The sequence below is a fragment of the Macaca fascicularis genome, chromosome 4, assembly GCF_037993035.2.
Source record: "Macaca fascicularis isolate 582-1 chromosome 4, T2T-MFA8v1.1".
NCBI classification, from domain to species: domain Eukaryota; kingdom Metazoa; phylum Chordata; class Mammalia; order Primates; family Cercopithecidae; genus Macaca; species Macaca fascicularis.
The window spans coordinates 67,551,823-67,785,406 of record NC_088378.1 but is presented as its reverse complement, the minus strand read 5'-3'; the positions used below and the strand labels follow the sequence as shown (position 1 = coordinate 67,785,406).

The 233,584-nt window shown below is 42.6% G+C and overlaps 1 protein-coding gene, 1 long non-coding RNA gene and 1 pseudogene across 5 annotated transcripts; all 3 read left to right on the top strand.

The window, feature by feature from the left end:
• Nucleotides 1-17,656: 17,656 nt before the first annotated feature.
• SOBP (sine oculis binding protein homolog) lies at nucleotides 17,657-191,628 on the top strand. 4 transcript variants are annotated; one of them, XM_065543644.2, is made up of 7 exons: nucleotides 17,657-18,265; nucleotides 30,903-31,041; nucleotides 33,475-33,660; nucleotides 60,244-60,395; nucleotides 116,429-116,524; nucleotides 163,489-165,447; nucleotides 188,520-191,628. In XM_065543644.2, the coding sequence occupies exons 1-6, from the start codon at nucleotides 18,170-18,172 to the stop codon at nucleotides 165,442-165,444; spliced, it is 2,625 nt and encodes an 874-aa protein (XP_065399716.1). In that variant the 5' UTR covers nucleotides 17,657-18,169; the 3' UTR covers nucleotides 165,445-165,447; nucleotides 188,520-191,628. The 4 variants fall into 4 exon arrangements, with proteins under 4 accessions (XP_065399716.1, XP_065399717.1, XP_073893480.1 ...); XM_065543645.2 differs by lacking the exon at nucleotides 116,429-116,524; XM_074037379.1 differs by lacking the exons at nucleotides 60,244-60,395; nucleotides 116,429-116,524 and having other exon boundaries at nucleotides 18,005-18,265.
• LOC135970565 (V-type proton ATPase subunit G 1 pseudogene) lies at nucleotides 60,348-97,539 on the top strand (annotated as a pseudogene).
• A 16,129-nt stretch (nucleotides 191,629-207,757) lies between the features above and the next one.
• LOC141410088 (uncharacterized) lies at nucleotides 207,758-220,326 on the top strand. The gene is made up of 2 exons (XR_012433584.1): nucleotides 207,758-208,564; nucleotides 212,306-220,326. It is a non-coding gene; the product is annotated as an uncharacterized lncRNA (long non-coding RNA).
• Nucleotides 220,327-233,584: the final 13,258 nt, after the last annotated feature.

The window sequence follows — 233,584 nt, the reverse complement described above, 5'->3', positions numbered from 1 at the left end:
ATGACTACAGCTGCAACTGGAAATTGAAATCATTATAATAAGAGAGAAAGCTAGAGTGAGAAATGGGAGTCTAACAATAGGTTTGGGTTTTATCTGTAATACTGACCTAGGGTTATAATATATGATGTTAGATTCTTTTGCTACTGCAATAAGAAGAAAAATAATTTTTCTAAAGTACTGTGGTGTAGAAGCATAGAGAGTTCAAAAATAGCCTGTCTGTGGGCATTGCAAGCCCCTGAAGTTGCATGATCTGGTCAATATCTCAGTCTTTGAAAGTCTTCTGGGTGTAGCTCCTACTTCTCTATTCCATACTTTCTCTTTTCTTCCTTATAAATATTTCCAAAGGACTTGTCTGTGACATTTGTACCTTGGTTCTCCTATTTTACAGTCATGCTTCAGTATCTTTTTCTTTCTCTTCAGGACTCCTTGCATACCTCTTCAGACCTGAACCTAATGTTTTTATTGGACTTCATTGTTTTTACAGTTGCTTTAATATGACTGCCACTGCAGGCCTCAGGTATTCTTACAAAAAGACACTTAATTAATTACTTTACAGGTTACTAATAATTATCAGAATATATGATGTTTCCCTTTCGATGTAGTTGAGTAGGAAATAAGTAGCAAAGGTAGTATTTAAACAGAGAAAATGTTAATATGTTTATATTGGGGAGATTCTAAAAATAAATAAACACACGTCCTCTGTGAAGTCCTATGACTTTCCCTTTTACAGCTATGAAAGCTAAGAGAAAATCATCTTTATTGATTAGGATCTCAAAATAGAGTATTTTATCTTGTCTACTTCTTTTCCTCAGGTTCCATTTATTATCATAAAATCACCACTGCTATTGTTCTCTTTGTAATACCTTCTGCAGTCCAGTTTATTAAAACTGTGTAAAGTGATAGTTAAGAGCCTAGCCTCTGAAATCAGCTTGGATTCAAATCCCAGCTTCATTACTTCCTACCTGTGTTTTTGGGAAAATCATTTAGTCTTTTCTGTGATTTGGTTTCTTCATCTGTTAAATGGGTGTAATATACCTATATACCTACCATATTATATATTTGATTATAGTTTGGCAAATATTCACTCTTATCTCCCTTGGGGTAGAGTATTTTTTCCTCCCTGTCAATGTTACTCTTGGTCATGGGATGTGGGTAGAAGCGACGATGTGCCAGTTCCAACCCAGGCATCATGTGTTTCCATTTGTACGCTTACACTCCTACCGACACCATGAGAAGAACACGCTCCAGGTAGCTGTTTGTCCTGAATGATAAGAGACATATGGAGCAGATCTGCTTCCACACACACCCTGTAGCCAAATCTACCCTGCTCACAGCTAGAAGCAGAGGTGTGCAGCAGAGCTCAGCCTAACTCACCCAAACAATAGTTGCCCTGCAGACTGATGAAAAATATCATAACTGTTGCTGTAAGTTACTGGGTTTTTGGGTGGCTTGTTACAAAGTGTTATTGCAGCAATAGCTAACAAACACATAAAATTATTACAAGGATCAAATGAGATAATTTATGTAAATAATTTAGCATAGTGCTAGCCATATAGTCATGCTCAATTCGGGCTGCTATTATTATAATATTATCATTATTATTTTATTTTTCTCGGTAAAAAACCTAAGTTATATACTGTGGTTAATTAATAACACAGTGTTAGATCCTCTACAGTGAGCAAGAGTCTGAGTTGGCTTCCACACAGCTCTTGGTATTGACTATAGATGGTACTGAATCTGGCAGATGTGGACAACTCTCTAACTCTGCCTGTGGCTCATGTGGTTCCACCCCCTTTATCCTTCACCCTATTCAATATCTTATCTAGTTTGTGGGATGTGAAAAATTGTCTCACAAGCATGCATCCAAATATTTTATCTTACGTTTATGCCAGTGGCTATTAAACTCCATGTTTGCTATATTTATTCTCTAATTTCCCCAAATAGAAGACTCATGTGTAGCTATACAGGTTATGAAGGGTGAAAGAAAGAGGAAGAAGTCCTTTGAGATGTAAGTCAAGAAATTATATGAGGTAGGAGGGCGGAGACAGATAAGAAGTAATGATAAGTCACAAGTAACCTTTTTCTTAAGTTTAAACTTAGTTTGCTATATAGATTTTAGTTTCCATTACAGTTAATATGTGGGGTTACATTGTTACATTCAATGTGTTAAAAAGGAAATGGGCTTATCAAAAAGACTATTACTAAAAATATGAACTCCACATTATCATGTACGTAATATCAAGTGAACAAATATTTTTGGGGGCACCTGCTATGTATCTTGTAGTGAGACATGATGGCATAATACATACTATATTTTATTGATTCTGAGACACACATTTGTTCATATTTTAATGTCTCTGAAATCAAGATGTAGCTGGGACTATGGGCATGCACCACTGTGCCCAGCAGAAGTGTAATTTTTCTTGTTTTTGCAAAGTGAGATAGTTATTATGCAATGGACTCTATTATCCAAAATATTCATTCCTTCACCTCCTGCCCATGTTCAATTGGATACCAATTTCTATAGGTTCTGTCTATAAGATAACTCTCAGATAAAGAATTCCTCCTGACCACTACTGTACTAGACTAAGCAATCATTTATTATCTCTTGGACTACTGCAAATCCCTCTTATGTAATTTATTATATCTGATCTCCCTTTCTGCCTTTTATCTGTGGTCAGGGTGATTATCCTATCTCACATTTACGATCATATCACTCCTATATTTAAAAAGACACAATAGGGCCACATGGTGGCTCACACCTGTAATTCCAGTACTTTGGGAGGCTGAGGCAGGTGGATCACTTGAGCCTAGGAGTTCAAGACCAGTTTTGGCAACATGGCAAAACCCTGTCTCTACAAAAAATACAAAAATTAGCTGGACGGGGTGGCACTACTCCTGAGTAGTCTCAGCTACTCAGGAGACTGAGGTGGGATGTTCACTTGAGCCTGGGAGGTAGAGGTTGCCATAAGCCATGATTGCATCACTGCACTCCAGCCTGGGCAACAGAGGGAGACCTTGTCTAAAAAAAAAAAAAAAAAAAAAAAAAAAAAAAAAAAAAAAAAAAAGAGATGTTTCAAGGACTCCCAGAAAAAAGTACATCTGGTCTTATCCTACCTTCGAAGTGACCTCATAGCCACCTTTAATACATTCATCCCAGCATACTGAATTATTCACTCTTCCCTTAACTCTATTTGTACTTTCACATCTTGACATCTTTGTTTATATTATTCTTTCTGCCTGGAATGCTCCTCTTCCTCCCTTACCTGACAATATCCTACCCATCATCCCTCAAGGCCCAGCTCAGATGGTCACTGCTTCTATCCCTCCCTCAGGATTAGTTATCTGCTTTGCTTAAGCCCCACCTCACTTTTATTTTTACTTTTTTTTTTTTTTTTGAGATCCGGTCTCACTCTTGTTGCTCAACCTGGAGTGCAAAGATGCAATCTTGGCTCACTGCAACCTCCACCTCCCAGGCTGAAGCAATCCTCCCATCTCCCTTTCAGGTAGCTGGGGCTACAGGCATGTGCATGCACCATACTCAACTAATTTTTGTATTTTTTGTAGAGGCAGGGTTTCACCATGTTACCGAGGCTGGTCTCAAACTCCTGGGCTGAAGTGATCTCCCCACCTCAGCCTCCCAAATTGTTGGGATTACAGGCCTGAGCCGCTGTGCCTGGCCTCCCACCTGACTTTTAAAACATCTTTATCATTTATGTTTATGTTCACAGTGCCTGCTAATGTGCTTGTATTTAGTGGGTTCCAAATAAAATGTTTATTAAATATTTATAGTGCAGCGACTTGGGAGGCTGAGGTGGGGTACTTTCTTGAGCCCAGGCATTTAATACTGCAATGAGCCATGATCATGCCACTGCACTCCAGCGTGGGTGACAGGGCAAGACCCTATCTCTAAAAAAACAAAGTTTGTTTAATAGAGAAAATTTATTTCCTCCACTTTACCCATTTTTATGCAATATAGATGAAGACAGCAAAAGGCAAATTCACAACCGAAGTTTGGTTAACGAAACGTATATGGGCCGGGCGCGGTGGCTCAAGCCTGTAATCCCAGCACTTTGGGAGGCCGAGACGGGCGGATCACGAGGTCAGGAGATCAAGACCATCCTGGCTAACACGGTGAAACCCCGTCTCTACTAAAAAAATACAAAAAACTGGCCAGGCAAGGTGGCGGGCGCCTGTAGTCCCACCTACTCGGGAGGCTGAGGCAGGAGAATGGCGTGAACCTGGGAGGCGGAGCTTGCAGTGAGCTGAGAGCCGGCCACTGCACTCCAGCCTGGGCGACAGAGTGAGACTCCGTCTCAAAAAAAAAAAAAAAAATGTATGTGGAACTATACCCTAGAATATAAACACATTTAGCACAGTCCACACTCACTGTACTTTACAACCATACATTGTGGCATTAATAAATCTGAGGCATTACAAAATCTTCACAATCTAAATATTTTAGGGTATATGTCCCACCTCCTAGAAGCCACCACTAAACACCATGCTGCCCCACTAGCTGCCCAAGATGCTCTTTTTTCATCTCAGGGTTGCACAGACCTAGGTGGGAGAGTCCACTGCCAGGTGTCAGGGACTTTGCTCCATAGGCCTACAGGTTGGGAGAGCAAGATTCGAAATCTTTGTCTTTCACAGTGGAGGGTAAGTTTATATATCCCAACAAGACCACATTCAGTGAGGAATTCCTCCAAAGGTAAAAGCCCAAAGGAGTGTTACACTGTTTTCTCAGACTACTCACTGTAGCCACTTTATAGCAATTCATTCTATTAGGAAAGTGAATGCAGGTCTGTAAAATAATTTTGAAAGGGCAGGCAAAGTTCAAATTGTGCAAACATTAAGTACTCCAAATCAAAACATGACTGATCTGAAAATTCATCCTGTGGATGTACTGGCAATCTTTAAATGCAAACTTTGAAAGGCAGATTTGGTAACCTGCATACTAAATGTCAATTAATTAGAATGTTTAGGCCACATGTAGTGGCTCAGGCCTGTAATCCCAGCACTTTGGGAGGCCAAGGCAGGCAAATTGCGTGAGTCCAGGAGTTCAAGATCAACCTGGGTGACATGGTAAAACCCTGTTTCTATAAAAAACACAAAAATTAGCTGGGCATGGTGGGGCATACTTATGGTCCCAGCTACTCAGAAAGCTGAGGCAGGGGAATCACTTGAGCCTAGGAGGTCGAGGCTATAGTGAGCCAAGATGGCACCACTGTACTCCAGCCTGGATGACAAAGTGAGACCCCCGTCTCAAAAACAAACAAAGGAATGTTTAGGGAATTGAATGTTCTTATTATATTTCTAACTGGTTGTGATTAAGCTGTTAAAAAGATCCACCAACATTTATATTTCAGATCTTGCCACTAAAATTTTTGCCCTGTCACCCATGCTGGAGTGCAGTGGCATGATCATGGCTCATTGCAGTATTAAATGCCTGGGCTCAAGAAAGTACCCCACCTCAGCCTCCCAAGTCGCTGCACTATAAATATTTAATAAACATTTTATTTGGAACCCACTAAATACAAGCACATTAGCAGGCACTGTGAACATAAACATAAATGATAAAGATGTTTTAAAAGTCAGGTGGGAGGCCAGGCACAGCGGCTCAGGCCTGTAATCCCAACAATTTGGGAGGCTGAGGTGGGGAGATCACTTCAGCCCAGGAGTTTGAGACCAGCCTCGGTAACATGGTGAAACTCTGCCTCTACAAAAAATACAAAAATTAGTTGAGTATGGTGCATGCACACGCCTGTAGCCCCAGCTACCTGAAAGGGAGATGGGAGGATTGCTTCAGCCTGGGAGATGGAGGTTGCAGTGAGCCAAGATTGCATCTTTGCACTCCAGGTTGAGCAACAAGAGTGAGACCGGATCTCAAAAAAAAAAAAAAAAAAGTAAAAATAAAAGTGAGGTGGGGCTTAAGCAAAGCAGATAACTAATCCTGAGGGAGGGATAGAAGCAGTGACCATCTGAGCTGGGCCTTGAGGGATGATGGGTAGGATATTGTCAGGTAAGGGAGGAAGGGGGAGGAGCATTCCAGGCAGAAAGAATGATATGAACAAAGGTGTCAAGATGTGAAAGTACAAATAGAGTTAAGGGAAGAGTGAATAATTCAGTATGCTGGGATGAATGTATCAAAGGTGGCTATGAGGTCACTTTGAAGGTAGGATAAGACCAGATTGTCAGTAGTCTTGAATATTATGCTAAAGCATGTACTTTTTTCTGGGAGTCCTTGAAACATCTTTTCTTTTTTTCTTCTCTTTTCTCTTTTCTTTTCTTTTTGCTGCAAAAGCAGAGATGGCCATACCTTAGACAGAGTCTTCCTATGGCCTGATCTTCTGAACCCTTGGCTCCTGCCTGTTTCCCAAGCTTCCCCAAGCCTCCTTCAGCCTCCTGGGACCTATGAGCTCTGCTTCTCCACACCCCCTTCCCCCTTCTTCCAGTGTCATTTTTTTAGACAGTTAGAGTTTAATTTGCAATCAAGAACCCTGACTGATACTATCAGTACCTCAAGGGAGCAGAGAGTTCTGGACCTGGAGTCAGACTGCTGGGCCACTTACTAAATGTATATCTTCCAGCAAGTGCTTGATCTCTTTAACCCTCCATTTCCTCATCTGTAAAATGGGAGCAAAACCAATAATTACATCATAGAGTTCTTGTGAGGATTTAGTAAAATAATCTCTATGAAGTATTTAGCACAATCCCTGGTACATAAAGAAGCATTTGATAAATAGTAGCTTTTGTTATTACTAAAATTCTTTGTAATGTCCATATGTTCAGTCCACAAAACTCTGTTGCTCACTACATGAAAAGAGCACCCCTGTGCATACTGTGTTCAGTGTTGCACTTCTTTTTTTCCCAAGGGATTTAATTTGTTTTGCTTCATTTTCCAGTTTACGACTTCAGTGCCTTCCCACACTATATATCCTGAGACTTTCTTCCGGGCACAGCTTCTGGTCACTCTATCTCTATTTTCTCTCTTCATTTTTACTCTACCAGCTCTCCTCCACCTCCAGGCCACCAAAAGGTGATCAGCTGCAGGTGGAGAGGACAAAATTGGTTGAAGCAAGTCCTTTTTCTGCATCTGGTATGCCAGGTTAGCAGCTTTAATGAAAATTTGAAAAACAAAACAAATGCACAGTCTGTATCCCAAGACTTATTATGGAATCCTTAATTTATCTACTTAGCTTTTGATGGATTTTTTTTTTCTTCCACTGAAATGTATAATGACCTCTCACAGTTAAACTGCAGAATCTTTTCCACTCAACTTCCTCCCTCTGGGATGTAATAAATAGACAACTTATGGCCCAACAGCACATTGGAGACAAATTTTCTCTGATGGAAAAATGTTTTTTACTACACATAATGTTTCTCAAAGGAGGTAGGTCAAAACATAGATATCAATCCTCTATAACCATTTACTGAATACCATATTTGGTTTGAGAATATTAAAATGTAGTATGTTACTTTTCAAAGGTTGAGCATATTGCTATGGCTATTTTAATTTCTGTAACAGTTAGATGTAAATTAGAATGAAGAAGAAATTAAAATTATTTACCGTCTCTGCATGCTTTATTTTCCAAAAAAAAAAAAAGTGATAAAAAGGCTCAGCAGAGTAGTATAGGTAAAAGCATCTCTCGCCTGTGTGGGAATTGGCAGACTGGGGCTTCTGGCCCAGATGGGCTACCTCCTAGTATAACCCTGTGCTCAGCCTCACTTCCCTAAGGTGTGAAATAGGGACAACAACACCTTCAGTGTTGGTTGTGAGAAATCAATAACATAATGTGTGAAAAATACTTGGCTCATAGAAGGAATTCAATACCCAATAATTGATGTTATAGCTTAACAAAAGATTGTCAGAGATTTAATAATTTTAATATTTGATTATCTAAAGGAAATATGATTTTATCTAAAAGGAATATTATTTTAAGTCTACACTAGTATCTATATAAATCAAAGAGAAGTATTATGATTTCATCAGTGGATATTATCAAGGAAGGCAGTGGCAACTCAAGATAACTCAGACACTGTTAAGTTTTATATTTGCTATAATTCTGAATAATTACTGAAAAATGTTCTCTGTTTCTGTTGGTCCTGGTATAGCATTTCTTTGGGGACACAACTCCAAATAAACTATTTTTGTTTGGATACTATTTATATATTAAATAATTAGGCAGACGATGCCTCAAATCTACCTGAGTCAGAAAACTCCATTTTAAAAAATTAGTAAAAGCAAGTTTGAGTCACAGGGTGAATATATATATGAACTATAAGTATCAATGTAAAAACCTCAGGTATTTACTAAACATAAGCTTCTTTATTTCTGTATACCTGAATTGAATCACTGTTTCATAAGACTACTATGCTAAGAGGCAGAAATGAAATCTCCATATAATCTCAGTTGATTTGGACTTCTCTTGTCCACCTCCTAGTGCCTTTCTTAACAGGCTGGCATCTACATGGGGGGTATAGGGTGGGGGGCATTTACTCTACAGCCTCAGTCGTCTCTCCAGCTGGCATCCTCTGAGATAGAAGTCCTCGTGGAGTCTCTGATCAAACACTTTGGATGCAGGGCTACTCTGCTTCTGCAGTCTCTCAAAGCCACAGCTCTTTTACTCTCTGCTGCACGTGAAACATATACATTACGGTAGGTGGAACATACTTATGGCCACCCCAGGACCTTCTGCCCAGGCTCCTCCATATGCTATGCCTACCCCACTGTGCCTGCCTGTACCATGTTGGGTTGGCCTATTATATAAGGCTCACTGCTGTTCCAGGCTCCATCTCAGAAGAGAGATAAGAGTCACCCCTTCTCTCTACCCTCTGCTTTCAGATTTCCTCAAACCCATTCCTGTTCCTCCCCCTACCCCTGGGCACTGGGACCTGGTCGGAAATCTAACGTCTAAGCTCTTTTGCTCATTTGCTCCTTCCTTCTCCCAACCCCACAGAATCATGATCTCTTTCTGGACTGGGAAAATTCTTTGGCATATCATTCCTTTTCCTAAACCTACATTTGTGGTCAACTTTATAATCTGAATCCTTCAGGTCACCAAGTGTTGACACTCAAAATCTAGGCCTTTCAGGCTGCTCTATCTATGGAATAGCCATTCTTTTATTCCTTCACTTTCTTAATAATCTTGCTTTCACTTTGAAAAAAAAAAATCTAGACTTTTCAAACTTGAAGAAAAATGTTTTCTTTCAAACTATTGTTTCTGTCTTGAATTTCACATTTCCATTTTAAAACCCAAAATCAGGCCGGGTGCGGTGGCTCATGCCTGTAATCCCAGCACTTTGGGAGGCTGAGGCGGGCAGATGACGAGGTCAGGAGATTGAGACCATCCTGGTTAACACAGTGAAACTCCGTCTCTACTAAAAATATTTTAAAAAATTAGCCGGGCGTAGTGGCAGGCACCTGTGGTCCCAGCTACTAGGGAGGCTGAGGCAGGAGAATGGCATGAACCCGGGAGGCGGAGCTTGCAGTGAACTGAGACCACCGCACTCCAGCCTGGGTGACAGAGCGAGGCTCCATCTCAAACAAAAACAAAAAACCCCAAAATCATGGGCAACTCATGCTTTTCTGTGAATTTCTTTTTCTTCTCTTTCTTTCCTTCCTTCCTTCCTTCCTTCCTTCCTTCCTTCCTTCCTTCCTTCCTTCCTTCCTTCCTTCCCTCTCTCTCTCTCTTTCTTTATTTTTCTGAGACAGGGTCTCAGTCTCTCACCCAGGCTGGAGCACAGTGGCCCGATCATGGCACACTGCAGCCTCGACCTCCTGGGCTCAAGTGATCCTCCTACCTCAGCCTCCCAAGTAGCTGGGACCACAGGTGCATGCCATCATGCCCCACTAATTTTTTGTTTGTTTGTTTTTTGTAGAGACAGGGTCTCACTATGTTGCCCGGACTGGTCTTGAACTCCCTGGGCTCAAGTAATCCACCTCCCTCAGCTTCCCAAAGTGCTGGGATAACAGGTATGCAACTGGGGCTGTGAATTTCTTCTGTAACGTCCTTACCCTGAAGCAATGGATGCCACATCTAATTTGAATAAATGAGTGTGTGAAATAGAAAGGAATTAGTGGGTACAAATAAAACAAAAATACTTCTTAATACGTCAAAATATTATCTCACCACAAGTGGAAGTTTCCTTACACTTTAGTTTCTCCTTAGTTGCCTGACCTAAATTATTTTTTAGTTAATGACTTGGGAGACTTACTATACAAATGGACAGACCATGCATGACAAGAGAACTCTGATCTACAACCTCTGCAGCAACAAGTCAGAGAAGCCGAACCACCATCTCTGGCTTCAATCAGAATGGTTAGGACTTGGTCAATGCCTGCCAGCTTCTTAATTTCTTACTGCCACCTCCACACCTTCTCCCTCTGCACCCACCACCCTTCCAACTCAAGACCAACCGTCGAACTCCAAATATCTCCAAATATGCTCCCCAAACCAATCACATAAGATGCACTGCTTCTAGTTGCCTCTCCTTTTGGATAGCCTTCTTCAGCTTCTCCAGGCCAACATCATCCAATCAGAGCACACTTGAAGCCTTTCTTGTTTTTACACTGTGAAGCTTTCCCACTCCCACACCTGCCTTTGAATCTCTGTCAAATGCAAGTGATGGTGGCTGTCTCCCTTACTCTAAATAAATAGCCTTTGTTCTCATTTGGGTGGTCTTCATTTATTTCCACATACTTAATACACATAAAGCTGTTATATTCTAGACATGCACACTGATAGTTGAGCTTCATGCTTTTTTTTTTTTTTTAGCACAGATATTTGCAGTAAATACATACTGGGCTTTGATTTCTGCTTTAATGGATAAAAATTAAAAGTTATAACTTGAAATGACTTTTTCCTTAAATTTATAGGTATTGGTATACTTCCTTCATTGGGTACAGTTGGAATGTTCTTAGAAGTGTATATTGAAATCTCATTTTTATAAATTAAAATGATTACCTTTTGGCAAATTACTATTAAAAGAGACCCTATTACATATTAATTTCAAAATGAAGAATATTGATTATGCAGGCAATTAGTTCTCATGTGTCAGGTTTCCTTAAATTGGTATACATCTGTATCAGTTTATACATATAAACCTAAGTAAAAGTAAAATAATAATGATCCTCAGAAAAGTAAATAATATACACTCGTTTATAGAAATTTGTGCTGCTTTATTTTTAGTTTAGTTTAGTAGACATTATGTGGCCACAACACAACAGCTCAAAATATAAATTACTGTTCTCATTTCACAAATAAAGAAATGAAGAGTAAGGCAAAATGCTTGAGACTTTACTAGTGTAGAGTGAAGCCCCTCATTCTCCTGCAAAAAACGTGGAGTTGGCTTGAAGCGACTGGCCACGGAGTTTTTGTTGTTGTTGTTTGTTTTGCTTTTTTTTCAGACACAGTCTTCCTCTGTTGTCCAGGCTTAAGTGCAGTGGTGCGGTCTCAGTCACTGCAACCTCTGTCTCAAGTTCAAGCGATTCTCCTGCCTCGGCCCTGCAAGGAGCTGGGACTACAGGCATGCACCACCATGCCCAGCTTTTTGTATTATTTTAGTAGAGATGGGGGTTTCAACATGTTGGCCAGGCTGGTCTTGAACTCCTGACCTCAAGTGTTCTGCCCAACTCAGCCTCCCAAAGTGCTGGGATTACAGGTGTGAGCCACCACACCTGGACCCAGGGAGCTTCTTTTACCCCTGTGACTGAAAGAGAGCCCCCATCCTTCTGGGAGGGTTGTGATCTTCATTTTGCATGGCAAAGGGGACCAAGATATTCTTGGAACAGCAAGGAGGGTAGGGGATCCCACTTAGATGTGTGCCCAGCTGGGTCAAGCTGTGGTTTAATGACAGAGCTAATGATGGCCAGATGACCCACACATACAAATAGTGCAAAGGAGGGTGTCTTTCCACTGTGCATTTGTCCACAGTGCACTTAAAATCCTGAGCACTTACCATGACCTGCAGGCTTCATGGAATCCGGCCTCTGCATTCCTCGTTCACTCCTTCTCCTGCCACTCTTCTCATTCTCTACATTCCAGATACCTTTCAACTTCTCAAACATGCTGAGCGTATCCATTCTTCAGGTCCTTTAAAATTCTGACCAGAACACTTTTCTCTGGGATTCTAAAATCTCTGAATGGATAGTTCCTTCTCATCTTCCCTGTTTCAGGTCAGATTTCTCCTCAGAGAAGTCTTTCATGATCATTTAAAGCAGACTCTGCCAATATACCCACCTTCTATCACATTGTCCTTTTATGTTAACTGTCTGGATTTAAAATTCTCTTCTTTGTTACTTGTTTGCTTGTTTACGGTCCCCTTTCCAGACTGTAAGCTTCAAGAAATTTGGGGACTTGTCTGTCATATTTGCTGCTGGATCCCAAGCACCCAGAACAGCAGGACCTCAGTATATATCTGTTGAATAAATTAATGAATAAATCATGACCCTCAATTGAGAATATGATGTCAGATATGTACTCACTCTCCAGAAAAAAAAGTGCACTGAGAAAAGTGCATTTTAGGAAATTTCAGAGCCTTGGAAGCTCATCTATAGACACCCGGTTAAAATCTGGCATTATTGTTGTGCTCTTTCATAATGTTATTTTTGAAATTGATTCTAGAATCTGTTCTTTGCAATATAACAAATCACAGACCAAGAACTGCTCATTGGTTTTGAAAAAAACAGACTCCCAGTATTTACATTAATTTATATTTATATTTAATTAGTATTAATGGGTCCTAATGACATGGCCATATTTTAATGAACTGAAGATGCCTTTGTGGTACAAACATGACATGCTTACCCATATCCAGTTCTCCTCTCCTTTGTGAGACTTGGAAGGATTAAACTTCCTAGCTTCCTTTGCAGTTGGGCAGAGCCATGCGACTAATTCTAGCCAATGGACTAGAGGAAAAAGTGACATGTCACTGCAAGATTGTAGCATTTAATTGCTGATGGGAGATCCTCCAGGGCTCTATCTTCCTCTAGAGTAGTGACTGTGGAAGCACAGTTGATACGGAAGCGCAGTACCAAGCCATCGCATGGAGGATAGTTGCTGTGGAGAATCATGCAGATCTTCACCTGACTTTGTTTGAGTCCCTGAGGTTTTCTGATGATTTGTTATAGAAGTACAACCCAATGGAGCCTAACACACCATTGCTTGGGAAAAGTACTGCCAGGCGCGGTGGCTCACGCCTGTAATCCCAGCACTTTGGGAGGCTGAGGCAGGCAGATCATGAGGTCAGGAGATCAAGACCATCCTGACTAACAGGGTAAAACCCTGTCTCTACCAAAAATACAAAAAATTATCTGGGTGTGGTGGCACGTGCCTGTAATCCCAGCTACTTGGGAGGCTGAGGCAGGAGAACTGCTTGAACCCAGGAGGTAGAGATTGCGGTGAGCCAAGATCGTGCCACTGCACTCCAGCCTGGATGACAGAGCAAGACTCTGTCTCAAAAAAAAAAAAAAAAAAAAAGTACTGATATTTAATATACCAATGAGAAATACAGATGCCATTTATAATTGTAAGAGTTCAGAGTTCAGTGTAAGATGTATTACAATCTTATAGATGTTAAAATGGGAAAAAGTGGGCCTTAGATTAGATAAAACACAGATTGTTAAAGAAATTCAGAGAAGCAGATTAACATAGTGTCAAGAGCTCCAAACCTAGAGTTGGACAGAAAGTTATGGATTCAAATCCCAATACTTAATAGCTTTTTTTCCTCTCTCTCTTTTTGAGATGGAGTCTTGCTCTGTCGCTCAGGCTGGAGTGCAACGGCACAGTCTAGGCTCACTGCAACCTCCACCTCCCGGGGTTCGAGTGATTCTCCCGCCTCAGCCTCCCGAGTAGCTAGGACTATAGGCACGTGCCACCACACCCAGCTTATTTTTGTATTTTTAGTAGAGATGGGGTTTCACCATGTTGGCCAGGCTGGTTTCAAACCCTGACCTCAAATGATCTGTCTGTCTTATCCTCCCAAAGTGCTGGGATTACAGGCCTGAGCCACCACGCCCGGCCAATAGCTTTTCTCTTAATAGCTTATACAAACCTTAGTTTCCTCATCTGTGAAATGGGGGCATAATAGTAGAAACAGCCTCATAGAGTTTTGTGATTATTAAATGAAGATAATTACTATAATGTATTCAGCATAGTAATTATTTCACATATTTTAATCCCCATATTTGGTTAAATCACAGAGCTTTTCAAGATAAACATTAATTTCAAACAATAATACAGGAAAACTTTTTAAGTTTGTTATTATGTCATACTAATCAATCAGCTAGTGTTTATTAATTCCTCACCAGGCATGAGGACTAGGTCTTTGAGTTAAGTGTTCTTGGAGACAACAAAGAAACAAATGTGGAGGTTGGAGGCCTGAGGCAAACCACCCTGGGGTCTTCCCATCCTCTCTCTAATGTGTTTTCTAGGTGAATCAGGGTAGAATGATCATCAAGACTAGCCTTGAAGAGCAAAAGAAGTCACAAAATTGTACCTGTGGAATGTATGAAAGATCAGTCCTGTACCCATCTTGATGACTAGCAGGGGTAATAGAGGGTAACTTGAGGATTAATTGCATGTCTGGAGCCCTGGGTGATACGTGTGGGTATATATATATAGAGAGAGAAAGCACGCAGGAGAGTGCTAGTGGTTGGGGAGCAAAAGGATACATCACTGGAGCAGGAGTGGGGCTCTTCTGTAATGCATATAATGTATTGTTCCTACCTGTGTAGTTATACTCTTGTGGATTATGAAGTTTTTCAGGGAACATTATTTAACTCATGGTATATCTAAATTCGTAAAGCATCATCTGTTGTTATAATTGTCTTCATCTACAGTACATGTGAAGAAACCTAGGGTCATTAAAAGGTGTAACAATCATCATTACTTCTGAAGTTCATTCTAGACTAAAAGTTTTCCTCATATATACTTTATGAGCCTTCTTTCTGTCACCAAAGATGTGCATTGTGGATTTCAATACAATGTTCTCACCTCAGTTTTCTGAAGGACATATGCTTGTGAAGGAACAGGTGACTGTTTAAGATCATTATTTTTATTAAATGCCTGAACCATCACAGAGTAAGTAATTTTCTTTAAAGGAAGTATAGCTGCCTCTAAATATAACTCTGGGCTACAGTTCACCTTTTCTGTTTATTTTATTCTTAACTTGTGAAACTGTATCTTAGGACTTGGGGTATATAACTTGTTATTTGATACCAGCTGCTCAACAGTGAATCAATTGTAATGCTCCTGGCACCACAGGAAACAGAGGGGGCTTAAATATGTTTACAGAAGACAAAAGGCTTATTTTTTGCGTAGTTTACAACATATGTTTCCACAGTTTTAAATATTAAAAAGCATCCCCCCAAAGTTTTTTCACTATTTCCCTCATTAAAGACTAACAGGATCAAACAGAGAAAACAACTCTACAACCCACATATTATTTATCAGATGTTTTGGATGAAATTCAGATTTAAAAAACCAAAAGGCTCTCTCTTCCTCTCCCCCTCCCAGCAAGAGCATTAGGGAGATACTCCCCACTGCAAAACAGACCCACTCACACACTGGCGAATGTTGCACTATCATTCCAGGAGCAGGGGGAAAGTTGCTGCGACAGCCTTAGGCTCCTCTCCGCGTTATTGGGTCGTCGTAGGTGCGCTGTGGGCTGCTGCGGGGTTTGAGACCCGGCCAGAGGACTCGCGGCTCACGACCTGAGTGTGTACCTGGATAAGTTCTCAGAGGCTACTGGGAACATTGCAAATACAGGACGCCTATACTGCAAAGCTCTCCCTAAAACCTCATCAGTCCTCCTCTCTTGACTCTTCGTCGTCCCAGGAATTTTAACTTTTCCTCGGCGCAAGTGTTTCTCGTGCGGACCCCTTGCAGGCGCAAAGCCTGGCTCGCTCTAGCCTCCTGGCTTGCCCAGGATCCAGGCAGCCACGCGGAGCATGGTGCAGCTTCCCCTCGCTTCCCCCCGCGACGGTGAAGAGAAGAAATCAGGAGGGAGGAGGTACTCAGCCCTCCTGGGTGCACTCCCAGATGTTTTTAAGTTGGCCTTTATGAAAAACAAAATGATGCTAAAATGCAAAATAGGCAACGTGGAGGTACTCAGCTCTCCTGCGTACACGCCCAAATATCTCTAATTTGACGTTTACGAAACAGTGCTAAAATGCAAATCAGGCTTTGTAATACCCAGAATGAGCCTTGTTTGACAGGCCAAACTGAGATTTAATGGAAAGCTTACTCATATCCCCACACGAAATTCATTCTTTTAGGAACTTAAAAAAAAATTGTGTAATTTTAAGTTCCACCACTGTCATAACGAACACTCCACAGTAACACGCAGTGGAACAATGGACACCCCCCATATCGCATTGTGTCAGGTAATTATGAAGTGTCGCGGCGCGGGAAAGAGAAGCTGGGAACGTCAATTTGTCCTCCGCAGCGTGTGGGAGCGCTCAGAACCGCGCGTCTCCCAGAAACATCATCCAACCGTCACCCCCAATGCCTCAACCCAGGGACAGGGACAGACTCAATCAGACCTCGTCCCCAGGCGTGGCAGGAGAGGGCCAAAGAGAGGACGTGTGAGCGCAGAGGAGCGAGCACCGCTCCATGGAGGGCAGGCGCTAGCTGGGAAGTCGGGAGGAGAAAGTGCAACCGGGCGGGGAGGGGAGGATCCCACCGGGGCGTGGCGAGGGCGCCCGGACTCCGGGTGAGCGGGACCCTACGCGGGACCGTGTTCTCCCAGAAGCTCCCACTCAGCCCAACCTTTTGGGCGAAACCCAGGGCAGCCAGATAAGGGTGCAGGCGGGGTCACGCGTAAAGCTGTTGCTTTGAAGCAGAGCATAAGTGAGAAAGAGATAAAGAGAGAAGGAACAAGGGGAAAAAGAAATCAAGGGGCTGAAGGCCGAGATGTCCTACTTCTAAGTGGTTCTTTGCGAGGCAAAAGCTTCATTGCCAGCGCAGTCCGAGGCAGCGCCGCGTGGAGGACCGGCCGGGTCGGGCACGGGGACCTCTCCAAGGGGTCTCCAGCCTCCGCGCACTCTGCGGTGGCCCCCGGAGGGGGAAACTCTATCCTGGCAGCTCAGTGGGGGGAAGCGCGTCGGGGCTGTGGGTTCCTTCCCCCGAGACCCCAGCGCTGCACCCTCGAGGCGGCAGGCTCAGTCAACCCTCCCCGGGGGACGGCGGCCCTCTAGCCAGGCGACCTCAGGTCTCGCGCCCTCCCACCGCTCAACCTCCTCGATTCACCCCCATTCATTCTTCCTCAGCGGATCCTAGGACGGGCTCAAAAACCAACTCCACACGCAACCCAGCCCACGTCGCGGAGCTGAGGAGCAGGGCTGGGTTCGGAGCGGGCGCCGGCGCCCCCGGCGCGTGGCTGGGAGTTAGCGGCCGCGGGGGGCGCCGCGAGCCGCCCGTGGCCGCCGCGGATGAACAGGAGGCCGCGAGCAGCCCCCGAAGCCGCGCAGCATCCGCGTATCCAGTGACGGTGGAAGCCACGCCCGCTCGAGAGCCTGGGGGCTGTCCTCGCCCCCCCACCTTTCCCCTCCCTCCGACCCCCTCCCGGCCGCGCTCCCTCCCCTCCTCCCGCGCCAGCCCCCGGCCCGCCCCCGGCTCGGCTCGCGGGAGGCGCTGGGCGCCGGGGCTGGCGCGCTCTCCCGGGCTCACACACAGCCGCGCACGCACGCCCGGGGCTGCTCTCCGCGCCGGCCCTCGCTCCCCGCGCCCATGCCGACGGACAGAGCGACGGAAGATGGCTGACGACTCCACGGGGCCCCGAGGATGCGGCCCGGCGGCGGCGGCGGCGGGAGCGGCAGCGGCAGCGAGGGCGGCAGGGGCAGCGGCAGCAGCGGCGGCGTTGGCGGCGGCGGCGGCGGCGGCGGCAGCAGGAGCCGGAGCGGCGGCGGCTGCATCCCCGAGACTCTTCGAACTACCCTTCCCCGTGACAGCCACTGACGTCCTCCGCCGCTAGAAGAGACCCCGCTTCTCGGCGCCCGCCCGCCCTCCCCCTCGCGGCCCGGCCCGGCCCCGCCAGCACCGCTACCTCCGCCAGCCTCGCCACCATCAGCACCACCTCCACCGCCGCCGCCGCCGCCGCCACCACCACCACCACCGCCGGCGGCGGCAGCAGCCATTTCATCTCCACAGAAACCAGACACAAAAACATGGCAGAAATGGAGAAAGAAGGGAGACCTCCGGAAAATAAACGGAGCAGGAAGCCGGCTCACCCAGTGAAAAGGGAGATCAATGAGGAGATGAAGGTATTTTTGGATCTCGGGGGCCAGGGAGACTGACTTCTTACTTGCGCCCGCTCCCCGTGGGCCGTGGTATGGATCTGGGGGGTACCGGGGCGCGCTTGTCAGTTTCTGTAGGATGCCCAGAACGGCTCCGCGCCTCCAGGTGTAAAGCAGAGGCCAACTCGCGGGCTGCATCCCCGAAATTGTTGCCAACCTCAGATTTGATGAGGGGGGACCACATACTATTTAACCTTACGAACCCCAGGTTGGCACTGGCGCGTTTCAGAGCGAGGGCACCGGGGACCCGAGCGGCGGTGGGCAGGGGAAGAGGCTTTCCCAGTGGACGGTGCAGTTTCTCCCCCGCTTTTTGGGAATCATTCTCAGGTTCCCTCCAAAGTTAGGAGCCACCTGGCCGGGGCACCCCGGAGAGAGCTCTATTCCACCCCTCTCCCCTAGCTCACCCTCCTTCTCAATCCCGCTTCCCCCCAACCAACCAGCTGCGACGGCGTGAAGAGCCCGTCAGTGCCCGGCGAGCTGCGGCCCGAGAGGCGCGGGTCTGGGCACGGTCCTGACCGCTCGCCTCGCCCACCCCCGCCCGCTCCTCTCCACTGGCAGCCTCCGCCTCTCGCTCGCCTCTGCCTGCCTCACTTCCCAGCGAAGCAGACCCCGGCCAGCCCCGCTGGAGGACAGCTGTCTGAGGGCGGCCTTTGCAGGGCGCCTGCCCATTGTTCGCAAAGGCCGGCCCGGAGTCCTCTCGGCGAGGCCGGGCTCCCCGCCAGGCCAGCGGTGCACCAGAGGTGGAGAGCGCAGTAGCCTGGCGCTCCAGCTGTTCGCGTTAGAGCGATTGCACAAGAGCACTGCTCGGCTCCGGACCCTCTCGTTGCCCCCCAGCCCCTTATTTTCCATGAAGTTGCGGCTTTTGCCTGGGTGAGGGTTTTATTCTGTATTGATTTCACGAGTCTCTATTGATTTAAAACAATTTATTTTTCTGCGAGCCATCAAAAAGTAGCAGGTTTGCATTTTGCGGTCTTCTTGGTGTTCCCCATCTTCTGCATGAAATCCTTAATACTACCAGGTGGCTAAATACTACTACTTGGCCAGTTTTGGTTCAGTTTGTATTTAAAAGACAAACTGGATGAAAATGGTATGCAAGTAAGTCAAATTTATTGAGCTTTGACGCTTTCTTCATTAGAACAAACATTTTCTATCATAGCTCACGCTTAGCAGGGGACGCATAGATATACATCATATATGTATGTGTACCTAGGTGCATATGCTTAGCTTTACTTTCCTCTCGGAAATGTCAGAAGCAACCTAAATATCAGAATTAGGGGTTTTATTACTGGATAAGGAACTTAGTACCTGGAAGCTAGAGGTGCAGCATGAGTCCAACGGAGAGTTAAGGGAGATTTGCCTTGAAAATCAATACCATTTCTTATGATGGAAACCACCGTTGATTCCAATGATGGACAGTTATATATATTTTTAAGACCAGTAGAAGTTGTTGTTTTTTGATAGGAACAAAATTTAAACAGTCCATAATAACCATCCTTCTTCACTTACCCTTGCCTACTGTCCTGCATTTCCAGATTACTTTTGCATTTCATTTTAGGTTGGGGGTGGGGAAAGGGGAGAGAGGTGAAAGCCACTAGGAAATCGCAACCAGCTCTGGCCCTTTAAAACACTGCCTAATGTGATGTATATGGATGGCAGCTTTTAAGTTTCATAGGTTCTAGAATTACAAATTAGCTAATTTTAATCAAAACATGTGAAATGTTATCCCGGCTGGATATAAAGGCTGACTGTGCTCGATGCTTGGGGCTCGCGTTGTTGATTTTGGCTGCAGGCGTACTCCGTGGTTTGGGAGATAGTTGTCCTTCTACAGTATAACAGATGTTTGTCTGAACTGGTGAGGAAGAAACAAAAACAACATTGTGTGAAGGGGAAAAATTACACAATTTTTAGCCAATGCTGCAGGACTAAGTATGGAATTAACCTTGGTGCACAGAAATTTCCTCTTTTTAAAATGTTATTTTCCTTCCAAATCACCACCCACTATTTGAAGTTTTAATCCTCACCCTTTCAATCCAGAGTAGTATTAAATAAGAAGTTTTACACAGCAAATAATTCAATTGTCTGTAGGATCAGTATTTTCTCTCTGCTTTGGACCAAAGTAAAATACCCCTAACCAAAATTTTTAGTCATGTTCAAGTATACCATGCCCGAGATCTAGTGGAATTGTTTAGGTGCATTCTTCTAATATAACAGCACCAAAAGTCCTCACTTAAAAAGTGGTTTCTCAAAGTCAAAAGGTGGAAGGGTTATTTTGAACTCCTTAATATCTTTCTGTTTTTAATATTAATAATCACATCAACAAAACCCCTCCCCAAACATCATGATACTATTACTCCTCTAGCTCCCTGAACCTAAGTGTAGAGTAACATAACAAGTTGGTTGCCCTGTATATAGTTGTGTGCAACAAAATGTCACCGAGAACACAATGTGGCCTTGTGCAGCTTCATATCGGTGCCGCTGGAGCTGCCTGGCTGTGTTTGCCTTCATCTGAACGGCTTTCATCTGGACCAGTGTAAACTAAGCCCTGGTAAGTAATCACTGCCCGGCAGAAAGAAAGGAATGTATACAGCTAGCGTGGCCTAAGCTGTAAAAACGGAAACCTGAGCCCCCACCTCGGATCACATATCAAGGCTTGAAGGTAGGGGAAATGAAAGGGGGAAAGAGGAGAGAGCAAATGGAAAAGTCAGCCTGGGAAGTGGAGGATCAGGAGGAGGCCCTCCTTAGGGAGATTTGGCTCAGGGATTAGGGAATTTTATCGTGGTGTACAGTGACCTACTCAGGTTTCAACACTGGTTGGATTGAGTTGCTTCTCTGTGAGCTGAAAGAAAAAGGACTGGTGTGTATGTGATTTTTTTCCCCCCTTCGGGTAATAGAAAGGACATTGGTACAAGTGTCTATTTTAGGTACAGCAAATGCAGGGCACTGAGAATGAGCAACAAACTTGCCTCATCATAGAGACTTCCTTCAAGATTTCCTAATTGAGATAGTCACATATTTATTTTAAAATGGCTGGAGAAGACGAACTGGCTGAGGTTTAGCTGACACCAGTAATGGCATCGAAGAATGTCTTCATGTGGCTGAGAGCTAATGCTGGTTGCTGTTTCACTAGATCAGATATTGAGTTACATTTTCGTTATCACTGGTTTAATGTACATGGCAGTTGTAACAAATTTAAATTTGATACAATATAATTTTGTGTATGAAAAGTACATGACTTGGCATTGCTTGCTTGTAGTGTACTCCCTGAAAATATCTTCAAGTAGAAATGTTTGTCTCATTATGACCTTTACAATGTTTCTTTATCTTTCCTTTTCTTCTTCCCTTATCCTGGTTTTTCCTGATTAAAAAGATTGGTTGTACTAATGTACTTACAATTAGTATGCCTTATTTAATTAGTGGCTAGTAGAGAGAATTTTAAAAAATCAGACAGCAATGCAGTGTATATGTTTCTAAAGTGAATATCGTGATTGTATCTAATATAATATGTCTCAGGTATACTGTTAGCTCACATGTATCATAATAAATGAATGTCAGGAGGGAATTCTGACATATGGGAAGGTTAATTAGTTTCAGGAGTTCATCCAGAGCATAGTAGATATAATATAGAAACTAACTTCTACTAGTGGATATGTAAGCGTAAATATATGTATAAGGTAAATATTGTTGCACTTAAGGATATGTGTTTTGGCACATAGATCTTTTGTGATCAGTAGCTACCAAACAACAATACAACTCAAAATATCCAAACTGTGAGTAGAGATTATGAGTCCAATTTTTGTCTTTTAAAATTCTTTGACAAAACCAGCATGATTAGATCAAGGATTCTGTGCTGGAAACTCCTAAACAAACCATAATTAATGCACTTACAATGTTTAACTTCTTTATCAGTTGCTAAACTACAGGAGAATCTGTGTTAAATGTCAGAGATGCTTCTTTGTTGAAGAAGTTTTCTGTCTATAAATATTCTCAGTAAGTAATTTGTACCTAAAATTACGCTTCAGTCCTGATGCCTACAATTTGAGTCAGGCACATCTGTTAGAGTTTAGTAGTAAACTTACCACAAGATTTTCTAGTTTGTTTTCTGATGGTCTCGATTTGGCATTAAAAATAACCTGTGTCAATTGCATAGACAATAAAGCAAGTTGCAGAGCCGAGCTGGTGAGATAAATAGCTTGATTTTAAGAGAGAGAGAGAAATCAGAGCGTGGATTGGAAAAGTCAGCATGTTTAAGTTTGAAATTGGCTCATTATTAAAACAGGTATATTTTAAGTTTTGCTGTTGAAACTCTATCCTGGTGTCAGAAGCATAATTCTCAGGAACTTAGAAAGTGAACTTAGGACCCCAGATCCCACTGTGGCATTCACAAATTATGTTAGACTCTCCCTCTAAGCAGTGGCCTCAGGTGTGCCACGTGGCAGGGATGGGGACTAATGTTAGTGGGCATATAGCCCTGGCCTCTTGGGAGCAGGTATAAGATGTTCCTGAGCCTTCAGCCTTGCTCTCACTTGTTCTGCCAAAGACTTCAAGCTAAACCCGTAAAAGACTGTCCTGTGAGAGCTTGGAGGGTTATGTATTATGGTCTGTTCAAACCAGGGGTTTTCTGGGAAGAGTCTCTTTCTCCATCCATGAACTGGTGTGATGTACAGTAGAGCATCATTCTCTAAACTTACTTATACAACTCGCAGGTTCCAGAGACGAGGAAATGGAAAGGAACCACTCCACTTCCTCTTGAATCTGAAATAAACATTTGAACTAGAAGAAAATGAGTCTGACAGACTCATTCCCTTCTGCGTTTCCTGCCTCTGTGCTTGCCAAGCACTGCTCTGAGAAGCCAAGCCCTACTCTCCTTGTGTGAAAGACAGACTTACAGAAACCAAGAGGTAACAGAATTTTTAAAGGAAAGTAAAAAACAGGGCCTCAAAAAAGGGCAAATATTAGCGAGCACAGTGGCTCTCTAAAAGGGAGAGTTCTAGGAAAAGGTCTCTTGTTAGGGTAACCAAACTTTTTATATCTTATACAAAATTCTCTTTTATTTACTGAGTCTTCATACTTAACAAAATTATTAGAAGTAGTAGAAGGTATATCATCAAAATCCTTAAAGTCTAAAACTTCCTCTTGCGGAATGTGAATTTAGCCACACTTGTACTATCAAGCTGATAAGATTATTGAATATGTTCCTAAAGGAGAGGGGATATTACAAATTAGAAGAGGAAGGAAAAAAACACAGAAGACTTTGTTTTTGATAGTGCCCATTGAAGCATGTAAACAGACATGAAAGCATGTGGTAAGTGAGATTTGCTGAATGTATATTTTAGGATCTGTAGACCAATGGGTGTTAATATCTCTTATATAACCAAAGGCCTGTGGAACTCTGTGCTGCATTAAGGCTAGTGACTTTGGCACAGACAGGAAAACAATGTAACAAGTCTTGGTGATTTTTAAAGGCAGTTCTGCAGCTGTGAAAGGACACAGCTGCACACAGCTGTACACCTGCCATGCCTGCCACAGTGTTAGCCTGGGGGCTGGTATTCACAATTTCACAGCATTTGTTTGACCCTTTTAGGACATTTGATGTCCTGGCAGCAGATTAAAATGTGGGGACATGATTGTCTGCTCTGTGTCACGACGAGACAGTAAAACACTGTACATTTTATATGCAGAACCACATGATTTTGGTTTCATATGCCAATTATATAGCCATCCAATTTAGGATATATCAATAAGAGAGTAAGACTTTCTTTTCCAGCATGTTCCAGGCCAGAGCTGGGTATTAGTGTTAATGATGTGTCCTCTGCATTAAAATCATTGTGTTGTGGCAAAGAACAATTCTGCAGAATGAACCAAAATGGAGCATAGGAACCATCTTCAAAGAATTTCAAGCTTGAGAGCTGTAGTTCAGGTAAAAACAGCAGGGTTCAGTATGTAAAGTCTGCACTGAGAGTGGGAATCTGGCCACCCTTACTATTTCATGCACATTGATGACCCTCTAGTGGGTCATCTGTGGGGAGCGGCTCGTCCTAACTATACCATTGGATCCAGTGGGATCATAAATGAGGAAGTACTTTGTAATCTGCAAAGGGCTCTTCAAATATTTCTTTTGCACTATTTAAATTTTATGTCATGACCTTTTTCTTGGCAAAACCATAAAATAGAACTGATCCACTGGGTCTGTGTTAAGAAAGACAGCTCAGACTCAGCCCTGGGCCAGGCCTGAGAATAGAGCTAGAAACTGACTTCTAATCAGATTCAATTCCTGCTTCACTCTGGAACTTGAACAAGGCTTCTGCCTGTCTTCTGCAGATTCCCTTTCTTTATCTCTATTAATGAGTCCAATGATGCTTAATAGATATCTACCCCAGAAGTAAGTCAGAGCATATGGAGATGGAAAGGGAGATAAACTGTTTTCCAGAAATAACCATCATTCCACTATTCATAACCTTAACTAGCAGAGATAGTAGCATTTTTTGCCCCATGCTTTCGCAATTGTTTGGAATTGGGAGTTTCTTTTTCCTTTGAAAGCGTTTCTCATGTGCTCCACTTTCTTGGATAATGGGTGTCAGAATGTTTTGAAGTTAAGTAATGTAACCGACAAATCCTTTTTGTTGTCATTAGGACTGTGACTATAGCTGATGTAGTTGTCTGTGACTGAGACTATGTGTTAATTTTTAATTAAAACTAGTTTTTTATTTTTATGAAAATAATACATGGACATGACAAAAATAGTAGAGTAGGCAATAGAAATAAGCAAAAAGAAAAACAAAGCCTGTAATTTTCCCACCCAGATACAATTACTGTCAACATTTTGATTTATGTCTTTTTATGTCCTTTCTCTATATATGATATATAGTTTTTATTAAAAAAACTCATACTGTACTAACCTTCCTTTTAAAACTTAATATACTGTTAATAGCTTTTCGTGGCAATAAAAATTTATCTACAGTATTTATTTTAGTGGCAAAATAGTATTCCATTATATGCCCAAACTATAATTTATTTAACTAGAATTCCTATTGTTTGGCATTTAGTTTGTTTCTAAGAAAACAACACTGAGATAAACATTCCTGAAACATGCATATTCCCATAGCTATTTTCCTAGGATAGTTTCAACAGTCCCTAGAAGTAAAATTGCTAAGTCAAAGGGTATGTACAATTTTAAGGCTTTTAATGCATAGAGTCAAATTACTCTTTCTTACAGTTGTAGCAATTTAAATTCCCAATAGCATGAGAGTGCTTACTAATACTACATATTATAATTTTTAAGCTTTTACATACTTATTTTTAAAATCAGGTTTTCCTGAATTTTATTTGATCATTTCTCTGTAACTATGCATTTAAATAAATATTTGTGACTGGATTAAGTGCTAAGCATTATGTTAGGTGAGGCATAAAATGAAATTAAGGGTTCCTGCCCTCAGGTAACTTACATTGTATTTGAAATAGATGACATGTTTTACTAGAACTGGGACTTGCAGTGAAAATGGGAATGATGTTTATGGAGAGGGGAAGGGCATGACTTGCCCCTCATTGGGTGAGTGACTGGGGCCTCTTTGAATACTTCCTGCTGTCTTGGGTAGAATACAAATTTGAAAGCACATTGACATTCAGTTTTGCAAGGCCTGGTATGAAAAAATCAGTATCTATGTTTTAAAATCTATTTGTTGTTTTCAAAATAAATAAAATCACCAGTTCTTTTTGAAGATTTTGAAGTACTTGTGTTTCAGAGGTATTTTGAGAATTTGTAATTACTGCTATTTTCAAAGTGTTTTGAAATCAGCTCTTTATTATTTACCTGGTAAAATGTTCAATAAAAAATCACGTAGTGTCATTCACAGCTTCTCAGAAAGGAAAAAAAATCACGTAGGTTGAACTTTGACATTTGTACAGTACTTCCAGTTGAATAAGGAAGGTGTTTGATGAATATCCTGGCAGTTAAGATCCAACAAAAATGATTTTGCTGGTCTAGGAAGAACTCAGGAGGAGTAAAGAAATAGTAAAATTTCCTTTCCACCTGTCTTTCTGTGACCTTTTTGTTTTTGTTTTTATTTTAATTATCAGAAGAGATCATGCTTTCAGACTAAATGTTAGGATTGTCTTTTTTCCTTATGAACCCCTGGAGGTGAGAGAGGAGAGTTGGAGAGGGAAGGAAAGAGGCAGAGAAATTAGGTATTAGAAGTACAAAGCAGTTAGAGTTAGATGTAGTATCAAAACATTGTAAAATGAGGAGATTCCATTTTAATTGTGAATCTTGAGCACTCCTGTTAAGGAAAGTAGAGGTCAATGATCACATCCAAAAGCAAGCAAAGTCTCAACGTAAGTAGATATGCCCTATTTAGAAATCTCTTTATATATGATATTGACATCCTCTTGCGTGACATCTTTGCAGCTCTTCGATTGGTCCGGGAGGTAGCTTCTTTGGAATTATGGACACATTGGGAAGTACAGAATTTATAGTAGAAAGAGATCTGGCTTAAGAATTAGAAAATACGTATTTTAGTTTTGACTTTACTAGATCTCTCATGCCTGTCTTTTACCTTTTTGATGCTCTAATTTTCTGTCGTAAAAAGAGGATGTCATATAGGTTCACCAAAAGTTTATTGTGGAAATCAAATACCTAACACGTAGGGTTATTGAAAAGATCAGGAGAATTAAAAGATATAGAAACACTGTAAAGTGCTATAAGACTATTAGACATTATTATAATTACAGTGACCTATTTTCCAAATCCAAATTGGACCACATGGTTTGAGAGATTATTTTTGTGTCACTTCCAAGGTCAAGAAGCAGTCTGCAAAATGTAGTTCAAATGCCAAAATACTGAAATCTCTGGCACATTTTGATGATTTATGGGAGCAATGATAAAATATTTGAAATAGTGACTCAGTAAAATTCATGAGGTATGATCACTGTAATTATGAAATTTCTTTGCAAAAGGTATTTTTTTCTTTTATTTCTTGTATAAGTAGAAGTTCTTTGATTTTACAGAATCCTAAAACTGGGAGGGACTCTTAACAAAAGAGACTCTACTTCATTTCCTGCCCTAGGTCTCCAGGAGAAATGCTGGGTAAAGATTTTGGGGGAGGCAGATTTCATAACCTGCCTTAGTTCAGTGGCTTGTTTTATTACTGAACATCCTTATCTCAAAAATCTCTCTGCATTTTAACTACTATTACCTTTATTATTTTTCATATATATATGTATATATAAAAGAAACTTAGGAAGTGAATAACTTTTTAAATAGGAAATTCCTTTTTAAGGGATAATAATACAAAAAAATGCTGAAAAGTAACTGTTGTAATTCTCTGCTAGAAAGACTTGAAAATCTTTATAGGTCATAAACATTAAATTCATGTCTCAGAATATATTATGTTTCTTCAGGCACAGTAGCTCACACCTGTAATCCCAGCACTTTGGGAGGCTGAAGCAGGTGGATCACTTGAGGTCAGGAGTTTGAGACCAGCCTGGCCAACATGGTGAACCCTGTCTCTACAAAAATAGAAAAATTAGCTGGGCATGGTGGCTCGCGCCTGTACTCCCACCTACTTGGGAGGCTGAGGCACTTGAGCCCAGGAGGTGGAGGTTGCAGTGAACCAGGATTGTGCCACTGCACTCCAGTTTGGCCCACAGAGTGAGACCCTGTCTAAAAAAAAAAAAAAAAAAAAAGGAAAAGGAAAAAGAATATGTTTCTTGGAGGATAATGTTAAAAATATATTTTATTTACTTTGGTTTAGCACCATAATGAACTATGACATCTAGCATCAAACTTCACCTTGAAATTTAAAATTAAAAATTTTTGATTCCTTGGAGTCCTTTGACTTCTTCATACAATAGTGTATACAACAGAAGTAATAGTCATTTCTTGTAACCGTACTACAAGAAACTTTGGTGATCATTTTCTCTTTCATCTTGCCCCTTTCGTGAAAGCTTTGAGATTTATGGCTTGAAGTTATATAAACCTTTGTTTTCTGCTTTTGTAGCAGTGTATCAAAACATTAAGGTGTTTATTTTTATTTTCCATGACAAGAAAGGGAATGTTTTAGAGTTTATTTACCCTGACATTTATAGTAACTTGAAAATCATGGAATAGATCAAGTTCATATTGATTGTTCCATGAAGCCTCTGACTTTTCAGCACAAACCATAAACTAAACTGATGCAGTTTTGATGCTCAAATAATGTGAATTTGGTGTTAATATTCCAGCTGAGGTTTCAGTTTTTACCCAAATGTCTAAAACTTCTGGATCCCATCCCTGGAACTGGTTCTGAAAGGCTGAATGGCTTTGCAGCTAGACTAAAACAAATCTATATCCTTGGCTAGAGGGTTGCTCCATGAATTAAGCATTCACAGCCTTTGTGTGACTTCAGAGGCTAGACAGAAACAGGAGAAAGTGGCACCCATAGATGACCGGTCTATAAAACTGGATATAGTCACTAGGGTATATGCAAAAGATATTTCGTCTTGGCACAGTTTTCTTAGAGATTGGGGCAAATGGCACACCGACCAATCGGATGGCTTGCATTTGGCTTTTAATGCTGTTGGGAATTGGTTTTTTGATGAAAAGTATAAGCCTCATCCTTGGAGATTTCTGCTGCCAGACCATTGATAGAGGACCTCTATTTGTGTGCCTAGGGATTGTCATTCTCAAGCCAGGCTCTCATCTCAGTGAAAGAAATTAGGTGTTGGGGAGACTGACGCCTCATTAAAGAGATCTCTTTTGATTTAGTGGGGCAGCGTTCAACCCAGTCCTCCTCAGTGATATTCCTAAAGTTGCTGAACTTATTATTCATATTGATCATATTTTTGTGCATTCATGAAAAGTATGTCTATTTAATGTGGACATGACCAGCCATCAGAGAGAATAAATGCCTCACTAAAGCTTGATATGACTGACTGTTGGCCTTGCGAATGGTAACACTGAATCAATCTGGCTAGTTTTTCTTAATGGTTAATACACTGTACCATCACAGATTGACCCAGTTGGAGTTCAGAGCTTAAGTGGGTACTAAAGCAAAAAACCTAGCATTCTGTGGGTAGTTTGAAATGCCAGGTTTGTTTTTGTGGAGTCAGTAGTGTAATGTCTTTTATTTTTTATGCAACCCCTGCTGAAATTTAAAGTCGTGAAATTCAAGAAAACATGGAACTCACACGTTGAGACTGTGCACACTCTGGCTTAGCCTTGGTGCTTTGTTTCAGGTATATAAATTATACATCGCAGTGTAATTCAGAAATGACAGCTTCTCAGAAGGATAATAAAAGATTCTTTGAGACACAAAGAAGTTTAGAATATATAGTTTTTCTAGCTCAGCTTAGGAAGCTCATGGTTCCCTGCCAGATAGGAATGTTTAAGGCACACACAAGCATTAAGGTCATTAACACACAGAGTCTTACATCTTGTTTCCAGATATAGCAATTGATAAGGTACTAAGATATAGTCACTTTAATGTAAGATATTAAATCTGTCCAATTATACTTATTATTTTCAAAGTATGATATCCATAACAACAGCAACAGTGATATTATCTTACATTTATGAATTGATTTATAGTTTATAAAATGTTTTCTTACAGTATCCCAAATCTGGGCTGGCTAGTAACTTTAAAGTTATTTGGTACTTTTATGTTACTTGTCAGAAGACAATCTTAGTGACCTTTGATTTTATGGAGAAAGAACCTGTCACTAATGAAGTTTATAAAGCAACTTATGCATTGATTTTTTAAAAAAAAATTTTGAGATGGAGCCTTGCTCTGTTGCCCAGGCTAGAGTGCAGTGGTGTGATCTCAGCTCACTGCAACCTCTGCCTCCCAGGTTCAAGCGATTCTCCTGCCTCAGCCTCCCGAGTAGCTGGGATTAGAAGTGTGTGCCACCAGGGCATTTTTTTGGTAGACATGGGGTTTCACCATATTGCCCAGGCTGGTCTTGAACTCTTCATCTCAAGTGATCTGTCCACCTCAGCCTTCCAAAGTGCTGGGATTACAGGCGTGAGCCACTGTGCCTGGCCTGATTTTTGAAAAAAACTCTTGCAGAAGGAAAAAAATAAAGAAAGACCCTTGTAACCTATTGTAACCTAGCTTTCTGTATGGTACTGTTAACAATTGTGAAATTTTTCTTTGTTGAAATTTGGCTTTATCTGCGATAAGAGTTATGTTAAGAAAACAACACCTAAATCAGAAAGCAATTTTAATTTAAATTGATCTGAACCACAAAAGGTTGTTTTCATTTTCAAAATCTTTTCTTAGCTGTTTTTGTGATTCACCTTTCAATATTTTTGTATTGATGTTAGATATAGACTTTATAGACTAATAAGCTAAAATATGACTTCCTATTCACAGGCAAAACAAATGTAGTACCTTATTATCTTATTATCTTTAAATTACAAATATCTGAAGCCCTGTCATAATTGAACGCATCATCCTAAGATTTAAAAACATTATCGTTTTTGAACATTATTTGAAAAATGAACACCACACTAGGGGAAGTGAGGCAGGGCAGCAAATAAATGGGGTAGGACAAGCAGAATTCAATTTATGCATTCTTTTCAAGTAGTTATTGATTATAGAAATAAGTAGTACTACCTATGCTTCTCTTTCAGAACTTTGCAGAAAACACCATGAATGAACTCCTTGGCTGGTATGGCTATGATAAGGTTGAATTAAAAGATGGTGAAGATATTGAATTCAGGAGCTACCCTACAGATGGGGAGAGCCGGCAGCACATTTCTGTTCTCAAAGGTAATGACATTTAATGTCCTTTTGTTCATGCAAAGAAGGATTAACTATCTCAACCTGCCAGAATTGAGTTGCTTTGGGACTCATTTTGTTGATTATGCCAATGGTTGATTTAAACATACATCCCCAATAGTGCTTTCCCATAAGCAGAATTCTGCAGAAATATAAAAGACAACATAAAACAAAAATAGACACAACTTAATCTCCTCCCAGCTATGGGAGAACTAGATAGGGACTAGCGACCTAAGTGCCATGGTCCTGCATACAGATTTAAAGAAAGGGACAGTGTTTGCTAACTAGAGTTTCCTGATGCCGTTGATAGATATCAGTTGTTGGGGACTGGGGCTTCTGTTAAGTGAAACGTTAGGTTTAGATCTTCAGACTGCTAGAGAGATTCACTGTTAGTTTGGTAATCCTCCTTCCTTTTTATTTTTTCAGTGGGAAATCTAAATGGTAGTACTATTTTTGTTTTGCTTGACGTTTTCATTCTTTCCCTGCCCCCACATACTTGAATAGGGTAAAAAGAGGAGTAAGAGAGTGGTAGATGATTAGAGCCTATATTACTCTTTAAGAATTTTTTAATCAAAGCCCAGCTAAAGAGTGAAAATTACAGAGCCTTGGCAGAGCTGAATTAACACCGATTCTACCAGTGGGTAGCAGTGCCAGATATCTCATGGGGGAAGTCTGTATGAATACTGAATTTATGAACCTAAATTAGGAATGAGAGCTTGCTTGTCAAAGAAGAGAAGTATGTGAAGAAGCAACCCATTTAAGGAACTTTAATAAAATGTGGTTAAGTAAAACAAATTGTACATCATCACTGGCAATTTGATCAATATTTGCATTGCATTCAAAATCTGTTGGCATAAACTACCTGTTCAAACATTTTATTTTCAGTCTTCAAGATAGAGCTTTCCCTTCATATATGCCAAGCAAGGAAATGTAATTGAGCTGTCCTGCAGGCAAGTGGAATTGAGTGTACATGACAAATTTTATGTTAAGCTTACTATAAAATTGTACACATCATGCTACGGAGATAGTATCATCAATTTCACTGTAAATGAAAAATGCACGTCATGAGTTTGTATTCTATAAACTAATAGCTCATATAATACTTGGCCTAGGTAATAATCTTTGCTTCTGGGGAACATACAGCATGCCAGGATATGCTATAGAAGGAAAAAGTTATTTACCGTGGTTGAGGTTTTTGTTCATTTGTTTTTTTTAAGTGATTCACATGCAAGGATACGATGTACAAAGCTCATATCATTGTAAGTTTTACAAATTTTTATTTTTGTTATTTTTTAATGGGTATTATCCATACCTTGTGAAGCATCACTTTTCTTCCCTGCTTCTTTCTCATTGGTTCATGTGATTATATTATGATACAAGTTTATAATACAGTGGGACCTAGTTACAATGCTGGAGGGCATGTTTTAGGCTTTCCCCTGGTAGCCAGAGAGCTATGTTTGCTGTATATCATGTTGTACATGGAAAAAAAGGTTAATTGCCTCTTAATTTTCTTTTCTTTCTTTCTTTTTTTTTTTTTTTTGGAGACAGAATCTTGCTCTGTCACCTAAGCTGGAGTGCAGTGGCGCGATCTCAATTCTCTGCAACCTCCGCCTCCTGGGTTCAAGCGATTCTTGTGCCTCAACCTCCCAAGTAGCTTGCATTACAGGGGTGTGCCACTATGCCTGGCTGATTTTTGTATTTTTAGTAGAGACTGGGGTCTTACCATGTTGGCCAGGCTGGTTTCAAACTCCTGGCCTTGAGTGGTTTGCCTGCCTTGGCCTCCTGAAGTGCTGGGATTACAGGCCTGAGCCATAGTGCCTGGCCACCTCTCAGTTTTGTTTTGTTTTGTTTTTGTTTTTTGAGATGGAGTCTCACTCTGTCTGGAGTGCAGTAGCATGATCTCAGCTCACTGCAACCTCTGCCTCCCAGATTCAAGTGATTCTCTTACCTTAGCCTCCCGAGTAGCTGGGACTACAGGCACACATCACCATGCCTGGCTAATTTTTTGTATTTTTAGTAGAGACGGGGTTTCACCATGTTGGCCAGGCTGATTTTGAACTCCTGACCTCAGGCGATCCATCCTCCTTGGCCTCCCAAAGTACTGGGATTACAGGCGTGAGCCACCTCGCCCAGCCACCACTTCTCAATTTTCTATGGAATTTTACAGTGCTAAAATTTATCACCATGATTCAACTGGAATATTAGCTATCATAGTGGAACAAATTATAAAGGAACCCGTTGGAAATTTATGGTAACCAGACTAAAAAGTTCCTGGATGAACTGGAGTTCTAGTACATTGTTTAAAGATTTGCAAGAAAAAATTTCTTTGGTTCATGGCCATTTTACTTGAGAAAATTAGGAAAAATTTAAGTCTACTGCATTATGTTCTTTGGTCATGTTGAATATGATTTTTTTCTTTTGCAGAAAATTCTTTGCCAAAACCAAAATTACCCGAGGACAGTGTTATTTCACCATACAATATAAGCACAGGCTATTCAGGGCTTGCCACTGGAAATGGACTCAGTGACTCACCTGCAGGGTCAAAGGATCATGGCAATGTGCCCATTATTGTACCTTTAATTCCACCACCTTTCATAAAGCCACCAGCAGGTAAGTCACTACTGGTGTTTTCAGTGATAACAATTCATAGAAAGTTGTTTTAACTATCTTATGAATAATTATTAAATGCTCAAGTTAACTTTGGTAGAGGCTGTCTTAGGGACCTTATAGGTAAGAAATGTTGATACAGGCATTACTTAGAGTATTATTGTCATATTAGGAAAATTTCCTTACCTACTACTACTTAGGCTATAAACTTTCAACTGACAATAAACCTTTTCTACCACTGACTACAAAACAATGTTATTTTCCTTCTCTGAAGTCATCTGTTTAAAATGAGAAAAAAACATAAAATGGTTTTTAAAAATAAGATATAGACAATGACTGTTTAGTAAGAAAAAAGTAACCATGGTTGGCCTGTAATCCCTGCACTTTGTGAGGCCAAGGTGGGCGGATCACCTGAGGTCAGGAGTTTGAGACCAGCCTGGCCAACATGATGAAACCCTGTCTCTACTAAAAATACAAAAAATTAGTATTTTGGGATTAGCTAGTAATCCCAGCTACTCCGGAGGCCGAGGCGGAAGGATCGCTTGAACCTGGGAGGCAGAGGTTGCCGTGGGTCGAGATCGCGCCACTGCACTCCAACCTGGGCAACAAGAGCACAACTCCGTCTCAACAAAAAGAAAAAGTAACCACGGTTGAACTGGGTGGTGCATAAGGAGGGCCGCCTCTCCTCTGGGGTCTCCTGAGGGGAGGGATAGTTTTATAAAAGGGCATGTGGCAGGCTTGTTCTTCTACATGCCTTCCTCGAAATCTACTAGAGAAACCACCTAGATTAAGCTTGTCCAACCTGTGGCCCAACACAAATTTGTAAACTTTCTTAAAACATTACAAGTTTTTTTTTGAGATTTAATTTTTTTTTTTTTTTTTCCGAGACGGAGTTTCACTCTTCTCGCCCAGACTGGAGTGCAGTGGCGCTATCTTGGCTCACTGCAACCTCTGCCTCCAGAATTCAAGTGATTCTCCTTCCTCAGCCTCTCAAGTAGCTGGGATTACAGCCACTCACCACTGTGCCTGGCTAATTTTTATATTTTTAGTAGATACGGGGTTTCACCATGTTGGCCAGGCTGGTCTTGAACTCCTGACCTCAGGTGATCCACCTGCCTCGGCCTCCCAAAGTGCTGGGATTACAGGTGTGAGCCACCATGCCGGGCCCTAAAACAATTTTTTAATCTCTTCAGCTATCGTTATTGTTAATGTATTTTATGTGTGGCCCAAGACAAGATAATTATTCTTCTAATGTGGCCCAGGGAAGCTCAAATGTTGGACACCCCTGAAGATTATGTATCTTCTCCACACAGAGTTCTAATTCCTGGAAACCTCTCTGATAGTTTTTTCTTTTCTTTTGTTTTTTTAATGGAAATCTTTCACTTGTATGAGAATGTAATTCATTCTTTTATATTTCCTGAAAATTAGATGGCAGTGTATTAGATCTAGATGGCAGTGGGCTGAGTGTTATGTGATATTGCAAGCTGGGCTATAGGTATGTTTCACACAGAGAAGTTAAATAATATTGTATCTGGCTCGCTATAAAATGTTGGAATCATCCTAGAGTGTTTAGTTGTAATGCTGGTTATTTTTCTGTGTGTTGAATTGAACAATGATAAAACTGAGTTTCAACAGCAGTACTTACTATAACATACTAAAGCTAATGTTTGTGTTTTTATTAGGGAAGATAGGTATTTGGTTATGTGTCCATAAACAGTGAAGAAATTTGTAGATACAAGTTCCTCGGCTTATGTTATAGATATACTTGCACTGTATTCTAAGTGTTACTCTCATTTTCCTTCATGGTTCCTGCTACATTCTTTTGCTTGGTCTGCTACATTTTAGCAGTAAAAATGTCCCTTCAGCCTGGCATGGTGGCTCACGCCTGTAATCCCAGCACTTTGGGAGGCCAAGGCGAGTGGATCACCTGAGGTCAGGAGTTCAAGACTAGCCTGGCCAACGTGGAGAAACCCTGTCTCTACTAAAACTGTGAAAATTAACCGGGTGTGTTGGCGGGCACTTGTAATCCCAGCTACTCGGGAGGCTGATGTAGGAGAATTGCTTGAGCCCAGGAGGTGGAGGCTGCAGTGAGCTGAGATCATGCCACTGCACTCCAGCCTGGGTGACAGAGTGAGACTCCATCTCAAAAAAAAAAAAAATGTCCTTTCATATTGAGGCCTTAGATATGTCATTAAAATCCATTTACCTGTCAAAATCACTTGTAATTGTATTTGTCTACTAATTGCTAATGTAATTGGTGTATCACATAAAGTTTGCCTTACTAATGTCCCTATTCTTCTTTGGTTGATTGTTTTGTGATATAGAGGGGTCCATATTTATTTCCCAAGGACCAAAGACATATTTTACATAGGCCAAGTGGGAAAAAAAGGGTAACTGATTTTGTAAATGTACAGTTTATGTTTGAATATATGCCCAGTGGCTTAGGGGAGGGGAGATGATGATGAGGGTATCAATAAGGTAGTATGAGTAAGTGACAATTACATGGGGTTCAGATTTAGACAGATTGGGTTCAAATCTAGGCCTTGTCACATACCACCTCTTTGAACGCGGACAAGTTATATAAGCTCTCTTCCCTTCAGTTTTCTCATCTGTAGAATGGGGATCCCAGCCCTACCTCATGTGGTTGTTGTCGAGATGAGATAAGAAAATGTATGTAAGGCTGGGCGTGGTGGCTCATGCCTGTAATCCCAGCACTTTGGGAGGCCAAGGTGGGTGGATCACCTGAGATCAGGAGTTCGAGACCAGCCTGACCAACATGGAGAAACCCCGTTTCTACTAAAAATACAAAATTAGCCTGGTGTGATGGCACATGCCTGTAATCCCAGCTACTAGGGAGGCTGAGGTAGGAGAATCGCTTGAACCTGGGAGGCGGAGGCTGCGGTGAGCCAAGATCGCACCATTGCATTCCAGCCTGGGCAAGAAGAGTGAAACTCCATCTCAAAAAGAAAATGTATGTAAAGCCCTTAGCATAGTGCCTGCCACACAAAACCAGACCTTTTTTCTTTTTTTCTGCCCTAGAGTTATCATGCAAATAAATTGTGCATAAGAAGGTGTACATCCAAATGCAAATTGATCTCTAAGATTTATTTGAGCAAAGCAAACAGCTTTAGAAATCAGCATAGCTGAGGCTAACATAAGTTTGGCATGCCAAAAAACCTGCCCTGGAGTTTCCTGGTGAGCCAGCCACGTGGAATTCAAGCACACAGCTCCTATTTAACTCTAATTCCACATCAGATCAGGAAATAAATATGTGAAGGGACAGAGGCCAAAAATTGAGCCTTGAAAGTCTTAGATGTAGGAACTCTGAGGAATTAGAAGCCAGAGTAACTGAACACCAGTGGTTTTATTGGTTTTGTGCTGTCTTCCATGGAATTCCAAGGCGCTCATCTGTTGAAAATAAAATGTAGGGAAGGACATGTTTAATTTTCTGTCTCTGCTCTCAACTTTGATTCTGTCCTACTCAAGGGTTCTATATGACAAGACAAAGATACAAAAAGATTCTCTACTTTTAAGGAGCTTATTCTCTTAGTTACCAAGCAGGAACTTATAGGAAAGTTGAATTTTGATTTAGTCATACTATCTAGGGCAGGGGTCTGCAAACCTTTTCTGTAAAGGGTCAGATAGTATTTTAGACTTTTTAGACCATACTGTCTCTATCACAACTACAGAGCTCTTCTGTTGTAGCAGAAAGGCAGCCATAGATAATATAGAAAGAAATGGGTGTGGCTGTGTTCCAATAAAGCTTTATTTACAAAGAAGACAGTGGGCCGGGTTTGGCCCAGGGCATAATTTGCTGCTTGTGCTAGGGTAAGATTAGCCAAAGTCTCCTGATAGCAGGAAGGTGACTAGAGTTTCAAAGAGTCAGACTGTGGACTTTGCTGAGGTGCACTATGTAATATTTCAAGAAAGGAAGTACAAGGGCAGGAAAATGGTGAGTTTTCAGGGTGTTTGGTGAGCTCTGTCACAATATTTGTTGAATAAATGAATGAATGACTGATACTCAAATCTTATTGCACATATATAAGCATTTCACTGAGAAAATACTAATGTTTTGTCTGGATTAGTCCCAACCTGTTTGACCTTGACCACAGCTTCCTTGATAGTGAAATGAGGATTCCATCACTCTTAATTATCCGTGGCTAAAGTCAACAAATTATCCAGAACTTCCATCTAGTGAATCATTTTAACTCTTCCATTGCTGAAACTTTTACCAGAGTTGTGATTCAAGGTAATTGAGTTGAGATATGCTGTCAGTTTTCTAGCTTTATGTAGGTTAATGTGGCATTCCTGTGGGGAAACAAATAAAGGGTACAGTGGCTAGGAGCAAAAGGCCCCTTGATAATCAGCCCTTGAATAATTTAGCGTTGACTGTATCATGCAAGTTCACCTCTCCATATAGGGAAGATGAGGATCACATGTATGCTTTGGATTCCTGTGTTAGTGTTCAAATTACTGTAAACTGGCTATGTGAAAATGCTAATAATGCCTTTTATTTTATTAAATTTTTTAGACTTTATGAAATTTATTCACATTGATTATTTTATTTAATTTGGGCTTCATATAACTCTGGGAAATAGCATGTTAGATATTGAATTTAAAGAGCTGAATTCAAATAGGGTTAAATGGCTTTTTCAAGGTCACATGGCTTCTAAGTACTTGAGCCAAGACTGGTACTGAAGTCTTCTGACTCCTAATCCAAAATTCTTTTTAATGTAAATTGCCTTTTAGCATATTCTTACAAAATTTCCCTAGATTGTATCAGAATAATAATGCCTATTAATATATTACTTCCAGATACCCCAATGACAGGACATACACTCTCTTCCTGCTAAAAGTTACTTTTTCAAGTCCACATTTTTGGGGATACTCGATGAGTTCTTCCCTAACCCTGAGAATCTGTGGTTCTATAAACGTGGATGGCCCATAGGGGTAAAATTTTACAGTTCTTGCCATCATGAGGCAAGATGCTTCTCTTTGGGGTTACCAGAGGGCTCCATCCAGTCAGGCACTGTTTCCCAAGCATGTGTTTCATGTGCTGGGGCAGGCTTACCACTGGATCCCATCCATGTCTTGGCAGCCAGTGGGCCCAGTGGAATACTCATTATTGGGAACACGGTGATACTGCATTCACTTGGATTTCCACTCTCCTTTCTCACAGCTGCATACAGAATTGTGGGTGTAGCTTACTTCTGGGCCTGGAGAATTGCTCTTCTGGCCCTACCTTCCCTTTTCTCTGGAGAAGGGGAGCTCCCGTGTCTTGGTGGTTACCACAGCATTGACCCTGCTCTGGCCGCACATGTGTGCATTCATCTTCCAACTCTGTGCTGCCTTTCCCCCAACAGAGACAGCCTCTGGCCCTTGGTATAGTTTGTGACATCACAGGCATTACTATGGTAACAGATGTGTTATAAACACAGGATAATAGCTTTGCTTTTGCTTTCCCCATCCCCCGCCCCCATGCAGTGAAGGGAATCACCATGATCCTTAAATAATAATCACAGACTTTTTTGCAGACTCTAGGAAATGAACAGAATAAGGCTTTGCCATATAGGCAAGCCATGAAGAAAACTGTTATAAGAATATTAGAAAATAATAAAAGTATTGACCAACACTTTCTTTTTGTGCAAACACGTCTTTATTCTTTCAGTTTGAACAAATGTAAAAACCTCCTTTGCTAATTTAAAAAATCACATCATGAACATAATCTGAAGTGGCAAAAAATATATCAGAGAGAATTTTGAAAGATAGGTTAATTAAACTGTAACTTGGCTGTAATTCATCTCATGTTAGAGACTTTAGCATGGGTTCAACCCTTTGAGACTTCATTCGAAGATGATCATGCCTGTAAAGGGCTTAGGCATGGATTGTAAGAACTGTGCTGTAGTGAGTCTTCATTAAGATATTTGGCCTTCTCTGATTTTAATTGAGCATTAAATTTGGTCCCCTCCAAGTTTGATGATTGAGGTAAAGCACTAAAAAGGGATTTTGGATACACATCTTTGTCAAAGGCCTTATAATGGTCTTCACTGCTTTACAAGTGTAATAGCGCTTGGCTGCATTGACTGGCCATCAGTTTTCTGCAGTGGTAGGGCAGGTTTGGGTCTCCCCACCTTGTCAACTTCTGGTCAAAGTAGCCAGGGTAGACCCTGGCCCAGTTGAGACTCAAACCAGGACTTTTTCCCCTCTAGTTTCGGGTTTGCTCCATGACAACATTTTGCTCCCAAGAATTTTTTTTTAAATTAATAAAACTATCAGTGTGATTGTTTTTGTTCATGAGGAAAAATGAAATGAAGCAACTTTTTCTAGTGAGAGCTTTCCTCCTGCAGAAAACACTGTATACCTAGAAAACCACATTTTAGATCTGAATCTTTTGACAGGTTTTCCCAGAGGCTTACAACTTGCCTATTCCAAGTCCAGAATCCCTGTAAATCTCTGAATACTTTAAAATGAAATGAAATGTGAAAAAAAGAGGGAATATACTTCTCTTTATGCATTTATGTGGCAGTCTTCAATGAAGTGTCTTTTACCTCAAATGAAAAGTGCCCTTATTCTTATTTCTTACCATGTTCGCACATTTGAAGTAAAAGGAAGAGCATGTCCACATGGCCCACACAGGTTTGTGTGGAGCAAGATAAGATCAATCCCCTAAAACCAGCTTGATTTCCTGTGTGCAGAAATGTCTTGTCTTTCTTTGAAAACAATGACCATTTCCTGTCCTCCAGGATGGTTTGCTTTTCAGTTAGTTTCCAAATTTGAGTTCCATTATAGTCAGGGAAATATGATATATTTTTTCAGGCAAATCTTGAAATTCCTAAGGGGTTATAAGAACTGGGCTCTAAGGAACCATTAGCTTAACGGAGAATATGGAAACAGTCACGTGATCTGCTAACCTCTGTATATAGCTGAGTAACCCACAGTTAATAAGCATGTTACTTTTTGGCTTTTATAATTCCGACATGGAGTTGTACTTGCAGGGAAATGGGAATGAGAATGTGGTTTGCATTATGGTTATTATTTATTTTATCTGTTATTCAATATTCTTGGGGCTTGCATATGATGATGTGTTCCAAATAGCCATTGAGAAAACAGGATTTAATCAAAATTGCTTTGGACTTTATTTGTCCAACTTTAAAAATATGATTATTAAATAAAATTACCTAGAGTTAATGGGATTGGGATGACTTACTATTTATGAACCAGTTGCAATTCTCAAAAAAAAAAAGAAAGAAAGAAAAAGAGTTCACTGAACCCTCAGTTTTCCCAATCACTTAGGATAAGGACAGGAGGAATTAATGATGAATGGCAGAAATAAGAGTACTTAATAATGTAATGATATAATCTCATCATAGCTAATAGTTTCTGAGCATGTATTATGCGTTGTGCTAATAGATTTATGTCATTTAATTTTCACAACTCTATGTGGATGCTATTATTAACCTTGTTTTACAGATGAGAAAACTGAGGCCCAGAAAAGTTGAGCAACTTGCCTGAGGTTACACAGATACTGAGTGGCAGAGCTGATATTTGAACCTATACATTATGTCTCCTTAGCCTATATCCTTAACCACTGGATTATCCAAAACACTATGCCAGTATTTCAGTCAGTTAAGTATATACTGAATGTTCTTTACATTGTGCTAGAAATACAGATATATGTCATCATCCGTGACTACCAAGAACTTAATAGTACTGTTGGCATATGATCAAAACATCATTCTAGTTTGACTTTGGAATGTATGATATAATTTTAGTTGCATATGGAGGGTGGATGGTAGGACTACAAGGGTAATTAAAGTGGAGTAGCAAAAAGTCTATAGGCAGATAATCAATAACTGTTATATTTATACAGTTGAGGGGAAATGGTGCCTGAAACTTAATATAGGCTAGAAGATAGTAATTTAAAATTCAAAGTGATAAAAAAAGATCCAAAATGAAACCTGAAAATGTTAGCCACTATGATGTGGGTCCTGCTTTATTGTTCTCTTTATAGTTAAGGGTTCTTGAAAGTGTGTAAGGCATATTTTAGTGTGTTCTGTCATTTTTAATGCCAGATGAAATGTATAATTTGAGTGGTAGCATGATGTGGTGAAGACTGCCAGAGCAAGAACCAGGAGACCTGGGTTGCTAATGCCAGCTCTGCCATTTATTGGCCATGTAATCTTGAATAAGGTAGTTTCTCTAAGCATTAGTTTCCTTGTCTGCAAAATGATGTGGTTAGCTTAGGTGATCTGTTACTTCCCTATATTTATAAAATCCTTATTTTGTGACTTGTATGGTTAGTTGCTCTCCTGATTTTATGATTTGAGGGGGTATGTTTTAATATGCTTTGATATGTACTTGTTAATTGAACAGATATAAAGCAAACTGCGTATATGTATAGTTATAGCAGCCAGAAGTCTGATGAAAGATTTATGCTGCTTGGGACAACTTTTAATGATTGTTACTTTTTACTTTGAACAAATAGTGAATGAAATAATAAGATTTAACATTTTTTAAGACACCAAGTGCTAGAAAATATGAAATGTGAGTAAATAAAAAGGTTCATATGCTATTAGAACTAATCATTTTGATGTTATGCATAGTGATTACTAGAATAATTCCCAGAGTTTCTTTGACAGAGACATCACATTAGTTTAACTTACCAAAACAGACAGAAGAAATAGAAAACTTGAGTAGTCCTATATCTATTGAAGAAATAAAATAATTGAATCTTTTCTACAAAGAATATTCCAGACCTAGATGGCTTCAATGGTAAATTCTATGAAACATTTAAGAAAAACAACAACAACAACAACAAAACCAAAACAACAACAACAAAAAAGAAGTTGGAGAAACTTTTTCAGAGAATAGGAGAAGAAATAAATACTTAGGCCGGGCGCGGTGGCTCAAGCCTGTAATCCCAGCACTTTGGGAGGCCGAGACGGGTGGATCACGAGGTCAGGAGATCGAGACCATCCTGGCTAACACGGTGAAACCCCGTCTCTACTAAAAAAAAAAAAAAAAAAAAAAAATACAAAAAAAAACTAGCCGGGCGAGGTGGCGGGCACCTGTAGTCCCAGCTACTCGGGAGGCTGAGGCAGGAGAATGGCGTGAACCCAGGAGGCGGAGCTTGCAGTGAGCTGAGAGCCGGCCACTGCACTCCAGCCTGGGCGACAGAGCGAGACACCGTCTCAAAAAAAAAAAAAAAAAAAGAAATAAATACTTAGACTTATTTTATGATCTCAGCATAACATTGATCACATTACATGCCAAGGTCATTGTAAGTAGGGGAAACAATAATTTAATGTAATTTTATTACATTAAAATTGAAAACTTCTGGCTGGGTGTGGTGGCTCACACCTGTAATCCTAGCACTTTGGGAGGCCAAGGTGGGGGGATCACCTGAACTCAGGAGTTTGAGACTGGCCTGGGCAACATGGCAAAATCCTGTCTCTACTAAAAATACAAAAATAAGCTGGGCATGGTGGCACATGCCTGTAGTCCCAGCTACTTGGGAGGCTGAGGCATGAGAATTGCTTGAACCTGGGAGGTAGAGGTTATAGTAAGCCAAGATTACAACACTGCACTCCAGCCTGTGTGACAGCGAGACTCTGTCTCAAAAAAAAAAAAAAAAAAGGAAAACTTCTGTTCATCCTGAACATTGATGCAAAAATACTGAGCAAAATTATAGCAAACCAAAGCCAATAATATATACAAAATGTTAATACATATGACTATTTAGATTTTTTTTTCTAGGAATGCAAGGTTGGTTTAAATTTTAAAAATCAGTCAATATAATTAACAAAGTAAAACCTCTGTTAAGGTAAAACCGTTAACAGAATAAAGTAATAGCTGCAGCAGCAATTTTGATAAAATTTAGCACTATAAATGATTTAAAAAACTTTTGGCAAAGGAGGAATAGAATGGAACTTCCTTAATCTGTCCAGAGGTATCCACAGAACACTCCACAGCCAATATTATACTTAATAGTGAAGTATTGAAAACTTTCCTCTTGATACCAAGAATGAGATTAAGATGACCATTATTGACCAGGCACAGTGGTTCCTGCCTGTAATACTAGTACTTTAGGAGGCCGAGGCGGGCAGATCACTTGATGACAGAAGTTCGAGAACAGCCCAGCCTTCAGGGCAAAACCCAGTCTGTACTAAAAATACAAAAATTAGTAGGGTGTGGTGGTGTGCTCCTGTAATCCCAACTACTCGGGAGGATGAGGTGGGAGAATTACTGGTACCCAGGAGGCAGAGGTTGCAGTGAGTGGAGGTTGTGGTGAGCTGGGATTGCACTATTGTACTCCAGCCTGGGCAACAGAGCGAGACTCTGTCTCAGAAAAAAAAAAAAAAAAAAAAAGAAAAAAGAAAAGAAAGACCAGTATCTCCCACTTATATTCAATTTTGTACTGGTATTAACAGACAATTATTTAATAAGGAAATAAAAAGAAGTAGGAAACTCAAGATTTGTAAGATAGAAATGCTATTTTGTATAGACCTCCCTACAGTCAATCTGCAGGTTAACTATTATAATTCACGACTCAATTTATCAAAGTCTCTAAACACTGTCAATATCTGCATATCAATTATATCTCTATATTCCAGCCATAAAAATTTCAAAAATGAACCTTAAAATATAATTTAAAATAGTATTAGACACATCAAATACCTAGGAAAATAATCGCACAAAATATGTGTAAGATTGTTACACAGAGAATCATAAACATTGCTGAGAGAAATTAAAGAAGACCTAAATGAATAGAGGGACATGCCATGTTTATAGATTAGAGACTAACTATTGTAAAGAGGAAGATTCCTCCCAAATTGGCTTTATATGTTTAAATCTAATTCTGATAAAAATCCTGCATAAAATTTTGTGGAAATTAAAAAGTTGTTTTTAAAATGTATATGGAGATGCACAGGAGCAAAAATAGTTCAATCTTGAAGAAAAAAATAAAATTGGAAGACTTATACTCTTAGATATCAAGATTTATTGTAAGGACAGAATAATTATGATAGTAGGCAACGATGCAAGGATATGTGTGTAAACAATTACAACAAGAGTCCAGAAACAAATCTAAATTGATACTTGACTCATGATAAATATATTAGTCAGCTCAGGCTGACATAAAATACCATAGACTGGGTAGCTTAAACAACCAAAATTATTTTCTCACAGTTCTGGAGACTGGAAATCAAGATCAGAGTACCAGCAGGGTCAATGTCTGGTGAAGGCTGTCTCGTTGGAGTGTAGATCACTGCCTTATTACTATGTCCTCATGTGGTGAAGGGAGAGAGAGAGAGAACAGGCTTTCTGCTGTCTCTTCTCATAAGGGCACTAATCCCACTGGACAAGGGCCCCATCCTCATGATCTCATTTAACACTAATTATCTTCCAAAGGCATCATCTCCAATTGCCATCATATTGGGGGTTAGAGCTTCAACATGTGAATTTGGGGGACACACAAACATTCAGTCTATAATGACAAAGATGACATGGTAGAGCAGTGGAGAAAGGATGGTCTTTTCAATAAATATGTTTATGGAAAAAAATGTATGTTGATTCTCTACTTCACGTCATTCATAAAAAGTTCTACATGAATTGTTGATCTAAATGTGACAGGTAAAACAATAGAGCTTCTAGGGAATACCTAGGGGAATATATTTATGATCTTGAATACACCAATATTTCTTAAACTACATACATAAAGCACTAACCATAATGGAAAAAGTTAATTAAATATAATAAAATTAAGAATGTTTGTTGATTTTTAAAAATCTTTCAGGTTGCTTGGTGGATACAATGTGCATTATTCCAGTGATGGATACACTGAAGGCCTTGACTTCACCACAGTGCAATGTATCAATGTTGTTAAATTGTACTCATATCCCGTGAATTTATACAAATAAAAAAAGAAAAAATCTTTCAAAAGAATGAAAAAACGAATCACTGAGTACCAGATGATGTTAGTAATGCATTTCCCTATAAAAGACTCATATTGACAATGTATAAGGAACCTCTGTCAATAAAAATAAAACAGCTCAATAGAAAAATGGGCAAAAATGTAAACGGGCCCTTCATCAAAGAAAATATCCAAGTTATCAATAAACATGAAAAGTTTTTCAATCTCATTACTCATTAGGGACATCAGATTTGAAATCATAGTGAGACCCCAGTAAACACATATGAGAATGGCAAAAATGAAGAAGACTGACAATACCAAGTTTGAGGAGGATATGGAACAACTGGGACTCTCATGCATAGCTGGTGAAAGTGTAAATACATATAACCACTATTGAAAGCTGATTGGCAATATCTATGAATGCTGAACATACACATATGCAATAATTTATACAATTAAGTATTCTTGAAAATGTATAAGGCAATAATTCTGTCTTAGGTATGTTCTCAACACAAATGTGTATATATGTGAGCCAAAGGCACATAAAATAATCTTCATAGCATTTATTCATAATAGCTAAAAACTGGGAACAACCCAAATGTTCACCAGCAATCAAAAAATACAAAAAACTAGCCGGGCGAGGTGGCGGGCGCCTATAGTCCCAGCTACTCGGGAGGCTGAGGCAGGAGAATGGCGTGAACCCGGGAGGCGGAGCTTGCAGTGAGCTGAGATCCGGCCACTGCACTCCAGCCTGGGCGACAGAGCGAGACTCCATCTCAAAAAAAAAAAAAAAACAAAACAAAAAAAAACAAAAAAAAACATACACTTGGGATTCCTTAGATGGGCTTAGGTGGGTATGTGTAGGTCCTGAAGTTGACTGTGAAATTGTGTATATATCATATGTGCACAATTTAGGAAAGGCTGGTTTTTTTTTTTTTCCTCAAAAAGATCCTTGTCTCAAAAAATGCTAAGAATTCCTGCCTGCGTACGAGATCTAGATTTCCATCATTTTTAAGAAAAGTTTAAACTCCTCCTAATTTAAGCAACTAAGCCCTGGAATGTAATTTAACTTTTTAATCCTATATTTAGTCTGTTCATAGCTTTCTCAAATCAAGTAGAATATTTAAAATCTCATCATTCCTTATTATTAAGGAATTATCACCAAGTGAAATGCAAATGTATCATGGTGAAGCCTAAAAATTAAGTTATAGGCATAAGGCGTAAATATACCCCTCTGTGGTCTACTTTAGAGCTGCATTTGATATGGTGTAAAGTAGAGAGTAATTAGGGGACACTGGATGAGTGACAAAAGTAGAATATACAATATCTCTATACCAGTGGTTCTTATCAGGGGGTGACTTGGCCCCCAGAGGACATTTGGTAATATTGAGAGACATTTTTGGTTGTCACAGCTGGGAGAAGGGGTACTAATGGCATCTAGTGGGTAGAGGCCAGATATGGTGCTAAATGTCTTGCAATGTACAGGACAGCTCACACAAATTATCCAGCTGAAAATATGAACAGTGCTGTGCTTTAGAAACCAGACTCCACAGTGATGACAGGTCTGTGTGTGGGACACCTCTTGTGTTCCTCTTCAAATCCTCTTGACCCCACGTGTTACTCCCATGATTGCTATAACACTTTGACTGGCTTGGGCTTGTGCATTCTGAAAGTTACTTGCCTTGCACCTGTGGCATATGTCTCTTGCTTCCTGCTCTGGGACTTCTCTGACATAGCAGCATGGGCATCCCATGTGGATCCTTTTGGCGTTCACTTACACATTTGCAAACCGGCAGTGTAGGGGATTAACATATTATATCATCAGGGCATGAGAGTTGAATAGATTTTTCCTTCGTTTGTCCCCTGGGTCGATAGTTATGAAATGTTTTCATAAACTCCAAAGAATTACCTCTGCCATTGAACACCAGTCTTCCTTAGCAGTGGCTGACTCAATAGCACATCCTTCTGCTGGCTCTTTCTTCTCCCTAGGTTCATTTCTCTTGTCCCTAACTCCTACTTCCTGGCATCACATGCCCAATAAAGCACCTACATGCAAGTCTTTGACTCAAATTCTGTTTTCTGGGAAACCCAGGATGAAATACCATGTGTATGGAAGTCCACAGTGAAAGACCAGAAATTAATGGAAGAGAATATAAAAAAGTTAAAATTTTATGAATATTTGTCTTTTTCTCTTTAAAGTCCAGCATGAATATATAATGAAAGAGTAAAAAGAGAGCACCAGATTCTCAGTGGCACAATAATGGAGCACTCAGAAAGGGCCATTTCTAAAATTGTCCTGTCTGCCAAAGAATTTTCTAAGCCTCTTATGATAGGGGTAAGGAAAAACAGTGGTGGCTACACAGAAAGAGAAGAAACAAAGAAACTGAGTCAGAAGTTCGAGTGAAAGAGGAAAGAAAAAAGAATATCCTTTGCCTCAACTCCTTTAAATGGATTGTGTTATTGTGAGAGCTTTAGAATGCTAGAATTTTACTTAGAAGAAACCTAGAATATCATCTAATTAAATGTTCTCTTTTATGGAAGAGGAAATGAGGTCTAGAGAGGTTAAATGACCTTCTCAAGGTCACTCTGTTGCCTTAATGGCAGAACCAGGACCAGAACTCACTTCTGAAATGGGGACACAATCTAATCATGGATTCTAAATCACATACCCCTGTGATTCCGGAGGCAGCCCAGAACTTCTCTTGACGTTCTCTAAACTCTTTTTGGAGTTATGACCTAGCTAGGATAATACTTTCAGGATACCCTGTCCCAGGTCAACAAGGAGCTAAGACGCTAACAGGAAATGAGAGGAAATGTCAGCTGTGCCTTTCCTTTCTTGTTAGAGGGTGGCCGTGTTTCTAGCATTTCTTGTTATTCTAGGGACAGTCCCAGTGCTGACTTCTCAAAGTTCCTGTTAAATGGAGAAGACTTAATTGATTAACTTGACCAAGGAGAGCGGTAATAATGATCCCGTTCTGTTTTAGGGCTTTTCACTGGTGTTTCCCTCTAAGACAACTTTGTTCTCAAAGGCAGTGCCCTTGGCTTCCTCCCACTATTTCCCCACTGGGTATCCAACACCCAAGGTGGACCCAGTAAGAATGCTTTCCTTCTCCTTATGCTGAGGCCCCAGGTCAGATATTTTATTCCAGTGAGCAAGACACATATGCTCCTGTCTTACCTGGCTCACAGTCTGGTGGAAGAGATAGACTTTAAAACACACACACACAAACAAAAACAAAAACAAAAAACAACTCAGTGAAGTCTTGATAATTACCAAGTCCAGAGTGCTGTGGGATCTGACCAGGTTTGGGGTCAGGGAAGGTCTCCCTAGGATGAGGTTTAAGATAAGGTACAAGGGACTGAATTCATCAGTAGGACTAAATTGGCAAAGGAATTTAGGGTTGTAAGAGAGGAAGCAGCACATGTAAATGCTGAGTGGAGGGAGGGCCTCAAGGAAGTGAAAGAAGCCAGAATCCAGAAAGCAGACAGGTGAGAGGCTGGTGTGGTCTTAGGAGCCATGGAGGCCATGCCAGGAGTGCCACTTTCTTCTTGAGGGCAGTGGATGCCACTGAAGGGTTTTGAGCAGGTGAGAGCAGTGGTCATATTTGTGTTTCAGAAGAATTTTCTAGATGCAGAATGGAGAGTAGGAACTACATGACAGTGAGTTCGGAGGCTACTTGTAGTATGGGCAAGAGATAGTGGTGGCTTCACTGGGATTGAGAGCAACAAATTCCATGAAGATAAGGCACCTAGAACAGTGCTTCACATATAAGTAGACTCGATAAGCATTCATTGAATGAATGAATGATTGGGTGTAGTATGAAAACTTTTTTTTTTTTTTTTTTTTTTTTGCGGCAAGGTCTCATTTTGTCGCCCAGGTTGGAGTCAAGTGGTGCCATCACGGCTCACCACAGCCTTGACCTCCCTGAGCTCAGGTGATCCACCTACCTCTGCCTCTTCAGTAGCTGGGACTATAGGCACGCACCATCATGCCCAGCTAATTTTTGTATTTTTTGTAGAGATGGTGTTTCGCCATGTTGCCCAGGCTGGTCTCAAACTCCTGGGCCCAAGCAGTCCACATGCCTTGGCCCCACAAAGTGCTGGGATTACAAGCATGAGCCACCACACCCAGCTGTATAAAAATGTTTAGGAGGATCTGCTGATTAATCAGAATGTGGGAGGTGAGAGAGAGAGAAGAGGCAGGGAAGATGCTGGGTTTCTGCCATCAGGTAACTGGGTAGATAACAGGGCCAGGAACTGAGGTGGGAAACACAGTGAAGGGGACTGGAAATGGAGAGGGATGTGTATGCAGCTGTGGACTTGACTTACTAAGATGTCTGGGAGGCAGTTGGACATAGTAGCTCACGAAAGATAATTTTGTTGATTTGGGAATTGTCATATTATGGATGGTAACTGGAGTCACAAGAATACATAGTGCAGCTCAAGAGGGATATGTAAAGAGAAGAGAGTGCGCTGAAGGATTTCTTGTTAGTGTTGCTCTCTACTTTTCCCATAGCAGGACTATTTTGGCATGCTGTGTCTCATTACATTCCAGAATAGGGATTGGCATGGGGCCCCTTCAGAGAGTCCCTCAACCAATCTTTGCTCTAAGGAATCTAAATAAATATTTAAAGGTGGGAAGAGTGAACAGTGAAGTAAATTATTTTGTTGAAATGTTCTAGTAGGTTCATCTTGGTTCTTTTAACACATTTAGTTGAATGCAGTTCTGCATACCCTTCAGCCTACTGAACTTGACTTTCTGGATGTGACTGCAGTTCAGGGCACTGAGGGAAGAAAAGGGGCTGAGGAGGAGAACAAGCAGTGCTGTCTATGAGTGCTTAGTCCCTCCCAGGTGTCCCCTTGACACCCAGTCTCTAGCCTGTCAATTTGCCTCCCCTAGGAGGTGGCCCCACGTGGCCTGCTGCTTGGCAGGACTGGCTGGAGCACCGAGGAGGGACTTGGCTTGCTCTTCTGTCACGATGGGCTGCTTGTGCTCCCCTCCAGTGGAAATGCTAACACCCTCCCATCTACAGTCACCAACACCTCTGGCTCCTATGACCTCTCATGGTGATGGAGCCCTGGGAGCAGGACAGGCTTGTCCTTGACCATTTTCTCCTGCACGTTGGCATTTTACACTAGGGGCAGCCATGGGAAGCTCCTTGAGGCCTTGTTAGTGTCCATGCATGTCTTGTTAGTCAGTGTATTTCCAGCCCCTCATACAGTGCCTGGCATGAAATTGAGTAAAGAAATGAATCCTCTGTCTACCTCTGGGGAGATTTGTCAACCACTGGGGGACCCATTAAGTGTAATTATTGGGACAGTCAGATCTCAGAAGGGGAAATGAGCCCCTCAGTTAAAAAGCAGATGACAGAAATGCTTTTCTTGTTCTGAAGCCCTGTATAAAGCAGCTTGACTTTTTAGTCTTCATATGCTGCCACCACTTTTGTATCTCTTTGAAGATGGTGCCCCTCTAGGCAGGGCAAGGCCTCAGAATTGGTTTTCTATGAGTGGTGGGTTTACTGGAGCACACTTTTTGATCGGACTCCCTTGTCCCTCGTCACAATGTTCATTTGTGAACTAGATGCTGAGTAGACTTCAGCCATGTAGGAGAGAGAAGTTTAGCGGACAGCAAATCCATGATTGCAGCATCATTGTCCCAGGACATCTTAAATTGCTCAGAGGTTCAGATTGAGGGCCCAGGGATGGGGATACGATTTTACTTGAGCATCCTGTCTACGGCAGCCACCCAGTGAACATGAGCTATTCGGTCTGTATTACTCTCTCTTTGCCTTGTTATTGATTTCTCCCATTTTCTCTGTAGGGCTTTATAGGAAAAGGATTGCCTTCTCTGTATTTGATGCGAGTAACAGACACCATGGGACTTTGTGGACCATGGGTGTCTTTAATCAATCTGAAGGTGCATATTGAGGACTAGTAGGTGTTGATCAGCGTGCCCAGCACTGGCCACATGGCTGCAGGCCTTGTCTTTCTGCCCAGTGCAGGCAAAGGAGGCTCCTGGCAACTGAGGATATAATTGTGGGCAAAAGACAAGAAACCTTCCTGATAATTAATGACCCACATGGAAATGCTCATGCCTCAGTGCTGATGTAGGGCAGTGGAGCAGCACGTTCCAGGAAGCTTCCTCAGATGTCCAGTCTTGGGAATTCTCTGTGAAAAGACATGTCCACTGTTGAATTTGTGAAATATGGCACACTCTGTCTCCTTTTCAAAGATTCTTAATTGTACATTGGTGGAACCAGAATGTCCTGCTGTAAAAAGCCTGTTGTTTAACTGTGTAGCCTGCTGTTTTCCATTCATATTTAATCATGGAAGTCTTTTTTAAAAATCACATCCACGTAAGTACCCTGTGGGCTTAGTGTTCTGTGGAATGTGCTTTGGTAAGTGTTGCATACAGGACTCTGGGTTTTCCTTACTCTAAAGCTCTTTTTCCTTTCCTATTCCAGTTTCTTAGGGTGAGTACGTAGGAAAGACAGACTCCACAGTGAACACTGAGAAGCAGAGGCGAGGTTATCAAAAAAACTTACAAGAAGAAGCTGCTTCACTGGCAAGTCAGTGAAATTATGGGGAAATACTCAAATTAATGTCAGGGAGCTGGAGGCACATGTACTTAGTAGTGTCCTGTTAAATAATCCAAGTTCAGCATGGTATTCAAGAGATAATTACAATTTTGTGACTTCATGAGTCTCTCCTTTTGCTCTCCTTCTTTATTGGAGTACGGGAGAATAAATGAGGAAGGGACATTGACTGTAAAGCAACTTCATTTTGTTTGAATTTGACTCTGGAGTCAACTTCCCCAAGAATGCTGTGGACTTTTCCCTGGTCTGCTTTGACTAGAAACATGGGAAGATGAATACTATGAAATTTCAGTTATTTCTGGGTCGGCAACATTTCTACATTTTGATAATTGATTTCATCTCATTCTTAAATCTGTCCTCTTCATTTCTGCTGTCACCCTATAGGTTCAGGACTTCATCCCTTTTCCTCTGCAGCCATTTATTCATTTGTCCATTTATTCCTTCATGTAGCATGAATGCTGCTCTGTGTAAGGCACTGAACACACGAGACAGAAAGAGACATGGACCCTGCTCTCACTTTGCTTACTGAGGCGTCTAGATGTGGAACTGGATTCTAGTCTCTCCAAATTCTGATCCATCCTGTTACTCCTGTTGGAATAACATTTCTTAACACATCTCTGATCCTGTCATGTTCTTTTTTTTTCCCCCCCCCGAGATGGAGTTTCGCTCTTGTTGCCTGGGCTGGAGTGCAATGGCACCATCTTGGCTCACTGCAACCTCCACCTCCCAGGTTCAAGCGATTCTCCTGCCTCAGCCTCCCAAGTAGCTGGGATTACAGGCAACTGCCACCATGTCTGCCTAATTTTTTTTTTTGTATTTTTAGTAGAGACAGGGTTTTACCACGTTGGCCAGGCTGTTCTCGAGCTCCTGACCTCAAGTAATCCACCCACTTCGTCCTCTCAAAGTGCTGGGATTAAGGTGTGAGCCACCGTGCCCAGTCTGTCATGTTCTGTTGAGAAACATTTGGGAGCTTCCTATTACCTGTGGAATAAAGATGAGCTGCTTCCCTCCCGCTATGGCAAAATGACATCCATGAGACTCCTTGTTCAGGCCCTATCAGCTGCTGTCTAATCTACTTTTCCCTTCACACAAGCTTGGTCAACTGGATGACTGCAGGATTCTTGCCCACTTCAAGCCTGTCTGCCACTCTCTGGCTCCTGTAGTTCCTCCGTCCTTTCTCTCCTCTGTAACTCTCCTGCCTTCCAAATCCTTCAAGATCCAACCCAAATGCTATGCTCTCTGGAGTGGCTCTCACAACTGTCCGAAACTCTCTCTTACTGCATTCTGCCTGTCATAACATGAGCCACACACTTCAGGTCCTATCCAGCCCACATGTAATTCTTTCTGGAATCACATCCTTTATATCTATATCTATGTCTATGTCTATCTTCATAATATGAATGTAAATAATTTAAAATTGGATAGAATGTTCCATTAGAAAATTGAAAATTAATTTTAAAGTCTGTCATTTTTCTGTAATTTTGTATAATACATGCTCATTCCTTTTACTTATTGAAACGAATTTTTAATTTATGCATAGACTATTTAGATTTTACTTTGGGGTTAAATACTACTATGTTTAGAGAGGAGTGGACTATTTAAATTCTTGAAATAACTTCAAATCTGTTTTCAAAAGAAAATTAGGAATAATTTTAGATACTACAAAGACTTATGTAGTATTATGGACCTTTGTCATTTAATTGCATTATCCGTTTAAGGAGAACTAAATTCAATAAAATTTTATTATTTCAGACACCACTCTTTGGGAATTCTTGATAGTTCAGTTACCAAAGTGGCAGACATTTTTAGTTGTTGCTCTGATAATTTTTAAATGAGCAAACTTCTCAGGCACTTAGGAAGATCCACCCATGTGTGGATAGTTAATGTAATAATTACAAAGAATTCCCATCTATTAATTACAGAATATCTGGCAGTGCAGTGATATATTTGGCAACATCTTGTCAACTATTAATTCAAGTTAAGTACTTTTTTAAAAGAATAGCTGTGAGGCTTTTATTAATTCTAATGGCTTTACTCTTAAATAATCTAAGTTAGTGAGATTTAACCAATTACTGGGTTCTTTGTATTCAAGGATAGTGGTTCTACAGATGTCATCCACAAGAGGGGATGTGATTGAAGAGACTGGTGCCTGGTCACTGGGCCTCTCCAGATTGTATACAGCTGACACCTACCCTTTTCTTGTGGTTCTAATTGCTACTCCTTCTAAGGAAGGCTCGTTTACATATAGAATGTGCATATTTAATCTTATTTGATCCTCACCGAAGCTGTAGTTAGGGTGGGCATTACCAGTCCTTGATCGACTTACTCTTGTCACACACAACTAGAAGGGGCAATATTAGTACTTTCAGCAAAGTCCTCTGTCTTCATCTTTGTGCATCACCACACTGTCTTTCAAATAGTAGCAACTTAGGTTTGCAAATCAATGTACATCTACTACCTCATTTGCTTATAAAAAGTCACCCCCTTGAGATTGTCCTAAGTGGATCTGCGTGTTGCTTTTCTTTTCTGGCAATCCTTAGCTATATGCCATTGTCTACTATGTTTCATATTCATACTTAAAAGGCACTCTGAACATATTTGACATATTCTACAGTGTCATCACCCTGTCCACACCACCTTCCTTTGGCTGCCCTCAGGTTGCTCTAGCTCTTTGCAAGGCTAGAGATTAGCTAAGTAATATGTCCCAACTCTCCCATCTTTGCCTCTCTACCTTTCTGATTGGAACCCTATCCTCAGCCCTTCTTCCCATTCCTTGTAAAAACATATTCTTCTGAAAGAATCATTCATTTCAAAACATAAATCATTATTTACAAGTATATATTGAGCCTCCTTGCTTTCAGGGAATTTGTGTTTTAATGGCTCATAAGAAACATTTAGCCAAAGAAATGACCTTCTAGTGGTAGAATTTAATCTTAGTGAGCAGCTGAAGGATAATTTTTTGAAGCTAGGATATTCTTATTGGCACCCTTGAAATTACAGAGGTAGGGGGTCTCCCATTTCAACACATGGAAAGCCGGTGGTATCCATGTCCTGCTGGGATCCCTGCTCCTTACAAAAGAAAAGGCTGGCAAGAGTATTGCTTGCCTGTGGGTATAGTAACTGCTTCTTGAGATCCACATATTATTGGGCCTGTCTTATCATTTAATGTTTAAGTAGCACTTGCTGGTGCAAGTTATACAGAGCGTTTGCAGCAATTCCATGTCTCATAGTCATAAAGAAGTAAAGGCTTGCGCTGTGGGCCTTTAACTTGTTTTTTAAAAATCAATAAACAAATATTGATTAACACTTCAGCCGTCTCCTCCAAGACATTTTGACCTTTTTGATTTCATTTTCTTTGTGTATTGTTGTGTTACTGAGCAATGTGCTGTGTAAGTTGCAAAATCTGTGACAGCTTTTAGTCCTTTTTGTGGAGAGAGGTCTATGAGGATGGTTTATAGTCTTACTGCTTAGAAAAGCCATGGTCTCTAAGGTGTACTGGTCAAGAGCTTGGGCTCTGGAATCAGGTGGCCTGGTCCTCAGTAAGGCTCTGATATGTACTATCGTGTGATTAGGAGCAAATTACTTAACATATAAACTCACTTTCCCCATTTGCACAATGGAGATTAATGTTAGTACCTGCCTGGTTGGTGGTGGTTGTGAAAAAGATTAAATAATGTTGAAATGAGCCATGCACTGTGTGGGCACCTACTAAGTACTGCTAACAATCATTATGTTCTTTGTGGTTTAGTGGTCCCAGTTTTCTCTGGGTCTCCTTGTATGTTCACTCCTAGAACACAGGGGATTGTACAGAAGCTCCTGGTGGGCTCTGTAGAAACTTTAGCTTAGATTGCCTTAAAGTCTTTGGAATTGAATTATTTCAAAGAGGAATTTCTTTCTTCACAGAAGCTATAGAGAAAGCAAACTTTAGTTTCTTGTCTGCTTTCCAGGCCTTTATTCTGTTCTTAAATATAGCTGCTGCAACAAGTAGATTGACACAGTGCAGCCCGGCCATGGGCCATTTCATGTCATTTCATGGCATGGGGAACACACAGGAGTCTCCTCAGACTGCCTTGTAACTTGTCTCAGATATAATCCAGGTCTTTCATTGATTATCTGGATGTGTGCATTCTAGGAACTGTTGGAGGAGATAGATGTCCCAGCAAATACTTTTGGAATTTCCCCTCAGTCTTGGACTCCCATGAAAGTTACAAAGGGGTGGTAAATCTACAGTTTAATTGCCTGGAGTCCATTAATGCCCTACTGATTTTCTTTGGGTGCTGGTCAGGTAAGTTAGTATACATGTTTATAGCCAATTTAAATGCCCCAAGAAGATCGCTGACCAATGGCCATCCTTATTTTTTAAAGTCACCAGATAAGGCAATTTCTCAAACAACTTCAGCAGGACATTCCAGAAATGCTTGATCTCATACTTCTCTGTACTGTGATAGATAAATACAATTTTGATTTTATCTTGGAGTAGTTAATTTGAATTTCTGGGATGTAAAGTAGAAAAATGTTCTATAGCTCTTTAAACATTAGATTGGAAAGAAAATGCCTTAAACATTCTGTTTAATTAAATTCTAAAGAGGTGGTACAAATTTTTCATGATTAATTGAAATATGCATATTTTGACTGATACGTATTTATATGATATTATCGTATGAAAATTTTATTATGTTATACAAAGCGTTCTCTGTGGGAATGTGATTTAATGCTGTAAACATTTTACATTTGTCAGTGCATTGTTTATTATAAAAATGCACAGGCTAATGGCTGTAAGATAATGTAATGTAAAAATCTGTTACGTGAATCTTCTCTGAGGTAATCTCAAGTCTCTAATGGCACAGACCGTTAGCCAAAATGTAAGATAGGTAATTAGGTTTTCCCTAGCTTGAAGAAATATTTTTTTAAATAGAAAAAAATTTAAAGCAGATCAAGTTAGAAAAGTTAAAGTGCTGAAACCTTCTATTTTGCCATTGTAAAGCCTGCATTTCATTTCCATGTTTCAGGTAGAAAGAGATGCAGATGTTGAAGTGGACTGATCCCTTTGGCTTTAACCACTTAAGAAGTGTTCACTTTTCTAGGGGTGCAGTCATAAGATAGGGACACCATCTCATGTCTGGTGACAGAATTTTGAACTATAGTTTGACTGACAATATTAATTTAGATAATCACAGTTCTTTATTAGTTTTTAAAATGTATTACTGATATAAATGACTTTTATTAATCTAGAATGCCTGAAATATCGGAAAATGTTTTTTAAATTTTTTGAATAACCCAATTATCAGACTGTTCTTTGGATCATTAGCTGCTGATAACAGTTTAATACTAGAAAAGGAGAAATCCGATGGGCTTTTTCCAAAGCATATACCTTTATGAAATAGAGTTGCGTGAAAAACTGCTGGGAACGTCGACTTATTTAACAAGGCAGATGCTAACCATCATTCTAGAAGTCTTTCCAGCTGCCAGATATAAAAGTGCACAATTTATATGGTCTCATCTCATATTGTTGCTTTGTAGTAAGAATGATTTGTAAGAAATAATCTGTTTTAAAATTCTACCTTTTTGTTCGTTTATTTGTTAGGTCCATTGTAAGAAAGTATTCTTGCCTCCCTTTAAAAAATGACAAGTGGGTCTGTCTGGTGATGATGGATTGAAGCTTGAGAAAGACCCCGGAGCTGCCCTTTGGCCTCAAGCGTCATTCCTCCAGGCCAGGCCCAAGCTGCACGCTAAGCGCCTGGCCTTGTGAATAGCTTTGCACTCTATTCTTTCTTATGTCAGTGTTGGTCCATTATAGCTGAAGATCTAGGACTTAAACAATTTTATGCTTTGTTTCCCAAATCAGATTATTTAAAGGAAGAAATAATGAGGGGGATCTAATGCATGTTCTAAAATGGCTCCTTGGGAAGTGGGGTCTCCTCTTTAAACTGTGAGGCCAGGTGATTTCCCGCATAAATTTTTTTCCTTACAGATTTCACCAGAATCAAGCTTACTGCCAGTGGATCATTTATGAGAATTCTGCTGTATCTTCTTTTTCAGGAATTTAAGATTTTAAAGCATCTTATCAATTGGGAAAAATAGAAACTATTAGTTGCTATCTAGTTTAGTAAAGACAGGTGATTATTTTAAAATATATGCTCTTTCTAATCTCAGAAAACTCCTCTACACACTAAGGTAAATTATAAAGCTTTGCTAATTTTTCATACCATGTAAAATGTTCATATCTAGAGAGATGCCATATTAGAGATCATGTAAAATATAAATAAAAGCTTACTTTTATTTATTTTTAAATTTTTTTTTGTTAAGGATATTCCTGAAATATCAAAAAGCTTGCTTTGAACAGAGCAAATTATTAAATACAGTAATTGTTTGACATTTGAATTTGTATTATGCCATTTAAAGAAAGTTATCAAAAATGTTTGACATCAAAGGTCATTTTTTATACTATCTCATTTGATAACAATAGATCACAATATGTAATTTGTGAAATACAGAAAGGTCATTAGAATGGCAATATTTCTTCCATTGAGGTAAATAAAACGCTGCACATAGTGCTGAGTGCTGATGCTCAGGGGGAAAAAAAGCCGTATCACTGCACTACAAATTAGTTTGCTTCTAATTTTGCAGGCTGATGACCACACTGCCTCAAACCAAATCTTTTCCCTGGAAATGAAATGATTGCATGACAGACTCTATGAACCCTGAATATGTCAACACTCGTGGACCAGGCCTTGCTTAGCAATTAGTCTTTGGGGGATTTTATCCAGAAATCAGACAACACTATACTAGTGCTTGTTGGGGATTTTGTGATTACCATTCATGTCTGGAGCATGAGTGTGGGATAATAATAATAATAAAAATTCCATAAAGGAAGAAGAGATGTGGCAGTCAGTCTCACACACACACACACACACACACACGCACACACACACTCACTGTCAATTGGGAGGACAGAGAAAACTCAAGATGTAGCAAAAGCTGTTAAGAGGCAACAAGGAAATATTACTTAGGTGTCTACTTAAAGTCCTTTTATTCACCCCTACCCACCCCTCAGAGAGGCCAGTTTTTCCCAGACCTGAATATCACCATCATAATTTTTGTCATAACTTCTGACTACCCGCACTATGATTTACTGAATATATTTTACTAATTGACTCACTTTAAAATCCTTTCTTTGTTTTAAGCAGTAGTATTTGTGATATCATGGGCTCATTATGCTAGTTAAATTTGTTTTCTTCTCATACAAAGGAAAAGAAATACAATTTAAATAGTGGAAATGTTTGCAAACCGCCTAAATTCATTCTGAACAACCCCATGACATGACATGAGGGGCTGGGAGGACCACCAATCTGGCTGAGAATGATCTGACATTTCCATTACCATCCCTCCATCCAGGGCCCATGAACCACATCACATGGAGGAGAATTTCAATCAGGCCTGCATCTCCCTTAGGACACCAGCGCCGGAAGGCTGCATTGTCAGAGTCTGTTCAGCGAGCCAGGCTTGTCCCTTTCCATTGCCAGAATCTGGCCGCGCACATCTTTCCTTTTTTGACTAAGAGCATTGCTTGGGAATTATTACATTGCAAGAGTAAACAATAGCACATATCGTTTAACAGTAATAGGGAACATGCCATGGTTGAGCCTGGCGCCTGGTCAAGGTTCACATAAGGGTGTTCCATTTGTAAGTTAGCACCCTACAAATTGTCCCACCCAGTGCAGATCCTGCAGGCTTTCACAGGACCTTTGAAGAAACAGGTTATTTTACAAGCTTCATTAGTACTGGGGCTGGTTTAACTAGGCAGATGAAGCTTTTTTTTTTTTTTTTTTTTTTTAAACCAGGCTAGGAAGCCCTAGGAGCCCTTGTGGCTCTGCCGTCATGCTCTGGTTTTTAAGTAAATGTCTTTTGGAAACTTAGGAGCCAAAAAAAGAGAAAGAGAGAGAGAAAGAAAAAGCACTTCTCCTCCAAGGTCCAGAAACTAAAATCAGGCCTGGGTAGCTCTGTCAGGTTCAGGGTGTGTCTAAATTTGAAGGGATGTTTGCTTCTGATATGAACATTTTTCTTATACTTTTATTATAGAAGATGATGTGTCAAATGTACAAATAATGTGTGCCTGGTGCCAGAAAGTGGGAATCAAGCGCTATTCCCTGAGTATGGGAAGTGAGGTGAAAAGCTTCTGCAGCGAGAAGTGCTTTGCAGCCTGCCGACGAGCCTACTTCAAGAGAAATAAGGTAAGAGCACCGGAGAGAGAGGCGGCCCCCCACAGGCCTCACCAGCCCACACGCGCATGTGCCACGTAGCTTCTAGTGGAAAACACTGTGCACCTTCTACTTTTATATTTTTATTCTTTCTGTTTTGTTGATTCCCCTTTTGTGTCATGCTTAACCTTTTGGAATAAGGAATCCCCTTCTAATGTGTTTCTCTTGGCTTAGTGTTTGTGTTCTGAGAGGGTGAATGAATCTGATGAGGACACTGTGATCACAGCTGGTGTCCTCATGGCCAGTGTATTTCCAGCAGTAGAGTGCAGACTGCGCTCTGAGTCCATGAAAGATAAGTGGTAGATATTCCTTATAAAAGCCAAGTAATTAGCCACAAAAGCATGGCCAGAAAGTTTTAGCCCACTTAGTTTAATTCTTGTACCCAGTGGAAATATTGCTATTGCTCTTTTCAAAATCTGGCCCACGAGTTCTTGTCAAGAAAAATGTTAAGTCTCTCTTGACATCTTACGTTAAAACTGATTGATACTGAGAAAAAATGAAATCATGAATACATGAAACAACATTGCTCACATAGCCAAGCATTTGCGAGAAGCATGGTGGGTAAACACAGGAACAGCCATCATTAAAATTTTTTTTTGTTTTATTTTAAAGACATCCCAGGTCTGAAAATGTCCTTTTTGAATAGTGTTAGCCACCATGGATGGGAAATGGAATGCATGATATTTTTACGATCACACACACATGCACACAACTATTTTCTGAATCCTTAAAGAACTGCTGTAGCCTTTGCCACCAACTACTGAGGTAACTTGCTAGTCCTCAATTATTTTCCATTGATATGTAAAGCTTCCTTAATTCATAAAATCTTTACTAAAATTGTCCACATTTTGTTGTTTCCATTTCTATAATACAAGATCCAAATCTGTTCTTTCTTGAAGCAAACAATTATTATTTTTCTAAAAGTGTGATATTTGCAATCCCGAAATGCTAATTATGGGCTCACTGCATTGCAAGAAGCACTGTTGCAGCAAATTATCTCCTGCAAATTTGGGTCACATTCATTCTGCCAAAAAACTTAATGCCGAAAGAATTAGGCTGCAGAATTCAGCGGGGTGGAATTTTAGTAGCAGTCTCTAAGAGTTAGGCTCATAATCTTCACTGGAACAGAGAGGCAAGTAAGGAAATTGTTTGGAATTCTTCTGGGACTGTCAGCAGTCAAGTTCACTTTCCCCTGGGAGGAGCCAGTGAATCTGGGGAGGAGGGTGGGAAGAAAATGGGAGACACATTTTGTTTTAATATAGGGGGATTAAAATGATCTACGAGACCCTGGGGCTCCCGTTTTGAATGCTGAGCACTGGAGTAACAACCCCAGGAGTGGGCCCAGTGCTTTCTTCTTCAAAGCCCTACTTACCACAACAAAATACTTTGCATTCCATCGCAGAAGATGGCTATAGAACAGGGCTTTTTGTCTTTCTATAATTCTGAAGGTTATGGGTCTGAATCTTGATGGGCTGCCTGTAGGGACTAAAATCAAGCAAGGTGGATTTGTCACAATCCTGGTGATACATGTTATATTTTGCAAACTGTATTTTATAGTGAGCCTTTGAAGAAAGGCACCTGATTCCATTTGGAAAAACACTCCAGAATACCATATCTATATCTATATTGTTTACATCATTGTAAAGTTTAAGGTCAAACTGAATTTAAGCTTTCATAGTGTACATTTTTGGAAAATGGATAACTGGGAGCCAGAATAGGAGTTAGCATTTGGAATACTTACAGCAGGTAAAGTCAGCAGTGGGAGGAAGCCCATCACATTTCACTTTCTACCAGGAGTTACTGGGGTATGTCTTTGAACATCTTGCTAAACCTGGAAGTTGCAGTGGTTTGGTGTTTAGCCAGTGACTTTGCCAGCTGATCTCAGTTGTCTATTAGTGTACAAACAATTCCTGCCTTCTCTGTAGTCTTCATCCTTCCTTATATGTCCCAAAGCTCTGACATGCTATGCCTTCTTGTGTGTTTTTTTTTCCCCAAATAGAGAAATAAACTAGTCATATCACTTGCTGGCTTTTTTTTTTTTTTTAATTTTAAAGAGTGTTATCTCTGTTACAATATTATATTGTATTACAATAAACATGTACAGCTGCTGCATTTCTGTTAACTGATAGGATTTTGTGGTCATTTTATTTAGGGCTTGGGTTTCCTAATGGATTGTATTAGATACCAGTCTCCATCCTGCCATTTCTAAGAACTGCTTGTAATAAGCCCTTGGGTGTTCCGTACTGAAGACAATAGCAAATAGCTACTTCTCTTCTTGTATCATTTAACAAAGTCCTTAGTCCTTGTTAATTAATTATGGACTTTCTTAATCTTAGAAAAAGGGCAAAATTCTTCCCATTCCTACATAACAGATTTTTTTTCTGGCTAAATTCTACCTTTTTTAAGTATTGAGAAGTGGATAGGAAACAGAGTGAATAATGTGTGTGCGCAGAACAGAATTTTGCCTTAGGTATAGTGTAGACTTAAAAAAAACATAAAATTAACTGTGCTGTAAATTATGCTTTATAATGACAGCCCGCTTCTTACTGGATAGCATGCTGGGATCTAAAAATGGTCTCCAAGTTGAACCCAAATTGCATGCATAACTTTACAAAGAAAAATCCTAGTAGAAAAGGTAGCTAATTAGGAGCAGTATTCAGCTGACCTCTGTTTTGTGTCTGAGCAACACCTGCATTTGTGAATGTAAATTGGACAGCTGTGCTTGTGGTCTCTGTGCGTTTCTCTTCACACACGCTTGGGTGTAGAGTCAGGAATTGATTTGCTGCTAAAAACAAGGACAAAAATAACCCAACTCTCAAAATGATGGCCCACTGAAAATGGGCTCTTTAAATTTCGTTTGCCTGTCAATTCTTCATTTCTCTTTGGGTTTTTCTGTCTGTTTAATGGGGTTGGTTGAAAGTGTCACATACATCTCTCACAGATTGTCAGTATGCAATAAGGTGGGATGGATTGAAGCCAGGTTAACCTATATAGTATATAGGTTATATTTTTAACTGAATTTAAATTTTTATTTGAAGAGTTGTCTGGATTGCTACAAATATTAGGCTTTCTTCAAAATACTTCTGCTCAACACTGCCAGGAGAGGACCATGAATCACAGCTGTATTCACTTAAGGACTCTAACTACTAGTTTACACATTTCAGAATGTTGGCTTAAGAAATGGATAGTGTTAATTCATAATATATTTTGTAGGATCCTTATCCCCGAAGGCTTATTTGCTGGCTTAAAATTTTTGAAACAGTAGGTAAGAAAAATACTTGTGTAGTCTGTGGGCAATGTATGACAATGGGATGTAAATCTCATTATTTCATGTGTTAGAGACTTTTCAGGGAACTAATAGCTCACTCTTTTCCCAGCCTGTTTTTGGACCTGAGAGCGTTTCTGTCCTTGTGATTCACCTAGGAACTGGAAAGTTGCAGAGACTCCTTAGTGATTTTGCACTCTTGTAGAAACATTTAGTTCAACTTGCTAACACCAGTTTTACTTTACATAGTAATACACACTTAAAAATTCTCTTCCCTAAGGGAGTAATGTCTTGTAACCATTATCCCTCTAAAAAGGAGTAACAAACAAGACCGCAAATATTAGTCACTTCCAAATGGCCTGTGTTTGATCTCTTTCCTTTTACATGGGAAATATCTTATTGTCCAAACTAATATCCAAAAATCAGGAAGGAAATCAAAAGTCAAGACAAACGGCCACTGCAGGCAATGTAAAGGATGATTGTTTACTTTTCTTGTTCAGATCTCGAGTTTTTAGTGTTCTTTGTGGATTAGGAATGTTGATAATTTACAAGTAAACACAAATTCCTAAGAGCACCAAAGTTTTGCTTCCTTGTTCTAGTTTTTCTCATAATTTGAAAAGCCGGGTGCCATGGCTCATGCCTGTAATCCCAGCACTTTGGGAGGTGGAGGTAGGAGGATTGTTTGAGCCCAGGAGTTTAAGACCAGCCTAGGCAATAGAGCGAGACCCTGTCTACAAAACATGCAAAAATTAGCTGGGTGTGATGGTGCTCACCTGTAGTCCCAGTTACTCAGGAGGCTGAGATGGGAGGATTGCTTAGCCCAGGAGGCTGGGGCTGCAGTGAGCCATGACTGGGCCGTTGTACTCCTGCCTGGGCAACAAAGCAAGACCCTATCTCAAAAAAAAGAAAAAAAAAGATTGAAATACTTCTTCAATAGCATAATATTGTTGTTCCCCAGCAGTCCATAATGGGAAGAAACCAATGTGGCTCAGAGATGAGGACAAGGATGCATTAAAAAGAAAAAGATGATATAGACAGAAACAACATTTGCAAATGATGCCATTAAGATTTCCTAACAATCATTATAATAATAACATAAATATTCAAGGAGGAGAATATTGTATTATTAGCACTTCTTTTACTTTCAAACTATATTCTTGGTTATACAGTGATCTCTTCTTAGAAGAGATTTCTTTTGGAAGAACCCATCTCTAATTAGCATGTATCATCATGTTATTTGGAGTCTATTTTATTTAGACATAGTCTATTTGTCTTTTTATTAAAGTTGAATATATCCTGGGAAAGATTTCTCAGTTTCAGACTTAATTATAGAACCAAGTAGTGCAGAAGAAATGTGTAACAATTGCCATGTTAATCTAGTGATTAACCTGTCTACTCTTTTTCCTTTAAATACCTGCAAGATTTAATTTGCAAAATGGCTATCATTCTTGAAGGCTTGGAGAAGGACATTAAGAAATAACTTGCAATTAATGTCCCCTGACCACCTGAAGCTCAGGCCACAGACTTGCTTTTGCCAGTTGCTTGCAAATATCCTTGGTCCACAAGTAAATGCACCCGGGGAGCCCCAGGGTTCTTCCTGTGGATTCCCCTTGGTTTTGACAGCCACCAGTGAGCCTCCTGGATCTGTCCAGCTGCACCCTGGCCTGCAGGATGATTGCTTGGTTTTGCAGTGTCCCTTAGTACTGTGCTATAAGCCTATCCACTGCCTCATGTGTATAGTGGCTTCTCCCAGGGATTTAGTCTGCAGGCCAGTGGCTGAGCTCCCTTTCGGTCATAGCAAACAGAGGTGTTCTCAGAAAGCTCTGGGGAAAGAACAACAAACCCAAGGGTTTGTTATTCTCTTGTATTTTGAAATACAGAATGGAATATTGGTGAGCTGCTGCAAATGGGAGGCTGGAGAAAGCAATCACAGAGGAGGGGTAAACATCAGTCCTTGGAAACACATTTGGGAGTAGGGTTAGAGCAGGAAAGTTCTGGCTAGTGAGGTAAAATGTAGGTCCATATAAAGTTTGACACACAGGCTCTTGAGGAGAGCCAGGAAGTGTTCCAAGGCAGAGGTTCTGCAGACAGAGTGGGACACAGTGCTCTAGAAAGCCATCAGAAGCTTCGGGAGAGGCATGTGACCTCATGTTCACCAAAACACTTGAAAACCACTTGAGAAACTCTGGTCTAAGGGATACCTGGAACACAGCATGGGACAAGTGGGTTTGTACTGAAAGGAACAGCAACCACTTCTAGTTTTTAATGAGCCACATGTTGGGAGACTGTGAAGGAAACAGCAATAATTCTAACCCATTAGCCAGAATGGACATGTGTTTCTGAATAACATTAGATATTTTAGATTAAATGTGAAGAGCTGATCAAAACTCTAAATAGCTGCAAGCCCCAGTCTGTGTTCAACATTTTTCAGGGAACGGAAGGGAGAGAGAGAATTTTTCATAAATCAGAATCTGGTCACCTGGGGATCAATACACAGGGCTATTGACGTATATGTCGGAATGTTAATTTTCAGACATAGTACATCTCTGGCCATCCTTCTGGTGACGGCTAATGCTATTCACTTAAATCAAGTTTTTTCTCATCTGAACTGCTGGTAATTATCCAATCCATCTAAAAGGCACGCTCCCTTTTAACATTAACCACAGTGTCAGATTGCATCAGCCACATTGTGTTCTGGTGACTGCTTCTGCAGAGTGATGAATGTGCGTGTTTGGAGTTCATAGTCCGACTGTCTGTTTGGGCAGTGGGCAGTTCAGTGAAACAAATGATCAGGAAAGGATCTATTTATTTGGGACGAGCGTTCTCCTTATCGATCCAGTCACTTACATTTCCCGCTCTCTCACCTTGCCACTAACGGTGTTCAGCTTTATCTGAACAATGAACATTTAAAGAATTATCTTAATAGATCATTTTGATGTGATTCTCTGATCATAAGCTGCATTCAGCACAGAGTTCCTCTTTGTGCCTGACTTAAAAAGGAAGGTGTTGTGAGACCTTATTAATAAAAACCAGAGGAGGGAGAAGGTTCTGAGAGTGCTTGGTGAACTGTCCTGAGAAACCAAGAGATAATGATTATTCATTTTCCTGGAATAGTAGTAATACTCTGTTGATTCAGTGCTTTGTTAAAAATGTTAAGTATCTGAATAAGTGCATGCATAAAAGGGCAGGTGACTTGCCTTGAGATATTTTAAGGTAGTAGATTGAGTCCTGAATTTTTCTCATACACCTTTGCAATGTCTGGTCACAATGCCTAGTATACTCGAGTGGCCCCATGGGGGATCCAAGCTATAGATATGCCTGTGGTTATTTTAATTTCTCCTCCATTTCAATATCTCTGGATAGCTTTTGTACACATAAGCAGAAGTGTGAACTGGCCAAGCCATGTGTAATTCTTTGTTCCTTGGGCTCTTTGCTCTTTGTTTATATTATCACAGATTAGAATGAAATAAAGAAAATCTTGCTACAAATAGGCACTTAATTTCTGTCCTAGCAGTTGAGACTGAGAATGGGAAATTCCCTATGTTACAATCCACTCTTAGGGTGGCTGTGCACACAGTGGAATCTAATGTCTACTGACAGACTGCCTTTGGAGGTTACAAACATCAGTCTATTGCATTCTCTGTAAACACAGGCTGTGGGCCAGAGCTGGACTCTACTACAAGCTCTGTGAGGCAGATCAATGGTTTAATGAATCCATAAAGATGCTTGAACTCTGCTGCAATTTACTGAGCACTCTAGTTAAATGAAACTCCTGTAGTCTTTAACAAAGATAGTGATAATCGATGGTGGGGGATGGAAGTCCATGTCCAGCAGTCACAACCTCCCAGAATTTGTGTTGTCTCATTGCTAACAGAGGGTTAGTCACATTCAGTCTCTGAGGCTCACTGTGTCTATGTTGATATTTGCTCAATGTTTGAGAGCTGAATTTGGCCCAGAGATGACATAATCTTAGTAATGTTGCTTCTGCGAGGACTATTTTTAAACTATGAAATATTATTTAAAATAAATTTCTTTAAAGTGACAAGATTAAGCTCAAGAATTATATTTGTTCTAACAGGTAGTGTCTTTGTAAGTCATCCCCATGATGAAAAGTAAATAGTGGAATAAAATCCATTCCTGATTAAGTCCTCAAAATGTCAAATTGCATAGTGTTGGAGAGCCCTGATTAATTTTTCCATGGTAAAATATTCCTCATTAGTTTGCTATGGTTGAGGGTTAACCACTCCTATTATAAATTCAGACATTAATGTATTTTCTGCTTAATTCATCTTCGAATAGAGGAAAATATAGTTAGTAGATATGAATTTTTTACTTCCAAATGTGCTTTGGAAACATTATACTGATTTATGAGAGAGCTTTGGAGGCATATATTCTAATTCCTTCATAAATATGTTGAAATGTATTTAAAAGTATTTAACCACCTTTGATTGTAGAAAAACAAGTGCCTTGACTTTGAAATGATTATTTTTCCACAGAAATAGTAGAAGTTATGACATAATTCAAAGATTTTGCATCTGATTTTTGTCACAGAAACTTAAACTTTCTTAATGTTTAACTTTCTTGATTAGCTAATTAGCATTAATTAATCCCACTCCAATAACTATATTTTGGAGGTTCCATGGGTAATAGGAATTTTGAGATATTATGACTGCTGATTTTCACTGGCCTTTTGCCAAACATTCCATGATAAAGCAGTGATTTTTATATGGATCTCATAAATGATATGTTATCTTGTAATCTGTTTTGATAGAATGATTTCATACTATTTAAAATATGGTGAGCATTTTTATGACCGCACATCTAAATCTTTGATATAAGGAGAATCTTTGAAGGACGTGACACTTTCTGTGATAATCTGTAGGATTGTATGTTTCATAAGTGGAGCAATATAAATTGATATCAAAGAAAAAGGGGAGTTTGCCCAATAGGAAATAAGTACCTCCCTACAGCTTTTTGTTTGTTTTTAGCCACACTTAAAAGAAATCTTGTTATTTAATTATCCATTCATTCTTTAAAAAATAAAATAAAAAGATATATTGAGCCCGTGTACGACACTAAGCGTGTTTTAGTCTTGGTGGATAGACTTTTGAACAAGAGAAAAAGTCCCTGTCTTAAAGGGACTTACACTCTGGTGGGGGAGATAGATGATATATACAGGCTTAAAAATATCTTTGTAATATAATTTCAGGTAGGAAAAAGTGCTATGAAAAAAAAGCAGACTGAGGGAGAGGCTCGTGAGGGGCTGCTGTTTTATGTCTGAGGACCACAGGAGTTATTTTTGAGGAGGTGACGTGTGCTGGGGACAGAAGGAAGTGACGGAGCTAGCTGTGTGTGAGGAGCTGGCAGCAGAGTGTCCTGTGGAGAAGGGGGAGTAAGTGAGAAACAGAGGTCCTAAGGCAGGAACAGTCTTGGCATTTTTGAATAGCAGCAAGAAGTACAGATGTCTGGAGCGGAATGATCAAGGTGGTGAGAAGCCAAATGACGTAGGCTGGAGAGGCAGTAGTTTGGAGTTCATTCTAAGTGTGATGGCAGCTATTGGAAGCTGTTGAGCAGGATGGGAGATAGGATCTGATTTTTGTTGTTGATTGGGCCTCTGTGGAGGAAGTAACACGTTTAGGATCCCGTATGCAAGGGGGATTTGGAGAGTAAGAAAGGCAACAGCATTCGCATCAAAGTTGGGTGTGTCTGGCAATAGAAAACTAAAAATATCTTGTTCACTGAATTATTCATTAGTAGTTATGAAACATTTCCCAGTAGCAAAAGTGTGTTGAACCAATTTAGTTTTGTGTGTGTGTGTTTTGTTTTTTTGTGTGTTTTGTGTTTTTTTGGGGGGGTAAGGTGTGGGAGGAAAGGCATCAGGGAGGGATACTGTTCGGTAAGTGTTCTGACACAGCAATTTTCTTTCTATAGGGCAGGTGGGGCTTGTCCCCAATCTGGTAGAGAGGTTAGGGCCTCAGAAGGCAAACTCCATGCAGAATCTAACTCTTGCTCTGGGAGACCTACAGCATCCAAGGGCCTTCTCAAGCCCTAGCCTTAGAGGTAGCATTATGGTAAAGAGATGGTAGTCTTGAAGAGACCATCTTTGGCTAAAGGGATTATTTTGAAGTCTGTTTTATTCTGAGAGTGGGTATAGTTTGGTGATTACTTGTAGGGTGTGTCAGGATTTTTAATACAAGTAACAGAAGACCTCAACAATAAAAGACATCATTTGGAGTTATCAAGTCCTAAGCTAGTATGTACTTTGGGGCAGGTTGATTCAGCAGCACAGTGGTCTTATCACGGTCCCATTTCTTTCCATCTCTGTGTTCTTCCATATAGAGTGTTGGCCACATTCCATGGCAAGCTCCCCAGTGGTTATGGGACAGCTGCTAGCAGCAATCAGGGCTACACACTTTCTTGTTGACATGCTCTGGAATGAGTGTCTCTGTCCTAGCATTCCAAAAAAGAGTCTTGAAATTCATACTCGTTGTCTATGCTTACATTACATGCTCATACCTGAACTGGGGGCGCTATGACGAGAGAGAGCAACGGAATGTCTAGCATGAGCCAATCAGGGCTTCCCTCTGAAATTCAGGTTGAGCTCATTTTCCTCTGAAGCCCATGGGCAGCATGGGGAGGGGTAGCTACCAGAATGAAAGTCAGGAAACTGTTAGGGAGGGGACCAGAGTGATGGCTGATGGGAGATGCCAGCAAATGCCCACAAGAGAGAAAGAGAGATGATTTCCTGAGGTTATTTCATGAAGTTGAATTCTTTACACAATGGATGTGTCACACCTGTCTACTCTTGACATGTGGGAGAAATAATCCAAAGTGGATTGAAAGATAAAAATGTGGTTAGCATTCATCATAGGGTCCTTAGATGAACCACCTCTTCTACCCAGCACCAGCTGTTTTGAGAAACCTGATTATTAGAACACTGGCTCTGGTATCAGGACTGATGTGATCACTGTTTCCACTCTTTTTGGACTTTAGAACATGAGATTGCACAGAACTAAAACAAAGGGATTGTGGCTAGCTGTTATCCCCATTTATGAAGAGGAACAGTGGTGCCATTACAGCAGCAGATAGCCCAGAATATAGTTTCCTCAGTGTAAGTGGCCTAGGAGAGGCTGGCCAAGGGCTGTATTGGATGTGGGGAGCTAGATGCTTTGAAGTAGAAGTCTGATGGGATGAGGCTGCTGTTACCCATCAAGAGTTAGCTGGTCCAGCTCAGAGTCGCTGCCGCCATGGCTAGTCAGTCGCAGGGGATTCAGCAGCCGCTGCTGGCCGAGAAGCGGGCAGCCGAGAAGGTGTCCGAGGCCCGCGAAAGAAAGAACCGGAGGCTGAAGCAGGCCAAAGAAGCAGCTCAGGCTGAAATTGAACAGTACCGCCTGCAGAGGGAGAAAGAATTCAAGGCCAAGGAAGCTGCGGCACTGGGATCCCATGGCAGTTGCCGCACTGAAGTGGAGGAGGAGACCCAGGAGAAGATGACCATCCTCCACACCTGCTTCCAGCAGAGCAGGGATGAAGTCTTGGATAACCTCTTGGTTTTTGTCTGTGACATTCGGCCAGAAAGCCATGAAAACTACCGCATAAATGGATAGAAGAAGAGAGAACACCTGTTCTGTGGAGTGGCATTTTAGATGCCCTCATGAATATGAAGCTTTAGCACAGCTCTAGTTATATTCCTATGAAATGGCATTAAATTATTTCCATATATTATATAGTAGGTCCTTCCACTTTTTGGACAGTAGCAAATCTAACATTTTTGTACAGACTTAGAAATTATCCAAAGATTTCATCTTTTTACCTCATATTTCTTAGGAATTTAATGGGTATATGTTATCTTTTTTTCCTATGCCTTTTGGCTCAAGCAACATGCATATCACTGTTGACTTTTTCTTTCTTAGATATAGTTAAAAAAAAAAAAAACACCACATAACCATTATTTTAAGAAAGGAAGGGATTAAATATTTTTTTTTCCCTAACACTTTCTTGAAGGTCAGGGGCTTTATCTATGAAAAAGTAGTAACTAGTTCTTTGTAACCTGTGCGAAGCAGCAGCCAGCCTTAACGTAGTCCATTCTTGCTAATGGTTAGAACAGTGAATACTAGTGGAATTATTTGGGCTACATTTAGTTTCTCTTAATCAAAATTACTAGATGATAGAATTCAAGAACTTGTTACATGTTATTACTTGGTGTATCAGTAATCATTTAAAAGTAAAGACTCTGTCATGCAAAAAAAAAAAAAAAAAAAAAAAAAGGAAAAAAAGAGTTAGCTGGTCCACACATTGAAGCTACTTTCTTTGTGGCTGAAAACTGTGTCTGCTAAACAGAAGGAAAAGAGAAGTATTCAGAAGAATTGTGATACAGTCTGAGGCTAAATGCTTCAAGTTCAGGTGGCCAAAGGAGTAGAAGTATTGAAGATTGCAGCTTTCACCATTATTAATTATTTATTTATTCATTCAACAAATATTTGTTGAACAGTAACTATGGGAGTTGCAGTGGCCAACAAAACCTGGTCCTTGCCCTCATGAATCTTATAGTCCATTGAGGGACAGAAGTTTATTTAAATAATAACACAAATGTGAAATTGTCACTGTGGCAAGTGCCTTGATAGTATTGGGCACAGTCCCATGAGAACCTTTTTCAGGGTGAGTTGACTTGTCAGAAGATCTTGAGGCTTCCCTGAGTAAGTGGGACTAGCACTGAAATCTGAAGGATAAAGAGGTGTTAAGTAAGGAAAGAGAGAAGGAAGAGCTTTTTGGGCTGAGGGCACCGCAGTGTGCTTTCTAATTTTGGCATTGATTTGCTCTTTCTTTGCTAATTTCATGTTCTTTATGGAGGAATGGTCCTTTACCCACAAACAAGAAAACAAATTGAGCAAACAGATATTCCCTGGAATGATAACCCCATTCATCCATTTGTTTGCAAATTCCTTCCTTCCTTCCTTCCTTCCTTCCTTCCTTCCTTCCTTCCTTCCTTCCTTCCTTCCTTCCTCCCTTCCTCCCTCCCTCCCTCCCTTTCTCTCTTTCCCTCTTTCTCTCTCTCTCTCTCTCTCTCTTTCTCTCTTTCTTTCTCTCTTTCTCTCTCTCTCTCTCTTTCTCTCTTTCTCTCTTTCTTTCTTTCTCTTTCTTTTTCTTTCTTTTTTCTACCAATCCTTGGGGATTCATTGCTTGCCTGCTGGCCTCTGCCTGCTCTGACTTTTTGATCAGCTTCATGGACTATAGAGTTAGCACATTAATACTAAATCACTTCAGAGAGTATACAGCTTGTAACTCTTGAAGATAGAAGCATTTTATAAATACATCATAATACTGTAATAATCACAGTGATAACTATAAGAGCTTAAGTGTTTTTAACTATCAAATGTACTAGAAAAGCAACAATGACAACAGAGAAAAGATTGTGCAAAAATGCACTGATTTGAGAGAGGAGAATAGTGTAATTACTGTCTGATGAATGTGGTTGAAAGATAAATGAGATAACTCACTTTTTGCTGGAAAGAGCCACAGAAAGGGCAGATACCCTCATCCCCACTAGGTGAAGAGATGTAGTTTTGTTATATATAGAGAACTACATAATTACGTCAACATTAATGCAAGGGCAGACAGAAAGTTTGGGTAATGATGAATTCCAGGACAGAGAACTGCAGATTGACACTCAGGTCCCTACGCAAGACAATTGTGATAAAATGGAAACAGAACACCATGTTTGCTGGCATAGCAACAGAGGGTGATTTTTGTGGTGCAGTGGTATGGTGGGAAGGAAGGGATTCTCCTCCCTTTCTTTGTATTCTTTGTTTCAGCCTCGCGTCTAATTTTAGTACCTAAAATCATGATGACAACTTTATAGAAATGTAGTGACAAATAAATAGGCAGGTGAGTAATTCAGATTTTATCTTCCTGGGTCTTACCTGGGTGATGCGGACATGGATATTCCTAATGAGAGGAATCTGAATCTCTCTTCAGGATGCCAAATGGGAGAGATGACCCTTTTAAGGCTACCCACACTTTTTCCTGCCTCAGGTGACTGTGAACCCGGGACTTCGAGTTCAGCTGGAGTCAGCAGCCCCTCTCCAGTTCTAGTAGCTCCTGAAAGCCACACATAATGACAGTCATTTCCAAAAGAGGCTGATTTTAAAACTGTGCTGAAAATGGCTAACAGCAGGCTGAAGGTTAAAGTAAAAAACTTAAAAACCATAAAATCTGCCTGGAGGCTATTTAAGCAAACTGTTTTAGAGGCACAGATGGTTCATATACCTCTGAGCCAAAAACAAAAAGGAAAAAGGGGACAGTAAAGCTGGCGTGATTAAGCAGACAAGTATGAAAGTTTTATTAGTACTAAAAAGGCATCCTTTAGAAAGTAAAAGAATCTGTCTCAGGAAATTCGGAAGATATATTAAAGACCAATGGGAAATGGAGAGGGCACACAGATGACATTTCGGAAAGCAACCAAAGATAGTGAAGACACACAATGTACACATGGACACTGGATATCAGAAGCTGTGCTCTGAGGACCTTAGGAAGCAGTGTAAGAGAAAGATACCGTATATGGACAGTTGGGAGTAGCTTCCCTGTCCTGTATCTGTGATGTAGAGCAGGTTTTATAAGGATTTTGTGCAACTTAAACAGTGGTTTGAATCTCCAAGGAAAATCAGTTGAAGCAAATTTGAGAAGCTTAAGTGCCATAAATCAGAGGGTCCAAAACATATGAAGGAAATAAAGTACGATGTTGCTGATAGCATTAAAAATAGCACTTATACTTGAGAGTGGAGAAGTCACTGGGGTGCAAGGGCATCCAGCCTCTCGAGGGTCTGCTTTGTTGCATCCTGGATGCAGTCCTCCAAGTATCTTCCCATGAGTGTGCAGGTACCTGCACTCATGTGCACACAGAAAGCCTCTGGATTTGAGATGGGCGAGTATCCATTATCATAATTTTGAGAAAAGCCAGACTCTAAGGAATGACAGAATAGTACAAAGTTTGCAGGGTCACTATATGAGGAGCCTCCTTTGAAGGAAAAAAAACAAAAAACAAAAAACAGTATTTATGTCTTGAGTTAGCATTTGATACAAACCTAAATAAAAATGACCAAATATAGCCTTGCAAAAAAGTAAGGTAAGTTGTTTGGATTTTCAAAAATCCAAGTAATTCATTTAGAGTTTGGCTGACTCCCCCTGAAGAGACCCTTGAGGAACATAAACAACTGAAGACAAGAAATAAGGCCCCGCCTTGGATTAAGAACCTGGGGAAGGAGTGGATGATATTCCTCAGAGTAGAGAAGTTAATAGTGTACCATCCCAGGGGTTTATATTAGTAGTGTCCCTTGGTAATACCAATGGCTTATTTGGCAGTAGATGACAGGAAGAAGGGAGCATTCCCTACTTTCTCTTAGTTGCTTTCATTTGAAAAACCACAGAGAATTACCCTCTCCCCAAAAAGAAACCGTTACAAATATATACATATAATGAGGTAACCTGACATCAGATGCAATTCCATTCACTCAACCATCAGCGAGCACAAGGGAACAAAACGTTTTAATCCTCACGTCCCTGATATGAGCTGACTCTCAGCATCCCCAGAGAGGAGAACTTGGTCCCATCTGTAGGGGGCTCATTGTGTTGCCTGCCTAGAGTAAAAAAATTAACGTTTAAATGTTTGACTGCATTAAAGACAATTTTTAAAAGCAGACAAAAGTATGTCAAACAATATGCTGATAATCAAGCTATGTCCCTTCTCACAGGAAACGTGTAGTTCATTCTTCTTGAACCTGATTTTTATAAAAGGCTAATGCTGAACTTTAAAAGAGTTGACACAGAGGATTAAATGTATTTTTATTGTACTGCAGGCTATACAAATATAGGATACAAAAGCCTGAAAAGGTATATTGTTGAGGACAAAAGAACTAATAATAAAACTAAAGAATTGATAAATGTAAATGTAATCAAAGTGTATTCAGTCTCAACACTCAGGGGTAACCTTTGCAGTTGGCCACAATGGGGAAAGACTGGATCAGACTCCATGGCAGATGGTTTAATACATAGTGCATATATTAATCCATGGAGGCAGCCCTGGAAATGCAAGCAGGTTGTTAATGATCACAGATAGCAGTTGTGAGCTGCTCCTGGTCTTGCAGTTAGGTGTTCAGATGTCATGCTTCGGGGTCCAAGTTGATGGGTTTCTAGGTTGGGAAAACATTTTCCCCCTTCTATTGCACTGCACAGCTGATAAGGCATGCTTCAGGGAAGGAGTGATTTAGACTATTGCAGGTGAAGGGAAGGGAGAGAAGGTAGACTTACAACCCAGTCCCATGATTTAGTTTGATGACTTCTTACTTCTAGTTAAAGTGGTACCATTGAGAGCTCATTGAGTGTGAGGGATTTGTGAATCAAATGTAAAGGGAGCAGACACTACTGCTGTAAATCCAATAGAACTTCAAATCTGACATCAAGTCAATACTGCTTACCAACAACAACAAAAGGAATCCCCAATCTCATGGCCTACTGGCATCAGAGAAAACCATGTACAAATAATATAATTTTCTTTTTCTCTGTGTGTGTGTGTGTGTGTGTGTGTGTGTGTGTGTGTGTTTGCGAGAGAGAGTCTTGCTCTGTTGCTCAGGCTGGAGTGCAGTGGCACGATCTCGGCAAGCTCCGCCTCCTGGCTTCATGCCATTCTCCTGCCTCAGCTTCCCAAGTAGCTGGGACTATGGGCGCCCGCCACCATACTCGGCTAATTTTTTGTATTTTTAGTAGACCCAGGGTTTCACCATGTTAGCCAGGATGGTCTTGATCTCCTGAACTCGTGATCTGCCCGCTTCGGCCTTCCAAAGTGCTGGGATTACAGGCGTGAACCACCGCGCCCGGCCAACCAATAATATACTTTTCAACTTTCTTTATCATGAATTATTTAATAAGTAGAAAAGAATATTGACCTCCCAAATTTCAGCACATTCAAAGTTGACTTAAAGAGTGAATTAAGGGCTAGGTGCAAAGGCTCACATCTGTAACACCAGCACTTTGGGAGGCTGAGGTGGGAGGATCACTTGAGGCCAGGAGTTCATGACCAGCCTGGACAACATAGCAAGACTGTGTTCTACAAAATATAAAAAAAAAAAAATTAGCCAGGTGTGATGGTGCACACCTGTTGTCTCAGCTACTAGGGAGGCTGAGGTAGGAGAATTGCTTGAGCCAGAAGTTTGAGGTTGCAGTGAGCTGTGACTGTGCTACTGCACTCCAGCCTAGGTGACAGAGCAAGACCTTATTTTGTAAAAAATAAAAAAATTAAAAAGTTGAATTAAAAACAGATAAACCGGCCAGGCACGGTGGCTCATGCCTGTAATCCCAGCACTTTGGGAGGCCGAGGTGGGCGGATCACGAGGTCAGGAGATCGAGATCATCCTGGCTAACATGGTTAAAGCCTGTCTCTACTAAAAATACAAAAAAAATTAGCTGGGCATGTTGGCAGGCGCCTGTAGTCCCAGCTACTCAGGAAGCTGAGGCAGGAGAATGGCGTGAACCCAGGAGGCAGAGCTTGCAGTGAGCCAAGATCACACCACTGCACTCCAGTCTTGGCAACAGAGTGAGACTCCATCTCAAAAATAAAAATGAAAATAAAACAAAACAAACAAACAAACAAAAAAACAGGTAAATACAGAGAATTAATTATAAAGAGGCATACTCCCAAGCCCTATACTGGGGTGGAGCTCATAGAAATCATTATATTATTGAAGCACAAATTGATTATAGAAGCTTAAATCAAGACAACCAGAATTAAATAGAAACTCAGGAAAAAAAAAAACCCTAGATGCCTTATGGTGTTTCATTTAGGGTGTCATTTTGCATTAAATGCGATGAAAGAAGAAAGTTAAAGTGCCCCAAAGTAAATGGAGTTAGAACTTTATATTTCCATTTCCCCAGAAGTACAACTCCCCTCCTCATTCAAGCCCCTTTGGCTCATTTTTTTGCATTTCTAATGTAGTAATTTAGTACTTAGTAAATATCAGTTAATTTTTAATTTTTTATGATCATATAATTCAGCTCTGGATAGGGAGATGTTTGATGTTCCATGGCCTAGATATTTGGCTAAATGTTTGATCAGTTGCAAGTAAAGGTGATGTAGAGTAGACCTCAATGTCCTTCTCCGTATGTGAACAGGGAGATGGGGTGATGTACTGGAGAAAACCTGTGTCAAAACAACCTTGATAGTTAACTCCTATCACCTGCACTCTCCAGGGATGTCCAGGAACCTGGTAAGCTATGGTCATGTTACTCTAACCCAGCAGTGCATGGGAGGAGACATGGAGAGATGGGCCTTACTCATTCCTGGGCAGCCTGGCACCCGTGGGGTCCCTCCTCTCTACACCTGAAAGGCCAGTGGGGACAGGAAGGAAGTTGGCAGCTTCCATTTTGGTCTTGAGTCCGGAAGCTGAAATAATCCTTTCTGTCACTGAGCCCCCTTGCAGGGCAGCTGCTAACAGGAACAGTTGACCCACACTCAGCTTGGACCAGGATACTGGAATAGTGTGGGCAGTGAAAGGCTGGAGAGAAGCATAAGAATGCGTATTTGGGTACAGACTGGTGTCTGTAAAACAAGCACATGAATCAGCAACGCAGTGAAGTCCTCAGAGGATGGAACTTGTCTCAGGGCTGGGTGCTGTGATTAGACATCTGAGACGTGGTTTCTGCTCAGAAGAGTGTCTGAGCGTGTGAATTTTTCTGTGCTTGTGTGGAAGTTGACCTCACACCACACATTTATTCACTTACGCATTTATTTAACAAGCAATATTGAACATCTGCAGCATGAAGGGCATTGTTCTGTGGCTGGGGATACAAAGATAGATAAAGAGAGGTCCTTGCCTCTGAGGCTCTCACAGTTGAATGGGGAGAGCAACCAGTAAACAAATGACATGACGTGAGGCGTGCTGGAACCGATGCGGGTAAGAAGAACCCGGGCACCACAGGGTGACTTACCCAGCCCAAAGGCCAGGCTCTATGCATGAGTGAGCACATGCTAATTTAGAGACCAAAATATAGATTCAGGAAGTGGAATGGATAGAAAAAAGGATGGCGAGGCTCACAAAGGATGTGAGTCAGGAATGAGAGTGCCACATGTCACACATTAAAAAACAAATGCATAACCCTTACTGTCATTCCCATGTTGTGCTTTAACATTTTAAAATATCACAGACTTTGTAGGAATGCTTGAAACAATACTACATAACTTAAAAAATGGATTTTTGACATCATTTTGCCCTTGGGATGTTTTATGAAGAAGTCTTCAGGAGATAAAGGAGGCAAAGAAGCAGAGAATCTAACAGACAGGGCTCAGGGCTCATGGATAAAGTAGTGCAGAGACTGACAGGCACGTGAAGAGTTTAATATGTGTCTGCACATTTCCTGAACTGTACAAACTTAAAGTGATGGTAGAAAACTTCTCCAACATCCTCCTCCTACGGCCGAGAAAATTGTGGCCCTGAGAAGTTAAGTGACTTGCAGGGGCCACACATCTAGTCGGGGGTGGATACCACAACAGATACATCAGCTCTGATGAAGTTTCTGAAGTCAGTAACAAGAGGAGGCTGTAATTGCAGTTGCCTGAAGAGCAACAGAAACTGGTCTCCTTCATGATTAGAATATCAGTGTTTAGTAAGTGTACATACAAACTTCGTAAAATGGCGTAGTATGCTATTTTTCAAGCTTTTATTTACTATGAACCAGTAGTAAGAAATTTGTTTTATAATTTGGTACGCACACACACAAACTCATAACCAGTTTCACGGAATCTAAGTCACTTTGATGATGGCGTTTTCTTGATGTTACCAGAAGGTATCAATGAAGATTTTCATACAATTATGTCACAGCTGCAACCTGGCTAAAAACAAGGGTAAAATGAATCGTGATTTCAGAAGCGTTAAAATGTGAAAAATATCTGGATTTTAGAATACACAAAATAGGGCATATGTATTTAAAACTGAAATAAAAGGCCGGGCGCGGTGGCTCAAGCCTGTAATCCCAGCACTTTGGGAGGCCGAGACGGGCGGATCACGAGGTCAGGAGATCGAGACCATCCTGGCTAGCACGGTGAAACCCCGTCTCTACTAAAAAATACAAAAAACTAGCTGGGCGCGGTGGCGGGCGCCTGTAGTCCCAGCTACTCGGGAGGCTGAGGCAGGAGAATGGCGTGAACCCGGGAGGCGGAGCTTGCAGTGAGCTGAGATCCCGCCACTGCACTCCAGCCTGGGCGGCAGAGCGAGACTCCGTCTCAAAAAAAAAAAAAAACTGAAATAAAAATTTTGTGAAATAATACAGTACTTATTTTCCTATGTGATGCATTCTGATATTTTCTGTTTTATTTTATTTAAAAAATTGTTGATTGGGGCTGGGTGCGGTGGCTCATGCCTGTAATCCCAGCACTTTGGGAGACTGAAGCAGGTGAATCACTTGAGGTCAGAAGTTGGAGACCAGCCATAACAACATGGTGAAACCTCGTATCTACTAAATATACAAAAATTAGCTGGGCATGGTGGCACATGCCTGTAATCCCAGCTACTCGGGAGGCTGAGGCAGGAGAATCACTTGAACCCAGGAGGTGGAGGTTTCAGTGAGCCAAGATCACACCACTGTACTCCAGCTTGGGCATCAGAGCAAGACTCTGTCTCAAAAAAAAAAAAAAAAAAAAAAAATTGTCGATTGGGACTTACTGATGAGCTGAGAAGCTTGAAAATAATAGTAAATAGGTATATTTGTATGAAATGTCATTATCTTGGTAGGTTGGGAGCCTTCAGTTTCTCACCATTGGATGGATTCTCCTTGACCTTAACTCTGCAATTTCACCAAGTTAAACCGAGCTATGATCAGTTATTCTAAACTTTCATTGTGGGCTCTCTTAGCAGAGTTATATTTATCACTTAAAATGGCCAATGGCTGCTCCATTTATAATTTGTTTTAAGTATGCATTTGTCTTGATGGAGAACTGCAGGTGATGTGCGTATTGATCAGATAGTAAAAGGAATGCTCACATTTTATGCTGTGCTATATGAAGCTCTTGCATCGGGTGAAAGTGAAGCAGAGGAAGGCACTTCCCTGGCTTTCCCACCCTTGCTCCTCCCCACCAACTCAGAGGAAGACCAGACAGTGAGGAGGGGATAGACTCTCACCATGTGTGGCCTGGTCTTCTCCATTCCACAGTCAAATGAGATGAGGCCCAGGCCTGTTTCACATAGCTGTGTTGTTAACCATGGCATGAGACACATCCTTCACAAGGATTGGCCAACATCAGGGGAGTTGATGAGAGAACGTCTTGGCTACAAATAGAAAGAGTGGCTGACTCTATTTCAAAGTCAGCCACTGGTCGGGGTGGTGGTATGTACCTGTAGTTCTAGTTACTCAGGAGGCTGAGGCGGGAGGATCACTCGAACCCAGGAGTTAGAAGCTACAGTGAGCTATGATCACACCACTGTACTCCAGCCTAGGTGACAGCATGAGACCCTGTCTCTAGAATAAATAAATAAATAAATAGTAGACTGATGAAGACATGACAGCTAAGGCTTCCCCATTTAAATAGTTTGGTACTTAAAGCCAAATTAGAGATGGGGTGGGTGTGGAGTGGAGAATAAACCTGAGAACTTATTCATGTAACCAAACACCACCTGTCTGCCAAAAACCTATTGAAATAAATAAATAAATAAGAAAAAGAAAACTGACTGAGCTGGGAGTTCTTAACTGTTTGAATCATGGCCTTCTTTGATAATCTGAAGAAAGCTTCAGATTGGAGTCTCTCTCCATGGAATACACATGCACAGAGAATTTCACACATAATTTCTTGGGGTCCGTGGACTTCCTGAAATCCACTCATGGGCTTATTATTTTTTATTTTTATTTATTTTATTTTATTTTTTTTGAGACGGAGTCTCACTGTGTCACTCAGGCCTGAGTGCATTGGCACGATATCGGCTCACTGCAACCTCTGACTCCTGGGCTCAAGTGATTCTCCTGCCTCAGCGTCCCAAGTAACTGGGACTACAGGTGCCCGCCACTACACCCGGCTAATTTTTTTTTTTTTTTGAGATGGAGTCTTCCTCTGTCACCCAGGCTGGAGTGCAGTGGTCTCTGCTTACTGGAACCTCCGCCTCCTGGGTTCAAGCAATTCTCTGCCTCAGCCTCCTGAGTAGCTGGGATTACAGGTACCCACCACCACGCCTGGCTAATTTTTTTGTATTTTTAGTAGAGACGAGGTTTCACCATCTTGGTCAGGTTGGTCTTGAACTCTTGACCTCGTGATCCACCCACCTCGGCCTCCCAAAGTGCTGGGATTACAGGTGTGAGCCACTGTGCCTGGGCAGTTTTTTTTGTATTTTTAGTAGAGACGAGGTTTTGCTGTGTTGGTCAGACTGGTCTTGAACTCCTGGTCTCTGGTCATCTGCCTGCCTCAGGCATGGGCTTTTTGAATTCAGGTTTAGGGTCCTATCTAATGTAACATGCATTGGACATGGGAGAATTCAGCTCCCATCTTCTCTTCTGCAAACAAGGTTTCTTCCCTTAAGCCAGAGATGGAAGATGGAAGGTTTTCTGACACGTGCAGCCTAGAATGGAGGTTGGGACAGGTGGAGGTGAGCTGTAAATCCACCAACCTGAGGGACAGCGTGGCCAGACTGGGTTTTGACTTGTCCTGCCTGGTGTGCCTCCCAGCAGATTTTTTGAGTAACCCTCCAGTAATAAACTTTACAGTATTAAGGAAAAGGGCATTTGGCCTGAGAGCTAGAGATGATGCTCCTTCCAGGATGTAGGCCTTGAGAAATAAGTGACAGAGTTTTTCTGCAGTTTGTCCAATACTTAGAGCAGTCCCAGACCTCTCAAAATGGATGGCTTTAAAGTCACAAAACTGGTGATGTTAAGGAGAGATTCTTCCATTTGCATTACAGAGGCTTGATGGATGTAGGGGAGCTCTAGTCGTGGTAAGCTGTTGGATTAAACAATCTTGCTGCCTGGATGTCCTGTCAGATGCAGCGTAATACTTAACAGAACTCCTTACTCCTTGCCACCTCTGAGAGGAATTTAAACTGTCAGCCCATTAAGTGTTCATTTCTAATGTGAAATTTCTAGATGAAGGCAATTTAGCTTAATTTACCAAGACACCTCTTCATGTCTGGGAGGACTGCTGGGGGAAGTAGAACTGGAATCCATTGGAGCCACCTCTCTGCAGACGTCTAGAACACAAGTGGCACAGAGTGGCTTTGGTGGGTCATTATGGCATTTGTCAAGGAAAAGCAACATTGCCCTCTAACTGACTCTCACTTCTGTTCTGGAAAAAAGGCATCATCATTCATGCCACCATCCCAATAGACATGGGAAAAAATTTCTCTTCAGATTTTGAGAGCGTCCAAGCATTGACTGTTCTTTCTACAGAGGCCTGGGATGGGGCATGGGAGGTGGTAGAGAAACTATTATTCTGTGAGCCTGGCTGGGTCTGCAGATGGAAGGCTCTGTTCAAGTACAGCAGCATCCTTGTGCTGCAGTTAGTGGTTTTACATTTTTTAAAATCCCCTTCTGAGGGAAATCTGTGATTACATTTTTTTCTCTGCACAGGTGCTAGAATGCATTGCGCAAATACAAACATCCCACTTCATGAGAAAATTTGGAAGTCATTTTCCTTCCATCTGTCTGAAGTAGACTGTGCTCTAAAACTGGCCATCCACCCACCCGTTCTCCCACGCACCTTCTCGGTGACAGGAGGAGATGGCATTGTAAGAGAATGAAAAAAAAAAAAAAAAAAAAGATAAACCCTGCAAGGCATTTAAAAGGATGGCTTATTAGTATCAGTTGGACAGCTATGAATAACACATGATAGCTTCTGGGGCGGCATATTATTCATAGAAGAGTCGCCTTAATTCTCCTTCTCTCCTCTTTCCCATTCCACTGTCCCTTTATTACAGATACTCTTCTCCATCAAATTCTCACATCCTTGCCAAACCTGAGTATTTTTTGATCACAGATAATTTTCATATGTCCACAGTGAGTTCTCGCCCACGTAGGTAGGTAAGCAGTGTTCCTTCAGAAAAGGGAGGCAGTGCCTGTTTCCAGAGGATGGTGCAGCTGTAAGCGCCTTGCACTCCAACAATCAGAGGCCCAGCAGGGCACCTTCCAAGCGCAGCTGCACGGCTCTCCAAGGCACTGCGCCCTACGTGCAGATTCCAAGCTACATTTAACACAATTGCCCATCAGCACTTAGGAAGCAGTTACCACAGAAACCCAGCAGAGACCAATTAGTCACATGATTAAATTAATTAAAATAACCCAGGGCATCTGCCATCTTGCCTGTTTCTGCCACGGATAGCGCATGACCCAGACAGAACCGCAATTGGTTAGCAATACTGTTGTGTCTCCTAATCCTAGAATTGTCTTCTTACCATGAAAGCGGGTTCTCCTGATTGACTTTTGTCTCCTGAAGAACTCTCTTGGGTTGTTTTGGAAGATACTCCTCCCCTATAAACTAGGCAGGATCAAATTTACAAAACATCAGACTTAATAAACAATGGGATTTGATATGTTAGGGGTAAGAGGATTTGGAAACATTTTCCAGTTGCACAGTTGAAGACTTTTAGAGATTTTTAAAAATGAGGACATTAACAATGCATGCCAGAGGGTGCTCTGTAATATGCATTTACACTTGACCTGAGAATTCTGTGGCAAGTTGCAGAAACCAGATCATGGCTCTCCTTGTTAATGTAATAGGGATGTTATAAAGGGCACAGGCAGCCTGTGTTAGAAGATGGTTCCAGTCAAGGGTGGTGTCTAATGATCCCATTCAGTGGTTTGTCATGTGTAAAAAGCAGAAATGCACACTCTGAAGCAAACCCAGTAAATCAGTGCTTTGTCCTTGATATGCTGAATGACCTAATAATGGCCTCTCTGAAATCTCCATGTAGTCAAAGGTTTTCTATTATACCAGTGCTATACTTCCATGCACACACACAAATCAGCTTACCTGAAATCTCATAATGCTCACAGCAGCATGATTTCCATCACCTCAGACACTTTCTAGAGACCCATCTGATCCATCACACCTGAAACCAAATCACTGAATACAATTTGGAGGTATCCAACGAGGTAATAGTGTGGTTTCCCAATGTCTTTCTTTGTGAATTGGCTTGACAAAATGGCATGAATTAATTATATAGTTTGACTGCATTAATGTTTGCCTAACAAAGCAAGTGGCACAACCTGGTCTATAAACCTTGACTCTGAGACAGGGGGATCATGGTTATACATGAATAAGAGGTAGCACGGAAACCATCAGCCTGGGCAGGTCTTTCAGCTGCTGTAGACATTGGGCCAGTCTGCACCTTACTTTTGCCTGGGTGAAACAGATTCTAGTCAAACCTCAGAACAGGTGTGTCCATCTGGCAGTTCCCAACATCAGGTGACTGATAAAAGAGAACCATGTGGTGATTGGATCCAAACTAAAACTGTGATCTAACATATATAATGAGCCTCAAAGGAAATTAATTGATAGTATATCATCAATAGCAGTAATAATAATAAGAATATACATTTATATCACATTTTATAATTGATAAGGCATTCACATACCTCCAGACTTCAACTTAATCTCTCCTTTCTAATCTTTACCAATTCTTATATTTGGGAGACTATATTGTGTGTGTACTTGGTATACTTATTTTGTTGGTGTTGCAAGTGACCATTTTGTGAATAAAATAAACGTAATATGACTGCCAAAAGAACTAAAACTGAGGTGTAGGAAATGTATTTCACATTTAGAGATTTTTTTCCTTGGAAATCAAGATAAAATGAAAACATAAAACTTCCTTTGTATAAGTAATTAGTGAATACCTCTGATAGAAGTGATTTGAAAAGCAAAGATATATTTTAAATATATCATAAGGCTAAATATGAGTGCTTCTGTAGGCTTGCTTTGTACAAGCAGAAATTTGTTTTTGCTATCTCTATATGAAATTGTTCTGAAACTATTAAAAATTATGGAAGATATAGCCATTTGGAAACTTAATGGCTACTCATTCAAGAATGGCAAAATGAATCAAAAATCAAAGTATACCGGATGGCCTTTAGCTGTGTATCAGACTTGGTCAATATAAACCAAATGTTTGGAAAGTTACTATAGAGTGTTTCAGCAGATGGAAAGAGTGCCAAGTAGTGGATTTGAAACAGAGATTTCACTTTTTTTGGTCCCATTTTGTGTAGACGATACCTGATTATTCATGAATTGAGCTCTCACACCAACACAGGGGATTTCCTGTCACCATCATTATTCTGAAATCTGGCTGCTAAGAAAAACTTTGAGGCTGAGTGACTGAGGTTGGTTATGGAGCAGGTTACTGGTTGATTATGTATGTTCTTCTGTGATTTTTTAGGTTTATCCTTTGTCTGTATCATTCAACTTTTCCCATTCTACCAAGGAGGATGAGCAGAAGATGATTCTGCATAATTTATGGATAATTTCTCCTGTCTTTCTGCCTCCATTCTCCCATGTTATATTGACATTCATTGTATCTAGAGTGCAAAATTTAAACATTTTAGACTTAGAATGTTGATTCATGAGATTAATCCTGACATGCTTCTGAGACTGACATCATGAACAAAATTAGGCTGTATTGATTTTTAGCCTTTTCATTTGATCTTCCTTGCAAATCTTGGTTCTCAGGACTTAGTGATATACTTAGATTGTCCGAGAAATCAACTTCAAATGAGAGAACATAAAATACTTTGGAAATGAGTTTGTGTTTCTACTATTTTCATAAAGATCTAGTTCTTTTTTTTTTTTTCCTCCAAGACAGAGTCTTGTTCTGTCACCCAGGCTAGAGTGCAGTGGCATGATCATGGCTCACTGCAACTTCCGTCTCCTGGGTTCAAGCAATTCTTCTGCCTCAGCCTCCTGAGTAGCTGGAATTATAAGTACCTGCCACCACACCCGGCTAATTTTTTTATTTTTAGTAGAGACAGGGTTTCACCATGTTGGCCAGGCTGGTCTTGAACTCCTGACCTCGTGATCCACCCGCCTCGGCCTCCCAAAATGCTGGGATTACAAGTGTGAACCACCGTGCCCAGCCTAAAGATCTAGTTCTTGAATAGCAAAGAGGCAGGGCGATTTATGTAACTGCTCTGTCATAAATCCTTTCTAGAATGAGGCAGGGAAGGTATAGGTAAATTAATAAAATATAAATATATTTTATATAATGAAATATAAAATAATTAAAACTGCAGAATACCATGGGTAGCATTTTAGTTCTTGTATGTTAATTCATAAGACACTAGAGAGATCAGAAAAAATTTAAAAGTTATTCTAGTGATATTAAAAAGTGAGCACTTTTTATTTTATGTAACAGCTAGCTATTTAGATTAGCAGTTCCCATCCTCTCTAAATGCTTATAACTCCTTTCATTTTTCATAGCATATACTACTACTAGATATTGTATATCTTTTATAGATATTAATTTGTCGGTTGCCTGTGTTTTTCCTTATAATAAAAACCCCGTGAAGACAGGGATTTTGTCTGTCTTGTTTACCACTACATCTCCAGTGTTTGAAACTTCATCTGCCATATGAAAATGTCTTGATAAGTATTCGCTGAATGAATGGATAAACTATTTCTGAACCAAATGATGAACTGAATAAACTAGGACTGGCTTTTTGAAATGAAGAACATTGAAAGGAATGTTAATTTGTTTACCAAATAAGATTAAATTTTTTTTTTTTTAAAAGCTGGCTTATAAACTAGTAGATTTCCTCATCTGTACTGTCAAGTGTTGGGTGCATTTTCTTTTCTTTTTTTGTTTTGTTTACTTCCCACACTACACCGATGTAAAGGGTGCATTTTTTGAACCTGGGAACCCATATAGAAGATGTGGAGGCTGTACAAGTAAAGTCTACACTAGTTGACCGGCATATTTTTCTCCCTTCAATATACACATCCTTTAGTACAAAGTATGTAAATGGATCAGAGATGAAAAAATTAAGATGAAATTTATTTAAACTAAGAAAACAATAGAAACAGGCATGAAATAAGAAAAAGAGGAGATACTGAGAACTACCATGTTCATCTAGTCCTGTCAAGAGTAAATGGATCCACAGTCAGAGGATCCTTAATCTCCTGATCATCCATCCACATGTCTTTATCAGGGAATCATGGGTTATACAAAACCTTTGCAGATTAACTAATCAGTCTTCCTAAATTTGTCATGGTAGGAGTAATTATCTTATTCTCAGTCACAGTTGTAATTGTCACGTGAAACCTCTTATTTTGTGTTGTGTGAGAGAATATGGATTTGTATGAAATTTGGGTGACATATAGATCTGATAAGTTTCTTTAATACACATGTGGTTTGTACCGTGCGGCAAACATAGACTCTTATAATCTAAATTAGGAATCTCAGTCATCAGTCCCTCAGTGACTTGCAATAGACATGTCAGTTTCTCCTCTTAAAAGAAACTGTGTTCAGTGCACTGCATAGAACTGAGTTATGACTTTATTCAGGGGGCCGCAGTGGGGGAGAGGGTGGCCTGATTTCCTGGTGTCTATCAGAGGGAGCCCAGAAAAAGATAGAAAATGACTAATTCAAAATGACCCTTTCACAGTTAAAATAATGCTACGTGCCCTAGAATAACCATTCTTTTCTCTCCTCTAGTTTGTCTGGTGGTTTCTACTTAGCAGCTTCCTGCCTTCACCTTACCAATCTGTTTTTAAAAAACAGGATTTCAGGAGCCTTACCTATCCTTCCCCAGCCCAAGAGGTGTTCAGATATGCTTCATGCAGCTCTCTCCTGGGTCTCCTGTGTAGACCCTGGTAGTAAAGATAGGAGTAGCCCTGGAAAGATTTGAGAATTTCCATAGGGGTCTATTAAAGGACAGTGTGAAGCCAGGGTGAGAAGTCAGCCAAGTGTGACTCTTGAAGTCCGCCTGCTCCCTCTCCAGGGTCTCACCTCTGTCCACCCAATGAGGGATTCCTTCTTCTCTGGATTCTCTCCTTCAAGTACCTGACTCTCCAGGCCCACCCTCCTTTTCCCCAAAACCTGAGCACTGGAGCCTTCCTGACCCCTAACAGGTAGCATCCTCTTCATACACCTATGGATACTCACGGTTTCTCCCATTTTTAAAGTTTTCACTATATTAGATACTGGGCTAAGCATTTTATGTCGTTTAAGCCTCATAAGGCCCTGATGACAAAGATGTTAGTGTCCGCATTTTACAGGGGAGGCAACTGAGACTCAGAGAACTTAATCTACTCACTCAGACAGCGCAGGAGTGACCGGGCTGGGAATGGACTCAAGTCTCTTTCCCCACCAGACTGTGGAGGTGGGTATACATGGCCATGTTCACGGCCTCTGTTCTGTTCTGCTTCTCATCTTGTCTCCTATTGACGCAACTGAAATTGCTGGAAAAGCCCAACCACCTTTTCAGGCTTTTTTTCTTGAGAGACTCAGAGATGTGTGCTTCCAGCTGGGAAGCAGCAGTGAGACCATTGTCAATAATATACTCGCTTTCAGTTTCATAAACACTTCTGATGCATGCCCTTTCTTCTGCAAAGGTCTGTCTCTGGGGGTATCTGACCCATCAGGGAGAGATGCCAATGAAATCCGCATGGAATCAGAACATACTCAAATCAGGACTGTGCCAAACCTATCAGCGTAATGATTCTGGGTGTCGTCAAAGTCTCGGGAGTATCTGAGGTGGTAGATGGATGTTAAGGTGAATGCTTCTTAATGTCTTGAGACATTTCAGCTAAACTTGTACTGGAAAACATTACAGAAGGGGAAGCAAGGCATATATAGTTCATGGGGTTTCTTCAAATTAAAAAAAATCCAGCTAAATATTTCATCATTCTCTGGAGAGAAATTAGACTTAGGAGAGAGGGGAGTTTTACAGCTAGATGTGTGAACAATTTCTCCAACCATAGCCCTTTAATGGGAATTATTTTCCATAGCCTTTCATTTCCTTAGATATTCTGTGCTTGCATAGATGGTTCCAAAAACCCCTGCCCCGACTGAGGAAGGCTTTCTCCATGAAGTTGAGGCGACAAGTCGGTCTGGGCTTGACTGGGCTGGGCTGGGCTGGGCTGGGCCATTTGTCTGGGAGGAGGTGCTTTCTCTTTTGTAGTTCTGTGCTTGTGCACAGCTGCCTGGTGGGAGCTCTGAATATAATAAAGGAGCTTGGCTGGTCAGATTCCTTGTCAGGTGAAGAAGCCTTTTGTTTCTGTTTAGTTTTCTGAAACAAGACAAATTATGATATTTTCTGTTAATTTCTTTCCTTAATGAGTTTCATTAAAATCAAAGCTTCCGGAAGACTGAGCCTTGACAGCTGTCTAAGGGCTGTTTCATTTACTGGGGGCTGCTTAGATGGAATAATTATTACAGCTTGATAGTTTAAAAGGAAGTAAGAATAACAGAAAGAAATAGATCCCTTGAATGGTGTGTCACACATTTTTATTTCTTTCTGTGTGTGAGATTCTGTGGTGTTCAAAAGAGATCACAAAAATCATGTATTCTTTGAACTAAAATATTACTACATCATCACACACTTGCTTCTTAGTGGCTCCCTGGTTCTTTTTTTTTTTTTTTTTTTTTTTTTTTTTTTTTTTGGAGACAGGGTCTCACTGTGTCGTCCAGGCTGGAGTGCAGTGGTGCAATCTTGGCTCACTGCAACCTTCACTTCCTGGGTTCAAGTGATTCTCGTGCCTCAGCATCCTGAGTAGGTGGAGTTACAGGTGCATGCCACCATGCCCAGCTCATTTTTGTATTTTTAGTAGAGATGGGGTTTTGCCATGTTGGCCAGGCTAGTCTCAAACTCCTAATCTCAAGTGATCTGCTGCCTGGGCCTCCCAAAGTGCTGGGATTACAGGTGTGAGCCTCTGTTCCTGGCCTCCCTGGTTCTTAAATAGTGAATTTTACTTAATGATGGTATGTTACAAGGAAGCCTTTTAGAGGTTAAAAAAAGATTGTCTTTAGACCCTGGAAAGCCATCTGGTGCATGGTGCCATGAGGTCTTGATGAGACTGTGGGCGGCAGCATATTTCATATTATGTTGACCAAGTAGTATAGTTAGCACAATCACTTGTCTTCCTCAGATAATTTTTATATGCCAGTTGGCATAATAAAAGAGACTTTAAATTCATGACCAGAATTCCATGTTTTGTAATAAAATCAGAAGTGTTTTTGTTTTGGGGCAAACAGTTATTTCCTTGTCACCTTCTGCAAAGTAGAGGTGACAAAGTATGACTGAGACATGTTGAGATGCTGAGATCCCTTGAGGAAGGGACTGAACATTGTGAGATGGGTAACCTGAGGGACAAATGTAAAGAATTCTCAAAAAGGAAACTAAAATAACATCAAAATGATGGAAAAATTGATAAAGTGAAATATACTGCTGTACATGAAACGGGATGATGTCTCAGAATTTTCAGGAAGAAAAAAATAAGGGATGGATGAAGTAAGTAAAGTAAAAATCTCAATAATCGTTGAAGCTGTGTATTGAGAAATTGGAAATTCACCATTACCTCTATTTTTGCATATATTTTACAAATTCATAATGCAAGTTTTGAGAGTAATAAAATGGTAATAGAAACATGGCAGGAGGATTGCTTGAGCCCAGGAGTTTGAGACCAGCCTGGGCAAGAAACTGAGACCCTGTCTCTACAAAAAAATTTTAAAATTAGCTGTGCATGGTGTCGAATACCTGTAGTCCCAGCTACTTAGGATACTTAGGTGGGAAGATTGCTTGAGTCCAGGAGGTCAAGGTTGCAGTGTGCCATTATCACACCAGTGCACTCCAGCCTGGGCAACAGAGTGAGACCCTATCGCAAAAAAAGAAGAAAAATAAGAATAATAGATTGTAGGAGTTTGATGGGTCAAAATAATTTCACAAGAAAAACTTAATGTTATTTGAGAAAAACATTTGTACCATTGGGAAATTTATATCATTTGATAAATTTTTATGATTAGGGAATTTACATACTTGAGAAAAAATAATGAGATGCAACTCTGTAATTATTCTGAGAATTCTGATTTTCTCAGCAGATAAATTTATCAATTTAAGAGAAATCTTAAAACTTTGTATTTTAGGGAAGGATTTCTAGGAGCAGATCTAAAATTTCACAAAGGACGCACCATTAGTAAAAATAGGTTTAGTGGCTCATGTGAGGTAAAGGAAAGATATAAATAGTGAGAAATGGACCACTGAAAAGAAGCATTTTCATTGTTCCTTTTTTATTGCTATTGAAAAAAAAAGAAAACAAAAAACTTACAATAGACAACAGGGCGTCTCTCAGTGATTCTCCAGTATGTCCGGAAAAGCAGAGGACACCCTTTCCACATGACTTTGGCCTGAGGGGATGCAGCCTCATAGCCACATTTCCCATGAATGTAGTGCTTCAGGAAAGCACAGTGAGGCCCTCACAGCTTGAGACAGAGAATGGACCAGCACCAGCTACTGGGAGGAGCCAGCTGGCCGTGGCAGCCCTTGATAGCATCCAGTAGGGTTGCAGAGCCTCTCTGGAACACTTCCAAAGGCAAGAACTAGTATCCATTTTTGTACAGCTCTACTTAGTGATGGAGTTGGGTGGGTAGTCTAAGTTTCCTTCAAATTCTGAGATTCTATGATTATATAAGACAAAGAGAAATGGAAACATTTGGATGCAAAATAGGTATGTCTGTGAATGTGACAATGCACACCCAAATGTGCGCGCGTTTCCCTATAAAGGAAGACGTATCCATATTGTGAGCTGTAGGCTGGCTGCCCACCAAGTAGCAGACTGAATGTAATCTGGCCCTTCTATTTCTTAAAGCTTTTAATACTAAGGAGCCTGGTCTCTCTCAAGAACTCCTCATTAAAGTATAAAACACTCTCCCGTAGTTTCAACGCTAGGAAGGTGCTCTCCTTCCATAAAGTCTATCACTATCTTATGGAAATCTCTCCCCCAGGAGGTCACTGAGCCCAGAGCTGCAGCTGTGTTTTAATAAGGGCTGGATAATTTTATGACCAATAACATTTGTTGTTACACATGCTACAAGAAGGTTAATCAAATCTCAGCCTTCAGGGCATAATCTGCGTTCCCACAGGAATTTTCTTCCAGAATTCCATGTTTGGCTGGGGAGGCTTATTTCCCTTCTCATATGTTAGTTGTTGACCATAGCTCTGTGATTCTGGATTTGTGCTTGTTTCTCTTACGGTCACTAGAATATTTCAGTAATAAAACTGTCTAAGGGCACAAACCTGAGTGGAGTGGCTCAGAGTTTCCCAGCTCTCAGAGCTCTTGCTTTCAGGCTGTTACTTTATTTTTCAACTTGAAACTTCTATGAGACTGGAGTATTCAATCTATCTGTTTCATTTGCCTCGGGGAGCCAAAGTTTAAGGCAACTTGCAGACCTGAGATACCAAATATTTTTCCAGCGTTTCTCTGTTGCTTAGGAAACCCATAAACTGGTTCAAACATCTCACTTGGGGAAATATTGAAGTGATATTTAACTCAGAAACAAACTGCCTTTGGTTTGCTAAAGAAAACAGCATCACTGCCTGAAAGGGCAGCAGATCAAAATAAAGAGGGCAAGAGGGAAACAAGAGATGGCTATTGAGAGCTGAAGCTGGGTTGGCTGTAACACAAATTGTGAGATTGTTGATGTTTTTCCTTTGGTTTGGAGTGTATGGCTAGATCAGTCTATAGTATTTCAACTCACACAGTGATGAAGGAGTAGTCTGTTTGTCATTTAAAGGGTCAAGAGGTGGTCAAGAAATCATCTGCTCAGGACTCAGTGATATTTAATGAAGCAGAAGAGGTGACATGGACAATCAGAAATAAGACCTAGTTGCCCATGGGTTCCAGAGTCTCTGCTAAGTCCCATTGAGTTCTTCTTCTCCATCTGCCGTAGAATATGTCTGCACAAGGCTGCCCCTGCAGGTTCAGTCAGACCAAGGTCAGATTGCCTCAGAGACTCCGTCATGGTAGAATTCTATGTTGCTCCACCCCTTCGTGGAATCCAGTACAAGGCAGATGTGAAGGATCGGACCCAGATTGCATGATAGGTGGATGGAGTGGGTGGGGGGCGGGTGGAGAGAGAGAGAGACCTAAAGCTGACCCACTTCCCATATGGTCATCTGAGTAGGAAGTGACTTGCACCTCCGGAATGAGATAGGTGTGGGATGGGTGGGTAGAGCCTCAGGAGAGGAGGAAGAGTCCTAGGGAGTGACAAGACTCTATTAAATTGTAGAATATGCGCCTAATCTATAGGCAATAGTGCAGAGCCAGAAGGACTGAAAAATCAAAATGAACCTAAAAGTCATCTGAGTATCCAGATTAATTGACCAGTTTCAGCAACTTCCAGATCTGTAACTGGGAACACTATGGGAAACACAAAAGGAAATTGGAGTGGGAAGGCATCCTGGCTCATCCCGCGCCTCCTGTGCAGGGAAAGCAGTTGAAGCCATGTTCTCCAGTTGCTTCAAGCATAATGTTGTACTTTCCCCCAGTGGGTTTCAGCTCAGTTTGTGTCAGCTTATGTGTACAAACAGATTTTTAAAATTTGTCCCTTGCTAAGGGAGCTGACATCTGCCACTCTCAGAAATTAGAAATGACAGACACCCCAAAGGGTGAAAGGCTGTGAACTAATCGGCTGATTTTTCATCAAAAATAGAATCTACTCCAACTCCACTATTAACTGAACAGACAGCGTTGTCTAATCTGTGCATTTAGTGGTGATTTCAGGTGATGAAGGAAAATGGGCAACTTAGTTCTGTTTAAACCAAAACGCTTCTCACTCATGTGTTTCCCTTTCTTAGATTTAATGCAGTGCCCAGTCCACCTGGCTCAGCAGGTGATGGTGGGTTGTGGATGAGATATTTGATTGTTTCAAAATCCTTATGTTTGTTCACCCTTTGAGGCCCTTTTCCTCTGTAGGATCCCATTCCCCTCTCCCCGAGGGGGAGAAAGAAAATAAGCATCAAGACTTTAGAAAGGGATGGGAGTGGAGTGAAGTTGAAGGCAGAAGATGTTACTGTGTATTTTAGCCAGGCTCTTCAGGAAAGGGGGCTGGAATTGGAAGCAGAAAGCAGTGAGAACTGAGGCAGCTTTGGGCTTGGCTTCTCTCCACCTTTCCTTCTCTCACGGTATCTCTGATTTTCTCTGGCTGTCTGCTCCATGTTTTTCTCGCCGTCGACCAGACCAGATTTCTTTGCATCCCTGTAGCTCCTGGTCTTCATCACTTCAACACATACAAATCCATCACGGCCTCTGCAGCGCCTCTCAACATTGTGTCCTCTCAGTTCAGCTCCCATTCTCACCTGCTGCAGTCTCTTAGTGTATTCTAGTTTACATTCCTGAAGGAGGAAATTGGATTGAAGCTGTACATCTTCTTGCAACAGAGTGTGTCATGGGTTGCTCGACACCTTCTCTAGTAGCTGCCCTTGGGTCATGTGCCTAACCTTGGTCCAGTCAACTCAGACTAGAGCATGTGATACAAAACCATGGCTACACAGTCCTGAGAAGGGGGTGTGTCAGGCAGATACCTGCAATGATCTCTCTGCACAACATTTGTTACAGACATTTAGTGTAACATTGAAGTTCACTACACAGCATTTATTGAGCACACGTATCAAGCACTATGCTGGACATCAAGGGTGATCAAAAGTGCTGAGTCTTTCATGTTTTAGAAGGACTCACTTTTTCCTGCATTTCTTATTTATATAGTAAAGAAGGAAGGAAAAAATGACCGTGACTAGAAGTAGAAAAGAAATAGCAAGAAGCACATTGGGAAGACGGACAGATTTGTGGTTCTGATCTAAAATCCAGAACACATTTTCTTCCTCTTCAGTCTTGCTCCTTGAGTGTGGAATTGAAAGAGGGACATGTCTTTAAAAATTATTTAAAATCCTTATTGAAATCTTACCTACGGTACTCAACTAAAATCCCATGTCCTTCTAACCACTCTAGCCTATGAGGATGGCTGTATTTCACTGCCTTGGCTAGCAGGGCACATATTTAAACCAGCATCTGCCACTTATTTACTTTATTTTCCATTAATGTGTATATACCTAATCTTAACCAGGCAGAAAATTCCCTGAGAGAAGGCACCAGCGCTCATGTGTGTCTTTCCTGTAATTCCCATAGTTGGTATTCTGTGAGATAAAGTAAAATGAATTCAGAATACTGGAAGAAGTTCCTCTAGAAGAGACTTGGCTCCTGATTGAATATACTTTGTTTTAAAATGAAATCCAATTCCAAAATTTTGTGTGTAAAATATGTAGGAATTTTGATGATACAAAATAAAATAATAGTACTTGAAATGCCTTAGAATACAGACTTTAGGAAGTCATTTCTTGATCCGATAAGGACATGGCATAGAAAGCAGCTGCTCATACCTGGGTGAGCCATAATGCTAAGGTGTGTCTTTGCTCTGGGAGGCCTGGAACAAAGGGAATTTCCAAAGAGAGCTAGAAAAGGGACTCTAAGAGTAGCCCAGAGAATCTCCCCAGCTCCACCTTTTCTGGCCCCAGAGTAGGTGTGTGGAAGAAGGGGCAGTATTTAAGCTCAACTGGCTGGTTCCCTTGTAACCTTGTTAAAAGGTCCATTTTAAGAACCTGGGACTTTATCCAAGTATGTAATATGTCTTTCCCTTAGGTTTTTATATACTGCTTAGAAATCTCCATTAAGAATTTCAGCTGTACCAGTAAGAATGATCACACACTATTGTTAATAGATAGGGTTAAATGATGAGAGTAATTTCCAATTATTGACTTCATTGTATTTTCATATATTTCAACTCATTAAGAAAAAAAAGCAACCGTAAAAACAAAACAAAGAAAAATAAACCTGGAAAATGCTAGTGCTCAACAGTGGGAAACACGGTCCAGTTGCCTGTGGAGTCCTTACAAAACACAATATTAAAAATATGTATTTTATTGTTTTTAGAAATTTGACAAACTAAAACCACATTGAAGATGAACAGCGGACTCAAATGAGCCAAAGCATGCCTCAGACAACTCTAAGCTTCCCACCAGTTTGGGGCTAACTCCCATTACTGCAAACTTTTGTGAGAGTATATGATTCTAAATAGCATGGAAACTAGATCACAATTTCTACACACAGAATAAATCAGGGTGGGAGCAACATGCATGTCAGCATTATTAAGCCTGCTGCTCCTCTACTACCTCTGATGTTGCACCATACGAAAGGGTTAGGAGGGAAGAGATGTGTTGAATGAGAAGGAGCTGCCAATCGATAGGGACGCGAGCGGGTATTGTGGTGGATACCTTCTGCCCTTTTCCTTGGGTACTCTAACTCTGTATCTTATGAAGAATCCTGTATTATAATTCTTATTCTGTGCCTTCGGTCAGATCGCCTGGCTACCTTTTGGTTTCTTCATTTGTGAAACAAGAAGGTGTTATCACTCTCAGCAGGCTGAAACAGACTGAGAGAAACCTTCATGCATTGACTCTGATAAAACTGGCTTTATTATTATTATTATTTTTTTGAGACAGAGTCTTGCTTTGTCCCCAGGCTGGAGTGCAGTGGCCGAATCTCAGCTCACTGCAAGCTCCGCCTCCTGGGTTTAGGCCATTCTCCTGCCTCAGCCTCCCGAGTAGCTGGGACTACAGGTGCCCGCCACCTCGCCCAGCTAATTTTTTGTATTTTTTAGTAGAGACGGGGTTTCACCGTGTTAGCCAGGATAGTCTCGATCTCCTGACCTCGTGATCCGCCCGTCTCAGCCTCCCAAAGTGCTGGGATTACAGGCTTGAGCCACCGCGCCCGGCCAAAACTGGCTTTATTAACACAATCTTTAAACTCCCACACTTTGTTATTAATGCATATAAGACTAATAAAAAAGAAAGAAAGATCTGTGATTGGAAGTGAGAAAGGATTTTTATACTACTCTCCTTATCTGGAGAACAGTTGTTTTAAAAGAGTTATTTTAAAAATCATTATTTGGGGGGCAGGTAAAGGAAGAGTGGGAAAAGAAGAAAGGTCAGAACAATCCACCACTTTGCCCCTTTAATATCCAAAATATACAGGGAGATCTGAATCCTAAGCAGTATCAGATTTTGCTTTTAGAAACACTTAGGAAGTGAAAATGATGCCAGTGACTCTCTAAGGGCAGCGGCATCCCATTGCAGAACAGTAGGCTGAAGACTTCAGGATAAGAAGACAAAAATAACGATTTCATCACTATCCGCTACCAAGGCAAATCTGAGAAATTTTGCTGAAATTGTTTTTCCATATAAATTTCAAACGTTCTGAAAAATAAAGCACCAGTGGATACAGGCAGAGGTTTCCCAGAGGGCATAGTGCATGTGGAAAGGAAGCCCATTCATTGGACCTGAAACCACAGGATGAAGGGGGATGAAATAAAGGCTGGCTGAGAGTCCCCACCTTCCAGAGCTGCCTTTGTTGCAATGAGTGTGAAGCACACGCCTCAACTTTTCGTTACTTTGGCTTTTTTTGGCTAGTGTTGCATCTTATAAGTCACAGTCTAGCTTCTCCTGTCCGTATTTTTACTGCACAGAAGGTTTCCCAATTTGCAAGCGTTTGCAGCACGGCTGGGCCCGGAGATAAAACAGAATGTGTATGTAGTACAGTATGCATTCAACTGATGCACAAGACTCTTTCCACCATATGTGCAAAGTAGTGTGCTTTTCACTCGAGGTGCCCCTGCCAAAATTGCCAGGAGCACATGAATAAGTGGAGGAGAGACGCCCTGTGCGTAATGCAGCTCCAGGCCTCACCCCACCTGGGAAGGAGACCCATGCATTCTGCAGCCACCTGCATTCTTGCCCCCCTTTTCAGCCCATCTCTCACATTGTTTTCTGCTTACCTTTATACACCTCGAACCTCATCCTTCTCCCTCAACTGGGGCCCGTGATGCTAGCCATTGTGAAGGGCAGGTGTAGGGTCTCAGTTGCCCTTCCAGGAAGAGAGAAGCAAGGGTAGTGAGCACTTATGCTAATAAGGATAACAAGACTGGTTAAACAGTCATCAGTTTCAGAGGAATACCACTGGAGGAGAGCAGGTTGGTGTTTTTTCCTTCCCCTTACACATTTATTGTCCTTCATCTCCTGCAAAGTGTAGCTTACCAAGCATTTTTATTGGAAAGTAATATTGGTCTGGTCTTTGAGGGTAAATCTTCCGATGGAACATCTTTCATGATGAGATTTATTTCATGATAAGTTTTAAAAAAGAGTGAAGGATATAAAAGAATTGTACTTTTCACTCACCTCTTTGAATCTGTCTTAATCTCCTTGTATCTTTTAGTCTGAATCAATCTAGGGAATTTTTACCTTGATATTCACTGCCTAAAAATTGAATCACCACCTTCCTTGGCTTTACTGAAAATGTGATGTTGATTGGAAAGCATACAGTATTTTTGACTCAAAGTTGTCAGTAGGACACACAACTCAGAATCTTTTGTTGAGTTTTAACTATTGGTATTACATGGTGGTTACAACCACGCTCTCATTCTACCAAGTGTGGGTAACAGGTACGAGCCCTGCTTTGTGGATGGGAAACCAAGCCATGGGGCAGCCACTTCCTTTCACCTGTCCTTTCATTCTTTCAGCCACCAGTCTGGGAGGTAGGGCTCTTCCACCCACGGGCCCTGCAACAGGGTATGCCTGGCAGAGAGGAGAGATTGGTCCATGTTTGGTGAAGATCTACATTAAGTGTAATAGCAGTGCTATCATAATCCATTGTAAATAGGTCAATATCTCAGCTTTCTTCCTTGACTTTATTTGAGTTACTTGCAAGCTTTCTCCCTCAACATATTAACAAATAACCTTTGGGCCAATAAAAATGCAATTTTTGTGCTTATGGTTTTCATGAATGCAAAGGGATTTTCTGTGCTTGACAGTATTCATCTAGAACCTAGAACAACGCAGGACTCTGTAGGCTGCTTGTATCTACCACACCTCTCCTGATCAGTGGATCTGGGGAATTCCTTGCCTGGTGAGGGTACGCTTGGAACGTCAGGGCTGTTGGACTTTGGCATTGTTCTTTGTTACCATGGGGTCTGGTAGCAGATGATGTATATCACAGAGGAAAGATACAGGATAAATACGGCAGATAATGCCCTGTTCACATGGAAATCTGGGTGGCCAGAGAGACAGTTGTGCCAGTGGGTGCTTGGTGACAGGTGAGGATGATGTGTTCTGGAAAAGTCAAGGAAAGGAAGTGGTGGGGATGGTGTTGAGTTGCCCAGAAAACCTGGCTAACCATTCATTTGTGTCCCTGTTGGAATCTCCATTACTGAAGGGCAGGGGCCAAAGGAGAAATGTCCCGTATTTTATCAAATTCAGCGTAGAGCAGCAAAGGCTTCTCGCAGCCCTGGAGAGCATCCTTGGCTGAGGAGAAGCCCAGACAGAGCCTCCCCTTAACGCCTGAGCTTTGGATGACACATCATCACTTTGCAATGGTGGCAACAGTCGCACTGGAGCTTGATTCTCATTCATTTGGTAATTGGTTATTTCAACACAAACTGTGACTAAGGAACATGATTACACACCTGTCAGCCATATGATGGGGAAGAGAGCTGTCTGCGAGCAGAGGAAGAGGCCTCGTTTCTGCTGGGGTCTCCGTGGAGTCTTTTCCATCAAAGATGTCATTTTTCATTTTAACCTCGAAACAAGACAGATATTATAGCTACTGCCTTGTCTGTATCATTTATAGGAATCGCTGCCACAGATGCTAATCTAAACTAATACAATTTCATTTTGATTATATCTTCGTAGGCATCGGATTCTAGTGCACAGGAAGGCAGGATGTAATAGAAAGAAACAAATGAGCATAAACATTATGTGGTACCTGTGGAGCAGCTTCCTGTGACGAGGCAAGGGACAAGGAGAAATAGCAATTAAGATGTTTTGCACAAGGAGGACATTTTACTGTAAGATGAAATAAATCAGTAAAATAAAAGACAGCTTTTTCAGGTTGCACAGCTGACTCAGGGAGGGGAGTTCTTATTTATGTAGAAGAAATTGCCAGATGATGGAGAATCATGTCTAAGGATTATAAATAAGAGATGATGTTTCAGAAAGATAAGGGTGGACACATTTAAACAAAATCAAACCCCGAAGACAGCAGTTTTGAACTGAATTCTAAAATGAAGGAGGACCTAATAAATGTGGCAACACTTAGTTAAAATGAAAAGCCCTAGCGTTTCGAATAAGAAAATAAGAGCTGCAAATTTGCACACTTTTTTTTTTTTTTTTAAGGCAGAGTTTCACTGTATCACCCAGGCTGGAGTGCGGTGGTGTGATCTCAGCTCACTGCAACCTCTGCCTCCTGGGCTCAAGCGATTCTTGTGTCTCAACCTCTGGAGTAGCTGGGACTACAGGTGCCCATTACAATGCCCGGCTAATTTTTGTATTTTTAGTAGAGACAGGATTTTGCCAGGTTGCCCAGGATGTTCTCAAACTCCTGAGTTCAAGCAATCCACCCACCTCAGCTTCCTGAAGTGCTGGGATTACAGGCATGAGCTACTGTGACTGGCCTTAATTTGCACACTTTCTGGAAATGGTGAGCCAAATATCAGATTGTTCAGAAAATCTCCCTCTCGTTTATCTTTTCTGCTCCTCACTGTCTTTGGTGAGGTTACTCAGTGTGTGGATTTCAATGTATGTGTGCCCAAGCTCTGCTGAGCGCTGAGCATATAAATCAGCAAATGATAAAGGTGTCCTCTGTTATTGATTTAGAAACAAAGTTTATGGGGTGAAGTTAGTACCTGGAAAATAAGGAATTGAAAGAGGTGACATAAATGGTAATCAAGGGAAATAACACCAAAATCTTTTTTTTTTTTTTTTTGAGACAGAGTCTCGCTCTGTCGCCCAGACTGGAGTGCAGTGGCCGGATCTCAGCTTACTGCAAGCTCCGCCTCCCGGGTTTACGCCATTCTCCTGCCTCAGCCTCCCGAGTAGCTGGGACTACAGGCGCCTGCCACCTTGCCCGGCTAGATTTTTTTGTATTTTTTAGTAGAGACGGGGTTTCATTGGGTTAGCCAGGATGGTCTCGATCTTCTGACCTCATGATCCACCCGTCTCGGCCTCCCAAAGTGCTGGGATTACAGGCTTGAGCCACCGCCCCCGGCCCCAAAATCTTAGTTTGAGTTATTTGGCAGAGGTGCGGTGAAGGCCATGGAATTCAACATACTGCAGTGCCCACAAATCCTGGGCTGCTCACGTGGGAGCCCCTTGGTGAGTGTGGAAAGTTTGTTGACCGAGATGGTGCTCTGGATATACTAGGAGTAAAGAGATACAAAGGAAACAAAACAATGCCTTTTTTGCAGGGAGCGAAAGGGATAGTCAGATGGCCGAAGAGAGATAGAAGTGGTCGTTAAGTACTGATTGTGTCCAGATTGTGTAGAGGGTTAGGATCCTGATTAGTGGGTGTGTTTGTGCATTTCTAAAATTCCTCCAGCCTTTGGCAGTGTCTTCTGATTGGCATTTGCAGTGGGATGCTGGGCATACCCTTATAGTTGCATGCAATTTAATTTTAATCAAGACTTTAATGATAAGAAAAGATAGTGAGTTCCTATTGCTTTCTTGCCAGCTGAGGTTTTCTTTTTTTCTCTGGAAAAGGAAGCAGATTTGTGAAATTTAAGTAACTGTCATATATTGAGTACTTATTCTGTGCCAGACATTGTGTGACGGATTGTCTCATTAAGTCCTTGCAACAAATTTCTGAAATGGATGTTGTGGACCCCATTTTGCTGATGTTTAGGTTCCTCTTTTCCCCATCAGTGGTGGCACCAGGAATCCAGGAATCAAACTCGGGTTGGAGTGGCACCACGTGGCCCTCCTCACCCCTTTCTGTACTAATGTCCTGGGCAGGGCCAGAGTCAGGGTGAGGGTGGTGAGCACATGGGGTGCTCAGCCCTTGAGAATTTGCTCTCACTTTTTCTTGCTTTTTACTTCCTTAAAATTCTTGCCTGCTAACAAGAGTATTTTCTACTTCTTGCCTTTCGTAGTTTACTTTTATTTACCGCTATAAAATTGTAATTATTTAAACATCTAAGTTTTAAACAGGATATAAATATATGATCTTTGACACTCCAGATTGGATATAAATAGAGCTTTCAAGGGACCATTTGCTTTATTGTTATCATTGAACTTAAAAAATTAAAATGTACTGAGCATGCGAGCTGAATACCATTCATTTTAGGTGCTTGATTATTCAGTTGTCTACTACTGCCCGGCACACAGTAGATGCTCAGTAAGTGAAGAACAGATGACTAAATGAGTGAATGGAGACCTAAGGAAAACATTACTTAAGTGCCCTTGCCCCACTGTCTGCATTCTGTGGGGCCACAATGACACATATAGTGCTTTAGTATAGATATAGAGTATTGCATTCTACAGTTTATGGAACCAGTCAAAACATTTTTATAACTCAAAGGCAAAAAGTCTTTTATCCCTTAAGACAAATAAATGACGGAAATTTCTTTATTATACTAGGATACTTGACTGCATGTAAACACTGCCTGTTTTTTTGTGTTTTTTTTTGTTGTTGTTTGTTTTTTTTGTTGTTGAGACAGAGTCTCGCTTTGTCGCCCAGACTGGAGTGCAGTGGCCGGATCTCAGCTCACTGCAAGCTCCGCCTCCCGGGTTCACGCCATTCTCCTGCCTCAGCCTCCCGAGTAGCTGGGACTACAGACGCCCGCCACCTCGCCCGGCTGGGTTTTTGTATTTTTTAGTAGAGACGGGGTTTCACCGTGTTAGCCAGGATGGTCTCGATCTCCTGACCTTGTGATCCGCCCGTCTCGGCCTCCCAAAGTGCTGGGATTACAGGCTTGAGCCACCGCGCCCGGCCCAACACTGCCTGTTTTTATTAAGAAGGGAAGGCTGATATCAATAATCTTATGAAATGATCGTTCTTACTCCCCTTTTACTATTTTCTACATCAAAGAATAACAATTTTCTATCCTGTGATTAGGCAAGAACCGTAGGAGGAGGTTTATGAATCTAGAATCCCGTGTCCTTGAGAACATGTCTGTTTGTCTAGGAACCTGAGAAAAGATTTGAGCTCACTCTCACTTTGATTATGGGATCACTAAAGATCCCATAATCTTTCATTTGTGGGATGTGCACATGAAACTGGAATTTAAGAGATTTCAAAATGAGTGAGCCCTCTGGTGAGAAGTCTGTCAGCTTCAGGGATGTCTCCTTCCCCATCTCTATGCAGGGTTTCTCACGCTGACTCACAGGACTTCGCTGGCACCACTCCTATTTCATCTGCAGCCACCATCCAACCATCCTTGCCTTATCTTGGTCCCATACCCCACGTCCAGAATACATGGAGAGGCCACCCCGCTGATACTGGTGGGCTTTGGGTTTGGGTGTGCTCAGCCTTTGGCTGTGTTCCTCAGCCTATGAGATTGGCTCTCAGGTTCCCCTATGAGGTGCCAGCTCCCTCACCATCCCTCCGTTTGAGCTGCATTGGACACCAATAATTCACCACGAAGGGGAGAGACCAGAGGGCGTGTTCCCTCTCACCCACAAGGACCTGCAAGGATGTGAGGGTTTGAGCCACGACTTCTCTGCCTTCTAGTAATCCCTGCGGTTTCTGTCACTCATCGTCACCATGCTGCTTCTGCCAACTGTGCTCCTGGGGCACACAAGCAGTGTGGCATGGGGGTTGAGATCTGCGCCTGGTGTCATGACACCTGCATTTAGAGCTCAGCTTTGCCTTTTATGGGCTCTTTGGTCTTAGACAAGTTGCTTAACTTCTCTACATGTCAGTTTCTACACTGGCAAAATGGAGGTGGTGAGTAATAGGCACTTCCTAAAGGTTTAAGAAGCTTTAATGAGCCAAAGTCTGTAAAATGCTTAGCACGGGGTCCGGCACAGAACAATCATTAAATCTTATTATTATTGTAAAAGTGGCTTCTATATTGAATCTTCTTCCTTTGTTCCTGATGACAGTTCCATGAAGTAGTCACTGAGTTGGAAGGTTTTGGAATTGGTGGTGCCCTCCCCAGTGGGGTCCAGCCTTCATACAGTGGGGTTTCCAGTCATCTCTGAGATGCCATCTAGAGCAACTCTGGGTGGTTGAGAGATCAGGGTGCAGAGGAACTGGGACAGCTTGAAAATTTTGGTAACTAGAAAGGTTCAGTGAGGGAGGGAATGGAGCAAACAGAAGGGGTGGGGCTGCTCACTGTGCAAGGCAGAACCACGTATTATTGTTCTCAGTTTATACTAAGAAGGGAGAGGATGTGGAAACCCAGGTCACTTTTTGTCTTTCTTCACCTGGGCTTTGACCCCAAAATACGCCTCCTGGAAATGTAATAATAATAATAATAAGAAGAAGAAGAAGAAGAAGAAGAAGAAGAGGAGGAAGGGGAAGGGGAAGAGGAAGAGGAAGAGGAAGGAGAAGGAGAAGGGAGAAAGAAGAAGAGAGGGTGACAGAGGAGCAACAATTAACTAAAGTTGTCATCCAGAAATGAACTTTAACTTGATACTCAGCTGTTGGCTTCAACAGGTGTGTCCCTAAACCCCAGTCAAATTCTGCTGAAATGATTATCCACTGTTTAAGCATGCCACAATCCCACCTTTTATTACCTCAATTCATCATCTGCAGAATGGCTGGGATTTAAAACAAAGACTCCAGAGAGTATCATTGGAGCAGAGGTCATTATTTATGAAGCCTCTTCGCCTTCATTGGTCCTGGGTTTGGAAGCAGAGTAATTCAGATATTTTTCTTCCTTAAGTCTGATAGCACCTCCGTTAACAGGTCAAGTGGCACATGGGTCATATTTGGAGCTGTCAGGAGGACCATCCTGCTCAGAATCATGTTTGAACTTCACAGTCTGAAAGACCAGGGATGTGTTACCTCATCTTCTTCCTTTGCCTACATCCACTGGCAGAAGTCGCAGTATTGCTGCATATCTGTCAGAACATTTATGTGGCTAGCGCACAGTAAAAGTCAGGATTCTGTCCTGGTTCTAGGCTTTCTCCATGTTCAGGCTGATTTTAGATCTTTACATATATTGTATAATACTCATACTTCTTCCTAAAGAAATCTTACCTTTAAGACAAATTATATTTTGGACAACATTATGCAATGCTGACTGTAACACTGTCCCAGGCCAGAGCAGTGACCAGGGTGGAATACTTTCCTATGTCTGTCCAGAATAAAGACCAGAGTGGCAGGACCAAGGCCATACCCATGGAGGACAGTCAGCTCCAGCCAGGCCGAGTACACAGATCAAAGGGCCCAGGGCAGGGCCAGAGTCAGGGTGAGGGTGGTGAGCTGGGAACCGTATGGAAGTGGGCTCAAGCTGAAGCTGCGGGGAATGAGTGTCGAGAGTGCAGGGTGGTGGCTGGGAACGGTTTTGAAGCATCTGCAGGCCTGCTTTGCTGGTTGGTGGGCATCTGGGGGATGAGGTGAACTGAGGCTGGACTGGCCAGAACAGACTTAGGCAACCCTGGTTATACCCAGACCCTGATTATAGCATTTCTGTGGTTGCTGGTGGGAGAAAAGAACGTTAAGTTGATCTGAGTGCTGAGCTCTTGTTACAAATAACAATTGTGACGTCATGTCTTTGACAAGTATTGCTGTTAGTAGAGAATTTATAGTCCTTGACCTCAGGATTAGTAACTAATTCACGGACACCATTTGTTTCAATTTGTGACTCAGCTATCCATGACTACCCTCACCAGCATATGCCCTGTGAGTTATTTCTTCCAGAAGCAGTGAGAGATGTGCACTGATTCATCCGCATCCTTTCACATGTTTTCTGGTGTCTGTCTCCCCTTTGCCAAGACCTGTACACATGTGACATGGCAGGTCATGACGAAGGGTGTGTTCTGTGACAGTGACACAGAGCAAGCTAACTCACTCAGGGCAGTGACCTAAGCCTCTTGCTTTGTGCTCCCACCAACTTGAGCTAATTAGCCATCGACCTGCTCAGGGCTGCATTGTTGTACTTCTGTCTCTATTATTCCTAGGAGTGGAGGGCGTTGTGGATGGAGCAGAGGTTGGCCAACTGGCTTTTTGTGCTCCACCCCCTCACCCCCCAAAACAATCACCACAGTCTGGGCAGGTTTCTTGACAAGGCACATCCAGGGACTCAGTTTCACTGATTGGTCCAGGGATATCCACTGCCTTGATGAACTGACTCATGTTGACCAAAGTCACAATCTGCATTCGTATACCAAGTGCCAGAAATACAGGAGACAAGATAGCATGAATGTCCCTTGTAGTCTGTACAGCATCACCTACAGGATTAAAAAAAATTGTATCATAATATTGATGATGTTTTTAGAAGTCCACAAAGGAGATTGCTAAAGGACCTGCAGAACTGAGTGAGTTTTGGTAGGGCATGTCTTTTCTGGTATTGAGAGACCTAGGTGTCATACTTGATGATCTGAGGTTTACTTAATAAGAATCAGATTAAACAAGTTGGTTTGGCCAGGCGCGGTGGCTCTCCCCTGTAATCCCAGCACTTTGGGAGGCCAAGGTGGGCGGATCACGAAGTCAGGAGACCAAGACCATCCTGGCTAACACAGTGAAACTCCGTCTCTACTAAAAATAGAAAAAAATTAGCCAGATGTGGTGGCGGGCGCCAGTAGTCCCAGCTACTCAGGAGGCTGAGGCAAGAGAATGGCGTGAACCGGGGAGGCGAAGCTTGCAGTGAGCTGAGATGGCACCACTGCACTCCAGCCTGGGGGACAGAGTGAGAGTCTCTCAAAAAAAAGAAAAAAGAAGTTGGTGTTGAAGATGTTGAAATACCATCTTCCGCAGGCTTCACGAGAGACCTACTGACGTTGCTTCTGAAGCTGCAGGGAACCCTTTTCTTGGGCTCTTTGCAGGCTGCCTCTTCTCCTTCCCCCGCACCCTCCTCCCCCATCTTCCCCACCTCCCCACCCCCCGATTCTGTTACATTTGTCATTAAACACTCTATTTTCCTAATTTTCTTGGTATATTCAATCTTGGAGTGCTAAAACCAAATAAATTTGGAAACTTCCCTTAGTAACATGTTTTTAAAACGTAGTGACACCCATGTTTTCAAGTTATTGTACACGATTTACCTTTGCCATCAGCACGCAGGTGGGAGATCATCAGTGTGTAGAATGGGGATTCTGGAACCAGACTGCCTGGGTCTGAATCCTGGTTCTACCACTTGGTAACTGTGTGAGTTTGTGTGAACTCCGTAACGTCTCAGTGCCCCAGCTTCTTCATATGTAAAATGGAGATAATGATAGTACCTACTTCATAAGTCATTTTTTTTCCTTGATATATGTATGGGTGTGTGCATTAAATGAGTTGATACATATAAAGCACTAAGGATGTGTCTGGTGCATACATGAAAAGCTGTAGAAATGTTAGCCGTTATTATCAATCCCGGATAATAACGGAGCAGCATCTTAATCTGGTTAGTATTGTGTTTTTTAATCCCATTTGAGGCCAGGTTATTTCTGGGCGAGGCATCCTATAGATAGTGAATCTCCTCTGTAACATCTGGATCCTTTTCTAGCCTTACAGACAGGGTCCTGGAGTTCCCTTCTAGCCCTTGCCTGTTTAACATTTTCTCTGATTTCTCAGGTCCATCATGAGGTCTGCATATAATCATATGAGCCCAACCCCCTTCTGCCTAGTAATTTCAGAGAAAAGGAATAAAAGGACTACCTGAAATGCCTAGATTAGGTCTATTAATTAAGCATTTTGTGGGTGCCAACCAGTAGCAAAGTGGAATCATTTGTGTTTCCCTTCCTTTTGTTTCCCCTCACTGTGTCCCTGGGTAATAGATGCAAATGACTAGTAAAAAGCCAAAAGACAGGCAGTGGGCGGAGGAGGAAAGTAGGGGAAGGGGAAGGAGCCTGGATAATCCACTGTCGATTAAGCTTCTGGAGTAATCAGAAGCTGCCTGGGGCTTGAGGTGGCGTGGCCTTAGCAGAGAATGAAAAAGAAGGGAGCTGCATGCCCCTAGCTGCTGGGCCTTACCTATAGATGCTGTGATATAAAAATTCTTACCAAACAAAGACACTCAGGTGACCTGAGAAAGAGCCCTGCAAGATAAATGCAAAAGGGTCACCTGTCCAATAAAGGAAAAATAGATTTAAAAATAAAAAGTAAAAACAGACATTTTCAGAACTGCTTAAGCCACTGCTCTGATTATTCCAGACACAGTGGTAATGTGCTGGGATGAACATGATATATTTTAGTTCATGTGGAAGCTGTATTTCAGGCTGATGTGGAATCTGTTGCCATAACTGTCATGCAATCCATTAGGGCCCCCGAGTAAAGGCAGCCATTAATCAGGCACAAGATCAGCCCCATAGCCTCACATGCGTGCGGCTCTGAGGGGCTCTGACCTGACATCATTTAAGGAGATGCTCATGGAGGCCATAAACATGATTCGATTCCCATTATCTTCATGTTGCATATTTGTTACCATTATTCTTTGAAGACTCCAAATTGGATATTAAAAATTTATGATATATATAAAGGTTTGCATGATGTGAAAAAATAGCTGCAGCAAATAAGTCCATCTCATCCATCAGAGGTGTGTGAGCTGTCAAAGGAGCCTGAAGAGATATGGAGAAGGCCTGTCAGGTAGCCAGTTAAGGAGGATGGAGAATTAGGAGGGCCTTCTCTGGGCAAACAGCTTCTCCTACAGCCTACACGCTAAATGGGAATTTAAATACATTTGGTTAAAAGAACGAAGTAAAACAGCACCACTGCAGAAATCCCCATAGACAATCGACAAGCAGATGAAAGGGAAGGCAAGGGATCCTGATGCAGACATTAGTAGTAATGTGAATGGAGCAGATGCCTGGGTCCAGAGATGGATGTTTCTGGGTTACTGGCATATCTCCAGAGCAGAGAGCCTGATGCCAGGTGGGAGCCCTGTGTCCAGGAGAAAGCCCTCCACCCAAGCTGCATGCACACATAATTTTGTTTGAGAACCATGCAACTCTCTACAGTCTGTTCAGTGCCTTGAATATTTGCATATAAATAACTCGTACTTAAGGGATATCCATTCATAGAGGTAAGCAGTTCAGAGTAGAGAAAAACAGAACACTCCAGGCCTTGGCTTAAGGAAGAGTGAGGGCTAATGAAACCATTCGATATATATTTACAGGATTGTTTGTTATATAAGAGACTTCATACATAATGCATGGTCTCTGCCGTCAAGGAGTTTCCAGTCTGGTAGAGGAGATAAGACATGGATGGTAACCAAGGAGTCTCAGACAGACCTGGGACTCTAGGAGAAGGTGAGATATCAGAAACAGGGAACAAGGTGCCCAGTTGTTTAATCAAGGAATGGACTTTTGAGGGTGAGAATTTGTTGGACAAAGACCAGAGGATCAATCCAGCAGGGATGTGGAGGAGAGAAGCATGTAGGGCGAAAAGATGATTGGCCAAAGTCCAAACTGAGTGCAAAATCTTCTGTGAGGCCAAGACCCTGGTAGCTAACCAAGTAGGAAGAACAGATGTTGGGCAGAAGTGCACTGAATAGTTGGTGAAGGTCTAGGTGTGAGGAAGGTGTGATCAGATAGCTCTAGGAGAGCCCTGCTAAGACTTGGGTATGGAGAAGACTCCTGAGGTTCAGAGGCAGAACACTCAACTGGTAGGGACTCGAGGGCAAGGCTGAATATCCAGCCATAGTGTTAAAGGATAGAAACCCATTCATTTATTCATTTGCTCACTCTGTCATTTATGGAACCCTTATAGTATGCCAGGCACTAGTCCAGGATCTGGACATTTGAAGCTGGACAGAACGCAGTTTCCACACTCAAGGACCTCTTTGATTAGTAGGAGAGGCAGACACACACATGGTCATAATGCAATGCAATAAATCGGTGTGGAATGTAAATACATACAGGGACAGAGGGTGCAGAGCTTAGGTGAGGACCAGGAGGAAGAGTCACCAATGACTTCCTAAAGGAGCTGCAGTCTGAACGAAGGCTTAAAGGACACGTAAGGATCTGCCAGCAGAAGGAGAGATGGAATCTAGTTCCATCAGAAAGAATGGGGTTAAAGGACAGGAGACCCAGTAGAAGGGCACTGAGAATTCAGACCTGAGGAGTTGGGCCACTGAGATGAGCTCAACAGTGCAGAAACTCCAGGGGAGGCAGGGAGCTACTCTGAAGACCTCCCTATGTTGTTCCCATCAGAGGCAGGGGTGGCTGAAGAGAGGTCCCAGGTATCTGTCCACTGCAGGACAAAGAAACAGCACTGACCTTTAGTTCAGTTCACAAAGACATTCACAGCACACTGAAAGGCAGTGTGTGATAGCTGCTGTTTATTCCTGAGCTTCCTCAAGAGAACGTGTGGACACATTTGAGAAAGGAAGGCTAAACCAGAAATGAGATTTCAGAAAATGAAATTCCATGCATTTTCAGAGCAGTGTCCCCATGCTTTTACCTTGAATTTCAAAAAGAAATTCTATTATTTCTGGTTCCAACAATTAGTTATAAAATATAAAATCTATGTCCCCTATTTTCTCCTCTCCAGTTATTCAACATACACTTATTCTCACAACTTTGAGTTGCACTGTTTTTGGTGTTCTTAAGTCCGGTAACAGTGCCACATGTGTGAGCTGACATGTGCTGTCTCTGCTGCAGCATAGGAGGGCTAAGCTTGGAAACTCTGCTGTGCTCTCCCCAGCCCTGATTCCAGGCAGAACCTTTGCTTGTTTTCAAAAGAAATCCTGAGATCACAATGACACAGAAGTGTAAACTCCCATTCATCACAGGGAGGTATTAACTCTGAAGCCTAATTATTTTTCTACTTAAATGGCAATATTGTTAACCTTTTCATGGAGTCAGAAACATCACACTTCTCTGGGGTAGGCAAGTGGAGCTATTTCTAGAATGTGTTCCACCTTTTCTAAAGGCGTTCTCCAGAGGAGGAAGAATGCTGAGCTTGCTCCAACAAGCACATGGCACCATGACTTTGTCCCAGAGGAAGCAGTGAATTCTTTAAAGAACTAAAGTTTGCCGTATTGTAAGAATCAAAATAAGAGAAGTGAATTGGTGCTGATTCAGAGGGAAAGAGAGGTGAATACAAAGTTTGTTTAAACCAGAGGTTTTTGAAGTAGAGAGGCAATTACTGTAAATTTCTCATATCATCTAATATTTATCTAAATGTTAGGCAAACCATGAAAATGGATACACAACTGTCAGCAAGACAGGGAAATTGCTTGCAGTTTAACTGAAGGATTTTTGTTTCTGTTATGGCAAAAAAAAAAAAAAAATGAAGTTTCCTTTGAATAATAGGTCAAAAATGCACCTTTGTTCTGACAATCACATTTGTAGTAAAATGCAAAAAAAAAATAGTCCCCCATTTGCTTTTCCCTGTAGTTGGCGTAAATATCTAGCACATTAGTCAGAATAAAACTGTTGAAAATAAGACACAAGGAGAGAGTTAGTTCATCATGAAGTGCCTTGATGTGCCTTCTTTCAGAACTTGTCCCTCTGGAAAAAAGTCAGACATGAACACAATTCTTCTGGCCCCAGCAGATATCTAGAGCCGACAGTGGGGTGGTCTACTCTCGACAGGCAATTAGAGAATGCATTGTCTGCAGAGGATTTAAGAACAATAATAAAACCAGCCAAAAGTTGGTCTGCTTTATATTATTACCATGAGTCAGTGATTCTGAACAATTTTAGTGTTCACATATTCCTCCCTGAAGGGGTCATCGGTGTCATATGTCCACCCTCCTTGTTAAGTCATTGTCTGGCACCCCAAGTGGGGGCAGATGTAGAATATATTAAATATAGTAAAGCCTCTGACTTTAATGTATAAGAGGTTGTAAAACAGTATGAACTGATTCTCTGTGTAAGGTAAGGAAGGTCCTATGGATTTTGTCTAACATTGCCACCAAGTTCTGTGAATGATCCAGCTCATTCTTACAGAGGTCACTTACTGGGCATCAGGCAGTGGCTGGGCTGAAGATACAGTGGTAGAAGATCAGACTCCATCCTTGCCCTTAGGAAGCTTGTAGGCTAGTGGGGGAGACAAAAATCACACCAGTGATTCCAAGGTTGCAACCATGTTGAGTCTAAGAAAGACCACAGAAGAGATATTTGCCTTGGATAGAGAGGTTTAGGAAGGCCTTTTTAAGGAAGCAGTACGGTAGTTCTTCCAAGATTATTGGTCATACCAGAAACTAAGAAACAAACAAATAATGATAATTTTTGCCCACAAGCAACTAGTATTGTAATCTCTTAAATCTTTTTTTCTTGAGACAGGGTCTTGCTCTGTTGCCCATGCTGGAGCGTGGTGGTGTGATCATAGCTCACCGTAACCTCGAATTGCTGGGCTCAAGCAATCCTCCTGCCTCAGCCTCCCAAGTAGCTAGGACTACAGGTGCATGCCACTACACCTGGCTAATTTTTTTGTTTTGTTTTGTTTTGTTTTGGTAGAGATGGGGTCTCCCTGTGTTGCCCAGGCTTTTTGAATATTTAGGGTAAGATCTATCATAGGGACTACATCCTAGAGGTAGAGTGTTCCTTATCCAAAATGCTTGGGAACAGAAGTGTTTGGGATTTTGGAATATTTGCGTTGTAAATGCTTACTGGTCGAGCATGCTAAATCTGAAAATTCAAAACATGAAATGCTCCATTGAGCATTTCCTTTGAGCATCATGTTGGCATTCAAAAAGTTTTGTATTTTGGGGTGTGTTGGATTTCAGATTTTTGAATCAGTGGTGCTCAACCTGTATATTCCCCTCTCATAGCACAGTGGTTCACTCCAGTGCCTGGGACTGGAGTGGTTAGAGAACATTCTGGCAGCTATGCCAAGGGCCTCCCCTTGATAGCTGTAGACACTCCCCTTAGATCAGCAGTTCTCGCCCTTCCTTGGTACATTACAATCTCCTGAGAGCTTTCTAAAAACCACCTGTGTCCAGGCCCCAATTAAAGCAGAATCTTAGAAGGGAGGGGGGTCAGATACCAATATGTTAAACAAGCCCAAAACAAACAAACCACCCCAGATGATTCTAATATGCAGCTGGGGTAGAGAATTCCTGCCTTAGATGAATGCACTGAATTCCACTTATTCCTGTCATAGTAATTGAAAATTACACATTAAAAACTTCACAATGCAAAGGGGATTACAGTGGTGAGAAGTGTGCGTAAGTTCTTATGTGTGCACACAAATACACGTGAAGGTGATGGTTGGAGAACTCCTTATACTTTGCGTGCTTTTCATTTCTGTGGCATGTGGTGGAAACATGGCAAATGGCTGAAGGATAGAATTTCTTGGACTCTGGAGTCAGGGTGGGTGTTAGAGGACAGGGCATTCCCAGAGCCACAGAAGTTTGATGCAGAGGTGAACATAATAGTTCAATAAAAAAGCAAGTTTCTAGCCTTCTCTCTCCACTTCTGAATCTCTTCAACCCCCCTCTCCTTTCTCTTCCACTGCTACTTTATTTAACCTCATAAATTATGTGGCTTTATATGAAGTCTGTAGCCCCTTTGAGGAAGCACATTCAAATCTTCGGTAATGGGATTTTTTTTTGTCCTTTAAACACACAAAAAACATTGTGTGCACCTTACGTGTAAGTGGAATGAATGTATTTTTGCCACTAATGTTGAAAATATCCCTAGGCATCTGGTGTGTATGAATGTGTATACATAGTACATGCATAATAAACACATTCCACCTTATGAATATTTATATACAAGATACATATATATTGAATATAGACATACATATGTAAATAGTAGCCCTTGAAAACTATATGCAAAGTGTGTTTCCAAGCATATGTATCATAGTGCATCAGGAATATAATAAAGCTACTACCAAGTTTAGCATATTTTGAGGTGGCATTTTCTACAGAGTTGTTTATGGTAGGGTCTACTTACTATCCACGTATGCGTTTTTTCCATCACTTAAATGTTTGCTAAATATCAACTAAAAGCAAGGCACTGGGCATGGCAGAATAAGAAAGATGAAATTGTTGTGGTCCCTGCCTTTAAGAGACCTGTACCTCAGAGAGTGGCTTAACATTTTGTTATGAAGAGTCTAATATTGTCACTGCCCGTTGGCATCTTCCTGCTTTCTTACAACTGCCTTTCATTTATGTATGCCACTGCTGCCTTTGCCAGTTGGGATTTAAAATGCGACCCATTTGAGCTATATCAATTTAAACCCTGGCATAGCTGCAAAGTTGTTCCGATGCAGTCAGAAGATGCATTGGTCTCAGTGCCTTGTCAGCCACTGGACGTGAACAACAATTAAACTTTTTTCTCTGTCACATATAGCCAATCCTATAACTGCATTTTTATTTTAGTCTGATTTAGTAGGAAAAAAAGGTACAACAAAAAGGCACCAAGCCCCAGGGATATTGATAAATCTCAAAAGTGAACCAAAAGAGAGCAGTCTCTTTTCCCCACAAACTTCTTGTAACCTAAATATTACTGACCATGACATTGCACTTCCAAGTTCCATCTAGTTCCTTCCGTGGCCTAGGTAGCAGCAGCTTTCTTAAACACAAGCAATACATTCTAAAATGTACAAAATATGGATCTCTTTCTAAAATGACAAGCCCCAGTATAGCCAGGGAGCTCTGAGTGACGCTCATCAGGGCAGATTTTACTCCATTAAAGGAGAAACAATACATAAGCGTTGTCATCTCTGCCACAGTGTATGCTCATTGTTTTCTCCCCCCTCAATCCATACATAACAACAGGTAGTTCTCAGCTGTTCCCTTGGTGCCAGACATACATTTTATCTAAAGAGACAGCAGACAGAACTACCTGCTGCTTCCTGTGCGGCTCTCCCTGTGTTTCTCTCCTTTTTCCTACTTCACTAGGGCTTTTAAAAATCAGCTGGCAGGGAGCCAGGAGCTCATCATTTTAATGCAGTGTAAAATGGAATATGCATAATTATATGCAAGCCATATGTGAGGGAGACAGCTCAGCTGTGAATTTCAGGAGGCCAGGAAAGAGAGAGCAGTTAGGGCTAAGATGAGATGAGAGCAGAGCGGAGTGCAAGTGTCACCCAAATGAATGGTTTAATGAGTGTGCTGAAGACACGCCCCCTTTCACCTACCTCTGCCTTCTCTCCCACTCCAAACCAGAAACCGGTGGAGATTAGAAAGAAGACTGTATGCAAGCGGTATTGCTAATGGGTTCTGTTAATGTCTCCATTTAAACTTCAGCTTTCTTAATTAACAGCGTAGATCAAAATAACCAGTAACTTTTTAATGCAGCTTTTAAATTAAGTCTATTTTTTTTTTACTGCATTTGATTGAAGAATCATGGTTCTTACCAGATCATCGCTCCTTTTAGATCTTTATTTAAAATTGGAGGGGAATCAGTTTATCTCTAATAGTATTACAATGCAAAATATAATTATGCAGATTGCTTTTCTTATGGCCTTGCTATTAGAATTTTTTTAAAGTGCATTATCTAGAGATTGCTTAAGCATGCCAAAAAGTTTAAACACGTATGTATGTCATATAATCCTAAATGTGCAATGAACAATGTGCACTGAAAAACTAAGGTGGTGGTAATTGCCAACAAAATTATTTGATTTTGGTTTGCTTGATATTGTTTTAAATATTACACCACGATGAATTTGCATGTTCAAACTAAACAATGTAAAGAAGAATAAATCCCAAATTTTGATACCTAAAAGGCGTACTGCGTATTTAAACAAACTTCTTAATATTGTTGTTATTTCTGGATTCCCGTTTGTTGAATGATCTGAGCTGTTATGCTTTTAGCTTTTTTTCTTCCATTATTTGTAAGTCCCTAAATAGGCCATTATATTTCCCTTCAGGCTAGAGATGAAGATGGACATGCTGAAAATTTTCCCCAGCAGCACTATGCTAAGGAAACTCCAAGGCTTGCCTTCAAGAATAACTGCGAACTACTTGTAAGAATAACATACTTACAACAAGTCTAGAATGTTACTTTAGCACAGTGAAAACAGTTTTTGAAAGGGTTTGTTCATGATTACATAATTTATGAAATATTATAGTTTTCTGTATAGAGTTCTAAATGCTAATTCTGATATCACTGAATATTAATTTTAAGATCTCAAATTGTTTGCACATCTTTTATATCTGATTATAGAGCTTGAATGGCCCTGTACTTTATTAGCTTGTTTTGTTTAGTAGTTTATAAGCAGCCACTTGGAGAATGGCTAGTAAAGTTAAAAATATAGAGAAAGACAGTTGAAATATGTAGCTTGGGAAAAAACAACCTCGCCCTCACCCCTCCTCCTACGTCCTCATTGTACACTATTTTAGGAGACGACATGGTAATATTTTGTTCTGCTAGGGAAGATAGCAGAGTTGACACGCAGTACTCCCTTTAGAATTCAAGTATTCCTCCACTCTCTTGCCAAACTTAATCGTCTCTCCTATGCAGAAGGAGTCAAAGCAGTGACAGGGTGCGGGGATGTTTACAAGTCGTGAGAGGGAGGATATCAGCTGTGACATTGAGACTCTGTTCCAATGCAGGGTTAATTTGCTGTTCATTTTAGCATTTACAGCCAGACAAGATGAAAAGCAAGCAGGAATGCCTATTATATTTCTATTAAATGAATCTGTTGGGACCTAATGTTCTTGATTAGCTTTTGAAAATGAGTGCTCTGCAATGCATTTTCTGTTTACCTAAAGTAAACAGAGAATGAATTGTCATTTATTTAGAGATTCAAACACTCCTTTTGAAAATGAAGCTTTATGAGGGATCTAGCTATGTTGTCCCTAAATGTTCTTTTCTTTTCACTTGCATTAAAGCAAAACATTTGTTCCAACTAAATGAAAACACTGAAAGAGAATGAGGATGCTCAGTTGTTACATTTTGAGGTAGTCTAATTTCTGTTTAGTTTTTTGGCCGAATATAGAACAGCTCTGCCAGGTCTCTGCATTAGGAAATCCCACATGTAACAGTCTTTGGATTTAGCTCTGATACCAACTGTTCATTAAAAACAAAGTGTCCAAAGAGCAGGAGAAGAGACAAAAATATAGTTCTTACCCATTCTAGCCGCAGTAGCTACATGTTGACAGCAAGAACCTCCTTTTCCCCCTCCACAGTCTGCACAGTTACAATTGCACTACTCATTCTGTGTGTGTAGTCCCTTGACCAACAAATCCACAGGCAAATTTGCTGCTTATAAATGTAATTTTTTTTTCTGAAAATTTAACTTATCTTATATTTTATCTTAGGACTCTTAAACTTCCAGGACTGCTAGCATTACCTATTCTGAGGAAACCCTTTTTGTTCATTTTGGTTTTAATGTTTGATTATTCAGCAGAAGACCACAGAGGCCCTTATGCTGTGTTTTGCTATCAGAATGCTTTGGGGTAGCTTACTTCTTTTTAGAGACATTGGTAAAAGTAACATGTCATATTTAATTTTTGTCTATTTGTTGGAAAAATGAACATGTTTGAGTCCTGGTTGTGGTCAGTTTATGCTGGAGGAAGCAAAACATATATGTGAACATCGTTTTTAGCTGTCTTTAGGGAAAGTAGATGTTTTGTCATTGCTGTGCTTAAACACATTGTTGTGTTGGCAGTAGTTTTGAGCAATTTGGTACAATCTTTGTCCTTCTAGTCACTGTTAGAAATGCTTTATTTTGGTCAGTATACTTTCCTGTGATAAAATAAAAGGAATAAAAAGAAAACATAAGTAAGCTTATTTCTCCAAGGAGAATTTTAATTTTTTTCAGCTGTAAGAAAAGTGATGTTGTTTGGCTGGTTATGAAGCCCTTCTCTGAGAAGTTATGCTTCTATATGAAAAAGACTTGTTCATTCATAAGAAAGAAATAGGAAATCCTTGGAGTTTTCTTAGTGCAGCTTAGAGCAGATTTTTAAAGAATCTGTCAGAGAAGATTGCAAGCTCCACTCCAAAGTGCTTTTTTAGCTGAAGGGTGGTTCTGCCATCTTCTTGCATGGATTGCTGCAAGAGCAGTAGCCAGTTTAGAAAGCGTGGGAGCTCTGGAGAAAGCACTGAGGCACAGGGTGCCTCTGGGTCCCCAGATGATCAGGAGCACATGGCTGGAAGACTAGTCCTCTGTGCCACAGACACTGACAGAAAGTGCCCTGACCAGGTAGATGGGACGTTGCCTTGACTTTATGACTGACTCTCTAATGTCTCTGCCCGCTCCCCACCCCCACATGACTGCTTCTTGGAAGAGGGAGGAATATTAAGTAACTTAAACAAAAGCAAAGCAAAATCGATGCCCGGAATACACAAGTGTGTGTAATCAGAAGGCACTGACAAACAAAGCATTGGCTGATAGAAAAATCTGCTATGCAACTGTAGATTTCCTGTAGGGTATTGATTTTTCCATTTAAATCCCAAACTGTGATATGTGCCTTCACACTTAATGTACAACACAGATGACTAGATATTTAGCTTTGTGGCCAAGATCCTTTAGTGGGTGACTGTGCAGCAGTTTCCTTATGCTTTTTATTAATTTTGAAAATGAAAGGCTGTCAAGATGAGTGACATTAGATGAAACGAGTACTATTTGATATGTCACAATTCACTGTGGCCCCACCTACCTCTTCATAGATAGGCATGCACACTTGCACGCATGTGCGCACACATGCACACACACGGGTATTTTGCTGGCGTATCTAAGTTTATGACTAAAGAAAACTTTTAATAAAAGAAAATGTAGGAATTTTATATCATGTTAACACTATAGCAGCCTGGTTTACAAGATCCTGGAAAAGGGAACATTTAGAGCCAGCCATGGGTGAAACTAGCCCTTGCCCCAAATTCCAGCTCCATTCTTGGTCCCTTTATCATTACTGCTTCCTTCTTCTGGGACTGGAAGGCTTCTCATTTCCTCGATTCAAATGCTCGTATCTCTGGCGAGAGGTGGGTTCAGAGCTAGAATGAGGAGGACCATAAACACGTTATGAGCTCGCTTTTTCTCCTCAGCCATGACTTTCTCAATTTTTGAAAGCCCACTGAGAGTAAAGACCTTGCAGAAATACAGCATGAGCTGGGTCATTGGAGGGGAAACACCTGTAGTGCGAAGAAGAGGAACACTGAGAGGGTTTTGAGAAGGAACTGAAGACTCCTGAAGACTCCCCGAATTTTCAAAAGATCAGTCCAGAGAACATCCCTGTGTTCAGGAAGAAGGTCAAAATATAACCAAAGAATAACAGCAACTGATGGAGTATTATGTGGTTGGATAAAAGCCAGGCTTAGGAAGTTTGAAAGGGGAAGTAAGAGAAAAGAAACTCAGGGGGGTAAAATCAGCCTGTCTCCCTCAGTTCCAGATTCCTGAGTCATTACCTAGACAACGTCTGAATTCCTTTGGCTTTTCCTGAGGCTGTTAGGGGTGAGGGCTTTGCAGAGGGAAAGGGAGGGAGCTCACAACTGGGAGGTGAAATAAAAATAGCATCGGGGAAGAATTCTTCCTGGTCACTTACAGTGCCAGTGTAGGGAGAATATGAAAACTACTTTAGTTTTGTGGCTGTGTGATCAGAAGTGATGAGGAGAAGAGATGCTTAGGCTGTTTTTCTGTGGGCTGATTTTTCCATTTCATTTCCTTGTGGATGTAGACAGGTGGATTATAAGAGTTGCATGTAGGCCTTAGGCAGTAGAAATACCCCGTGCTAATCCAGTGCTCAATAAACATGACATTATTGAGCATCTTCTATGTACAAGGCATTGTACTAGACAGTGCAGGTAGGGACACAACATAGAAAAAGACACAGTCCCTTCCCTAAAGGAGCATGCAATTCAGTAGGAGAAATAAGGCACATACAGTATCATAGACATAAAAAATGTGGGCTCTCAGGTCTTGCCCCAGCTAGACTTTATACATTGTCATCTTGGTGGTATAGCTAAGGATCACAGGCACAAAGGCTTAACATTTATTGTAACATATCTGATACCACATCACACTTTTGGATCCCTGTTTCACCCCCTTGGATCTCTCTGAGCTTCAGATCTTTTGTAAAATGTGATAATAAAAGGAAATAACCTCAGAGCATATCATAAGGATGGAAAATGATGACATATATAAAGAGCCAGGCACATAGTAAGCACTCAGTATATATTAGCTGCTGTTATTATCATCTTCTTATAGTCATGATTGTTATTGCATAATGAGCTGTGCCCCAAAAGAACACTAGCAAAGTTCTTGGAGTACAGAGGAGGAAGAGATTTTTTCTGTATGCAGTCATTAAAAACTTAACAAGGGAAGACACCTTTGATCTAGGCCTTTCATGGGTTGGATTTAGATCGTTGCCAGAAAATGTAAGGGAAGAGGGTGTTCCCAGCAGAGGAAAATAGCACAGGCATGGAGGTGGGAAAGTATGGGCCAGGTGCACCACACACAGGTTAGTATCTAGGCTGGCCAAGCGTAGAGTACCCGAAGGCTAAGGAGTGAACAGGCAGGCAGTCCCATATGCAGGGGTCTCAATAACTATCGAGTCTGGATTTTAGTAATTCTGCTTCATGGGAATTCCTAGCACTTCTGTGGATTAAAAACATTATTATGGAAAATTTCTAAGTATACAGAATTAAAGTAGTGGGAGTCATATAATGACTCCCCATGTACCTTTCGCCTAGCTTCAACAATTGTCAACTCAGGACTAATCATGCTTCATTTTCCTTCCCCACATCCCCCTCCCCCAACCTGCTTTTTTTTTTTTTTTGCTGTACTATTCTGAAGTATGTATTCTTTTATGAGGGACAGATTTGGTTTTTTAGTGTTTTGGGTTTTCTTTTTCCTTTTGTAAAATCTTTAGGATCCCTCTTCTCTGGCTAGAAAGAATCCATTGATACTGATTAAACCAGGAATTAGAGCTTTGGGACAATGCATACATAAAACAAATCACTCTTGGTTATATATTGTGCTTTTCTTTCCCTGCTCAACACAACCTTGGTAAAGCTTGGCCAATCAGACCCAGTTTTAAAAGCCCTTAAAGTGAAAGACATCACAGTGCCAGTGATGACTTGAACTTTCTTTATTCTCAGGCCCCTGGTTCTAAGTGTATTTATTTAAAAACAAAATCAGATGTCTTTGCAACCCAACCAAACTCACCAGTACATGTTAGCTTCTCACAGTCGTGAGGGGAAAGTCTGGATGGCTGCCATATATTAGCCATTGCTAGAACTTTTCTGCTAGATCACGAAGATGTAACAAGGACCTCCTGAAAGGTGATAGAAACTGTCCTATTTCATTTGAAACTTAATAGGTGTCTCAGAATAGGTGCAATTGACTAAAGACCCTCCCCCTAATGCTGTTGGTCTAATGAAAGTCAGATTTATGCCCCAGCTCAACATGAATTTACATACTATTGCTTTGATGTTACAGCTGAGCAGCACAGGCACTGAAAATTAAAATCATGATGGCACACACTGGAACTCACATCACATCAAACAAAACATCATATGATATATGCATGCATTGTGTACTGTGTACCAGTTTCCTGAAATAGTCACTGCAATAGCCCCACAGGTATAAAATAACCAGAAAATCCCAGGGGACTGGCTGCTGTCTAGAGAAACTTAGCCTGTGTCACCATTTTTTTTTTTCCCAGCCATCTTCCAGATCCCTTTAGTTTGTGGTTATTCCTGTATTCCCATAGTTTTCTAAACTATCTTGGAAAAATAGAACTTTCCAGAAATAAAAGTCACAATCTTAGACTAAGCAAGAGGCAGTTCTGATAGAGGTGGCGTAATTATGCTCTCCGCAAGACCATCTAGACTTTAATACAGGCAGAAGGGATGGATTCCACTTGAGTCGTATTTCATCTGCACATTCCTCTGTTCCTATCTGTGCTGGTGTTTCACCTTCTTCTTCAGCTGTGTCTGCCACTTCCCTCTCACTCTTCAGCCTCTTGGCTCCCACTTCTGCCATAGTCTTGTAGTTCAGGTCCTTTTACTTTTCTTGTATAAAGACCCTCTTGACCACAGTTGACCATCTCCCCTCCTTTCCTGTGCATGCAAACCCTATTTTACCTCTCTTTGTAATTCCATTATTTGAGAGAAAATCCACATGAGGGAGGGCTAGAGTTGCTCAGCTTCTGCTCTGATATAGGGGCCTTATTGGGGGACAGAGTCTTGATTTGGCAGGCTCTCCTTTCCAGAGCATGGGGGATCTTTGCCCTTCAGATTTCAGAGCCATTGCATACAAATGTCAGAGGTATAATGGTTTGGTTTTCATGCTGGCTTCTCACACAGTCCATCACAGTGATTCTTGGAGCCAGAGGGAGGTATGAAAGACTGTGTGTTCTCCAAGGGAGGCACTGTGGTCTGGTGGATAAGAGTGGGAGTCCCAGTCCTTTCTCCGCAGATGTGCTAGCTGTGCACCCTGGGCAAGTTTCTCACCCTCCTGAGCCTCAGTGTCTTTATCAATATGGCGAGGATAAATACAGCACCTGCCTCCCTCATAGGGTTGTTTTCAGCAGTCGATGAGATCATGTATATGAAACATTTAGTATACCTAGCACCTAATAAAAGCTCAACAATCAGTAGTCTTATTACTAACAAAATGGAGCTAGAAAGATACAGTAGTTTAAACAAAATCTTGAGGCAGATGCTGGGAGTACCTGTCTTTATTCTTCAGCTTGAGTCTCCTCCCAATTTGTTTGGATAAAAACTCAAATGTAATATTTTTAATTTGGGTAAAAGAACTTCAGAGAAAGGGTTGAACATCTATCCACTTGCCTTTTTATGCCCCGGGAACTAGAGATGCTTGTTGGCGGCATCGCAAATGTTGCTGACTTATGAAGTACTGCAGTATCTGAATACCTTTTCAGAGGATAATCTAAAATTTCCAAAAAATAGTATAGTATTGCAGTGAAGAACTTGGACTCTTAAGCCAGATTATTTTGTTCATATTCAGAAATCTCCTCCACTCCACCCACTGGCTATGTAGCAAATCACTGAATCTCTGTGTGTCTGCGTCCTGATGTATGAAATGAGGACGATAGTAGCTGTTGGGTAGGGTTGGCCTGGGGTCTAAGTGATGACTACCTGTAAGGTGCTTAGAACAGTATTTGGTAAACAACTGGCACTCAATCAGTGTTGCTGTGATTATGATTATGATTATGATGATTTATTCCAAGGTTGCTTGCTTTCCAGTACATCATAGACTACTACTTGACCAAATTTACTAGCGATGGAGTACCTGAAAGTTTTACATACGCACATTTGCATGAAAACCCCACAAAATTTCCTTTTGAACAATGAAGGGGACAGCACAAAGATAATTCTTAGCACTAAGCTTAAAGAAAGAAAAAGACTCAAGGAAAACTCTATACATGGTCCCAGACCTCTTCATTCTGCCTAACCATTTAATAGTAAAAATTTTAATGTTAAAATATGCAACTAAGAACATAAATGCGAAGCAAAGGAAAAAGATGTAATTTACACAGAGCCATATCTGCCATAGAAAATGGGTGTGCCTCTGATACCGTGCTAAGGGAAGGAGACAAGAAATCTACCTTTGTGAGGCACCTCCAGTGAACGAGCGCTGTGATCTGTCTGTATAGACCCCTTTTAAGGCCCTTTATTCTCACTGTAACTTTTCTCAGTAGATATTGCTGTTTCCATTTTAGAAGTGGGGAAATTAAAATGCAGAGATGGGATACTCCTTGCCCTGGGTGAGGGCAGGAGGCCCAGTGAGCAGGCACAGAGCTGGAGCTTGACCCACATCTCTGACCACACACCCATGCTTGTGCTCAGGCCAACACATGCCGCTGCCTTCTCAGGGTAGGGGCCAGGTCGTACACATTTTTACATTCCAGGATCAGAGAAGGAGTGCAGTCTGTGATTGTGGAAGGAAGGGATTAAGAAATTAATTCAAAATGACTCTTTCTAGTTTCTTTATAGTAACAATTCTTTGGTAGAATTCTGAAGCCAGAAAGAACATTTATGGGGAATGTTAGGAAGGGCAGTTTATTCAGAAAGTCATGGCAATGTTTGCGGATTCCCAGTGCATAATAAATTGTGGGGAACAGAGCCAAGGTATATAGTTTTTAATCTGGTAGACTTGGGACATTAAAAGAACAGCTGTAGACTATAGAAAATATATTTTTCAATGTGATATAAACATTCGAGTGCCTTTTTAAAAATCTGACTGCTATAGATTTTGATACTTTTTTTTTTTTTTAGGATCACTAAGGCCTTTTAAAAAAATCTTGAACTATTTTGGTTTGTTAGGATTGTATTCCTTAGAGTGAATGGATCTATTTCTTTTGAGATTTCTGGCCATAAAATAGCATATGGGAGTCAGTCACATTCTCCTTTATTGTTTTAATTACTAGAACTGAACAATTACCTAAAATACCAAAGAGAATTCACCTCCAGTGGCTTCAAGGAAACTATAGATCATATGTCAAGCAAAACCAGGAAATCAGATAGGATATCAGTTATCAATATTAAAATGTACCAGTAACCAGCCAGAACTAATATTAATCATATTCAGTTATGTGCTTAGTTTATGGTTAGAAGAACAAGCTAATGAAAGTCTCTTGAGAGGAAAAGGGAAAGAGTATAAAAAATATTTGAAGTGGAGAAGAATGACATATGTGAGTAATAAGAGAGGCAAGAAATTAGAGATGGGAGGACTGGTAAGGGAATTTTAAAAGGGAAGAAGGAAGATAGCAGCCCATGGTTAAGCTTCAAATGAGCAGGTTCAGGAAAACAACATTCTTCAAAATAATGTATTTCATTGCATTTTGGCTTAAAATATTTTTCCTAATTGTATTTTTTGCATACTTCCTACTCTTTGTCTCTTCCTGGAGAGCTACGTGCCACCAGGAACTAAGACTTTTGCTAGAGGACAGTAGGCATTCTCTTTTAATTCCAGATGAGTCTACCCTGGCCGAGAGCTTTGTGTGTCAAGAGCCTTGTCTCTCTTGTTCATTGCTGGATCCCTGAGCTTAGCTCACACCATTTTTCATGAATTCTGAGATGCACTTTTCCCCCCTAACATTTTAATATCTCAGAAATGGGAGTCATATATTACAATTGATGACCTGTCATTGTTTAATTGCCTGTGTGTGTGTGTGTGTGTGTGTGTGTGTGTGTGTGTGTGTGTGTGTGTGTGTTTTTCCTGGTGGTATTAAAATAATGGCATTGTAACAGCCAATGGTGATATAGATTCAAGGAACCATGGAGGTGGACGCTTAAGAATTATTTGTTGAATGAATGTATGCAATCAAATATCTCCCTGGTTCTAGTTCAGGTAAAAATGAAATACTTATGAGTTGGTTCTGGATTGTATGTCTGCCGCCAGTGAGGCGGGGTGGAGGTTGGCCTCTGGCTATCTTGGCTGAGCATTTTAATGCTGTTCACTTTTCCTTGAGTGGAACTGATAGATGGCTTGTTCATTCTTGCAAGTGAAATGTTAAATCAATTAAGACATACCCCAGATAAGCTGAGTTTAAAATAAGAAACTTTACTTTTGCCTTATTTTTCTAGAAAATTGCTTTTTGTTCTATTTTGGATTACATATCCATCAATATTTCTCTTGAAAATTCATGGAGATACATTGGTAGATGAGCAATAATCTCTTTCTCTGTCTCTCTCAATAAAACAAGCTATAGATTTCATTAGGATAAAGTATGTTTCTATAGATTAGGATGCCCTTATCCATCACCACCACCGCCACCATCTCTTAGAGAGCTTCCCAACCTACAGAAGAGACAAAGTATATATAGGTATATTATCTATACTTTAGAATTTCATAATCTGCATTCAGTATATCAAATTGTGTAGGAGAAGTTATGCCTCAGACTTAACCATGTGAAGTACTCTGCTGTTTTTTGGTGTTCTGATCTCATTTTAGTTTGGTTTCCTTTGAATGGAAAATTTGAACCTGATTTTGATATTGGAGCAGGATGTGCTATTCATTTCTCTCTGTGAACAGGGAGGGGAAAAGAAACACATGAACATTTTTAAATGGCAAAGCCTGACATGGGAAGGGAGGCAATATTTGAATATTGAACATGTGCTAGGATAAGACTTTCACCTAAAAAGTGTTCAGATATTAAGATATGTGAAATATTTGGGGCCCTTCATTAGATAGCTATTTCAGTAAGTGTTGCTTTTAAGTTTCAAATTGTCTGGTAATCGTGTAAAGACACTCCCAGTGAAACACCATTTTTGGCTTAGGGAAATATTTATGTACTTACCAGATAGCTTGAATTTTGAAAATATGCAACGTTATTGCATAGATACACATATAAAATACAATATATGAGGGCAGATTTATATATCCCATGTAGAAATGTGGATATTTATATCTAGGAAAAGGAAAATAAACAAGCATTACTGAAGTATTTATGAGTTTATGGCATTTAACTCATCTCAAACATTTATGCAGTATTTTTCTATACTAATTTAATGTTTATATATGAATACATAAAAATAAATAACATGGAAAAATTAAGTTGTAATGGAATTTTTATTTTCATTTTTCCTTAGCCTTCATGCATTTTGATTTTTAAACAATGTTCTGACTGTCATCAAATCAGCCAAGTTGAAAATTGAGCTGCATCAATGGAGACAGCCGGTCTTGATAATTCAAACCAAAAAAGACCTTTTCTCGAGGGATATATTCTCCCTGGTTTATTTGGTCTGAGTTGTTTCTCATAGCTCTAATTTATTCTTTTGTATACACTGCATGAAGACAATGTCTGTAGAGATTTAAAGCCTTAAAAAAAGTCTGGGTATTTAATGTCATGGACGCATCTCAAAAAGTGGAATTCACATGAGAGCAGGTGGTTATGGGGTGTGTGTGTGTTACCCCGATTTTGAAGACATTTGTCTTTCAGTCGACATGCATTTATTAGGTATCTACTGTCTCCCTAGAGCTGGGCTTAAAAGTTGTGTGTTGTAGTGCAAACAAAGTATAATGTAAAATGTGCATCCTTCTCATAAGAAGTTTACAAATTTGGGCTAGACAAAGAGAACTTTAAAAAAAAAGCTTACAAGCTATGCTTATGTGAACAGTGTACTTCCGGTGTACAATAAGGTGCCAGGTGGGGTAGCATGGTGATTAGACAATGGAAATACATATTAAAATATGTATGTGTGCAATAAGGAAGTAAAGTCCGTTCAATAGGGAAGAAATGATGGCCTGGAGTCATCAGGAATAGGTCCTTGGAAGAGATGACGGTTGGGCTGGCCCTTGGAGGGTGGGTAGCAATGGAAGGGCATCCTAGAGAAAGAGAAGATGTGGAATGATGATGAGGGGGGTGCGCATCATGCATATGGGGGCCAGTTGGGAGACTGCCTGCACTGGCATCATTCTGTGAGTGGTGAGAATAAAATTAATTCAGTAGGTTGTGGTCAGATAATAAAAACAGTAACAGCCAAACAGCTAATTTTACATTTGGTATTTTGGCTATGGGGATCTCTGTTAGGTACCTGAGCCAGGAAGTACCATTATGAAAGCACTGCCTTCATGGGTTGGAGGAGGGGAGCAGGGAGACTTCTAGAAGGCGGTTAGAACAGTCCAGGCACCCTGTGATGAGGACAAAGACTTCTAACAGCTGGAAAGGCAAGAAAGTGACTCTGCAAATGACTGTCCAAAAATATTGGTCATCAAGTTTTTATGATCATCTTAATATAAATAACTGGCAAAGATTTCATCTCAAGCCAATTTTCCTGTAAATTTAGATTTTGGATAACAGTCTTAAGTAGCTAGTTCTGTGCGGTGGGAAAAACAAGATCGAAGTAGAAGCAAGAAACTGAAGTTTAAAAATATTTGTGATCCAGAGTGATTCAGGGATCAGTACGATTTAAACTACAAAAATGCAAAATAGGAACGAAAGATTCTTAAATGTGGGTAGAGTCTCTAGTATGAGGAATGCAACAACCCCTTCCCCCTGAAAAGAGCAGAGAGACCATGTAGTGTATATGCCCTGGAATCACTTCCTGGCTGTGTGGGTTACCGGCTTTGTGGCCTTGGGATGGTCAGTTTCTGCATCTGTAAAACAGAAAGAATAACTGTATGTGCCATTTAGGGTTGCTGTAAAAGCTAATTGAGATAATAAATGTAGTGTGCTTGTCATTTAGTAAGTGCTCAATAAAATGTAATTAATAAAGAGAAATCCTTTTGTACTCAACTTTTAAGAGAAAGAAGGAAATACTAACAAATAAAACTCATATGAGTAGTCCGAATCCATTTTTTAAAAATGAACCATCTTATGATATACAGTTTTCAATCATATGGATTTAGCTTATTCTTTACACTTTGCACATGTATAGGACTCTAGACAGAGAATTGGTATTTATCCAGTAATAATCCTAAATATTTTCAAGATCTTCATCAAAGAAAAAACATTTTATTTAATTTGCTAGGTTTATAAAGGTAGAACATTTGATTAACATAAGATGATTTTTGAGAAAAAAAAAAGGAGGCTGCTGATCTCCCAAATTAAATTTATTAAAATCCCACATTTCTTAATTATTCTAATTACCTGACCATTTAAAATCCTGACTTTCTTTTGGAAGTGAACACAAGCACCCACTTTTTGGGGTCATCTTTTTTGTTTATATGCTGATAAGTTTCAGAATATATCAATTAGGTACTTATTATTGATTTGATAAATCAGTTTTCCTTTGTTCTGGCTTAGATGTCTGGAATACATTTGGGACTTGTTTCAGTTGTAAAAATGAACAAAGAAAGAAACAAAAATCCACAAGAATGTGGGCAAAATGTCATTTAGTCAAAACTCAAGAGCATCTCCCCTTGATTAGAGCTCCTCTTTGAAATAGTTGGGCTGCCCATACACAGATTATCAAGGTCATGTTCAAGATTAAAATGAGCTGTGGGACAATAAACTGCCTATTATGGTAAGAAAACATGCAAACAGAAATTGAGACCTAATGTCTTTCCTCTGTCCTGGCTTTTTTCTTTCTGAGCCTAATATACCTATTTTGTCTGATTTAGTTTTAGCTTTAGTTATGCTTTCTAAAATTACAATGTGTGTGAGGATTGGAATTTTTCTCTTCCAACAGGAATTAGGGTCTGTGTGAAATGCCTTTCCTCCTACGGGAATGGGAAGAGCCACATACCTCCCTACGTGTTGTGCCTGGTCAGGGCTGCAGTGTGGAGCCTCTCACAGGGCCCATGATGTGAATATGCCTCCAAGATGCAGTGGCCCTGCAGCCTTGCTGCTAGGAGGCTGGTTCTCAGCGTTAGCCCCTGCAAACAATGACAATACAAGGATTACTTTTTAGATGATGAAACTAACCATGCACAGTTAATGTTTAGATTTTGAAGTACAGGTTTAAAAAATATATATGTGGTTGAATCTACTGTTAAAAAAAAAAAAGACCAAAATTCATGGGTTTACATTTTAAGTTTTCTATTGCAAGAAAAAAATGACAGGACTGTTAAGGACACTGATAGTTGGAGCTGAAGCCTGAGGATAAGGGCCTTGGAATCAGTTCTCTTTCAGTATCAGCTGCCATAATCATCAGCTCTTTGGTTTATCCTGGCCAAGATATTAGTTTCCATAAATTAGAGAACTTTATGCAAGTGCCATATACCATCATGTTTACCACAGAATCCACATCATCAATGCCATCTATCTAGTCAGCAAGCTTTTATTGGGTACCCACTATGTGCAGGGCACAAAATCATTTTGGATGGGCATGAAATGAACTCGATTTTTACAGATCTCTACCCCTCATTTTTACAAGATCATTATATACTTACTTTATATTATTAAATTATTTAGAGTTATATTGTTAAATTATATAATGTGTATAAAATAATCTTAATAAAGCCTTTGAATAGACACTCAAGAAATATTGGCCGTATGAATGAATGAACAAACCATACCGGTGTGGCTCTCTATTGGCAATTTTCCCCAGTCAGCTCAGACTCCAAGGTCTCTCCTGTGTCTAGGGAGTTGTCAGGAATGTCTAGAATGTGGCAGCATTGGCTCAGTTGAGTTCCTCTCTGACATTATTTCTGAGTTGTGGAGTTTCTTGGGCAGAATGAATAGAAGCAGAAGTTGTGGCAGCCACCTATGGGCTCTGACAGCTCTCTGTGGCCCCATCCCTAAACTACGGCACATCTCGTGGTCTCCCCATACCCCAATAGCCCAGGTTTGTTTCCCATATAAGAGTAGGACCTGGAAAGAATTTTCTCCAATTTGCTCTCAACTCCCCATATTCACGTGTATGTTTGAATTTAGCTACTAGAGAAGGTATCAAATATTGTAGAAAGACATTAGGTTTAAAAATAAGTGTTTGTCATCTTTTTGAAACTATTTAGATTAAATTTTAAATGCAAGAAACACTTTGGAAATTACTTTGGAAACACGACTCCATTCCTAAATTTAAGTGTCACATTTGCCCTGGCTGGTCTAGCAGGGCAGGCCGGTGCCTCCAGAGCCTCTTCCTCCTTCTGTCTCTTTCTTTCTCTGTGTGTGATTTCCACACAGAATGTCAGTGGGTCCAACATATAGTTGTCTTTGGAACCCCCATTCCGCTAAATTGACCCCATAGAATAATCATACTTCTTTTTGAAATGGAACTATGCAAAGTCTTGAATTTTATTACAGAATTTAATACCAATAATTACTTAAAATTTAATGAATTTCACTACTGACTTAATTGCTTTTGAGTAGTTCCACTTAATTTATTAAAGAGAAGCAAGGACATATTCATTTAATGAGCAGCAGAAGTCTTGCCCTCACATCTGCCTACATTCTCTTTTCAATTAATCAATTATAGTCCAATGGTGTGTAATTACACATTAAGAAAGTTATTGGATAGCTCAGCATGCCTGTCCCAGGAGGCTCATGAATACACTACTATAACACACCTGTAATGACCTGTGCTCAGATCTGCAAATTGTACTCATTGCTCTCTCTCTTTCTCTTTTTTTCCTAAATTAAGATGAGAGCAATTTCCATTAACTTTTTGAGTCACATCTAGTCCATGTGATATAGAGAAAGGGTAAAAGAAAGACTGAAACAAAAGTAAAACTGGAAGAAAAAGATTTGATCTGCAATTATAAGTAATCTGCCTTTTGAAATTAGCTTCCTGAGACTCAGTCCTGATTGGAGAACTGTTGCAGTGTTTCAGAGGAGCAGGGGTTGTCTATCTGAACAGTGTCTCCTGAATCATACCAAATACTTGAGAAAATCAGACCAGCTTTATTTGAACTCAAATAGTGACTTGCTTCTCAGCTTCCTTCAATCTCCTGATGAGAGAAATAGGAAAACAGGAAAACCTTTTGAAATCACATTCAAGCAAATTTGCTTGGCTTGTTTCAAATCAAACCAAAGTCTGGAACTGATCCCCATGCAGGAGCGCTAAGCCTCTGCATAGCAACTAAGCCACGTTAAAAAAAAAAAAAAATAGGAAAGAAAGGAAGGAAGGAAGGAGAATCCACTAGAAAGGCAACACAAAGAGCAAATTTTACTTCATTAATGGCCTAAAGGCTCAGGTTAGTGAAGGGGTCTATTCCAGTTATGTCCTGATTTATGCTAAACCAGTAAAACCCAACAAGAACCTCTTAATCCAAGTTACATAGTCAGAGACATTCTAAATGCCTAAACCAACCAAGCGATTTTAAGCAAAATAAGCTTTTGATGTCTGCACAACTCAAAACTCAAGAAGCAATCTGTTGACATTTTCAGCAAATGCTAACTTAGTCTGAGACAGAGGCAGCAGTGGGCTTCTTCACAATATTCTTCTGGGTAAAGTGATTCTTCTCCCATTCCCTTTCCCTTCCCCCCAACAAAAAAACCTCTGCTTCCATTATCTGTTTACTGAAGTACTGACAGGGCAGATCTACTGTGATTAATGGCTGTCCATCAGAATAGAAAGAAGGATACATTGATACTCAGCTAGCAGATGCTCATGAACATGCAAATGAATGTGGTAAGCCTTCCTGGTCAGGAAGGATTTGCTTTGTTGATGTTTTAAACTCTGCAGCCAATTTTGGGCATTTTGTGTGCTGTTTTCCCTGCTACGGCCACTGGCCATGGACACTCTGCTGACACTTGGGCAAAGCCTGCCTCCCAGTGTGCCTTCTGGGGATGCCCTGAATGAAGAATGGGTGTCAGTGGCAGAGGCACCCCGTGTACTTTCAAGGTGTGTCCTTTCCTGGCACTCCTGGCCTGTCGGGACAGATGTCTCTGCCCAAGGGGCTGTCTTCCTGTGTGGGCTACGTTTGTGGCATCTCATGGGCCTCCATGGGGTTGAATTGTAAATAGTGGCCACCACATAAAACATGCCATCTGTACCCCTGTGGGTAGTAGGATGGAACACAAAAAAGATTTATTCCAGAAATATGAACTGATGTTTACAGACATGCCAGGGCTGACTTTTAAAACACAGTGGAAAACTGTCTCCAAAGCAGCTTAAGTACCATGTAATGGAAGACCCCCAAAAAGTACTTTGGGGGCATGAAGGAAACCTCTATGCTCAGAGAGATGCACTAAGCTAGCCTATCCACGGCAGGCCCCTTTTCCCTGAAATGTGAGATACCATGAGGTCTCATCATGAGTTTCTGAGAAAGTAGGGCTACACTCAGGGTGCCTGTAGCTCTCATGCTTTGGGGACCTAGAGTTCCCCAAATCCCCAGCCCCTGCAATAATGTTCAGAAAATGAAGGGGAAGGAAATAACTTTGGATTGAGCAATTGGGTCTCCTTGGGAAAGTTTTCTTATTTTCTGGCTGGGACTCAGGGCTCTATTGGGGGCATCCTTTGTTGGTGGCGTTATACTCACAGGCAGACATGGGCACCTTGGCTATCATGTGATGACCATATGTCCCAAGATTTGCACACCCTTTTCTGTTTCACCTATAGTGTCTGTTTTCATAAATCATTGGTCTTCAAATGAGTTCAGGTGGCCCAGCATTTGGAAATGTGCCAGTCTTTTGAGAATGCTGTGAATTATTGACATATTTAATTCCCATTGTGTGAACTGAGAGTCATTTTTGCCATCTTTAATACGGTTATGAAATGAAAGTCATAAACAAGAGCCAACAGGTTCACAAATCTATAATCAAGCTGTCTAAGCAGGCTGGACTGTTTCTGGTGTTCTATTAGTATTCCTTTGCCACTTGCTTGTTGGTTTTGTCATCTGTGAATGCTTGTTAGCAGATACAGTAGCCTTGGTCTGTGAGATAAATCCTTGCCTAGTGAATTTGGGCAATTCTTGTTTATGCATGCTGTGGTTATTGTCTTGTGATGTAATTTTGTTTCACTGCTCGTCCTGTTCTAGAGACCTGGCCACTCCTCTTATGAAGAGTGGCTCCTGACCCCACCCCCTAATCCCCCCACACCCTCTATCCCACCTCTACCCCTACCCCACCTCTACCCACATCCCATCCCCACCACCCCCCTCCTTATTACCTGTCTCCTCTCCCCACCTCCTTCTCTTTGGAAGCTAAGAAGGTGAGGTCAGGGGACAGGCGGGCTCCCTGAACCTTTACTGCAATATGCCTATGAGGGCACCCCCAGTGACATGGCATAATAACACCCTTCAAGTTGGCCCTGAAGCGGGGTGAGGTTTCTGGACCCAGACCTGCACACTGTGTCAGCACCTTGGAGCCTGTGAATCTCTCATCAGGCAGTGGCATGTGTGTGTCTTCATGGGTGCGTGCATGTACATGCAGGAAGTTTCGCTGAAGATTCAAGTTAGTGAAGGGCATTTATGTCACAGCACTGTGAAAAATTTAAAATTAAATATGACATTTCAGTTCATAAAAATTCTTTGGCCATCTGGTCCCTGGAATTTCTCCCTGGCCTCACTTCCCTTCAGGTCCCTGTCACCTGTCAGTCTGCTCAGAGCCTTCTTCCTCTTCCCCCCTCCACTCTGCATGTTCATCCCCCATGCTCAAATTTGCCTCAAATTCTGATGCTGAACAAATTAGTCGTCAACCAGACAGCCTTTGTGCTTCCTGTATTCTCTGGATACATTTCCCTTTTGTTCTCATATTTTATATACATACTACAATAGCTCTTTTTCAAAGTCCCAGTGGGAATAGAGCAAGTCAAAGGAAGGCTGACACTTGTACCAGAATATTAAAGACCAGGCAACCCCATTTCCAGGCCCCCGTGGGGCCAGCAAGCTGAAGTGGGGGACCCAAGAGGTGCTGCAGTTCAGGGGTCTCGGCCTCTTAACTGCCATTATCCTAATAAGAGATTATGGCTTCTAATTAAAGGAAGGAAAATATGTAGGCGAAAAACAAATTTGCTAAATCAGTGCGTTAACATTTCTTTCCAATGGTCTGGGAGAAGAGAGATTTGAGTGCAGTAGCAGCTTCAGCTGATCCAGTTTACCCACAGTGTGTCCTCCGAAGCTGAGTTTGGGACCCACTGTCTCTGCTGTCTGAGAATGTCCCAGGAAGCATGAATCTTCAGCATCCTGGTGTGACTCCCAGACTGCCTCTGGCTCCAGGAACAAAACCCACACCTTTCCTCAGACCCTGTGCCCTGGTTCAAAATTCACAAAATACAGCTCTCATGGCTGTGGCCCGATCTTTCATGTCCAAGTTGTCTGTAGCCTCTCACTGTTCAAGATGTGGCCCACCCACCGGCAGTGGGGACATTGCCTGGGCCCCTGTTAAGAATGCAGAATCCCAGGTCCCACCCAGACCTCCTGCATCTGAGCTGCATTTTGATGAGATCGCTACAGCATTCTTGTGCACACTAAAGTTGGAGATGCTGTAGGATGGGGGTGATGATTTTTAGCCTGTAAATTTAGGACAGCTTCAGTGAACTCCTTATCAATATAGGACACATACCCACTACACATTCACACCCCCCCAAACTCTTTCATAGCCGTTGAGAAACATATTGTGTACATCAGATAGGCTACTTTTTTTTTTTTTTCTGAAATGGAGTCTCGTTCTGTCTCCCAGGCTGAAGTGTAGTGGTGCAATCTCAGCTCACCACAGCCTCTACCTCCTGGATTCAGGCAATTCTGCCTCAGCCTTCCGAGTAGCTGGGATTATAGGCACGCACCATCACACCCAGCTAATTTTTGTATTTTTAGTAGAGACAGGGTTTCACCATGTTGGCCAGGCTGTTCTCGAACTCCTGACCTCAGGTGATCCACCCGCCTTGGCCTCCCAAAGTGCTAGGATTACATGTGTGAGCCACTGCGCCTGGCCCCTAGATGGAATTTTATCCACAGCTGAGAGAATGTCTTGCTGGAATCACAACAAGTAACAGGTTGGGGTGGGTGGCAGTGGGGGTGCAGCAGGGATACAGCATTCAAGGGAACGCAGCTCCCCAGGAAGTTCAGCTCTCTTCTTCACTGCTTCTAGATATTTGATGTCTGAGCTTCAGGGCTCCAGCTGAGGGAGAAAAGGCGAGGCAGCTAATAACTATCTAAATCCCAAACTGCCTTTGTGTGCTTGTAATCTGGGCTCTATTGTTTAATCTCTGGAAGGAAAAGAGGGGGTTCCTACATTGAAGGTCTGGGTGGGGGATGGAATCCCCTCTTCCTCCCACCTTGCTTTCTGCCTACAGGAGCAGGAGAGGCTGGGCTTGGCTGGCCTCCCTCTGCTCAGGCAGATGAATGTGCACTGTGAGGAGAGGTAGCCAGGGGCAATCCCAGCCTCCGCCCCACGACTTCAAAGGAACTGCCTATAGTGATGTCCAACTTGGAGCTTACACCACCCCCATCCCTTGAACAGGTCAGGGAGCTTTGTGCCTGGTAGACTCCTTGGCCTTGGGTTTCTCCTATTGTTGGGAGAGAATCTGCCCTGAGAAAGGGAACTGGGAAGAAGGTGTATGTGGCAAAGCACTGGGGCTGGTGAGCATTTGACCTTAAGTCCAGTCCCAGGGACGTGCTCTGGGTGATGTTATTGATATGGCTCATGTACATTTTCCAGGACACCTGGTTTTAAATGTTCTGCCTGTTGTCACACTATAAATCATGGAGAGGACTTGGGGCTCCAGCTACACATCCCAGTCTGCCTTACATACCCCACCCACAGCAGAACAAACATTGGTCAGATAATGTGTCCTGATTCTTTTCAGGCAATTGGTGACAATTTGTTGCACAACAGGAAGTGGACAGTAACTTAAAGGATCATGTCTGTAGCCACCTGGAATTTCTGGGACAGGCCCAACATGAAATATTCTGGTCTGTTATCATTCAGCTCCCAAGGAACACTGGTGCGCCTCCAGCTGGCCCCTCGTGCTTTGCTGCTGATGTCAAATGCTGGCATTGTTGCAGAAAAAAATTAAGTTAATGAATATAATTTTTTTCTATTTAAGAGTTTCTCTCCTACTTTTTCTTACACATTTGGCACCTGGTACCTATTGTAGCAAGCATATGCTAGCACTTATCAAACTGAATAAGCAATAGGAAAAAATGAGCACTACTGAACTCAGAAAGAGCTGATCATGTGTAGTTCAGCAGCCTTTTGTGTGCATGTGAGCAGTATGTGGCTTGAGGTTGGGTTTTCTTGATTATGCACATGCAATATAATCAGTATAATTATATTTTGGGGGTATAACATTGTTTTCAGTTCAAATATAGAATTAACCGTATCAGCATCTCATGGGGTTCCATAGAGAACTTTGCCCCTTACCAGGTATGAGACACACTGTGTCAATCCAGGATCTTAATGGCTGCTGGAGCTATGGGCCTCTTTACAGGGCCAGCTCTAGAGAGACATGAGTTGGTTTGTAGCCATGAATGTGCTGTGATTTGAGAGGCTACTCAAGTGGAAAGGATGGGCTACCCACTCACACAAAATTCCACTATTAGAGGTTACTTTCTTTGGGTTGTGAATGCCATCTAAGGTAAGAGCCTTATGATGACTGGCACTTTGAGTTTCATTTGCCTGGGACTAGGGTCCTGAAGGAAGGATAGATAACCGACAAGGAGACAGAGAGATGAAGAAGGTGGGACAAACATCTTACATCTTATACATTATGGTTTCGTTCAGAACCGGGCTTATCTCTCCTTTGACCACTGGTAGGGCAAAATGCTGCCAGTGATTTGATTGGAATTTGTGTGTTGTTGTTTCCCCTCACCTCTGAGTTTCCTCGATGGTGATATATGGACTGGGGAATGAGGAATGAGATGAGAAAAATGCGGGGGGTTGGGGGGGGTGCTGGATGTATACTTTATGTGGAGGTGCGAGGTCCTGGTCCTTTCTTGGGGAGGATTCTCTTTTCTTTCTGACTTGATGTCTTTTATAGTTGCATGGTATTAGAATGTCTTTTTTCTTTTCCTTAAAAAAGTGAAATGAATTACTATTTTTGAGATTTCAAAAATAAGGCAGCAGTAATTTAGAGGACTGACATAGGATGGTAAGTTTAAAAGCTATTTTTTAGCTTTTGCTGATTATGGAATCTAAAGCCAGGTAAATGCTGCATGCTGCATCATGCCCAGTGACCTGGCTATAGAAATCGACATCTCTTTTAAAATGAAGGGTTCAATTATGTTTCCAAGTATTCTCCATCTGATACTGCATGCAAGGTCCTCAGGAGATAAGTTAAGAAACAGATACTGCCCTCAAGGGCAGATACGACAGGAACTCAAGAGACAACAGAAATTATAGTGACTTGTGCTTTGAGCAAGGGAAAGAGTATCAAAGAGGGGTCCCGAGGAGGAACAGATCACATCCTGTTGGGGGGAGGGAATCAAGTGAGTCTGTTCGATTTGGCATCAGAAAGCCCCTTAGCCTGACACAGAAACAAGAGACATCCACCACTTTTGATCTATTCTTTAACACTACTCCCCCGCCCCAACCCACCACTACCAAAGGAAAATCTAGGGAGGATCAGCAAATATGTTCCCAGCTATTCACACCCTATTTGATACTTTCAGTAAATGACAATGAGGCCAGACTGTATCACTTAGATCCATGATCTCAGCAGGCTTTTGATCACACACCTCATCAGTAAAAATAATTTTTGAGCATATGCCCACACTGTTTACTTATTTGTAAATTGTATAGATGTACTGTTATAGTATCTTTATATAATTATAAATTCTCACACAAATAGAAATGATGAACAGTAACTATAAATAGGCATTCTAATATTTTCTTCCCTTACTTCAGTGAATGATCTTTGTACCCCCTGGAATACCCCACCCCCAACTTGAAGGCCACCACTTCAGAGAGGTATGTATAGGCTGTCGAAGGAGATAGGATTTTATAATAATAGCTCTTATAGATAAGAAAAGCCCCAGGTTGTATACTCTTAGGCTACACTTCCTGCTCCTGAGCAAATCCCAAGAATGAATTGGTGTCTATGGATAGTAGAGAGAAATTACAGAACAGCCATGGAGCACAGTGCAGAGATTCTTTGTCTTAAGTCAACTCATAGTGTAGAATTTGTACTTAACACGTCAGTAACTGATACATTTCCCAGGACTTCCTGCTTGATCTTGAGGGGCTGAGGTAGTAAGTGGTGTTGGCAGCCCTGGTGAGAGGGTAATCTTGTTGCCTAGCTCCATTATGCATAAGGAGTCCTAAATATTAGGAAGAGGACAGAGGTTCCAGGAAGGCCTGCTGACGAAGCCCTACTCCCACCAGACCATCACTGGCCCTAGGGGAGTGCTAAAGTGGGAGCAAAACACTAAGTCAGGACTGGGCAATGGGGTCATGATCTTAAAGTGCTACCCAGGTGTTGCCAGCTCCTAGTCATCTGGTGCTCTTTAACCCATTCCTGACTGAGGATTTCCAGTTCTACGAGGACCTCTCTTCCCACTCTAAATACCCATATCCAGTGTCCTTAAGACAAGTTGGGACCCACATAGGGCCCACTTCATAGGAACTCATTTACAACCACCTCTTCTTAGTCACATCTTCTCCAGTTGAAGGCCACCTGTACTGCCACGTAGGTTGTAAACTCTGGGGAAAACTGAGAAAACACTTGACACGTCCACAGACTTCTATCAAGCATGCATCAGATGTCAGGCACCTGGGAGGAACTGCGAGTAGAAGGGAAATGAGATGGATTCTTCCCTTTCCACAGTGCCCATTTGGTCCAGAGCTCGCTGGGGTCTCCCTGAGCAAGACAGTCCACCCAGTGCTGCAGAGCTGGCTGTCTTCCTTTCTGGGGATCTCTCTGGACTGTCTCCTGTAAGATGTTTCATGGCCAGAATCATTGCTAGCTCCTGAAGAGGAGGGTGTATCAGAGGGGAATGGTCCACAGAGGCAGCAGGGAGTGAGACGCAGTGGTCTGGGAAAGAAGAGACACAGTAGGTCTGAGCAGCCCAGGGATCCACATGCTAATGTATGGCCTTTGCTCGAAAAGTCCTCGCAGGTGCCACATGGCTACCATGCAAACCCTTGGGAGTCTCAGCCCATGCAGAATAGTTGAATCAAAATCCCCAAGGGATTCTGGGAGCCTGAGGAGAAGCTCTTCAAGTGATTTGAATGTGTTATAAAGCTCTTGAGCATTTCAAAGCATTCAGGTCTTGTTCCAAACATGATTGTTTGGCTGGTTCTGAACATACCTAAAGCAATAATACCATTTGCTCCAACCACATGCCCACCCCCTCCCTATCTTTCTCTTTTTGTGTGCATGCTCGCGTGCGTGCACGCACACACACACACACACCCCCCATGGAATTAATGAAGGCAATTGAATACTTGCCTTGAGAAGAGTTGAACATTTGTTTCACTGGTAATTTTTAAATAAATGCATCATTACCATAGTTACCGTTTGTAGAGTATGAATTTAATACCTGGAAAACAAAATGATTCTGGCAGGCTGGAGAGAGCAGGCTGTTTGCTCGGCAGGTGCTTCCCAGTGGGGCCCAAACCCAGAAGACTTGCTGTCCAGTTGTGCTTTCCACCCTGCCCAGCCAACCCCATCAGCCTCCGTTCCTTTACTTCTGAAGGTCGTATGGTTCTGCCCCTTGTAGCTGCCCCAGTTCCCTCTTCACTAAAGGCTTCAGAGGTGGAGGCCTGTGCTAATAACTGAGAACCGACATGAGGTCTTTGTGGGACTGTCTGAGCCTGGGGTGTTTATTATCCTTCTGAATGGCGTTCTCCCAGAGAGGGGAAGAAAGGGGGGGCCCCGGCAGAGCCAAAGAACAGTAATCTTTCAGAAAGAAAGGAAAAGGCCAGCAACAGCAACAAAAACTTCCTGCAGATGTGGAATTTGAAGGAATCCAGAGAAAGCAAGCCTATTTTTAGCAGGAGTAAGAGTGCAAACCATGATAGACGCCACAGGCTGCTGTCACTAACATTTGACTATAAGCAACATTTTCATATTTAAACATGACAGCCCTGCAAATTGAAAAGAACCAACACTATCTGCTTGCTGAGTAGAAGCTATCACTTTCCCCCTCATCCCAGTAGGAGGACCGGCTGTATGTGCTGTCTGGCCAGGCCAGCATTGGACTCACCCGTGTTGTTGCCATGACTATTTACATGTCAGCCGCTGATGTCAGGGTACGCAACGGTGGTGACACGGTTCCTGTTCTTTCCGGTCTAGAATCTGTGCAGTGTTACCTCTGTAGAGAAAATGTCCAGCAGACTTGCTCAATTCAGCATGTACGTGTAGAAATACAACAGTCAAATGAGCAGGAATAAAAATAGATTAAATTTGAAGGAGCTAACTAATTCCATCAGGAAAACTGGTGAACTTGAGGTGAACCCAAGAACGTGAAAAAAAGAGAATCCCAGAAACATGAGCTCTGGAGCAGTTTACCAGACCGCAAATGAGACATACGCATTACATCCTCTATACCTTTCATGAATATCTTGCCCAGATCAGTATCAGGAGGGCTGGCACACAAGTTCTTTTGAAATTTTAAGCAGCAAGCATTTTTCTAAGTCCTATTAGAAAATAATTTACTGTTAGCATAGTGAGATTGGACAATTTGGGGCAAGATTTCTGAGGACAAGGCCTGGAGGCTGACCTCCACTGCCCATTCTGACTTGCACCTGTTCCCACTCTGCTTGAGTAGATGTTAATTATTGGCATTCCAAATGGTCAACAGTGGCTCAACACTGAGTGAGAAGAAAAGGCAGAAGAAAACCAAAGGGCAGAACTGATAGCTTCAGGTCAGCCTGAGTGCAGAATGACAAACTCAGATGTTTTTATTATTTCCAGCTTGTTGACCTTGCTATGTATGCACAGAAGTTTGAACTTTTCTAGATAATCAGCACAACAAAGCAAGATGAGAAGAGAGTTTGAAGGGTTTGTTTAGCCTCCTCTTTGTAGACTTAGAGCAGCAGTTTCAAAATTCAGTTCCAGCAGCATCAGGTCACCTGGGAACATGTTAGAAATGCAGATTCTTGTGCCCCACCCAGGCCTACTGAACCAGAAACTGGGGAGGGGGCCCCAGGAATCTGTGGGCTAATTTTTTTAAACATTGTAGATATATATATATATAAAATAGCATTTTCTATTTTAACTGTACAATTCAGTGACATTCACAGTGTTTTACAGCCATCACCATTATCTGTTTCCAAAACTTTTTCATCACCCCAAACAGAACCTTTGTAATTATTAAGCAATAATTCCTCACTCCCTCCAATCCCCAGCCCCAGATAACCTCTAATCTGCTTCTGTCCCTATGAATTTGTCTATTCTAGATGTTTCATACAAGTGGAATTATGTGGCCTTTTTAGTCTGGTTTATTTTGCCTAGCAGAATGTTTTCAATGTTCATACATGTTTTAGTATATAGCAATGCTTCACTACTTTTTATGGCTGAATAATATTCCATTGTATGGCTATACCATGTTTTGTTTATCCATTCATCTGTTGATGATGCTTGTGTTGTTTGCACCCTTTGGCTATTGTGAATAATGCTGAAATGAACACTGGCATACAAATACCAGCAGTGTGTCTTTTAACAAGCTCTCCAGGTGACTCTGATGCATACTGAAGTTTGAGAAGCCCTGAAGTTTCCAGAGACCAAGTGCTGTTTTTATGCAGGAACTCAGAATGCTAGGTGGAGTCTGTGTGCCCTACTGCAGCTTTCTGCATCCCAGCCAGGGGTCAGGGCTATAGCCACTTACACCTTATTTCTGCTGCCAACATCAGCATTTAGAGCTTCTCGAAGGTCCTAAGACTAGACTCAGGAGAAAAATGCCTTTCTGGATTAAGGGTTCTCTTTGACCTCGTTTCAAGGTGATGTTTCAGAATATTTCAAAGGGATGGCAGAAAAACATTTATTAAAAATACATAGCCATTCAGTTGTTTTTGACTAGACTGTCTGGACTCAGATGTTTTATGTTACTCCATGATTACCTTGATATTAGGTATAGGAATGACTCACTCTACTTTTATGTAGAGAAATCCGGTCTGTTTTCGGAGAATTATAGAAGTAGTGAGTGAGAGGAAAAGGAGAAAGAAAAAATTGTTATAAGTTCACAGATACTTGGTTTACATTTGATTATGATTGTATAAGAATTTCCAGGTTCAAAGACCTTCTTAACTAATTCCTTCATGTGCAGAAAGGTTAAATGATTTTCTTGCAGTTTTACAGCTAGGAAATAACAAAGTCAGGATTAGAATCCAGGTCTAAGTCCAAAATTGCTGAATAAATCAATTTATACTGGCTTCTAGAAGCTTAAAATAGTATGCCTTTTGGAGATATTTGGATTTTTAACAGGGGACTCCTGGATATATAATATTTTAACCTGAAGAAATCCACCTTCAAAGGTGGAATATCATACCTAAGGCAGAGGAAGGGGAGGCCTTTTCAATAATCACAAAATCATCCATGTAATCTGCAAGCTCAGCTCTAGCAATCTCTGAAGTGCAGGTTCAGAAGCGTGTTGTGTTTCATCTTGTGTCACATGTTAAGAATGAAATGGAGGCGTAAGGCAGAGCAGCCTGGCCCATGATGGTCTGGATATTATGATGCCTTAAGTACAGTAGGAGTCGGGCAGGTGCAGTGACTCACGCCTATAATCCCAGCACTTTGGGAGGCTGAGGCGAGAGGATCACTTGAGGCCAAGAAGTAGAGGCCAGTCTGGGCAATGTAGCGAGATCCCATCCCTACAAACGAATGAAAAATTAGTTGGGTGTGGTGCACACCTGTGGTCCCAGCTACTTGCCAGGCTGCAGCAGGAGGATCCTTTGATCCCAGTAGGTTGAAGCAGCTTGAATGATAGAGTGAGACCCCATCTCTTAAAAAATATGTATACAAAAGGACAGTAGGAGTAATTGAGGATATTACCCCTGGGACAAAAAGGTCAGGGAGCACATGACACTGTTGCCAGGTTTATGAAGGGCTGCCACGTGGAGGAGGATGTTGTGCTAAGTAGCTTTGAGAGAGAGAGGGCCAGGCCCATGGGTAGGGTTTGCAAGAAGGCAGTTCTCTTCTCAGTATCGGAGTCTGCCAATAAGAGTAGGATAAACACTTTTATAAAGTAGTGAGTTCCCCATTGGCAGAAGCATCACAGTAGACTCAGATGAACAGCCAAGTATATGGCAGCAGGGCTGCCTGCATGGATTGGAAAGTGCAATGAAATGACCCCCGGTGCCAGTGATCAACTCCAAGGTGTTATGACCTTGAGGTTTCAAAAATTACTAGATTGTTATTTGCTGAATGCAAAACCGGTATCAAAAGGGAATTTGATATTGATCTATTGTGTTAGCTGTTTTAAAATATGCCCCTCCTTGTAAAATATCACTAAGCATCATTGATGTAAATTTCTGAAATATTTAGAGTTAATTACTGTTTGGGGATTTGTTTCCTTCTGGTTATAAATTCAGTGGGAACATCATTTTGAATGTTTCCTGATAACTGTGTACTGCTCTGACCTACTGGCGTCTCTCTTTTTATGCTGATAATTAGAGAACTCAAAATGGAGCCACTCCCTGAGTAAGGACCTTGGGTTCTCGCAAAGCAGGAGAGATCCAGCTGGAGCCTGCGGCACCCGTGGGGACTGTTTGTGTTATTCTTTATATTTCATGCAGCCACATTAGTGAGGTTTGAGGATTTGGGTGGTCGGCACGATCATGGTCTTCAGACATTTGAAGGACATAAACACAGAGGAAGGAAGGAATTTATTTAGCTCGGAACAAGGGGTATAATTAGGGTAGGAGTAATGAAATAAAATTAAGGAAAGAAAGATTTAGACTCAATATTAGTGGGGTACTTCCAAGCAATAGATTTATTAAGCTTTTAGGTATTTTCTAGGGATTATTACTCTGTTTTCCAAGTCACTTGGAAATCAGAGGGATAAAGGCTGAGATAATCTTGAGGAAACGACAACCTTTGGGTATGGGGCAAAGTGAGAGGGCTTCACTTTGTCCCTCACCTGCCCCTAGTCTGTCTTATAAATGTGGAAAGCTCAGTGGGCAATCCCCTTCTGAATTACTTCTGTCTACCTATAGCACGTGCTTGGTGTTTTGTTCAGACCAGGAATTATTCAAAGGGGGGTGTGTTCCCCAAGGGAAAAATCTGATTATGAGAATCTGGGGAGAGTTCCTACCTGCCCTGGGGTTGGGCAGGCTAATTTCTGCTTGTTATTCCTGCCTCTGGAGGGCAGGAAGAGGAGGCAAAATTAAATCAATTCCAGTTATGGACGGGAAAGGATTTTGAAACTGTGGGTTAAAAGAAGATGACTAGTTAGAGACCAGCCTGGGCAACAGAGTGAGACCTTGTCTCTACAAAAAATTTAAAAATTATCCAGGCATGGTGGTACACACCTGGAGTCCCAGCTACTCAAGAGGCTGGGGTTGGAGCATCACTTGAGCCCAGGAGATCAAGGCTGCGGCGAGCTAGGATCACACCACGGCACTCCAGCCTGGGGTGACAGGGTGAGAGTCTGTCTCTGGGGGGGGGAAAAAAAAAAGGAAAGAAAAGAAAAAGAAAGGATGCCTGCTCATTGAGGAAGTGGGGGGGGGGCGAGCTTCAGCCATTGTGGAGTCTCTAATAAATCGGGAGCTTTTCTTTCCTTTTGGAGCTTTTCCTGTGCACTCTTGGGATCTACTTATGCTTTTCAAAGTCTAGTACAGCCAACTCTCCCATAGGGAAGGAGACACTCAGCTTCCTGGGACCACCAGTCACAGCTTTAGGACTTTAGCTTTCCTGGACCAGCCCTGACTGCACCATGCATTGCCTAGATGGTATGCACGGACCCAGGCTTCCTTCTGAGACTGAGAACAGATATTTGCGTTGAGGTATTTTGCATATGCCATTGATAGCACTGAAAAATAAAACAGTAGAACAATATACTAATATCTGGGAAGATTTTCTTGGGACTTTCAGTGCATCTAACTTCCTTTCTGGTCACAGGGGTAGGCAGCTGGGGACTCTTTTCTATTACTGGGGTAGCTCCCTTGTAATTTTCCACTTTGAAGCCTACATCTTTTTGTATTAAGTTAAATGGTGTTTTGCTCTTTAAAATAACCTTGTAATATGGCTGGTCTGCACTGCTCGCTTTGTCTTAAAAGGGAATAAAATTCTTAAATTGAAACCAAATCAGAGAGGGTTCTATGGCGCTCTCTGCGAGAGGCCGAGCGCGGATTCCGGTCTGATGATTACTTTGACTGCGGAAACAGTGGGGGCTGTAATCTCCGAAGCAGCGGACACTCGCAGCGACGGTTCCCCCAGTCCTTTGATTTAGACAGCCCTTGGCTGTCTTGCCTGGCCTAGAATCCCTATTCCATTGAAGTCTGGCCTCAGGCTGTCTTCTTGGGCAGTGCCATTTGCATCCAGGCGTGGGGAGGGCCTCTGTGTCCTCAGGGTGCCGTGTGTTTGTGGCCAGAGAGGATGAAGGGGCAGCAGAACCTCGGAGCAGCAGACAGGGGCTCCCGGGAAGTTGCTGGGCTGCTGCTCTGAGCGTCTGCCGGGGATGATGAAATGGGAGGAGGCAGGGAAGGCTCCAGAGCAGCAGGGTTCACCCATGCGCCTGAAGTCCTAACGGCGTGCAGGTATGGTATAAAACAGGTGATCTCTTAATGAGGTTTTGATGTGTGCTCTGGCTTTTGAATTTTATGCTGGAGTGTCACCGCAGTGTGGGGTAATCTCCAAGGAAACCCTCACATACCTTCGACATCCATTTTCTAACCCTGCTTCTGAAGAGGGCAGCGTGCCCCAGTGATCTTAAGGGGCATTATAAAACTCTCAAGATAAGATTAATTTGGATTCTTGCTAATTTGAAAAGTCAGTGTAGTCATGAGGAATGTGTGAGTGTGCGGAAAAAAAAATAGAACAAGCCACTTTCTAAAAGGCAGGGTAATTATTGTGCAGGGTTGGGTTGAACAGAGGGTTTGTGTCGCGTTTACTGTTGGTGATCATCAAAGATGTCTTAAGCTAAGAACACAGTTGTCTATCTCAGTGTGACTCCCGTTTACTGCGTATCAAGCTGCAGGAAGTCCAGCTGGTGTAAATAGATTAATATTTAAAAAGTAATACAGAAGAATGAGGTTTCAAACATGTAATGTTTAATTATTGAAAACCCGTAATGGAATTCCAATCCAAACTCATCTCTCACATCTCACTAGTGTTCAGCAAAGAAGCTCAATTAGCTGGGGAGCCTGCCCACCCCACAGCTTGATTTGACCATCCCAGGGCCAAGCCCATGCTCTCTGTTAAGGTGCCTGGCAACACAGATATGGGCAGCTTGGGTTTTTGCATGCGTCCTTTTTTTTTTTGAGACGCAGTCTGTCTCTGTCGCACAGGCTGGAGTGCAGTGGCTCAATCTCGGCTCACTGCAACATCTACCTCCTGGGTTCAAGCAGTTCTCCTGCCTCAGCCTTCTAAGTAGCTGGGACTACAGGTGCCTGCCACCACGCCCAGCTAATTTTTTGTATTTATAGTAGAAATGGGGTTTCACCATGTTGGCCAGGCTGGTCTTGAACTCCTGACCTCAGGTGATGTGCCTGCCTTGGCCTCCTAAAATGCTGGGATTACAAGTGTGAGCCACCATGCTCGGCCCTTATGCCTTCTTATTAGATAATTGTTGCAGCCCTTTTTAGTAGAATTAATGGGTAAATGACTGTACAGTATGAACAGGACAATAGAGGAGAATTTGAGTAACTTCTAACTGGTACAACTCGGGAAAGTTAGGTGACCTTCCAGAAATCACAGTATTAAGGGCATTCATAGTTCCTTTGGGTTTATTAGGCCGTGAAGTATGTGTCTGGTTAGAAGAGTTTACTTAGTCTAGGGGTAGCTGATCACCCATTCTCCTCTGGAGACCATAGTTCTTTGGCCCTTTAGGACATATGTGTCACTCACTCTGGATAAGGCTGAATTTGCACAGAGGCCTGTGGCAGAGAATGGCCAAAGGAAGAGATAAAATGATCAACATGACTAGAGTAAACCCTCATCCATAGACCAATGGGATTTAGTTCAAAATCAGTGTGCCAGCAAGGCTGAAGTAGTTTTCTTGATTTTATGTTTTTATTTAGCATGACAGTTAAGGACAGCCCTTTGTGTATAAATACAAAAATAGCGATATGCCATTTGTTGTTGTTTGGTTTAAGTGCATGTGAAGAGGCTGCTCAGTTGTGGCTCCTTTCTCATGTAATGCTGAGGAATTCATCTGTCATGCAGAAAATGCAGCTGTGTGACCTAACATGCTCTTGAGGGGAGCCTCAGGGTTTGGAAGGTCACACCATAGGTACTGGTATTCATGATATCCTGTTGGGCTTGTGGGCTGCGTGGGGGTAACTAGAACTGAGAGGACAGAAATTGAGTTTGTAGTGACTGCTGAAGCTGAAACCACAAGATGAAATGTAATAGGGTCTAGGCCTCGGTGAGCACAGGAAGCTGATAAGAGGTGAGTCGGTGGGGGAGCACTGAGGCCGAGAAAAGTGCCACAAGGGGACAAGTAACCTTGATTTCTGGACAGAGCCTGTTAGCATGCAGAGGGGCTCATGTGTAGGAATCACCTTCACCTTCTCCTGCAGTTCAACAACTGGTAGTTGCATCCTGAACCCTTATCATGTGCAGGACGGGGTTCTGGGGTATAAAGGTGCCAGAAGATCCAGGCCCTGTACCACAAAAGAAAGCTTTAATGGAAGAAAACGTGATAAGGCTCAGGTTTCCTGGCCCCATCTTAGGCATCCAAGTGATTAAGGTAGCATTTTTCAAAGTGTTTTCCTATAGGAGCCTACTTTAAAAGTAAGAGTTCTGTTTTTGAAAAGCTGGGGCAACTCTGGATGAATTAAGTTAAGCATGTTTCTTTTCTGCAGGTCTCCTCAAAGGCTTAGGCATGGCAGCATGCACTGAGAAGCTCCAAAGAAGAGCATAGAATATGCAACATTTCCCAAGCTTATTGGGCCATGGGATCCTTTTTGAGGGGCAGAGCATTCATTGGTGGAGCTAGTGCTTCTCAGCATACACTTGAGGAAATAGAGTTGGGGCATACTGGTCAGTGGTAGGGTCAGTGGCGGGGGGCCAGTTGGAATGGGTTTAGGAATAGACAAGAACCTGAGAGAGTATTCATGTTTCCTTTCTATGGAGACCCTCAGAAATAGTAGTGCAGGTGTATGCAGGCTTCTATAAGAGGCTGTCCTGGTGTAAACTTTATGCTTTTGCACCTGCAGAAGGCAAGGCCTCCCAGCCCTTGGATTTGAGTTGGTCCACCCAGACGGAGGCTGTCCTGGGTACCCCACACCCATAGCAAGATACAGGGTCATTAACCACCGGGAGGGAGGATTACGGGATTAGTTAAGGACCTTGAAGTCACTGCCCCTTCCAGATTTTCCTCATTTTTTTTAGCAGAGAGTAATACCTGGAAGGTTATGGTAAGGATTAAATCTGAGAGTCTGTCAAGCTGGGTGAGACTTTTGGTCTTCCTAAAGTTATGGAAGCTTGCCATAAAGAAGCCCAGGAAAATCAGGAAGATGGGAATAACCGTTGCCACTCATCCTTGTGGTGCCTGGGCAATTGCTCTGGCAATGAATGGTCCCGCAGTGCTAATAACTGGGCCACTGGACTGCCTTACTGCTCCCAAGGAGCAGGCATCCTTGCTTCCTGATTTAGCATGTGGCCGTTAAAGATTTGCCATTCCCTGTAGCTTGACTTCTACTCCAACCACTTCCAGCTCCCTTCTCCCCACTCTCTAACTTGTGACCCATGCTTCCCTGGAGTTTCTGCACATTGCCTTTCTCCTCTGTGGTCCTCTGGCTTCATTCCCATGACCACTCTCTCCACCACTATTTAGTCTCTTGGCATTATATTGATTCCAGACTTCCCAAATGAGAACATCTAATTGGTTCATTGAGTTACTCTGTCCCTTTTAGGCAGAGCCCACACCAACATCTTGAGGTGTCTTTGGGTCCAGGCAGCTACAGCCAATGAGACAGCAGGGCCATGACCACAGCAGGCACCAGCATCTCATGGGCTCTGTTCTGATACAGAAGTAGTTAGCACACAGTTCTTTTTGTCCTCCTCTTTCTTCCCTCTCCTGTCCCCGCCCACTTTTGGAACATGCCAGTCTGTATCAAAAGCATGCCTATAGCAGGAAATACCCAGTAACACCTTTTATTTCACTCTTAGATACTAAGCACTGAAAGAAAGGCCTGCCCTCACATATTTAGAGCATCTGCCATATTTCTTTTTTCTGTGTCTCACCAGATCCAGGGCATGTTATGCAGGCTGTTTGAATTAGGCAACTCTGTTATGCTCATTTCCCCTCTTACCCAGGAGCCAAGAGTCCAGTTGTACGAAGGGTAAGATGGCAGTACAGTCTTTTTCTGCATCTCATTTCCTCCTTCAGAGTAGGCCAAAGAATGATGTCATTAGTCATACAGAGGTTAGGAAATGGGGATTTCTACCCAAATACTGACAACTGATACGTAATTGTTGCTAGTCTTAATTTACTTAGCTGTAAAATAAGCTGCTTGTCTGGTGGCTGCTTGTCTCTTTACAGATTTGTGGTGAGTGATAATATGATAGTACTATTGAGCCACTTGAATTTATTGGAAGAAAGGAGCTATATAAATAACAGGTGTGTTTAAATATATCTGAATACATATCTGTGTCCCGGATTGTCTTGGTTCACACCATTTAACAGTTCAGGCATTTGGCCTGGGTGAGGAGATTCAGTTAGGCTAACCCAGGATTTGCTGATGAGGATGGAGTTGTAAGAGGGATCCTTAGTGGAGAATCCAGCATTTGTGGAGCATTGGTTTTCAACCAGGTAGTTAGCACAGCAGGATGGCTAAATTCACAGAACAAAGACAGAAGAGAACTAGGCAAACCGACAGTCCACAAACAGGAAATAAGCCTTTCAGAGACAAAGGAACCATTGTGGAGATCCAAAGAAATCAGAAGCAGTCCAGCACATCCCTCCCACGTATCTAGGAAATTGTCACTAAGCAGTCACTCTCACACAGTTTTTAATTAACTAAAAAAGACGATAGGCAACCCAAATTATTCCTTCTCCCCAAGTTCATGAGCCCAACACACGGGGCCTTTTGAATTTGCAGCATTATATACCAGGTGCCATAAATGTCACATTTGTGTGTGATGGAGCATAAGGGATTCCATTGGTAACTCTGGCCCGGGTGACTGGTGCTGGCCTGAAGCTGAGCCTAGGGCTAAAACATCCATAGTGAGCTTTAAGACCACAGCCTGGCCCGAAAACCTCCTCATTATTGCAATTATATTGCTGTCAAACACTCCACAAACCATTAGAAGCATAGTAAAGAATTCGGGGGTCAAGTGTTTTGTTGGTTTGGGTTTCTGGGTTTTATTTTTGCAGTGTGCTTTTTACTTTGAAGTACACATCGGAGGAAAATTTGTAGTAGGGTATTTTTCTCCTCTTTTTTTAAAATAACAGATTAACAGAATAAAGGGTAAGAGTAGAGTATAGGTAAAACAGTTGGCCCTGTTTTTCTAAATAGGAAAATGTGTTACCTTACATTTGTAATAATACATAAAAACATCTGTATTTATGCGGCACTTTTTATTTTTTAGAATGCTTCCATTTGCACTATTTGTTTTGATCTTCCCAGCAGCTCTTGAAGGTAGGCGGGGTGCCAGAGGGCACAGGGGCAGGACCCAAAGTTGCAGAGTGGGCAGCATGTGGATCTTCTGAGCCAAATGGAGTCAAAACCTGAGGCACAGATTGAAAATTGGGGAGAATGTATTTACAGATTTAAGAGTCTAATCAAGAAAACTTTCAAATGCTAGATGGCGAGCAGAGGCAGCAACTATCCCAATAAACTTGAAAACTGGACATGATGAAGGCAGCTGGGATGATACAAGGAGAGATGGGATTGTGGAGAAGAGCCAGTTCTTCTCAAGAGTAAACAAAGACATTAACAGGAACAAACAATTGACTTCCAGAGTCTCTCTGCCAATGCAGAGAATGGGAAGGACCAAGTTGCCCTGGCTTGTGGGCACAAAAAGGTGAAAACAGTCTCAGAGATCCCACTGAGACTTGGCAGTGTCTTGTGCCTAGACTAGAGCTAATACAGAGAACTAAAATATAAAGTGACACACCCCACAGATATATCTAATAGGTAGGTAAAATGCTTGAAAATATATCCTTGTATAGCAGTTGACACTCTTGAGGGGGAAATGCAAGACAGGAATTTTAGGAAAATAAAAGGAAGCATCAAAAGAATAATTTGGGGATATTTAGTACAAAATATGGAGCAGACATTTAAAATTTACATTAATGAGCAAAGAAGCAGAATATGGGATAATTTATCTTGATATATACTAAAAATATTATTCTCTTCAAAACAGAGCAGTTAATAATCCCCCCCATGCCTTGTGGAGAGTTCTGAGAAGGTGGAGGAGCAGTGAAGGGAATACTGCTTTGACCACCATCTGATTAATCTAGGGTAGAGCTACTTGGAATGTGGCTGGAGTGGGGAAGTGGCACTATCTTGGAATATGTGATAGCAGAGGGGAAGAATGCTGGATATGATCAGCCACATTCCCTGGAGTTTAGAAAACCAGAGTGTTTTTGAAATGCCAAGGAAAAGTGGATTTGGTCCCACAATCAGAGCCTCAGTCTAGTTTGGGGAGTTATTTGGGGCTTTGTGTAAAGTTCTGAAAATGAAGTTATATCAGGAAGGCTGGGCTGCAAAAGGAGCTGAACCCTTGGGGGAATGCCCAAGTTAATAAAAAGGAGCTAGTAACACTATGTTCATAGAAGGAAAAAGAAGTAGAAGTGGATAGATCAGTGTTTAGAGCAAGTCGTGTGATATTTAACAAAAGAGGATGAGAAGGCAGGGGTCGGCAAATTTGATTTGGTTTCCGTTGTCTCCATAAAGAGAATGTTCTCTACACTGCAAAGAGCAGGGAATACCATAAAGAAGGGCACCAATCCCAAGTCAGGGTGAGAGAGAGAGATAGGCAGAGGACACCTGCTATGCTAAGCAAATTAGATCTTCCAGCTCACAAAAGGAAATTGGTAGATGATTTCATATCTACATTTGGTTAATCTTTTGCTCTGTAAAAAATATAGAAACAGACAAATGTTGACCAAAGTTTTAAAATTGGGAAAGGGTTTCTGATTTCTGAAGCTCTAGATGAGTAGTTTGATGGCTTACCCTCAAAAGACCTTGAATATATTATTAAAGAAATAGTTGATGAGCACTTAGAAGAAAAAGATTTCGGCTGACCAGAAACTCAGAGTGAAGTAGGCAGCATAGTAGAGTGAAAAGAGGATGGGTTCAAAGTTCTGGATCTGAATCCTGGCTCCACTATTTGTAGGCTGAGACAGTTTAGGGAAACCACATCAACTCTGAATCTTTGCTTTCTCATTTTTAAGTAAAATGGGGAAAACAGTAGCTCCTTTACAAGTTTGTTGCCAGAATTAAGAGAGATAAGTGAAAGGCTCAAGCTTGGAATATAACGAATAGTCAATAAATGTTTGTTTTTAAAAAGCAATGACCTTAGGTAAGCATATGCACAGAGTAAAGAATAAAAAATATATATATAAAAAGCAAAGACCTAACAGTGGGACATGACTGCTGAAAAGCACATGCATTCTTGGGTGGCATTAGCAGAGGTATAGTGTTTTACATGAGGGAGGGAGCATTCCACTGGACTCTATGCTAGTCAGGCTACTGCATTCCATTCTGGGCTCCACCCTTTAAGAGGGGCATTAACAAGGTGAAGTATATTCCTGGGTCAGTGGCAGCTGGTCTCACTATCATGTCCCTAGGAGGACAGATAGCATAGAAGGGCCCTGGGAACTTGTGCCCGGGGAACTGGATGCTGGAACTGGGGATGTTTAAAAGTAACAATCTGGAGCAAATATGATGACTCCTTTTAATTTTTTCAAAGACTGAGATTTGGAAGAGGAGTTGATCTGTGTTGGGAGACCCTGGTAAACAGTAGGTAGAAGTGACAGGGAGGTGGAGTGGTTAAACTTTCTAATAATCAATGCTGCTTGACAACAAAATAGACTGCCTCAATTATATTGCATAGAGACCTGCAGTTATGTTGCAATCCTCTTTAGCAAGCCACCAGGAAAATTGGTGCAAAGGAGAAAGATCGCTGTGGTATGAATCACTCTTTTGGCTGTGTAGATGGGTATGAATGTTTGTCTCTGTCACAGGAAGTATGGATGCCACCTGGAAGATGACCTATGTGTAGAAGGAAACCCAAGCTTGCTGTGGGAGATAGGTTGGGTTTGACCTGTGAAGTTCCTCAGAGTTCTAAATGTCAGTGATTCTGGAATTTCAAAACAGAAAGTTATTATCAAATATTAGTCACCTATCTTAATCCTGTAATTTGTAGTAAAATGCAAAAAACCTTTGAGATAGTAGAGCAGTATGAGTTTTGAAGCCAGACAGATTTAACTTAGAATCTGGATCTGCCATTTCTTATCTGCATAGGTAATCTTGAGCAAGTTATTTAACCTGTCTAACCCCCAGTTATCTATACGATAAGGTATTTGTGGAGATTCAGTGAGGCAATTCATATAGCATTCTCAGCATGGGTACTAGAGCTTAAATAATGCTACCTATTGTTACTAGTGTATAATTTATTAGTATTACATCAAATTGGGGTTTGCAGTAGTCACAATAATAAAAGCCATGACTTTCATTAGAGTGTCCTGGAGATATTTGAGGACTGGGCAGAAATGGACACCAGGATCTGAGTTGGGCAACCTAGAGTGCCCACAGGTAGGTTCAGGCTATGGCCCAGGGTGCAGAAAATGTGCAAGAGACTGTCAGAAGAGAACTGAATGAAGCAATGCAAGTAAAGCCCATAGCCAGGTGCCTGGCAGAGCCCAAGCAATCAGTATGTAGTTGGTGAGTGGATGAGATGTCACTGGGAGCAGCTGTGGACTTTTGAAAAGCAGCCAGAGAGTGGGCTAAGGTAGTGGACACAATGAGGGATTATCAGAGGTGCCATTAGTTCTGCCCAGCAGTGCCCTTGACCTGGGCCACCTGCACACAACGTAAGCTTGACCCTGTGGTGTTTCAGGGGTACCACCCATCACCGGGGCGAGATACAGCCCAGGGAATGAGGAGGCTGGAAGGCAGAGTCAAAGTCCCTGGGTGGAGGTCAGGGGGACTGCTTCAGATACCACTGATAGTAACAGCAGTCCTTCAAAAAGTCCTCTTACTGATGTCTGATTAGTTGTGTTGTGGAACTATAACCACATATTTTAGAATATGATTTTTGCCATTTTCTGAAAAGGTTTGCAGGAAGGAAGAAATGAGGTGTGTGACCACAGACAGAAGCTGGGCAACTAGCACACTTCACTTTTTAACACATTAGTTTGATGTGTTTCTCTTATATACAAGTACAACCCAAAGTCCTTCCCTGCAACTTTTCTTAAACTTTTGTAGTCACAAATAATGAAACTTCAAATATTCAAATATTCATTAGAAAACAGGAAGAAAAACAATAAATGACACAAAAGAGAGCCAAATATATACTTGAAAAACAAAAAGTTACAGTAAACAAGGTAAAGACACATCTGAAAAAAGATTCAGATAATACATTTTAAAAAAAGAGGAGTCACAGTATTGGGTTAGAAGAACAAAGGGAAATTTGACATTGAGACAGTAGATATTAAGGATAATTTTTTGCTAAAAACTGTTAGTTGCATTTTAACCTTTAGAACAAATCTGTTGATAGAGGAGAGTGTGTGCTAATTTTTCCACTGATTGTTAATAGACAGATTTTGAACTCCACAAGGGCAGGTGTACTAAGTCTCTCCCGCCCTGTTCCACAGTCCCTTGTCTCCTGGAGTGCAGTGCAGTATTTATTTCAGAATGAATGAAAGGGTTACAAATAGAAGATCAGTTTTCTCTTAAGCTTCAGTTTGAAGCAGAGATGCTTGAATGAAAACAAAACAAAAACTTGCGCCTCCAGTTTCTTGGGGCAGATTCTACCTCATATGAGGGCAGGAGCTGCATTTTACTCATGTCTGAGGTTCCTAGCACCGTACCTCACCCATGATAAATGATGTTCTGAATAAATGTTCACTTTTCAGTGAGTAAAGTGGATTATGTGATGGCAAATTTTTCAGGGCAGAGAGTAGTTATAATACCTGGAGCTGATAAAATGGACATGGGACGGCCTGGCAATGGGAGATGGGCTAGGACGTTGCTTCCTTGTTAGGAGGCACATTTTCCATGTCTGTAGTCCCCTCCCAGTTTCCTTTCTTTCTCACATGTTTCCTGGGCAGGATCATCACTATGGATGATCTCCTTTTCCAGCTGAGCACCTGAGGCTCAGAGGGATTAAATGCCTGGCTCCACCAGGAGCTGGAGGTTGGAGGAGAGGACAAGATGATCACCGAGGTTCCTTTCAGGGCTTAATTTCACTGCTTTGAGATTTCTTAGGTGATTTCTGTGCCCTCTCAGGACCAAATAACTGGAAAACAAAGAGGCAGGCATTTGGTACCAGGCAGATCAGGTTTTTTGATGTATGATTGAATTTTTTAGTTTCCATCTAGATGACTTGTATTGTGAAGGTGTAAGTTGCATTCATCCAGCTTAAATGAAGCAGAGAATTTTATCATGGTATATTAATACTCTTAAGCAACCTAAAACATCAGTGCAAAGAGAAAAATCATCTTCTGAATCATGTGTGTGGCTGTCAGGGTGGGCCTGCAGTCACTGAATACAGACCAGGATTCCATCTCTTGCACTGGCTGTAGAATCAGAGACTTGGGTCCGTAATAAGCCACTTGGTAAAGCTCATTGAGATCCTGAAAACCAAGCCCATCTCTGCTAGAGCTCATGGCACATGAAAAAGAGAAGGAAGGATCTGCTCCTGTGACCTGGGTCAAGATTTCTAGAACCCAGCTTAAAATTTATAAGATAAGTAGAACCTGAGTCATGGTATAAAGTTCCTACAGGTCTGTTTTCTTTTCTTTTCTCTTTTTTTTTTGAGACGGAGTCTCGCTCTGTCGCCCAGGCTGGAGTGCAGTGGCCGGATCTCAGCTCACTGCAAGCTCCGCCTCCCGGGTTTACGCCATTCTCCTGCCTCAGCCTCCCCAGTAGCTGGGACTACAGGTGCCCGCCACCACGCCCGGCTAGTTTTTTTGTTTGTTTGTTTGTTTTGCATTTTTTAGTAGAGATGGGGTTTCGCCGTGTTAGCCAGGATGGTCTCGATCTCCTGACCTCGTGATCCGCCCATCTCAGCCTCCCAAAGTGCTGGGATTACAGGCATGAGCCACCGTGTCTGTTTTATAATGAGCCCAGGTCTGTTTTCTAATGAGATTTTTCACTTCTAACAAAGATGTGCTTTAGCCTCTCCTTGAGCTCCAAATCTTATTTAAGAGAGAGAGGGCTAGAGCAAGCTAGAGAACGAGAATGAATAAAATACAAAGCAAAAGAAACAAACAAACAAAAAATAAACCCAAATAAAAAGAACTATGTAGCAAACACCAGCATGTTGGAATCTAAACCTGCAGAAAGTTTATTTTGAAAATGAACTTCTTCGTGCATTTGTTTTTATTGTATAAGAGCCCTTGCTGTTTCTACTTTAAATTCCTCTCTCAATTCTGTATGGCTTTGCATGTCTATGACTAGGTCATCTTTTTTCTTCCTTCACTCAAATCCAGCTCTGCAAGAAAAACTTGGAATGTTGAGCTTAGTGTTGGTGTGCCCTTCCCCACTTTGTGAGGGCACTTCCCTCAAGTGAATATTCTGCCATGGCAGAGTGGGGTCATCCAATCTTAAAAGGCACCTGATACTGTGGCTTCTGGCCTTTCCTTTGGAAGATAGTTCTGCCATGTAATGAGTCAAGCAGATCGTCCATCAGCTCTGTTTTTTAATAAAATATGCATAGCACAGTTTATGGCTTCCACTATTCAAACAGCAGTTGAGCCGAAGAGGAATGATTCATTTTAATGGTTCTAACGCTCATTTCCAAGCAGCCATGTCGCTTTATCAAGCTTTTGCCTGAATTAGAAAATGACTGGCCTTGGAAAAAGAAGAGGACTCAGCAGGAGTTGAATAGAGGCTTTTCAGGATGGTGGGCAGCTGGGATGCACATAGAATTGTGGGCTGGTTCCTTGTCCCTGCAGACAGCTCCTCTGTTAGCCCTGGGACAGAGCCTCCTAGGGAGCAAGGTAGGGGCTGGTATCTGTGAGGTGTAGCATGAGTTTGCCCAGAGAGAAACGTGCCGTTTTATCTCACAGGCTCATAGGAAAGCAGTGGATGAAAATCTCCCTTTCCCTCTTCATGCAGCCATAGAAGCATCCTTCCCATAAAACACATGTAAAACATGTGAGACAGGCTGAGGATTGAAAATATATACTCTGTAACAAGCTTAGTGATATGCCTAGCAAACAATCATTAGCTCTATTTTACAGATAAAGAAACTGAGGCTGAGATTTTCATAAGGTTGCACTGCTAATAAGGAATGAAGCCCAGATTCATGCCAACATCTTTTGATTCTAAATCCCATGTGATTTCCATAGCCTCTTTTGCCACTCAGGGACACTGAACTAGGGCCCTGCTGGTGGCAGTGCCTAGACCCAAAGGAACAGTTGATGCTGGAACAATGGCACTCCAGGGTAGGGCTGGGCGCAAGTGCTCAGGTGGGTCAGTCTGAGGCCCTCAGCTCATGCTGTGAGGTGACTGTCTATAGGCAGAGCAGACCCCAAAGCCTTCAAAACACTGAGCACCCCTGCCCACGTGCTTCCATCCTCTTTTTTTTTTTTTTTTTTCTGAGACGGAGTCTCGCTCTGTCGCCCAGGCTGGAGTGCAGTGGTGGGATCTCGGCTCACTGCAAGCTCCGCCTCCCAAGTTTAGGCTATTCTCCTGCCTCAGCCTCCCGAGCAGCTGGGACTACAGGCGCCCGCCACCACGCCCGGCTAATTTTTTGTATTTTTAGTAGAGACGGGGTTTCACCATGTTAGCCAGGATGGTCTTGATCTTCTGACCTCATGATCTGCCTACCTCGGCCTCCCAAAGTGCTGGGATTACAGGTGTGAGCTACTGCGCCCGGCCTCCATCCTCCTTTGCTTCACTTGAATGAGCTCATGATTTTTGAGCTGGCCTAGACTACAAGATCAGTGCCACAGTCAACATGCCAAGGCCCAGAGAACCTCCCTCTTATGATAAGCTACAGTTTTGCTTAAGGAACTATAACTTCTGGGCTGTTACGTAGGAGATATATTAGTAGACAGTCAGATGAAGTGGAAAGCACATGAAGATTTTTTTGTTTTATTTTTCAGATTGTTGATGGCATCCACAGAGGTGCTAATATCTTTTTTTCTTTTCTTTTTCTTTTTTTTTTTTTTTACTGTTCCGTTGCTACAAACATCTTTGCCCAGTTAAAGATTTCAGCAAAAGGGTTTCTTAATTAAATATTGCCTGATGCCAGATTACCACTCAGAAGGCAGTGGTGGATTCCATTAAAGGCTGAACTTTACTCCCACAGCTAACAGCTGATTAATGTGTTAATTACGAACCCTGTCCCCCTCCCCCAGTTGCCTGAGTTTTCTCTTTAAGCCCAGAAGAAGCTGTATATTGTGCCCATGTGGGTAACCTTATGGCATACTTTGGCCTTGACTTTGACGTTTATATAAAAATAAAGGCTCAGTTGCCAACATGAATAGCTTTCTCTCTTTCCGGGGAAATACAAGATGGAAAGAGTTGTAAGAACCACAAGTCCACAAGTCCTGCCTTTCGGCTTTCTTATATCAGGAGCAAGTGATATATCTGCTGAGGCAGTGTCTTTGGAGCAGTTGAGCGGTGTAGGTTGCCACACATTTATTTCACAGGAAAGGAGTGAATCCATCAGGCCACTGAGCTTAAAAGTACTACCCTGGCAGTCAGCCACCCAAATATAAATACTCTAAATGGACTAAAGGAAATGTTCATTCTGTTGTTTAGAATTGGATGCATCCCAGGAAGGTAAATTTAATCTTTTTGAGGACTGCTGTTATAGGGTTGAATGGAATACGCATTTGTTTATCTCCTTTGTGATCTTTTTGTCTTCCTGGTGATACATTATGTATTTGTGATACGAAGCATTTCAGCTGCCTCGCTCAATGGCATTGCATTTGCTGATTGTTGGGTCCCCAGATTGGCATCGTTAAACAGCTTCAGCCTCTGTCCAATCTGGGACCTGTTAGTGAGAGAAGTGGAACCAAAGAGGCCAGATTCCAACAGAAACAAAGCCGGGGTGAAATTAGGGGGAAATCATTCCAGAGCTCAGTGCGTAAATCCCTGCACTTCTTAATCTTTATCTTTTAAAATATCTGAAGGAATTTTGGTACTTCTTGGCATAATGAGGAAAAAATGATTCCTCAAAAAGTTAACAAGTGAAATAAAATGTAAAGCTGTCAGTGAAAGAAGGGAAGAATAACCCACCACCCCACAATTCAGAAAACCAGAGTTTGAGACACATGCTGTGTTTCCTGGATATGCAAATGTTGTTTTATTAAAGACAGAGGGATATAGTATGTATTTTCATCTAAATACACATCTTATGTAATCAGTTCAGGCTCTTATGATGAAATCTTTAATTACTAGAAGTGTGTCATTAGTTAGATGTAGAATGAATGATAGTACCGTGTTTTATTGCCTCACATGATATAGCCATTTGTGCCATAAATTCATTGACCTCATCTTAAATGATGAGTCCTGTAAGACAGACTTGATTCATTATTTCCTAAGTGACAGTTTTTTCCTCTAATAATTTTTTGCTTCATCAGAAAGATTGCTTTTCTGTATTTTTAGATCAGTATTTTAGATCAGTATTTTAGATCAGTATTCTGAACTGAAATTTAATAAGGCAAGGACACACACACACTCTCTCTCTCTCTTTCTCTCTCTCTCTGTTTCTCTGTCTCTCTCTCTCTCTCTCTCTCACGTTACCCAAAACAAGATAGTCAGGAACTGTCACACTTTGGGATGCTGCCGAAAATCAAGCAGCTAACTGTAGGCCTTTGCTTTAATGGGAAAGTTTGATGAAATAGGATTTTGCTTCTAATGTTGATGTCTGTAATTCTTTTTATGTCAAAATAGATGAGATATGGTGGAGAATTCTCATTTGACAACTGGGATTGATCTATGAGCATTCCTTATTCATCAGTGGATTACTAAAAGTGAAGGAAGGGAAGGGAGAACATATAAATTATATTTAGATTATTATTATTTTTTACTCCATTTGAAAATATTTATTTGGCTTGAGGAAACAGGAATCCTTTGGAGGCAAATAATTCAATCTGGCAATTTAAAAACCAATTAAGGATTTCAGAAAACTCTTCTCCCTTATGGCTAAAAAATAAGATCCAAAAAAATATGCCAGAAAATGGGTATATTATTTTAATTAGTTTAATTCATTGATAATTTTTTTTAGTCAATGATTAAAGAAGCTGTTTTTGATCCTTCACTTCAAGCTTGTAAATTTGCACTTCAGGCTTTCTATGGATGCCTAATATTGAAACATAAGCAGGTGGTTTTATTTCATAGTGGAATTTAAGTGCCACATCATTATACATTAATTTTATTTAAATGATCAAGTTTATAAAACAATAAATTACATGCATCATGTTTCTAATACTTGTTTACTTAACCTTTATATGAAAAATTTGAGGGTCTGATGGATTCTGTGGGTCTCTTCTCATCAGAGGCAATTCTGCACTTTTTTGTAAACTGGGCATCTCAATTATGATAAAAACTTCCCTTAATTCAGGAGTAACATGAAACACTATAGTGAAACACAGGAGTATATTAGCATTGAATTTTTTTTTACCACTTTAATAATTGCAACAGTTTTGATAGCTAAATTGAAAGAATGCCTTTCTAATTAATCATCAAAGGTAACTCAGCAGTTTCCTCATTCTCAAAAATTTTTTGCAAGAAGTAGTTTAAAAGGGCAATTTGATGACACTAAACAAAACACGAATGTGTGCCAATAAGTATCTTATTCAGTCTCACACCATCAAGTTTATTACCTGCAAATACCAGTGGAGAAAAAGTGAGAAGGAAAAGAGTGGATTTACACATACAGACCCACATCTGCCACGTGCGTGTTCGCCCATGATCACATACCAGCATGCCACCACTGTTTACAATCAAGGAAAGCTGAGAGTTAAATGAGATGAGTAATCAAATGCCCAGCATATGTTGTTTTTGCATTGTTTATGTGACCAATCATTATTAAAATTTGTCATCTTTTAATTATATCAGTTTAAGATAGTTTTTTAAAAAAACCAACACGCACCAACAACAGAACAACAGACAGCCTCTTCAACAAAAACAGGGTCTCATTTAGAACAATATTGGAACCAGTGCTTTATTGGGGGAGAGACTCAAATTCAATAGACTCACCATTGCACTGTTTCACAATTCTTTCTTTGCTGCTATATATGGCTTGAGTGCTGAGAAAATGGCCAAAAAAAAAAAAAAAAGGAAAAAAAGAAAAAAGATTGTGTGTGTAAAACTCTGTCAAAAAAAAGTAAGGCACTGAAAGAACTATTGAAAATTTTGACATCTGTTTATCTGTTTATAGCTATGGCAAGATTACTCATATTAATTCTTGTTTAAAATGCCATATGAAGGAAAGACATTTGTGCAAACAAGAGTCATATTTGAATTGTAGATCATGTCTTCACCATCTGTGAGAGCTGATGGTGTTGCAAAATTAATGTGTTAATGAAATCACAATAATTTCTCCAAAGTAATGGGTTCTGAAGCTGAGAATGAGTATTTTTTGAACTTTGATGTCTAGTGATTTCCAATTGGGAGAAGCTCTCAGCCTTTAATTAGTTCTGCAGCCCAACTTTAAAATAAATTTGGTGATGTCTTTCTTTTGCCAGGAGTAGATCTGAAGGGGGGAAAAAGCCATAACAACTTTTGGAAAATGTTCTCTGGTGTTTGAAAAGTTGTTAAATAAGACTGCCTGCCAAGAAATGTCACCAAAAATTCTGACTACTGAGAGAGAGTGGGCAAACAGCTCAAAAAATAATTCTAGCTTGCTGCAACATCACAGGTTGGGAATAGCTAAACCTCACACAGACTTCATGATTAATTCCAAGTTTCTCCTTGGAAGCCAGACATAATGATGTTCAGCGCTTTGTGTTATTGGTTAACACAGTACACCCTTTCCAACTGCATTATCAAACATAGTCAACAGTGTAAAGTGACTTCGCATGAGGAGAATTGTAAGGGGTAATATTTCAAGCCCATTGAACTTTCTGGAGAACATTTCCCTCCAAAACTCTTTAGGTTTGCATTTACAATGAGCCTTTCTGACAAGTGAAAATGTGTGGGCAGGTACATTGGACAGGTATATATATTCCCTTTTCTCAGAACCGTCTTTAAGTCATGCTTAAAGGGGACAACACAATTTCTTTAAGAAGAAAGAATAGGAGGTTGTGATAATTGGTATTCTGAAGGGCTCATATTTATAAAGCCAACCCATCATTTTACAAACATTTCAGAATGTTACCTTTTAGAAGGAAACAGTTCTGCCTGTTTGAGAAATGCTGGTAAAGTCTAAAAGAACGTTTATGTGAAACACGAAACGTCATCTACCCAGGTAAATTGCTTGTCTTACCTGTTGTGGTTTTTTATTACTGTGTTGTAGGTATGTGACTGGTGTAAGCACATAAGACACACAAAAGAATACCTGGATTTTGGGGACGGGGAAAGAAGGCTTCAGTTCTGCAGTGCAAAATGTCTCAATCAATACAAAATGGACATTTTCTACAAAGAGACCCAGGCCAATCTTCCAGCTGGGCTGTGCAGCACATTACACCCTCCCATGGAAAATAAAGCAGAAGGCACCGGGGTGCAGCTGCTCACTCCAGACTCTTGGAATATCCCGCTAACAGATGCTCGGAGGAAGGCCCCCTCCCCGGTGGCTACAGCTGGCCAAAGCCAGGGCCCTGGCCCGTCGGCGTCCACCACCGTCTCTCCATCTGACACTGCCAACTGCTCTGTCACTAAAATCCCCACGCCAGTGCCCAAGTCCATCCCCATCAGCGAGACTCCAAATATCCCTCCTGTCTCCGTCCAGCCACCTGCTAGCATCGGGCCTCCCCTTGGCGTCCCGCCTCGAAGCCCTCCCATGGTGATGACCAACCGCGGCCCGGTGCCGCTGCCCATCTTCATGGAGCAGCAGATCATGCAGCAGATACGCCCACCCTTCATCCGCGGGCCTCCGCACCACGCCTCCAACCCCAACAGTCCCCTGTCCAACCCGATGCTTCCCGGTATCGGGCCCCCGCCCGGCGGCCCCAGGAACCTGGGCCCCACTTCCAGCCCCATGCACCGGCCCATGCTATCGCCCCACATCCACCCCCCGAGCACCCCCACCATGCCCGGGAACCCCCCAGGCCTGCTGCCCCCGCCGCCCCCGGGCGCCCCGCTGCCGAGTCTTCCCTTCCCGCCGGTGAGCATGATGCCAAATGGTCCGATGCCGGTGCCCCAGATGATGAATTTCGGGCTGCCGTCCCTCGCCCCGCTGGTGCCGCCCCCGACCCTGCTCGTGCCATACCCCGTGATCGTGCCCCTACCGGTGCCCATCCCCATCCCCATCCCTATCCCTCACGTCAACGACTCCAAGCCCCCCAACGGGTTCTCCAGCAACGGGGAGAACTTCATTCCGAGCGCCCCTGGCGACTCCGCGGCGGCGGGCGGCAAGCCAGGCGGACACTCCCTGTCCCCGCGGGACTCCAAGCAGGGCTCGTCCAAGTCCGCGGACTCGCCCCCTGGCTGCTCGGGCCAGGCCCTGAGCCTGGCGCCCACGCCCGCCGAGCACGGCCGGAGCGAGGTGGTGGACCTGACGCGGCGAGCCGGCAGCCCCGCGGGCCCCCAGGGCGCGGGCGGCCAGCTCGGCTTCCCAGGTGTGCTGCAGGGCCCGCAGGACGGCGTCATCGACCTGACCGTGGGCCACCGGGCCCGGCTGCACAACGTGATCCACCGCGCGCTGCACGCGCACGTGAAGGCGGAGCGGGAGCCGGGCGCCGCGGAGCGCAGGACCTGCGGCGGCTGCAGGGACGGCCACTGCAGCCCGCCAGCCGCCGGCGACCCGGGCCCGGGCGCCCCGGCGGGCCCCGAGGCGGCTGCGGCCTGCAACGTCATCGTGAACGGCACGCGCGGCGCCGCCGCCGCCGAGGGCGCTAAGAGCGCGGAGCCGCCTCCCGAGCAGCCGCCACCGCCACCGCCGCCCGCGCCCCCCAAGAAGCTGCTGTCGCCTGAGGAGCCGGCGGTGAGCGAGCTAGAGTCGGTCAAGGAGAACAACTGTGCTTCCAACTGCCACCTGGACGGGGAGGCGGCCAAAAAGCTGATGGGCGAGGAGGCCCTGGCGGGGGGCGACAAGTCAGACCCGAACCTTAATAACCCCGCGGACGAGGACCATGCCTATGCTCTGCGGATGCTCCCCAAGACCGGCTGCGTGATCCAGCCTGTGCCAAAACCCGCGGAGAAGGCTGCTATGGCGCCGTGCATCATTTCCTCGCCCATGCTCAGCGCCGGGCCCGAGGACCTGGAGCCGCCGCTCAAAAGGAGGTGCCTCCGAATTAGAAATCAGAATAAGTAAAAGGTTTGTATGTCCGCCGGGCGCTCCTCCGCACCAGCCAGTGCACCTCTCCTTACTTCTGACAAGGCAGAGGCGAGAGTTGTAATAATAGTCATGATTTTACCGTGTGTGTTTTATATTGCACCCGGTGTGGTCACGCTATCAACATTCTGAGCCAGCAACTCTGATGCTGAGTTGTTCAGTAGCATCATTCCCATTTTACAGCCGAGGAAACTGAGTCACAGCATGTGAGTGCCAAGCCCCAGGTCACTTACTTGAGGGGAGAGCTCAGTCTCGAACCTGTCGTGAAATACTCTGTCTCTAATTACACGTTTATTATCATGCTCATCTCCGTAAATCACCCTGTTGGAGAAGAGAAGGATGGGGGGAGGAAGAAGAGATTAACTGGGGACACCTAAATGTGCGATCATGAGGTTGCAGGGCAGTAGTGAAATGTCCAGTGAATCCATGAGCTGGGCCACCTCCTAAATAGAGTTGGTTGCCTCAGTGGCAGAATGTCACCAGCTTTTCTTGATAAGGACGGAATTCCATTTGTAAAGTGAGAATGAAACCTAACTCTTACATGCATATGTCAACTGAACCCAGGCTACTAAGTCCTATTTGCCTGGCAGGGTATCTTTCCTGTTCATGGGGTCTCCTTCCTGCAGTTTGGCACCAAGCAGCATCCTCCAGGGTAGGCCTCAAGCGTCACTGACCAGCTTTGCTCTCTCCCCGTTTTGGGGCCCAGCAGCTCAGCTGATGAGTTGCTCACCTTTGTAGGTAATGGGAGGCTTCGATAGGGAAGAGGGTGGCATTGCTAAAGTGAGTGACACTGCACATCTCTGACCTCATAGACTCCTGCTTAATGCCAAGTGAGCTGCTGAGAGTGAGTTAAAATTTTCAGCATTGGAAAGGGGAACTAACATGTGCCTGTGACAGGCAGAGGTGGCCTCATTTGCTCCTCCTGCCAATCCTGGTGGAGTAGGCATCATCTGTATCTCACCAAGGAGGTAGATGAAGCTTAGAGGCTGTGCCCAAAGCAGAGCTGGTACATGGGGACGCAGTATTCAACTCAGGCCTGTTGGACACAGCCCAAGCTCTCCCCCTATCCAAGTGGGTATCAAACAGGCCGAAATTTAGTTGAGTTTATCAACTTCTTATGGAGAGGAAGAGGAGAGATGAGCATTTATCAAGCACCTAACTTGTACACTGCTCCTTTCAGGGACTGGGGAGATACAAAGGCAAATATGGTGGCGTGCCCCCATCTGGTGGGAGTGCAAACTCCAGGAGGAAGGAAGCGGGGCCAGGAGAGTGGATCTCATAAGATGAATAATTGCTCACATTTGTATGCAGGCTGTCTTCTAAGTGTTTTTCAGTAGTATTTATTTGGATCTGGATCCATAGGACAATTATCGTCTTCATTTTATTGATGAGGAAACCAAGACAGAGACATTAAAGTAACTTGCCCAAGATTTTACCAAATTTGCAGAGTTGAGATTCAAATCCAGGCTGTCTGACTCCAGAGCTGCATTTTTTAAAAAACCACTGTAGGAGAATAGGCTAATTAGTTTCTTTATTACTCCACATACTAAAATTGTTTTACCCACCTCAGTGGGTAAAACAACTCCCAGGTGTCGTAGGCGAAAGTTTCTTAAAAAAAACAAAAACTAAGTCTACCTCCTAAGTTCTCTAAGTGTTCAAACAGTTGAATTCTTGTTTCTGCAGCACCAACAAGCCTACATTACCAACCCATTATTCCACAGTGGGAAATACAAACGTGGAGCACAGCACTTGCTGTGGTGTGTCCAGTCCATGATTTCTAAGTTGGGCCTCCAGCATAGCCAGGAGATTGCTTGGGAAGCACAGACCAGAGAAGGAGACTTGTAGGTTGTGGAAGAAAGCTACCATTGTTTGAGGTTTCCTTTTCCTCTGATGGCTTTGCCAGTAGAGGAAGAATACTAAAAATGAGTTCACCATTCCTTCTTGATTTTACATCTACAAGTTCTGCTGCCTGAAGACAGATGGTCTCAGCCTTCTCACAGTCACCTCAATTGAAAATGCCCCTGATTTCTTCATGAGAGTAATTTAATCTGGTTGACAAAGCTGTGAGTAATGGGAAGATGTGTGACCAAAAAAGTGATGGCCTTCAGAAAGTCAGAAAGCATTGGGAATTGTCAGTTTAAACACATTCTAATATCACTCATTCAGGTGAGGCTGAAAGAAGAATGGGAGGGTGAGAGATTTTACTATTATACCATCACTGGAGTGAGAAGGGACCAGGTCAAGAATAGTGACACTAACGTATGAGTAGCATGAGACCAAAAGAACATAAAAACATAAAATATACGATGGCTATTTGGATGATATATGTTTCTGAATAAAGAATCAGTCTTGTATGTGGACCAGAATCATTAAAAATATTAACCTGGCTCCAGCCAGTTTCAGAAGATGTAGTGATGAAATTGCCCACTACCTCTTGAGACTGAAGAATTCTTTCAATGATGGGTCCCCCAAGAAATTACAGCTTTTCTTTAAAATCAGAAATACTCAGGCTTTGTCAGCTATGAAAGAGTGACAAGGCAAGTGATTTAAGATGGGGGAAAAACCACCTCTCCTCCACTAAATCACATTTCCTCTTGCCCTCGGAAGTTCCGTGTCACCTCACAGCACAGTCTCAACCTACCATAATTTACTCACATTCTCTGGCCCTTCCTGGCTTATTTATTTATTTATTTATTATTTTTTGAGACAGAGTCTCACTCTGTCGCCCAGGCTGGAGTGCAATGGCGCGACCTTGGCTCACTGCAACCTCTGCTGCCTGGGTTCAAGTGATTCTCCTGCCTCAGCCTCCTGAGTAGCTGGGACTGTAGCCACGCGCCATGATGCCCAGCTAATCTTTGTATTTTTATTAGAGATGGGGTTTCACCATGTTGGCCAGGTTGGTCTCCAAATCCTGACCTCAAGTGATCCACCCGCCTCGGCCTCCCAAAGTGCTGGGATTACAGGCGTGAGCCACCACGTCCGGCCCCTTCCTGTTTTTTTGTGCACATGTGGTGCTGTTTTTCTTCTATGCCTTCAGAAACCCAGACCATTCATATGGTTGGGGAAACTGGAAATGTATCCACTAAATAAAGGACTGTATGGCTTTTGTGCCCTGATACTGAACACTGGTGACAAGTTAAAGCTGAAGTGGAAAGCATTACAAACCAAAAGCGAAACTCAGGCTGAGATATGGTGGGTGAGGTGCAGGTGAGTGATTTCTCCATGTGCTTGTTGGTAATTCATTATATATTATTTCTCATATATATTCATTATTTATTATATAGGATAATCTGTCAACTTCGGTCAGCATCTTCGTTCTTCTCCCTATGTCTGCCTTTTTCATACGGTAGTACTATTTTATTATTTTTATTTTATTTAATTTATTATTTTTTGAGACAGAGTCTTGCTCTGTTGCCCAGGCTGGAGTGCAGTGGTGTGATCTGGGCTCACTGCAACCTCTGCCTCCTGGGTTGAAGCAATTCTCCTGCCTCAGCCTCCTGAGTAGCTGGGATTACAGGCATGTGCCACCATGCCCAGCTGATTTTTTGTATTTTTGGTAGAGATGGGGTTTCACTATGTTAGCTAGGCTGGTCTCAAACTCCTGACCTCAAGTGATCTGCCCACCTTGGTCTCCCAAAGTGCTGGGATTACAGGCGTGAGCTGCTGCGCTCGGTCTGTAGTACTGTTTTAAAAAATCATTTAAAATAGATCAAAAGCAGACCAAAGTATCTAGAAATTAGCAACCCAGGCAGCTACAGTTGTCTTCAAGGAAGTCTTATTTGCTAGTTCTTTTTAAATTACAGGGTTTTTTCCCCATTTGGAAATTATTCTTTTCCTGGTTACCTGCCTTTATGCATTCTTGTGTGTTGATATGATTACAAATTATTTCAGTGGGCAGCTATTTTCCCCAGATGCAGAACTAATTAAGTTTAGTTGAAGATTTTAAAAGGTTGTAAACTTCCTTTAATCTTCAACTTTTGAGACTCCAAATGCCAGTTCTGTAGCTTCTGTAAGCTGGAAAAAATATCCCCCCAAATAATAAGGAAAACAATGTACAAACATTTTCCAAACTATTCTATCCACAAAGAATTCCATTTATAAATGGAATACTCCCTTCTTTGTCTTTGCCTAGGAGCTTGGGGGATAGCTGTTTGTATTTGTACATTTTCTGAATTTCTACAGTTTACACTTGTTTATGGTACATTGGGGAGTTCAGAGTAACCATTTGCAAATGTTTGAAGATACTCAAAAGAAAATATTCCCCCTCCTCAGTTTTCCAGGGAAATGACATAGACTCTTTAAGTAAAATAATCAATGGAAAAAATGTGTACGAGGAGTAACCCTTTCATCATCACTTTTTCCATTCTCAAGGAGCAACAGGTCCATACAGCTTTCCACCTTTGTGGCTCCCAAATTTCTAAGTTTCAAAAACCAGAAAGAAAATATGAGACCCTTTTTCCTAGTCCCAATTTCCTGATACTACTGCAGGCTCAGCAGGGGGGACTTGACTTCTTATTTTCTCAGGGAAAGCTGGAGGAGGCACCTGTAGTTTGGCTTTTGGAGTTTAGTTATTAGTCTGGTCATGGAGCGACAGTCCTAAAACAACTGTTCCAAGGCAAGGAGTTCGCTTCATTGGGGAAGCCAAAAGGGTGGAGGTCACAAGTAACTTTTTTGCCAATTTAGTTTCTCAAACTGAGAAGTTCAAGAGAGGAGGCTATCTGGGAGGATGTTGGGAAGTCAGTCCATACATTCAAAACAATACTATAGGTGCCTACTTTTAAAACAAGGAAAAGAAGGAAAACTGAGAGTGACAAGAGGAAATCAGTATGAATGGGATGTGCTCAGATTCTGTGTCAGACTTGCACTATCTAATGGTGCAGCACTTGACTATTGGGAATGTTAATTGGTGACAATCCCTAAGTTAAGGAAGGGTTAGCTTGTCTGTTAGGATGCAGTTGGCACATATAGTTCTAGGTAGAGGTACTTCAAAGAGCCAGAAAGAAGACACCAGGTCTGTGCCATGGACACATGTGAGTGGGGAGGACCCAGGAGTGTGCTTCCTGTGATCATTTCAGACTTGTAGAGGAAAGTTTTCTGAAATAAGTGGTGTCAAGATTGGCCTTAGACATGTCCCATTCAATGCTGCTGGGACCATGTTAACCCTTATAACCAGGGACTTGGAGGGAAAGTTTTAATGTACAGGCATCCAACTTTTAGATACGATGTCAATCAGATTATGATGGAATATGAGATGTCATCTGTGACTGGATATTTATTACTTTCAGACATACCCATAAACCTTCCATCTTCAGCAGGATTGGGACTAGAGTGAAGCAAAGGAAGTGCTTAGGGCAGAGACTTTGAGGAGGCACCCACTCAGGATCATGCTAGTGCAGCAATGGTCCTGGCCCTATCTCCAGATCCATATGGCAGCTCCCTAAAGCTGGTCTCCTGGCCTCCTGGACTCGTCCATGAATGGCCTTCAGCAACTCTCCTTGAGATTTCATGGAAAGTTGTAAAATATGCACAGAGGCATTTTCATGGACGAAGAGGTCCATAGATTTTGGCTCCAGAAAAAGTACGCTCTATATCTCTGAAGGATTATCTTACCTTATTATGGAGCAATATCTGAGTTGAAATATTTCTTGTTTCTCTGAGGAAGCCGAATTAATGGAAAGTTTCTCTTAAAACTTAGAATACATTGTTTGGCAATTTCTGCTGTGGACCTCATATTGCAGAATCAAAGTTGGAGCTACATCATGTAGCACTTGCCTCAATAAGATTGCCTTAGTGACACAATGCAAGGGGTTATAGACCTTTCTTCAAGTTACCATTTCCCACAAGGGCCTGTGATGAAAGAAGAAAAGAGAAGCAAGAAAAGAAATAAGCTATATACTTCCCCAGCACTTGGACTTTCAAAATTTATATGTTATAGGGAGACACTGTTCTTCTGTGGAAAGATCTTCTACCCTGCCACTGAGGCCAAGAAAGCAGAATGGCCAGAGTCAGAGAGGTGGACAGGTCGGTGAACACCAGGGCATTGATGTGGCAGTGTCTGGGAGTGCTGCCCATGCTCCCTAGCTCCCCAGTTTGCCTCTTTACTTGGAGAGACTGCACTTGGAAAGAGAGATGCGTTCGGCCAGCTATTAACCAGCTGTTGCCCAGGAGGGCACTGGAAATCAGCTCCCTGACTGGTTTCCAATGAGTCACTCCCTCACCGGCCTAAGCTGCTGCCTGTGCACCATGTTCAATCATTTACACCTACCTTCATGCAGACAAGTGCTGCAGAGGGGCAGAGATGTCTGAGGACCAAAATACACTGCACCGTGGAACACTTACCTCATGTTGTGGAACACTTACCCCCACCCGAACGCCCCGCCTTTTCCAGACTTTCCTGTCTAAGATATCGTGCCAAAGGGACGGGGGTGGCCATGCTGTTTTCTTTCACCATGTCCTGCACAACTTATTTTGTATCCCTCAGTCGTTTTAAGTACATAGCACTTTCTATGTGGATGGATGTTAAGTCAATGCATTCTGCATGTGTAACTTTTTCTTAGTGCCTCAAAGGGCATAAACGAAATTCATTCAGAGAAAGAAATAAATTAGCTTTAGAAAATAAACAGTTTAGCACTGGCATCGTTTAATAGGGTCCCATTCTCAAGGAAATGGGGTAAATGCCGTTTCAGACACCAGCTCCAAATACTAACTGCAGAGAGCTCTTCTCCAGATTTGTGCATTTCCACAGCACAGAAAAAAAAAATAGGGTGGGGTCAGGATTGGGAACATGAGACCATCAACAAGGAGGGGAAGTACACACACATGCGCGAAACTTATTTCAAGGGTCATCGAAAAGATTCTAGTGAAAATGACTGGAGCAAAAGCAAATGACAATAACAAAAACTTGGAATTATTCTCTAATGCTTTAAAATAGTCCCGAGTGTACTACATAGTTTTAAATTGGAAAACAGTCAAGTTACCTAACTCTGCCACTCCTTGGACTGAATTATGATCATAAGCAAAAAATGCTTGTGCAATTGTACTATGTTGCCCAGATGTACAGCCCTGAGTAGAGAGATGGGGGCAGAGCAGACCTGGCTTTCCAGGTAGCCAAGGGGTCAGGGCTGGGGGCAAATCAAAGATTCCAGTGTTCCCAGCCTCACTCCCATCCAGATATTTGGCTGCACCAGCACTAGTTGTCTCATCATTTTCCCCTCTGAACCTCTGGTTTGTTGTCTGTCTTTGGTATAGTAAGCTGTGTTTTGTTTTGGGTAGAAAGGGAAGTAAGAATGCGACTGATAGTATTTAAAGAACAAAAGGGAGAAATGTTTCATGGATTCATTTGATACGGAACATTGACCTAACATCCCCCCCCCCAAAAAAAAATACAACTAAAAAGTAGACCTTTCCCTCGTTTGCATGCCTTATTTCCCCAGTCGTGTTTTTGGTATTGAAAATGAATGGTATTCCCATACAACATGTGTCTCAATTTGTAATGATATCCTCCTTGCAGCTGGCTTAGTTCTGCAAGTGTTTCTAAAATGTTACTGTCTTAAATTTGAACCAACCTACAATAACAAATTATCTAGAAGCAAAGTGGCTAAACGGCATTTGGTGAGAGAAGGGGAAACCCTATATTTCATCCTTCAACTCTTGTTTTAGAAATTCAGACTGTAACATGATCTTTTTCTAAAGAAATCTACACACGCACACTTTAAAAATTGTGCAGATTGGGTGTTGTGGGAGCAAGAATGATCAGGTTTAAGTTTCTCTGCAAAGCTCTGCATCCCATCAACAAGCCCTTTTGATATTTTAAACCCATATTTAGAGTAATTTCAAGATATTTGGAGCACATGTGGTTAAATGTAAAACTTTGTCATTATAATGTGTTAGATGCTTATAGTTTAAATATTTATAAGCTTTTTTTTTTTTTTTTTTTTTTTTGAGACGGAGTTTCACTCTGTTGCCAGGCTGGAGTGCAGTGGCGTGATCTCGGCTCACTGCAACCTCTGCCTCCTGGGTTCAAGCGATTCTCCTGCCTCAGCCTCCCAAGTAACTGGGACAACAGGCATGCGCCACCACGTCCAGCTAATTTTTTTGTATTTTTAGTAGAGGTGGTTTTTCACCATGTTGGCCAGGATGGTCTCCATCTCCTGACCTCATGATCCGCCCGTCTAGGCCTCCCAAAGTGCTGGGATTACAGGTATAAGCCACCATGCCCGGCCTTTATAAGCAATTTTTAAGTACTTTACCCAAAAGCTTTCTCTCACTAGAATACTATAATTGAGTGGTATCTGAGCATCATTATAGAAGATACAAGATGAAGTTGCTGCAGCATGCGTTCACATTCTTCTTGCTTTTCTGGTTTTAATTCAAATGTAATTTTTAGTAGAATCAGCTTATTTTATTATTTTTAAATTGTATTACAAAGTCATAAACAAGATTGGTTGTCTGTGATTTAAAACAAAGAAATTCCCCAGCACTCAAAAGTTAAAGTGTTCTAACTTGAACTGTATTGAGTCCCATGCATGAGCATGGTGGTTCACTCCTGTAATCCCAGCACTTTGAGAGGCCAACGCGGGTGCATCAAACTTAGGTCAGGAGTTCAAGACCAGCCTGGCCAACATGGGGAAACCCTGTCTTTACTAAAAATACAAAAAATTAGCTGGACATGATGGGTGTAGCTGTAGTCCCAGCTACTCGGGAGGCTGAGGCATGAGAACGGCTTGAACCTGGGAGGCGGAGGCTGTAGTGAGCCGAATTTGTGCCACTGCACTCCAGCCTGGGTGACACAGTGAGACTCCATCTCAAAACAAAAAACAAACAAAAAACTTCCCATTAGAGCGTTGGATCTCATGTCCACATGAACTTAAAGTGTCATATTGTTCCTCTGAAATGTCTTAGGGACAATTTATTGGTGGTTGGATCGAATTCTTTACTATTTACCTTCAGCCATCTTGGAAGTTAAGACATAGGATCCTGTCTTTATCATAGGTAGCCTGTTTGTGCACTTAATATGAAAAAGAGGAGGGGGAAACCCTTTTTCCAAACACAGAATCCATTTAAGCTTTGGAGGTTATAAATTTCAAAGTGATCACAGGCCCCTGGGGCTCACACTCTTTTATGGCTGGCAAAATACAACTTTCTGGTAAGAACGGGGAAAAGAAGGCTTTAAAAGGCTCATAAACTTGCTTGGACATCTAATAGCTCTTACCAAACAGCATTCTCATGAGTTAAGTGTAAATGAGTCAGAAACATATAGATCAAATTTCTTTTAAAATACACATGGGTTTAAAAATTAAGGCCAAAGTGCTTGTCAAAATAAGTTTTGGTTTTATCCAAACCCAAATGTTGAAAAAATAGTTCTAAGATTTGCCAAACCAAAAATACATGCAGGTCTCTTCAGTCCTCCCATTAAATAAGATGGCATCATAAACATGGGACTTAGTGTCTATTTTCACGATTCCCCAAGGTTTAGGCAACATGAACCTTAAATATTGATTGAAAGACTCTGAAAAATTTTTGGTGGAAAAACATTATAACCTTGCAAATGAAGATGAGGGCCACTGGTTTAGGGTTCTAATCCTGATTTTGACAGCTTGTCTGGTCAGGTGATCAACTTGTCCTTTGTCTTAGCTCTGGGTGTGTGTGTGTGGCCTATGCATAGCAATAATAACTTTTAAAATCCTATTTTGGATTTTATAAATCCTAAATTTATACTTAATTCATATATTACAATCTGCGAAACTTAATAACTCCTCATCATATCCTAACAGAGGAAAGCAGTCCTCTTTTGCTGAGTCATAGTTCAGAGATAGTCTTCATTTATTTCCCTAGAGAGTAAAACATAGCCATTTTGCACTAACAGTAGCTATTGCTGACTTTGCTCAGGTCTGTGTTATTAAAAGGAGAGAGAGAGAGGGAAAGAGAGAAAAGAAAAAAAGTGGGGAAGGATGCGTGGCAGGAGTCTTTGACTTGATTTGAAGAACTAATAACCTACTGAGAGACAAAAAAAAAAAAAAAGATAGCGAAGGTCACTTTTACAAGCAACATGCAGAACCTGCAAACTGATGTGACACTGCAGACAGTAGACTTCAGCAAGAGCAGGGACAGGTCCAGTTCACTCATTGTTGTAACCAAGTGCCTGCACAGGGGTGGGAGGAATGAGCACACAAGTATTCAGTGATCATGTGAATGAAAGCGTCTCCGTAGAGGAACAGCTAATGAAGTTGCCTTGATGGAGTGCCTTCAGGTCGATGAATTCTGAATTCGGAACCTGAAGAGGGACGTGGGCTGGCGATCAGGGGTGGAGGAATGAGGGGTGAAGTAGCATGTTAAAGGGCACAGACACAGAAAAGAGCAAGCTGTGTTAGGAATGACCTTCCGGTTCACTTGGCTGGAACAAAGGACTTGACCACAGAGAGTGAGTAGCATGAGGCCGAAGGAGAGTGGGAAGGTGGTAGAATAGGAGGTTGGGGAATTTATACTCAATACATTGGGCATCGTCACTGTGGCCTCAAGCACAAGAATGACAAGATGAAATCTGTGTTTGAGGAAAATTACTTGAGCAGCTGTTCATAGTCTGAAAGACTGGCATTGCTAAAGCTGATGGTTGCATTCTGATGGCAGGCTAATTGCCAGCAGTTGATTCTAAACATTGCAGAACGTCATCGCTGGAGTGTGAGGGACATGTGCTGCCAGATCTATGGGTTAAGTTTGGAAAGCCATTGTCTCTGGACAGTGAGAAGAACTTTCTTTGTGCTGAGTGGGCCTAAGGAAATGTCACAGTGCTCGGTGGAAGGAAATCTCACAATCAACAGACCATTCCAGGGTCTAAAGAAAGAGGAAGCTGGCTGGGCTCCAGATGGCCATGGAAACAGAGGCCCCACCCTTCTGACCAACCAGCAGCTCTGAGCCTTAAGCCAGCAGGGAAGGGCAGATGTGGGCTGCTGTTTCATGCGTGCACAGAGGCAGGCCCTGGCTCTTGGAACAGCGGACTTCACGGATGCGGAATGTGGAGATTGCACAGCGATGCCTAGACTGTCTGTCCTTGGACCGAAGGGCAGTAGAAAGGCTCAGGAGGCTTGCTCTATATTCCTTAGACACCTCTGGAGATTTTCTCAGAATCAGAATCAGATCCTCCCATGGCCTGCGGCGACTTTTAAGAAAGTTTGATAACCTTTTGGAGATGTCTTCTTCTCTTTTTTGACTTTCCAGGCCGTAAACCTTCAGAAGCTTCCACATGTGGTGCCAGTGGGCTCCTGGTGGTGAAGGAAGGTGGCAGTGTGATTTAGTGGAAAAGAACATCTGCTCTGGAGTTGGGCCAGCTTGGGTTCATATCCCAGCAGAGACACTTACCAGGTGAGGGAGAAAGGGACTTCACCTCTCTGAGCCTCAGTCTCTATGTCATGAGTCATAAGATTGCTGTAAGAGGTAAGGAAATGTATAAAGGGTGGCTCATCACAGATGCCCTAAAATGGCAGTTGCCATCCTGTTAGAAAGGTTTCATTGCCTAAGGAAAGAGCTTGGGACTGGAGTGAGACCTGCCTGGGTTTGAAAACTGGCTGTGTCACTTACCAGCTGTGAGGACTTGGACAAGTTTTATAACCTCTCTGGGCCTGCATTTTCTCATTAAATAATTATAATAGCTAATATTTATTGAGCACTTTCTACATGTAGGCAGTGTTTTAAATGCTACATACCAACAATGCATGAGACTTAGCATTATTAAGCCCATTTTGCAGATGAAGAGACTGAGACATGGAGAGGTTAAGTATGCCACCCAGAGTCATGTGGCCAGTAAATAGGATTGCTGAGATATGACTGGCAGCCTGGTTCCAGAGTTTCCATGCAAAACCACTGTCCATGGCTTGTGTATAAAAAATGAAGATAATAACCCGTACTTCGTGCAGTTATCAGCTCCAATGTAAATAACAAGTTAAAATGTCCGGGAGCTACCTGGCTCATAGTAGACGCTTATTACAAAAATTGTCATGGTAGCCCCTGCAGCCCAGAACTTCTTCCCTTGGATGTGTAATGGAAAATAATGAAACACTTCCACGTTGTCAACCTCAGAGGTTAGGGAAACCATTCCAGAAATTCTCATAAAATCTCTGGTTGCACTTTTACAAGTCGAGACTGCAACACAGTGAGCGAGTGCCCAAGGTCACAGGGTGGCGCAGCCAGGATTAGAACCCGAGTCCTCATCTGCCTTTCCTCTCGGTGGGACATGGGATCCGACCGCAGCTGCTTCAGTTACATGCCTTGTGCCAAGCACCAGAGTCATATTTTTGCCACCCACGGCATGGCTTCCTCACATCAGGAAGCCAATTCCGGAGAGAAAATAGGTTGTGCCTGAACATCTGGGGTTGAGGGGTTAAAGGGTTGCAGAAAAGCAGTTATTAACCACAGTCTCCATCATTTTTGCTGTTGGGGGAGAATCAGTATTCTAGCACTTCCGTTTTGCAATGGCATTTCTACTGAGATGAAGCTTTCTCCCTCCCTCTCTCTGCTAATAGGCTGCTCGTAAAGAATGAATCCAGTGTGGGGAACACTGCGTTCCCAGACCTCATCTAAATCCTAAAACCTGCTGTCGACCCCCAGGTCAAAGCTACTTGCCACATGAAGCTGCTTTTATCTCTGTATTCTTTCTCTTTCACCTAGAATGCCTCTGTTCATATAACGTAGAGAACCAACACACTTAATCTTAACACAGTAAACATCTGGGTTTTTTGTCACAGGCATAATTTTTGGAAGGCCGCAGTCTTGAGAGTCAGCGTGGTAGAAATCAGAACAGGACAAGGACCCTGGCCTTTCCACTGACCCCTTGAATGAGTCTGAGTCTCCGAATTCATCTAGGACTTAGCATCTCCCACTTTAACAAGGACACAGTGACACCTGCTTCTGTAGTCACAGTGGGGAGAGGGGAGCAGAGCTGTGGGCCAGGAGCTTGCTTAGTTCCGTGAACTGACATCAGCTAGTTCGTGTGTTGGATGAGACTTGATGAAAATGTGCTTTTTTTTTCTTACGAAATAACTTTTCAGAGTTCTTGTTTGCAAAGGCAGGGTGTTAGGCCATGTATGTCTCTAAGGCACCACACAGCTCTGACATTGTGACACTACCCCCCTCCACCCTACTGTCAGGGCAAAGAAGTGGGGAGATGGAACATAGACTAGGGGTCAGCACTCCCAGTGGGAGGGGGAGACTGGACTTTGGGGTTCTAGAAGCCGGACTTACATCCACCTTTTCCTATTTCTAGCAACCCTTCCTGGCAAAGTTCTTCATCTGTAAAATGGAGATAGTAATAAATATTTCAGTAGCATTGCTGTTTGCTTCCAAGTGAAATAAGTATGTAAAAATGCCTGGTGCTGTATTTGACATAAATTAGGTGTGCAATAAAATTTGACTCCTAGCCTGAGCCCAGTGGCTCATGCCTGTAATCTCAGGACTTTGGAAGACTGAGGTAGGAGGATCATGAGCCCAGGAGTTCAAGACACATCTCTACAAAAAATTTAAAAATTAGCTGGGCGTTGTGGTGCATGCCTGTAGAACCAGCTACTCAGGAGGCTGAGGCCTAGGAGTTTGAGGCTGCAGTGAGCTATGATCATGCAGCTGCCCTCCAGCATGGGTGACAGACCAAGACCCTGCCCCGCCCCCGCTACCAAAAAAAAAAAAAGTCGAGAGCCATGACTCATGCCTGTAATCCCAGCACTTTACAAGGCCTAGAGGCCAAGGCGGGAGGATCACTTGAGCCCAAGAATTTGAGACCAGTCTGGGCAACACAGGGAGACCCCATTTCTACAAAAAATTAGAAAAATTTAGCCAGACTTGGTGGTGCATGCCTGTGGTCCCAGCTACTTGGGAGGCTGAGATCGCTTGAGCCCAAGAGGTTGAGGCTGCAGTGAGCCATGATGGCACCACTGCACTCCAACCTGGGTGACAGAGCAAGACCCTGTCTCAAAAAAAAAAAGAAAAAAGAAAAAAAGAAAACTCCTTTCATTGAAGACGTAAACCACAATAGGAAGTACTTAGTTCTGAAAGCCAGGGCATAGGACCTAGGCTCCTGTTCAAAATTTCCTGCAGAACATTAGCTCTATCATGTAATTCTTCTTTATTCTATTTTTCTTTTTTGGAAGTGAACAGAGCCATCTGCTATAGTGTGTTTGTTAAAAAAAGAAAGAAAAAAGAAAAGTACACTGTTAGTCATGAATCCCTCCATGGTTTTGGAAGAGGGCCTGCCAGAGACCGGGTCATTTGGTTTGCTTAAACTTGCAGGTTCCAAAAGAACTTAAAGAGAATCCATTGTCCAGGGTGAAGATAAGGACTCACTTAAGTGAATGAACAAGAGGGGGCTCCGTAGTTCTAGGTTTTTTGCCCCTCAGAAACTTTTAGAGGTCAGCAAGAAATAGCAATGACCACTTGTAAGAAAAAACAGACCGCTGTCTCCTAACCCATAGAACCAGCAAAGGAAAACAACATTTTCATTTGTAAAACAAAGACTTAAAGATAGAGTTATCCCAGCAGGGAGTCTTATATGGTTGTAATTTTTACTGATTAACGAGTAAAATAAGGGATATAGCTAAAGGAAAAAGTTATTTAAAAATTAAAGAAAACAAGGCCTTATAATTGGTTAATTTTAATTTTAATTTTAGTACTCAGGAACCTTAGCTTCACAGAGCCATAGGGTGAGTAGCATCACGGTGATGAAGCTGAAATTCAGACCAGAGCCTAACACTGAGCTAAGATGAAAGTCACCCTTGGCTCCCATACTCTCTCCTTACCACAAGCTATAGACTCGAAAGGAGAAGGAATGTTTTTCAGTTGCAGGCATATCTCACTTTATCATGCTTCACTTTATTGTGCTTCACAAATATTGCCTTTGTACAGATGGAAGGTTTGTGGCAACCCTGTCAAGTCTATGAATGCCATTTTTCCAATAGCATGTTCTCACTTTATGTCTCGGTGTCACATTTTGGTAATTCTCACAATGTTTCAAACATTGTCATCATCATATCTGCTATGGTGATTTGTGACCAGTTATCTTTGATGTTACTATTGTCGTTGTTTTGAGACACCATGAACTGTACCCATGTAAGAGGTGAACTTAGTCAATAAACATTGGGTATGTTCTGACTGCTCCACCAACTGGCTGTTCCCCCATCTTTCTCCTTCTCCTTGGGCCTCCCTATTTCCTGAGATACAAGATTGAAACTAGTCCAGTTAATAACCCTATAATGGCCTCTAAATGTTTAAGTGAAAGGAGGAGACACATGTCTCTCATTTTGAATCAAAAGCGAGAAATGATTAAACTTAGTGAGGAAGGCATATTGAAAGCCAAAACAGGCCAAAAGCTAGGCTTCTTGTGCCAATCAAGTTGTGAATGCAAAGGAAAAAGTCCTTGAAGGAAACTGAAATTGGTACTCCATGGCTAGGCACAATGGCTCAAACCTGTAATAATCCCAGCACTTTGGGAGGCTGAGGCTAATGCATCGCTTGAGCCCAGGAGTTCAAGATCAGCCTGGGAAACATGGCAAATCCCTGTCTCTACAAAAAATATGAAAAATTAGCTGAGTGTGATGGTGCACACCTGTAGTCCCAATTGCTCAGGAGGCTGAGGTGGGAGGAACACCTGAGCCCGGGAAGTTGAGGCTGCAGTGAGCTGTGATCATGCCACTGCACTCCAGCCTGAGTGAGTGAGATATTGTCTCTAAATAATAAATAAAAGTGCTACTCCAGTGAACACACAACTGATAAGAAAGCAAAACAGCCTTATTGCTGATACAGAGAAAATTTGAGTGGTCTGGATGGAAGATCAAACTGACCACAATATTTCCTTAATCCAAAACTGAATCCAGAGCAAGGCCCTAACTCTCTTCATCATTGAAGGCTGAGAGAGGGGAGGAAGCTGCAGAAAAAGATTTTGAAGCTAGCAGAAGTTGGTTCATGAACTTTAAAGAAAGAAGCTGCCTCCATAACATCAAAATGCAAGGAGAAGCAGCAAGTGCTGACGTAGAAGCTGTAGCAAACTACTCAGAAGATCTAGCTAAGATCATTGATGAAGGTGACTACACTAGACAACAGATTTTCAATATAGATAAAACAGCTTTATATTGAAAGAAGATGCCAACTAGGACTTTCGTAGATAGAGAGGAGTCAATGCCTGACTTTGAAGCTTAAAAGGACAGGCTGACTCTCTTGGTAGGGGCTAATGCTGCCGGTGATCTTAAGTGGAAGCCAATGTTCACTTACCGTTCTGAAAATCCTAGGGCCTTTAAGAATTATGCTGAATCTACTCTGCTTGAGCTCTCTCAGTGGAACAACGAAGCCTGGGTGACAGCACATCTGTTGATACCATGGTTTACTGAATATTTTAAACCCACCATTGAGACCCACTGCTCAGGAAAAAATAATCCTTTCAAAACATTACTGCTTATTGACAATATACTTGGTCATCCAAGAGCTCTGATGGAGCAGTACAAAGAAATTAATTGTTTTCATGCCTGCTAACACAACATTCATTCTGCAGCCCATGGATCAAGGAGGAATTTTGACTTCCAAGTGTTATCATTTTAAGAGATATACTTCATAAGGCCCTAGCTGCCATTGATAGTGATGCCTCTAACAGATTTGGGCAAAGTACATTGAAAATCTTCTGGAAAGGATTCACTATTCTAGATGCCATTAAGAACATTTGTGATTCATAAAGAGGGGGTCAAAATATCAACATTAACAGGAGTTGGGAAGGAGTTGATTCCAACACTCATGGATGACTTTGAAGGTTCAAGATTTCAGTGGAGGAAGTAACTGCAGATATGATGGAAATAGCAAGAGAATTACAAGGGGAACCTAAATATGTGGCTGAATTGCTGCAATCTCATGATCAAACTTGAACAGATGAGGAGTTGCTTCTTATGAATGAACAAAGAAATTGGTTTCTAGAGATAGAATCTGCTCCTGGTAAAGATGCTGTGAACAATGTTAAATTACAACAAAGGATTTAGAATATTCCATAAACTTAGTTGATAAAACAGCAACAGGGATTGACTACAGTTTTGAAAGAGTTCTATTGTGGGTAAAATGTTATCAAAGAGCATAGCATGACACAGAGAAATCCTTTGTGAAAGGAAGAATCAACCAATGTGGCAAACTTTAATGTTGTCTTATTTTAAGAAATTGCCACAGCCACCCTAGCCTTTGGCAATCACCACCCTGATTAGTCAGCAACCATCAGTATCAAGGCAAGACTCTCCAACACCACAAAGGTTATGGTTCGCTGAAGGCTTTAGATGATTGGGAGCATTTTTTTTTTAACAAATAAAGTATTTTAAATTAAGAAATGTACATTGTTTCTTAGACATAATGCTACTGCACATTTAATAGACTACCGTACAGTATAACATAACTTTTATATGCACTGGGAAACCCCAAAAAAATGCATGTGACTTGCTTTATTGCGATACTCACTTTATTGCAGTGGTTTAGAACCAAACCTGCAATATCTCCCGCCTTATGCCTGTGTCTTCATCAGCTAATGAACTATAAGAAAAGAGATGCCATCCTCTTCAAAAATGAAAACAATTTGTATCCTGCAAAAGCCATTTAAAAACTCTTCATGAAGCAATGGTTGATGGAGGAGAGAAGGAATCATGTTTTGGCAAAAACCTTCCTTCCTGGGAGGGGTTTGGTGTGGGGACCACTATCTGGCATCGCACTCAGAGTTTATCAGCTGGTGCAGGCGGCTCTGTTCATTGACCGCAGGGCTCTACCCTTGTGAGTGTACCAGAATAGCTGCGGCTACCTGAGAGCAATCCAGTCCTCAGGGACTCGTTATTGTCCCAGATAAACAGCGTTGCCGCAGCCAGCACTAATGGCTGTATTTAACTGTGATAAGTGATGGGCAGACGTGCCCGAGTGAGTGGATCTCTGCTAGGTCCTGGGTAATTGGACAAAGGCAAGCTGGCTGGCAGCAGGCATTTCTTGCACATCACAGAATTGATGCCACAGGGTTTTAGACTCCTGGGGATAAATATGACAGACTTGGGGAGCTTGCCTTCTAAATGAGGAAGACAGGACAGACCTACTGGATTTTGATTATGCTAATTACAAAAGTATTTGAGGAAGGAAATAATGCAAGTTTAGAAAATGGGTTAGATTAATAGAGGCAGGCTTCCTGATAGAGGTGGAATCTGCCACCACAAAAGAGCTAGTTTGGAAATGTTGGGATGTAGAATAAGACAGACATTTTTCTTTGCACACACATTTACTTTTGGGAATGGTTGCCTGGAAGTTTTATGAAATGCTGCAAGTGTAAGTCTTAGGCTATAAAGGTCAAAGAAGTAAAGGTGAGAGTGGCCGTATTTTGACAGTATCACCATTGAGAGAATGTATTTAGGCACAGTTTTGCTCTCTATAATTCTCTGGAAAATTTTGTGTTATAAAGGAAGATGAGTATCTAGATCACATTCTTGGCCATGCTTCCCTGATGAAACAGAAAAGTGACTCACCAGGTAGACAGAGAGTCTCTCAATGCATTTGGTGTGCAGTTACAATTCATGAAGAGAAATATTTCATTCCTCTGGCCGAAAGGGGCAAGCAGGCCTGGAATTCTGAAGATAGCTGGTCATACATGCCTGATGGAGACCATGCCTTGTGGTGCCAGCGTGTATGTATGGTACATCCATAGTACATGTATGATACATATATGGCATAAGAAATGGGCTTATTTGTACAATTGTGTGTGTCTGATGCTCCATGTAGCAGGGGTGGATTATCCTGCCTTCAGACAAATGCCCAATTCAGAGGAAAACCCAAGTGTGAGGCACAAGTATGGCCACTTCCCCAGAATCCCCTGCTTTAAGGGGTATTCCACAAACCTCTGCCATAGGGGTGTGTGTGTGTGTGTGTGTGTGTGTGTGTGTGTGTATGTGTGTGTGTGTGCTGAGAGAAGGAGACTCTTTCTGAAATTTTGGAGTTCAGGGTCCGAAGTTCATGGGCTTCCTTATATACTGGTAACAAATTAAAATCCAATTTTTCAAGTTTATAATTCTACATATTTGATACTGGCTTTTGTTGAAAGATTCCACAATCTCAGCATGTGAGAAATGGAAGACTTAATACTAAAGCTCACCCAGGCCCCCACTGCACAGAGGAAGAAGAATCGAGGCTCTGGGTGAGGGTGGTTGAGGAACATGGAGGAGGAATCAGGGCTCTGAGGGAGGGTGGCTGAGGAACACAGTAGAAGAATAAAGGCTCTAGGGGAGGGTGGCTGAGGAACATGAAGGAGGAATTGAGGCTCTGGGGGAGGGTGGCTGAGGAACATGGAGGAGGAATCAAGGCTGTGAGGGAGGGTGGCTGAAGAACATGGAGAAGGAATCAGGGCTCTGAGGGAGGGTGGCTGAGGAACATAGTAGAAGAATCAAGGCTCTGAGGGAGGGTGGCTGAGGAACATAGAAGAATCAAGGCACTGGGGGAGGGTGGCTGAGGAACATGGATGAGAAATCGAGGCTCTGAGGGAGGGTGGCTGAGGAACATAGAAGAATCAAGGCACTGGGGGAGGGTGGCTGAGGAACATGGTAGAAGAATCGAGGCTCTGGGGGAGGGTGACTAAGGAACATGGAGGAGAAATCAAGGCTCTGAGGGAGCGTGGCTGAGGAACATGGAGGAGGAATGGAGGCTCTGAAGGAGGGTGGCTGAGGAACATGGAGAAGGAATCAGGGCTCTGAGGGAGGGTGGCTGAGGAACAGGTCCGAGGTCACACAGCCAGTCAGAGGCATTTGGACTATAACTTGGGTCTCTGTTTCACTTACTGTAGAAATTTCCCCTTTGCACAGATGAAGACATTTAGACATGGAGGACAGTTTTTTTGTAAGATCTTCTGCTTGACAAGGGCAAAATCGAACCAGCTCCAGACTCTGGAACTTCCTGCCATGATCACTTTCTAAAAATCCCAAGCTTGTTTCCTCCCCACTCTGTTAGATTTCATACCTTGCATACCAATACATATCAGAAAAGTGAAGCCCAGCTTGGCTCTTCGTTTTCATCGATTCAAGAGTCTTTTCCTGTGTCACCAACAAGGGGGCTGCCCTGAACCAGCCAGAGCCAGAAGGACAAATGAGGATGCCTTCAATACTACCCCCTCCTCAAATGTTATGAGCAGAGAGGGACTTGTACTGCCACCATCTGGCCTTTGTAGGTGTCCCAGACATGGCAAGTATGTGGTGAGAGGGAAGGAAACAGCACAAATTGTCTACTTTACCATTCTCTTAAAATAAGCTTCATGTGAGCAAGCTTTTCAGAGCAGCAGGACTAGGGCTGCGAAAAATAGAGTGTGGTGCAGCTGCACCCTTTAGAACTTTGGGGGAAAACACATATTATTTACCAGACAATAATAGATACCAGAGAATAATAATGATTATTATAGTGTTTGGGATGGCAAATGCTGTAGTTAAGGTTCCAGAATGGCTCTTATTATAAATCCCGTTTTCCCGAGTCTCTTGTGAAAGCCTGGAAATTTTCTTTAAGTAGGCTGATGCTGTCCATGTTTGGTCTTTGTCCAAAGGTGATTTAAATATAAAGAAACTTACTGGAGAAATATTCCTTTTTTAAAATAGTGGATGCATTAAAGAAAAAAACTACATTATTAAAAAAAGCAGTTGCAGCATTCTTAAGTAAGCAATTCAAAATGGTGGTGTTTCCCAGTTACTGGAGGAAAATGTTAAACACTCTCCCTTCTCCCTTTTAAAGAAAGAATTTGGAGGCCCCCTCTAACTACAAGATTCAGTCACTCTTGGTTCCAGGCCCAGAGGTGGGGATGGCTTCCCTCCCTCCACAGCAACTTCCAGGCTGTGCTTGCTAAATGCAAAAGAACTGTCCCCAGAAGAAGTGACCCCGGTGTCTTTGGATCCACTTGTCATCTCTGCAGCTCCTCAGTTTTTTGTGGCCTCACATTTGATGGTGGATCTTGGTGCTTTTGTTTTTGTATCCCTTCTCTCCATTGTCACTTATTTGAAAGAAAGAAAGAGAGAGAGACAGAGAGAAAGAAAGACAGTCAAATGTGAACTCTTTATTCAGAGATAAATATCCACATTTCCAAATCTGACCGTGCCAAATGAAAAGGTTTCCATGGCCTTGTAATTCCACCCCCATTACATATTTGTGGTGTTTTGCATTTTCACTTTGGTTATTTAATATACATATTAAGTACACACAGATCTGGTGATTTAATGTGATTGGGGGAACTCAGGCATTTCCTGTCGTGCAGAGTGAAACTTTCAAACCTTGTTTTTGGCTGCTGCTGATTATTGTTGCCATTAACACCAGGATTTGGATAGCAGGGTTCAAAGCACAAGCTTCCACTTAGTCCTCCCAATGGGCATTTGACCTCCTCTTGCTCTTGCTAAATTCATGTTGCAAACACTCCAAGCAAGCTACCAGGTCGCTTTCTGGCTCCATTTCTTCACTATAAAATGAGGAAATGGTACTGTATTATCTCTGGGGTCCCTTCAAGTCCTACATTCTATCACCTCTCTGGAGTTGTTTGTTCATTGTTCTAAGAATAATCTCAACAGTTGTAAAGACGTTTACAAGTCCTCTGTCACCACCTCACCTTAGCCAAATTTTACCCATTCACATTTCTGACGGCCTCATTTATTGGCAGGAAGAAAAGGTGCTGTTTTGGGGCATGGCAGAAGAGAGCCGCCTGACCCACTCACGTGATCAAAGTGTGTCGCGCGCCCACAGCGGGCCAGACTCTAGGAGCTAGGAGTTCAACTCCAGAGCTAGGAGTTGGGTGTAGAGACACGAGCAAAACAGACAAGCCCCTGACCTCTGGGGCTTTACCATGCAGTTGGCAGACTTCTAAGTGGCTGCTCCCAGGAGTGACTGAGTGGCCTCAGGAAGCTGTATTTCAAACCAAGCGACTGGCAGCAAATGAGAGAAGCCTGCAGGGATAAAGAGGCAGAGCCTCATGTCTTGGTGAATGTTGGGATGAGCCTTCCCCAGAAACTAACTTTCCTGGTGGAAAATCCTGTTCAGAGCCTCTGCCCTGGGACCCCAAGGCTCTTGGTTGGTTTATTTTCTTCCAGTCCAGTGCTACTGTTTGTTTTGGACGTGAAGACATGTGAATGGCTCACCTTTTACAGGCAAGACCCACACACGGAGAAAAGCAGGCATTTCTTCCAGCTTAGTTGCCTTTGTGGGAAACTTCTGAAGATAGGTATATGTGTCCATGGTAATTTTCCACTTGCCAAAAAGTGAATCTGTTGGCCCTCTTTTCAGCAAATACCAGAGCTGAGACATCGGGTTACAGGAGTGAGGTCTGGAGCTCCAGGGTCCCCCGTGACCTTACCTGGCTTTGGAGTGACCTTGGGTGACTCAAAAGACCTCCTGCTGGGGCTGGGCACAGTGGTTCACGCCTGTAATCCCAGCACTTTGGGAGCCCAAGGTGGGTGGATCACTTGAGGCTGGGAGTTCAAGACCAGGCCTGGCCAACATGGTGAAATCCTGTTCTCTACTAAAAATACAAAAATTAGCTGGACATGGTGGTGCACACCTGTAATCCCAGCTACTTGGGAGGCTGAGGCAGGAGAATCCCTTGAAACTGGGAGGCAGAGATTGCAGTGAGCCAGTTGTGCCACTGCACTCCAACTTGGGCGACAGAGCGAGACCCTGTCTCAAAAAAAAAAAAGAAAAGTAAAGACAAAAAAAGCCTCCTGCTGGTTAAGCATGCAGTCATGTGGAGGGGGAAGGGTTGCTGGGTTGCAAAGGATGCTGTGGTCTTTGGATGAGGGCGTGGTACACCCTGCTCATTATGGTATTCCAAAAAGCGACTTGAGTTTCATTTCCTCACACAAAGCTGGCAGGGCTGACCTGAGCAGACCGTGAATGAAACTCCTGTTGAAATCACGCTGTGCTGCAGCGGTTCTGGGGCTCATCCTAGGTCTGCCCTGGCGGCTGGAGAGTGCGGTGCTGTCTGACTCATGCCTGGGTTCTCCCCAGCTGGGTGGAGGGAGGGGGATCGGTCCAGTGGATTCTGACAGCCCCTTCTGCTCTTTTTCCAGGAATGCTCACTCACAGGGTACGCTCATGGAGAGAGGGCGCAGAGCAAACCATGTCACGCCATCCAATGACACCAGCTGGTCAGCTCACCACCCCCTCTGGCTAAAACTCAAGCAAATAAAGCCGCTTCCTGTCATTAAGCATCTCAGAGGAAGCAGCCCTCCCTCGATGGCCTCTAGCCCAGAGAAGCCCGCGCGTCTTGGACCCACCAAGCAGGCCCAGCCTTCCTGCTGCCACCATCTCTGCTTCTCCCCAGAGGAACTTAGGGATTTCACCCCTGGCTTTTAAAAAAAATGAAATACCAACAAGCCACAAGGACCAATGTAGGTATTCTCCCCGCCCCGTCTTCAAGGCTCAGCGGCTGAGGCTGGAAGATGATATGGATTGGAACACAAAAAATCTTTTTTTAATCTTTTTAAAAACTGCTGTGGTTTTGCTGCTACACTAAGAATTGTGATTTGCATTGTATGGTTTTGGACCTATACTGTTCACGTTTTGATGGCGGAGAGGGGTGGTCCTGGAGGCCCAACGCTTCAGAGTCATCTCTGTCCTGCCCGGGATGCACTTTTAAATGAAGAGTTAGAATATTTTATTGGCTAATATACTTTTCTTGTTATTTTTACAAAGGCCACCTTTATCCTTTTTGATGCCATATTTTCAGTGTTACACTTTTATGGCTTTTAATTTTCGATTTGACAGATGTAAGAAGCAGCATGAATAGTTTATACTGTGGTTTTTCAGAGACTGAATGCCAAGAGAACTCGGTAAATGTTTATTCTTCTCAGCTTTCTCTTTAAATTCCCCTAAATAGCGCCCCATTTGGGAACAGAGCAAGAGTGTTGAACTGAAGACCAAAATGCCCTCAAGGTGTAAAATAATCCGAGGGGGAATATTTGCTGGGCGTCAGGAAAGACTCGGATGAAATTTCAACCCTGATGGTTTTCGGTGATCCAGGAAGTCAGTGAGACAATCTCTCTATACGCAGAGCCCTTTCATGATAATTAGAATGGTATGGACAAACCAATGAAAACAAGAGGGAAAGTGAGAAAGATCACCCATGATTCTGTTTCACTGTTTGCTTTCTCCTGTCATGGTTAAGAGAAATGTGCAATTCAATCCTCAATCAGTGGGTGGAGGATAACAGGGTAGATTCACTTGTGTGCACTTGTACAGTTGTAGCTGCGAGTCCAGAAGTCCTCTAGAGCATGTGTACTGGCACTGAGTTGGTGAGACAGTTGTGGAGTATCCCATTCTGATGAGTACAGAAAAAAAAAAAAAAAAAGAAAAAAAAAGAAAAGAGAAAAAATTAAGAAAAAAATCAAAAAAGGAAGAAAACTAAAAAAAAAAAAAAAATCAAATCACCTTGTGATTCAGTGTATCTGTTTACTAACTCAAATAAAGCAGTTGTTCCCTCTGGAGGGGTCCAGGTTCCCCTGCCCCACAAGGCCGTGGAGCCTCAGCAGGAGGGGTGGCGAGTCGCGGGTGGGCAGGGCCAGGACGGTGTGGCACCAGCCTTGAAGCGCCACGGCCCGAGGATGCGGTGTACATACTGTATTTCTAGATTCTCCTTTGTACAGAGTCACTTCACAAGTCAAGCTACTGTTTTACAGGTGCTCCTTATTTATTAGAGCTGTGAGAGCTTGGGGGACACACCTGGCGAGCAAGCTCGCTTTTTAAAAATGAAATTTGGGGGCAGGGGAAGGGGAGGTGGGAGGGAGGGGAAGCTCGCAAGCCTGGGGAGAGATTTATAAAAGTAAACAAAAGAAAAACTTCCAGCAACAAATTAAAAAATAATAACAAATAAACCCCAGCACCAAACCCACCCAGGCAGGAAGAAGCCGCCCCTCCTCTGGGGCCGTATTTTTCTGCTGGGTCACAACATTCTCCTCTCCCTGACTGGTGTCAGATTCATCAAACAAAAAATAAATCTCGAAGGAAAAAAACGCACTTACATGTGCTTATTTGGCTTTTCTCATTATTATGACTACTGTTGTTATTTTATTTTATTTTATTTTATTTTTGTTACAGAGGTGTTCATTTTTCTCCCCCTGGGAAACATTTTAAAAAATAGAACTAAGGAGTTTTAAAAGATGGTAAGCTACAGGGATAGCACTGTCTGTTCCTGACCTGCTAGACCACGCTTGTCTGCAGACAAGAGCCCACTCCATCCGTTCCACGGCCTGCTTCCCAACCATGCCCGTCACTGACGGCACACAGTGTGTGGGAAGTGAGTGCTTAGGCCTGTAGACCCAGGTGTGGTGTCCCTTCCAAGTGTTTTTCAAGTCCTGATCTTTTTTGGCTCCAAGAGTTCAGGCCTAAGGTTCAAGAAGCACCATCAAATGGAGGCAAACATGCTCCACGGGTTCCACTCACATTCACACACCATCTCATCCCACTGACTAGAGACTTTTATTTCAGCCTTATGTGAATGGGGTGGGTCCGTTTGGCTCTTTGGTACCTGAGTTAAATATCAGAAAGTTCCTAAGGTGGAAAGTATGCTAATATCTAGTTCTAGTCATTGTAAATCTAGTTCAGTTCTCTTGTTCTACATATGAAAAAACAGAAGCCTAGAAAAGCAACTCGACCTGTTCAGAGTACCACACTTAGTTGATTTCTCTTCTCAAAAAATGAATGCTCATTAACATCTGAGGCACCATGAGCAGTTCCCTCAAAGAGACCATCCTGTGGATTCCGGAGACCTGATTTCCTTCTCCCTTGGAGCCCGAGAGAATCTTGGAGGCTTCCTGGTGCAGGGTTATATTTATGGCGGTGACTCCGTCTGAACTCTGCCGAGGCAAGCCCCGCCAAGGCCGTGCCAGTGGCCGAGGCACCTGGCTGTGGTTGTCCTGATAGCATTATTCATCTGGACTTGGCCATGGAGACAGTCATCCAGGATATTGATTTTGCTTTTGTCTGTAGTCCAAGATTGTCAAGCAAACATTTTGACCCTTTTGGAAACAAAAGGTACCTTTGTTCCAGCATAGAGAGATTCTGTGGCATCTCATAAGCCATCAGCACCCCTTTTCCTCCTCTTCCTTCTCATGATCTTACTGCTGTCTGAATGCACAATTCTCTTGGGATATCAAAACCATATATAAAGATAAATAGAAACAATAATGTATGTAAGCGTGAGTACATGTTGAGTGTTTGCATATTAGTCTCATTTAATCTTCACAATAATCTTCTTTATGGGAAGGGCCTTTATTTTCCCTTTATTACATACGAAGAAGCAGCGGCTCAGCAGTTTAGTAATCACCCAAGGTCACAGGGCTAGTGAGTTGCCGAATGGGATTCAAGCCTGGAGGTGCCAGTACCCCGCCCCTACCTCCAGTGTGGAGAAAAACTGTTGACATCTTCATGAAGAGTCTTTGACTTTCTGTAAATGTGTGGCAGTGATTCAGTTTTATTCAAAAGTGGTCCTCATTTTAAACCAAGCCAGAAGATTGTGTGTTAATGGTGAGTGCACGCCTCGCCTTTACTGGATGCGGGGACTCGCAGAGGACATTCTGCTTTCTGAAAAGTAAGTCAGGCAGGATTCTCCTTGGTGGTTATCATCCCCCCATGGAACACAAAGCCCTATGCCTGATGCTGAGGGGAAGCCAGAGAGGAAGAAAACTCACAGTCCCTGCCCTAGTGGTTTATACTTGATGGGAAGACAGGGCTGTGGAAAAGATGGACCACTTCTTGGTCTCACTAGGATGCTCTCTCAGTGTTTTCCAGGGTTTATGTAATCACGTGTTTGGAGCCTGGATTCATAACTTTGCAAAGCCGCCCTCCCCTTGCAGGTAGGTGCTCCCCTGATAAGGGATGGGCAGCTTGAACCACAAGTAGACCTATAAGTGCCAGGCCATGCCACCCAGATGGCACAACCAAAAGCCAGACTGAGGCGCAGGTGCACAGGCACTCAAGACTCTGGCGAACTCCTTTCCCTCCTCAGCCACCCCGTGTACCCCAAGGGCCAGATGCTTAGCCTCCTTTAATAGCTTCAATAGGGACCCTCCCTGAGACATGTAATACCTCCTTGCAGCTTTTCAGTGATTCCTGTAGCCTACTAAGTCAAAGTCAAGGGCAGGGTATAACACCCAAAGCCCCCCCGCTCCCCGCCCGGGTCTGGCCTTTGCTGCCTCCCAGCCCAGTCCACTCCCACTCCCTTGTCACCAGCCTTGCCCACATGCCACCTGCCTAGGATTAGAAGCTGGTTCCTGATGCCCCTGCTCTCTCTCCCTCCTGTGCCTTTGCACATGGGATGTCTGTCCTTCCTCTTCCCTGGGCAATTTCTGCAGCCCAACTGCTCAGATGAGGTCTTGTCCGGGAAGCTGCATGGACCAGCTCCTCCCCTCCCCTGTTGGGGCAGGCACTCCCTCTGTGCTGACCTCTCCCCTGGTGCAGATCATACTCAGTTTTTCCAGCCGCTCATCTGTCTGTGCGCTTTACCAGTCTGCAAAGTCCTTGAGGATGGGAATTGTGCCTTATTTGCCTCTCATCTCCTGAGCTCATGCACAGCCCCTGGAAAGCCCTCATTGTCATTATTTATTTTAAAAACTAATAAGCCATCTCCTTCAAGGATCAGTTTACATGCCACCCCTCCATGAAGCGAAACTTGAATCCCTGAGGGGCAATTAATTGCTTCTCCCTTGGGCTTCCATCACCCATGTTTAAATGGATAGAGGCCACTTCTGGCACTGTGCTGAACAGTCTTCCCACATTGCCAGGCTCATTGGAGGGATGCACCGTGGCCCTCTTCACTTTGCATCTTTGAAGAGCTACTCACTGCCCTTGGAACTGAAAGTGTTGGCTGAGTTGAACCAACTTTATGCTACTAGCCTAATGACAGAAGAAGACAATAAGACCCTGGAAATCAGAGCAGTTGTGCAGCAAACACAGAAAGACTCCCGAGTTTCATTTTGTGTTTCTAGTCCTTGAGGGAGGTGCCAGTGCTACTCCCGAGGCAGCCAGTGAGCCAGCACACTTTGGGTTTCTGAATGCAAGGCCAGGGCTAAGTGCTGGGAGCAACACAAATGGGCTAAGACTCAGCCAATGCCCTCGCATTTGTGCTGAATGCTGATTCCAGGTCATGCAACTGTTACGCGTTTTGCCAAAAGTGCCTTCCAGATGAGATAATTCCTTGACCCTTGAACACATTTATAGATGGAAAGATAGTCTTCAGTACCCAGAAAATGCCTCTTCTTCTATCTCTCAACTGTGGGTGGGAAGAACAGTTGCCACCTGTGTATGTCATTCTTCTAGTGAAGGGGGACTTTGGCTGGGAGGTGGCTCCCAGCCATTAGGTGCTTATTCTGTGCAGGGCCCTGTGCTAAGGGCTTTCCTGACAGTCACTCATGTACTTCTCACGTCAGCCCAGTGAGGGACTGATAGTATCATCATCCCCATCTCACAGCCAAAGAAACTGAGGCATGAAGACAAAGGGGTTTTCTGTCCAAGGTGTTACAAATAGTAAGAGGCAGGACCCAGTAGTGGGCTCCAGGGCTGAGCTGCCTTGCTACGGCCTGAGGCGCTTGGCAGTTGAGGCCATAGGGCAGAGTTCAGATTGTTTAGTTGGTGCCTAAACCAACTAAATGAGATCAAGACATCTTTGACGATCATATTAGGTTTGGAGAAAAAAAAAATGACTGCTACTTCTCCTGACACCTGGTTTTGGACAAGATCTAAAACAGGACTGTCAAGGTATCTGTAGGTAACATTTGAAGGAGAGGGGCTGGGGCCTGTGTCATAGCTCAGAGAAGGGAAGGAGCGAGGACACTTTGGCATATGTGTTAAATTTCCTGGGGCAGGGAGCAGAGGGCAAGTGAGCCAGGGGTTTTTTCCACTTCCCATTGTTCCGATTTTTTGAACTGCACACCAGGCCCCCCCTGCCTCGCACTTGCTTAGATGGGACGCACCAGTAGAGCTGCCAGGGCCGCACCGACTGTGACCCATGTGGGGTCACTTTGCATAGGGTGCAGGGAACGGAATCCAAGCCCCATGGTCACTTTTGGGCTATGCCTCAGATCCCCAGTTGACCGGCTGAAAGACTGGATAAAACGACAGACATGCTGAGAAACTCCATGTGTCAGGCCCCACAACATTCACCCAGACTATCTCAGGCAGATCTCACAAAATCACGTGCTACAGGCACTGTGATCCTCATTTCTGGATGAGGAAAATACAATCCAGGAAGGTTCAGTGGTCTGCTCAGCCACTCAGCTAGGACGTGATAGAGCCCAGATTTGAACCCACTGCCCCCAAGGGCAGTCTGTGTTCTTGATGGATGCAGAAATACCAGCATCAACTCAGCTCATAACTCAGTTTGGATCTCAATCAGCCAGAGTGATGCATGTCTGATGATGCCATTCCATCTTGCTACAGACCTCAGGCAACAGATGATGCTCTCCTTCCTCAGCTGTTCCTCACGTGCAGATTTGGGCCAAATCAACAGACAGTGAACTCCTACAAGAAGGAATAGACACCACTGTTAATTGTAATGTACATTTCTTCAAGGACTGCTACATGTCGTTTAGTTGAATTACTTCATTTATACCTCACAACAACCTGTGAGGTCAGTACTAGTATTCCCATTTTACTGATGAGGAAACTGAGCACACAGTTGTGGCACAGCCTGGAACTATACGTGGGGAGTGTGAGCTCAGAGCCCGCATTTCACTGCACACTCCCATTTGGGCCTTTCTCTTGTGGATGGATGCATGTCTGCATGCTGTGTACACGAGAACAGAGGCAGTTTATGGAATACCTCATTTCACTTTCACACATGTCAGTTCATCTTGGAGAGCATCAACCTTGGAAGTGACATAGAGGAACGTAACAGTGATTCTCATCTCTTGAGTTACAGAAAAAGTCAATTGCCCATCTCCTTTTTACCTAACAAACTTCCCATAAATTCCCATCCTCTATGAGAACTCTGTGTAAACATTGCTGCTTCTGAATCTAATAAGAATGCTCAAGGAGATCCACTCTGTGGCCCTTTACTTACTGTTCTTATTTCCCCTCCTCTGCTTTCCTCTAAGCAGCCCTGGAGCTCCTGAAAGCAAGGGCCAGGGTAAGGCATCTTTGCCCTCCGCATGGACAGGCGGAGTTGTTTGGTATCTAGCTCCCTGGCTGCTGTGCCTCTCTTCCACTGTTGGAGCAGTATCAGTTGAGTTCCTTGAATCTTCTCCATGTCCTCTGTGTCCTTCAAAACCCCCTTTCCTATTTCCTGCTCCGGGCTTCCCTCCAGACCTTCTGCAGTTAAAACTGTTGGAGTGTACTGGTGTCCTGAGCAGCAGGCAAGGGGCCACCGCCTCTCCAGCTGTGTGGACACGGCTGGCTCACACGACGGCATGTAAGGGTCTCGGCTGGAAGTCACTAGGTCTCAGGGATAACAGGAAAAACCTCTCATTATTTCCAGTCTCCTATGTCTCATGCAAACAATCGCATTCCATTTTAAGGTTTCATGTAAAATAATTTCTGGTGTTGGAAATACTTGAAAAAAACACTTTTTAGGAAAGGCTAGGTTGTGAGTGAGTGAGCTCTGGAAGGCTCACTCACACACAAAGGCATGCCTTTGACATTGGTAAAGAAAAGGAAGGTAGAGACTGAAACATATTTAGCCAAAACCTTCAGACTATGTGTTTGTTTTTATTTTTCTTTCTAGGTTTACTTAAACAAAAGAGAAGGCTTGGTACAAAGTAAAAACAATGGTAGAAAGGAAAAAAGAAGAGTTTTATAAAATAGCAGGACCGTACCTAAGCCCTTGAATTTCACACTCCCCAGCATGACTGAACCCCACCCAACACCAAGACCTCCCTTCTCAATCTCCACCACAAGGCTCGCAGTATCTCCTTCGCACACAGTGACTGGATTAGGGCTCGGACCGAAGGCCAGGAATGCAATAAGATACCTTTATACTTATTGATCCTTTAAAAAAGAGTTTGTTTTCATGAAACTTTAATTCACTTTTTTTTCCTCCTTTTTTAGCTTTTTAGCCTAACTGCTACACATTTTCTCCCTGTTCTTTGTGAAATGCTAATCCAGCCCAGGGTTTTCGTTTTCCGGGTGTAACTTTTCAGAAATTGTATATCTGCATAGCAACCCCGCAAGGGCTGCCTATGTCACGGTATCACATGTCAGAAAGATGAAAAGGACTCCAAATCTAAGCTCTCCACAAACTTGGCCCTCCGATTCTGGGCCAGAGAGCTTCTTGGCCTTAATATAAATGGCAGGAGAGATATTTCAGGGCCAGAAAGGTGCAAACTTTTATCTTGTTGATGACAGAAAACGACACATGACCTCAGCTCAGCTCGGTGGGGACGATCAAACCAGAAACAAAGGCCGTATTTTTCTCTGCTCTTGTCCCTGCTGTCAGCTTCCAAGTGCAACCTGAGCCTGGATTCCGAACCCAGTGTCCAGATTAGAGATTGTTGACTCAGATTTAGTGGTGAAACGTGAGCCGCACTCTGTTGATGGCAAGCCTTGAAGAAGCAAGTTTACTTAAGCCAAGAGAGAGATCGTATGTCAGACCAGAGCCTGGCTTTTCTTTATCACAAACTTCCTGATCTGCCTCTGTTTTAATAGTTTCCACCACCACCACCGAGAGCGAGAGAGTGAGACAGAGAGACAGAGAGAGAGAGGAAGCACCCCTCTCAGTTCCATCTCTTCAGTGTTATAAATCAGGAAATTAACAAGTGTGTAACTGGCCTTTGCCACAGTCAAAGACAATGAGCCTTTTGTGTTTCTAACTGGGGGCCGGCACTTAACATAATCAATGAAGAGCTCTACTCAGAAGGGATGAAAAATGGAGGCTTGATCTGGCCATTTAAAGGATCTTTCCTAATACTCAGGCACATGGCTTTTATGAGATGCAAACACAGCTTAGAACTTTGCCTTTGGTCTGAAGGCGGGTCATTAAGAGAAATCATTACATTGCTTTCCCTGTCTCTGTCTCTCTCTCCGTTTTTCTTTGGCTCCCTCCTGGCTTTTCCTTGGCTTCTGATTCCATCCCTCTTTTAGATTCTCTGTGCCTTCAGTAATTTATGTGCAAGATATTTTCCCAACCTCCAAATGTTTTTCCATTTGGCAAACCATGTCCCGAAGCCTCCACACAATGTAACTGTAGAGTTCATTTATGCTAGAAAACATAAGCTTGGTTAATGGACAAGCCTAAGTGGCCAATGGCAGTGACCCTGTGGGCCTGGGCTGTCACAGACTGATCCTTGAGGCCGCCCCGGGGACGCAGTGGAGGTGGGTGTCAGAAAGCAGTGTCTTTTCCAGGTTGCCACAGATGCTTGGCTTCGACCCTCCCTGTCTCCAAAAGGGAAAGAATTCCTTCCAAGCCCCTTTCTCGTATAGTTTTTGGAAGCTTCAGGGCACCATATGGAGAATCATTTCATGATCCTCCTGATGGCTTTTACGTGAGCAGCTATAAATTGGATGGTTTCCTTCAGGTCTGATATCCTGCAGTACCTGCCATGGATTGTCAGGAAAGTCACTGAATATGTTAGTCCTGTGCCATTCTTTGGGAGAAAGAAGGCCCAGACCCTCCTGGGAGGGACCACTGTTACTTTGAGAAATGAAAACTAGAGAAGGGGGTAGGGTGGCACGTGGTGAAAAAGCCTGGAAGCTCAGGAGGGTCATGTGCCCCAGTGAATTTTTCATTCCAAAATCTTAGATTAGGACGAAGGCAGAAGTTGAGGCTGGTGCCTCTTCTCAAATGCCATGCTCATTGGCTTCTCCCTTGAGGCTCTTAATAAGCCTGGCTGGGCTGGGCCACTCTGTGAGATAAAGATGAGGTTAATGGGCTGGGTTTATGTCCAGGCGCTCACAGGGTATAACTAGACAGCATTTGGCTTCTGAAATATGAGCTCTATTCATTGAGTACCTGGCACTTTTTCTTTCTAAACAGTTGCAATGATATAATGCAACTCTCTCCATTTTACTTCTTTAAAAGGTGCCACGTGAAAGGTTTTCTCAACTCTTGATCCAGGCATCTGTTGATTTAATAAGCAAATCGAAAGCAAAGAGCCATTCTCATAAGAAAAAGGCTTTAGGTGAGTTTTTTAAGGGGACTTATTTTGCTTAGACACCATTTCCTTAACTGAATTCCTTTGACCCTATACATCCGAGCCAGCAGGGCAGAGGTTGGTTAGTGTATTCTACTGGGCCACCCATAAACGAGGAATGGAGCCCTTCAACTCTTTCCCAAGCATCTCTGAAAAAAAAAGTCACAAAAATCAGAGTACTGAAGACTGGTTGGCTCTGGGAACTCATTCACTCAGATGTATATTTAGGCTTTTGTTTATCTGTCTTGATTGATAAAGTAATTATCAAAATGCATTAGAAAATAATAGCCAACTGGTGAGAAATGGAACAGCTGGAGGCAGCGCGGCAATGGAGGAAAGCATCTCAGACTCCCTCAGACTTTCCAGAGAAACTCCGGGAAAATCCATCTTCTCTTTTCCTTTCTCCTCTGTGGAGCTGATCAGGGCTCTGGCTTGATAAAGCCCACCTCCCACCCCACCACATCACAGAGTAACTCATTAACTTCCCCAGAAAGGCGGCCCGAGTCCTCCTTTCCCTCTCCTCACCTTTCCTCCATCCCTCTCCACTCTGAAGTCTGCTGCAGGCCAACCAGAACCCCAGCAGATGTTTGTGTTTTATGAGCCAAATGGGAGCCTGAAGGATCAACCAAATACCAGCCCCACTGAGAGGGGAACAAGGCCATCTAACATGAGGAACACAGAAGGCCGCCCGTCCAGCAGGGCTGGAGCTTCCAGGGAGCAGAAGGAGGGCTGAATAATCAGCTGGCACAGCCTAGTGTTGGCCCATTGTTCTGTCCTTCTGAAGAGCTCACAGAGGCCTTTAATGGGGGCTCAGAGAGGTTGGAGAGGCCCTCTGTGAGTCCACATCCCTGGCTGGCAGTCCTGGCCAGGATGGCCTCCTCTCATGCCAGAGCACCATGTGGCACCCTGACCGTGGCTCCTGGCACAGGAATGACCAGGAGGGTACGGATGGCTACTGTGGAACCAACTTGGAAGTGCCGTGCTGCTCAATAGCCATCCCTGCCTCCACACTGCTGTGGGGCCACGGAAGAATGGACGGGGTGGGTGTGCAGACGGAAGACCAAAGTTTCCCTCTCAGCCCCGCTACTTCCTGCCGTGTGCTGCTGGCTGTGTTGGTCTTTAACGTCTCCAAGGCTCAGTTTCTCTCTCAGTGATACGGAGATGATGAGACCTACTCTTGGGGTTGCTTCCAAGGTTAGATGATAGCAAGTGTGCTGGCTCTGGGCCTGTTTGCTCTAAGATCCATTTCTCAACTTTCACTGCTCTCCTCCACATGGCAGGGCCCTCACCCTGGCTGTATTCAGCCAATGGGAGACGGGATTTCTCTCCCTCTCTCTCTCCCTCAGCCACCTTCCTCAGTTCCCTCTGGAAAGCTCTTAGGAACTGCAGCTCCCATGAAGTCTTCTTATGTTTGTTCCTTCAGCCTCAGGGTTTTCTCACTGTCCCCTGCCCAGCTTCTCAGCTCTCCATCACTGTGGACCCCCCTTCCCTTCCTTGCGCTCCCCTGGCTGCAAGGGCCTGAGATGCTGTTTTCCTGGTTGGGCCTTGGTTGATGAGAATATGTGAACATGTAAACGTGTTGCACACCAGGACAGAGACAGACCTCCTGAAGACCCCAGTCCATAAAGCAGAAGGGGGATGGTGCAGCTCACCTGGGGCTTCCCACCCTGAGCATCACAACCTGGAGCTTAACCATAGGTCAGGGTGATCTATCTGAAACCATTCCCCGAGGGGTTCTTCAGCTTGGGCCTTTAGACAAACAGAAAAATGGAATAGGAACTACGTATGGTTTTTTAAAAATCATATATTAGTTTCACTAAAAATATGGATAAAAAATACGTAGTGGGCTTCTGGTATGCCTTCCATTTATTCTTTACTTTAAGGAAAAAAAAAAAAAAGAGACGGGGGTTCTCACTCTGTCACCTAGGTTGGAGTGCAGTGGCACGGTAATAGCTCACTGCAACCTCAAACTCCCGAGCTCAAGTGATTCTCCTGCTTCAGCCTCCTGAGTACCTGATGAGAGGTGACAATGTGCTAGCAGCCCTCACTCTCAGTGCCTCCTCGGCCTCGGCGTCCACTCTGGCAGCGCTTGAGGAGCCCTTCAGCCCGCCACTGCACTGTGGGAGCCCCTCTCTGGGGTGGCCGAGGCCAGAGCCGGCCCCTCTGCTTGCGGTGAGGTGTGGAGGGAGAGGCACCGGCGGGCAGGAACCTGGCTGCGCGCGCGGCGCTCACAGTCCAGCGTGAGTTCCGGCGGGCGCAGGCACCGGCTTGGTGGGCCCCACACTCAGAGCGGCCGGCCGGCGCCACCAGCCCAGGGCAGTGAGGGGCTTAGCACTCGGGCCAGCAACTGCGGTGGGTGCGCCGGGCTGGCACTGCGCTGGAGTTCTCAAGGGGCCTCAGCTGCCTCCCCGCGGGGCAGGGCTGGGGACCTGCAGCCCACCATGCCCGAACCTCCCACTGCGCAGTGGGCCCCACGCGGCCAGAGCCTCCCCGACAAGAGCTTGCCCCCCGCTCTGCCCCGCTGGGTCCCATCGACCACCCAGGGCCTGAGAAGTGCGGGTGCACAGGGGGGGACTGGCGAGGAGTCCCACCCACGGCCCGGTGCAGGATCCACTGGGTAAAGCCTGCTGGACATATGAGTCTGGTGGGGACTTAGCTTTTATTCTGGCTGAGGGATTGTAGATACACCAATCAGCACTCTGTGTCTAGCTCAGGGTTTGTAAATTGGTGCTCTGTATCTAGCTAACCTAGGGGGGACTTTGAAAACTTTCGTGCTTAGCACTCTGGGTCTAGCTAAAGGATTGTTGTAAACGCACCAAACAGCGCTCTGTCAAAACGAACCAATCAGCTCTCTGTAAAATGGACCAATCAGCACTCTGTAAAATAGACCAATCAGCTCTCTGTAAAATGGACCAATCAACTGGATGTGGTTGGGGTCAGACAAGGGAATAAAAGCAGGCTGCCGGAGCTAGCAGTGGCAAGGTGTTTGGGTTTCTTTCCACGCTGTGGAAGTGTTGTTTTCCTCGCTCTTTGTAATAAATTTTGCTGCTGCTCATTGGGTTCACGTTGCTTTTATGAGCGGTAATATTTACATGAAAGTCTGTAGCTTCACTTCTGAAACCAGCAATATTGCAAACCCTCTGGGAAGAACGAACAACTACAGACGTGCTGACTTTAAGAGCTGTTAACACTCACTGCGAAAGTCTGCAGTTTCACTTCTGACAGCGCGACCACGAACCCACCAGAAGGAAAAAGCTCCAGACACATCTGAATGTCTGAAGGAACAAACTCCGGACACACGATCTTTAAGAACTATAACGCTCACTGTGAGGGTCTATGGCCTCATGCTTGAAGTCAGTGAAACCAAGAACCCACCAATTCCGCACACACCAGGACTACAGGCCTGCGCCACTATAACTGAATAATGGAAGAAAACCTTATTTGGTTGGGCGTGGTGGCTCATGTCTATAATCCCAGCACTTTGGGAGGCCGAGGCGGGCGGACCCGGAGTCAGGAGATCTAGACCATCTTGGCTAACACAGTGAGACCCCGTCTCTACTAAAAATATGAAAAAATTAGCCGGGCGTGGTGGTGGGAGCTTGTAGTCCCAGCTACTCGGACGGCTGAGGCGGGAGAATGGCGTGAACCAGGGAGATGGAACTTGCAGTGAGCCTAGATGACGCCACTGCACTCCAGCCTGAGTGACAAAGCGAGACTCCGTCTCAAAAAAAAAAAAAAAAAAAAAAATCCAAAAAATTAGCTGCGTGTGGTGGCATATCCTTGTAATACCAGCTATTCAGGAGGCTGAGGCACCAGAATTGCTTGAGCTTGGGACGCAGAAGTTGTAGTGAGCCAAGATTGTGCCACTGCACTGCAGCCTGGGTGTCAGAGCGAAACTGTATCGAAAAAACAAGAAACACCTTTAAAAAAAAAAAAAAAAAAGAGGAAAGCGTCTCACTATGTTGCCCAGGCTGCACTCCTTGCTATGGAACCTATAGGCAATGTCTGGTGTGTCTGGACTCTCCTCCTAGGTTCTGCTGACCTTGTCTGTGTCTCCTGTTATTCCTGTTCCATACAAAGTTGCATTTTCTTGGGTTTTTTTGTTTTGTTTTGTTTTGTTTTTTACTGATTCCCTGTTTCAGTGCATGTATGGGAAGAGTTGTCTCATCGGGTGCCACTGAGGAAAGCTTTTTCCATCAAGCTGCCTCCTGTGCACGTTGCCTGGGCTTTGCCTGCCCCTGGTGCTGCATCTCCCTGTGTTCTCTCTTCTGGTTCTGCTGTGGTGTGGGGGCGGGGACGCTCGTACTCCTTTTGGCAGGAAGAGTCACTTCCACATTGAGGTCGGAATTGAAAATGGCTTTCCCCATAGGGCAGAGGGATGGAGGCCTGTACTTCCTGTGTAGTGTAATTAATCGCTGCCCCTTCCCTGCCTGCAGCCCTCCAGGCTCAGGGCCGGCCATGATTAACCATTTCCTGCCCAACTTTGTGAAGGCTGCGAAAGACCTGTGTGAGCTTTAGCGTGCTTCCTTTCTACAAGTTCGCTGTTAATCTCGTGTAGACCATCCCTCGGGTTAGGGAGCTCTCTGTGCTGGGCTGGCTTCTGCCATGTGGGGAGAACTGAGTGCCCAAGAGGCTCCACAGAGCAGAAAAGCCTAAGTCCAGAGGAAGAGGGGCAGGAGCTTAGGAAGCGAGAATGGCAGGGCCCTGCTAACGGAGCAAATTGTCTGTCTTTCTCACTCCGTTCCCATGCCCATGGCTATGTCATCTCAAACGGACAGGGCTCGAAAGAAGGCGTCTCTTCTCCCTTCTGGCTGATTTTGATGTCATCTGAAGGTACAATGAGTAAACAACATGACCTCACAGATGACGTTTGGAAGTCTTTAGGTCCTGCAACTTCGGAGCCGTCCCTTTCTCACATGTGGGTAAGCCATGACATTTGAGAGCTGGAAAGGACAGGATTGTTTGTATCGTTCAATGCCCTCATTTTTGCACATGAGGGAAGTGAGGTATAGAGAAAGGCGGAGTGGCTTGCCTAGTGGCAGATAGCTCGTGAGTAGCAGGATCAAGATGGGAATCCGGGTCTTCATGAACTCTCCGAATGCTTCTTTCAGCAGTCACTTTGGAATTAGAACCAACTAAAGTGTTCGCTGCCTTGATGTGGGGTGTGAGTCGTGTTCCACGGACACAAAACTCAGTGGATTAATGGTGGGCTGGTACATGTTTAACTGTGGGCTCTCTGAGGGGAAAAAGCGTGATTATCCATATATATGTAAGTTTATTACACATTTTGCTGTTATGAAAGATGTGGAATATGTGATTTATAAATAATGATAAAATATATAACACTGTTATAAATTCCATAGAACCAATAGATGCTCACAGAATGCTGTTGTTTATTTTTGTTGAATTCTTGTAACTACCTGGTTGCAATTGCTGAATGAGTGTAGTTCTGATATAAATGTTGAATGATATTTTCTTGTATGTTAATGTATTAGACAAAAGTGAAACCACGAAGACATAAGTTGAAACCTCACTCATTCATCAATGACATGAGTGACTTATTTTCTAAATTAGATAATAGTTTTCAAATACTGGGAGACTATTTCCACAAATTTTCATTTTATTCACAATGTAACAGCCACAGACATGGCACTTTTTTGAGTTTAATCTTCATTATGAACATTTCTCATTACTTTAAGTCTAGACAAGCAACAAAACAATAAATCAAGACCTGATTCCTAGCACTTGCCAATTTACATCCATGGTGTAAATATTCTCACCATGACAGATTTCAAGCTAACACTGTGATGTCACAGAACTCAGTTAGCAAGGCATGTGTAGCCACACATTCTTATATAATTTTCTACTATGCAGATATAATAGATGTAAATAACCTCAAGAGAATAGATGATAAGATAATGTAGTAAAATAATGGAAACATGTTCTTAGCATTTATTACCTTTGCTTTTAATATAACTTAAGTGTGTATAATTTTAACTTTTAATAATGTCTATACTTAACAGCTTCTCAGAAAATTTCTGCAAATTTACAATCAGCTCTTGTGAGCTGATAGAAGCAACCTCCAGCGTGTCACTAGCAGAAGATGAATGGGATGGTGCTTAGCCTGGTTTTACTCTTCTCAGTGTGTACTCAAGGCCACTAGACTGAGGAGGCCAGGATGATGGCTATTTGAGTAAGAAGGCATGGGCCGAACTCATGCTGTGGGATAGGGGTAAATTTAAGAACAAGAAATTAGATCCCATGTAGTAGGTAACTAAAGATATTTCCAGGTACAGTTTCCAAATACTATAGAAGATAGACAGTTTTAAATACCAGACAGTCAAGAAAATTGAAAGGAAACAAGGGGAGAAGAAGAAAGAAATAAGAAGGAAAAAAACTGATTAAATAGTAAATGCCTTTTACTAAAAGCATAATTTGCTAACACAGAACTTAGACCTGCTTTTGTGGCAGCTCCCTGACCCATCGCTCCCACAGCCTCCCACAGGCGTGCTGTGGTGGACATGGAGCGGGGCCCCTTGGGCATTCCCTGTTTGAGGACCTGACCTCTTACTTCTTTGGAAGGAGAAGATGAGATTACCAGAGCTTTGGATCCATTTTTGGATCAAATGAAAACCACAGGCTAATCCTAAATGCATCCCTCTCCTCTTACAGATGCTGGCCTCACCCTAGGGGCGGGACATCAGATGCCTCACAGGCCCAGCCCCAGGAGGAGGCTGAAAGTCACATGCTGCTCCTGAGGTCTGGGACGGCCCCTCCTTCCCCCTCAGCAGAACTCAGTGCCCTGGGGAACCCACTTTTCCTGACTCAACTCCAGTACTACCTCCTCTGTGAAGCTGCCTAGTTGTTTTCTGTTGCTGTAACTGCATACCTGAGACTAGGTAATTTATAAAGCAAAAAAAAAAAAAAAATATATATATATATATATATATATATATATATGTCTGACAGTTCTGGAGGCTGGGAAGTCCAAGGTCTAGGAGCACATCTGGTGAGGGCCCTCTTGCTGGTGGGGGCTCTCTGCAGAGTCCTGAGGCGGCCCAGGGCGTCACACGGAGAGGGGCCTCATCAGAGAGAGCCAACCTGGCCTTTTGTAACAGACTGGCTCTTGGGATAACTGACCCACTCCTGTGACGATGACCATTAGTCCATTCATGAGGGCAGAGCACTCACCACCCAATCAGCTCTCAAAGGCAACACCTCACACTACTGTTACATTGGGACATGAATTTCAACATGACTTTTGAGGGGACAAACCGGAATGGTAGCAGAAGAGATGATGCCCCCAGGTAGTCACCCACTGTCTCCTCCTTTTCCTTACAGCATTTTTTGTAAGTTACTGTACCTTTTTATTCACTTGTCTATGTTCTCAACAAGACTGTGGGCTCTTCAAGAGAAAAGACCTCTTGTCAGTGCCTGGTGCATAATAGGTCTCAATAGATCTTAGACCCTGCATCACTTTAATGATTCTCAAATCTGTGTGCATAACAATTACTTGAAGAATGGGTTAAAATGCAGATCCCCGGACCTCAGATTAGTGCTCTTATAATCTACATCTTTTAGTAAGACTGTGTGATTCTGAGGCATTCATGTTCGCAAACCACACTTTGAGAAATGCAAATTTGTTCAAACATTTCATTTTATAGGTGGGGGAACAGAGGGCTGGAGATTAATTAATTGCTTTCAGACTCTTGACTACTCAATGTAATGGGAGATCCTGGTGCTTTCAGATAGAACTATCTTAAATTTTTATTAATCTAAGTTCACCACAGCCACACTAATGATCATTGTTTGGAATATTAACAATGCCTTGAACTGAAATCATTGAATCCCACATTTTTTTTTTTGAGACGGAGTCTCACGCTGTTGCCCAGGCTGGAGTGCAGTGGCGCGATCTCGGCTCACTGCAAGCTCCGCCTCCCGGGTTCCCGCCATTCTCCTGCCTCAGCCTCCTGAGTAGCTGGGACTACAGGCGCCCGCCACCGCGCCCGGCTAATTTTTTGTATTTTTAGTAGAGACGGGGTTTCACTGTGGTCTCGATCTCCTGACCTTGTGATCCGCCCGCCTCGGCCTCCCAAAGTGCTGGGATTACAGGCTTGAGCCACCGCGCCCGGCCTGAATCCCACATTTTAAAATAATAACAAGGCTTAACAGGGTAGCTCACACCTGTAATCCTAGCAGTTTGGGAGGCCGAGGTGGGCAGATCACTTGAGGTCAAGAGTTGAAGACCTGCCTGGCCAACATGGTGAAACCCCATCTCTACAAAAAATACAAAAATTAGCTGGGCACGGTGGCTCGCATCTGTAATCCCAGCTGTCAGGAGGCTAAGGTGGGAGGATCACTTGAGCCTGGGAGGCAGAGGTTGCAGTGAGCCGAGATTGTGCCACTGCACTCCAGCCTGGACAACAGAGCCGGGTCTCATCTCAAAAAAAATTTTTTTTTAATTAAAAAAAAAAAAATAGTAACAAGATTCTCTACTATTTAGTTAGATCCCTTTACTCAAAGGGTAGGCATGCAGACACCGGGCACCCTCTCCCACTGCTGCCATTAGTGTCTCCTTAGAATTTGAATTGTTTTTCCACTGACAACAGAACAAGTCCCTCGGGTGATTTACACCTCCAAGGTGTCATTTGCCTCAATGGCTGTCCCCGGAGGCTGTTTGCCACAAGCTCTATTTCCAGCAGGGTGTCCTCTGACCCCTCTGATGCCCACACTTTATGGTGGCAGATATAGGGCCCCAAAGTAGAACAGTGTTCAGGCGTCTGGCTCATGCCTGTTTTTATGAGCAAATCCTTATTTCACCTGCCAGTCTTTTGGTGAGCATTGTGTGTGCTGGTTCCTGCCTTGAGCAGCAGATGCCACCTAGAGGTCCCTATGACTGCCACTGTGGCTTGGCAGGGGCTGGGCAGCCCGGGTCCTGAGGAAACTCAGCGGACATCCACTGAGGGTCACACAGGCCCCTAAGCAGCCCTGACACTGAGCCGCCCTGAAGCCCTGGGCTTCCCAGGAGGGCGCTGTCGGGGAACCCGGGAAGAACAATAGGAGGTGGGCCTGGTTCCTAGCACTCAGCCACCTTGCTTGACGTTAATTCTGAGAGGAAATGGGCAAGAACTCTGTTTGCCGGCCACAAGGTGTCAGCAGCGGGCTGACCAGGGGATGGCTCTGCGAGCAGACCCGGGAGGAGCTGCAGCACGCAGAGAGGGTGTTGCTGGTTGCTCTTTGAAGTTCCTAGCGTGTAGAGACTGCTTTTCTTATTAGTGGGGACCTGATGATTACGTTACCAAAAGACCCCTCTCCGCCTTGCCTGCGGACCAGCCACATGCCTCTCTCTGCTTTCAGATGGGTAAAATTGCCGCCTCCGGACATCTCAACCAAGCCTGAACTGCAGCTTGAAGAGCTGGATGCAGGTGGAGATATGGGGATAACACCACAGAAAGCAATGATGTAGGAGGTGTGCGAAGACGGAATAGTTCAGGACACTCCTTTTCAAAAACTTGGATGTGAGTTCTGGCTTGCCTACGCGCTAGGTGTGAATTTGAAGTCTGGGTTTGCACCCCCATCTGTAAAATAGCATGTTCCCTGTCTTTCAGACGACAATATCCACAGGGTTCTTATGTGGGTCAAATGAGATCAAATAATTTGCAAACTATGAGGTACTATACACACATGGGTGCGATTGCTGGGGCTCATCTTTTGACCCAAGCTGTGTCCTAGAGCTTCCTTCTGACTAAAGGAACAGATACTGAAGCACAAAGGGGTGGCTGACTCTTCCGAGCGGGTCATGTGGAGTCTCCGTGTGAGCTGCCAGCCATCAAGTTCTGATCCAGCCTGATAGAGTCATCTTCCAACTAGATTCTTCCTGGATGCCTTTGCATGGCTCGTGTCCAACTGGAAAGCTGGCAGTGGATGCTCGCTCTTGCCTCTTCAATGAGCCTGCTTTTCCATACTGGAAGAAGATGAAACACACGTTTCAGAATGTAAGTTTTTCCTGTTGGACACTATCCCCCCTGGAGTGATGGAGAAAAATATTAGATGAAGTCAGGGGATAACTGAGTAACACACTGATTTAGAAACTCATGGAATCAAATGAAAGTGTTTTTTCCACTGGTGGGGTTATTTATTATATGCTGGCTGGACAGGTCCCACAGAGGAAAAGGCTTTGGTCCCTGAGCAATAGAAGTTAGCAGGAAACAATATTCTCCATTGCTCTGCTTAAAAAAAAAATAGAACTCACCTGGGTTTGAAATTCATCCTGCTCATCACCTTTGGAGTGAGTGGGGACTACCGCACAGGCCCCATCATGCTGGGATGATGGCAAAGAAGAGATGAGGCTGTTGCTACTGGTCTTTGCTCTGTGGAGCTTTTCATGTGGCCTGTTTCCTGGTGGAAATAAACTACCTGGAAAGTATATTATGAAAAACTCTGATGGGATTTTGATTGTAATTTTACTGTTTATATTAATTTGTGGAAAAGTGTCATCTTTGTGATATAAAGTTTTCCCGTCCATGAACGTGGTGTATCTTTCCATTTATTTGATTTCTTTTTTGTACCTTTCAAAGAAGCCTTTTAAGTTTCTGTATAAAGGCCTTGGGCATCTTATGTTAGATTAATTCCTAGATAAATTATAGCTTTTTCATGCTATTGTAATGGAATCTTTAAAAATATTTACATTTTCTGATTGTTGCTGTTATGTAGGTAAATGTTTGTGTGTGTGTGTGTGAGTGTGTGTATGTGGGTGTTGATAGAAATTGACTGAAGCCTTATCAGTTCTAATGGTTTGTTTATTGTTTTGGATTTTCTGTGTAAACAATCATATTGAATAATGCACGTTTCAGCTTTTCCTTTTTAATCCTGATACATTTTGTTTCTTTGTTTTGTTACAGTGTCAGTTAGCATCTTGAGGTCATCCTTCTTCTTGTCCTGACTTCAAGGGAAATTTTTTGGCATAAATGTTTTATTTTTAAATAATTTTAAATTTATTTTAAAAACTTGCAAAGATAGTACTTAGGGTTGCCATAGACTCCTCACCCAGTCTCCTCCTCTGTTAACAGTTACAGAATATGGTACCCATGTCAAAACTAAGAAACCAAAACTGATATATCAATATTCACTAAACTCTAGAGTTTTTTAAGATTTCACTAGTTCTTCCACTAATGTCCCTTTTTCTGTCCCAGGATCCCATCTGGGATACCCCATTCTGTTTAGTCGTCATGTCTTCTTAGTCTCCCCTGGTCTATGACAATTTTTCCTTCTTTCTTTTTCATGACCTTGACAGTTTTGAGGCATATTGGTTAGGTATTTTATAGAACGTTTCTTAGTTTTGAGTTTGCCTGATGTTTTCCTCATGAGTAGAATGGGCTTATGGTTTTTTGGGAATAATATCAGAGCAGTGTCCTTCCTATCATGTTGTATCCAAGAATACATGCCGTCAACATGAAGCATCATTGGTGAAATTAACCTAGGTCACCTAACTAAGGCAATGTACGCCAGAGTTTTCCGTAGTAAAGTTACCTCCCCTATGCCCTTTCCTTTCTCAATCCAACCCCTCCTCAAGTGGGAGAAGGGGGAAAGGGGAGAGGGATTGTATTAGTCTGTTCTCACCCTGCTATGAAGAAATACCCAAGACTGGGTAGTTTATAAAGAAAAGAGGTGTAATGGGCTCGCAGTTCTGCATGACTGGGGAGGCCTCAGAAAACTTACAATCACATGGCAGAAGGCACCTCTTCACAGGGTGGCAGGATGGAGTGAGTGCTGAGCAAAGGGGGAAAAGCCCCTTATGAAACCATCAGATCTTGTGAGAACTCACTATCACAAGAACAGCATGGGGGTAATTACTCCCATGTTTCAGTTACCTACACTGGGTCCCTCCCACTACACGTGGGGATTATGGAAACTTCAGTTCAAGATGAGATTTGGGTGGGACACAGCCAAACCATATCAGTGAGGATTAAGTTTCAGCTCCTAGAGGATGGAGTATATTCATATACTATATTATCTGGAAACCTTCTGTAAGAAAGACTTGTCTTTCCTATTTATCAGTCCGTTTGCTTATTCAATCGTTTATTCATATCAGTATGGACTCATGTATTTTCTTATACTCTGGCTTATAGTATGTTATTTATTTTCTTGTTCAAATTGTTCCAATTTGGGCATTGGAGCTCTTTTGGGTTGGCTCTGGTGTCCCTTTGACATGCCCCTATTTTTTTATTTTTTGGCATATTCTTACTTTCTGGTTATACAACAAGATCCACACTCATTTTATATCTTCTCTGCCCTAGCCCTAGAATCAGCCGTTTCTCCAAGGAGATCTGGTTCCTTTTATTGGAGAATGGAATTTGGAAACCAAGATCTGGGTGGTGTGTACGCTCCTTACAACTGGGATCTCACTGTTTCTAGTCTTCTCAGCGGACAGAACTAAGAATATATGTATATATACTAGCCCATGTATGCACATACCTATAATTATGTCTGAATCTATACATTTGTATCTTTATTAATCTCAACATGAGCTCATACTGATGTTTCCGATTGTAATCCAGTATGACACGGTTCATTCTAGACTTCCTCCTTTACTAACTGTAGTTTTCCTCTCTAACAGGAAGAAACCTAGCTTCCACCATCCACCAACTGCTTACTTAGAAAGAGAGTAGTTTTAATGTTCTATCATTAAGTTTGATGAAGATTTTTGTTAGCTATCCTTACCAGGTTAAGGAGATTTCCTTCTATTGCTATTTTGTTTTAAAAAATTAACCTTGAATTATTAAGTCATATATTTTAGTCAACTGTCTCTTGAGGTGATAATATAACATGTCAAAATGACAATATGAAATGTTAAATTATTTGTATCCCTGGGTCAAATCCAACTTGGTCATAGAACTCTTATTTATTAGATTGAAGTGCATGAATTTGCTGTCTTTTTGTACATCAAAATTTGGCGACCAAATACATTGCTGAATTGTGTTTGCTAGTGATTTGTTTAGGATTTTTGTGTATATGTTCATAAGAGATTAGTTTATTATTTTCCTGTCACTCACTGTTCTTCTGCCCCTGAAATACAAGGGCTTACTCTTAAGAAGCCAGGATATCTTTTAATTATCACTAGGCAAGGTTATAAGCGTGAAGGTTATTGCCTTTAGAAAGAAAGGAGATGAGTAAAAGAACAGAGAAACAAGGAGAGGGAGGGATGACGGAACTGGAGAGGAGGAGGAGGAGTTTTGGCTAGTTCCAGATGAACCCTCACCCCCGCTTGGCCTACCATACAGCTGCAAGTAGCTCTGTCATCTTACTCTAGAGGCCCTCCCCTCACCTCACATTCAATTCACACACATCCTTAGAATGGGGCAGGAGAAGACAAACTTCACTGGAGATGCATCCGTGCTGTTTTCTTAACAGACTTGAGGCAGAATAAGAGCTCGTGTCCTATGTGCATTGGGTGGACTCTTGTTTTTGTTTGCCCAGCCTTCCCTTCTTCTCTCCTCAGATGACAGCACACTTTATTCCTTTAGAGAATTGCTCCTCTATGCCTGTGTCCTACATTCTGATGAGGCCTCCATCCCTGTACCCTGCCCCATCCTCCAGCTACAAAAATGGGCACATGGCCCAGGCTTGGCCAATTATTCCCTGGCTTTAATGACTGGCCCTCATGGTGGACAGGAGGCTCAAGTTGGTCTAATGAGTTCTTCCAAGACAGTGAATGCGCTCCCTTTCTTTCCTTGCAGATCCTGAGCTGGAGGAAGGTAAGTCTGGAACTGCCTACTGCCAGTTTTCCTTTCTTTGGTCCTACCCTCTGGACAGAGTTGTTTGAAGAAAAACAGAATGAGATCAACACAAAGAGTGAAGCTGAGACGCAAACTGCAGGTATACTTTGAGTCTCCGGATCCACCCTATTCATTCCAATTAGATAAGCTATAAATAACTCCCCTTTTCTGCTTAAGCTACTTTGAGTTGGGCCTCCTCACAGATCTGTGGTGAAATCTACTGAATCAGGTCAGGACTGAGGGAGTTTGTGCTGCCTCTGTGTTCTCAGTTTACTAATCTCACCTACAGGGTGACACAGCTGTGACTGTTGGTAGTGATGGCTCAAACCAGCTATCCTTATTCACTGGTGGGCAGGAAGTAGATGGGACCACTTAAAAGAGACCCCAGGCCAGTTAGTATAAAGACACCTCAAGGTTCTCTGCTATGATAGTGATGAACACCTCAATTGATGGAAAGTGGCACTGTAAAATCAGTACACATGGGAGGGGGTGTAGAGACGTTGGTATCCTTTTATTTATTGCCTGGTGAGCTTAGAAAAGGGTAGTATCTTAAAGGGGGTTCTCCGCCAAAATAAGCCATTGTAGCTGAGAGTTATTTAATAAGGGAATAGGGAAGGGAGGTCTACTTTTCAGTAAGGGAGAGCCTTGTTTGCACATGATGTCCCTGTCCTTCTACCCACCAGAAGGGCAGTCACGGTGGAGGACAGCTGGATTTAATGTCCAAGTGTACATGCTCTGTGCAGGAGAATGATGTGACCTAACAAAGGCTGGGGCATATGTTCAGTGAACAAAATGATGATTTCAGTTTATTTTTTCTTGTGATGCGTAATGGCTTTCAAGACCATTTCCGCACAAGGTCAGCAGAAAAGTTGCGTGATTTCTCTAAGGCCAAAGAACAAAAGTTTTCTTTGTTTTTGTTTTTGTTGAGAGGGAGTCTCTGTCTATCGCCCAGGCTGGAGTGCGATGGCGTGATCTCGGCTCACTGCAACCTCCGCCTCCTGGTTACAAGCAACTCTCCTGCCTCAGCCTCCCAAGTAGCTGGGATTATAGGTGTGCACCACCACTCTCAGTTAATTTTCCTATTTTTAGTAGAGACAGGGTTTCACTGTGTTGGCCAGGCTGGTCTTGAACTCCTGACCTCAGGTGATCTACCCACTTTGGCCTCCCAAACTGCTGGGATTACAGGTGTGAGCCACTGCACTCAGCCTTAAAGAACAAAGTTTTAAAGAAATATCTTAATTTTTCTGATAAAAAAGTACAAGCAATTCTTTTACCATGCAAAAAAAATTAAGAAAACAGCGATCATTTAAAATTCTATCACTCAGAGATAAGCACTATTTATATTTTGGTGTATTTCTCCCAGATATGTTTCTATCAAATGGCAGGCTTAGCAGCTGACTCCAGACCAGAATTAGGGTCTTTTGATGCCTTTTATTTGTTTTTTATTTATTATGACATTTTAAAATATAATTATAGAAAAGAATGTGATAAAATTCATGGACCTAAAGCCCACATATGACAAAACTTAGCATTTACTCTGTTTACTTTGGATGACTTCGTTTTAATAAACACAATACTGCAGATTGTTTGATCCCTCATGTCCTCCCCACACTCTTCCCCGATCCCATTTTTCTTTCCTGGCATTAACCATAATCCTGAAGTTGGGAATATCTTTCTGTGTTATGGTTCTCTAGAGAAAAAGAACTGATAAGACATACAGAGGTGCAGAAAAAAAAAAAGGAGTAAAGTCCTTCTTCCTCTACTCTTTGTTCTATTCAGGCCCTTAACAGATTGGGTGGTGCCCACCCGCACTGGAGAGAACAATCTGATTCAAGTGCTGATCTCATCTGGAAACACTGGCACAGACACACCCAGAAATCATGTTAAATCTGGGCATCCCATGGCCCATTCGAGTTGACATATAAAATTAACCATCACACTTTTTCACATGTGGTTTTGTTGTTGTTGTTTTTAGAGACAGGTTCTTACTCTGCTTTCCAGGTTGGAGTGCAGTCGTGCAATCATGGCTCACTGCAGCCTTGAACTCCTAGGCTCAAGCGATCCTCTTGCCTCATCCTCTTGAGGAGCTAGGACCACAGGTATGCGCCACCACATCCAGCTAATTTTTAAAATGTTTTTTGTAGAGACAAGGTCTTGCTATGTCACCCCAGCTGGTCTCAAGCTCTTAGCCTGTCTCATACATGTTTTTATATTTTTCTATGTATGTATGCATACTTAAACAATACAAAGTATCATTTTTTGCTTTTAAAAAAATTTTAAACAAATTATATTAATATGTGTGTCTTCTTCTAAAACTTTCTTTTTTGCACTCACCTTTATATCTCTGACATTTATTCATGCGATGCATCTATATCATTTAGTTACTGTATACTACCATTGAATGAATATATCAGAGTTCATTTATCCATTCCTTTATGAATACACTTTTAGGTTGTTCTTTATTTTGCTATTTCAAACAATGTTACCATGGACATATTTGTCCTCACCTTGTGAACACCTGTGAGAATTTCTGGAGGTGGAATTTTGAGGTGGGAGTACAGGCGCATCTTCAACTTTTTGTTAAATATTGCCACATTGTTTTCTAAAACAGTTGTATACTCTGCAGTGAATGCAGGTTACGGCCACAAGATCTACAGATTCTCCTTGGTTTTTGGCTGGAGCAGCTCTCACCACCACTTGTGCTGTTGTTTTGGAGCCAGTTGGCCACTGCTGCCTCCACTGTTGCCATGAAACAGCAGCCTGCTTGTGAGCATAAAGTCACAGTGCTCATGGTAGAGTGTTTGTAAAGGTGGCTGCAGTGACCCCTTTCATTGCTGTGTGCATGCCCCATTACAGTATGCCTACTCTACTCCCATCAAGATGTCTATTTGCCTTCTCCTTGAATCTTGGCTGGCCTTGTAACTTCTTTGACCAACAGAATGTGTAGAAATGACCTTGTGTGACTTCTGAGTCTCAGCTTCAAGACATCTTGCAGCCTCTTGTCTCCTCATCTTGGAATGCGATGCTGCCATGTCAGAAAGCCTCCAAGAGGGTGAATGATCATATGAAGAGAAGCGACCATGAAGGATAACCATATGATGAAATGGTGCCATCAGGAAGCACCAACTGCTCAACATGTCACTGTGGCCATCTTGGACCATTCAGCCTCAAGTAAGCCACTAGATGACTACAGCCATGTAAGTAACCCCTGGAAAGATCAACAGAAGAACCACTAAGCTGAACCCAGTCCATATTGCTCGCCTATAGTATTGTAGGCAAATAAAATGGTTGTTGTTTTCAGTCATTGAGTTTTGGGAGTGGTTTGTTCCACAGCAATAGACAGCTGATGCAATGCCTCTCCTCACTTCCTGTACCATAGATCTCTTGCCTCTCATTTGCTGGCATGGGACTTTCCTTTTACTATGGAGATTCAAGATACTATGGGATCTATTTGGTATTCATACACACACAAATCCAGGAATGGTAACTAGCAAACTATGACCAATTGGAGATGGGAATTGGAGGAAAATCCTTCTGTCCGCCTCTCCTGAGAGGTACTATTTGAGGGTGAATAGTCCCATATGGTCTCTCTGAAGACATCCTGCAGGACTGAATCAGTTTCTCATTAAGCTGTGGCCAGCTTGGTAATGCACTTTATTTATTTACTTTGAGACAGGGTCTCGCCCTGTCTCCCAGGCTGGAGTGCAGTGGTATAATCTTGGCTCACTGCAACCTCTGCCTCCTGGGTTCAAGTGATTCTCATGCCTCAGCCTCTCAAGTAGCTGGGATTACAGGCATGTGCCACCACACCCGGCTAATTTTTGTATTTTTGGTAGAAATGGGGCTCCTCCATGTTGGCCAGGCTGGTCTCAAACTCCTGGCCTCAAGTGATCTGCCTGCCTCAACCTCTCAAAGTGCTGGGATTGCAGGTATAAGCCACCACACCTGACCAGTAATGCACTTTATATTTGCTAACTCTCTTTCTCTGTTTATCTCTTTTCTTCACTCCTGCTTTCCTGGAATTTCATTCCCCCCAAAAGCCTTAGCATATAAGATTTGCTCAGTCTCTATTTTCTAGGGAACCTGGAAAAAGATGGTTTCAAGAGTGGCCTAAGAAAGCAGACCTTCAAGATGGAATTTGGAGTTGAATTGCCCACTAGTCTAAAGGTGGAGGGCCCCCATTGCTGGTGGTAAGTGGACTGGTAACAACCCCTGATGTGCGTTTGTTTCACTATCACCAAGGCTTTTGCCTGTAGTTAATTGTGATGAAGTACAGGTAGAAGATGAAGCATTCAGAGATGCCAATAGTTTCTAAATTGCTGTACATTAAAATCGTAGGGAGAGCTTTAAAAAAAAATCCCCTTGCCTAGGTTTCACCCCAAACTAATTAAATCAAAATAGCTATGGATGAAAGCCAGGTGACAGTAAGTACGTTTTAAAAAATCTCCAGGTGATTCTTATATGCAGCAAATTTGGGAACCACTGGGATATGCATTGACTATGGCTCTTGATTGGTAGAATGTGGTGATCATAATTATAAGGATTGTAGTAGGTACAAGCTGCTTTTGATGACATTGGAATGCCTGACAAAAAAATTCAAAACAGCTTGTTGCCAACTTAGAGCACTCTGGGAAAGCCAGAGGGCCTCTATGGCCGCCCCTAACTTCTGCATCTATAGAACAAACTACTGAAAATCAGACCCAGGATCTGATAATAATAGTAGCAGAGCTGCAAAGCCTACTGAATTTGCATAGTTGGGTCTCCTATGTCAAATTCACAGTTCTAAAGGTGAAAGCATGGTACCCTGAGACTAGGGATAGGGACAGTATGTTGGAAGTGCATAAGAATCTCCAGCCACCAATTCTCCGTAATTCTCCAGGCCAGCAGAAGCAGGCCTCTCGTATTTAATACAGGAAAACAGCTTCCCATTGCTTGAAGATGATGTAAAGACTTCCTCTGAAGCCTCACAAGATGGTGTATATACTCTTCAAGATCTTCCTAACCCCCACTTCCAACCCCCGCTGCCTCTAGGCCATTAGCTAGGGTCAGGTCTCAGCATAGCCAAATGAGGAACTATAGTACCTGCCTCAGGATGGAAGTGCTGCATGCCAAGGCATTGCAGGACCTGGTTAGTCTGTTGGCAGAAACAACAGGAACACGTGTGAAAGTGGATTTTGGGAGGATGGACAGAGGAAGATGGACTATAAGGTTGGCTATGAAAGACTTCATTGACATAGGTCCCACACCTGTGCCTCAGGATTCAATGTTCTAACAAGGATGTTAAGCCTAATAGTTTGCTTGAAATTTAGATACAATGATAGTCTACAGTAAAGGATGGACAAGTCCACTGCTACTGCACATGACATATACAGGTATATCTGCCTGCTGAGAAGGTGTTTTATCCATGGCTTTCTTCAGGTGGCCAAAATAAAATCTCTGTCCATTTTTGTTCTTGGGGTATCAGTAGCTTTTCGGAGGCTTATATCCTGAGTCCCTCAAAGAAGTAAAAGTGGTCCACCCAGACGGAGGAATGGGCCTGTTAGAGTCCATTCTTGCCTAGAGCAGAGGCCTGATCACATTTTTGGCTTCTGGATAGGTTTTCTGCAAATACCTAAGGCATGCATACATGCTGGAGGTGTTTTGGGAAACCAGCATTGGCATTAAATTAGAAAAAGAATGGCGAAGGGACTTCTAACCATCTGACTGTCATCAGGATCCATGTAACTCCCTAGGTTTGACCCCCTTCTCCATCTGTGATCACCAGGGACAGAGCTGAACATTATGCAGGTCATCAGTGAAGCTAATGGTCACTGATTTGGGAAGTGATCAACTCATTTAAATAATCTAGTCTCCAGGTTTTTCCCTTGTCCCTCCACCAACTGCCTTTTAGATCTCTTGATAGCCAGGAGCTCCTCTACCAGAAGGTGAGTAGGAATGTCCAGTGGAGGTGAGGCTCAAAGCAGCCTCAAACCAGCCCACCTGCTCCCAGGAGGGCTGGTCAGGCAAAAGGTGAAGGAAGTGAAGAAGACGGAGAATGTATCCTTTGCTTAACCTTGAGTTTCCTCGTCTGAAGTTTAGGTTTGCCTGTGCATTAATTTACCCCACCCTCCATGCCCATTCCTATAGGTGGTAACCATAACAGCACTATTATCAGCTAAACTTCATATGTACAATGGTAGAGATGACGAGATGCTCACCAATCTCGTTTTTTTTCTGCCTGCATACCCAGGAAGACAATTATATTTCTCAGCTTCTCTTGTACTTAGATGGGGTTTGGGTCAATGCAGGTAGAGTGATGTATGCAGTTTGCAGGCTTGGTATAATTCCCTCTGCGCAATCCTTCTTTTCTCTCTTTTCCTCCCATGGCACCTGCAGAGGACACATGTTGAGGATTGTAATGTTACAAGATGGAAAGAGACTAGATCCCTGGGTCTCTTCTTCAAGGAGAACACTTGGACCCACATCGGGCTGTGGTATAAATGAAACACAAGTGTTATGTTAAGCCCTTGATATTTTGGGTTGTTTGTTACAGTAGCTTGCTTTACTTATCATGACTAATACAAGTGCTTATTCTGTGACAGATATTAGACATGCATGACTTCATTAAGTGCTTAGAACAATCCTATGAGATAGGCCTACTACTAGCACCCCTGTTTTACAAGTGAGGATGCAAAGATGTGGAATAACTTGTCCAAAGACTCACAGCTAGGAAGTAACAGGGTCAGGAATCAAATTCTTATAGTCTGGCTCCCAAATCCCCATGCTTGGGCTTCCTGCTGTGTTCATTACTGGGAACTGACTACTGCAGGATCCTGTGAATGAGGCAGATCATAGCAAGAGGATTATAAAAGAAAAGTTGTAAGAGCTACTAAAATATTATCTTTGTCACAGTGACTCCAATTTTTTAGGGCTAGGCTGAACTCTAAGTTGTGCAGCCCATACACCTCACTACAGGAGTAAGGTAGTCTCAGTGAAAGACATTTTGTCTTTCTTTCCTCTCCTTGTCCTATCCAGTCCCATGTGCAGTAGGCTGGAGGGTGGCCTAGCCTACTCCACTTCCTCTTAGATGTGTGAATCTGGGCAGGAGGTTAACTGAGTAACCAAGTGAAGACCAGTTCAGAAAGGAAAGCTGGCCTGAATCTTGATCCAGAAAGGGAAGCCCTGTGAATGAGTTTGTTTTCACACTGCTAATAAAGACATACCCGAGACTAGATAATTTATAAAGGAAAGAGGTTTAATGGACTCACAGTTCCACATGGCTGAGGAGACCTCACAATCATGATGGAAGGCAAGGAGGAGCAAGTCATATCTTACTGTGATGGTGGCAGGCAAAAAGAGAGACTTGTGCAGGGAAACTCTTCTTTATAAAACCATCAGATCTCGTGAGACTTATTCACTGTCACGAGAACAGCACGAGAAAGACCCACCCCCATGATTCAATTACCTCCCACCGGGTCCCTCCCACAACATGTGGGAATTGTGGGAGCTATAATTCAAGATGAGATTTGGGTGGGGACACAGCCAAACCATATCACCCTGCCTCGCCCTTTCCTGGTGACTTCTCTCATCCTTCCTGGGAACTTATCTAGTCTCTAATCACCGGATAGAGAACATTCTGTTTGTCCCACTGGCCCAGACTCCTGGAACTGGTGAGTCCTCAGTGACGCTGGGAGTTGGAGAAAGGAAGAAATGGTTGGGGGCTTTTGTCTGTTATCTTCTTCCATTGTCACTTATAAAAGCTACTACTGATTATTATGTTCATGTTTCAGGTGAACAAGCTAAGGCTTAAAGAGGATGTCACTTGCCCAAAGTCATGGGGCTTGGAAGATAAAATAGAGTCTGAACACTGGTCTCCCTGGCTGCAAAGTTCCTTCTTTCAGGATTCTCTTGGTAGGGCTTGTTTCTTAGTGAAAGTAATCAGCTTTCTAGTGACCATTTGGAACCTCCTCACTCTTATAAATAAATATATTTAATTTTCTGGAATACGAATGTCATCATTCACCATTATTTTCCTTCTACTTTGGCTGCCCTCCATACTTTTTAATTGTTCAGGGACAAGTCATTTCTTTGTGGGCTCTGAGTGCTGCCCTGTAAATTCAATTTACTTTCTGTGGATAACAGTGAAAGGCAAAATTGGCCAAGTCTGGGCTACTAATAGCCCACCCATCTCAGGGAGTCTTATGACCTTTTGTGGAGGTGATTAATAAGAAACAGATTTTTTGGGGTTCTGCACAGAGCTTGAAGGTCCATCCTCTTGCTGGGGAATAAGAGGAAGTGATAATCTATTTATTCTGTGCCCTGCCAGTTTGAAACAAGGGCAGGAGTATCTAGATAATTCTTTTTTTTTAATTTTTTTGAGACAGAGTCTCACTTTGTCATCCAGGCTGGAGTGCAGTGGTGCGATCTCGGCTCACTGCAACCTCTGCCTCACGGATTCAAGAGATTCTCCTGCCTCAGCCTCCCAAGTAGCTGGGACTACAGGCACCTGCTAGCACGCCAAGCTAATATATATATATATTTTGTATTTTTAGTAGAGATGGGGTTTCGCTATGTTGGCCAGGCTGGTCTCGAACTCCTGACCTCATGGTCCGCCTGCCTCAGTCTCCCAAAGTGCTGGGATTACAGGTGTGAGCCACTGCAACTGGCCATGTCTAGGTAATTCTACACTCACCTTGCCTGTACTCTCTGGATAATAAAACGAGTTTAGCGAGTGATGATGATGATGATGATGATAATGACTCATCACCTGCAGGTGATATGAGATTATTGGAAGGACAGAATGACAGATCTGAAAGGGACCCCAAAAACCACTGGCTTCCAAGACAATTTTTACAACAGTGGATTCCTTTCTTCAAACATAATCATACACTCCAACATATGAAGTAGATCAAAGTGGAGCAGTTCTAGATGACAGGGAGCAGGAGGCTGTCCCTGGTCTGTCCCCCCAACCCTCAGGGACCCTCAGAACACAACTTCAAAAGCCAGGCCTCATTCAACGCCTTTGTTTTACAGATGAGGAAACAGAGGCCCAGTCTGTGAAGTTACTCAGCAGAAACCTCCAAAAATGGGCGAGGGTGGGAGGCTGAGGTGTCAGGGGGTTTCAGAACAGTCTTTCCCTCTTTTGGGTGCAATTCTTAAAGGCCATCAGGCCAGGTGTGCTTTCTCCCTCAGTGACTCTCAGCTGTGACGGGGCAGAGGCACCTGAGAGCGTCTGGGAGGACTGTCACCTGCGAGTCAGGAAGAGCAGAGCCTGGAATTGCTCAGTCTGAGGTTGGAGTGGCCATGGTGGCCTCTTCTTTGAGGACCCAAACCCAGTGGAAATGGGATTAGTCTTCCCTCAATTCTCATCAACCATACTAAGGAGAATCAGGTCCTCTCAAGGCTGGACTGCCCTGCCTCTGTCCTCATGGAAGCACCCAGACCTCCCACACAGGAGCTCCTGCCAGCCCCTCAGGGGTGCCTGAGCTGTCCTCACATGCTCAGCTTCCCCATCAGGTGCGCACAGTGCAGGGTCATTGGGAAATCAGTCAGATGTTATGCCTGAAGCACCCAGTGCCTGGCCTGGCCCCCAGGAGGATGCAGCCTTGGTCTTCCTTCTCCTGTGCTTTCAGCCAGAGTTGGAAAACCGCTTTCCCAGGCCCTGAGTTTCCTAAGGCCCTGCCCAGGATTTTCCTGCAAGCTCTGATTGCACTCTGCTGGTCTGCTTAAAACCCCTAGCGGGGAGCTGGCTCATGTCACGAAAGCTGCTTTTTAGAGGGGACGCCGCCCAGCTGCATAATCAAATATTAGAAGGCCAAATGAGAAATCACAGCTTGGAATGAGGTCTAGAGCCTTGACCAGCTTTTCAAGTCATAAATCATATTCATTCTCCAAAAAGGGTGGGTCACGAGGACCTCTAGGCACCTCAACATGAGCTGTTGCAAACAGCAATGGTAGTGCGAGCCACGGGGTAGAAAGCTGGTGAACAACCCATCGGGCTCAAAGCTCCCCACCCGCGGGAGAGATTCTGTGTCATCAAATGGGGGTAATGGAACCCCGGAGCCCTTTGTCCCGGCCCTTCCCTGAAGCCCTGGCCTCCCCGCTAGCTTCCACACCAGCACGATGCAGACAAAGACCCACTGGGGATTTTCAGAGCTTTTACTGGATGCCTCTTTAAAGTGTCTAATTTTAATGAAGAAATCTTTCATCTGCCATCCTGTTTCCAGGAGACAGGTTTGGAAGGAATTTTCACAAGTCACTAAGGCCCCTTGGAAATGTGTTTTTTGGTGGAAAATGTAAGGCTGTAAGACACGCACGGAGATGTTCTCACTGGGGGCGGGAGTGGAGGAGGCAAGGGGAAGAAATAAAACACCAAGAAAAAAACGCTTCAAGAGCCAAGTGGAGGAAGGATGCAGAGGTGCAACCGAAAGGGGAAAAGTGTTTGGGAATATATAAAGAATAAGTCAGCCAGAAAACACAGAGTCTCTCCCTGGGGAAATTATATGCAGCTCTAAAAAAATGCTACGGGCTGGAAAGTGCATGGGAGGGGTGGGTGAGAGGGGTGGGGTGAGGGGAGAGAAAGGGCGGGAAGGAAAATGTCATCAACAACTGGAATGAGGTAGAGACAGTACATGCACACAGAAAACATGCCAGAAAAAAAAAAAATACCCTCAAGTTCCTCCCCTCTGCAGCTTTCTGAGCCAAAAAGAAAAACTAAAGGCAACAACTGCTGAACTGGAGAGACAATGGAGATGGAAGAGCAGGTCTGCAGGGTCGCGCAGCTGTGAGTTCAGGGGATGTGCTCAGACACAGCCCTGCCCCTCTGGAGGTGATGTCGGCTAGAAAGCCTCCCTTGCATACCCTCCTGGTTTCCAGACGCCTTTCTCCCAAGAACCTCCTGTCCTGTATTTTTCACCAAGGGAGCAGCTTCCCTTGCCCGCCCTCCGCCACTCCCCCCACCCAACCCCTGGACTGGAAGGAGCTCCCACAGCACTTCCTGTCCGCTGCATGACACTCTCACCGTTATGCCACATGGGACAATAGCGCCATCGTGGTGGGAGGTCAAGGCTGACGCCAACGAGTTCAGCAAAACCTGAGACTTCACGGAGGTTCCTGGGCCCCACGGGGAAAGGGATAGGTGAATATGCATAAGCTCACAGAGAGGAAATTTGGCCGCTGATGCTATGGAATTTAAACACAAACATGAGTCAAGGGGTGGAGCGGGGAGGGGTGAGAGAGTGTTGAGACAAAATTCATAGACTATTCCATGATGAAATGGCAAGTGAGAATCACAGGGGTGAATGGAGATGGTTTTGTTAAAAGAGAGGGGCCCTCCCCCCATCACTAAATCACTGGACAAGGCTGATGAGCAGAGCCACCTAGGGTTGGCGGTGACTTGAGTTAGGCTTTTACAAGCCTGTGAATTTACTCTTGGTGGCCATGACAGGGTATCTCCTGAAGCTGATGATGAAAAAAGGTGTGTTTTCCTACCTCTTTAGGATATACAGTCCAAACCAGCACCAAATAATGGAGGAGTTTGGCAGGGGGGCAGGTTTACATGACTTTGAAATTTCTGAATGAAAATATCATCCTGAATTACACACAAAAGGCATTTCCCATGTGCTTCTGTTTACCCTGTTTCTGCTAACGAGATATTACTTATAAACGTAAAATGTTAAGGATGTTGTCTTCAGCCTGGAGAGAAAGAGAGCGTAATTTGCGGCTTTTGCTCAGAGTGATAACCTTATTAAGTAATGGGATTCGCTGATTAACTGCTGCTAACAAAACATTGTTGCCAAACCTGATAGTCTGAAACCATCAACAGTCAGAACCACTTCTCCATCCCACCAACCCTGGGGGATTTTACAGAGATATTTCTCATTTAAATAACACTCATTTTTCAGTATTTTTTATTGCTTCCACTAATAGGTTAACAATAAGTTAGGAGCCACTCCTAAATGGATATCGAATCAACCTTGGTGAAGAGTTCAAGGAGAAAAGCAATTCTACTTTAAAAATGATTTTTTAATGAAAGGGGTAATGGGAAAATGTGCGAGTTCATTGAGCACTAGAATGAATGGAAGTTCTTAGTCAGAGATCAGAAGGCAGGATCTGCCCATGCTCAACATATGTGATGGCACTTTAAATTCCTAGAACGGAGCAATATCTCTTTCACAGTGATTCACATAGTATGTGGGAAATTCTCTTTTCCGGTAACTTGCCTAAGAAAATCAACTCCATTCTGGTCTTAAGAAATACTTTACTACTTAGATAATCAGGGGAGAGACCCCTGAGGTAGGTCATCTTGGTCTTAGCTATATATCTCCTATAATTCCTCTCTTCCCTACAGAGCCCCGATGAGTCCCACCAGCTCAGGACTCTCAAGGTCATGAATCTAGTCATAAACAGCCCGTTCTGCAGCTAAGTCATAGACCCAGGGGCTATTAGAGCGGGCCAGGGTGGGGCTGCGGAACGTGGACCTTGTCTAGTCCAACTCCCTGGGGTCTGGAAAGGTGAACTGGCTTGCCCAAAGCCCTCATCTGGTCAGTAAGAAAGCCAGGACTGAAATCTGGGCTTGTGGCTTCTGGTCCAGTCTGTTTTCTGGCTTGTGAGAAACAGGGAGTGAGGGGGGCAGTGTACGTACATAGGCATATTCCCATGTGCACACACCTGTACATCAACTTTGAGCCTCACTCTGCTCGTTAACTGCTGATCCCGTCTCTCCATGATGTCTAATCATCCACATGGCACAACTGTTTTCCCAGGGCAAGATGCTTCCCTCCTTCTTTTTTTTTTTCTTTTTTTTTTTTTTTTGAGATAGAGTTGCACTCTGTTGCCCAGGCTGGAGTGCAATGCCACGATCTCAGCTCACTGCAACCTACGCCTCCTGGGTTCGAGCATTCTCCTGCCTCAGCCTCCCGAGTAGCTGAGACTACAGGCATGCACCACCACGCCCAGCTAATTTTTGCGTCCTTAGTAGAGATGGGGTTTCACCATGTTGGCCAGGATGATCTCGATCTCTTGACCTCATGATCTGCCTGCCTCGGCCTCCCAAAGTGCTGGGATTACAGGTGTGAATTACCGTGCCTGGCCGCTTCTCTCCTTCTTTTCTAGGCCTGAAAGTGTTCAGGTGTTCAGGTGGCCAAATCTGTGTTCAGATGTGACAGAAAAATATAACATTTATGTCAGGATTTCTTCATCTTGGATCATTTATAGGTAGGATACTATTGTTTGTACAACTGTAATGAGAAAAAACTAGTGAAAGAAGCTGGGTTTTGAGAGCTTGTGTCTAACTACTGGAGGAGAGTAGACTCAGAGAAGGGACCCTTAAATCCGGGTAAGTGAGGGCACTTGGAGGTGTATTTACTTGTGTTGACTCAGAGACTTAGACTTCCTGGATGTATGAGAGAGGTCATTCAGTGTGGACCCGTGCTGGGGGAGAGAGGACGGATATGAGCTTGGAAATCATTTTGTTCAAGGCGGGGCACGTAGCAAGATTAAAATTCTCAGTCTATTAAGTTGTAAGCAAACCAAGGGCAGATGATGAGAGACGGCTCTGGAGGCCTGCACCCAATACTCCCCAAGACTGGCCTTCCTTGCTGGCCTCACCCAGCCATCGAGGACACGGTTATGGGAGGATTACCTCCTTTAACCCCCTGAATTGCTTTCATTGAGAACCGTGTTGCCTTTGCCAATGATCATTGCTAAGCATTAGGGACAGGGTAGAGGCCTCTGGGTAGGAAATCGGCAGGTCAGGATTGGGGCTGGATCAAAATCCAGAAGGAATCGTGACCCTCCAACTAGAGCCACAACCAACCAACAGGAGTAGACTACCCTGGAGTAGGACTCCAGATTCTGCAGACACTGTCTGAGGGCCTTTGACAAGCACTGTAATTTATTTTAATCCTCTCCCTAACAGAGAAGGGAGGCCCTCTTGTCTCTGGTTACTGACCAAGAAGGAGACTGTGTTAGCCATTCTTGCATGGGTATAAAGAAATACCCGAGACTGGGTCATTTATGAAGAAAACAGGTCTAATTTGCTCACTGTTTTGCAGGCTGTACAGAAGCATGGCGCTGACTTCTGCTCGGCTTCTGGGGAGGCCTCAGGGAGCTTCTACTCTTGGCAGAAGGTAAAGAGGGAGCTTGCACATCACACAGCAGGAGCAGGAGCAAGAGAGGGCGGGAGGTGCCATACACTTTTAAGTAATCAGATCTTATGTGAACTCACTCACCACTAAGGGGATGGCGCTCATCCATTCATGAAGGATTCACCCCCATGACCCAAATATTCCCACCAGACCCCACCTCCAACACTAGGGATTACATTTCAACATAAGATTTGGTGGGGACAGAGTTTCAAACCATATCAGAGACCCTAGAGGAGAGACTGGCCCAAGATGACCCTGGGTGGACACTCCCCTCGGGGCTCTGATCAAATCTCACATTTCTTGCCTGCACCAGTCCACCCCTTTGTGATCATAGGAAGGTCAGGGGAACAGAGTAAGCTTCTTAGAGAACCCTGGACTTCTGTAACGAGTCTCTCCAGGCCGAGTGCTGTGGCTCGCACCTATAATCCCAGCACTCTGGGAAGCTGAGGAGGGCGGATTGCTTGAACCCGGGAGTTTGAGACCAGCTTGGGCAACATGGCGAAACCTTGTCTCTATAAAAAATACACAGCTTAGCCAGGCATGGTGGTGTGCACCTGTAGACCTAGCTACTCGGGAGGCTGAGGCACAAGGATTCCTTGAGCCCAGGAGGTTGAAGCTGCAGGGAACTGTGATTGCACCACTGCACTCCAGCCTGGGAGACAGAGTGAGACCCTGTCTCCAAAAAAAAAAAATTCTCTCCTGAACCAGTGTGGGGCCTGGGCTGGCTGCCCTGAGGTACAGCAGGTCTCCAGGTGACGGGGGCCTTCCAGGCAGCGGTGAATCAGCCTGTGTGGCTTCAGTTGTCTATGGGCCACCTTGAAAAAGCTTATCCTTGCTCTCTACCTATGGGAACCAGTCCTAATGAAAGAGTAATCAACATAGAGAAGTTGATCAGATAAAACATATACAAGCTCACATAAATTTTATTCTTTATTTAAAATACAGAAATACTTTTTACAGCATGAACAGAAAGTACTACATTGTGTTGAAATCTTAAGATTTAGAAATCTCACTGAATCATACCCAGGCCCATGATGCATTGTACTAGAAAAAAATACTGTATCAAAAATGAAAACAAACAAACAAAAACCACCCCAAACTATTAAAATCATTAAGGCCAGTAGTGGTTGTTTAATGAAATTGTACATACCTGACTGTGGTGTACATACCAATCACTGTTTAAGAGAATACATTAAAAACAGAAAAATTGACCTCTAAATAATGAACTAATTGCCCCCCTGCAAAAGTTACAAACAATAACAGGCTTTGAAAGATTTAAAGCACATTTTGATGGCCAATTTATGAAAACACTGTGTATGATAAAATAAGTACATCCAACTCACTCCTGAGTAACACGCTATACTTACAGCCTGCTTATGACAAATGAGAGATCGTAAATATATGCAGTAAGAATACATGTGTGTTCATACTCAGATAATGTATGTGTATGCACAGTATGTGATGAAATTAAACTACAGGATAAATAACTTTAATAAACTCTACATTTGAGGCACATGGGGAATAAAATTCATGTTGTTTCTAAGTTATAGACACAGCATCTTTTTTTTTCCCTATCTCGGTACCTTAGTGTAATGCCGATTTGCATTTAACCTAGTTATCTTATGTTTGCATGCTTTGCAAACTGAATTACAGGACCAAATTGCCTATTACAATTTTCCATTATGTAACACAATTACATAGGAACACTTTGAGGTGAGAGGATTGTCCCAAAATTAGGAAACACTGATTTCAGCATGCTTGCAAAGAGCAAAGATTAAGGAGAGGCCCTTTCCCCAGGTAACAGGGTTTACTGCTGTCTCTCTCCAATGTAAACGCCACTCACCATTACAATGAGCTATATTCACTAATGTCTAGTCTGCAAAATTAGATCCACTGGTTTTGTTTTGTTTTTAAAGAAGTTAGGACCTAAAACGACACCATTTCCTAAGCTGAAAGCTTCTCTCTCCCCGAGCACTTCCAAGTAAAACATGGAGTTGAACTAATGTTCCAAGATTCCATTACGTTCATAAGAAATGAAAGCACAATGAATTTTCATACAATTAGAATATCTGCAGTACATACGCCGAGTCCTTCTTGCACATGTGCCTCAGCACAAGCAAATGACGTGCAAACTTTCACTGATGACCTTTCTCTTTAGTTTGCAAACCCAATCATAGAAACACACATGAACATGTGCACACACCCCCTCTGAAAATCCTTAATTAGAAGGGAGGAAAGACTGTCTCGGTAGAGAAGAGGGAAGGTAGTCAACCCTGTTTCTACCTTACCGGGATGAGGAGATGACCTGTTTGCACCGTTGGTTTCTGGTTGTTTCATAGTGTGCAAATAAAGTAAGACGTTTTACCAGGGAAAACGTGCAGCTGCCGCTCTCCCAGATGGGGCGAGATCGGGAAGTCTCCCAAGTGGGTATATGGGGTAGAGAAGTAGCATAAAGAGGTGGAAACATGAGATTAACTAAGGCTGAGTTGAAAGAAAGATTCTGAAAATAAACCTGTCAACTTACAAAACAAAAGACATAACATTTCAATCATCATGATTCTACCTCACGAGCTTGGGAACACGGATTTCACTAACTCATGCGCCCTCATTGGTTAGTGGGAGTCTTGTTGGATAATGACAGCCTAGTGTAGCAAGTAAAACACACCTTTTGGCCCCATTAAGGGAGAAGCTTCATGATGTTACAGTCATACTTCAGTAACAAAAAGTTTTCACTGTTAGTGAAAAAAAATAGCAGCAAGACAATTATGATAAAATGATTTTATTCAATCAGTTTATTTCATTTTCTTGCATGTGAATAGAATGAAAAGCAAATTTATCCACAAATGTATTTGAAATATGAAATGTTTATGTGAATGAAATTACTTCTAAGTATATACAGTAGAGAAATTATCTAATCAACAGATATCTATAACATGGAAATATTTTCTCTGTAAAGCAAATGATATTTCATATTTTCTTGAGGATAAAATGAGAGGAGCTCTTTTTTTAAATCCCCAAGTGATCAAAGATATAGCTAGAAGATGACAGAAAATTAAATAATATGGCTTAGAACACAATGGATAATAAAATAAATCAAAGTCCCTCAAACTTTCTCACACTTAGACAGAAATACTTTCAGTTCCTGAGGAGGAAACACGTATGACTTCTAGAAAGACCCCGAGGTGCGCAGTTGTGCTGGAGAAAGGCCAGGAATGGAAACTTTTTTTTTCCCAGAGCTATGCTGCCTTTCTCCTTCCTCTAAACCACGTTTTCTTTTGGGAAATATGTCATCATCTTTCCCTACTCAGACACAAGCCACTTAATATTGCATATGTCTCAGTAGTCTTGTAAACATCCAAAAACAATACCACACCCCAGAAATGCTTCTGATGTCGTCACTGTCCTTCGTTTTTCATGCTGGTTGGACCCTCCTCACTTACACATGAGACTCTGGCCTGGCTTTGGTCATGAGGCTGTACAGTCAGTGCTAACTGGGTCTGGACAATGCTGTGTTCTGTAAAGAACTTTGGCATTATCTGAATTGCTGCTGGATGTCAGAGTGACTCCGTGCAGGTTGCAGGATGGCGGGAGAAGCAGCTTGTGGTTCTCAAGAGGTACCTCGAATTGGCACCAGGTCACTTAAGCTTCAGGGCTGAATGAAGAGGGACAGCTAGTGAGAAGGGCATTGTGCTTCATGAAGATTCAAGAGGCACCTCAGTGGGACATCAGGGTGAGTCACAGAATGAAACATTCAGAAGGGTGGAGACTCATTCCCAACCTCAGGCATTGAGCGAGCTGAGAGGGTTAGACCTTGAGAAATAGAACAAGAGGAGATTGGGCAGGAAGCGGGGCAGAGTCAAGAAATACTGTGGGTGGGTGACAACTGGACAGAGATCAGAACCACTGGGCTAGGGAGAACAGAGTTGGCTTACTCTTATTTCTTTCTCTACCCCGTCTCTATCCCCAAAGGCATTTGAGCTAGTGGAATGGAGAAAGACAAAAAAGAAAACAAACCAACAAAAAAACACGGAGGCAGCAAGAAATAATAGAACGAAAAGTAAAAAACGAGTGGGAAAGAATGGCCAAGTGGTGCTTACATGGCCTTGAGAAGTTATGGGCCCATGAGAGAAGAGGATCAAATAATATCTAGATAAGGTTGCAAAGGAGGAGAGGCAGAAACCAGCAGACATGAAAAAGAAGAGAGAGGAGTCAACAGCCTATAACTGCTATGGCAGCACAGCCCCACTGGCCTTGGCCAAAGTAACTGAGCTGGAAATGCTTTTAAAGGTCATCTGGATGACTCCCCTCCTTTTCCAGATGAGGAGATGGAGGTACGGGGGGAGGTGACTTGGAGAGCTTGTTTCTTGCACACTGTACCATGCTCTGCCCCCCAAAGAGCAATGTGGAACCCACAGGGCAGAAGGTTCTGCCCTGGAGGGGAGCTGTCCAGGTGTCCCCCAAGATCTCTTTTTCCCAACTGTAGGATTCTAGGGTTCTACGTGTGAAGGTGGTCTCTGTATGTTTGCAAACACTCACAATATCCTCAGCTTACCATGCCTAAGGATATAGCAGTAACAATACTTTAAAATGAATATGTTGAATGTTATACATCCAAATACTGTTGTCCTTCAAAATAGTCCATACATTGCTGCTCCTTATTTTAACACCTGCCTAATATATTTAAGTTAACCAGTGAATTGTGGCTGTTATTGTTCAAACTGTTTGTACCAAGTAAGAAAGCACACAAGGAAAAGACAAACGAATGTGTGTGAAAACACATGATTTGAAACCTGAAACTAATTACCCATGTCATGCACCAGGCATGAGCCCAGTGGCTTTGGCTTTCTCCAAAAAGAAAAAAAAAATCCACCCTCAAGGGATGATGATGGGTTTCCAACAACACTTTAAAAAGAATGTAGTTGAGGATGCTACATTTATGGTAGAGGTAGCCTTCGGTCGTACATCATTGCTGTAAAGCCACACCTAGTGAGGCGCCATTATTTCGTAATGAGCTGTTTGGAGAAGCAAGGCTTCGGGTGTATTCCAAAGTTGGAGCCAACAGAAGAGGTTGATGTTGGCCTGTGCAAGCACCTAGTGCATGGAACTGACTCTAAGGCTCAGACGATGTGGTCAAGCCCCAGAGCAGGGTAGGGTGGGAAGACAGCTGAGGTATAGGTGGTCTGTGTGGTATATGTAGACCCTTCAAATGGAAAGATGCTGCTGGCCCCACACTGTCTGGCATCACTGTTTAATCACCCGTGGCTCTACCTGCCGTCTCTTCCTCTGCAGGAAATCAATGCTAAGCATGGGGAGAACCTCCGGGCTCCTTATGTAGGATTTTAAGAGTGCAGATCTGGGGCCTGTCTTGTGAAAGCACAGTGAAGAAAAGCAAATCCTCCTCTAAAAGTGTGCTTTTGCCCAGAACTGCTTCTAAGTTGGGGGCATTTCCTGAAGCCTGGGAGAGTCACAGCGAGTGTTGTCTCCAGGCGGGCATCTTGGTGAGGCCCACGTGTGATAACACCACCGAAACCACAAAGGAATTTACCATGGGAAGTGTCCCAGCAGTTGCTTATTAGCATTAGAACCATTACACCAAGTCTATTGTTAGCAGACTTGTTTTCATTATCTTTATCTGGCGGCAGTAAATAACAGCGATTCTTTTTCAAGCAAATGCTAGATTTCCAAAGATCCAGCTTCCAATCGTCTGTGCAGGGATCATCTTGGGTTAGGATAAGCGTCGGAGTGGATAACACCCCAGAAGCTGAGGTGCCCAGCGCTCTTCATGCAGGAGCAGGGCGGGACACACAGGAGCTGCCTGCAGGTGGAGGGGGTGATGCTGCTGGGCTTGACATCACAGAATGGAAACAAGAAGGTTTGTTCCCCTGCATGTCTGACCGTCTGCTGGACCATCCCCAGTGTTCTCAGTGTGGCCCTCTCATGCCACAGGGGAGCGATGGGGCACATGGCAAGGCAACAGGAGAGCCCGGCAGGTGCTCAGTTCTTAGAATGTTTGTGACCAAAAAAAAAAAAAAAAAAAAAAATCAGACCCATGGACAGGTTTGCACCCCTCTCCTTAAAAAAAGATTGCGGTTTTTAAAAAAATCACCTACTCTTTCACAATTCCATGTCTTGTTATCTGAGGTTTTTAAAAAAAGTGAGTCCAATCCCCTTCCCCTCTGTCCCCAGTGGAGAAGAGCTGAGAAGTGACCCCTTCAGAGCAGAGGTCAGACCGTGCCTGCTGACCGCTTACACATATGAAAACCTGGCTGTTTCTTTAGAACAAGAGCAGACTATTTCCATCTTTCGAGACCTTCTGACAATGACTAAATTTCAGTCCCTGGTCACCTATGGACATCTCCAATTATCTTCAGAGATTTGACAACATTCTCCTAAAACCATCTCAAAAATAATTTTAAAAGAATTTTAATAAAAAAAATAAGAACTATTCCATACAGCACATAGATACAAAAATAGGTTATTGCAGCATGAAGGGTTGGGGCTGTTAGAATCGCTGCTTTCATTGTTTTCCTAAGAAACTTATGGTGTAGGCCTCCCTCTGTCACTGGTTTCCTTCTCCAGTAAACCAGCCCTAGTCCCATATTCCTTCCCAATGTATTTAATATAGTTGGTAGCAGCCCTGCTGCAGGGAAATGGTGAGAGCTCCGTGTACTCTCTGGTAGGTGCTAAATGCCCACAAGACAATTGTTCCCTGCTGTGGGCTCCCCAGCAAGGCGTTTCCCCAGAGTCACCTGGAGCCCAGGCTTGACACATACAATCATCCTCCTGAGGGGGCAGGCCCAGAGTCCCAGAGCAGCCCTGGTCACCCGGCTTCCTCAAGGGCATACCCTAGTAGAATAAGAGGGGGCACTTAGTAGTAGCAACCAGACCACAGTGGGTTCTGCCTCCGTATTGCAAACCAAGCAAAGGCAATGGCTCGTACACTCCCAAGCACTCACTTCCTAAGGCTCTTCCAACTACAGTGTCAGGAAACACACACACACACACACACACACACACACAGAGACAAGACCCACGGCTTTCACCTAAAGTCTTCGCACAGGGAATAATGTGATTCATGAAATATTTAAAAGGCCTTAGGCAATAGAATTGTCTC

Excerpts from the sequence above, each read along its gene's own strand:
- SOBP (XM_065543644.2), top strand. The coding sequence starts at position 18,170 with ATGGCAGAAATGGAGAAAGAAGGGAGACCTCCGGAAAATAAACGGAGC. Across the intron at positions 33,661-60,243 it reads TTTCATAAAGCCACCAGCAG|AAGATGATGTGTCAAATGTA; the intron begins GTAAGTCACTAC and ends CTTTTATTATAG. Across the intron at positions 60,396-116,428 it reads CCTACTTCAAGAGAAATAAG|GCTAGAGATGAAGATGGACA; the intron begins GTAAGAGCACCG and ends ATTTCCCTTCAG.